The sequence below is a fragment of the Leguminivora glycinivorella genome, chromosome 13 (genome assembly GCF_023078275.1).
Source record: "Leguminivora glycinivorella isolate SPB_JAAS2020 chromosome 13, LegGlyc_1.1, whole genome shotgun sequence".
Classification (NCBI taxonomy): Eukaryota; Metazoa; Arthropoda; class Insecta; order Lepidoptera; family Tortricidae; genus Leguminivora; species Leguminivora glycinivorella.
Window position 1 is genome coordinate 9191982 of NC_062983.1, and position 260603 is coordinate 9452584.

Consider the following 260603-nt stretch of genomic DNA (forward strand, 5'->3'; position numbering starts at 1 on the left):
TACTGTAAAATTTGACAAAACCCAGATACTTGATTTCTGCTTAGGGCAGCCGACATATCTAAAAAGAAAATCAACCAGAATAAGGACAAATCAATAGTTTTAAATATTAAAGAGATTTCTAAGATACACTTCAAAATATCTACATTATATACATACATACAATCACGCCTGTATCCCATAAAGGGGTAGGCAGAGCACACGAAACTACCAAAGCTTCAGTGCCACTCCTGGCAAATAAGGGGCTGAAAGAAAACGAAACTGTGACATTGCAGTGAACAGGTTGCCAGCCTCTCGCCTACGCCACAATTTAACCCATATCCCATAGTCGCCTTCTACGACACCTACGGGAAGAAAGGGGGTGGTAAAATTCTTAACCTGTCACCACACAGGCATCTACATTATATGTGTACCCACAGAACTTAATTTAGATAGAAGAAACAAATTCATATATTTGTATAGGGGCCGAGCGTGTCAAATTTTGTACTGAAGTTGATTCTTGCCTGTAATTTTAAATATGTCTCAGGCTCTTGATTGTTCATAATTTTTGTGTTGTTGCAATTGAATATCACGTAACGAGGCATTTTTTATGTTTTGGTTGACTTCAACTTACAAAAATTGACGCCCGAAAGCTGCAAGCTGCGAGTAAAGACGGACAACTCAGTGGATTTCACTGAGTTCATTTGACACGCTAAGTAGATACGTTTGCTTGATCTATGGTATATATGACATCTGTGTGTGTACCTATAAGTATCAATAATATAAAAATTTTACCTTCCAATAAAATTGTTATTATTTTGCCTGGTATATCCGAGGTCTTTATAGAGAGAGTACGTCGTAGACGTCGCATCGGACCGATAGATGGCGCCATCGTTCGTTGTAAGTCGCTCCGGCGTCACACCGCCGCGATGTTGGTAGTCCCGTTTTCCCCTCCTGCAACATAAGGCTCCTCGCGCCCCGACCCGCCACCAGCCACCCTCATTGTTGAGGAGAAGTGCCGACGGTATATTAACACTTTCGCTACCAAGAACCCGACTGTCGGGTACACCGCTCGTAGAAGCGTAGCCGATTACATGGGTTTCCCCGTATGTAGCGAAAATGTCGTAGCGCCGCGTAGAGCCCGGTTTCGAAAGTGTTAAGCCTACCAGGAAGGCATCACTCAGACCTCGGATATACCAGGCAAAATAATAACAATTTTATTGGAAGGTAAAATTTTTATATTATTTGTGCCGTTTGTATATCCGAGGTCTTTATAGAGACCTGTTTATTATCTCCTGGTGGCGAGTCAGCTGGCGCGCAAGCCTTTGGTAGCCCTATTGGCATAGCATAGAAGAATAAGTGAATCAATTGTTGAACCGATTTGATAGATGTATCAGTCGAAATCGCCTTCGATCCGCGAATATCTCGGTGCCAGAAACGCCTAAAGAGATTTTCGTGATGACGTTTAGCTTTAGCCAGCGAATAGTTAGAGAAATGACATTATTATACATCGCGGATCAAAACCAAAAAAGATGTAGGCGAGGCTGACTTGAACAAGATACAAAAACCTCAGATACACTATTATTATTATTAACAGACACGTTATTTTATCAGGTTATAAATCCAATTTCAGACACAAAGTAAGTAATAATAGTGTGGAAATTAACTGTAAAAGTAGTGTAACTATCTGTACTGTAGCAGGGTAACGTAATTGATCCTGCTTTTGTCAACCCTTCGTAAAGATTATCAAAATCAATATTAGCTTTGATATGACTATTTAAAGACCAACGTCTTACGTCCATATCAAACACAGAAAAAGGTCATCACTCACGCGCCCAAGGGCTATTTGTTACAAGTTACAATACTGGTATTTTCGACCAGATTATTTCGCGTCAAGCGAGCGCGGCTGCAAGCGAGACTCCTGAACTCTGAACTCTTTTTAGTGAGGGCATTTGAGGATACTGATCGCTCGGTAAAACTAGCCTAGAAGATGAAAAGTACGAGCGCTGTCGATTGCTACTACACTGGACGGAGGTATCAGTCGATTTCTTCAAGTCAGTCATTGACTCTTAGGGTAATCCATTACCTAATCCAAAACCCGATGCGACGGATTTCTACTTCGTGCAATGAAGGTCGACAGAATAGACTGAGAGGTGGAGACGTCCGTGTCGCATCGCTGGTGGTTGCTGAACACGTCGTGGTAGCAGGTCAAGGGATGAATTAGAACACCGCCACACATGCGCGCTTTGAGAGCGTAGACGGCGCGCGATAACGGCGGTGCCCGCACGAACGCTGGCGTTGCGCCCAGTGGGCGCTAGCGGGAACTAACGAGCGCGGATTGCGAGCGGAATGCGCGCGGGACGCGAGCGGAATGCGCGCGCATTCAGCGCGCTGATAGCGTAGGTGTTAGCGAAGCGGAATGCGCTTTATGTGTGGCGAAGGCTTAATACGTACCGTTGTACGGCGTAATGCAGGGCTCTCGCAGACGAAGAGGTACGATGACGGGCGAAGCAAAAGAAGGCGAGGTCACCGAAGGTCACTTCCTTGGCTCTCAGGGGGTGCATACTGACCTCGTACGACAGTCTGTTGAAGTCAGCAGTTACTGTCGTAGTTACTCGTAACAGAAGAGATGTAGTCCTGTCATCGTACAGCATAACATAACATACAACCGAACTGTGCATAGCATATAGTGCTATGCGAACCTTAATCCGGCTGCATGTCACTTCAGTCGCCAGCGCCACCGCCTGTTGAAGATTATTTTCCATCGGAAGAGCTTTACTTCGTCCAATGTTACGATTATTGAAGGTCTTATCGGGCTGCAGATGCAAGCAAAACAGGAGCGATTGGCCTACAGCTATCGGCAGCTGTATGAGGTAATGCTGGAAACTGCAGCGGTGCAACCTTCCTCTGTAGACTACGAAAGTTGTGAAATTGATGAAATCAGGTTCTACGATCGAATCAAGCACTATATTAATTCAGTATAGTCGAGCCAGATGATAACTATTGAAATCCTCCTGAGTTCCTGGCCCCTTTCGCTTTGAGCTGGAATCTCAAGTTCACTAAGGCGAAGCGGGTTTATTTTTCCCAATTTGTTTATTAGAGGCTCGGCGAACAAGTTCATCTCTCGAATGGACAGGGGGCGCCACAAGCCTCCGGGAAATCGTCGTGTACTTGGGACCCCCGCGGCCATATTACCGATCGGTTTTGGTGTCCGCCCGGTAAACAGACGCACGCTCAGGATGCAGGACGCTGGCTCGAATTCAGATCTGGACATTCTGAAAGAGATTTTTTTTTTAAATTCCGCAAACCTTTACGATGTCTTTGATCTACACAATGAGCGATGTACAGGAATCACAGGGTCGTTTCACGAGGCGCCTCTCCGATTAGATAGCTCGCAAACATCGTCAGGACACCCTCGCAGCAGTGCGGCTCCTCGTCCGGTTATTGACGTCTTACCTCCTTCAACTATGGGTGTCCAAGCCACGTTAGGACGTAGCATCTTTAGAATTTATCTGTTCTTACTTCGGCGACGGAGGAGTCCTTGGTCAAAATAGAGTGTAAATACTGTCAAAGTACTTCACGGGAACTGGAAAGAGAAGAGTGGATACCATAGTGTACGGGATGTCAGCTGATAGCGGCGCCCGGCGTCACATTGGAGGGTAGTATCAGCCTGGTCAGCAACAAAGTCTGCAACGATACCGTAGCAGACGGAGCCTGGATAGTCTTGGTCGTGGCACCATTGTAGCGGAAGACAGTGTTCGCGGTGAGCGTGACATCTTAGGCGCGACGGGCGTTATCAGCGCGGCGGCTAGCAGCCGCCGACGTCGGCGTGGCGGCCAGCGACACCAACAGACCACATCAGCAATCTTACCAGCTTGTCACTGCAGCGGACGGTGTTACGTTCGGCGATGAGATTAAGACGGCCGTCGTCAGCTCGGAAGGCGTCTTCGATACCCCTGTCGCGTCACGCAGTATCGTGCTCGGTGGCCCTCTCGAGGTCGCCGCCGTCAGCGCGGGAGGCACCGGCACCAGCGTGGCAGTCAGCTACATCGGTGAACAGCATCAACAGAGTTCGCGGCGTCGTCACGGCAAACGTGGCAGGGAAATTAGCGACGCCTTCGCGGCAGCCGCAGTATTGCGCTCGGTGGCGCCATGAAGGTCGCCGCGTCTGCAAGCTTACCTCGTGCGATAGAGGCGACATCAAGGCGCCAGTATCAGCGTGGTGGCCGACGACACCGGTGGAAAACTTCAAGTAGCTTGCGGCGTTGTCACGGCAGACGCAGCAGAAGGATTGCGACGCCTGTGCAGCGGTCAACAGTATTACGCTCCGCATCACCACTGAGGCGCCAGCAATACTGGTGGACAGCTTCGGCAGGATCGCGGCGTTGTCAGGGCAGATGAACGCTCTACATCACCATTGAGGCGCCAGCATAAGCGTGGCGGCCAGCGATACTAGTGGACAGCTTCAGCAGGATCACGGCGTTGTCACGGCAGATGAGCGCGCTGCATCACCATCGAGGCGCCAGCATAAGCGTGGCGGCCAGCGATACTGGTCGACAGCTTCAGCGGGATCGCGGCGTTGTCACGGCAGATGAGCGCGCTGCATCACCATCGAGGCGCCAGCATAAGCGTGGCGGCCAGCGATACTGGTGGACAGCTACAGCAGGATCGCGGCGTTGTCAGGGCAGACGCACGCTCTGCATTACCATCGAGGCGCCAGCATAAGCGTGACGGCCAGCGATACTGGTGGACAGCGGGATCGCGGCGTTGTCACGGCAGAAGAACGGTCTGCATCACCATCGAGGCGCCAGCATAAGCGTGGCGGCCAGCGATATTGGTGGACAGCTTCAGCAGGCTCGCGGCGTTGTCAAGGCAGACGCACGCTCTGCATCACCATCGAGGCGCCAGCATAAGCGTGGCGGCCAGCGATACTGGTGGACAGCTTCAGCAGGCTCGCGGCGTTGTCAGGGCAGACGCACGCTCTGCATCACCATGGAGGCGCCAGCATAAGCGTGGCGGCCAGCGATACTGGTGGACAGCTTCAGCAGGATCGCGGCGTTGTAGGGCAGACGAACGCTCTGCATCACCATCGAGGCGCCAGCGTAAGCGTGGCGGCCAGCGATACTGGTGGACAGCTTCAGCAGGCTCGCGGCGTTGTGGCGGGGGCAGAAGGTGGCCGCGCTGGTATTAGCCTGCGTATTGACGACTGATCACTAACGGCACGGCGCTCGCGTCGGGGCAGCAGCAGACATACTTACAGCGTCGCACGCGACGCCTATGCGGCGGCCACAACGTTGTTCAGCGGCACCGCAGAGGTCGTTAACGAGGAAGCAACTTCTACGCAATTTCGGCGGCGCCGACGCGGCGGACAACACTGCCGCGGTCAGTGGCGCTATCGCAGCGCTACAGTAAGTTTCGGCGCCGACACGTGGCTTGGGGCCTCCGCACCGAATCGGAAACCGAACATGTTCTTTCTAAAATAATATGAAGCTGCTCACCCATTCGTCGGAGAAATTCAAACCTCCTTGGAGCGCGGTATTCCTTCGCCGCGCCCTCCGCCGCCGCCGCCGCCGCCGCCGCAGCCCGCAGGTCGCGCAGCACGCGGTCGCGAAGCACGTGGTCCCCGGAGCACGTGGTCCCCGGCGGAGCAACTTACCTACGTTACCGCTTACATTCTCACGCGAAACTTTTAATACGCGGAAAACACTTCCTACTTTTAGTCTCGGAAATGCGAATAGTATAAAAAACTGATTAACGGTAACGATTTTTGCAGCATGGAACTTTCTTACAAAAAAGTGGGTAGAATCATAAAGCACCGCTCGTTCATTTCTATCGTGAGAACCCCGAAAGACGAATAATGATCGCTAGCGAAGCATAGTATATCTCATTATTCAAGACGAACGAGCGTAAATTAAAAGGGAAGAAAGAATTGACGGATGAAATTAAAAAAATTCATAATTCCGAAATGTTATAAGCCACTTTTTAAATAAAAACACGAATAACTCTGGTTTGACCAGAAGTAACAAGGAAATAGAAACTAAAAGATTAATTTCGAGACACCATGCTGTAAAAATGTTCGAACGGAATACGCGACAACCGGTCACTTCGGCGTTCGACGAAACAATGAGGGTGGCTGGTGGCGGGTCGGGGCGCGAGGAGCCTTATGTTGCAGGAGGGGAAAACGGGACTACCAACATCGCGGCGGTGTGACGCCGGAGCGACTTACAACGAACGATGGCGCCATCTATCGGTCCGATGCGACGTCTACGACGTACTCTCTCTATAAAGACCTCGGATATACAAACGGCACAAATAATATTAATATTAATAGGTAAGTAGGTATCCATATTCATATAATAAATAACTTATTCGAGGTACCTATTTGAAATACAAAAAGTAATAAAATAAATAAATATTGGAGAATCTTATTGCAGTGTGTTTTTCTTATCAGAGTTTTAGGTAAGTAATTAGGTAGGTACTTAATTTTTGTTATTATAATTAATTAAATTCGAAATTTTAGTACCGAGAAAATTTGTCATCACTGCATTTTATGAGCCAATCAAATTTATGCACGCTCTTAGTATAGCACTCTAGAAATATCTACAGGGTGACAATATTAACAATGCGAATCCCAGCCACTTTTTATCTATTCCCATTATTCCCAATTAGAATATTCCAATCTGCGCGCTGATTGTTTTTCAAGTGCGCACGCGCCGGACAATGGGAGCGTGGGACCTAAGGACACCCCAAGGGTTGGTATTCCGTGCATTGCATTTACTTGTACGCGGTCGAACCAGGATAGCGTGGACTAAGATAATTATTACAGTGTGTTACCATTTATATCCAAAAATGCATACCAACATTAAATTAAGGTACAGCGGGGTAAATCTCGACTGGGGGGCAAATGTAACTGGTCCATTTTTTCCATGTTTTACAATATTTGCATTATTAAATAGAGTGTCCACCAGTTAAATATGGTAGGCGTCTTCAGTGGATACATGTAGAACTCAACATTATAGTGTAATAATGGAAAAAACGGATTAGTTACAATTGCTCCCCAGTCGAGATTTGGCCCGGTGTACCTTATTTGTAGTAAGTACGTGACGCTACGCGTAAAGAACGAGTGGAATTCACGAAGCGAATCTGTCAATAAATTGACATGTTTCGTTGATAAATTCGTACACCATCGATAATGCCCTGTGTAAATCGATGAGCAAATTCAAATCGATTGCCAATACCGATTATGTTCTCAAACAAATAGCGTGTGCCTAATTAGAGACACGCTAGCTTTGCCAAAAGTTACGTAATTGTTTACCTACAGTGATTTGTTTGGTCGACTGCTTAGATATCATAATACTTACAATAAAGTCGCTATCGCTAGTATATGTACTTACACAGATAAACAATTGACATAGGTACCTATGTATAAAGTATATGTGTATGTGTAATGTTTTTATTTTTACACAGTCCGGTGGTGTAACCGGTAACGTACCTACTGACTTTAGAATCTCTAATACGATAAGAATACGAAATGATCATTAGATAGGCATTCATATAATATAAGGTGTTGCTGAAATGCTGATGATATGATGGAAATAATTTTTTCCCCTCACTAGCTCGGAAACACGTGTTTTGTCCTTTAATACCAGCGGGTAAAAACGCATTTTATCCACTAGTGGGTAAAGTAATTTGACCTTGAATAAAGTCAAATTAACTGCTTTAAAATTAATAAAAGTAGGTGAATCTAGTAATAAAGATGATTTACCACCTGTGGAACTACTGGAAGCAGTGATAAACGCATTTTTTGCGTTGTAGTTTCCTCGCTATAGTGAGGGGAAAAGTTTTGTGTTACACTCGGGTGCAAATGTATTTTACTTCTCGTGTGTTAAAAAACTCGCAAGTTCCATTCTATTCTCGAACCACTCGCTTCGCTCGTGGTTCAACTATAGAACCCTTTCACTTGCTCGTTTTTCAATTCCACACTCGGCGTTAAAATACAACTTTGCCCCCTTGTATAACAAATAACTATTATATGACTTTCGAAATTACCCCACTGCACCTTACCTTACTTACTTAGTTTAGGTTGTTTGGTGACCGATTTTTAAATCTCGAACGGAAATCTGTGCAAGACGCTGAAAAGCCATTTTTGAAAGAACGAGCGCTAATGGGGTGGCAACGCGCATGTGACACTCTTTGAGTTTCAGGCGGACCGTATGCTTGTTTGCCACCGACGTAGTATAAAAAAAAATAGTATTTTGGAATCTAGTAGCAATGACCACTCTACCACAGTATAATAAAGAGTACTATCGTTGACTCTACCAAAGAGGATCGAGTATTATAGTGAGTTACTGTCAAAGTAAAATGTGTAATCACCGTGCATAGACTGCCATCTCTCGACACAAGCTTAAACCTCAGTTTTGACAATTTGGCCCATATTGTTAGCTTGATGTGTTAAAATGTCAAATATTAATATTAGCGCCATCTAGCCGAGCGTTCCCCAAAGGTGTAACGCCATCTAGGCCACCGTACCTTTTTCTCTATGGCTTTGAGGTACGTTTTTTTCTTAGACCTTATCCGTCTATACGGAGTTACATATGTCTTTGATTCTACTAAGAATTACATGATCTGCCGGATATAGAAGATAATCTCTTCCGTACAAACGTGAATTTTCAGGGTGCGTAACGTAACCCAAAGTGCCCATCGTTTACCTCGCTCACATTAATGTAGAAGATAATTGAAATGAAAACCTATGTATATGAATAATATGTATTGTACTCGTGTGAACACGATATGTGTTAGAAAACTTTTGTAGGTAGGTACTAGGTGCATTACTTTAAGAAACAGTGAGGTCTTAACGAGAACTCAACTTTCGGCGGAACTAAGGACTTGAGTCTTCACTAGAGATGGGCCGAATATTCGGTATATTCGGTATTCAGTATGTTCGTATTTGGCCGAATAATTCGTTTCCATTGCCGAATATTTACCGAATAAACAAAGTAAATAACTAATGAAGATCTTACGTATTCCATTGGATACTAAGCTCCTATTTGGTATCTTTTAAAGGAACTGTTAAAAAGAGAGAAACCTATGCGTCAAAATATAAATACAATTATTTTGTAAAAAAACTAAAAAACCGTAGTTTAAGAGTTGAGTTCAGGGTTGTTTTAACTGTTTTAGTTATCCACTAAATCATAAAAACATAGTTGTAGTACATATGTAACCATTATCAATCATTTAGGTAATAGTTTTAATCTTAACATCCGCTTTAAAAATATGGCGTAACCCGCGTAACCGAATATTGGGCCGAATGTTCGGTTCGGTAAGAGCTGAACCGAATATTCGTATTCGGTAAAGTCCATATTCGGCCCATCTCTAGTCATCACCAATACTTGGACTATAAAAGCAAGTTCTGGCTAAGTTCATAATCAGCTGTTATGAACCCTCAGTAGTAGGATGTGAGCTCTCATGGTCCTTAGACTCCTGAGATGCTGGAGATCGGCCGAAGCGGGTGGTCTAGGCGCGGTACAGACGGTAGCAAAAGTGTTTACCCACTTACTTCTTATTACTTTCTGTCTATATTAACGTAGAATTCAACATTTAACGCGGTATTTAAATGCTTAGTCTTCGTAAATTTTGTCACACTGAAACTGAAAGGCGGCAAGTATCATGTAAGAACACAATATGAACTTATACGAACTGCCTTTTATATTTTAAGCTCACGTTTATCACGTTTGTAAATATTTGATTATGAATAAATAAAAAGGACTTTTTACACAGATTGACCGAATAAAGAAATAGGTATATGTATTTTTAAACTTCACTTCCCCTTTTTTTCAGCGGTTATACCTAATATCCAATCGGTACTGTGTTGCATAAAACTAAAATCTCTCTTTGACGTCTTTGAGTGACTTGTCGACTTGACAGTACCTCTCCGGGCGAGCTTCAAGTTTATGATGGTTTTACGGCGAGAGGCACTTAACGCCCGCTACCGGGTACTCCCCCCCCCCCCCCAATCTTACATTAATTAGATGCACCATGTTGTTGTAGGTAACAAGGAAACATTTGTATGGGATTTTTGTTAGGTGTGTAGGGTTTTGTTATGTCGGGTGCAGTAGTGGGTGTAATAGTAGTGAGACTTGCAATGGTTTATTATGATTGGAAATAACTTCCTTACTTTCACTATCGTCAGCTTACTACTTGATGTTAACCAAGTTTTTTCTACCGGTTCGAATCAAACTTTTGTTTTTGTCAAAACCAGGTACAATTGTTGATGTTCAATTGTTCACATATAAGTATTTATTGTATCTGACGTGATTCTGGTTTCCAAACTAGGTACTCATATTTAGATTCCGGTATGGCATTTTTAAAGCAAAACATTTCTATTTTGCACCATAAAGGAATTTCAAAAAAACTCACGAAAACGTCAAAAAGCGTACCTAATAAATATAATTAGTTAGTTTCAGGAGGGTACAGATATTACTAGGAGAAAAAAAATAAACTATAGAGTCATTTCATTTTCTTTATTCGATAATATTTATACTTCGTTACGTTTTGTCTGCTAACTTTATTCGGTTATGTAGGTACCTACTAAGGTCCTTTGACTCTTTGTTCCTTTGAATTAATTTTTGTGTAAAATTTAGATAGCGCTTGAAGGATCGATCCTCCAATAAAAAAGAACTACCTTATCCTTTATCGTCTATTTAGTAACACTGACAAGGACAGCAACAAGTTAAAAATCGCCACAAAAAATAACAAAATGGGAGGTACCCTTCTAGTTTGCTCCTTCCTAGTTTTTATAGCGAGCTCAGGTGCTAACGACCTGCCCCAACAGGACTCGGTCCTAACTCCTAATAAATGTTTGCCTAGGCAATTAAAGGCACCGTGGGTGGTCCGTGGTCCTAGCGTGGTTTTCACGTGACCACGCGTTTTTTGAATGGAGATGTGATTTTGTGATGACAGTTTTATTTTATTTGGGTTAGAAATGCTGAGGTGTGATTTTTTTGGATCACGTTTTTTGGTAGTGCTACTACCTACTTATATATTTTTTTTGTAATATGTATTTAAATATTAACTATGCAATATATTGTAGGTATGCTGTAATGTTTACTTGTCTAGACTAGAGAGATTCCTATCAATATGGGGTCATATTGCTAGTTCCCGTTATTATATTGCATCAAATGATAGGTCGAGTATATGTTAGTTGCGAAATATATAGTATTGTACAAAGATATATTTTAAGGAAAATAAGTGGCACAGTGGAAACAAGCACAATTACCCTACCTGTAGTACATTTTTTCAAAACTTGTATGCAAAAAAAAAATGAAAACACCAACTTTCACGACGATATAATCATATTACAACATAATAATAGTCATGTTTTTACCAGCACAAAATTACAATTAGATTCGCCCATCACATTAGAAAGTGATTCATCACTAAATCAATTAATTAAATTAAAAATAAATATTAATAAAAAGAGCGCGTGCCGCACCGTGCGCCCACTCCACGGTCACAGCTGACCGATTTCTGAACGAAACGAAACGCAAAAGCTTTCCCGCGTAAAAAAATAACCTACAAATTATAATGCACAATATCGTACACCCCTTGAAATTTCAACTATCGCTTATTGCTAGTTAAGTAAGGGTTATTATTAAAAGTGTTTCGTTTAATTACACGCACATGAAATGTGGTAATCGAGTAACAATTATCCGATGCGTTTAAAAAACAACCTCAAAAGGGTCACACAGTGCAATTGAATCGCGATTTGTTTATACTCGAAGATAATGATCAATTGTTGGGTGGAGTGGGATTAAGTCGTATTGTAATTATGTAGGCGTGGGAAAACTGTCTCAAGTGTTTGCGGACAAGTGCTTGTCTAGTTACATGAAAATAGATGAATCATAGCTTCGACATTTTTCTATGCGGTGCTTGTTTCGTACCCAGCATAGTATCTTTATAAATGAAATTAATGTGGAAGTGTAACGTTAAAATTTATAGATGATATCAAAATAAGAAGTACCTACTTAACGTTCAGTCCGCAAAATGGAGGTACAGTATGAAATGTGACTGCTTCGCCTCGCACGACAATTTTAGTTGTAATTTATGATATCTGAGGTGTGTAGATACGTGCCTAGTCAATGCCTAAATGTAGGTTTTTTTAAGCGCAACGGACTTAACGGAGCCGGCAAGCGGCAACTTCACAAAATGACAAATAAATTGTAATAAATATTTAGTAGGTAGGTACCTATATCCAGTTTTTATTTGCTATGAGGTCAGCGTAATGAACGCGATCTGTGTACACTACTTATTAGGTAAGAATAATGGCAAATATGGCTACCAAAGCATACACTTTTAACTTCGAAAATTATCTCCAACCTCCATTCAAGCCTCTGCCGACCCCGACTAATAGCATTTAATTTTATCTTAACCCTCTTCGGTTGCGAATCTGCCAAAGTCACCGCACACCTGGTGATGTAACCCCAAACCCTAACGCCTCTGGTAACCGTCATTATGGCACGAAAAGTGTACTTTAAAACGTACCCCTTCCAATAAAGGTGAGAAACATAAGGTCCATTTGCTACTAGAATTACTAGATTTAATATTGTTTTCACTATCTGCTATAAGGTGATTAGGCTACTTATCTATATACCTACCTACTTTCTTGCTCACATTTTGACCAGCACTATTTAAATAAGTAAGTACCTAAAGGTACTTATTAAATATAAATATAGATGTGGACCAAAGAGCCAAAAATTATGTTTATAATTACTATTTTATTTCTATCAAGTTAAGGTTGTGGTTATACCTATTTTTTTTTTCACTTTGTCTGCAAATTACCTTCTGCCCTATATATAAATGGAAATATAAAAATGGAAAAATAAGAATGGATGAGAATTACAAATGCATTTCAGTTGACAGCAATGTGATTTAACAAATAAATTGAATACTATGCTGTAGGCAGATGTCCCACTCAACCGTTAGAGACTCGGAGACTTAGGGTATGGGCGCGGGCGCTTTCGTCTTAGTCGCCGAAGCGAAGGCCGTGAAAGCAAAGATAAAAAAATCAAATGGTGAAATGGTGACTATCTGCTACTGATTTTTGTCGATGGAATGCAAAATTCATCACGATATTTAAAATCGCTGACCCAACGGTCAAACCCCATGGCGCATCATTGAGCGCTCATTACACCCCATTGCAAGCTCATCCCTACCTGGCGCTCCCACGCTGTGAAAACATCGTTATAATCATATGCACGCGTATGACTTCCGTTGGCCACCGCTAATTTTAGGGTTCCGTTGAAATGAATAGGGTATTTTCAATACCAAGAGTTGTTTAATTATTCTGTTACTCGAGAATAAAATCTTCAAGCACATACAAAGACGCTTCTACATAACTTACGTAAATACGGACTCTACGTGCTACGCAATGTATTTAGCGCTATGGCAAAAATGTGACAAAGGAATTAAAAAACTAGGAAAACAATTTCATTAAAATAGTCAACGTTATGCAGCCAAGATTAACAATGGCTATCCGATTGCCTGCCTTTTCACCACAAGATGGCTATTCGTCACGCGCGATGTAACTTTTTTTATCCATAAGTTCCATAACTAAGTTATGGAGCCACATTCTCTCGGCATTTCTGTGAACGGAACCCTCGATCAGCATAAGTTACCCTTACATTTTATTACTAGGGCGGGGTAACCTCACATTGAACTGTCCCAGAAACAATACGACTTATCTACCCTTTCGTTCCATCTACATTCTGCTGTTTTGAACACCGTTGAAAACCATATTCTCTAAGTTCCAAAAGGGCATATGTCCCTTTATACGTGCATAATTTTATGCTGTTTCTAATATAAGTGCAATAATAAAATTGTAATTTGTCCTACGGTGATTGATTTGGAAAGCGTGCGATGCAGATAGGTGCATGGTGTGGGTGCATCGGAGTGATAAGGAGTGAGATAAGTAGGTGTTAGCGGAATTGGACACGTTTTTGATTATATCTTTGAGGGTTATGGTTTATGCTATTTATTTGTGTGTTGTCTTTATTAATGGATAAAATCTGTCTAAACTTGGAACCGACTTGGTCAAAAATATTTAGTTAAAACTTCTGTGGACAATACCTATTATAAAAGTAGTGTCATGAACTAAAAATATGTATCCCGTCATGAGAATTTAGTCCAAAAATTAGCACTAGAAATCCTTAACCTTTGTAAAGTCCACAGGAGAGATAGGTATAACCAATAAACCATACTATAAAATCTGTTTGACCCTTAAACAGAAAAAAAGTGAAGGAGTGTTATTGAAAAAACGAGTTGGTCAAAAACTACCTTCTTCTCGCATCCTGTACCAATTTTTTTCCAAAATCTGTAAACACAGACATACATACAATCACGCCTGGAATAAAGGGGTAGGCAGAGCACATGAAACTACTAGTCTTAGTGCCAATGCCACTCTTGGCAATCAAGGAGTTGAAAGAAAACGAACATTGCATCTATAAACGCCAATTTTCATAAATTTGAATTCGAGAGTTCTACTAAGCCCATTTTAAAATTCACGAGAAAAAGTCAGTTCATCAGACTAAGTATAATAATTGACGCGTATGGCGCGTGCCTAAAAACCGTTGACTCCAAACTAAACTATTTCTAAAACTTACCAATCACCCATCAATCGCAAATTACATTAACACATCCCATCCGTATATTATTACACGTCTATAATAGCCATTATTGTACCGGAAGTGACTGCACCCTCGTGACGTCACTAGTTTTATTGTGTCATTAATATATGGTGGTCATTAATAGGAGAGCGGTGCGTTAATTGGGGTTAATATTAATGAGTTTGGTAATGAGGAAATATCGGCCAGCTATGTGGATTGTAGGTACATACGACTTATACTATTTTTTTATAGGTACTAGATACAGTCTGCATCAGTATCGATTAAATAACGGGTCAAAATTATTGGAAAAACCATTGGTCAGCAGTTCTCAAAAAGTTTGTACAAAAATTAAGGAAAATGTTAAATTTGTTTTTTTTTTATATTCCTATTTAGTTACCAAGATTTTTTTGATGAATTGAGATTTTGGTAAGTTTTATTTCGTCATTAAGTTTCTCTAGTATCTATATTTTCTTAATTATAACAATTATCCAGTATATATCTTACGAAAGTCGACTTATATTACTAAATGTTGGAGAAAGATCAAAAATTGTAAGCGACAAAAATATTATTTTCTTATCTTGTTTCTTGAAAACGATACCGAATATGCCACATATGTGCACTAATTTTGCAACAAAAATAAATAAATACATAATAATATTAAGTAGCTATAAGATATTCTTGTATATACAGTTTGACTGAGTCCACATTTTGTATATAATAGCTGTAAGTAGTCATTCTTTTTTTTTCTGAGATTGGATTTATTGAGCCAAATACTTTAATAAAAAAAATATCCGTAAGACTTTTTCTATCATATTAACTGTACCAAACATATTATCAATGCGACTAAAATATGGAGAATTATAGAAACAATCAACCACTTATTTATTAAAACATCAAAAATCAATGGACGTGCGGATGTGAATCAATCACTTATCATTTTTGTTCGTCATGCCGCCGCACAGGTGGCCTGATCAAATTATACAAATTGCAACATACAATATTCATAGGGGTAGGGCGGTGCGTTGAGGTTCAAATTTATTTAATTTGCTATAGTTTTCCGTTGAACGCTCGTAATTTACAATATTTCTACTGTAAAGAGTTTCACCACAACCTCTCTTCCCGTGAGTGTCGTACGTAGAAGTTCACTGGAAGTGGGATATTAGTTCAATTGTTGCGTAACTAGTCGAGAGGCTGGCAACCTCTCACTGCCAACTCACAAGTCAGCTCTCTTTCAGTCCCTTCATTGCTACGAGCGGCATTCAATCTTGACAGACTATATATCGCATAATGAGGTAGCTTAAAGCTCGCGTCTCGCGATCGATTTGCTGAAGCTCAAAAATAAATCAGCGTGATCATAGTTCAGAATAGTAAAAAAAAACACCTGAAGTGCCTTGGGACTGAGGTAGGTACCTGAGACCACGGATGTAACGTAAAGTTTGAAACATCAGGCTAAATATATAATATGAATGAATGAATTAGATTTTATTCGAAACACATTTACAACAACATCAAAGTATTAGGCTTAAATCTAGGAAAATAAATGAAGTTACACTGCTGAGGGTGGTTTAGCATATCAATAGTGTTACGACGCTGATTTTCAGTGGCCCCATTTTTAGTCCTGTTTTAATATTAATTTATAACCAAATTTCTTTAAATTCCCACTATTCCCAGCACTACTCACCGAGCCTCTGATTAATTCATATCGCGTAATGAGGTAGGTTTTAAGCTCGCGATTGATTTGCGCCCAATTTGTCGCGCCGCGGTCGTGCATATTTGATCGCCGCTGTTATTAATAATCGTTGGAATATCACTGCAATCGAGTTCCGATTGATTTTTGTTTTGTTATTGATATTTTCGTTTATTTCGATTGAATTGGTTCTAGGTAATCTAGCTACGACGGGTACTGTGAATTGAATTATCCTTGGAGTAGTAGATCGACTAGAGATTAGAGTAGGTACTAGCTACTCGTACCTACTTCGATGTTCCATTATGTGTCGAAACTAGACACTATTCGGTATTCGGCATATTCGGCGTTTAATGTTCGTATTCGGCCGAATAATTCGGTTGTATTGCCGAATATTTACCGAATAAACAAAGTAAGTAACTAATGAAGATCTTACGTATTCCATTGGATAATAAGCTCCTATTTTAGTAGTTTTTTAAGGAACTGCTAAAAAGAGAGAATCCTATGCGTAGTGTTTTGTAAAAAAGTTAAAAAGAGAAGAGTTCAGAGTTGTTTTACTAATTTTTTAGTTATCCACTAAATCATAAAAATATAATTGTAATAACATATGTAACCATTATCAATCATTTAATAGTTTTAAGGAACACCCCCTTTAAAAATATGGCGTAACCGAATATTTAGCCATCGGTTCGGTAAGTGCTGAACCGAATTTTCGTATTCGGCAAAGTCCATATTCGGCCCATCTCTAGTCGAAACCTAGATCCCATATTCCATCCATATGGATGAGATATTTATCTTCATACGACTACCCTGTCTGAGATTTTTTACCCAAAATGCAAAACAACCGTAACGTAACGTTCATCAGTTTCCAAATATGATTGTTTAATGGTTCTTAGTTCTTACACTTCTTACTTAGGTACCTATTCTTAGACCGATAGTCCACTATCATAGAAATACGACTATAGGTCTGTATACCTCCCTTTTTCTCCAACTTGAAGAAAAAGGACGGCTATGATCATATTTCTATGATAAACATATGATAGTCCACTATCAGCCTTACGGATTTTATGAGGAACTCTCAAAACAACGAATAATGTTATTAAGCGGAGGGCATAAATAACGAAGTCTATCTGTCTCTAGGGACCATTCCAATTTACGTAGCTAAAATGTAATTTCAAAAAAGGTACTTAATAGCGTTTTCAATAATTTCTTTATTTCATTTTGAAAAAACAATCATAACAATAAGTAAGTACTCACTTAAACACCAACAAGACAACTAACATACCGACATAGAACTCCCCCGATAACGCACTAATTACCCAACATATCGCACCGATAAGTTTTCCCACAAACAAAAGCGCTCGGTGACGCGTTTTCCGGCGGAAGTTCCCACCCGTAGATTAAAACAAGATGGCCGCCAAAAGATGGCGCTGGCACGCGCCCGACACGTGCGTACGCGCACCCTATGCTATTTTACGTGTTTTCATTGAAAATATTAAAGAATAATAGAGAGAATGGCGTGTTGTTTCAATCTCAAATTGGTTCCGGAAGGTTGGGGTTAAAATGCAATTGAACTGATCATTATTCTCACATAAAGAATTCAACAGTGACCGGGTCGAATCGAGAATCGTGACAAGGGGAAGGTTTTCCTAATGGGTCAAGTGGGTGGATTGTTTTGTACTAGTATTATTATACTTAAGAAAAGGTTTATTAACCTTTGGAGTAACATGTATAAACAAATACATACCCTTATTTTTGTGAAAAACAAAAAAAAGATCTCGTTACGTTATATAAATAATACCAACCCACCTATTGTGCCTGAGCTGTAAGTTCACATTTTTGACACATTTGTTTTGAAGTATGTTGCGATGTGGCTAAGAGGTATCGTTTGCCAAATCTAGTGATTATTTACGAATTGGTTGAATCGATTAGACCCTATGTACAAATATACGATATCTATCAACATACTGAAATGTCATTTGAATCGAAATGACAGACTGCCACAGCACTAGTTTAAAAATAAAAATGAATGATAAATGACATAATAAGTAAATCCTGCGTGATAAATTAATATCGTAAAATACTCAATAAAGATCCGCAAAAATGTAACATGTCTTAGATTATGTTTAAAGTAAGCGATATGTTGTTTTTAAGTAGGTACTTGATTTTTAAAATATTATTACAGGATTTTATTTAAAATTTCATTAGGTCGTGCCAGTTTACATTTTGTGGACGCTGTCATGTGTCAAAAATGTGAACTTACAGCTCCGGGTCAATACATCTTAACCATATGTAAAATATATCCTACCTGCTTTCAGTAAAGGGGTCCGATAAATAATTGTAATTTATGTTAGGTAGGTATAGGTTATTTATCGTGAATAAAAGATATTGAATAAAAGGAAATAATTTATTTAACCCTTTCCGTCCACAAATCCCGGTCGCAACAAATGCTCGTATACAAATAAAGTAAATAGGAGTATTACACAATTATGTTAACATCACAAAATTGACAAAGGGCCCATTTACACGATGCGATAACTGACATGCGAGTTTCATTACATTGCGATCTTTTTTTCATGTGTCATGAATTGTATGTAACTTCAACAGTCTGCAATATGTAACTAAAATCGCGTGCGAGTTCCCACGCCGTCTAAATTAGCCTTAAATTCCAAATAACTTTCTCGATCGACTATCAATACAATAAACAAAAAAATATCGTAAGTATGAACATCTTTAATTTCGTAGCGTCAAATTACGCTTTTTTACACATGCAGCGATAAAAATAAATATTGCTCAGGTTTTAGATTTTGTAATTCTGTAAGTAATTATGATTCCACTGAAACGAAAAACAATAAACAAAGAAACATTTTATATTTATAAAGCTGTTTATGAAATATTGAGCAAAACTTAACCCTTAAAAAGTTTAACCCTTTAAATTATGAAACCTCAAAAAGTGGAAACAATTAGTTAAATATCCATAATATCCATATTATACATATATATTGTAACGCGCACAACTACATTCGAGCTGAAAAAAAAAAAAAACGAAAGCAAGATAATCACTCGAACCGTCTTAGCGCTTTGGATGTGAAAAATAACAATGCAGGACTTGGCTTTTAAAGGGCTAACTTATTGCAAAACTGCTGAGGGCCTGACGCGAAAATAAAAATCTACTTATCTCTCTCTTACCTACAGATGTAGTGCGAAAAGGGTTTCCTTCGGAAACGTTCGTATTTGTCATGCTATAGTTCAGTCAACGTCAGTACATCTTGTATTGACACTGACTGAAATAGCATGACACGTTCGTACGTTTCCGTAACAATACGAAGGCAAATCTTTTCGCAATACATCTGTACATTACTATATTCGCGATAGGCTGGTTACGTTTACCTTGACTTTTTGACGTTTTCGAAAATTACTTTTCATAGAGAATGTTAACAGCGCCCTCTATACATACATTTTGCGTGACGTTTATGCTAACGTGTACAGTCAACCAATTGGAACCCTAGGTCACTGTAAGACTATGTCATAGTAACTTTAAAAATCAGAATGTAAGAAATCTCTTATTGCTTGTCATTTTGTTTTGACATGGTTGTACAGTGGTCTAGGGTTCCAATTGGCTGACTACATTCTGTTCGTCAAAAGCTCATTATAGGGACTTTGATCGTACAGTCACCGGCAATAACATCGCACAAAAAGAACGCCGCAAAAATATCTGACACAATCATATTTTTAGAACCTTAAGAACGTATCAGACTATATTTATGCAGCCTTTTTATACAGTCGACATCATAAATATTGCACGTTGCATTAAGATGAAAAAATGTACATATATTTATAAACTCGACTGTACGATGTTATTGACGTTGACTGCAATAATGGGCGGAAGGATTACGTATAAGGCACCAATATACTAGTCTAAAATTGTTATTCACATTATTTATTTTTAAACATATTTTTGTTTATGAACAGAGTATTTGCATTGATTATTAAAAGCAACTAATTGAGAATTAGTTTGAAAATATCGGAGTTTTATATTGATTCTATTTCCTTAAAATAATACCTAGAAATACGCCAAAGGTATTTTAAATAAAGAAGAGAAGGGTACAGTCAAAAACACAGCTGTGAATACAAAGTGACAAAAATATGTATACACACTTTTATGTACAGGCAATAAAGTTCTGTGTTGACTGTACAAGACAGTTTTTTTTACTTGTAACCTCTATGCCTCTGTACAGTGACGAACCTGGTAAGGCCCAGGCCTATTTTTCCGATTTTGAATTTGGAATTTTCTTTTTATTAAGAGTTCGAAACTCGAATATGATTTGTAATTTTACAAGTACCCCGGGAATTCCGAGGTTAATAATCTCTTTATCAATAGTTTCTTTTTACAATGAGAATTAAGCTTGAATTTAATTACACTTATTTATAAAAACAAATCTCAATGGCCAGTAATTGTCAATTTATCCTCATACAATATAGGTATGAGATTTAAACATACAATATCATAAGATATTTACACAATTACAATTTCGTCTCTTTAAATCTACGGCAGCGTTACTATGAAGCGTTAATAAATTATGATCGTATTTATATCTAATCTCCGATTTGGTATGTTACTTATTTGTAAGAATAAATTAATATCAGTCTATACTACGTGTGATGTCGGTGGTTAGTAGGATCTAATAAAAGTGTTAGGTACGTTGGGATGATTAAAAAGTGTAAAATTGTCCGCTAGAGAACTGAAGAACTAGAAGACTGATGTTGTAATCATTTTGACGTATTTTTACAGAAGTTACAATTTCGTGAGAAAGTGTGTGTGTCTGTTTATTTGTCCGTCTTTCACGGCAAAACGGAGCGACGAATTGACGTGATATTTTAAGTGGAGATAGTTGAAGGGATGGAGAATGATATAGGCTACTTTTTGTCTCTTTCTAACTAACCTCACACTTCCCTAAAATGGGGGGTAGAGGAACATTTCACAATTTCCGAATTTAACGAGAGCGTAGCCGCGGGTAAAAGCTAGTTTAAATATACTTGGCAAATATCTACATGACTATTCGTCATAGTTACAACTAAGCAACTGGCTTTTGTGTATATTGCAAACATATTATATATTTTATTTATATAATAGCGTTTTTTCTAATCATCCTAACGCACCTTGAATCACTTAACAATGTGAAATTAAGTACGGGAATATAAAGTGAATCTATTCATTTCTAACTACATACCTATTGTTAGTGATGAGTAACTATAAATATAAAATAAATGTGTGAGACAGTGATTTTGATAGCCACACCTGTCCAAGGGTTAAACGTCATAATGTCAAGAGTTTGACGTTTAAAATTACACTACTATATCTATAGGTATGCAATTTGATATACAGGCAGCTTCAAAAGTAGCGGATCAAACAATGCTTCACACGTAACTACCATTATATTATAACTTCTAAACAAAAATATTGTCTGTGTAGTCACTTGCATATACATAAGTGATGATTTTTGTACCTTGTCGCTTTAAATCGTTTGACAATTTCGTATGACATACCTACGTACGGAACTAATTTTTTCCGTGTACCTATTGTCCTTTGAGTCGGCGGCAACCCGAACCCTCCTTAGAACTTGTACACTCCTTTTTGCTGTGCAAAACACAGCAAAAAGGAGTGTACAAGTTTCTAATGGGTTGACACTCCTTGTTGCAGGCGTCCATAGGTTACGGTGACCACTTTCCATCAGGGGGACTGTATGCTTGTTTGCTACCGAAGTAGTATAAAAAAAAATTTTCAGACACGACGTTATAGTGAAAAGGTACAGAAATCATCACTTATTTATGCCGGTGACTGTACATAGAAAAAATAATTACCCCAAACTGTATTATTAACGATGTCAGATAATTTTGGTGCGTCGTTTCATACGCTACTCTTGATTTGGACTATACATATGTCTTTTTTTACAGAGTATACATTTTGCTACATCTAAGTGTTATGTAAGAGTATTCTATGGCAAATTAAAAAGTGATTTCCATCATCATATAAAAATAGAATAGATATTGCAATTATTACACTATGGCATTTTAGTTATTTTTGATTGAAATAGTGTTAACATACACACACTTTTTATATATTAATAATCTTTGTCAGATTATAGAGAGCACGCCTTAAAACTATTATTAAAAAAACAAACATCACAAACATGACCTACATTATTAAAAATTAAATATTATTTTAATACACCCATGCTAAAACATTAATAAAATCGTATAATTTGTTCAAGACATTTTGAGACCAGAGAATTAAAAATAAACATTAAATAAAATTCGCTAATCATTATAATTTTTCGAGCACACGTACAATTATATCATAATTATTACAGCAAATAATTGAGCACAACTGACATTTCGATTCACTCCATATGTTTACATCAAACATAAGATGAAGATAAACATACACGCACAAGGTTCTAAAATGTTTAGTAGCTGCATGCATTTGGAACTATGTAAAAATAAGTCAGAATTTTTGGTAATCAATTAGCAGTTTAGAGAAGACACAATGAAAACATAAACATGCAATCAAAACAACTCGTGGTTGAATAAGATTCTACAAAAATATGAGGCCATTGGCAATAAAAGTATTTTATTTACGCTTCTAATTTTAGTATCAAATTTAATTTCGCTATTATGGTATGGATTTTCCATAACCAATCTGCATTACTAGTTTGTCATTTTCTGAAGTAGTAATCATAAAAATCTAACACATTTTTATAATAAAAATTCACACTTGCAAATTAAAAGTTAGGCCGAAAATCTTTTGCAAAAATTCCACTGGTAAACAAATTAATATACAGAGTGGGGCCTGTAACAAAGGCGAAGAATTGAACTCTAGGCTATTCTCCTTATACTGATCAAAATTTGTTCGGCGACTTTTAAAAATAACTTGTATTTTGATTTTTATCACCCTTGAAAGTTTCTTCTAAGAGGTAATGTATTGCGAATTCTGTTGTCTAAAGTGTGACAGACAACGTCAATGACAACAATAATGGCGTACATTGAAGCTAATATTTATTTTGTATGAAAAATAAAAAATTTTAAGACTTCATAATTTTTAAAAGTCACTGAACAATTGTTGATCAGTATAAGGAGAATAGCCTACAGTTCAATTCTTCGCCTTTGTTACAGGCCCCACTCTGTATATGTAAATGTGACGTTATCTGGGTAAAGGGACCTTATTGTTGATGGCGCTTACGTCCCGCGGCGTCGTATTTGTACACGAACATCGCTCTTAACGCCGTAAGCGCCATCGAGAATAAGGTCCTTTTACCTAGATAATGTCATATATTTTACCTTATATCTGTATTAAATTGTATTTGTAGGTAGTAACTTCGATTACTTAAAGCACCAATAAAGAGGATCAGTTTATTATTCAAACAATTATTGACTGAATAAATACAGTTAAAAGCTTTAATAATAGCGTTATATGTGAATAGTTGAAAATTGTAAAAGTCAATAAGGAATTGCACGCAAAGTGTCAGTAAATAATATTTTATACACACATCAAATATTGTTATAATTCAACAAACAAATTAAAGAACACAGCAGTTCAAACTGTTAGACAAGCACCACAATCTATTTTATTTATTTTCCAATTTAATGAAGTCGAAAGTGTCAATTTTCGGCACAGTGTGCAAAAAGTTGCCGCTTTCCGGCTCCATCGAATAAATAGTACACATATTGGACAGTAAACAGCATTATAATGTTACATTACATTAATGTCTATTATAAATATGGATATGCAAGCAACGATTGTAACATTAAATTCGATTATTGAGTTTTAACATAATTAATATCAATTTTAACATTATTTAATTTATGGATGATTCCCAAGAGATCGGATTTTATTGTGACTGACCATAATTTGGAAAATATTGCGTTATAATTATAACACTTATAACATCAAACCGGAACACTTTTTTACCAGAATATCTAGTTTTTATCCCACATAGAAAAGTGTGCCTCAAATCTTATGTGATCAATTTATTGCATTCTTAAATCACAAAACATTTATCCCATACACAACAGAGCACGTCCAATGTCCATGGTTTGAAGTGGGTCCATAGGTTCAAGTGAACACAGACGTCGCTAGCGAGTATTCGGTCCAGGGAGAATTGAAGTATAAGGAGGAACATCTGTCGAAGTAGAAAAGTCGCAAAAATGACCGGCAAGGCCTTGTAATTGCAGTTACAAATCTCTCCGCTTGGAGCGCATGTGTCGCTCAATGATCAGCGATGTGACATGACATTTGACATTCTTTTCTCTAGGCTGATTTCGTCAAACTGACCAAGTCAAGACGTAGCCCCGTGGTAGTGCGCTGGCTTCGTACGCAGATGTTCTCGGGTTCGATTCTGACAGCGATCTTTTTGCTTTTTGTTTTTTTTTTATAAATTAATTTTCTTTTTGTGTATTTTTATTTGTGTTTATTTATTGTTTTATTCAGACAAATGTTAATTTAAGCCCTCTTACATTGTTTGCCCTATGTTAGCATTCTTAGGTAATGTTGTAAGTCTTGCGAATTAAATTTCGCAAAGTAGTAACAAAACAAAATATTTTTGGACATTAAAAAAATAAAAAATAAACAAGAAAAATATTAGTAGAAAAAAATAAAAAAGATCTCATCAGGATTTGAACCCGGGACCTCTTGCTCCGTAGGCGGGGTCACTACCGAGAAGGCTAAGAGATTGTCAAACCCTTATCACCTTGCTATTGCAGCGCCACCTATCTTCTCTTTTATATGTGCACTTCTGATACTTAAAGCTTTCGCTCCTTATATTTCTAATCTCCATAATTCGGTCTCATTCGGAACTGTTCGGCCATTTTCGGCGATGTTCGGGGACCGTTGAATTTAAAGAACTAGGTTCGTCGTGAAATACAGTACAGTTTAGTGCTAGTATATTTTATCCAATACAGAGCACAGCACGTCTGTGGCTAGAACACAGACGTCGCTAGCGAGTGTTCGCTACAAGTCCGTCACGGGCCCGAACACGACAGTAGTGTTCGAGTTGACGCTCGTCCGTCGAGTGCGGTTCGGGTCCTGTTCGGTTTCGCTCGGGAGGGATTCGGGACCGTTCGGGGATGATTGGAGACCGTTGAATTTGGAACGCAGTTGCGTCACTAGTCGCTCCAATCTGAAAGTTAAAAAAAAGTTTCTTATTTTAGTAGTTCGTATAGGTACATAAAAAAACATATTTACGTAAGGTACAGCGGGGCAAATCTCGACTGGGGGGGGGGGGGGGGATATTACTGGTCCATTTTTTCCATATTTAACAATGTTTGCTTTATTAAATAGAGTGTCCACGGGTTATAGGTATATGGTAGAAGTGTTCAGTGGATACATGTAGAACTCAACATCATCATAGTGTAACCTAATAAGTATAATAACGACTTTTTGCGTGCGTAATTTTACACATGGTCCTTGTAACTACGCTTCATACATTTTTTGTACCACACTATTTATGTCATTTTCAGTTAATTTGAATAAGCATTCCCCCTTCTTAGGCTAATTTTAATGTTGAATACTATTAAACAAACTTACACTATTTAACTCTTTACTTATACTATTTAACTCTTTACTTATTTAGAAAACGTCACACATGAATTGCGATCATATTTTTTTTTTTACATTACTGAAAACTTAGATGCATGATGAATGTTTTAGATTCGGAGGGGATGTTCTGTGAGTTCTCCGTTCGTTCTATGATATGAATGGCAACAAGTCACCAAACCAACAAACAACTTACCAATATTACTGTAGATTATTGATTACCGCTTTTGTTTTCACTAAGGAATAGAAAAAAGAAAAATATTTACTGTTGTCCCGGATTTGTAAGTTCACATTTTTGACACATTTGTTTTGAAGTATGTTGCGATGTAGTTAAGACGTATCGTTTGTCAAATCTAACGATTAATTTCGAATTGGTTGAATCGATTAGGTCCTATGTACAGGCGCTTAAACAAATATACGATAACTGTCAACTTACTGAAATGTCACTTGAATCGAAATGACAGACTCTGCCACAGCACTAGTTTAAAAATAAAAAATGAATGATAAATGACATAGGCCGGCAACAGACAGTCTGAAAAATTCATAATCTGAAAAAAGATTTGTATGCAAACTGACACTGACAGATCTGTCAGTGTCAGTTTGAACTGTCAGTTAACGGAAAACAAAAAAGTATATCTGGAGTTGACCCTGACTGAACTGAACGTGGCGCCATTCGAATGTTTATAGTGTGTAGGTACTCACTTGAAAGCGTGTTCCTCCGCATTCTGCTTGGCTTTCTTCATGCTGGCGAGCTCCTTCCGTAGCCGGAGTTTTTCCGTCTCTGAGTCCTCGCCGCCGTTCGTGATTCCGTTCTCGCTCGAGTCGAGACTGTGTCGAAAAAAAAAAAAATTAAGTAATCAAGCGACTCGAGATGCGTTTACAGATACTTTAGGGATATTATCAGGAGTAGAGGAAATACACAAGAACGTTGCTTCCGAAAGTTACCAAATGCTTTTGTCATATTTGAGAAAACAATGCAAACAATGTTTTTGTTGTATGTTTTTTAAATTTTAGTGTGAGAATATTTGTACCTCGTAGACACTCTGAGTAGTCGCAGCTCGTCCTCCAATTTTGCGACCCGATCCATCATACGTCTTTTGTCTGCCTCCGAAGCTCGAAGTGAACTCTGCAACAACCATTTTACCATCAATATTGTTGTTGTTATGAGACTTATGATGTTACTACTACATTACGAACTACAACTGGAACTTAGCTGAAGAGCGCGAAAATAGGCGTTTACTCGACCGACAACATAGTCTTAAATAATGATGATACAGAGAAGCCTGTCCGAACGCGAGTAGGAGAAACTCTCATAGGTACCATCTTTCTACGCGTGAAGTACCTAACTAATAACAAACTAATAAAAATATTGCTTACTCTGTTAGGTATCTATTTTATTGATAAGTTGAGATGAAACTGGAATTGAGACCTTTTGATTTATTGGTAGCTTCATTACACTGATTCACCTCTACAAAATAGCCAATTTTTCGTAGTCAGCGCACGGGATGATCGAAAGCCGGCTAGTGTCCGATAGTGGCAGTTTACACTTTACAGCGAGTGGGAGTTGCCGATAGCACGCTCACCTTTTATGAGCGGAGGCCATGGGCCGCTAAAATGTTCATACGAGCTTCTTTAACATGCAAAGTAGTAGTGTTGGTGGCTTTTTCTCGTGCCCTAGCTGGTGAATTTATGTCTGTTCAACGTGATTCCTAGTGAAGATGGCATCCGTACTCCGTACATCGTCTGACGCCCATCAAAAGGAAAAATGTATCGGGCTGACAAAGCGCTACAAAAAGTCACGTAAAACACTAAAGAAATGCGCGTTTAGACGAAGATAATTCAATGTGGAAATAGAATAGCACAATTACATTAATCGCTGATCTCTGGCCGTCATTTGCCGAACAAAAAGAACACTGATGGTATTGACATACCATCTTCTGCCTATAGTTAAATTTTAATAGGGTCATGGCGAATATTTTTATACAAATCGCCTAAATTCAGATTGGCCATCAGGATATATGATATATGTAACGCCCACTACTAGCCTTAGCGTAGCGACCGTAGTAGATGCCATTAGTTAGATACGGACGCAGCAGGACGTAACGGCCGATGGTGAGAAAACCTAGGCTCCTAGACATAGGAAGGCAAGACTTAGAAATGGAACATCGGAATAGGCTTTAGGTTCTTGGCTCTTGGCCGGGTGACATTTTAGCGCCGTTGCGCGTCGCGCGGTCAGCACCCCGTGTCAGCGAATACATTACTGCCCATTTGCGTGTAACCCATATACCCGTGTTACGACGAAACTATTCGCGTCAGCATTCAGAGGTTTAGTCAGTAGAGGACACAAATGGCCTATAGGCTACGATTGAATGTTATCTACCGTGTACTATCCGCCGGATGGCTGTCGTAACTCCGAGAGTCCCTTAAAGTCATTTCTGGCGACGCGGACGACCTGTATCTAACGCATCGTCTACTTCCATATCGATAAAGTTTGATTTCGTATGCGTCGCATCGCCGTCGCGCGACCATCGCGCGACCGTCGCCCACGCAAGCCACGGCGTAACGTGGGAGTTGCTGGCAAATGAGCTGGGTTGAGTCCTCTTTCTCTTGAGATTTTAGGACTCAAAGGGCCTTTTTGCTTAAGTTCGGAAATTTTGTAACAAAAAGGTAACGTTTAAGACAAATTAATGGCATTTTAGCGCCGCTGCACGTCGCGCGGTCAGCACCCCGTGTCGCCGAATACATTACCGCCCATTTGCGTGTAACGCCAGCTTACCCGTGTTACGACGGAACTATTCGCGTCAGCATTCCGAGGGTTAGTTGGCTACGTGAGTTACTGGAAGTTTCCATAAAGTGCCATTATAATGACGGTTCGTTTCTGTCATGTTTACCTACCCTTCTATTCTTAAATAACTGATTTTAAGACGGAATAGGTAGTAATTTTTCATTTTTTGGCTTCGACAGCTGCCATTTTATTAATAACATCATCAAAGTATTGTATATAGATACACAGTACTTTTAATTAATGTATAGACAAAATAATCACAAAATGTTACCGCATGAACACATTTGTTACCATAATAATAAATGTGTTCTGGTATGACGCTTTCGCTATTAGGTACAATATTTTCAATGCTGACTGACCAACCTATAAAAGAGTATCTAACTCTATCTCTATATTATCAACGCTTTTGCGTATCCCCATAATTTTCACGGCACTCGTTGAGTAAGATTACACGCGATAGACAAACACACCGACAGCCAGGACCGGCTAATTTTGTTTGCTCAATTCGTTATACTGCTGCTGCGTATCTGCTGATCGTTTGAGGCCATTTAAATAATAAGCGATGTGAGTAGATTGTGTAACAACATAGAACAAGAATAGGCGAGACGACTAAAAAAAACTAATTAGTCCGTCAATTAGATTATCAAAGTATATTAGACACGTATTTTTTCTTTTTTCTCCTAAACGAAAAATGACGACGGTACAGTGCGTTGAAGTTTCGCGTGACGTCACGCCTAGGTACAATTTTCACTTAGAAGTGATGTCACAAGCCAAGGAACTTGATGCCTTTGATTTTTCATTAATTAGAAAAAGCGAAAAATATGTGTTCAGTATTTTTGGACGATCTAACTGACGGACTAAACAGAATGCCACTTTTTTATGTAGTCGTCATCCCTATAGTCATAGCCGGATACAGAAAGAGACAACAGTTTCACAGCGATTCAGGGACGAACCTTGTTCCTTTCCCACTATCTAACATTTCAGTCATTTGGGGTGATAAAATGATTATCTAATGGGACGTCTAGTTTGCATTAGTTGAGGCGAGAAAGCCCAAAAGAAACAGTTTCCTCGAAATGCGACAAGATAAGTCAATCAAAGGGTTTTACCATAGATCTTCCGTTGCTCTTTATGTAACGATTCACTATGATCTTGACCAAATTCGTCGGTCTATCTTTGAACCATGTCATTACATCCTATCTATTGTTTCAACTTTGAAACGATAATCAGGATCTAAGATAGACTGCTGCATTAAGAGATCTGTATCACAGACTATATAATAGGCTACTTGACCTTTTTTTAAAGTCTATTTTATATTGTTACTGTCCAATTAACCGAAAAAAAAATACTACCATGTTTTATTATGACTTGAAAACCACAAAAAAACATTTATAAAGTTTACTTTAACTTAATTAGGCAAAAACATCATTAGCCATGTTAATGCATGATTGTATGCGCATGACGTAAATCGAATTGAGCACAAAATTTTCTGACATTTAAGTTAAGAGGCATAAAGTTCATCATGTCAGTGATTGACTCGGCAAGAAGTTAAGTTAGGTTCGATGACGTCACTACACGTCTGACAGCGTTTTCAGTGGCCAAAGTTAAAATAAATGTTACACACATTTTTAATCGAAAATACGTAGCCACCATACACTTTAGAGACCTCAGGCAACCAGAGGGCTGGCCAGTATTTCGCGCAACGTATAAGTATCGCTATACAGCGTGGAAATGCTGCCAGCCTTCTGGGTACCTTGCCCATTGACGGCGATTTAGGTCAATTTTTTTATTTATAAGTAGGTTAGGTATTTAGTTTTAAGTAGTTTTATCATGTTTTTATTTGTTGATTTATTTATGCAATTAAATGAAACTCCATACACTTTTAATGCCCAAAATCTATAAAAATTGATTTCTTATGTCAAATACTACAGGAAACGATCATTTCTTGTACCAAATTCGATAAGAGTCTAGTAGCCTATAGTACTACATAATATACAGTCTATTATTATTATAAAGCCCTTTATTCATAACCAAAAACTTAATTTTTTTTCATGTTTATGAATTTTATGAAATAAAATTGGTAGCTACATACATAGTAGTGGTGGTATAATATGTATAGTAGTGGTGGTATGCACAAAGATTAGTACTAGCTCAATTACTTTTACGTTGCTTGTGTCATACACTGGTGGATTATGACTATTATGATGGTCTGAATCAAAACCAGTCATCTATTCTCTTCAAATACCTTTTTTCTGTGGACGTAAGATATTGGAAACCTAATACCAATTATTAAGAATTCAGAAGGCTATGGTGTTTTGTAATTTTCTAGATTCAAACTATTCAGTTAGCACAAAACATCTAAGCACTTTAGAAAAGAAACGCCGTCAGTCTTTCGTGAGAAGACAGGCACTTACACACCATTTGCTGGAACCCAGCGCGTGGGCGAGTCAGCTTGCACGAGTCATTAGCGCGCCTGCGCGCAGAACGATAGTAATGAGTTAATTGAAGTGCAAAAATACACGGTCTTGGTGTTAAAAGGGCTTATTTATACACGGTGCCCGTAAGCATTGCGAGAGATTTTAACAGAATAAATATTCCCGACTAAAATGTCATATAAACTTTTCTGGCTTTTGCCTAGTTTCAGAGTTATTAACTTATTACCAATTGCAAAAAAATTGTTCTTATTGTTACTCAGTACAAGGCTTTTTGAACGACGTTGATGCCATTAACAGAACAGTCTCACTAATCTCACTATCCTCATTGATAGATGTCAAAAAGTGTGAAGTAAAATGAGGTTTTTAGAAAAAGAAACGTCATAACCAGGAAGCGTACTTTTCATGCCGATGACATTAATCTGACGTCACGCTCCGTATAGGATGATCCCAAATAGTTTTATTGTAAATTATTAATCATTAGTCGTCAATCATTTTAATCGTGTACAAATTACTTCAAATAGAGTAGTCCATTTACATGTGGCATAAATAATACCTACTTGAAATGTGAAACGTGAATAAAATTATTTGATTTGTTTTTATAAATAAATTTAATTAAATAGTATTGATAACAACACATTACAATAAAGACGTAGAAAAGAGAATTTCTCTCTAACGTAAAGCACACCATCCTTCTTGCATTCATTACCATGCAAAGAAATTCATAACTTAAAATGATTGATGACTAATGATTAATAATTAACAATAAAACAATTTGTGATCACCCTATATGGAGCGTGACGTCAAATTGATGTCATCGGCACGAAAAGTACGCTCCCTGGTCATAACTCATTTTAAGTGCCAGTTTTATGATTAACATTTACTTTTTATGTTAAAATACATTCAAAAATTGTAAAAGATAACAAAAAAATTTTTTTTTTGCCAAAATTTCCTCATCCGTTTTTTTTCTGGCCTCAGAAATGCGTGGTTAAAATCTCTCTCAATGCTCACGAGCACCGTATTTTAAGATGGTGGAGTGTGTTAAGTCTTTTCTGTTGCGAGTGGAGAGAGATAGGGCCAGTAACTCGCTTAGCGTGTGTCGTGCTAAACGGGTTAACGGTGGGAACGCATTGATCACAGGGATTTGGTTTTTAAGGTATTGTTTCGAAAGAAATCAGGTATATAGTTACATGACAAAAATGTTATGCATCGGGCTGCAAACGTTGAAATAGTTATTTGTTATACAAGGGGGCAAAGTTGTATTTTAACGCCGAGTGTGGAATAGGCTACTAGACTCGTATCGAATTTAGCACATCAAGTTATTGTTTTCTGTAGTATTCGACTTAAGAAATCAATATTTCTAGCTTGCAGGGATTAAAAGTGCGTGGTGACTCCGTATTTTTAATTAAAGATGTACATACATACAATCACGCCTGTATTCCATAAAGAGGTAGGCAGAACACATGAAACTACTAAAGCTTCAGCGCCACTCTTGGCAAATAAGGGGTTGAAAGAAAACGAAACTGTGACATTGCAGTGACAGGTTGCCAGCCTAATAATAATTAAAGATGTGTGTATGTTTTTTTTTAATTATGGACTCCGAAAATGGTGTTGGCCAATGGAGTGACGTCACATAATTCAAATCAACTATGGAAATTAGAGGTACTAATCTAATCTCCATAGAAGCAACCTCTATTGTATTAAAATTCATAGTCGCTGTGACAATGTCAAATATTTTTTCTAAATCGACTTACGTCATGTCATAGATATTCTATAGATTAATATGGCTGATGTTGTTTTTGCCTGACCATCTAAAACACAACTAAATTGACAAGATTCTATTTTGGAGATGAGAGTCACAAACTCGCAAAAATTCAAAGTTTGTAACAGCAAAGGGTTAGATTTTTAGCAAACAACGAACAAGCCAGGATACACTGAGAGTCTGAAACTAATAAAATATTAAAATTTCAAACAGTTTCCAGACTGTAAAAGAAAACAACATGTTGGTACAGTCAAAATTCGCTTATCCGGGTACCTACGTAGCCGAATGGTACAAACGCTCACGAAACGCTCACGAAACGAAACGCTCGTAGATTTCTATCTCTATCGCTCGTGCGTATTGGCGCGACAGAGCCAGACTACCTGGATTCGAACCTAGGACCGCGCCTTAACAGGCCGGCTTTAATAAATAATTCAGAATTCAGACTACCAGTAAATGTTACCGACGGCCATTACTACACGGCCATATTAATAAACAAATACCTGTAGCTACTCCGCATTCTAGTAAACGACGAGCGATCATACGAGTCTGAGACTAATAAAAGATTAAAGACATGCGACTAACAGTAAAATAAAACAGCGAGTTGTCACCAGGTACGGCGCCGGCGCCGCGGGGGCAGCCATCCACTTACATCTGCCAATATTTGCTCAGCGCCCCCTCGCGTTCATATTTCAAATGTGGGGAGACTAAAGACTACAAAATACAAAGTTACGGCACGGCGCGCGCCAGCTTTTACACGGACGCGTAACGCGGCCAGAAAAGGAGTTTTATGCAAGATTAATTAAAGATTTTAGATTCACAGGAAAACAAAACCGCGAGATACATCTGCCAATATTTGCTCAGCGCCCCCTCGCGTTCATATTTTCAAATGTGGGGAGACTATTTGGACTCTCATTTCACCCCCTTAGGAGGTGAATTTTGAAAAATCCTTTCTTAGTGCTCCTCTACACCTTATAAGGAACCTAAGTGCCAAATTTGGAATCTCTAGGACCAGTGGTTTCGGCTGTGCGTTGATATGTCAGTCAATCAGTCAGTTTCTTCTTTTATATATTTAGAAGATTTGGCACCTAGACCAAATACTAAGTACAAATACCTTATTTTGACTACTCGAAAAAGTATTTGATTGATTTGTGAACCTTACCATCTGTCGTGCCTGCGAGTGCACATCGGTGTAACAGTGGGTCGATTGTTACACATCGGTGTAACAGTGGGCCCCTGCCCGATGAGTGCGAAAACCCCCGCTTAGTTAAATCGATGCGTTCTGGGCCCGCTGATATTACAACAAACCACAAAATGATACACATCGGTGTAACAGCTGGTCCATTGTTACACATTGGTGTAACAGTGGGCCCATAGGCCCGGTGAGTGCGAATGCCCCCGCTTAGTTAAATCGATGCGTTCTGGGCCCGCTGATTTTATAATCGCGTGCAAGCGTGCAGAAATACCTACGCACATCACATGTAAACATTTGGTATTCGCGACTGGTACCTCTTGTGCGTGGTGCGAATTTTCGATAGAATGCAAATAGAATTAAACGTCAATAAAAGTGTTCTGTTGATCAAAGTTTAGAAATTGATGTCTTGAATATTCACGAAGAATTGATGGAGTGATAAAAGCAAAGCACTTTTGTTCCTGTAGGTACTTTGCGAGTTTAGTTTTATGCGTACAAATAAACATTTCTAAACTTGGGAGTGACATCTTTCGTAATATAAATCGGAGAGTAGGTAGACTCAAAATTATGATGGAGATATTGACATATACTAGTACTTAGCTAACCATGATAAATAAGAACATGTAGGTTCCTATTCAAAAGATAACCTAACCTAACCACAAAATTAAAATTTTGAAAAAACATCCGACAGCGACATAGTAGACCGATTTTCATGAAACATGGCGAAGAACACTCCCGACTAACTCAGTTTTCAAACAAAAAAAAAAACTTAATCGAAATCGGTTCATACGTTCGGGAGCTACGATGCCACAGACAGACACGCACACAGACAGACAAACAGACAGACAGGCAGACGTTTTTGCGTCGGGGGTTAAAAAAAGCAAAACTAAAATGAATCTGCTAAACCGATTATGCATACAAACATACCTACATGATTAAAATTAGATAAATTAGAAATAAAAAGATTGCAATGTTTAGGCACCGTTCTTAAACTACATAGGTACCTAATCATTGGTTAGATACATTATAATAAGTTAATAACTCATAAGAAAAAGACAGTGTGATTCTCTCTGCCTATGTTCCAGTGTCAAACATCTCTTGCCAAATTATACTTCCAAGCTCCTTCAAGCAACCGTCGCGTTCCATCAAATTCAAATTGCGAACGCTATATTTTTAAACCCCACTCGTCGAAGGCCTACGCTAAACAGCCAGCGCGCATAAACACTTTTTTCAACGTTTATTTTTACCTCAATCGGGCACTATTAAGGTCTATTTGTCGACTTGGGTGGTCGAGGGCCCTTCACACTTCGGAACGTCACTTTCATGGTGAATATGGGTGTTGTGGCGCGAAACGCCTACGGGTGATAAAGCTGCGGTTGGTATTTGTGTTTTACTTGTCACGCCGTTTTTTACACGCAGTCTGATTTTAGGTTTAATATTGAGGTCGTAACCTGGACAAAGAGAAAAATATACCTAAACTAATTTGTCCGATATATTCTGTCAATATCTATTTATAATAACTTGACCACTTTCATAAATTTCAATCGTTCACATTACAAAAATTGGCGATTACAAATTGTGCAACTTATATAAAAAAAAAAAATCTTGGCTCTAGTAATGAGAAGACTTCGCTAAAATATTTACAGTCAATTCTAGGTATGTAATATCTTATAAAAAAATATTACATATTTACCTAAATTAGAATTAAGCAGTATTAAATGTAAGTAAACGCCATCTCTCGGATTGTCAGTGAACTTAACGGCGCGGCGCTAGTTGACGACCAAAGCGAGGACAATCGCACGAGCGTGCCGTACTTCCGCAGCGCATATATCGTGTTGATAGTATATGAGAACGCCAAGAGATGGCGCTGTAAACAATAAACAAAACTGAACATACTAACCTTGATTTCTTCAAGAGTTTTCTCACTGAATTTCGTTTCCGGTGACGCCAATCCGTTCTGAAACAAATATCGACATTGTGAAACTTCAGATAAAAAGTAAAATCGGCTTACTAAACAATTATGAGGCAACAGTACTCTAAGATTACAAGTTTTATTACATTTTTCTCGTTTTTGGAATGAATTTAGTAGGAACCCGTGCATGTGTGAAATATTTAGGGCAATGGGGGCCTTTTCATTGGCATATGAATTCTCAATCATCATCATCATCGTATCAGCCGAAAGACGTCCACTGCTGGACATAGGCCTCCCCCAAAGATTGTCACAGAGACCTGTCCTGCGCCACCCGCATCTAGCGGACTCCTGCGACCTTAACCAGGACATCATTCCACCTTGTGGAGGGCCTACAAACGCCAGAATTCTCAATGTCAAGTTTTAATTTTAATTTAGGGATAACCCTATAAATCTTGTTAATATGTTGTTTTTATTCTCCGACTGAACCCAATACGCAAAACTAATTGATGATTACTGATCGCATGCTGGCCGTTCAGGCTCGACTGCGCGTGCGATGCGATAAGTGCGTATTTACATACTCGGCCGTGCACTCTATACACAGACGACCAACGGCTAGACTAGTAGGTACAAGAGACAATTAACGTCACATAAACAAGAAAGAGACAACGCTCTACTCAATCATTATCGCCGGTATAGAGGAATAAGTAAGGGAAGAATTGTAACTCTATACATCAGTAAATGCGAGTTATTTGTATAGGCACAGTTATAGTGACATCTAGCGACAATCACGCGTCAACTAGCGTAAATTTATAAATTATCAGTACTGCTACTTGTCAATAGTCGCGACGAACGAGAGTCTAATGCTCACCAATTTTTATCTAATATTACAATAGTATTAATCAGTATTCTGTTTTCAATTCCTTCTGCTTGTAATATAAGATGTAAACTGTTCTAATATTAAATTTTTGGCAGACGAGACACTGTTGACTTGACACCTAGTATTGATTAGTGGTACTGATAATTCACGCTATTTGACGCGTTATTGCCGCTACATGTCATTATAACTATGCCTATACAAATAACTCGCATTTACTGATGTATAACTATGGAGTTACAACTCTTCTCTATGTCGCCGGGTACTGTAGTTCTCAACCTGGGGGTGATTTCCTCTAGGGGATCAAACTTTTTAGCTGACGCGTTTTGGTGAGAAAACCGACGTATGGAGTGAGTACTATACTATCCCACAGAATATATGAAAATGAAAATGAAATATTTATTTTTCAAGTAGGCATATTACAATGCGCATATGAACGTCAAATAAAGCTACGCCGGCTCTAACCCTACGCCTCAGCCTCGAGAAGATTTCAGTCCCCCCTCAGTTGGGTGGGGGGTATCCACTATGGGACCGGCAAGAAACTCGGCGGGCAACTTCTTTTCAAAACATTACATCTTATAATTAACATGCATTAAATAACAAGATACAATTTAACATGCAAAAGTATTCATCAAAGAATATGAACAGACTAGGTACTCTATGGAAATTAATTTCAATAAATTATATTATTGCTTAATAATACGTCGTTCTTCTTCAGAGAAAACATATCAAATTGTCACAGAAGAAAAAGATAATATGAATCTCAATATCATTAAATATGTAATTTACCTACACAACATAAAATATAAAATATTTGATGTGCTTTCTTATCTGAACTGTGTCCTCTATACATAATACAATTATTTTAATTGCTATTCGTTTTTTGTAGTTTCTGGTTCGGGCCATGCATGTTTGTCTGTCAAATAGTCCTCGACTCTGTAATAAGCCTTTAACATCAATGTTTTTTTTAAGTAGTTCTTAAGAGCTGGGAGGGGTAATCTCAAAGCAGTGTCAGGTAACTTATTATAAAAATGAATGCATTGCCCAACAAATGACTTCTGTACTTTACGGACACGAAACTTCTTTATGGCAAGCTTATTTTTGTTTCTAGTGTTATAATTATGGATATCAGAATTCTTAGTGAAACAGTCTAAATTCTTAACAACATAAATTATACTATCATAAATGTATTGGGAAGCTACAGTTAAGATATTAATTTCTTTGAAGAGTTCTCTTACTGATTCACGTGTTCCTAAGTTGTAAATAGAACGAATGGCTCTCTTTTGTAATACAAAGATAGTCTGTATGTCAGCTGCTTTGCCCCAAACCAGAATACCGTATGACATTACACTGTGAAAATAACTATGATACACTAGGCGAGCTGTCTCAACATTAGTCAGTTGCCTGATTCTCCTAACGGCGTATGCGGCTGAACTTAATTTGCTTGCTAGTTTCTTTATATGAGGACTCCATTGTAGATTTTTGTCCAATGTTAAACCAAGGAACAGTGTTGTATCTACCATCTCTAAGCATTCATCATTCAAAAGTATTTTTGTATCGATTGGTTTAACATTCGGCAGAGAAAATCGAATACATTTGGTTTTCTTAGAATTAAGAAGTAAATTGTTGACAGTAAACCACTGCAGTACATCAGCTAACGTGCTATTAATTACATTGTAATCCGTAGATTTTCGGTCAACATTAAAAAGCAGTGATGTATCATCAGCAAAAAGTACTATTTCACAAAAGTTTTTTACTATATATGGCAAATCATTTATATAAACCAAAAACAGGAATGGACCTAAAATTGAGCCTTGTGGCACTCCTAATTGGACTACAGTCCCGCTAGAGCGAGTTTTGTTAACAACTACTGTTTGTGTTCTATTGCTAAGGTAAGAAGACATAAAGTTTAGGGCATTTATAGACAAACCATAGTGTTCTAATTTCAAAATGAGCGTTCCATGATCCACGTACATATAATAGTACAAGTACAGAAGGCTCACTCCTTTGATATACATTAACGGACAGCACGCGAGCAGTCACAGCCATTGAATGGTCCGCAAACTCGCGGCCCCCAGCATGTACAGTGAGCTGCAAAATTGCATGGAGAAATCATGAATGAATTCATTGATAAATTCGCCATGCACTTTTGCAGCTGATAGTACTTGTAGCGCGGCGACAGAATCGCGGAGTGAGCCGCCCCTGACTATCCTTATTCCTTAACCTCGAGTGGTAAATGATTCGTCTAGTCTAGTGGGTAAATGATCATTGTTTCTATCCCTTGTGAGGTATGTAATGGACTAGTTAGTGGTTTTACCGTACGAGGAATCTTGTTACTGACAGATAGCTTATGCGTATTTGATTTTCTATATTTAAGACTTCATTACTAGTAGACTTGACAGGAGTTGTTACCATATATTTGTACATATTCCAAAATTATTTTGAACTTTTATTGAATAACAAAACAAATGCTGGTGGACAATTTGACGAAGGCTAAATATGCATTCGGAACACTAGATTATTTATTTATGTAAAGATAAACCTTATAAAAAACGCGATAAGCCAACTCTTTTATCGGGTCTCAGGCTCTTCAAAAGTAAAAATAACCTGCAGGGTTAGCACATGATTGCCGCGAGAGTATGTCGCCGCGAGATAGACTACCCGTCCTTATGTCATTGATACAGTTAGAAGAAGACATGTCATCTATCTCGCGGCGACATACTCTCTCGGCAATCATGTGCTAGGCCTACTGGTCAGCAGTAAGCCGTAGGGCTATAAAAATATAATGAACTATAATAAGGTCGCTATAAGCTAAACCGAATAAGTGTGCTATAAACATCCACTGAAGTGCAAGCACACGATAGCGCGACAGTGTCTCGCGGGCAAACTACGCATCCCACTCTAATGAGGAGGCACACTGACATTTTATCCCGCCAGGCGGCGCCTGTGCAAGTGTCTAGGCATGTCACTGTCATTCATATGTGAGAGACAGAAAAAACATATTATTATCATCTTCTCGCTCTCACGAATGGACTAATAGGGTGGCGCCATCTGTCATAACCTTTGAGTGTGCCTCCTCATAAATAGCATAACAGTTGGAAGAGGATTTGCCCTGCTGGTCGTGGTCACAGATAATTGATGCGTCACAAAAATGACAAAAAAGATATTAAGTCTTCGAAAGAAAGTCGACAAATATTTCTGAAACATAGTTTAAAAATCTATAAAAATGTTCAAATATGTAACTCCGTATAGACGGATAAAGCCTAAGAAAAAAAACGTACCTCAAAGCCCTAGAGAAAAAGGTACGGTGGCCTAGATGGCGTTACACCTTTGGGGAACGCTCGGCTAGATGGCGCTAATATTAATATTTGACATTTTAACACATATCAAGCTAACAATATGGGCCAAATTGTCAAAACTGAGGTTCAAAAGTTGTAAGCTTGTGTCGAGAGATGGCAGTCTATGCACTGTGATTATACATTTTACTTTGACAGTAACTCTCTATAATACTCGATCCGCTTTGACAAGAGTCGACAAATACAAGTAATTTGCATAGTCAATTGCCTATAGCTATCATAAATCAGCTAATCTAGATTACGTTATCAGGGAGTATTACAGAAGGACGGTCCGCTAACAGCCAAACATTATACTTATCAGTATTACTGATAACTGATAGATGACAAAATAGTGACTAAACTTTCCTTGGTGCAGCCGCGAAAGATAGCAACATATCGTCACTACTTTGAAAAAATATCGTATCTCACACTGCTCCTCGAAGTTAAAACGCAGTAAGTCTATATGCATTCTACACATACTTATTACATTTTTCTTTCCATTGACAGAAGAAAATACAAGTTTTTTTCAAAGTAGTGACGATATTTAAATAAGCAATAATTTATGAGTATACTTTCTGGCACGAACGTCAAGTTGTTAGTGCTTGATAAAATAAAAACATCGACAATGCTTTTGTCGATAATAGCCTTACATTAGGTTATTAATTACCCCTAATAATAATCTCTAAAATCATGAATAATCATGTAAGAAATTATGTAAACTATTAAAATATCGTTCGTTTTATTATTATTGTCCATTTATTTTCAAACATGTGACATTTGTGTTATATACAATAATGTTTTATACACATGAATTGAAGTCTATATTCCGTAAAGGTAGGCAAAGCACATGAAACTACTCAAGATTCAGTGCCACGGCAATAATTAATAACATAATTATAATAATTAACGACATATTATAGTGTACGTTATCGATCAACTAAATGTCGAAGGAAGTCACTAGTGACACTTCGTTATATTTTATGAGAAAGGAAATGGTATGTCCAATAGCAGAAAAAGCTACATGTTCAATACACATAAACTTACGACACGACAGTACTCCCAAATGGGGTAGGTAGAGGACATAAAATGACTCAAGTTTCAGTAGCGCTTATAGCAATTAATGGGTTGAATTAAAAATGAAACCGTGAAATTGCAGTGTCAGGCAGCTAGCCCATCTTACAATATTTGGGCCATTTTTTTTTCAAAGTCGTCCACTCCACTTATTTTTTGGGATTTGGAAATTTTTCTGTGGTTTCCACTCAGAATCGCGAACTCTATCAATTTTAATAGGAGAAAAAAAGTGTCCCAAGGTTTTTCCCATGCCGTTAGCATTTTTTCATACATTTTGTATGGCGGTAAAGGAATGGAAGGTTCAAAAAATGTATGGAAACCTTGGGACATTTTTTTTCTCCTATCAGGATCGAAAGACTTGGCGATTCTTGACTATTAATCGCTTAAAAAATACCAACAACATTGAAAAAAAGGCCCATTTTACCCATATCCCACCGTCGACTTCTACAAAACCCACGGCAGTATAATTTGGGAAAATAAAATATTCTTGTGTAATAACAAATATTTTAGAACCGGCAATAAGTATGCGACTAACGCGACCGAAAGCGTTTCTGATGGCCATTTGTACCGGCATTAAAAAAAATGTTACTTCTAAGTAATAGCAAACGTATTACCTGGTTTTGCAATGATCTCAGTAAAAACAAGTCTATCTGTTACAAAAAGTGACGATTAGTCTAGAAAATGCCACATAACCCGCTTTCCCCATAGAGACTGGGCAAGTGCTACCTGGTTTGCCGGTTTTCTCTACTAAGAAATGAATAAGCCTTACAATGTTTATTTATTTCTTATCTATCTAAAACCTGTTTAGTTTTTTAGCCTCATTACTTACAAATTAATCATTTGCCCAGACTAGCTAATTCATACTAGTTAGAAAATGTACAAAATGTTCATAAACTTGTAAAGATGTAATACTGGTTCTCAAACTTTTTTTGTGATGGACTGATGGAACCTCCTAATTTCATGAACCCTTATTTTGAGTTTTCTTTTTTTTTAATTATATATACAATTTGCCTTTGATATGAATTAGATAAACTTAAACTATTGGCACATAGAAAAACTTTCATATTGCGCGAACTCGGACCAAAAAAAAAACTAGTTATGGCTTAGGTACAATTGTGGTTTACATTAAATATTTACTATATTTAGGCAAAAGAGTGTTTTTTTCGGAATATCTTAAAGTCAAGAGCTTAAATTTAAATATAATGTTTAGTTTTAAAATTATTAGTACAAAAATATACATATGAGCCTATTTTAAACTTTTAAGTAAATAAATAACATTTTCAACATTATACTTAGTATCCTAAACCAATTTGTAAGCCTATCCGCGAAGGTAAACAAACCATATCAGTCAGCCAAGTCCCGTTTACAAATAATTCGATCGGTTCACCTTCACTGGACAGGTCATTGACCGTTACATATCGTGCCATTCAGTAAGACACTCGTAACATCATGTCATTAAAGGTTACATTTGGCAAGTCTGCCCGTCATCATGGATGGCACGATATGACCGTTTTGGATTGGCGCCAGAATTCGCCAGCTTATCCAGACGGTCGACCACCGGAAAATGCGGGAAGACTAATTAAAAGGTAATGGACATTGCTGTAATGTAAAATGAAAAGTAAAAGCAGATGACCTATATATATGGAAGTGCTGATGAATACAGAAATAAAACTTTGCTCTTGCTAGTTCATTTTAGACAACGTGAAGAATTTAGTGCTCTTTCAGACACAGCGGAAACCGCGCGGATACAAACCGCGCGGTTGTGTCTGAACTAGCACTTAGGATTTAGAAGTTTTTGAATTACAGCGCCTCTTCACGTATAAGGCCATTTATTTGTGTGATGAGCACAGATATTTGTTCCTGAGTCATAGATGTTTTCTATGTATATAAGTATTTGTATATTACATATATGTATCGTTGTCTAAGTACCCACAACACAAGCCTTCTTGAGCTTACCGTGGGGCTCAGTCAATCTGTGTAAGAATGTCCTATAATATTTATTTATTTGTTATTTGCGTGGAAATCGTGGAATTTCCGATCTCCCGGACTAGGTCGGTCAGTCGGTCACAAAGCCGGGCGAGTATTGACCACCTAATAGCTTTTACAGCATATGCATACATACATCTCTCTCCAGCAGCATACTCGTGCGTACAATGCCTCTTCTGTATGGTCCGGGCGGAGTCACGGATGTCGCGGACTAGGTCGGTCACGAAACCGGGCGAGTATTGACCACCTAATAGCTTTTACAGCATATGCATACATACATCTCTCCAGCAGCATACTCGTGCGTACAATGCCTCTTCTGTATGGTCCGGGCGGAGTCACGGATGTCGCGGACTAGGTTGGTCACGAAACCGGGCGAGTATTGACCACCTAATAGCTTTTACAGCATTTCATACATACATCTCTCTCCAGCAGCATAGCGCGTACTCGTGCGTACAGCGCCTCTTCTCGTATCCGCGCGGAGTCACGGATCTCGCGGACTAGGTCGGTCACGTAGCCAGGCGAGTATTGACCTCCTACTAGACCTGGAAAATAATGTAAGAACAGTTATTAAATATTTCAAGACTATATAATGCTGTAGTTTTTGTAGCGTTTACAGTTACGATGTAAGTAACTATGTATTCTTAAGATTTTAAAAGCAATGATCATGTGTTTCAATTCTTTTTGTAACTACATAACTAGGTCATAATTATTGCTTTAACAGGGTTTTTAAAGGGGTTTGGAACAAAACAGTCATATGAACATGAATAATCAATTGATCAACTCTGTAAATTATTGTAGGTATTACTTTTTTGCTTAAGTTAAGGTATAATGCAACAAAATAGCTGCAAAATTAACGACCTCAGTTTGTCTAACTCCACAGAAACAAATTCTATGTTTTTTACAACGAGTCATATAAATAGTCGAATCTCAGCCAAGTATCTGTATATTCTTACTTTTCTTACGCAACTGCAATTTAAAACAGAAGCTATCAGCCTAGGTCACGAACGAAGAGCACGCGATACGAAACAATGTTTGAACTAACGAAGCTGATTTGTTCGTAATTTGCAATATTTTATGTAATGTTCGTCTAAAACTGTAAAAACAAAAGTTATCTTCTTACGTAGGGCAAGATTCTTGCCGCAAGAAGGTCATTTATATTGGGGAGCGACAATTAAATTGAAAAATATCAAGGCCCAAAAAATATTGAAGCAGGATTAAACTATAAGAAAAGTAACGCAAAAGATAAACGTATGACCACTATTTGTTTTAGGCAGTACGGACTGTGCTTATGAAACGTTTCCTGATTCGAAAGCGTTTGCTTCATGCTAATGCTTGAAATACAATACGTACACTACTTACTACTAAGTATTTACAGACAAATTGAATTATCTACTTTTCATTTATCCTCATATTTTCAGTATTCAGAAAGAAAATAATACATATTTTAACTCACTTTTGTCATTAAATCTGGCACGAACCCAAAATCAAATCACCCACGTGTCTAGCCTAGCCGAAAAAAAAAGTTAGCACATACGTTTTCACACAACAGAAGTTAAAAACTTCGTAATTCAAAAAATTGCGATAGGAACCGCATTTCAAACAATATAACTTTCTCACGGATGTGCGATCTAAAGGAGATATAATTTTCACATAATTGAGAGAGATAAAAGACCCCGCATTACCCCAGATAAACAGAAATGAAGTTGAGCGAATGGCATAAATATTTGAGTAGATAGCAATTTATTTGTATCTTGAAATAATTAGTGTCCATTACAGTACAGAAAAGTAATAAAGATTTGAATCGTTTTAACGATGTAAGTTGAAGTAACAGAATGAAATGGACGTACGGGTCGTACGGCCCAATTCGAATTTCAATAAATGTCAAATATTATCTGAATAAGATATGTATCCAACATTTCAGCGTCAACAATGGCATTTTAGTTTAAGGAAACGTCATCAATAACAGGTCATTGGACAATGTTTACTTTAGGTCTACTCTTCTTCCTCCTTCCCTTATCCCACGTTATGTGGGGTCGGTACAACATGTCTTTCTCTTCCATTCTCCCCTATCTTTCGTCATCTCAACACTCACATCTTTCTTTCTCATGTCCTCTTTCACACAATCCATCCATCGTTGTTTGGGTTTACCCCTCCCTCTCCATCCATCAACATTCATCTCCAACATTCTTTTGCCTATATGACACTCATCCCTCCTCATTACATGACCGTACCACGCCAACCTGCCACTCCTCATCTTTTCCGTTATAGGCGCAACTTTCAAACTTCCCCTAATATACTCATTCCTGATCCGATCCATTCTGGTCACTCCACACATCCATCTCAACATTCTCATTTCCGCTACGTGCACTCTCCTTTCATCCTCCACCTTTGTCGCCCAGCATTCAGATCCATACAATACAACAGGCCTCACAATCGTCTTATAGATTTTCCCCTTAAGTTTAAGGGGCATCCGTTCCGTCGATCGCATGTTGTCCCTGAGACCTGTCGCCATTTCATCCATCCCGCATTTATTCTATTTTTCACGTCACGGTCGATGCTTCCGTCATTTTGGAATAATGACCCAAGGTACCGGAAGTCGGAGCAGCCTGGTAGGTATACACCATCTAAGGCAATAGGGGAAAAACTAGATAGATCACCGAAATCGCAGAACATCTGTACAGTTTTGGTTCTGCTGATTTTCAGTCCCACACTTTCCAGTCTTTCTTGCCATTTTCCCAATCTGCTCTGGACCTCAAGTGCATTTTCCCCAACAAGAACAATGTCATCGGCAAACAGCATACACCAGGGTGCTTCCTCCTGTATGTCCGATGTCAGAGCATCCATAACCAGGAGGAACAAATACGGACTTAAAGCCGACCCCTGGTGTAGACCTACCGCCACATTGAACTTGTCGGTGACTCCAGCTTCAGACCTGACGTGAGTACCAGCTCTATCATACATCGCCTGAACAAGCCGCACATACTTCTCTGGCACTCCCTTCTCTCTCAGTCTACTCTACTAAGAAAATAATCTTCAGGGAAGTGATACATACCTAAATAATAAAAAATGCAGTCATTAATTTAAAGATTTTCCAGGATTTCGTTGAACCCTCTTAGATGCGAGAACGAAACGTAAAAGTTGATACAATGATATAAGACTCATTTATGTCAATCATTTATAAAGTTAATCATAGCAACCAAAATTTCAAACGGTTTAAAAAAATAGCTAAGAATAGTTATTTGTTATACAAGGGGGCGAAGTTGTATTTTAACGCCGAGTGTGGAATTGAAAAACGAGCAAGTGAAAGGATTCTATAGTTGAACCACGAGCGAAGCGAGTGGTTCGAGAATAGAATCCCGAACTTGCGAGTTTTTTAACACACGAGAAGTAAAATAAATTTGCACCCGAGTGTAACACAAAACTTTTCCCCTCACTATAGCGAGGAAACTACAACGCAAAAAATGCGTTTATCACTGCTTCCAGTAGTTCCACAGGTGGTAAATCATCTTTATTACTAGATTCACCTACTTTTATCAATTTTAAAGCAGTTAATTTGACTTTATTCAAGGTCAAATTACTTTACCCACTAGTGGATAAAATGCGTTTTTACCCGCTGGTATTAAAGGACAAAACACGTGTTTCCGAGCTAGTGAGGGGAAAAATTCTTTAACGTTTTAAGTTCATAAATGCAAAGGCGCCAAATGCCTATACACGGTGTTTCCGATATCACTCAAAACCTCAGACACCCCAACTGATTTTTATTTTTTTAAACTCATCTAGAGTATTCATCTTTTAATCTGATCGTTACTTTTTTTTTAATTGAATTTTTAATTTTCTGTACAGCTCTACTTGACTTTTAGCTCTACACTCAATAAAATAATTGCTAACTACCATCATAAACCATAACACTATTTATTTGTGTACGTTACTGCAACGACATAAGGTTTACCAATAGACAGCTAAGATGTCACTGTAAAACCCTTTAAAGCTTTGTCACAGTAAACTTCAAATTGGACAGGTAATCGCAGTAAGCAAATAAACTCAGTATTCAAAATGACAAGGTTGTAATTAGGTACGAGTTCAATTTGTTATGACTTATGATAAACATTAAGATTAAACTGACAAACAACGTCAAACTAGTAGCGGAAAAAATAATCGTCCAAGTAACCGGCCAGTATTAATACCCCTAAATACTGAAAAAAGGTAAACAACCTCTAGCAATGCGATATACACAATGTTGTATTACGAGTACAATAGAATGGGCACGTAAAAAATAATTAATAATACTAATTTAAATAAAAATATTACCCCCATCAAGATATAGCTCAATCGATTCTACTCTCGATTCTGAACAAACTGTTTTCAGGTTTTTAGTGTTAAGTGAAACACGGTGTAGATAATCTAATACTAAACTAGTAAAAAAACTAATCACATTATCCCCAGTTACAGTAATAAAAATCTACGTCTCGTCTATCTTAGCCTAACGAAAAATAAAACGAATTGTCTGCCAGTGAAACCCATAAAAACGGTCTAGATAAAGCAATACGCATAAAATTGTTGGGTTTTATGACATCTACAAAAAATATGCTCGATAAACAAAAAAAAAAACAGCTTAAAATAGTCTAGATAGTCAAATTAGCTGAGATAACACTAAAGAGATAAGGCCTGCCTATTGTTTACCTTTGTCTTTATATTGTTCAGTAATGAAGATTGTAATAAATAGTCAAGACCCCTGCGGTAACTGTTACAAAAGTAACATTTGAAAATCAACAAATGACTGGTTCCCTCCGCCTCCTCCTACTCTTTAGAGACACTTATCAATTTAATTTAATATTCAAACTACTTTTCCTTTCTTTTAATATAAACTGGCAACCCGACTCGATACATCTCTTTTTTGCAGTCGAAATAAAGTTCTTACGTCACGCGTCTGTAGCTAAAAAAAATTGCTCGTAATATTTGCACGATGAAGTTTTCGTTACTTAGTACCATTAAGCAATTTATCATAATGAAAATATCCACATGTCTGCAAAACTGGAAGCCACGCAAGTAAAAAACTTGCACGTGAACGATCATACAAATACTCGTACAAAATATAAGTTAAACACGCATATGAACCATGTCGCGTGCAATCGATCATATTCTGCAAAATACATCCGAATTGTAGTATAATCCAATTTTATTTTTTTAGGCATGCGACGTCTACTATTATAAAAAAAAAATATTTGGTGAAATTTGCTTGAAGTCATATAAAATTTTATCCTTATTTTGCCCTCAGAAATGCGCAGTTAAAATCTTTCGGTTTCCTCTGTTACACCGTGTATTATAAATATTATAATGTACAATAAAAAAATATGCTCATCTTCGAACCTCCAAAAATATGGGACATGCTTCACAAAATAAGAACGTGTCAGATATTTTTGCGGCCTTTATTGGCCTGCTTATATTGGATTTGGGTTTCTTTAAGTGGTTTCTACTCAGAAACTCGAGCTCTTTCAATCCTAATAGGAGAAAAAAGTGGCCCAAAGTTTTTTCCCATTCCGTTACCATTTTTTCATACATTTTGTATGGCGGTAAGGGAATGTAAGGTTTGAAAAATGTATGGAAATATATTTTGGGATATTTTTTTTCCTATCAGGATCGAAAGACCTCGCGATTCTAAGTATGAATCGCGTAAAAAATACCCATGCTACAAAAAAGTGGGGTGGACAACTTAAAAAAAAAGGCCCATTATTGCAAGTGACTGTACCTTATATTTTTCCCCTCACCTGCTCGGAAACACGTGTTTTGTCCTTTAATACCAGCGGGTAAAAACGCATTTTATCCACTAGTGGGTAAAGTAATTTGACCTTGAATAAAGTCAAATTAACTGCTTTAAAATTGATAAAAGTAGGTGAATCTAGTAATAAAGATGATTTACCACCTGTGGAACTACTGGAAGCAGTGATAAACGCATTTTTTGCTTTGTAGTTTCCTCGCTTTAGTGAGGGGAAAAGTTTTGTGTTACACTCGGGTGCAAATGTATTTTACTTCTCGTGTGTTAAAAAACTCGCAAGTTCAGGATTCTATTCTCGAACCACTCGCTTCGCTCGTGGTTCAACTATAGAATCCTTTCACTTGCTCGTTTTTCAATTCCACACTCGGCGTTAAAATACAACTTTGCCCCCTTGTATAACAAATAACTATTGAAGACCCGTTATCCATGAAGTCTTACTAACCTTTTACAGAATAGCACGTATTGATTATTGGTTAGACATAACGGGGTTACACAATATGTCAATTTAGGGGTTCCGTAAAATCAAAAGGGGTCGATAAAAAGTTTGAGAAACACTGGTGTTCGAATAAGCAAGAATCTTGACTACAGAATTTTTCACAGTGATTGGACAACTGGCAACTGTCACTGTCGTGACAGTAAATACAAGGATGACTTGACTTTTATTTTAGCGATGACGAATTGACGATGCAAAACGTTGATATTGAGTTACTAATTACTTATCTAACATTACAATTATTAAAAAAGCTCTGCGTAGACGAAGGGACGTAGGATTAGATAAAATACCTAATCCAAGTGGTTTATGATTTACGAGCCCAGAGGGAAATTCAGTCCTACAAGGAATATTAATGGCCAAACCGTACCTAATAAAAGCAGTGTAATTTATAAATTGTATAAAATTATTTCAACAAGGTAAATATTTAAACAGCATTATAAATAATAAATCTGCCGAAAAAGGATAACTATAGAAATCTTGCGACACTTTTTTTCTTGTATCGAAAAATAACCTAACCACAAAATTAAAATTTTGAAAAAATCCCCGACCGCGACATTACTATGGCTAAGGTGTTCTTCCCGACTAACTCAGCTTTCAGACAAAAAAAAACTAAATCTAAATCGATCCATCCGTTCGGGAGCTACGATGCCACAGACAGACACACACACAGACAGACAGACACACAAACAGACAGACATGTCAAACTTATCGTCCCCGTCGTTTTTTTTCGGGGGTTAAAAAACAGATGAAGTGACCGAAAACGAATATTGATTTATATAGACCGGGATATAGACGTTCAATATAAGTGTAATGAAAATAACAATTCAATTCAATTCAATTCAATGAATCCGTAACCGTGAATCATTCAAGACTCTCGAAAATTGTTTATTTGAAGACACATCAATTTTCTGTATTTACAAATACTTTCCGTTTTATCTCGCTAGGCAACCAGTTTGGTCTAGAATTCAGCTCGTTATCAAACCTGGTGTTTACGTTTACCGCCCACATGCAAAATACCTATTCCATAATTAATTAATTTAACATTCAGCTTTCTAGCGTGTGTGGTGACGGGTTAAGAATTTCACCACCCCCTTTCTTCCCGTGGGTGTCGTAGAAGGCGACTATGGGATATGGGTTAAATTGTGGCGTAGGCGAGAGGCTGGCAACCTGTCACTGCAATGTCACAGTTTCGTTTTCTTTCAACCCCTTATTTGCCAGGAGTGGCACTGAAGCTTTGGTAGTTTTGTGTGCTCTGCCTACCCCTTTATGGGATACAGGCGTGATTGTATGTATGTATTTAGCTTTCTAGTTGATTATTCCAAGGATAAACTGTGTAGTTTATCAAAAAGATGGCAATTTTTATATCGAGATTAGGTACAGCGAAAACGACACTACTTACTAAGCACTAGCTTTTGCCCGCGGCTTCGGTAGTGCTAGAAAGAGAGAAAAAATAGCCTATGTCACTCTCCATCCTTTCAACTATATCCACTTAAAAAATCACGTCAATTCGTCGCTTCGTTATGTCGTGAAAGACAAAAAACAGACACACACACTTTCCCATTTATAATATGTATTAGTATGGATTAAGTCCGCCATTTGTACTTTATTTGTTATATTGTACAATAAAGTTTAAATAAATAAATAAATGGATTAAGGATTTAAAATTTTGGACGGAATAATTTATTAGATACCTACTAGCCTCTACTATGATTTATTTACGTTTTTGAAGACCTTACTGGATAGCGAATATCAAGGAAAATGTATGTATTTTTCGGTTCCAATTTAATGTGAGATTAAAGGTTTGTAAATCTATTCAAAAACCGACTTTATGACTGAACTAGAAGATTAAAATTGTAAATCATACTCAAACAGAACCAATTAGCAACGCTTATTTTATTTGGTTTCATTGAAATTGCTACGATTTTACTTGCTTTCAATTTCTACAGTCAAACGTTCTCAAACTTTAAAGCTTTGGAAATCTTTGGTATCAGTGCTTTCTATTTCATAAGAGCTAAAACACCCGCACTAATGTCACATCTTGGACCCTGGCGATCAAATATATGAAAGAGGCGCGTGCCTAGCACACATTCTAAGCTCGTGTAGATGAACGCGTACAATGCTTGTATGAGTGAGATATGACAGGTTGACTGTTCGCGTTTTTGACAGGCGGTAACTGTGAGGTAACCGAGAGGGGTGGGCGGCGCTTTCAGCGGGGAGCGGGAGTGGCCATACTGTACGATAGTACTCTTTATTATACTGTGCTCTGGGTACGTGGTAGCCAAATGCGCAAAAACTCACGATAATATTTTCGGAGCTATCTACACTGAGAGAAAATACAACCAGTTTTCATGTTCGTTCAACAAGTTTTTTGGTTATAAAATAGCGCCTACGTGCTCTTTGGTTCAAACAACAAGCTACTTGTCATTTGAATCGGCAATATATTTGAATCAACAAGTCGATTTTATAAAAACAACCTGACACATATTGTTTTAAACATACGTTTGGCTTATTCAAACGGATAAACCGCAACAAGTCGAACTTGTTAAATTCACAATGCAAATTTTAGTCGGGTAGCGATAGCTTTTGAGGTTTCGATAATATTCACGTTGCTTCTTTTTTGCATATAGTTTTTAGACTATTGATCAAATATAAAAATAATATTTTGGGTCGTCCTAGGTACCTGCTTAGCTCGAAATTTAGGTATTTCTATTTTTAAGCAGTGTTCAGTCAAAGAAATATTCGAGAAGAAATTATTTGTATCTATATAAAAACAACGTGGTTGCCGATGTACATATGCATTTTGGGTCATTTTCATCCATGGGTTTAATGATATTTTAAAAATGTCTAATATTGGCCCTAAAACACCTAACAAAATATTAGAGTTGGTAAGTGAAGTCTTATACCATTCAGGACATTATTATATATATATTTTCTTAAAGTGTGTCACATTTTATCCATTGCTTATATATAAAAAAAAAAATTTTTTAATAAAAACCCTGTCAAAGCCTGAAAAAAAAATTCATGTTAATAAGTTGACGTCTATATTATTATAAAATGATATCAAGTCATCATTTTTAATTTGGGTCACTTTCATCCATGGGTTTTCAATATTTGGCAGAATAAAACGCAACGCAATAGAGTAGTATTTTAATTTTTTGCGCTGTGTGGCGCGCAACCGATAGCCAATCAGGTTAGCGCATGCCGCTGGCGCGACGCCGCGCTGTGACACGAGGCGTAGGTACCTACTTCTCGTGCGCAGTCATACATAATTTAAGATTGCCAGAGGGTCGGGCTTTGGCGGGATTCTCCCGATTTTTTTGTAAGTCTTCCCAATTAAAACTTATACATAGTAGGTAACCTTAAGAACTTTATTACATTAGTAACGAAAACAGACCAATTATAAATGTCGAAAACACGTAAAGGTCTACTATCTAAAATAAACGAAGTAAACTAGCTAAACTATCGTAAATTTTTATTATGGTGCATTAGGGTAATTCCGAATGACAAAAATGTTCTGGTAATTCCGAAGAGGGAATCTTGATATGATGGAAATAATGGTGATTTTTATGTGACTTTCGTAATTAGACGACTTTCGGAATTACCCTAATGCACTATTATTTTACATTTCCCTACGAAATCGTCGAAACTCCAGAACCTTTTGTCCCGATATTGAAGTACCTAATTCGATCCGGCGCTCCTATTCATACACCGTGATTATATTATTGTAACTATTGATTTCAGTTTTTAGTTCCACAATACAGGGTGTAATTTTTATGACGGGAAATATTTATGGATGCAAATGGATACAAAACCCAAAAACAATAAATTGTAACTTGAATATTATTTCCTATATTTTCCTTAATTTTCATTTATAATGAACACGAAGCGCACGGCGGCATAATATATCTGTACACCTTATAAAACAAAGTCCCCCGCCGCGTGTGTCTCTGTGCGCGCGCGTGTGTGCAAACACAGGTGGTGAGACTGCGGTAGCCATTATTGTAATTATTCTCATTATATGGCATTAGTATCCTTTTTACAGATTTTCGACATTACCTCAATTGGTTTCGAATTTAACCCTACCTTAGAAAAATGGTAATCAAAATACGTATGTATTTTTTTTACTTACATTTATCTATCCATACTAATATTATAAATGCGAAAGTATGTCTGTTTGTTTCTCCGTCTTTCACGGAAAAACGGAGCGACGAATTGACGTGATTTTTTAAAGTGGAGATAGTTGAAAGGATGGAGAGTGACATAGGCTACTTTTTGTCTCTTTCTAACGCGAGCGACGCCGCGTGCAAAAGCTAGTGTAATATAAAGCTGCAACACGACTGACATTTTTCAAAAAACAGCCAGAAGGAGGTTCCGCCGGTGGCAGTGTTTGGTGTGGCCGTATAGAGGTTTGTCCTGCAACCCTGTAAAAATCCGACCGTCGGTCTACCTGTTCCAGGTAAAAAAATGTTGGACGGCCTGACCAAACGGCGGGAAATAGCCAAGGGGTGTTCGACCAAATGTCATAGAGGACCCTGGGTTGTTTTTGACGCTGCCATTTTTTTTTCAAAATGACCGTCTTTATTAGACGATTTTTCAAGTTTGTCGTAGAGCACTCTAATTTTGGTCGTAGAATCACCAAGCAGCCTTGATTAGAATGAAATAAAAAAAAATTGAAAAATGCGACAAATGTGAGAAAACTGGCTACTTTTGTTTTGTATGGCAACTTTTAAATCGTAAGAGATAGCCGGGGGTGCTCGACCAAATGTCATACAGATCTCGGAGTAGAAAAAAGTTGTATTAAAAAAAATTCAAAATGGCCGACTTTTTTTAAAATTTCAAAATGGTCCTAGCGCGCTGAGATTTGGCACACGAGTGGACGGCCGACGGATTAGTATTCAAAAAGAATATTATTGAAAAATTTCAAATGGCGGCCTTTGTGGGCAAATTGAAATTTGTATGGAAGATTTTTTTAATAACCATATCTCCGTAACGGTAGGAAAAAGGTCAAAAAGCTTGAACTACACAATTTCAAAATGACCGACTTTGATTTTGGGAAATTTGACTTTGTCCCCTCTCGCCGCCGTTTTTGACTTTTCCAAAAAAAATTCTCATTCCTATTTTTGGCCCCCGTTTTTACCACGTGCCAAATTTTACCGCGCTCGGACCGAAGATAAAAAAAAATAATTCAAAGTCGGCCATTTTGAAATTTTGTAAATGCCATTCGATGAACCTAAGATAACTGTACAACATTAGTTCAAGCACTTTAACCTTTTTCCTACCGTTACGGAGCTATGGCGATTAAAAAAAAAACCTCCATACAAATTTCAATTGGCGTTCAAAGGCAGCCATTTTAAATTTTTAAAAATTTTCTTTTTGTATACTAATCTTGGGGCGGCTATCCACCCGTGTTGTGACGTACAGACTTGCAATTTTGAGTTTTAAGTATGTTATTATAGCTTACTAGACGACGAAAATTTCTGCGTTCCGGTCTTATCCAGAGGTTCTCAAATAGGGGCCTGAAAATGCGGCGAAATGGTTCCAGTAAAGGATGGTACGGCAGTGTTGGCTTCGTGCTCGACTTGGCGGGGGTACTGCCGTGCCCCCAGATTAAATTATAAGATAGTTAAGTTTAATGAAAATGTTTATCTATTTGTATTCTTTTGCAGCAGCGTCTCAGCGAATCACAATGAATTGTCTTGCCTTCGGCCAACCAATCGTATTAGTCTCTCGTATCTAAGTACTATTTAACGAGAGCTGTGATAGGCCTGTTTAAAATTATGGATATATATTAAAATCATAGTTCAAAACGATGGTTTTTGCCATACCTTTAACAGGCTTTAACACTGGCGTGTTTATTTTTGATAGGGGATGATTTTATTATTTCATAGTATAATTCCTCAATAAGGAAATGATGTATCTATTATTTTCGAGATACCTACAGTATCAACCATTTCAAAAGCTTTAACTGTTGTTTTGTGAAAACTTTTTATATAGTACTTTGGAGACTAGTTTCGAAGTCGTGACAGTTTTCAGACGTCCGTGACTGGCATCGCCTCGGCCATTTTGTACAACCGCGTTAAGAGCAAACGTCACCCAGCGTAAAAATCAACAAAACAAATCATGCAGTGATATCATAAAGAGATACCCAAAAACGCTGGCTACGCTAACAGGACTCAGGGTTCAGCATGAGCTAAAGCTTAGGTACTACTTTCCCAAGCGCTTATCATGATGAGTCGTACCAAAACAGCGTGTCTTTATATAATCTCTATATTGTACCAAACCTGAGTTCTACTAGGTACAGCCGAGCCAGTGTCAGCTCAGTGTCAGCTCTATCTTGATACTGCTCACCCACGAACTCACCGTGACGATTTCTTTAATTACGATGATAATTTGTTTGTTATTTTTCGAAATACATTAACTTTAATGACAATTGGCGTTCATTAATTTTTAATGGTTAATGACAATTAACCTTTTGACTGTGTAATTTTTGTTAATTACCGTTCGGCCAATACTCCTAGGCATTTCTTGCAGCCAATCAATAAATAATATCCTAAAACATCTGGACGACCGAGCTTCGCTCGGTTCTATTTTATTATATCACGTCTTTAGAAAAAAACTTATAAATACAAGAACAAAAAAAAAACAAAACAAAAAATTAAAACTTAATTTCTGGCCGGGATTCGAAACCCTGACACCTGCAATCTGTCTGCGAACATTAGACCGACCTCGTACGACTAAGCTAAGCGCAGCCGATGTGCGCGGGGCGAAATTAACGACCATATTTAACGTTTACTAACGCGAAAGAAAAACTCATTAAAACTCCATAATTCGCCGTTTTCCGGGACCTAAGGCTACGCTAGATCGATTTTCCAACCCCGAGAACCCCTACATAACAAATTTCAGCGAAGCTAATCTTCGGGTGGCCGTCCACCCGTGTGACAAATCTCAGCGCGCTAGGACCATTTTGAAATTTTTCAAAAAAAAAGTCAGCCATATTGATTTTTTTAATGAAACTTTTTTCTACTTAAAACCCTGTATGACATTTGGTCGAGCAGCCCCGGCTATCTCTTACCGTTTAAAAGTTGCCATACAAAACAAAAGTGGCCAGTTTTCTCACATTTGTAGTATTTTTCAATTTTTTTTATTTCATTCCAATCAAGGCCTCTTGGAGATTCTACAACAAAAATTTGAGCAGAGAAAATTTGTCGTAGAGACGACAAACTTGAAAAATCTTCAAAAAAAAGTCGGCCATTTTGAAAAAAAAAATGGCGGCGTCAAAAACTGCCCAGGGTCCTCTATGACATTTTGGTCGAGCACCCCCCGGCTATCTCCTGCCGTTTGGCCAGACCGTTCAACATTTTTTTACCCGGAACCGGTAGACCGACGGTCGGATTTTTCCGGGGTCGCAAGATCAACCTCTATACTACCACAGCCACACCAAATACTGCCACCTGCAAAATCTCCTGGCTATTTTTGGAAATATGTCAGTCGGGTTGCAGCTTTATATTATATAGAAAAATAGAATAGAATATAGAATTGATAAATAAATGAATATACAAGAATTGCTCATTTAAAAGTATATGATATTCTTAAAGAAAAAATATAAGTTATATTTAACCAAATTAACATGCAAAGAACTAAGTTATTTTATTTCATCTTTGTTTAAACGACAGGTAGGATAGGATAAGATTGGCTTAATAGTAATTTGAGGAAAGATTTCGTGTAGGGTTCCGTAGTTTTTCGTATTTTTCTCAAAAACTACTGAACCTATCAAGTTCAAAACAATTTTCCTAGAAAGTCTTTATAAAAATGTTTTTTCATATTTTTTAAACATGGTTCAAAAGTTAGAGGGGGGGGACGCACTTTTTTTTCCTTTAGGAGCGATTATTTCCGAAAATATTAATATTATCAAAAAACGAACTCAGTAAACCCTTATTTATTTTTAAATACCTATCCAACAATATATCACACGTTGGGGTTGGAATGAAAAAAAATATCAGCCCCCACTTTACATGTAGGGGGGGGGGGGGGGGGTACCCTAACAAAACATTTTTTTCCATTTTTTATTTTTGCACTTTGTTGGCGTGATTGATATACATATTGGTACCAAATTTCAGCTTTCTAGCGCTTACGGTTACTGAGATTATCCGCGGACGGACGGACGGACGGACGGACGGACGGACGGACAGACAGACATGGCGAAACTATAAGGGTTCCTAGTTGACTACGGAACCCTAAAAACACTACGTGACGTCACGTGAGGCAAGTCCATTGGGCGTTTAGTGTTTTGTATTCGATATCAGTTATATGACTTCACCACGTTAAATATTGCCGGTTATAAAAAGTACATCCTGTATTTTGCTTTATAATCCTGTATTTTCTACATATAAATTCCTCACCATTTTACGATATAATATGATCTCGTACCAACGTCGATCCCCACATGTACTTCAAAATAAAATATGAATAATCGGCGGCGCGTGTGTTAGCTCATTGAATTATATATATTTTATGTATGTGGATTCATATTGAAAGATAAGCGCTCAGCTACCTGCATAGTGAGTGACACGCTTAAATATGTCTAAAGTACTTAGATGATAAATCGCATTATTTTATTTGGCAGTAGTAGTAGTAGATTCCACAATGTATACTAAATTTATTATTTATAAATTAAATTATTTACTGACGCATGTGGAAAATAGGTATATTAAGTTAAAATTGTTACTCTAGTAGTCTTATCAAATACAACCCTTTCAGGCTTAGCATTAAATAGCGTGATGCGCACAGTTGAAATAAATTTTGGCGTTTTGTACACAACGTGCGGTTTGTCGAATGTCGAGAGAGGTCATTGCCCTTCCCCGCTGCCGCGCCACGGCCGCGCGGTCGGTATCATAATACCTACACTACCCGCGTCACTGCGCTCGCTTGACTTGATCGAACGCAAATATTAATACCGTATTATTTTTCGAAGCATTCTATTAAACTTACCCAAATTCACGTATCTTATTTATCTTGTCTTTTTAGTTAATAAGATAAGAACTCTAGTAACTTTAATATTTTTTTGGAATGGTAAAAACCTATTTTTGCTAAATTATCGCAAATTTTATCAAGCACTGGAGTAGGAAAACACAATTTCAGTTTATTGATATATTTAAAGGAGGCAATGCGACGTTTCTTATTTTTTTTAACATGAATATTTTTTTGTGTCTGTTTCGCTAGGTATGACAAATTGTCATATAGCACTCGAGTATATTGACCCAAACTACGTATACACGCTAAAAATATCATTCTAAATGCAATACAGTTACATTTTTTCTCTCGAATATTTTTTTTACCACATTAGGTCAAATTAAAAATTATAACCACAAATTACCAAATTACTAAAAAAGCACCCTAGGAATGTGACCCAAAACTAAATGTTAAATTTATATGTTATCAATGTATTTATAAACGAAAACAAAATCGACTTTAATATTTTTTTAACTTAGGGCCCAAAATATAGCCAGCGCCGCAGGACTATTTCTCTCAGTGTATCTCTATCGGCGCGACAGAGCTAGACTGCATTTGGCTACGCCGGCTGGTCGATTATTAATAATACCTACAGCTTTTAGCAATTCAGGTCATACTTTAAGATTAGTGCTGTCAATTGCTAAAACAAAAAGATGATACTATTCAGTTGTCTTTTTATTGAGTGTCGAGTTTCTAGTAATCTATTTCTTGAATTGATTAGTTGCGGATTTTAAAGAGATAGGCACTGGTCCCACCGCAAGCTAGGAAACTATGAGCTATGGGCTATAAAAACGAACAAGAGATAATCACTCCCGTGTAAATAAAAGAGACACGGCGATGTTTATTAGTTACTCGCCCAGCGGTGAGCTATCAAAATCGCCGTGTCTCTTTTATTTATACGGGAGTGATTATCTTTTGTTCGTTTTTATAGGCGATAGCTCATAGCTTACTAGCTCGCGGTGGGACCAGTGTCATAGAAACGTGGACAGTTGACTAAAATGTCGAGTTCGCTTTTACTTTCATTTCAGACGGTACTTGAGTGTTTCTACGATCAGGAGATTTTAAATCAGTCATTTAGATTAATTGACTCTCTCGTATATGGAAACATTGTTCTTAATGTTAGTCTAACCTAAAAAATAAGGACGTAACCAAAATATAAACAATGATGTTAAAACGTAAACACTGATTTACCTACACTTCATTTTGTGGTATATTACTTATATCAGGTAGCTCAAACGTAATAAATATGACCACAGACAAAACTTCACTAAATATGACTTCAATAATGATAAAGGTATACATATTAACGATTTTACATAAACATAGTCGTCCCTACTAACTAAAAACTATGATATGTCTGTTAATTTCTGTTTTTAATTCCACGAATGGCTGTATCCTGCATGGCTACAACTACAACTAGCTCATTTTCGTCAGTCTGTCATTTCCGTATGTCGTATTATAAGTCTATTATTATCCATCCGTTCAAAGAAATCGATTCTAACAAGCTTGCCTAATTTTAAACCCAACCGAGTATATTAACATCACCACAAGAAAAGGGAAGCCATATAAACTTCATTTCCCTGAGAATTTTTTGACGCGCCGCCACTCCTAAAGGTACAATGAAGTAAAAAAGTTGTTATGAATCGACGTTATGAAGAGGCACGTTGTTACGAACCTACGTATGGAATCAATAGCATCTACACAGTTACACGAAGAAAAATATGTTTTCCAGGTTGCACTTCGGGGAGTGTGTTCAAGAGCTACACGAGCTTATTCCACCGTCCCCATTCTACCATCGGACTCTTAGACGCACGGCCGGTTTCCATCCTTTCTTTGTAGATATTCCGCGAATTCGCACGAAGCGCTTTGCTTCTTCTTTTCTTAAGCGCACTACCAAGGAGATTCCTTGCCGGCGGCTATATTTCCGAGCTCATATAACCCGGCAACCTTCAAATCTTCAAGTGAACAGGCATCTTCTGGGCGAGCTCAGTCCATCGTAGGCCACGTCTTTGCCTTTGGCTAGTCTGTGGTCAAGATTAAGCCCATTCATGGGGTGGGGTAGTGTGATGACCTCCTCGAGCGGGGGATTGGGGGAAGCTTGGGTGGGCTCCGGCCTGCCCAAGGGTCCGTCAGTCTCTCCTGGTCCACCCTGGGCAACATCACTAGCGACTAGCATGCGTGCTTCTTTCTAGTGATGGCTAACATCCACGCGGGCGTCGTCAGTAGGAGTGGGTTAACTGCTGACGACCTATACACACCCACCTGTGCTAGGACCTGCACAGTCGAGCGCCGTAAGCAAGGATGACGGGATCCTGGGGATTGAGCCATTGCCAACCCGCGTGGTAACACGTCTGCTTCGGCCCTAATTTCGGGCGAAACGGTAGCCCGGACTACTAGCCATAGTTCGGGAAATGGTCATGTGAGGTACCGTAAGTGGGCTCACGGCTAGAAGTGGGGGCCACAGAGGTGACTTCGGTTGCCGATGTGGTGGTGAAAGGCCATGCTGAGGGAGTGCGTTTGGGTGAGTCTGATGGAGGGCGTCTGACCTGGACGACCTTTCGTCACACCTTTACAAACTCCCGATGTCGCGCAACTAGCCAACCTCACACTTCTATATCTTCATCGGTAGCCTAGCGACTGAAAGCACCTTTTATATGTGTGAGTAAGCGTTCCCAGAGGTGCGGGCCCTTGTAGGGTGGGAGCCGATGAGGATGAAGATACATTAATTCGAACCATGGAGAACAGGTCAATTAATAAAAACCCCCAAGCTGGTCCAGCGGCGTTCATCGCTAATGGAACGGCCACACAGGCGAAGCCGTCTGTCCCAGCGACAGTAGGCCAAGCCACAAACTTGGCCAGTCCGCAAGCCAGTTCATCTGGCGAGCAGACCGGCCAAAACATCTTCCAAGACTGGCAGATTGTGGACCGTAGGTCCAAGAAGCGACCCAATACTGGGAAGCCTCGCCAAGCCGGTCCCGGAAGTTCTTCCTCTTCGAAGCCACCTCCCCCTGTTCAACGTCAAGGTGAGGTGACTAAGAAGAAGAAGAAGAGCAAACGCCAGCGGATTGCCGAGCGCCTAGCGCGAGAGCAACAGCCGGCCAACACACCCAACCCTGTGCCTGGAGAGGGAGCATCGGCTTCTCAGAAGCCAGCACCCAAACCGAGTCCGAACCAGCAAGGGCCCTCTGGAAGACATCCGCCTAAGGGGAAGGGACCTTCCCAACCCCCCAAGGCTGGTACGTCAACCAGCACCCCAGCAGGTCCGGCATCAGGGAAGAACAAAAAGAAGCCAGGCAAGCATTCACGAGCTGCTGCTAAGAGGGCACGGGACGAGTCCTTCTCCCCGCAAGGAGATCCCAAGAAGCAGCGGCTTGTGAATCCCAACCAGCCAGGCGTATCCTACGCACAGGCGGCGGCTTCAGACCTGACGATCGTCGTAACTGATGCTAAGTCGGGTAGGATCACCGCCGACCAATCAAACGCCATCCTCCGCGCCTTTCACAAGGCAATCGTGGAGGATGCCAAGATAAACACGGATGAAGGTGTGGCACCTAGCTTTAAGGGCAAACCCGCTTACGCCGAAGGACAGCTGAGGGTCTTTGCGCGAGACGAATACTCGGCTGCCTGGGCACAGCGCAACATCAAGTCCCTTACCTTGCCAAATCTCACCCTAACGGCTGTTCGCCAGTCGGAGTTGGCAAGGAGAGTTAGGTGCGGACTCTTCATCCCAAACATCGATAACTCGTCCTGGGAAAACGTCCAAGAGGCAGCTATTGGACTTAAGTACCAGAACGGGTGGGCCAAGGTTACCTCTTGGTCCATTATCGAGATACTGCGACAAGACCAAGGGTGGTTTGTCGCATTCACAATCCCCGAGGAACTCGTCCCTGCCTTCATGGAAAGGGGCAGAGCCCTGAGCTGTGGGATGGGCACGATCTATCTCAAGTTCAGGGGTCCTGGGGGTAAATATGTGGACCAACCGCCCGCCCCGCAGGGTACTACCCTAGGGACCGCGAGCGTAGTGGTCCCGGACCAACAGGCCATGGGCACCACCCCCGTGCAGTTTGCATCTGCCTCCGGGGAGAAGGACGCCCCCCCGTCGACATCCAAGCTGACGACGACCGAACTCTCGGAGGATGAACTCCTCGGCATTGGTGAGGGACCTGCCGGGGCACCACCCGAGGGCGAGGACTTGACGGCATGGATAGAGACGGGGTTGGCCGACATGTTGAAGGAGGGAGGGGAGATGCAGGATGAAGCCCCTACCACCGTCAACATGGACACCGACTAAGGTGCTCCAAGCAAACCTCCAGCACAGCGTGGCCGCTACGGCCCAACTGAGACGCTGTCTGGAAGGTTTGCCAACAGCCGTTGCCCTCCTGCAAGAACCTTGGACGGGCAGCGGACACATACGAGGGCTCTCCAACACCAAAGGTAAGCTCTATTACTCCACGATGCATGCCATCCCTAGGGCATGCATTCTAACTACAAACAATATATGTGCACAACAGCTCACTGAATTTTGTTCCAGAGATCTGTGCGCGATTAAACTACAAGTTCCAATGCCAACAGGCTGTCGCGACCTAGTCCTCGTCTCGGCTTACATGCCCGGGGAGGACGAGCCACCGCCACTCGAACTACAACGACTGGTCAGCCACTGCGAGAAAACAGGCCTCGCAATCATCATCGGGGCCGACTCTAACGCGCATCACCCTTTGTGGGGTATGGAGACCAGTAACAACAGAGGTAAGACACTTGTGGAATATCTCGTGACTACCAATCTAAACATTCAAAATATAGGTGCTGAACCAACATTTGTAAACAGACGATGCAGGACAATCATTGACTTGACTCTCGCCTCAGAGGAGGTGGGCGAACTCATCACGGAATGGCATGTCTCTCCGGAGGCCTCTTGCTCAGACCACAGATGGATTCGTTTCAACCTACAAGTATCAGATGACATTCCAGCAACTCGCAGAAACCCCAAAAAGACGGACAGGTTAGCATTTAGGACAACCCTGAGTGAAAACCTGGACAAGTCCCGTCTATCGGCCGAACCTCGGGAACCGGCCCAAATAGAACACCAGGTAAACGTCTTGACTGACGCCCTTATAGACAGCTACCAAAAAAAGCATGCCCATTAAACCCGCCAGCCAGAACTGCTATAGTCGGACACAACTGGTGGGGCCCCGAACTAGAGAGACTCCGTCGAAAGACCAGGAAGCTCTTCAACAGGGCTATGAACACGACGGCCGAGGTGGACTGGGACAACTACTACGAAACCAAGGCCAGGTACAAACAAAGACTGCGGTACTGGAGATCCCTGTCGTGGAGGAACTTCTGCAGCAGCATCGAAACACTAGACCACGCCAATCGGGTAAGGAAAACCTTAGCATGCAAATCCACGACTCAGCTAGGCTCACTGCGGAAACCCGACGGTACATATACATCCTCTCCTACGGAGACTAAACGCCTACTCCTGGAGACCCATTTTCCGGGATGCGTAAGTCTACCGGACGAAGATCAGCAGGAGGAGGAAGAACATAACACATCAGAGAACAACTGGCAAATGGCTCATAGAATCGTCACCGCTGAAAAACTAAGGTGGGCTATTGACAGCTTTCATCCCTTCAAAGCAGCCGGTCCGGATGGCATCTTCCCAGCCCTCCTACAGTGGGGTTTAGGAATCATCCAGGACAAGCTGAAGAACATTATGGTGGCGTGCCTAGCCTGGGGTTACGTTCCCAAGAAATGGAGGGATGTTAAGGTAATATTCATACCCAAACCAGGTAAGAATGACTACACAGCTTCCAAATCCTTTAGACCCATCAGTCTCACATCATTCCTGTTAAAGGCCCTGGAGAAACTGTGTGACAGAGACCTAAGGGACAGAGCGCTTAAAAACATACCGATGCACATCAATCAGCATGCATACAGCTCAGGTAAATCAACAGAATCGGCGTTACACATGGTAGTAAGCCGTATTGAAAGGGCGATCCATGACAAGGAAATGTGTCTCGGCACATTTATCGATATCGAGGGCGCCTTTGACAAGACCCACTTCAACAGTATAGGGAACGCCCTGGCAAGCCACGGCGTGGAACCTGGACTAATTCAGTGGATCATGAACATGCTAAACAAAAGGACTATAAGGTATGCTGGGGAGCCACAGGCAGTAAAGGCGGTCAGGGGATGCCCTCAAGGGGGAGTCCTGTCACCGCTGCTATGGAACCTAGTGGTCAACAACCTCATAACCAAACTGAACGAGGAACGCTTCTATACAATAGGTTACGCAGACGATCTGACGATCTTAATATCAGGTAAATTTGCCAGTACAGTCTGCGATCTCACTCAGTCAGCGCTTCGAATTGTGGAACGCTGGTGCCGAGAATTCGACCTATCAGTCAACCCCACTAAAACAGAAATGGTAATGTTTACTAACAAAAGGTCTCTTGGCAACTTTACCAAACCAAAACTTTTCCAAGCTGAGCTAAATCTAACAGAAGAGGTAAAGTACTTAGGTCTAACCCTCGACAGCAAACTCAGCTGGAACAACCACATCAACAAACGAATAGACAAGGCGGCAGTCGTCTTCTGGCAATGCAGAAGGATGATCGGTAAGAGATGGGGACTCAACCCGAAAATCACCCTCTGGCTCTACAAGACGATAGTCCGGCCAATGCTCTGCTACGGTGCTCTGGTCTGGTGGCCAAGAACAAACCTAGGCAACGTGCGAGACAAACTACAAAGACTCCAAAGGCTCGCATGTGCGGCTACCACTGGCTGCACGAAGTCTACTCCGACGGCAGCCATGGAGGTCATGTTGGGCCTTCCACCGCTATACCTGCACATACAGCAGGAAGCAAGCTTATCAGCGGTAAGGTTAAATACACTCAACATCTGGTCTAACACAGGAGTTCTTCACACAAAATGCCTGGAAAAAGTATACGACGAATTCCCAATCCTCAGGTCAGGTACGGATCGAATTCAAAAACATGTCATCTTCGATAAAAGGTACAAGATACAATTATACGAGGACGACAACTACGAGGGGCTCAATCCCATGGAGCTTAGAATCTTCACAGATGGGTCAAAAACGGACAATGGGTCGGGCTCTGGGACCTTCTCAGAAGACCTGAACATGTCGATTACCACTCCGCTAGGAGCTCACAACTCGGTCTTCCAAGCTGAGTGCATGGGCATCATTAACGCGGCAGCTGCTATAACTGCAAGGAAGGTAGTAGGATCCTCCATCCGCATACTCTCTGACAGTAGAGCAGTCCTTATGGCTTTAAGGAGCCATTTAATTACATCCAAACTCATACACGAATGCCATAAACGACTAATGGAGGTAAGTCATAAAAACGAGATCATCCTACAATGGATCAAGGGACACAGCGGATCCCGAGGTAATGATGCTGCAGACGAGCTAGCCAGACAGGGGTCGAGTGCGGGGGCCATTGGCCCAGAACCAATTCTCCCGATACCATTCAGCAAGGTACGCTCAATGCTACTATCATATACAGGGAAACTACACACAGCACACTGGCTAAACCAGACTGGATGCAGGCAAGCGAAAATGGCCATGCCCAGCATCAGTGAAAAACTCACAAGAACGCTCCTTCAACTAGGGAAGGTCCGTCTGAGAATGGTAACCAGTGTCATAACAGGTCATGGACTATTTAACAAACATCTTTTCATAACAGGTGCTACGGACAGTCCCCTGTGCCGAGGGTGCATGGAGACAGAGGAAACAGCTGCTCACGTGGTGCTGGAGTGCAGCGGGGTGGCTCCATACAGGGCAAAATATCTCGGATCTCCGAGAGACCTCCCCGAGGTCCTACTCAACATCAAGGGTCTGGTAGGATTTCTCGAGGAGTTGGGATGGCAGGACTAGCCAACCCCTCCCTCTTATCACGCAAAATAGGCGCTAGACGTCGAGTTGCGGAAAATCGCCCGTTCTACAATACAATACAAGCCCATTCATAATAAATAAATAATTTCTGCGTTAGCGTTTCGTGAGCATTTGTGCATCGATACGCACACAGTAGTGCATACAGATATTTATGGTCGCGTAACTATGTAGATGTAACTGAACGCGACTGTATAAAGAGGCTAATAGGCACAGTAACCTGGTCTTCGATGAATTGGCTTCTACTTTTTGCGCTGAGATTTATTCACAGCTTGCCGATCATGCAACGCTATACAGCTATACACGCTTTCCATGCACTTCTTACTTACCTTGTGGTTTCGTTTTTGATTATGAGGTCGTGCTCTTGTGTATATACTCGTAATATAGTTACATTAGATCAGCCATTCTCAAAGTGTGCTCCGCGGACCCCTAGGGCTCCGCAAAGCCTCTCTGGGGGCTCCGTGTGAATTTTGGGTACCTGATATGCAACTTCAACTCTCTTCCATAAAACCAAATATTCACCAATTGTTAAAAAATAAAAAAAACTGCTTCATGTAATACCTCACATTAGAGAATCTAGTGATTAGATTTTACTATCATGATTGCTTATTAAAATAAAGATTGCAATAAAAAAAAAATTAAGGGTTCCGTCAGATGTTTTACTTTCTAAAAGGGTTCCATGGGAAAATAAGTTTGAGAACCGCTGCATTAGATAGACAATACCGAGATTGTAGCGTAAGTATTGTATATTTTACTTCACAAATAGGCAGATAAACCATAAAGTCCTTGCAACTATTTGGCATAAGAACTGTTGAAAACAATAAAATGAACCTATGCTTTAAACTAGCGTTAGCCGTCATTAGACAATGCCAGTTAAAAGGTTAACGGTAACTTCGAACGTTTCCTGCCATAATGTACTTTTTGTTGAAGCCAGTTTATGCGTTAGGAGCTTAATATAGACATACCTACGCATTACGCATTCGAACAATGCTCCGAAGAAGTGAGTAAGATGTCACTGCGAAATGATAACGGCATGTTAGCGTCAAAAGTTACGTTTCTTCAAACAAAAAACCGGTCAAGAGCGTGTCGGGCCACGCTCAGTGTAGGGTTCCGTAGTGTTCCGTATTTTTCTCAAAAACTACTGAACCTATCAAGTTCAAAATAATTTTCCTAGAAATTCTTTATAAAGTTCTACTTTTGTGATTTTTTTCATATTTTTTAAACATATGGTTCAAAAGTTAGAGGGGGGGGGGCACTTTTTTTCCTTTGGGAGCGATTATTTCCGAAAATATTAATATTATTAAAAAATTATCTTAGTAAACCCTTATTCATTTTTAAATACCTATCCAACAATGTATCACACGTTGGGATTGGAATGAAAAAAAAAATACCATACCCTAATAAAACATTTTTTTCCATTTTTTATTTTTGCACTTTGTTGGCGTGATTGATATACATATTGGTACCAAATTTCAGCTTTCTAGTGCTTACGGTTACTGAGATTATCCGCGGACGGACGGACGGACGGACAGGCAGACATGTCGAAACTATAAGGGTTCCTAGTCGACTACGGAACCCTAAAAACGCTATTTTGATACTGACACATCCGATCCCTATTGTAATACTGTAGCCAAAGAGTTTGTACGTGAAGAGAAGGGTCGCAGAAAGTATAGGACCCCGGACCCCTCACGAGTCTTCTCTTTCCGATTTTTTTTATACCACGTCGGTGGCAAACAGGTAGATAGATAGATAGATAGATAGATAAAAACTTTATTCATTTCCACAACATACATGGTTTAAATTACAAAACAATTAAGTACATGCAACTTAAAATTAAGAAAAAACAATCTATTCTAAAAAATCTAAACTAATAATGATACGACCATGTGTCGTGGCAGAGAATTGGCGCTGGCTCAGCATGATGATGCGGCAAGCCTATGGCAAGCCACATCGCTGATATTCTGCCAGAACCTTTTATAAAAGTTTGTGCAACGCTTTATTATAAGTACGTTCATGTAAGTGTCTGTGTACATGTTGTGTTAGTGTGAGCAAGTCTCTATGTGTATGTATCTGTATGACAGTCGCAGCAAATATATAAATTTTTCAATAGTGTTATTTGTATTTTAAAAACATAGTGGCAGAAGTACGCAATGCAACCAAAACGAAGAAATATATATATATATATATATATATACATTTAAAAAGAAAGAGGAGTTTCAGCCTTTTTCTTTTTGCTCCTTTAAAAGGTGTAATCGATACTTATGCTTGAAATTTAGTTTGGTTCTTAAACGACGAATGGGTGGAGGAATATTGTTCCAGCATTTACTTGCACGGTACCGAAAACTCCCCCTAAAAGCAGTAGAACTGTGTCTGGGTACCCGTAGTACGGCCGCTCTTGACGATCGAGGTTGATGGTGGGTATTAGAGTGCCATACAAGTTTTTTAAAGAGATACGAGGGCTGTTTCGTTTGGACGGTATCGAATAGCAAGCATGCAAACATAAGTTCTTGTCGAGCAGCCATTTTTAACATATCCGAGTTATTTCCGAGGTATACGGCTCGCCTGATGGAAAGCGGTCACCATAACCTATGGACGCCTGTAACTCAAGGGGTGTCACATGCGCGTTGCCGACTCATTAGAAACTTGACTTGAAATGAGTCTATAACCACATGACGAACAGTTCAGCGACTGTAGTGCTGACCATGTATTAGGTACTTTTGGTTGTGAGACTTGTGAGGTACCTACCTATGTGTAAGGTACAGCGGGTCAAATCTCGACTGGGGGGCAATTGTAACTAATCCATTTGTTACCTTATAAAAGTTTGAAAATTGAAGATACACACGACGTTACTAAACTACTTAGACAATTCTGCTATCTATTATTAGTGACAAACAAAGGTGTAATTCAGTTAAGTGACGCCAATTGGCATTGAACGAAAATACGGGCTAGTCAGTAACACCGGCACCGTGTCATTGCCGGTACCTCGGCAGTTGGATGATTGACAACTATTATAGAGGCGGGTTTGACTTATACGAGGATTTTGATTTTATATTCATCATTAAAAAAATATATGTCCGTCTCACAACAATTTGAAAATAGCGAATGAAATTCAAAGGTCCCCAATCCGCATTGGGCTAGCGTAGAGACTATAGCCCGAGGCCCCTTAAGCATGAGAGGAGGCCTAAAGCCAATTATTGTTTACTAGCTTTTTCCCGCGGCTTCGCTCGCGTTAGAAAGAGACAAAAAGTAGCCTATGTCACTCTCCAAGCCTTCAATTATCTCCACCTAAAAAATGACGTCAATTCGTCACTCCGTTTTGCCGTGAAAGACGGACAAACAAACAGACACACACACTTTCCCATTTATAATATTAGTATGGATTTAAACCCACAACATATATGAGTGTGCACGGGAAAACGTCCCACTTTGTCGATTGCTATAAAGCCGCTTCGACAGTTTATTCATAGGTTCATAGCATAAAGATGCAAGAAAATCTCGCCTTAATGGTAACCCACAAAGTGGGACGTTTTACTAAACACACTCTCATATGATGATGATCGATGATTCAATGAGTTAGCCACCGGTGGTTAAAAACTTTGTTAAACGTCGTAATGTCTAACAATAACTCCATTTCATCGTTCCTCATATTCGACAGACACGAACATGACAATTTGCGTGTCTAATCCCCATAAGAAGTTGATAACTTGACAATGTATCTAGACATTATATGTATTTTTCTACTCCAGCACTTAAATCTGTCAATTAGATTATTGTCAGCGGTATCCAAATTAAGTTCATTTGAGTAACGATAGAAAAGTCTATTTGTCTATAGGTTCATATGATAACTGCTAAGCAGTATTCATATGAATATAGGAGTTCTGTAAGTTTATTTTTAAAAGTACAACTTCCATTTATCAGGTATGTTTTCATTTGCAATAATAAATAACTCTTAATAAATAATATAATATTTAGGTTCATAATTTAAATCAAGATGAAAAAATAAACTGAAATGCGTTTTACATATTAGATATTGCAAAACAAAGGTAAAAATCATAAGTTTATCAAATAATTTTACATTTGACATTTAAATATTCTTGAACGCAACCACATTTTTCGTAATTGAAAACCGGCTTATTTTCTATTTCTCTTGTCTATGGCATGAAGAGTTCGGTTAATGTACGACCCAGAAATGTACAGACCAAAATCGGCGTCCACTTTTTTGGACGCGAATTACGGGGTCGTACAATACTGCCGCCCTGTAAAAAAAGTGGCTTCGAATTATCGCCCGGACCAAACGTGTACAGCCCGAGAATGCCCAACCCATCAATTCACGGCCCAAGAACTCTCGTACATCATGGACGCCAATTCCTGGGTCGTAAATTTTTGGGTTGAGCATTCTCTGGCTGTGCATTATTGGTTCCCGCATTTGTAAACTTTTTAAAAAATTATTTGAACTATTTTAGTGTTTTATACTTTATTTTAAGTCGACGTTGTGCAAAAACTTAAGTAATTATGAGTGATTCTGGTGAACAATATACTCCCCAAGAAATCAAGGCTATGGCGCTCAAAGTGACTGACAATTTGTTACCTGAAAAGTCGGATACAGCGTAGCAAAAATGTTATGATTGTTTTATGACATGGAAATTGCAAAAAAATGTTTCAACTTTCTCTGAAATCGCATTGTTGGCATATTTTGAAGAATTGTGCAACAATATCTCACCATCAACATTTTGTGGACAGAATACTCAATGCTACGACGATCCACACAAATATTCCCATTCATTATATGAAGTAAGTAACTAACCCATTTTATTATTCTTGAATAGGTATGTATGTGGCTGTCGTAGAAAAAGTATAGTATACAATCGTAACATTATGAAGGCTATAAACGTTAATATGACAAGGTACAGAAATCATTACTTATTTATGCCGGTGACTGTACCACAACCACACCTCGGGACAATCGCGATCAAATACATTAAGTTCGTGTAAGCGAGAGCGTATACCATGCTTGTATCAGGGGCGGCTCACTCTGCGATTCTATCGCCGCGCTACAAGTACATGCGGGCGGCCGCGAGTTCGCGGCCTAATCAGGGGTGGCTCGCATTCCCACGGAACGCACGTTCGCACTTTCTATTGTTACTATACGTCGCGAGTTTTTTTTAAAGGTTCATATGCGATATCCGCGGGTGGAATGTCTAATAATGCTTATTTAAATAAACATCATGAATAAAATAGGACAATCTTACACTTTCTACTATCGATTAAGTAATTTATGTCCCACGGAAACGTTGAATAAGGCTTGTGACGTTGGGACTTAAACTACTGTATATATACCTAGAATTGAATAGGTATTAATTTTTTTTAATCCGTAGTCAACCCTATCGTCCGACGCTGCGCACGTGCGGCTCGTTTCTTTGTAATAATTTTTTAGGCATTTAAAAAGGCGGCATTTCGTGAACATCAAAGCAGTGGGCCTTCTGTACTTGTACTATTATGTATTCTGTGCTTGTATGTGAGATTTGGCAGCTCGACTGGTCGCGTTCTTGACAGGCGGTAACTGTGAGGTAACCGAGAACGGGTGGGCGGCACTTTCAGCTGGAAGCAGGGAGTGGAGTGGCCATGATACTGTAGTACTCTTTATTATACTGTGTTAGCGCACTCGACGTTACTTGCGTAAGTAAATAATAGATCGCTACTCTGTGTACGTAACGCTTACGATAATAATTCTTTCATAGCTATCTATCTCTATCGCTCTTGTATTGGCGCGACAGACCCAGACTACCTTTCGCGGCGTTTCGTTTTCGTTTCGCGTCGTAGAAATGCCATTCGGCTACGGGGCCTGGTGTGACAACCGCCTAACCGCAATAGCAGACTCGTGTGATACAAATCTGACCCCAACGTAGGGAGTGCGAGCAAAGGTCCCCTGGGTTATCGTAGGGGGCAAATGCAATTACGCATACCACTTGTGTGCGGGGACGGGACGGACCCAAGTGGTTATGTGGGCTACCCACTAAACGATCCCCCCCCCCCCCCTGCCGCCATTGTGCGCTTTTCATCTACAGTACCACCAGCACCATCAGTCCGCAGTGCAGAGCACCACCTCCGTAGGCCAGTCATAAAACAAACCTAACCTAACCAATCCTATCAATAGTTTGACAACTCGTTTTAGAATTATGACTAATGATAATCTGGCAAGCAAATTATGTCAGAAAAAAGGGATCCGATATAAATCTTAACTTCTTAACACAATAAAAACTTCTAAAAACGTCATCTCACGTCACCGGTTGATTGGATTGGATGGCACGCGATTTCAAATAAATGCTCGCTAAAGCGCTTAGTAGGTGCAATCGATAATCGATCGAATTCCGGAATGTAACGCGAATCGCGTGCAACTATCGACTCGAGCCCTACCCAACTCTTCACAGAAAGCGTTTCATTGACCGCAGCGATAGCGGAACCATTTTTATGTCCGGATGTTATCCTCTATTCTCACTAGTGTCAATCGCTATTCTCAACCGATTCTCATGAATTTTTAACCCCCGACGCAAAAACGACGGGGTGTTATAAGTTTGACGTGTCTGTCTGTCTGTCTGTCCGTCTGGCTGTCTGTCTGTCTGTCTGTCTGTGTGTGTGTCTGTCTGTGGCATCGTAGCTCTTGAACGGATAAACCGATTTCGATTTAGTTTTTTTTTATTTGAAAGCTGTGTTAGTCGGGAGTGTTCTTAGCCATGTTTCATGAAAATCGATCCACTAGGTCGCGGTCGGGGGTTTTTTCAAAATTTTAATTTTATTTAACCAGATTCTATGATGAACTCAATTTTTGGTCGACATTTTTTTTTTTGTAAAATTGCCATAAAGTGCCAATAACGGATATGGCGCTTAAGACAATCGTGACTTGACTGTTACAATGGGTTTAAGATCTAAGTATTTTTCATCTTTATGTTTTCTAAGCATGTCGCGAAGGTCTACAACTCCCAGAGCCACTATAGTTTATGGTGTTCCATTAGTTCCATACATATACAGTCATGCAATAAGCTTAATCTTTGGTATGCTTATGAGGAGATCTGCTCCGTAAGTCCGTATGCTTTCAACTTTAATCATTTATTTATTACGCTTGCTAGGTGAATAAATATTTTGATAGGCGCATATGAAAGCTAGGGTGGAATCACATCTATTAGCAATTCAGCATCGAGCCGCATTTTGTGTAATGAGAGATCGCTGCATGGTTTCATCTTTCTGATGCGTAGGAAAGCGTAAATGTGTTTATATTTAGTTTTTCCGTAAACGATTGTCATCACATCTTAACTAGTCCATAGAGTAAACTGACTCTGGTTCTTACCATTATTGCCACCGATACTGGAACTCGATCCTTTCTGCCAGATACTATGTTGCGTTCGCAGGCTGTTTAGTTCCGCTGAAACAAACATCAACCATATAATAGAACAAATAAAAATTTAGTCTCGGAAAATTTGAAAAGAGTAGCAATCGAAATAAAGATGTTATATTCTGAACTTATAATTTCTAGGCTTATACCCATTATACCTTACGTATTGATCGGCAATTCATTATACCTATTAGAATGGGGGGGTGTTAGGTGGGGGTAGGTGCGTTAGTTCAGGTGTGCGATGCTGAGCTCACAACGTCTACCTCTACAAGTCTACCATACCACGTCCCCGTCGTCCATGGCACTGCCGCCGCGGGTCATGGACGAACCCGTCTCACTTGTGGGTCGGGTCGTACACCCTGGTAATGCTGGTGGTCAGTCGGGCGTCGCACAATTACATCTACCCCGGACCACCAGTAGCCGAGTATGGAGGCGAGGTCATAACCCGCAAGGACCTAAAAGCCCAAGCGGGGTATGACAAACTATGGAGTTTTCCTTGCGACGTTGCTAGTAATCTGATTTCGATTGGATTGCTAGTTTCGTTGCTCGGACTCCCGGCTCCGCTTATGGAGTAGGTGGCATAAGCGGACTATACACACCTGCCTGCGTATGTCCTGCGCAGTTGAACGCCGTACGTCGGGATGCAGGAGTCCTGGGGGCTGAGACCTACAGGGGGTCGGGGTGTTGTTATCCCCTTAGGACGATACGCCCTTTTCGGTCCGAATTTCGGACTAAACGGTTGCCCTGCAGCTAGCCACTGCAGGGTAGTGGACACGCGTCCCGTACGGTTGAGGTGGTACGGTCCGCTGGCCAGATGTGGGGGGGGCGTTCTCTGGGAGGACGCTGGGGCTCGGCCATGCTGACGGGGCGAGGGCGGGTGGAACCACTGGAGGAAATGGGATCGTTTCCTTCAGCCACTCGTCTGCAGCACCCGATGTCGCGCATGAGACCCAACCCAATGCATCTATACCTTCCGGGTATTCCTGGTGTACACTTTAGCTACATCCCCAACGTTGCGGGCTCCATGGAGGGTGGGAAGCACGGGAGGTGAATTATCAAAAATACAAACAATGGAGAAACAAAGATCCAACCCCAAAAACCAGCAGCAGGTCGCAGCTTCCACGGAAGCGCCTTGCGCTAACAAGGGAACGGTCGCTGCTTCCTCGGAAGCGCCTGAACCCAAGGCCACAACGACCAATGCTCCCGCCACTGATGTGGCTGGTGAGCAACAGTGGCAACAGGTCTCAAAACGTAAGCGCACGCCGTCAGACATGCGCAAAAAACAAAAACGCGCGGCCCTACGCGCAGACAAACAAGCCGCAGATAGGGACGGACGGCAACCAGCCGTCGCAGGACAGCCGACAAAGGCCCCTGCTGCTGATGTCAGCGCGAAGCAACCGCAACGCCCCGGCGAAAGCCAGGGTGGGGCACCGCAGCGCGCCGACAAAGGTGCACGTCCTGCACCGGGCGCGAAGGAGAAATCCAACGCGACCGAGAAAGCGAGGCGCAAACGTGGGGGCAGAGGGAAGAAGGGAAAAGCGGCGCCAGACAAGCAGACTGGCACGGGCCCAGTACCCAAACGTCCTCGCCCCGACGACACACTATCGCCGAAAACAAGCTTTCCGAAGCGAACCAAAACTTCCACTGGTTCGGGTGTGGTAAGGAAGGCCGTCTCCTACGCTGACACTGTAGTCCTAAACGACCTGTATGTCGCAGTGATGACGGAACCCTTTAAGGACCTTACACCGGAACAAGTGGAAGAATTAAAGCTGACTCTGGAGACCAGCATCGTAGATCTGGTGGGCACTCCGAGCTCCAGCCCACACGCTCCGCACTGGCCCTCCTTCCGTGGGAAACCTTTCCACAGTGAAGGAGTGCTGAAACTACAGTGCGAGAGCAAAAGGGACGTAGAGTGGCTCAAGGACACCATAGCCACCTGCGTGTCACCAATTCCCGACACAAAACTGGTCGTGAAGCGCCAAATTGACATTCCCCGACGGGTGAAGTCCGCTGTTCTGCTACCAAGCTGTTCGGAAGACGTCAGGACGATCCAGATCCTCCTACGTAGACAGAACCCTTGGTATCAGGTCAGCAGCTGGTCGCTTTACAATGTCGAGCGCCATGAAGGGACTACGTCTGGAGCCTTCCTGGTTCTCGGCATCCCGGCAGACCAGATTCCGGGAATTATAGCAAGGGAGCGTAGGCTTGCCTATAAACTGGGCAACGCCTACATCCGATTCTTCAACAGCAGTGGCAAGCTGCTTGATGCGCCGCCACCTGTTGAGACTGCGACGGCTACTGTAGTGAGCGGTGCCCTCTCCGCTGCGAAGCAGAGAGAATGCACCGCTCCTAATACAGAAGCTGGCGCGTCGGTGTCGGAGGTTAGCGAACCGAGCTCCGTCGAGAGACAGAGCTCGACAGGCGAACCTGCGGTCCCCCATCCAACCTCCAGCGCAAGCGAGAGGGCGGAAGGGGCGTCAGCCTGCCCGCTGACAACCCCGCGCGAGGACGCTGATGACAGCGACCTTGAGAGGGATGTCGCGCAGCTGATGGACCACGACGCCCCGCTAGAATCGGACGAGGAGATGAGCATCAGAGATGGCTCCTCCACCCCTAACTAACGTCACACAAACCAACCTCCAGCATAAACAAGCCGCAACGGCTACCTTGCGAAGAATGCTGGAGGTCAACAACGAGGCCGTCGCCCTTATCCAGGAGCCGTGGATAAGGAAGGGCAGAATCTGCGGTCTAAACAACATCGGAGGTAAGCTACTTCTGGACACAACTGTAACCAATCCACGCACTTGCATATATATCCCCAAACAAATCAACGCAGTTTTAATGAATGAGTTCTGTTCCAGAGACTTGACTACGGTCAGGCTCCAGAGTAACTGCGCCAGCAGCCCAGAGTTAATCATAGCGTCTGCCTACCTGCCGGGCGACGCGGACATACCGACGGTCGAGCTGGCAAACCTCATCCAATACTGCGAAAACAAGAAGCTTGAGCTGATCGTCTCGGCGGATGCGAACGCGCACCACAGGCTGTGGGGCAGCGAATCTTCCAATAGACGAGGTGAGGACCTAGTAGAGTTTCTATTCTCCACCAACCTTAAGCTCATGAACAGGGGGTCGGAACCCACGTTCGTGACCTCCAGATTCCAAACTATTATCGACATCACACTCGCTACGGAAAGAGCATCGCAAATGATCTCCGATTGGCACGTGTCAAATGACCTGTCATGCTCCGACCATAGATGGGTAAGATACAAACTAAGCGTTGAGACTCCAAAACCTGAACCCTGGCGCAACCCGAGACGTACGGACCGCGTCAAGTTCAACAGGTTATTGTCTAGCAATCCGGAACTCGCAGTGCTCCCAGGAAGCTACGCGGAACCTGCTGACATAGAGGCACACGTAAATAAACTAACAGATATACTAACGGAAACGTTTACTAGCACTTGTCCACTAACAACACCCTCGACTAAGGCCGACAGCCGGAAAGGCTGGTGGGGACCTGAACTCGAGAAACTGCGAGGAAAACTTCGCAAACTGTTCAATAGAGCAAAGAATACTAGGAGGGCGACCGACTGGGAAGCGTACAAAGCGACCCAAGCGCTGTACAAAAATCGCATCCGAGAACGGAAACGCGATTGCTGGAGGGCCTTCTGCACCAACATCGAGACCAACTCTCAGGCTGCCAGGGTAAAAACATTCTCTCCAGCGACCCCGCCAGAAATGTAGGCTCCCTGAGGAAAACTGATAACAGCTACACGACTACCGACAGTGAGACTTGCAAGCTGTTACTCGACACACACTTCCCCGACTGCTCCGTCACGGAGGAGACTTCATGGGAAGGGGCGGACAGGCAAAGGTTAGTACAACCAACTGCAGCCGCCATGGACACTGCCACTAGAGCCGTAACACTGGAAAAGGTACTATGGGCAATAAACAGTTTCTCTCCATACAAGGCGGCTGGGCTAGACGGCATCTTCCCGGGACTCCTCCAGTGGGGTAAGGACATCATCGCGCCGCACCTAATAGTAATCTACAGAGCCTGCCTAATTCACGGTTACATCCCTGTGAAATGGAGAGAAGTAAAAGTGGTATTCATACCCAAACCAGGTAAGAACGATTATACGCAACCAAAGGCATATAGGCCAATAAGCCTGACATCCTTCCTACTAAAAACAATGGAAAGGCTCTGCGATCGCGATCTCAGAGACGGGGCACTGCTGCGTAATCCTCTTCACCACCAACAACACGCCTATTCCTCAGGCAAATCAACGGAATCTGCACTACATAGTGTGATATCACCAATAGAAGATGCTCTATCAACTAAATCATCAGCACTTGTAGCCTTCATCGACGTAGAAGGGGCTTTCGACAAGACGCAATTCAACAGCATAAGCCAAGCACTGCTAAACCATGGCGCTGACAAGACCATATCCTCATGGATTGACAGCATGCTAAGGAACAGAGCAGTGCAGGTAAACGTGAATAGCAACACAAGGGCCATTGTATCCAGAGGCTGCCCGCAGGGAGGGGTAATCTCGCCACTCTTGTGGAACCTCGTGGTTGACAGCCTCATTAGAGCGCTCAACGAGGCCGGCTATTATACCGTGGGCTATGCAGACGATGTAGCTATCCTCATTAGAGGGAAGTTCGAGCCAGTCCTATGCGACCTAATGCAGGGCGCGCTCAAAATCGTCGAACAATGGTGCTCGGAGCAGGGACTATCCGTAAATCCATCCAAAACTGAATTAGTACTGTTCACGAAAAAGCGTAGTATAAGGAACCTTCAGTTACCTAAGCTCCAGGGAGTGACACTAGCACTTACCAGAGAGGTAAAGTATTTAGGTGTCACACTGGATGACAAACTGCTATGGAATAAACATCTTGAAAATAAACTAGATAAAGCCCGCATCACATTCTGGCAGTGCAAGAGACTTCTGGGTAAGACCTGGGGCCTTCACCCAAGAATCACCATGTGGTTATATACTGCAGTGATACGGCCTATTCTTGCATACGGCGCTGTGGTTTGGTGGCCTAGAACCAAACTCACCACAGCGAGGAATAAACTGCAGCGTTTCCAAAGGTTAGCAAGCATTGCTACCACGGGCTGCATGCGAACTACACCCTCAGAGGCCCTGGAGGTCCTTTTAGGACTACCGCCCCTGGACCTATTCATACAGCAAGAGGCGGCCTCCGCGGCGGTGAGGCTTAAATCACTCAACCTCTGGGGTGCATCGAACGGGGCTCACACCATGATCCTTAGGAACGCCATTGACTACCAACCACTAATGATGGCTCCTAATGACAGGGTACCCAAAGTATACGTCTTCAACAGAAAATACAACATACAACTTGTTGAGGAGGAAAACGATTGGTCGAGAATACACGAACTACGCATATACACCGACGGTTCTAAAACCAAGACAGGGTCGGGTGCGGGCGTGTATTCTCCCGAAATAAACACGCATATCTCAACAGCCTTAGGCGAATATAGCTCCATCTACCAATGTGAATGCTTCGCCATTATACAGGCTGCCAACGCAGTGGCTAAGCGACGTATCACAAACCAAGAGATACGCATCGTGTCTGACAGCGCTGCAGTACTGCGAGCCCTAGATAGTAAGACCATTCAGTCCGGGCTCATACTAGAGTGCCACCGAGCATTGGAGGTGATAGGGTCAAACAACCTAGTCACGCTACAATGGATAAAGGGGCACAGCGGCTCTCTAGGGAACGACGCAGCAGACGAGCTGGCCAGAAAAGGTTCGGACCGGAAAGCGACTGGGCCAATCCCGATGCTTCCCTTACCGTTTGGTCAACTCAGGTCATGGATGCGTCAAAAAACCAGAACACAACACGCTGAACAATGGGCAAACACCAGTACCTGTAGACATTCCCGGGAAGTAGTGCCACACCCGGATACGCGCTTAACAAAGCGCCTACTAACTCTGAATAGAGCATCGCTACGAATAATCGTAGGCAACATTACTGGACACTGCCCACTTAACAAACATTTACATGTTATAGGTAAGACCGACAGCCCTCTATGTCGAGGATGCCTGTCGGCCGAAGAAACGGTCGCCCACGTCATCCTGGAATGCGAGGGAGTGAACACACAACGGGCTCAAATCCTCAAAACGACGAGGTCACTCCGAGAAGCCTGTGGAGACACCAGGAGGATCCTGCGCTTCTGGGCGGAGTTAGGCTGGCTAGACCCCTAGCTGGCAAATACAGCACGCACAATGGCCTCTATCTTTGAGGCTAAGTGCGGAAACCGGATAACCATAACATAACCATAACCATAACCATAACCATAAAAATAACAACGGTAATATAAATCCAGTAAAACAAACCGTGAATCATAAAATAAAATAATCCTATTAGCGATTTCTTGTTTACATTCTAGTAGTAGGAGAGGATCTATTCAAACAATGGTGTTATTGTGATTTCAATAGTTCAACATGCATATTATTATTATTTTTTCACCACATCAACTGTTAAAGCTCGGCCACACATGCGCGTTTTGATAACGTAGGCGGAGCGGTAGCGGAGCGCAACGATAGCGGTGCGCCGGACGAACGCTGGCGTTGCGCCCAGCGGACGCCGGCGGGAACTAACGAGCGCGGATTGCCAGCGGAATGCGCGCGGATTACGAGCGGAACGCAGGCGTTCCGCCGGCGCACCGCTATCATTGCGCTCCGCTAACGATACGCTATCAAAACGTCTTATGTGTGGCGGAGGCTTTAAAGATTAATTTTGCTATTCGAAAACGGATTGCTAAATTGCATTTTATCCACAAGAGTGCAAAGTAATTTCATACAAATTTTAACTTGATGCCTTGACCTGGCTGGTAGAATTTTATTTAGCTACAAATAATTATTTTGAATCTTAATTATTGAATGGATTGCTGGATTTGATTTAGTTTGATGTTTTATAGTCAATATTTTGTTCGTGTTGGTGTGGTGAAAAAGTTTGTGTTTCACTCGGTGGCAAAGTTTGTTTAACCTACGTGCCTTGAAACCCTCGCAACACTCAAGATTCCACTTTTTGAACCACTCGCTATGCTCGCAGTTCAATATTGGAATCTTTCGCTTGCTCGGGTATCAATATTGACATTTGACATGCACGTACGGTTAAACAGCAACTTTGCCCCCTTGTGAACTATTACTGTCCTCTTGGTTGGAAAGCATCAAATTTTAGACCACTGCGCTGAACGAAGTTTCATCAATAAAATTGTCAGTAAGAATATGTCAAAATTTCCCATTTCAGGGTTAAACAAGCTTTACAAAAAGCAGTGCCATCAAGTTAACAACATGTCCAGTTAAACCCAAGGTTCTACTTAACTGCCTTTTAAGGAGGTTCCAGTTAAGTAGATTATTGTCCTTGCTCGTGGTAAAGACAGATAAATATAGACTGCCAATCTTAGTAATCACCTGCGGTGTCGTAACGTAACTGTTAATGATGGCGGACAGGACTAAAAAGAATCCATGACATATCCACACTAATATTATAAATGAGAAAGTGTGTGTGTGTCTGTTTGTTTGTCCGTCTTTTACGGCAAAACGGAGCGACAAATTGTCGTGATTTTTTAAGTGGAGGTAGTTGAAGGGGATGGAGATGGACATAGGCTACTTTTTGTCTCTTTCTAACGCGAGCGAAGCTGCGGGCAAAAGCTAGTATTTTTAATAATTTGAGTTTCGACTGCCACTGGACATTTATAATATCCATTAAATTTATTATGGCCTAAAAAGAATATTAACATAAAATATGGTTTAGATCAAGTAACTCACGATAAAGCTGTGGTGGCCGAGTGGATATGATGCCCGACTTTCAATTCGGAGGTCGCAGGTTCAAATCCTAGCTCGTATTGTACCAATGAGTTTTTCAAAACACGTACGTAATGAAATTTGACATTCACGAGTAGCTTTTCGGCGAAGAAAAACATCGTGAGGAAACCTGCAATACCAGCATACATCTGCGGAGTTATTCAAAGTTGTATGTGATGTCCCCAATCCGCAAAGGGCTAGCATACATGCATGTGTCCAGCAGTGGGACGAATACTATAGTCTCAATTATTTACAATTCACGATGTCGCGCATATATTGAATATTACAAAGCATGCAACTTCGTAAATGAAACAATCACATGATATTAATAGATTTTAAGTAAAGCGACAAAAAAAAATCCAATTGATGCCATACGACTAAATAAATAAATAGATAAAATTGTACCGTAAAAGTTGAAATGTCGACATACACTGCTGTGTCTATTATGCCTTTTGGATTTTTATCAAAAGGATAATTTACAGACTATTTATACCTATTGTGTCTTAAATTATGCCTAAAATATCTGGGCGACCGAGCTTCGCTCGGTTCTATTTTAATATATCACGTCTTTAGATAAAAGAAAACCTCATGAAAACTCGAAAATTCGCGTTTTCCGGGATCTAAGGCTACGCTAGATCGATTTTTCACCCCCGAAAACACCCACATAACAAACTTCAGCGAAATCGTTAGAGCGGTTTTTCCGAGATCGTCGGTATATATATATATAAATAAATAAATAAATAAATATACAAGAATTGCTCGTTTAATAGTATAAGATTTACAACAATAGTCAGGAATACAGTGTTTTATACACTACAACTACCAGTTCTTATTAACACCTGGTCTCTGCATGTGGGCTGAACAAAACATTTGACCAATCTCCTTGACTTGCTTACTATGGTGTGGGAAGTATGCATTTGAAAGTGTTTTGTGTGGGTAGCTACTGTGTTGTCTAATTTAAGACAGATGTTCAAAGCAAATTGGGACTTTGAAATTTCATGTTCATTGTATTGAGCTCGCTAATGCTATTTATGAGGTTTTTGAATTATTATCCATCTATGAATTCCATAAACTTATAAATAGAATTTAAAATTTTCCAGACATTGTGCCATAAGAAAGGCTTAGCATTTAAAGTCTCCCCTACACTAGACCCCAGGCTGTAGCGGCCAGCAAAAGATCACGCTTTCTTGCTTACCATAAAGACAGCCAAGGTGACTCAAGATAGAAAGAACGGGAGGATCTTGTGGAGGCCCTATGCACCTATGGGGTGCCCTGTGCCTTAGGATAAGCAAAATAAGGACAAGATTTGATTCTCATCATAATATAAAAAAACTTCTCAAAATTACTGGGGATCATGCGACTTTTATCCAATTGCAGACATATATAGACTTGCCCAAAATCTGGTAGGCTCTACGTAAGACTATACAGTGAATTATTTCTACCATTTTCAGGGGCCATTAAATGATGGACTGCAGTCTGGATTCCAACTGCCAACCTATTTAATGTCTTGGCTTACTATTGAAGTCGAGAAGAAACAGACCATAAGCCTCATTTTATTTTAAAGACCTTACACCTAAAGGAACTAATTATAACATAAAATAAAAAAGCCTTTTAATCTAATTGCATTATTACAATTTTTTACATTAATTTTTATTTAATTATGCTGGTGCATTAGACCATTTTTGGGTGAAGGCCCCCTCCTCATTGAAAGGAACTAATTAGTACCTAATAATTAGTGATCAGTGATCACAACGTATTTAAGGTGATACAGGCAAAATACTCCAATTCACACACTTTGAAAAACTTCTATACAAACACAGATAGTAATCAAACAGATCTGCCACAAATCTAGTTCCTGTTCATCCAACATAAAGCATGGACCACTTATTGTGTGCTGCAGCTGACCAACTGTATTCGCTCATGCTCTGATTGCAGAGACAATACTTTTATTGTTACTGTTACAATGCAGGTGATATTGTTGGGGATTGTTCGACAGATTGGCAGTGAATGGTGTATCATGTTTGGAAATTTTCAAATTACATAATTCATATATTTAATTCCAGCAACATGCCCTATACATTAGATATGACCTATTTTTTTTTAATATTAGCTAGAATTTATTGTACACAAGAATCAGTAGGTAAAATACTAAGCACTTTGGTATTATATGAGTCAAATGAAACCATGAGTGACCATCATTGATGCTTTTCAAAATAGTTTAACATAAAAATTAAGTGGGATTTGGTTTTTTTTGATAGTTTCATAAGATTTTTATTTTAAACTAGCTTTTGCCCCCGGCTTCACACGTTAGAAAGACACAAAAAGTCGCGTTTGTCACTCTCCATCCCTTCAACAATCTCCACTTAAAAAATCATGACAATTCGTCGCTCCGTTTTGCCGTGAAGGATGGACAAACAAACAGACACACAAATTTTCCCATTTATAATATTAGTATGGAAGTATGGATAGACAGTGTATTTGTTTGTCTATTCTACTTGTTATGCTGACTTTCAAATAAAAATAGCTTACTCACCTCTAGTTTCTTGTAAGTCTTTATTCAGTCTTTCATTGGTCATCTTCAAACTAGTAATCTGGTCCAAGAGGTATGTCAGCAGTCTACTGCCAACCTGACTCCCGGACAACCCCGAGCTCTCTTCCGACACCGAGTCCACCTCCCCATTAGCCGGCCGGGCTATATCAGGCAGTCCTTGCACGCAAGGATCGCTGTATCTCCGCGCACACTCGTCCTTCTCATTGGTATTCATATCACTATTGGAATTCGTGTCGCCGACTGATGTAACTATAGGCGGCAAGCTCGCGAAGTCTTGGCTGTCTGAGCAATTCTTTGGTTGGAAGTAATTAGTGTTCAAAGGGGTGCTGTTTGGGGTGCTGCAGTCTTCAGGCTTCTCGCGACGGCGCGGTCGCGGTCGCTGCACCTGCACACTCTTGTTTACACTCTGCACGTAACGATACTCAGGAGGATACAAAGGCATCGCAGGACTACAGTAGGTAGGCGGCGTAGGCAGGGACATCGGCTCTGCGTAACCGAACATGTTAAACCTGCACGGGTCGTAACCCGGCGCGAACTGCGAACCCCAATTCATATTAGGACCCATAAAAGAATCATACGTATCCATACTCGGGGTAGACTCCTGTATATGGCACATAGTTTTGTCCAACCATTTCGATAAATATGAACCTTTGCTTCCTCGAGATTTTTTCCGCTTTCCCAGGGGACTGTTTTTATTCGCAGTACCGTTCACTTGCACTGGCGTTGAAGCCATTTGATCGCACACAAATAAGCACAAAAAGTTTCTAAACAAAGAAGCACTTGTAACTGTATAATTATTATCTCATCGTTGCCCACACATCGAACCTTGTTTAGTATTCACGACCGAGTAAAAAAACAAATAATAAATATTCATGGACCGAGCGGAGGAACGACTATTCCTCAATTCAATTTCGATTGACCAATGACATGACGTTATCGGCTGGCTCGGCTGCTGTCATAATTTGACATTTTTGTCCTCAGAGACATTATTCACTAAATATTTAACTAAAAGCGTGCCCCCAAGTAATTTACAAGTCACATTTTGGTGTCTTCGCGTCAAGTCAACCCTATGCTTACCAAATTCTGGCGTATCAAAACAATGGTTAAAATGATGATGTGTACGTTTTATTTTTATTTTGTTACGTACGACTATAAATTGGAACCTTAAAACCAGTGAGCATTAGGCTCCCCACAGACAGTCTTAAAAATTCATAATCTTAAAAAAAATTTGTATGCAAATTGACAGTTCAAACTGTCAGTCAATCTGTCAGTGTCAGTTTGAAGTGTCAATTTGCATACAAATTTTTTTTAAGATTATGAATTTTTAAGACTGTATGTGGGGAGCCTTAGGCTTCCCACAGACAGTCTTAAAAATTCATAATATTAAAAAAAAAATGACACTGACAGATCTGTCAGTGTCAGTTTGAACTGTCAGATTGCATACAATTTTTTTTTAAGATTATGAATTTTTAAGACTGTCTCTGGGAAGCCTAAAGCTAGGAACACACTACGCGGACGTCCGTCGTGAATCGACCGCGGACGGGAATCTGGACAATGACATTACACATAACCGTGCAAACTATCGGTCGACGGACGCGGACGTGGCCTTGAGTGCACGGACGTCCGATCGAAATCTGGCTCGCTGGATCTTTTGTTCCGTGCACACTGATAGGTCGCGGTCGCGGTCGTTTTACGACGGACGTCCGCGTATATAGTATGTTCCTAGCTTTATTCTTTGCTTTAAGCACAGTGGTGGTAGTTCTAAAAAAACGCCACAGAGAATGTTGCCAGCATTAAAAATTAATAAGTTAAAAATAAATCATAATTATATATGTTGAATGTTTAAGAAAATTAATTGAAATATTTAAAAGGCTAAATTTAATCTATTAACTCAAATTCAAAGATAACTACATACAATCTAATGATTGCAGCGCCATCTAGAAACTAAACAGCCTTTTACATTAAGTCCCGAAAGTTGTCGATCGTTTCGTTAGATGGCGTTGTACGAGGAGTACCAAATACCTACCAATTTCTGTACAATTCATTGCATATTTTATTTCTTCAGTCAAGTATAAGGTATTATGAGGATATTTACTATGATTACTAACCGATTCTTTCTGAATTTGAGTCTGTCAAATTGAATTCTATTAATTACGTAATGGCAAGTTATGGTATGGAAAAACTTTTATTTATGATTTGATTGCATTAATTTTCAATTTATACTTAATCCATCCCATAGATATCCCGCTCACCTAGACTTTCTATAACTACGTTCTTGGGAACAGTAACCTATAGATAAAAGGTACAAACTTTCATGGATACCGCCATTTCTGTTGTACCTTTTGTGATTAAGGCCGATGTTACACTATTATAGAAATATGAATATGAAGGATCCACACTATCTGATTTCATTTTTACAAGCTGTTATTAACTTACCTTGTTAGTATGTTAGTTTGGGTCAAAACGTTGAAGCTAAATTTGACCCACTTCCCGGTTTCCGATTGAGCTGAAATTTTGCATGGATCATGGAGCCGATCTGATGATGGAGCAGAAAGGTGGTCATAGGCACTCTGTTATGAAACGTCGTATCCCCATCGAGTGGGGTATTTAAAAACGTCTCGGGGAGCAGTAGACGACTGTTGAAAGAAAGGGACAGTCGGCGATAAAAGCTTGTGCCAAAAATATAATTTTTGCAAAAAACTTATCTATTCTTTATTTGTTCAATAGTTAATAGTTCAACAGACATTTTTGTGGCTTCTATTTTGAATTACAGTTTGGCAAAAAAAATGGAACAAAATATTAACAGTTAATATTCTCCTACAAGTGACTCAATAGTTGCTACATTCAAAACGGTTTGCATTGACGCTGGCGGCCCCTATTTTTTTCTAATCTTTTTTGCCAGGCTCTGTAGCTACTTTTTTAAAGATTATAATTAAAACAACAATAAAAGTCAATAAATTTAATATCTAAATACTCGTGTATTTTATAAAACAATTTGAATTTTATTTACAATTTAGTTTCAATATAATTCCAAAATTTGATATATAATTCGCCATTTAATCACAAGTCAGGATCAGAAGGTAGAGAACAAAATGCTGTATGGCACAAGGCAGACGTAGTTTGAAATAATTCACAAAGAATTAGCTTCATAATGTTCAGTATAATTCTTAATATAATCCGTATAGGTACTAGAAACTTATTTTAGTTATATGTTAGACATGAAAATTGGCAGTATGTTTTATTCTCTAATTAGGGATTGCGACCAAAGATTTGGGCCTCCCCATTCCTCCTTTATACCTAGTGTGGTTAACATTTATGATTACTCTTATTTATAAGATAATTAATTTCCATAGTCCAAAATCGATATCTTTGACAATCAGGCGAGCATTCATAACACCAACGATAAAATGCTTATCTATGTCCACTTTATAAAACATTATTAAACAATCATATCTTAAAACTATCTTAAATTAACTTAATTAATATAACCAACGAGATAATGTTTACAAATGAAAATTGCATTTATTTGCGATAAATATTTAGCTGTAGGTTTATAATCATATTCTTAGATTGTACTTGTGTTGATGTGTACATTCTGTGGACAGGCGTACTTACAAAATTATGTAATACTAGTAGGTAACAGAAGATAAATAACCACAGCTGTTATTCGAGCCTAGACAGAAGTATTGATTCAAAGTTGTGTAGGAAATAGTTAGCTTCAGATATTTTTAGAAGAAAATGTTATAAGAAGAGACAAGTACAACTTCTTAATCATCGATATACTTCTTTTTAAGACTAAGTATACATATTGGTCTATGGTCGGGACACCCATAATGACACATTTTTTTAAACATTCCATTTATTTCTTAGTATTACACGTTTCTGGGGGGTTACCATGAAGTGCTAAAGCCGTTCAGTTTAGGTTGAGAGAAAGGGACGAAGCTATAGCAGTTCCATAGCTCCGTCCCTCCCTCTCAACCTAAACTGAACGGCTTTAGCACTTCATGGTAGCCCCCCAGTTCTATTGATCTTAGGAAAGGATTGAATACATATTGCACAATTTTAGCTGACACGTATATTTTGGTCAGACTATTTGATGTTAATAATGTTACAATTGTTACATATAAAAGGTTTTGTAACCTTTTTTGTTATAGATCGCAAGGATATACCTAACCCAATATATAAAACTATCATGCCAAAATAATCTTTGTTTAAATAACAATTATTACATGTAGAACCGGTACGACACCGTCGTAATAAATATATAATCCTTAAAATACTAAATGAGTATACGATTTTTGATCAAACAAATTATTATAAGTGCATTTTAACAGATGTGTATAATAAAACTTACATTTTTTACCTTCTTTGTCTACATTTAATAATAATATATTTTCCAGTACATTACAATGACGGTCACGTACAATACGACATCTTAAATTACGAATGTAACGTACCCTATAATTTACTTCAATTCGTTATAAAAATATGAAAATATGAGACCTCGTACTTTAAATAAGTATTTATGACACTAATAAGTAAAATCATACGCCAATTTTCTTCAAATGTTTTTAATCTATTGGAGGATAAAACCGACATATTGATGTCAGAGCTCATTTAATTGAATAATGCTGCAAATAAGATTCTCTTGATTACCTCTCAAGGTTTCATTGCTAGTCAGCCATTAGATGCACCATATATGGCCGATACTATAAAGAATATAAAGATCTCTTAAACATATAAAATTACGCTGTTTTTCATTATGCTAAAATTAATAGTACATTTCGATACAAGTGCGAAAAAGAGGAAGTTAGAAACGAGTGGCGATAAATAATAATTAAAACACGACCGAAGGGAGTGTTTTAAATCGACACGAGTTACGAATTTCCTTTTCGCACGTGTATCGAACGACGTTTTTCAGTACAGATGAGCCTCCAAAGTTTCAACCTGGCATATAATGAACCACTTCTCGCACTAGTGCGTAAAAAAACACCATCTGTACTGAAAAATATATTTGACAGCGTTATTACAGTCCTTACGATTACGAACTTTTCCTGCTAAGTCACATGTTTATTGTTACGTCATTTTGGATTCCGGTATTTTGCAACGATTTTTCGCAAGTTTGCATTAATTCCTGCTCTTTAAATTTGGTACTTTTTTAGAAGATTAGCTTTAAAATAATGTAACTAGATATCAAGCAAACTTTTAATGAGTTACAAAATAATGGGGTTCTGAAAAAAAAAATCTACTGTAAGGAGTTACTGTGCTGAGTACTGAAAGGTTACCTGTTTAGTTAAAATTTGATTATCTATACGCACCTACACATACCTGTACCGATGTATGTACCGATGATGAGCCGACCCGCCACTGCATTTTTAGTTGCAATAAATAGTCATAAGCGTATGGACCTGTTTTAATTTCTTCTAACACCTTCACTCCAAAATGAACCCTAACAACCCGAACATATGGTCCATCGACCGGGATATCAGTTACGGTGACCTATCTCGCGGAGTGAATTTAATGTAATTTGGAGATAAATATGGACAAATAAGTGGAAAAAAGTGGACAATTAAACGGATAAAAATGTGTTAAAGTGATTTAAAGCGGAAAGAACGATAAGGACTGGTAATTTTAGAAGTTACAACAAAATATTTCTACAACCGTTTATTGTTCGAAGTAAAATGAACTGAGTGATTTGGCATGTTTTAAAGGACAGTAAAATAGTGTATTCATACATTCATAGCGGCAAAATAAGTTAACAGTGGACATTCAGTGGTTACATGCAGCGCGAACTTACCTACGGACTTATACGCTTACCTACATGGTAAAAAGTGAGTGCCGCGTTGGAACATTCTAGAACTTGGTGATTTCGGTATTTAATTAGCTATTTTTGGCAGTGAAATTACACAATGGAGCAAACAGAAAAGCGTATATTACTTCAGAAAGATACGTATGAAAAGATAGAAAAGGCGTATAGCAATTACAAAAAGTCGCCTAAGGAGAGGATAACTATTGGATATGTACAAGGGAGAATGGATACTCTGGATACCTATTGGAAGGAATTTAAGGTAGTTCATGAGAAAATACTTTTATCGATTTCAATTGAAGAGAGACAATTACTTCCGTACTTCGCTGAAGATATGTTTGACAAGTTTGAGGAATTATTTTATACATACAAAGGGGAGTTGAAGACGGAGTTATTGAAGTTTAGATCTGAAATCAGAGAGGTAGATACTGCCAATCGAAACACTGTGAGTATCTCAAGTACATGCAATAGTGAAGTCCGTTTGCCTAGAATTTCCATACCTACTTTCAATGGGAACTATACAGAGTGGCAATCATTTCACGATCTTTTTCTAGCGTTAATTCACAACAACTCGTCATTAGAGAATGTACAGAAATTACACTACCTGAAAAGTAGTTTGACGGGTGACGCTGAAGTATTATTACGTCAATTTTTAATCACTGGAGAAAATTATGCCGAGGCATGGGCGATTCTGAAAAAGAGATATAACAACAAGAGATATATCGCGAATACAGTTTTTAAGAAGTTTTTTGGGCAACGCGCGTTATCTCAAGAATCAGCTTCTGCCATTAAACAGCTGTTAGATACTACAGTTGAATGTATAAATGCGCTGAAGAATTTGGGTTTGCCTACTGACCAGTGGGATGCAATCGTCGTGTTTGTTGTCATATCTAAGCTGGATGTCAGCAGTCATAAACAATGGGAAGAGACAATCAGTGAAAATAGCTCCGATGACTTACCTGGGTTTGAGAGATTGAAGCACTTTTTGGAAACACGGTTTCGCACGTTAGAGATGGTAGAACCTGCAAATAGAAGTTACAAACAACCACCGAGTGTTAAACCGAAGTCATTTCACACAACGGCCAGCAACGACGATCTGCAATGTACCTACTGCAAAGAAAACCACTACATCTATCAATGTAAGCAGTTCAGCAAGTTACCTATTGAAGAGAGATACAGCTTCGTCCAAGACAACAACCTGTGCTTCAATTGTCTTGTACCTAATCACACCGTGTTTAAATGCAAACAACGAACGACATGTCAAATCTGCAAGAGAAAACACCACTCCTTATTACATAGAGAAAAGAAGAATATAAGTGAAGATAAACAACAACAGGATACAACTACAACACTAGTAGAAGAGAAGCCGCTTGCACACACAAACGAAGAAAGCTTCGTTACCAAGGTTGCAGCACATGTGGCAAGCGGAGCACATCCTGGTGAGAATATATGGTTGGCTACAGCACTGGTAGACGTCACATCGAGTTCAGGTCAGTCACACGTCTTCCGTGCTCTCATCGATCCAGGTTCAGAGGTGTCACTAGTAACATCAAGAGTCGTCGATTTGTTAGGTTTAAAGAAGAATGAGATCAGCGGCGTCATGTTTGGTGTTGGTGAAGGTAATCGCACATCTCTTAAACACTTAGTAGATTTACAGATTACGTCTAGATATGATACAAATTTCTCATTTAATGTTAACAATGCATATGTATTGAGGTCTATAACGCGTTTGTTACCAGAAAGGGAAATTAGAGGCTACACTTGGCCAGAGCTTAAGGATATACAACTGGCTGACCCCACCTTCAACGTACCAGGTAAGATAGATATTTTACTTAGTGCGAAAATCTATGCGAAGATAATAGATCATGGTTTGATTAGGGGACCAGGTGACGTAATCGCGCAGCACACCCGACTCGGGTGGATCTTGTCCGGTGATATTGAGGTCAATGCAAATAGGTCTCATAATGTTAGGAGTTTTCACATCACACGGCAGGTCCAGGAAGATAACATTCTACTAAGAAAATCCAGGGAATTAGAAACACAACTTTACACAACCAAGAAGGCTTGGTCAAAGGAGGAAGAAAGTGAAGAAATATACAAAAACACAACTATAAGAGATGAAACAGGGAGGTATGAAGTACATCTGCCTCTGAAACAAACAAAAGAAGAAACGATAAATCATTGTGGTGAAAAGCAACAAGCACTTGACCAACAACTAGAAGCAAAGTCCCAAAGTAATCACAAACTGAAAGAAGAATACACGAAGGCCAACACTGAATATTTGACTTTAGGTCATATGAAGAAAGCAGAGAGAGATTCAGAAGATGAAGGAGAAGCTATAAGAAGAAATAAACACTACCCTGTTATTTACGAGGACAAAGAAACTACAAACAAAAACTATTATGGAATGTGGATACATTACCGAGGTGCAGCAGTGGTGGAAGACTCCTTCTACGTGGACGGCTTGAAGACTGGTCACGATGAAGACTTATCTGAAATGAAGGTGATATACACTGAAGTTAGTAAGTTACTAAAAGCTGGTGGATTTAGCAAGCAAAGAAGTTCAAGCAACTCACACGAGCTGTTTAAGTACTTACATGAAGGTAATGTCGGAAAAGAAAAGGTCAACAATCTGAAAATAAAGCTAGATAAGGTAATAAAAAGACTTGAACTTACCTGGGACAGGAACGAAGACATCTTTAAAATTACTGTGTACTTACCGGAACTCAGGAACCCTGTAACAAAAAGGTTAGTTTTGTCAGATGTGGCAAGGATCTTCAATCCCTTAGGATGGCTGGCTCTAGTCGTCATAACGGCTAATGTCATACAGAAGTTATGGCTTGTATGCAATCATGGAATAAACGAATGGGATACTTACCGAAATGAGCTGAACCAACTTCAAATGATCGTTATCCCGCGATGGATAAAAATCACAGCACTCTGCAAAGACATACTACTTCATGAGTTCGCTGATGTGTCATCCGTGGCCTACGCTGCAGTAGCTTATGAACGAGTCGTAGATGAAGATGATGAAGTGCATATTAAAATGATAGCAGCAAAAACGATACCGATGGAGAAGACTTTTGACTGGGCTATTGAGTGGCCGAAAGAGAAAAATATCCAGTTCGCTAGAGTTGACATTCTACTAACAAGTTTAGAGATGAAGAAGATGTTCCACATCAACCTAGGTGACACTCTTATATGGGAAAGGTTGTCATCAATGACAAGGTTGAAGAGAGTACTAGCTCAGGGCAGAAGATTTATAAATTGGCAAGACAAGAAAAGAAGAGAAGCTTATTTGACAGCAGCTGAAATGGAAGAAATAGAAGTTAGATGCATACGATACTACCAATATTTAATTTATGAAGAGGAAATTAACGTATTAAAGAAGACTAGGAAAAGATGGAAGTTGGAATACCTAAACACCTTACAACCACGATACAAGTGGCAAGACACAGTTAACCCCCCAACTGTTGGAGATATCGTTGTAATCCAGGAGGATGACTTGCCGCCCGCAAAATGGCTACTAGGAAAGATAACAGCCTTACATCCAGAACCTGATCAGCTGGTGCGAGGCCCTTGTCAAAGTTGGTACTCTTACCAAAGCACCCCGATAATTAGTGGACTCGCTAAAATGACAGGAGTCTATAGGCTACTGTGTCCGCTTACCATCCTTTCACTTATAAATCGCACGCGTACTAACAGTAGGTACTATGGTCTACCATTCTTGGTAGGTAAGTACAAGAGGGTGGGCGGTCAGTTAGATAAAATATCTAATCTACCAAATGAAGATCAAATTTAGGTATAGGTATAATCTGTAGTCTTATAATTAAAGATTAATTACATAAACTTTTTCTGTAGTGTACCTCAATACATGTGCATACCTACTCACCTATAGATAGACGTAACTTGTAATTTGTGATTTTAATAGTTACTCATTTAAGAAATAAACCACTTAATATTATTTCGCCAACACCAGATGTCGATCAAATATAGATCTTATTGTGTTAGTGTAAGATTTAATTCTCGAGTGTGTGCAGTTTGTAAAAATACTTAAGATGATAACAAGTTTCTATGTTCGTACTTACCTAACCATAAAAACATTTTTTACCTACTAAAAGGTTATTATTTTTGGCTAACACTAGTTTGCATTTAGTATCTAAACAAATCCATACAGTCCATTAATGTTAAATCATATTATATTAAATTAGCAAACAAGTTGTTGTTTTGATAAGAAAAATAATGTTAAGTATGTTATAGTTTTAAGTACGTATAAAATGTGGATATAAACTTACATTTATAACACAATGTAAAATTACAAAACAAAAAGCATTTCATTAATTTGGAAACTAGGTATTTATATTATGTCAGTAGGTATATTATTATTTGCTCAGTTTGCATTATGTAGAAGCAAAACGAACTAATTCGGAACTGTAAGTATTGCAGAATGATATTCTAGAGGTATTTTTAAAAGGTTCAAAGTAGCTTCTTCATTATTGATAACATAATTACATATAATAAAATAATGCAAACGAGCATCTGGGTGATGGGATTTTGTTTACTTTCACATTTATTAAGTATGTAGACATTTGTAGGTACCTAGCTTGACTAGTTATTAGCACGTAATTAGCATCAAGCTAACTTGTTCGTAAAATATAGGTAATAATATTTTCTAAGGCTCGGCCATAGATTATATTGTGCCATCAGGGACAAAAATGTACCTACACATATTATTTGTTAAGATAAGCTGAGATAGATATATAGGTTAAAATTTGTAGTTACTGTATCTAATTAGTAAAAACTTACCTATAGTTTTTTGATGACAATAAGCTAATGTTGTTTTTATTATAACTGTTATATTTTGCTAACTTAAGGCCTTTACGTAACCTTAATCAAAGTTTAGACATTTATGAAGTTCATTTAAGTGGTTAAAGTTTACGATGTTTTTTCTTGGTTTTAAGTTAACTAATGTTTTTTTTTCGCTCATTTTGAGGCTTAGTTTAAAAACTGTTGTTTTTGGTGGGCGGTATGTTTAGTTAAAATTTGATTATCTATACGCACCTACACATACCTGTACCGATGTATGTACCGATGATGAGCCGACCCGCCACTGCATTTTTAGTTGCAATAAATAGTCATAAGCGTATGGACCTGTTTTAATTTCTTCTAACACCTTCACTCCAAAATGAACCCTAACAACCCGAACATTACCTATTCCGTACCGTACCTACTTGTACGCTCTGTGAAAATATAATGCTGTTGGTTTTACAATTATCCGGAATCCGTTTGGTATTTTATTGTTCCGACCCTGCGTACGCTAGAGTGATTTCTACAAAAATGAAACCCCGAATAAAATGTCAAACATTTCGCGTACGGAACGCGAATGGGTTCAGGGATTCTCGTGATTTGATAGCATCATATTTTTGGTGTTATGATTCCGCTATCGACTGAGAAATCACTCTGAAATATCAAGTTCTAGACGAGTTTGACGTCGTCTAATGCTTCAAGAAGATTGGTTTCCGTCAGCATCTCTGTATCGGGCCAGAAGTCGTTCGATGTAAGAGCTATGTTGTTGTCTATGATCATGTCGACTTGTTGCGGGTAATTAGGACTTGGCGCCATTTTATTGGTGAGATACGGGTCGCTGCCGTGTATGACGCCTATGGGCGACAGGAGTCTGCCGGGGCTGTACATTTGCTTGAATTTGCCGACGGGCGACACAGATTGGGAGCGATAGGGGCTCAGCACGCGCTCCCTTTGCGCGGGACTCATGGCTGGGCTGTAATTGGGAGTATTAGGACTCGACGGAAGCGAGTACATCGGGCTCCCTATATTAAGTGTAAGTGGAGACATAGGGTTAGTGACGTTATGTATCAGATTTGGGGTCGGTATCATGTTTGACTTGGGTATCAAGTTGGATGTGGGAATCAAGTTTGAGTGTATCATGTTAGATTTGGGTATAAGATTGGAGTTAGGTATGAGGTTTGAGTTGTGTATGGGTTTCGGGGGTTGCTTCTGCATGAGGTTCATGACCGGTACGGGGATGATGTTGATCGGGATCTCCTGGTTGACCACCAACCTATACTGGCCCGGCTTCACCTGCATCGGCTGCGGTTCGTCCTGGAATACATACGATAATATACATTAGTATTTCATATTTGAGTGAGCTTAAAGTATCCGTGAGATGTTAAAAGTCGTGTGAAATGATATCGTCTCTATGACATAGAGAAAGGCGGTAATTGAAGAACATATTTCCAAAACCCTAATCATTTTAGACAACTCACGGATACGACTCAGACAGAAGTAAATATTGGAGACCGAAGAGCTTTTATAATACAAATGATACCCTTTATCAACATAAAACATTCGACGCCTTCGTGTTATCGAATTCGAAGTTCGTACCGTATGAAGCAATGACTATTTTTATTCAAGTCAAAGTAGCTTCTTTGGTTATATCTATAGTAACGTTTATCGTTCAATTCTGGGGTCAATAACTGATAATTTTATACAGATAGATACCTAAGTGACGAATGCTAAATGTTGACAAAAGATTTTATTATAATTATCAATAGCGAGATCTGAGATGCGATAATGTCGTGCCCAGCCGGCGTGGATAAAGCATCCGTCACACTTTGGCAAGTATGTCAGCGTGAGAGTGACAGTTGTCTTATCCACGTGGATAAGTGATAAAATTGGAAGCATGATACGCCGGCAGGTGCAAATAATTGATAATTTTATACAGATAGTTACCTAAGTGACGAATGCTAAATGTTGACAAAAGATTTTATTATAATTATCAATAGCGAGATCTGAGATGCGATAATGTCGTGCCCAGGTGCAATTTGTTCAGTTCATAAAACGCATATGTAGACATGGTGATCATTTTATAGATTGGCACATCATAAAATGATCCATTATATGATCTAGTCACGTTATTAAAATCTGCATTATTTTGGAGCAATTCATTTGAGTTGTTTCAGCAAGTTATTCAAATCTAGACCATACCTAATCTCTGACTAATCTTAATGTAAATAGGTGCATGTTGCTATGTAATAAATAGGTATCGGGTATTGGCGATATCGGCTTAACCTTGGCATTGAAAATATTCACTGTTCTACCTACTCGTATTTACATATTACAAGTGCGCGATATATATGGAAACATTTACACAGGTATTCTTCGAAATGCCGGCTGCGGATGACTTCGCGGTTTTAGATGGAGACACCGACTTTTATAGGTACTTCCTAAATTTTGTTCCCGGATTTAGACATAGGAATTTACATCTATTACTAGTAAGTACATACATAAAGTGAGATTTCAAAAGGGTCTTCTGTTTACGGGTGAAATCAAAATGGTCACTGACTTATCTTATTTTTTATCGCTCTAAAATACCATGTTTTTTGCTTTTCTATTCTATAATTTTGTTGTCGATCTTTATATAAGGGATGGCAGGGTTACACAAACAACAGGGTTGAGTGGAAGAAGCTAGGGGAAGCCTTTGTCCAGCAGTGGGATACTAAACCAGGCTAGCAAAATAAATAAATAAATAAGACAACACTTTTAGCGTTTAGACGCCCGCTTTTTAGGGTTCCGTAGTCAACTAGGAACCCTTATAGTTTCGCCATGTCTGTCTGTTCGTCCGTCCGTCCGTCCGTCCGTCCGTCCGCGGATAATCTCAGTAACCGTTAGCACTAGAAAGCTGAAATTTGGTACCAATATGTATATCAATCACGCCAACAAAGTGCAAAAATAAAAAATGGGAAAACATGTTTTTTTAGGGTACCCCCCCTACATGTAAAGTGGGGGCTGATATTTTTTTTCATTCTAACCCCAACGTGTGATATATTGTTGGATAGGTATTTAAAAATGAATGAGGGTTTACTAAGATCGTTTTTTGATAATATTAATATTTTCGGAAATAATCGCTCCTAAAGGAAAAAAAAGTGCGTCCCCCCCCTCTAACTTTTGAACCATATGTTTAAAAAATATGAAAAAAAATCACAAATGTAGAACTTTATAAAGACTTTCTAGGAAAATTGTTTTGAACATGATAGGTTCAGTAGTTTTTGAGAAAAATACGGAAAACTACGGAACCCTACACTGAGCGTGGCCCGACACGCTCTTGGCCGGTTTTTTTTAATATATAAATGGGCTTGCTCTTGACCACAGACTAGCCAAAGGCAAAGACGTGGCCTGCGATTATAGTTTCGACGCTGAAAAGAGTGTCTTTAACGTAAACCCACTTATTGGTATTAGAATTTTTTTTAGCTTTTTTTCCAAAAGTTGCGCAGCTAATATTTTCATAAAGAGTATCCCCCTTATTCATAAACGAACTCTAATAAAGTTATCAAGCCGATAAAGTTCGTTTGTCCTTTTCTATCACACCAATACGTCGGAAAGGGACATGCGAACTTTATCGGCTTGATAACTTTAGAGTTCGTTTATGAATAAGGGGTTAGGTATTTAGGTACCTAATATATCATAGCTACAATGTATACTGTGTAAGTATAACGTCGTAGGAGGTATGTGCTGGTATTTGTCCATTGACACAGATTCCATTGATTACATATGTGTTTGTTTCTATTAAAGTGACGCGCTCTAATAGAGTGCACTTAGAGTATATTGGCGCGACTGCTTATTGATTGTTCTACAAATGAATCGTTTTGCTTCCTTGCTTGGCTGTTCGACATTTTAAATGTAATTATTTTTAATCCTCAACGCAAAAACGACGGGTGTTTTAAATTTGACGTATCTGTCTGTTTGTGTGTGTGTCTGTCTCTGGCATCGTAGCTCCCGAACGGATGAACCGATTTAGATTTAATTTTTTTTTATTTGGAAGCTGAATTAGTCGGGAGTGTTCTTAGCCATGTTTCATGTCATGAAAATCGGTCCACTATGTCGCGGTCGGGAGTTTTTCAAAATTTAAATTTTGTGTTTAGGTTATTAGAAACTTTAGTCACTTTTTATCACTTTTCTTTACATAAAACCAACTTTTTCAACCCCGTACAAACCTTGTTAACCTTGAAATAGATAACAAAAAGCATAAATAATCCAATTAAAAAAAGAAATAAAGCTTGAAAAAATGTTATTACCTATCTATGAACATTGTCTAAGCCAGTATTTTGCTAATACAATTAGTGTAGCTTCGCGTCACCGTAATAAAATGATGTTCTAGGCTAGTAATAAAAAACTCTAGAATTTTATTATTGTAGGCCATCGCGATCTTGGCATTTTCATTATAACGAAATTCGCTGGACAGGTGTTAGCATCAGTAAACCCAAGTTTACGACGCTAAAATGGAATTATTAATAACCAACATGGGCCAGAAATAAGCGCTTATCCTATGTGTTTTATGATATAAGCGTAACTGCGGGATATATTTTTAGAGATTTTAAAGAATATCCCAGTAATGTATGTAAGTTGTTCTGCAGAGGTTTCATTAAGATACGGCTTAGCATGGATCCACTGATTTTAGAGAACGAATTTAGATTACGATTTCGTTCTCCTTCAACCCCTTTATTGCTAAAGTGTCATTGAAACTTGAGAAGTTACATTTACTATGCCTACGCCTTCTTGGAATAGAGTTTTTTTAATTAAGTACCTATCCTGATTTTAATAAAATTTCATGTTTGTATCTCAGTCTATGTAAATTCTAATCAATAACCAAAACAAAGTCTTCTAAAATTTATAGGTAGGACACTAAATACTGCTTTTAACGCAGGAAAGCGAAGTTTTTAATTGTTTGTCGTGAAAACCTCCGTTTAACTACTTTTTTATTGGGAACTCTCGGAATTTAGGAAGCCATTTCGAACTTCCTGTTATTTACATCAGATTCGAGGCCAGTACCTAAATAAATTATAACCTAACCTTTCATCGCTCATTACTCATTAGTTCGACTTGGAACATGTGCCTATAAGTCTAACATAATAGCAAGAGCCAAAGACGTAAAGATACTGGAATAGGTGTATGACCTATCAAGGTTACTAAGTGAACAGCCCTCATAAAACCTATAAGTCTTTAATTAATCAGGTCTACGTAATACCTACAGCGCCGCGCCGAGCGTGATAAACCGAGTCAGCACATATTTAAGGCTCCATTTTGGTAGCTCGACTTAACGATCAATATTTTTGTTTGGTACCAAAACAAAAACTAGTGAGTATTGTTGTGTAACTTTCTAGCGTTATTTGAAGGCAATTTTATCTTCGAGAAAGCAGCTGTTGATGATGTAGTGGTTTTAATCCTGGCTGACACCTACCGCTATTTATCTCAACACCAGTTTCTCTTAAATCAAGAAAAAAAGGTGATTCATAAAAAAGTTGCAAGCATAATCCTACTGTAGTGAAATCCGCTATTAGTTGTTTAGTATTAGTTCTTCCGGCCCGGCCTAGCACAAGCTAAATTGTTGACGACAAAACTACGATACGACGGAGCGTTTATTATTTGTAACTTGTCTACTTTGTCCGAGTATTTTAGAGATTACTCATAAAATCCTTGAGACAAAAGCATACCCTCCAGTAGACTTCATTAAATAAGGTATTTTTCCAAACGTTATCATTATCAAAGGCACACAGCCTTAAGGCTTATATACCTAAAGCAGTAATAGACGCCAGTGTAGTTAAGGGGGCTTACGCTGTAGGCTTTGCGATCACTCCCCAGGGATCTTACTCAGATTGCGGCCCTTATCGGCGAATGCCTTACACTAATTAAAAGATTCCGATGAAAGATAATATTAACTGCAGGTCCATCTTTAATTAAAATAAAATGTGTATTTGTGTCAAAAATATTGCACGCAACATCTCGCCAACAACATACCAACTGACTTTGATGCCGGTCAGTTTTTCGGATCCACATTTTCTTTTCTACAGTCGATGAATTATAATAATAAATAATAAATAAATATTATAAGGACATTCTTACACAGATTGACTGAGGCCCACGGTAAGCTCAAGAAGGCTTGTGTTGTGGGTACTCAGACAACGATATATATAATATATAAATACTTATATACATAGAAGAACATCCATGACTCAGGAACATATATCTGTGCTCATCACACAAATGAATGCCCTTACCGGGATTCGAACCCGGGACCGCGGCGTAGCAGGCAGGGTCACTACCGACTGCGCCAGACCGGTCGTCAGAAAATAACATTCCAATAAGTCAGATAACTTTTATGTAAGCGCTATCTCCGAAAACACACTCAATTGTGTTCAACGTCGTATATAAGGGCTATTATGAGAAGGACAGAAGGGCAGCCAGAATTTCAGGCGTCAATGCCCTTTTTACTACAATTGCTATCTACCAAGCCCATAACGCCCGAGGGTCGGATGAAAGGATTGTTTCTTTTAAGGGTTTCCCACAAAATTACAAACCAACAAATCAAAAAAATTATTACGCCATAAACCTTCGCAGATTTTAATCTAGAATTATGTAAGGTGCAAAAAACCGGCCAAGAGCGTGTCGGGCCACGCTCAGTGTAGGGTTCCGTAGTTTTCCGTATTTTTCTCAAAAACTACTGAACCTATCAAGTTCAAAACAATTTTCCTAGAAAGTCTTTATAAAGTTCTACTTTTGTGATTTTTTTCATATTTTTTAAACATATGGTTCAAAAGTTAGAGGGGGGGGGACGCACTTTTTTTCCTTTAGGAGCGATTATTTCCGAAAATATTAATATTATCAAAAAACGATCTTAGTAAACCCTTATTCATTTTTAAATACCTATCCAACAATATATCACACGTTGGGGTTGGAATGAAAAAAAATATCAGCCCCAACTTTACACGTAGGGGGGGGGGGGGGGGGGGGGGGGTACCCTAATAAAACATTTATTCCATTTGGCGTATTTGATATACATATTGGTACCAAATTTCAGCTTTCTAGTGCTAACGGTTACTGAGATTATCCGCGGACGGACGGACAGACAGACATGGCGAAACTATAAGGATTCCTACTGTTCCTAGTTGACTACGGAACCCTAAAAATGAGATAGTAAATGTATTAGCACAACATTTCGTAACTTAGTATGCTTGGTATGACAGCTGGTGTTCTAGTGATGAAAAAACTTTTGTACAGATTACCCTGGAGAATGAACGTGCCAGCGTTGACTATGACTAGGTGAAAACTACTAACGCTCTTGTACTGTGAGTTCTCGGAACTTGATATGAAAAATATTTAGGTATAATATAAACGCAATGTTTCTCTTAGGATTCCAGTATAAAAATATGGGTGCATAAGTTGCACATAAGAATATGTCCCATAGTTCTTATGTGGGCGAATAAAGAGTTACGGGATTCACAAGTTGTTTGTACGTGACTGTGCATTTTAAATTTGATTCGTTGACTAATACACTTTTAGTGCTCCGTACCAATTCTTTTCCTAACTTAGGTCCAATAAACCGATTAAATGCGTTTTTTGTCGAGCAGGGACGAGTGGTAATCGATTTAGACTTTTATTTTATACATTTTAGCTGAGAGTATTCTCCGCCTAAATAAGTTTATAGTTTTCATACTCACAAAAACAGTTATCGGAATTCGTTAATTTTCTTCGACGTCAATGTTTCATAAGTGTCTTATTTCCATAATTGTTATAAATAGGATGTACCTATCATGAAAACAGATCCTTTGGAAGCCTACGCCTGTTGTTTGGTGATTTCCTGATTCATAATTTAAGAGCGCTTTCAAAAAATCTGCTTGCTCGCATTTCGACGCCGGCGGCGTTGGCGTGCGCCTGTGTGCAGACGCACACTATAACCAGAAGCATAACGATTGTAGCCTGCGGTACAGACATAGCGTGCGATCCTCTTCGAACCAACCTTACGTGCGGCTAGAGCGAAAGGGATAACATTCATGGTCGGTACCGCCACGCCGTCAGTAGCGTTGCGGACTAACCATTATTGATACTTGCGTAAAAACACCACCATATATATTACATATTTGCATACATGATTTCGTGCAGAAATACTTGACCTTTTAGTTTAATTATTAAACTTATCACAGTTTTTTTTATTAAAACGTGTGTAGCCTTGGAAGAAATAAATTAAAAAACTTTTATAATATAATAAATTGTGTATATAATATTGTTTTCTGTCACCGCGATAGTTACTCATGAAATAAATTTATGGAATCAGATTATATCGCGTATAATGAATATAATCCGTTTTCTTAGTTTTATTTCATTTTGTATATGATATGTTTTCTAGGTTCTTTTCGGTGAAGGAAAACATCGTGAGGAAACCGGACTTATTCCAATAAGGTCTAGTTTACCCTTTGGGTTGAAAGGTCAGATGACAGTCGCTTTCGTAAAAACTAGTGCCTACGCCAAATCTTGGGATTAGTTGTCAAAGTGGACCGCAGGCTCCCATGAGCCGTGGCAAATGCCGGGATAACGCAAGGAAGATGATGATGTTTTCTAGGTACATATACAGAGTGGGGCCTGTAACAAAGGCGAAGAATTGAACTCTAGGCTATTCTCCTTATACTGATCAACATTTGTTCGGCGACTTTTAAAAATAACTTGTATTTTGATTTTTATCACCCTTGAAAGTTTTTTTCTAAGATGTAATGTATTGCGAATTCTGTTAAGTCTAAAGTGTGACAGACAACGTCAATGACAACAATAATACATTGAAGCTAATATTTATTTTGTATGAAAAATTAAAAATTTAAAGACTTCATAATTTTTAAAAGTCACTGAATAAATGTTGATCAGTATAAGGAGAATAGCCTACAGTTCAATTCTTCGCCTTTGTTACAGGCCCCACTCTGTATATAATGGAACTAAGATCGGTTTTCTTTAATTTTAAGTAGTTTTTTTTATATATTTAAAATGTGTTTTTAGGGTTTCGAAGTCAACTAGGAACCCTTATAGTTTCGCCATGTCTGTCTGTCTGTCCCTCCGTCCGTCCGTCCGTCCGCGGATAATCTCAGTGACCGTTAGAACTAGAGAGCTGAAATTTGGTACCAATATGTATATCAGTCACGCCGACAAAGTGCAAAAATAAAAAGTGGAAAAAATGTTTTATTAGGGTACCCCCCCTACACGTAAAGTAGGGAGTGATTTTTTTTTCATTTCAACCCTAACGTATGATTTATTGTCGGATAGGTATTTAAAAATGAATTACTGAAATCGTTACTGAAATTGTTAATATTAATATTTTCGGGAATAATCGCTCCTAAAGGAAAAAAAGTGTGTCCCCCCCCCCCCCCCCCCTCTAACTTTTTAACCATATATTTAAAAAACACAAAAGTAGAACTTTATAAACTTTCTAGGAAAACTGTTTTGAACTTGATAGGTTCTGTAGTTTTTGAAAAATATGGAAAACTACGGAAGAGCCGAGTGGCTATTTACCAACGCGGCTTTAAAAACCGGCCGAGAGGCCACGACACGCTCTCGGCCGGTTTTTAAATATTATGTTGTTTTAATTGCATGGAGCACAGGAAGGTCCACATCTATGTATTAGTTTTTTGTAAGGAAATACAACTCTACGCTACGCCTACCTGCTTTAGTTGACTGTTGACACACTGAGACAGTGGATGCGCCAGAGTATAAAAGAGTGATTACCATCTCTTGTCAAAGATCTTGTTGAGACGAATCAAACGAACCCAAACACGAAGTGGTTTCAAGACCTGGTCGTGGAATACTCTTGACTACCTTCCAGCTTCATCATCAGATCCTGGGTACCATCTCTTGTCAAAGATCTTGTTGAGACGAATCAAACGAGCCCAAACACAGAAGAGTTTCAAGACCTGGTTGTTGAATACTCTTGACTACCTTCCGGCTTCACCATCAGATCCTGGGTACCATCTCTTGTCAAAGATCTTGTTGAGACGAACCAAACGAGCCCAAACACGGAGTGGTTTCAAGACCTGGTTGATGAATTATCTTGACTACCTTCCAGCTTCATCATCAGATCCTGGGTACCATCTCTTGTCAAAGATCTTGTTGAGACGAACCAAACGAGCCCAAACACGAAATGGTTTCAAGACCTGGTTGATGAGAACTCATGACTACCTTCCGGCTTCATCATCAGATCCTGGGTACCATCACCTCTTGTCAAAGATCTTGTTGAGGCAAATCAAACGAGCCCAAACACGAAATGGTTTCAAGACCTGGTTGATGAGAACTCATGACTACCTTCCGGCTTCATCATCAGATCCTGGGTACCATCACCTCTTGTCAAAGATCTTGTTGAGGCGAATCAAACGAGCCCAAACACGAAATGGTTTCAAGACCTGGTTGATGAGAACTCATGACTACCATCTGACTTCATCATCAGATCCTGAGTACCATCTATTGTCAAAGATTTTGTTGAGACGAGTCAGTAACCTAAAATGATATTCAATAATAAATAATACTTACTAAAAATATTAGTCAAGTTAATTAGTTAGTTACCAAAGTCGTCAACCCAAGGATCAAAGTTTTCGGTCGCAGTATACATGCAACAGTACAGCCAAACACGCACACAAGTGCGGTTTTGGACACGGCGGGTGCCGCACACAATGACAAAATAACTTCGCGATCATCGAGCCGCGTGCGGAGCGGACTAACATACGTCCTGCCTCTACAAGCTCTGCCGCGGTACTGACATCGCAAGCGCGCGTAACCGGTAATAAGGAGGCATTTTTAAAAAATCGTCAAAAATATTAAATTGCAATTAATAGAAAACTTTTGCATAAAATCTGCTTGAGTAAGCGTTGCAGATTATTTTTATATTAAAACTACTTCAAAAACACGTAAGTTTTCGAAGAAATTGACACTTATTCTGAGGTGATTTCTGAAACAAATTGGATTCATCATATCCTCATTTACTCTATTCTAAAGCCTTATAACAAAGAAGTAGTCTCAGAAGATTGTAGTACAGGATATACATAATACAAATTTACCACTTGAAGCATTCAAAACTATCCAAATTTTACAAACTAGACGGACTAAGTCAGCACTTTTCGCGGGTTTTCCTAAACATGCACCAGAAAAAAAATCATAATTAATTAAGTGAGTTAATTTTTAAAAATCCAGTCTCACAACATGTAAGTTAAGAAGATGTCCTAATCGAATCCTGAACTTAATAAGTCTTTTAGATGACGGAAAGTGTAGCATTTTGCCGACTAAAACTATCAATTTTACATTATTACGACGTTTTCGTTGAATGCCCTCTTAACAGTTTCGCGCAAACGTCTATTGTGAAATTTTACTTCATGAATTTCTTTGTCGATAACAGAATATAGCGTGAGAAACTACAGGATAAAGAGCTCTTAGTAATGTTCTTAGAAATCATAATAATATGATTTACATAAGTAATTATTCGAAGATTAACACGCTATAATTCGAAGGCGTCGGTGACTGTGTTAAAAAATATGTATGTAAGTAATAATAAAAACGTAGCTTTGTGAATTTCCAACTTATAATTTGTAGATAGTGCATAAAGTCACCAATAGGCTAGTGTCCTACTAGTCAAATCAGTTTCTTTTTAAGAACTGTCAAAACGATTTGCTAATATGGAATTACTATGAAATACTGAGGAGTGACGTCACAGTCAATTCATTTACTTTATATCTTTCTCTTTGACTTATTAAATAGAAATTATGTTTATACATAACTACTGTCCATAGTTTTCTTCTTATTATGTGGTGTTTTATTTCGTGCGTTGCATAAAATATTTTATTTTAAGTATAGGAAACTAGCCTATTAAAGACACTGTCAGGAGGTTTATTATAAAATGACAATGTTTTCAAAGCATTTGTCACTTGCGTTGCGCGTGAATGTTTACTTACTAGTAATTAGTAATTATGTAACGTTTGTAAAAGCACACTTACGACATTGTGGTATTTTCCATTAAATAATAACTAGCATCGTAAAAGCGTTAATAAACCTTTATTCATCATCATCATCATTTCAGCCATTAATCGCCCACTGCTGAGCATAGGCCTCCCTTCGTGTACGCCATCCCGGTCCTGGGCTAATCTCATCCAGAAATGCCCCGCAGTTTTTCAAATGTCGTCCACCCAACGAGCCAACGGATACCCTTGTTATAAAAAAGAATCTATAGTTTAACTTTTATTTATGACAACTAACTACTTTTCAGTGAATATTTTCAATACCATAAAAGCCAATACGGTGGGAAGGCAGGAATGTCAGGATAGGATAACGGTAATAAAAATCAACATGCACCTTTTACAAGTATTACTCTTGATTTATTTTTCAATAAATATATATGGTGATTCTTTCAGTTGCTCTGCAAATATTTTATTAATCGAGAAAAATATATTATTCTTCTAGAACATCGTCCAGTTAGACCATATAGTTATTTTATAACAACGATGATTTGATCTATTTATATCTACACAAATACGTCTTTTAAAAATTTGATAAGTTAATGACAATGCGAAGCGCTACATTTAGAGTATTTTCTATGCACTGGCTATGTGCTAGCATCATTCAGATCGCCCCACATAGAATACCAATGTACGACCCCCTATATTCTAGTAGTGAAATATAAAACAACTAACAATGCTTTAGATCCATAAAAACTAAAATACAAATTCTCGACAATACTATATGTCCAAAATCTATCCTATTTTTGTAACCTTTGTATATGTATATAACCAAAAATCCATACTTATATTGAAAACTATACTGTGTTCTTAATTGTACTTTGTATCATTTGGCAGTGGAAATAGTCTTTATACAACCAACTAGTGTTCAGAACTGCCTAAAACTACTCATTCTAAAGTAGACTTTAGAAATAAAACGCGAAACGAAATAGTCGAAGAAAATCTGCGCATCGACTCGGTCGAAATACCTCGATGTAAAAAAATACCTACAATAAGGTAACGATAACTTAGTTTAACTTACAATAAAAAATAAATAGCGTTACTTCTGACAGTAAAACTAGAATTAGTATTGACTCGGCTCATACTACAAACATAAGACTGAGTGCGCGGCAGATAGCCGGGTGTCACCCCGGCAACTACTCTAGGAACCAACCAATAGTTAATCACTTAACCACCAAGATATGCGCACGTTAACTTAAGCACTAAACGACTAAAACGAAATTGCTTTCAAACTTACACCATTATATACATATCACCTAAAACTGAGTCTGTTTAACGCCCGCAGGCGAAAGCACATTATTGCAAGTCTGTGGAAGATTACTACACTACCCAGCCGTACACTTCACCGTTTGCCCGGTGCTTAAAACATCTCAATTGCCATCGCAGACTTTAATCTGGCCGAGGGGCACGTTTTACAGCTTCATACGGATAATTAGATATGGAAAGTTCACGCGACCTTCACTTAATCGGGTTATTTAAAAATTCGGCCAGATAAGTCTCGTGACAAAAGACCAGGTATAAACGTTTGGAGGCAACTATCGAGTGAACACTGGACGCGCATTATCACAGTTTATATATTTTTGGGAGCAGGGCCTCAGGCCTTAAGTTTTTGGCGGGGCCGGCACTGCACCATGCAGATGTAGCCGGCGTCCACATCGCAGCCGCTCACCAGGAGGTTCATGAGGACGCTCGAGGACGGCGTGCTCCGCACTTCTAGAGCCGGGGACGGGCTGCGCTTGGCACGTTTGGCCCGTGGCTCCTCATCTTGGTTCAACACGCGTTTGACGCCAGTCTCCCATGACGACACGCTTCTGCTTGGTATTAATCCTGTGGAACAAAAATAAATTCAAAAGACGTTCTTTCAGTCAATGTATTTCAAATTTATATTGAACTGGGACGTAAAGTACCTTGATCTGAGTATATGCTTGTAATGAGATCTTGTGGGGAGGGCCTGTGGGTGGCGCGGCTAAGAGGCGCTGTAGCGCCGGGGCCGGCGAAGCGCTCTGTTGCGTCTGTGTGTTAGTCGGCTGTGGTCTAGCCATGCTGACGTTGTCTGGGAACGCGGCCCACATGACCGCCGGCTCCAATACTGGCAACTCATCGGTGAGGGGGATGAACGGTGAGTGTCCATCGTCTATGTCGTTGTCTGACCTTACGCTATCTAAAGCATCCAGAGAAAGTTCTGTCAATATTGACGACTGTTCACATGACGAGTCACTCTCCTGAAATAAATAGAACATTAGACACAATTCCGCGAAAATTTTAAATCATTATGAAAAATATATTAGTGATGTTATTACCTGAGGTTCAGGTGAGGACATTAATAAAGAATCAGCAGTTAAGGAGTCCACAGGTGAACCATTAGCAAGGTCATCGCCTAAGAGGCTGCAGTAATTGTCGCTAAGAATAAAGTCATCGAACATATCAAACGGACTGTTCTCCAGTGGGATGCAAGTGTCACCGGCCGTGGGCGCCAGATAAGTAAGATCCTCCTCATCAGGCTCGTCTTTAAGCACTGAAAATAAACATAGATGGTCAAAAATCACCAACAAATCATTTTGAAAAATTGTATTTAATGAAATTCAGAAAAAAATTTAAGCTTTAGAAACAGCAACTCACTTGTATGTCCCTTGGATTGTGCCAGTGAGAGATAACCCTTGTTCATGTCTTTCTCCCTTGGTGCAAAGATTTCTTCTGTAGCAGGCACCACTGCTACTATGGCTCCGTTCGCTGGAGGCTCAAATGCGGTAGGCGGTACTGGTACAGGCTTCAAGTCCGCATGTTGGAGTTGGTGCGCGGAGAACACCTCATCTTTGCACTCTATAGCGCTGTGGACAAAACAAAATGCAAATTACCGCCCTAGAGGCAGATCCTACCTAAAATACGTGGTTTCTTATCCAAGTGCAGCACCGATTATTTAAAATATGCGCGTCGCAGTGGCTTGGAGGTGTGAATAGAATATGTTTATGAATAGGAACTAAGTAGTGATGATTTCGCGTTATAATAGCATGGAAACTTTTACAATAGCCAAGGCTACGAGAGAGATGAGCTAAGCTAACAAGTACCTTAACCAGAAAAGTTAGGTACCAGTAATAAGTCTACAGTTAAAGTTAGATATGGAAATAACAACAATTAAATTAGTCATCAATTGGCTTTAATATATGCAATAAAATGCGCTGCGACCTATATATATTAACAGTATTACCCGTAGGACCGTTATCTTCATCACTAGTGGAGGCAGGTGATAATGAAGATAATTAGAATACCTATAATAAACGGTTTGCTCTATATATAAGACGATAAACATGGATTGTATCTCAAGCAAGCAAAAACAATAGAAACTAATTAATTTTCGTGTTTGTAAAATATACCAAATTCAAGTTATACTTACAAAATACAAATTTGATTTTAGATAAATTTAGATCAGTATTTATAAACTCGAAAAGAATTCTAAAAGTCTATTAACTCGCGAAGATTAAAGTTATTAAGACGTGAATTTGCTCAAGTATTCCAAACAATTTAACTTTTAGAATTGTTTAGACGCGTGCGCTCAGTATGAGAGTCGGCGCTAATTTGAGCTGAAACCAGCTCGATAATGTGATGATAACAGATAATACTGCAGTAAGGATTAATTAATTACTTTTGGACCAGTAACGCCGATGACCCGCGAATGGCCTTTCGATATGTGCGTCAGTAGATACTGAACTAGCACTATAAATTGTAATCTGTAATACGCACAGCGTTAATAATCGAGACCATTAATATGATAACTTGTATGTTGTTGACGAGATCAGCTATTTTCATTGACCTTAGATACAGTGTGATCTTCCGTGGAAAGCTACTAATACAATTTTCAGTATCTATTTTTAACAAAAAACAACAGAGCTTCATTTAAAATGACAACTGAAAAACAATATGAATTATCTGATATGAACCGGTTCCAGTATAACAAAAACATCTAATCATTACGAATGTTTACATCAGCTGAATCGCAAACTCAACCAACTTAATTTGTAATGGCATAATACCGTTCCAAACCGTCGACTCATCGTAGGCTAGACGTAAACCCATTCGGGGGAGTGTTTTATTTATTTTGGTTAGTGCATTTACGCGGCACTTTTGGAGAGATTTGAGAAGGATAACAGTATGGCTGTGAATCAGGGTGGAGAGAGACGAGGGTATGGTTGTAAGTTCGGCCTTGGTAATGACCTTGCAGCAGCCACCCTCGGGCAGGCTCTCTCCTCCACTTAGGCCATTCACCAGGAGTGTAGTGAAAGTGTATGCGCGCGCAACGTTACGTGTGTAGGCCCGTATCGATTGCCAGTTTAAGAAATTCCAATCCAACCGTCCCGACAAGCCTACCCGAAATGCATAATAAAAATAGAACGCAGACTGTGGCGCGGAGTTAAACAAAGTAGAGGTAGTAAGCATAATAACGTCTGGGGATATAATACAATAGTTGTAATGTGTCAGCGCAAAAATACGGGTGTGTAAGTACTAGGGTTGCCGTTCTGTTGACCTTGGCCGTGATCCGTTGTGTTCAATTCGGAGGGGCAACACAATTCAACAATTACAATAGGTACATCTGCCAAAACGAGGACGTGACATCAGATGACTTTAACTAGCTGGCGAGATTCGTAAACATAGAAATACGTTATTTTAATTGTCGTAGAAACCGCGACCACTTTTACAGCTCCGTTTATTTTATTACTGGAAAGTTATGTAGATGAATTACCATTGCTGATACTAGACTATGTCAATAAAAAATCTACAAAAAAAAATATAATTACGTATATAAAATGAGTAAAATGAGTCTTTTGGTTTGTTTATGAACATTATCAAGACATATCGAGCAAAAAATAGTTCTAAGTGGAAAACTATTGATAAAATAAGTTTTGATAACATGGGATGTAAAATTATCCCTTTTATGACGGCACTGATATTCGTCATACTAAGCCTACCCAGACTGTTGTCTAATATGATAAAGCGATTTTGGAAAGTATTTGAAGGTCGATTATACAGATTAGATAAAGTCGAGATAATAAAATGTCCTGATAAAAATAACGCAATCTGCAATAATGAAATAATGGATAAAAGATAAATTTCATTAAAGACTGAAATGAAACCGAACAGGAAAATTATTTGAGACAGCTGAACTGAAAACGCACGTCACCAGTTGCGGTATTAGAATTATGCACATTCGTTATAAAAGAGATCGAATAACAAACAGTTCATTGTATAAACAATAAACCTATCGATAATAGATTGATACCTGATAAGGCTTCTTAAAAGTTTCCAGCGGAACGAATTGAAAGTGGTTCTGCGGTTTGATAAAGAGATCAATGGGAGGATTTGTAGGCATTGATGAGTTTGATCACGATTTATAGAACGAAGCGCATCAGTCTGCCAATAGCGAGCCGGTTGCGCGGGAGTCAAGGCCGCGGTGTGGTTATGTAACCGGCTGGGGGGCGCGGGGCGCTAATTTTAGCGGCTTCTTGCAAACAACACGCGTCAGCGCATACGCTAATGTTCTTAAATGCACCGAAGACGCACTGGACGTCTGAAAGACGGAGTCCAAAATAATTGAATCGAAATTTAAACTAACACTGACTCGGGCTAGCACGGCGCGTTGTAATGACGGAGAATTTTTGCGACGAGTGGACAACCGCGATATATTTGTGACGCATGAAATAGTTTAAGCATAATTTCAGTTTAAACATTGGCAACAACACACTGAACAGTTACATAATCCGTGTTTTTAATGACCACTATCTATTAACTCTTATCTCTCCGGTTTATTAAGTTGACAAACTCGCAAGTTTTAGTTTTAATCACGCTTCCTTATGTGTCGCAATTATTCTGCACTTGAAACGAAACACACACTGTATCCACTTCACTGTCACTGCTTACCATGGTGGTGGAACGCTGTACTTGTTGTTAAACAATATTATCAGTAGTGATTTTCACGTGTTTGGGTGTCGGAACAGCTGATCGCGAGAGTTTAGTCGGCGGTAAGTAACGTGTACGGTTGAGGCGAGGTCTGTGGCGCGAATGGCCGGCGACGGCGCACTGCCGCTCTTGTTTGCGGTGTTCGTTATCCATTGACACGGTGCGCGCACCTATTGCGGTGATATAAGGGTGATAATCAAATGTTTGGCGTGCTGCATTGTGGTGGCCGCTCGTGTGATCCTACTATCATTACGTCGCGATTACTAACCGGCGATAAATTTCGAAGACTGCCGTTCATTCGACGGCCACGCGAAGAGATAACCGGTCCGCGCACTGGTGGTGTGATCGTGGTTGGAAGGAAGCGGTATCATATGCTGTAGAGTGATTTTCACACTAGGGGTTTGCTGCTATCTCTTAACTACGATCTGTTCTACTAATTGAGTCATAAGTCCAAGTTGGTCCTAAATAAATTAATATTATTATTATTATTATTATAGGTTTGTTGCTAATAGATAACTCTTAAAACACCACCATATAACCACATAAACCCAGCTAATCTGTACCTAGTAATAAAAGTACAAGTGGGGCATTATAATAATAATTGTTGTAATATTCCGTAATATATAAAAGACAGCGATAATATATAGCAACTGTTATAAGGAAATGCTCTGTTGTTATTCTTAGTCCGACTCCGTACACCAGCAATTGTTTCAGCTGTCATATAGGATACTGGATACCTAAATTTAAATAAGGATCGCGACGAAAGGAGTTATTTTAGTGACAGCATCTCCTCGACGAGTCGTTGAACTCAGCTCAGAAACGGAACAAGTATTCAGCTAAGTTTAGTCTAAATGGTATCGTGATTCTGTAATCTATCTCCCATATCTATCATTCGCGGAGTAAACAGTGGAAGTAAACAACCACATATTGCCATTATTAAGACTCGTATTTGCGTATAATTACTGACTCAAGGGCGTAGGACTGAATGTAAATAATTCATAGCATAACCATGCCTTAATCAACAAAGTAAATAGACATATGAGCATTTCACAAAACAAAAAAAATCCTGCCCATTTGGCAAGTGCCAACAATTTCCGGCTAGCGAATCCAATAAAGAATGAGACGCTAAAATGTAGACAAAAATAACTTTGGGAAAGTTAAAAAACAACATCTGAGTACTAATAAACTATTTTCATTCATTATATGAGCAGTAGAATTTTTCTAGCTAGGAAAATGAAATGAAACATCATCAATCGTGGGAATTATTAATAGATCCACCATAAGTTGAAGATCAATGTCATTCCTAAAATATCTAATCAATATTATTTAACACTTATACTTTGAAATATTGTTTAACTTCGTTTATTACTTTTATTAAAGCATTTATATAAGCATTAAACATGGTGTAATTGTTGAAGCTACCGAGGGTAAAGATACTAAAGATAGTAAAGATGTCTGGACCAAATGTTCATCAAATACCTATAATACTCATTAGTATTGCTTCATGTAATAAGATTATCCATAATGATACATTAGCGCCTTCTGCTGCCATAATTACATAGGCACGTTGCCCTAATAATCCTTCTAAACGAGATTACATAGAGTTTAACCAGTAATTACTAAGATTAGGTCCTTTCAGATTATTTAAGCACTAATGATGAAAGAAATACAGCACTGTAACGAATTTAATTAAACGAAGAATAAAGATCAGGATCACTAGATTAGATTTAAAAAATCGTCTCTAAATTCTAATTGAGTAAAATATTGCATAAGTTAGACACCTTACTTGTTCTTTTTGAAGATGTAACTGAGACTCATCTATTAGCCTGGAGTAGCTAGATTCAGCGCATTAATGTGGTTTTGAAATTCATAAACTTTATGAAATTTACATTTTTCAGCACACTGACATAAAAGCTTTTTACAATTTCTTAGGTACCTATAATACCTTTGAGATACGATACTTCTTCAGTGTTATTGGAGTTATGTAAATATATGCTAGTGCGAACAGGACTAAGTTAGTAATACATTACTTTCGTCATTGGCTTTATAGAAGTTTTTATTATTATCTTACTAGCAAGCTCGGTATCTTCAAGACTATTAAAGATAAAATCAGAAGGCATGACATCATTAAGACTTTCTGTTGTACGTATATTGAAACTATTTCGAAAATCTTATGATTATCTTTGAGACACAACTTGGAAGTCTAGGTATAGGTCTAAATCTATATTTTCATTTTTAATATCAAGTTTAGCAATCTATCGCTGTCAGTAGCCGTAGCGGTGACACTCGATACGCTCGATGGAGCCGCGTTGTTCCACAATTTAGCCGCGTAACTAAAACCCTCACTAATGGACCGCTAGACAATCCACAGCCAACGTGACTGGATTTTATAATGAACTCGACAAAAGTGTATCAGGAAATGAGTGATCTTTAATAGGAATTGAAATCCAATTAATAAGAAATGATGAAATAATCGAAGTTTTGGTGATACACATATGTTAATAGAGCACTTTGATTTGTATATGATAATCGCTGATATATGGAATTATCACTGCAGAATCAAGTAACGAACGTAATAGATAAAAGAGAAAAGAGTAATTATGGCACAATCGCGCTAGATAATGTAACAGAGTACCTTGAATAAATAATCTTGGTAATTGTTGAAATACGCAAAATACACTGATCTATCCTCTTGATGAGAAAGTGAGTAACTGAGCCAAATCATTTGGACCGCACGGGGTCCGTAGGACCCGGATAGAGCATGCGCGAGCTATTGCACAATTTTGCAATCATACCGGACATACCATGATAAAATCTTAGATTTAAAATGAAATTATGACACGATGTCAAAACAACAAGGAAACGTGTAAATTGATATCCATGTGAGAAGTTTAACTAAGTAAGATCAGACACAATGTGCTAATCAAAGTGTCAAGTTACCAGTTTATGCGGGTAACGTCTATAAATTCTATAATTAAAGATACCAGGATACTGGTCGTGGGGAGTTATCCTCGCGCTAGATATAGACGGAGTATGTTACAAATCGAATCATACCTGTTTCTATTACCATAATTTTCTGTCTCAGCGCAAAGATTTATATGCGTCAGTAGATTTTAACTAGCGAACATATGGCTTGTCTGGCAAATGGAAGGATAAACAAACTAGCACCGGATTTTAGGACACATGCAGTGTTTTATAATTCTATGACCTAAAGTCTTGCAGATATCTAATTTGTTAATAAGGTTTTAGCATATTCAACTATGAACCCAGCTATAATATAGAACTTAAAGACGGTTTCATTTAATGGCATTTTTAATTTCATTAGCAACATAATTTAAAACCTAAAAAAGGACACGATTTACTTTGACCCTTCCCAACTAGTATCGTAATTATAGGGAATCATAGTCTAGTAAGAATTTCAAAACTATTGCCTAACATTACTAAGCTTTTGGTCAGACACGTAGTCAGCGTACGTGAGTGTATGATTGTCGGAACTGCTTCTAAGTTTCGGGCATACGTGACGCGTGAAACGTCTTGCCCGATATTGAATCAGTCCTTTACTAATAGTGTTACTATTTCGCGTGTTATTGGGACATATTGCGCTTGATACAAGAATGCCACAAGGGAATAGGATCGGGTGAAGTAGGGTAAAAGTGTCATTTCGATACAAAGGCGTTCTTTGAGATATTAGCAGGTTCGCAGATTGGGATCCTAAGTAAACCTTCCAAGAGACAGATCCAACTGATATTTATCCTTGAGGTGCCTTCGATTAATTGTAACTCGTAATGATTAATTGTATCAATACTCGGATACATTTATATAGAAATAAAAACAGTATAGCAAGTAAAATAAATCGAAACGAACTTTGTGATAATATTATAGTCGCATATCTAACCTGCAATGAATTATATGAAACTGTAAAATAATCTTGAAGTTAGCATGACAGAAAACCCCTAAAAGGAACGAAACTTTACAAAACAACAAACGCACCTGTATTCAGATAGAACACCTAATCAAAATTTCAAAACTTTCAAAAATGAGGTTGTTTACCGACTGACTATTAATACAAATTGAATATATGCCAATTCTTCCTATTGTCGAATCCGGAGTCACGAGTCATAATTGGCGTGCTCGGTGCAAGATGCAGTTCGCGCTGCAAATGGTTATGCTATTATGGCCGGATGCAGACGGCTCCCGGTCGTTGACCCGGTAGCCCCACCCCCAATTTCAACGATTGTGGCTACGTGACTCCACGAGCGTTTTACAACAGGTATTCATTGGTGTCATGCGGGGGATTGCTATACCGCTGCTGTAATGAATGATGTCAGAGTGTGACAATATTTACAAGTCATCTCTATGAGGAAGTGTGTAAAAAACTGCTTAAGTGCAGCATAAATTCAATAGACGTTTAGGTGGCTGTATTTTTGTTTTATCGCTTCAAGGAAAAAAACAAACTACACTACAACATTGCATAAGGAAACAATGTGATGCCTTGTCAACAGAGTTTAGGATATTATTATTTATTTATTTTAAACCGAATTGAAAATATTCAATAGATCAGGCTCTTAAGGTCGGTTTCATGATTTGATGTAGTTAGGAAATAAAATATGTTTTATGTAAGAGATTTTTTGTTTCAAAGAGTAGACAAACTATCTCAGTTATCAAATCTATATTATTAATTAATAAGATGATGGGGAAATGACTGAAATCTTTTCAGTCTACAAAATTATGCCAAATGAACCTGGTGGTGGATAACGTGAACTTGAAAATGGATATTTATTTGTTACATAAAATAAATATATCAGTTGTACATTCGAAGTAACATAAGTGTAAATCGAACTTGTCATCGTCGTCTATCCAGTTTGAGATAAGAACGAGAAACCGGTACCAGCAGTGGCAGTTGGACAATGAGAGCACTTTCCAAACATACTTCAGAAAATCGAATCCGTTACTTATTTGTTCAAAAGAGAACGACCAAAAATAAGTTATAAATGAAAATTAGGATACTACATTTGCCCCAATAAATATTGTTAAGTACACTACTGAACTTGATTCGTTAAAAAATGAAAAATCCACTAGAATTGTGGACGATATAAATCCAAACTGACGATGAAAAGCTGCAGCTTATTTCAACTTATATATTTTAAAAACGCACTTTAAAACGCTGTCACGAAAACCGTATCAATAAAAGTAGCCCCGAAATTTATTTTAGCAGTTTAAAACGTGGCCTGAATTGTTGATCTAGGCTGCCTACTCAAAGGTGTCGTCGTATCAATCGATATAGACGTCGGTGAACCCATATTGTACAGCAGTATTAGCAGATATACTAGTGTAGTGATCGGAAATCGAAGCGAAATCAAGTGGAAATGCTAGTCGTGCCAAGAATTTAATAATGGCTGGTTCTTAACTTTGATTCAGTGGCTCCTGTCGTTAAAAGACGGTCAGAAACTATTTAAAGCTGAAACTTAGAAACGAAGAAGGTCACAAAATAAAATGAAATTGTTCACAGTCTAAATTTAAATTCGCATATTTTAGTTATTTACACAGCTTTGCGAGATATTACGATTTTTTCATTTCCCTAGTCATACAGTTCTGAAATCCGTCAAGACATTGATGACGCTTCCTAATTTTATAATCGACGTAATCTTATACAATTTAAATAAATCGCTAACTTTAACGAGATCATTTAGAACATTCAACTGATCTTTTTCAATATTTTGTTCTTCAGAAACTAATATCGTAAAGCTGCCGACGATATCGCAAGCTTTTTTTACTCTAAGGGCTCATCCACAAAGGGCTGGTACCCTTTATTATGCAAGTTGATAGTTTAACACAGGGACCGGCCCGCTATCCCTTATACGGGGTTTTGTATGGGTATTTCGTTAGGCTTAACTTACCCTACCCTTTTGACGCGATACCCTTTCATTTTGCTTTTAAAGCCCTAACGAAAGCGCTTACCTAAAATAGCCCAATACCCTTTCAAAACCCTTATCATCGGCTCAGCCTAACGCCATAAGGGTAAGCCTTATACTGGGTTTTATTTGCTTTCCCTTATAGCATATCGTGCGAGTTTAAATCCTGTACCTCGCTCATAAAGCACACATTACTCCGAACGAAATAACATACGATCGTTACCTACGGTGGCACTGTGTGTGATATTTGCGCGTTTCTGTTTGATGGAAACGGCTGTAGATAAAATAAGGTTCAATTTTCAATACCAAATACTTATAGTTATGATACTCGTATTATTATAGTTTCGCCATGTCTGTCTGTCCGTCCGTCCGTCCGTCCGCGGATAATCTCAGTAACCGTTAGAACTAGAAAGCTGAAATTTGGTCCTAATATCTTATACTATTAAACGAGCAATTCTTGTATATTTATTTATTTATTTATTTATTTATTTATCTATTTATTTATTTATACCGACGATCTCGGAAACCGCTCTAACGATTTCGCTGAAATTTGTTATGTGGGGGTTTTCGTGGGTGAAAAATCGATCTAACATATCCTTAGGTCCCGGAAAACGCGAATTTTCGAGTTTTCACGCGTTTTTCTTCGCGCGCCATCTCGTGTGGAGTAGTTGTACTGTTGAGACAGAAGTCTTTCGGTCGATGTAAGTATTATTTACTTCAAAGACTAGATGGCGACACAGGTAAAGGCTAACACGAATAGAAAAATACACTCTGAGCTTTTGTGACGAAACGCGCGCCATCTCGTGTGGAGTAGTTGTGTTTTTAAGACTGAGAGTTCTTTCGATTGATCGATGTAGGTACTATTTATTTTCCAACTAGATGGCGACACAGGTCAAGGATACGAAACAGGACCGAGCGAAGCTCGGTCGCCCAGATATTGTATATCAATCACGCCAACAGAGTGCAAAAATAAAAAATGGAAAAAAAAATTTGGGTACCCCCCCCTGTACATGTAAAGTGGGGGCTGATAATATTTTTCATTCCAACCCCAACGTGTGATATATTGTTGGATAGGTATTTAAGAATGAATAAAGGGTTTACTAAGATTGCTTTTTGATAATATTAATATTTTCGGAAATAATCGCTCCTAAAGGAAAAAAAAGTGCGCCCCCCCCCTCTAACTTTTGAACCACAAGTTTAAAAAATATGAAAAAAATCACAAAAGTAGAACTTTGTAAAGGCTTTCTAGGAAAATTGTTTTGAACTTGATAGGTTCAGTAGTTTTTGAGAAACATATGGAAAACTTCGGAACCCTACACTGAGCGTGGCCCGACACGCTCTTGGCCGGTTTTTTTTATCGGACTTGTCTTGATGAGTACCCGATGTCTAGCTGATGCGGAACCCTGGCTGCACCTAGGGGAACTCGGGTTTAGTGTAATACAGGCAAACGCTGATTTCGTCATCGGACTTGTCTTGATGAGTACTCGAGTGAGCATTACCCGAAGTCCAGCTGATGCTGAACCCTGGCTGTACCTAGGGGAACTCGGGTTTAGTGTAACACAGGCAAACGCTGGTTTCGACATCGGACTTGTCTTGATGAGTACTCGAGTGAGCAGTACCCGAAGTCCAGCTGATGCTGAACCCTGGCTGCACCTAGGGGAACTCGGGTTTAGTGTAACACAGGCAAACGCTGTTTTCGTCATCGGACTTGTCTTGATGAGTACTCGAGTGAGCAGTACCCGAAGTCCAGCTGATGCTGAACCTTGGCTGCACCTAGGGGAACTCGGGTTTAGTGAAACACAGGCAAACGCTGTTTTCGTCATCGGACTTGTCTTGATGAGTACTCGAGTGAGCAGTACCCGAAGTCCAGCTGATGTTGAACCCTGGCTGCATCTAGGGGAACTCGGGTTTAGTGTAACACAGGTAAACGCTGTTTTCGTCATCGGACTTGTCTTGATGAGTACTCGAGTGAGCAGTACCCAAAGTCCAGCTGATGCTGAACCCTGGCTGCACCTATGGGAACTCGGGTTTAGTGTAACGCAGGCAAACGCTGTTTTCGTCATCGGACTTGTCTTGATGAGTACTCGAGTGAGCAGTACCCGAAGTCCAGTTGATGCTGAACCCTGGCTGCACCTAGGGGAAATCAGGTTTAGTGTAACACAAGCAAACGCTGTTTTCATCATCGGACTTGTCTTGATGACTACTCAAGTGAGCAATACCCAAAGTCCAGCTGATGCTGAACCCTGGCTGCACCTAGGGGAACTCGGGTTTAGTGTAACACAGGCAAACGCTGTTTTCGTCATCGGACTTGTCTTGATGAGTACTTGAGTGAGCAGTACCCGAAGTGTAGCTGATGCTGAACTCTGTTTGCACCTAGGGGAACTCGGGTTTAGTGTAACACAGGCAAACGCTGTTTTCGTCATTGGACTTGTCTTAATGAGTATTTGGGTGAGCTGTACCCGAGATAGAGCTGATGCTGAAACCTGGCTGTACCTAGGGGAACTCGGGTTTGGTGTAACATAGGCAAACTCTGTTTGCGTCATCGGACTTGTCTTGACGAGGACTTGGGTGCGCAATAGCCAAGACAGCGTTGTAGCTGAGCCCTGGCGGTATCTAGGGCAACTCTGGTTTCGGTGCATTATAATATAGAAATATTTCATGCAATGTCAAGTTAGGCATAAAACATAATATTAACTGAACAAAAATCCTACCAGAAGTGAATATTAACATCAAGTAGTTAGAACAAATTTATTAATTTGCCATACATAAAACACTTTATTTATGTCTAAAAAAATACGTATGTATATCCATTTGAATATCAAAATTAAGTACAATCGATTTCACTAATAGTAACACAGGGAATAAAGAGAATACTGGAGTTCCAAGCGTCCATAGACTGCGGTAACTATTTACTATCAGACGGGCTGTATGCTTGATTGCCACCAGAAAAGTATTTCTGTTTCAAACGATCTTCATAGAATTCACAACAATCAACAGAAATAGTTTGACAGATTCTATGGTACTACTCAACTCAACCAAGTACCAGTCATAAAGACGAGTCTAAGATATTTCACACGAAACATACTATGAACAGAAAACAGCGTTTATTTATATTGCACCGGTACCACCAGGTCTCAGCTACAGCACTGGCTTGGGTACTGCACACCCAAGTCCTCATAAAGGCAGGGCCTATAACGGAAACCGGGTTTGTCTATGTTGCACCAAACCTAAGTTCCCCTAGGTACAGCCAGAGTTCAATATCAGCTTTACCAGTACTCATCAAGACAAGTCCGCTGACAAAAACAGCGTTTACCTATGTTGCACGAAACCCGAGTTCCCCTAGGAATAGCCAGGGTTCAGCATCAGCTCTACCTTGGTTACTGCTGACTCAAGTACTCATCAAGACAAATCCGATGACGAAAACAGCGTTTGCCTATGTTGCACGAAACCCGAGTTCCCCTAGGAATAGCCAGGGTTCAGCATCAGCTCTACCCTGGTTACTGCTCACTCAAGTACTCATCAAAACAAGTCCGATGACGAAAACAGCGCTTGCCTATGTTACACCAAACCCGCGTTCCCCTGGGAAAAGCCAGGGTTCAGCATCAGCTCTACCTTGGTTACTGCTCACTCAAGTACTCATCAAGACCAGTCCGATGACGAAAACAGCGTTTGCCTATGTTGCACGAAACTCGAGTTCCCTTAGGAATAGCCAGAGTTCAGCATCAGCTCTACCTTGGTTACTGCTCACTCAAGTACTCATCAAGACAAGTTCGATGACGAAAACAGCGCTTGCCTATGTTACTCCAAACCCGCGTTCCCCTAGGAATAGCCAGGGTTCAGCATCAGCTCTACCTTGGTTACTGCTCACACAAGTACTCACCAAGACAAGTCCGGTGAAGAAAACAGCGCTTGCCTATGTTACTCCAAACCCGCGTTCCCCTGGGAAAAGCCAGGGTTCAGCATCAGCTCTACCTTGGTTACTGCTCACTCAAGTACTCACCAAGACAAGTCCGGTGAAGAAAACAGCGCTTGCCTATGTTACTCCAAACCCGCGTTCCCCTGGGAAAAGCCAGGGTTCAGCATCAGCTCTACCTTGGTTACTGCTCACTCAAGTACTCATCAATACAAGTCCGATGAAGAAAACAGCGTTTGCCTATGTTGCACGAAACCCGAGTTCCCTTAGGAGTAGCCAGGGTTCAGCATCAGCTCTACCTTGGTTACTGCTCACACAAGTACTCATCAAAACAAGTCCGATGACGAAAACAGCGCTTGCCTATGTTACACCAAACCCGCGTTCCCCTGGGAAAAGTCAGGGTTCAGCATCAGCTCTACCTTGGTTACTGCTCACTCAAGTACTCATCAAGACCAGTCCGATGACGAAAACAGCGTTTGCCTATGTTGCACGAAACCCGAGTTCCCTTAGGAATAGCCAGGGTTCAGCATCAGCTCTACCTTGGTTACTGCTCACTCAAGTACTCATCAAGACAAGTTCGATGACGAAAACAGCGCTTGCCTATGTTACTCCAAACCCGCGTTCCCCTAGGAATAGCCAGGGTTCAGCATCAGCTCTACCTTGGTTACTGCTCACACAAGTACTCACCAAGACAAGTCCAGTGAAGAAAACAGCGCTTGCCTATGTTACTCCAAACCCGCGTTCCCCTGGGAAAAGCCAGGGTTCAGCATCAGCTCTACCTTGGTTACTGCTCACTCAAGTACTCACCAAGACAAGTCCGGTGAAGAAAACAGCGCTTGCCTATGTTACTCCAAACCCGCGTTCCCCTGGGAAAAGCCAGGGTTCAGCATCAGCTCTACCTTGGTTACTGCTCACTCAAGTACTCATCAATACAAGTCCGATGAAGAAAACAGCGTTTGCCTATGTTGCACGAAACCCGAGTTCCCTTAGGAGTAGCCAGGGTTCAGCATCAGCTCTACCTTGGTTACTGCTCACACAAGTACTCATCAGACAAGTCCGATGACGAAAACAGCGCTTGCCTATGTTACTCCAAACCCGCGTTCCCCTAGGAATAGCCAGGGTTCAGCATCAGCTCTACCTTGGTTACTGCTCACTCAAGTACTCATCAAAACAAGTCCGATGACGAAAACAGCGCTTGCCTATGTTAAACCAAACCCGCGTTCCCCTGGGAAAAGCCAGGGTTCAGCATCAGCTCTATCTTAGGAACTGCTCACCCAATTAACTCATCAAGGCGAGTTGGATGACGAAAACGGCTTGTTTTTATGTTGGCAATTAACGTTTTCAATGTGTAATGTTAATGGTTAATTGTATTGATTTTCGCCCAACACTGTATATTTACATGCATACATACATATTTACATAATTATATTCATACATACATACCTACATACATTCATACATACCTACATACATACCTACATACATTCATACGTACGAACGTACATACTGATCTATGGGCGACGATGATCATTTACCATCAGGCGATCCATCACTTCCTTGTCTCCCAGTTCATTAAAAATAATTTCTAGCCGTGTTCTACTTTTATCCAACGAAAACATGTTTCGTTGCAAAATTACCCAGGCGCATAGTGCGGAGTGGCAACAGCGCATTTTCCTTCCTGTTCTTACAATAGCTTAGATTCATAATCCTGTCTCTTTTACGCAAGGCTCGACTACGCTTTAACAAAAGGGAAAGCCTTATAAATAGCGCTTAAAATAAGGGTAACCCTTATTAAAGGCTTGCAAGCCGTATCGGATAGCGCTAAGCCAATGCACAGGGCTAGCTTTATTGTTTTGCTTAGTTTTTTGTAAGGGCTAGTCAAATGAATGGGCTTGCAGTTCGAAAGGGAGAGTCTCTCGATTGGGTCGTCCTTACGTTAGGGATTCCCAATGAAAGGCTTGTAGCGCGGAAGGGGTTGTCCGGTCCCTGGTTTAACAGGCAATCTACAGATAACGGCAGCCGTCTGGCGCAAATCTGCACAGTCGTGCCGAAAACACAGACTGAGAACATTTGTATGAAAATGAAGGCTACTGTGTTGTAAATAAATCACTCTTGGCTCATGTTTACCCACATGAGAAACATCACTTTAATTTTACCTGTTTTAGAACAAGAGCTATGTTTAATTGTTTTGCTGAATCGCGGTTTTCCCGTAGGGAAATTTTCAAACGGTAAATTTCATAAAATGAGCAACCTGATGAATGGTTAATTATATTTGTGTCGACATAATTACCAAATCCACGCAAAATATAATAACGGAATTTTAGTTAATGACAAAATTAACAAATTTTGTCTTATTTAATACGGTAAAGCGTTGAAATAAGTTATTCTCACTGGCTACGAGATTAATTAAAATAGGTAGCTTATTGGATAGACAAAATGTCATATTTACAAAACACGATAAATTAAAACTTTACTTAAATAGTATTCTATACAATCGTGATATAATACAAAGCTTTTCAGTCGAGTACCATGTTTAGGCCACGAAGCTTGCTGAGTGGCCTAATAGTACGGTACGAGAGTGAAAAGCTTAATTATATCACTATTGTATACAATACTTTTTCTATGAGTCATCATTTTCATCATCATCATCAATGGACGAAAAATATCATCATTCAAGTTAAAATTAATGTTAATAGCGTCGTTAACCGTTGTATCAACATCGAATTACCTAGCAACCAATTGTTTATACTCGTAATAACCGTCTCTGATTGGTCGATAACGCGATAGATTAAAAAAATGTGTTTCAGATGCAGAAAAATTTGCCAGGTATCGCAAATTAGTATAGAAATTGTATGAAGTTCTATTTTTGAAATTATTACAGTTAACAAATTTCAACTATAATGAGATATTATAGTTGAGTCGGAACTGCCATAGAGTATCCAACACTGAAAAGTTAGCACTTATAAAGCATAGTTAATTTAGAATTGGTACGCGATGGGAGGAATAAAATTTTTAAATGAAAAGAAAAAAGTAAACAATATTTTTTATTGCAGAATAAAAAAGATCGTTTATTAATTTATAGCGTGTCACATATATTTTAAGATAAGATAAGATAAGATAAGATAAATCGTTTATTTGCAAGAATACTTATTTCTAGAATACACAGGTGTAATTATGTAGGATGGTGTACAGTATTCAGTCGCACAAAACGACATGCAAAATATTTTACATTAAAATATATTATACCTATACTAAATATAGCTATAATTTAAAATTCAATTCCATTTCAACAACATAATTCATAATAAAAGATTCACAACGTAATACATGCTTAATATTTTAATTTTAATTATTCTAATTCTATCAACTATCATATTCTAAATATTCTTTCACGCTGTAAAAACAGTGTTCTAGAAGAAAACTGGTGACTTTCTTCTTATACTCTAGAGCATTTAGTGTCTTAATAGTATCGGGAAGACTATTATAAATAACTATGCACATGTTGTACGCATTCTTCTTATATATATCCAAGTTGCACCGAGGTTGGTATAGAAGGTTTTGGTATTGGGTTCTTTGGCTTGAGAAATACTCCGATCTCATATGGAATAAGTCTGGACGGCTTTTTACAAGCAACAGTGCTTTTTTAATATACATGCAAGGCAGTGGTAATATTTTTAATTTCTGAAATAGTGGCCGGCAGGTATCCATTACCCAGGCTTTCATTATTGCACGGACACATTTCTTTTGCAATATAAATGCTCGTTCGAAATCAACAGAATTTCCCCACAGTAATAGTCCATAATTTAGAACTGAAGATACCACGCCGTGATAGGCTGTGACCGCTGCTTCAAAATTTACTGTATTTCTTAATTTTCTTAGCGCAAAGACAAACCTATCTAGTCTACTACACACAGCATTTACATGTACCTTCCAGTTGAGATGCTGGTCAATGAATAAACCTAAAAACTTAATATTTTCACATTTGGATATTGATATATTATTATAATTGATATTTAATTTAATTGGATCACTATTATATGAGTAGAATTGAATAAAAAATGTCTTTGTCATATTGATATTTAAATTATTTTTACATGTCCAATTGTTAATGTCAACTAATGCATTATTTACGACGGTTTCGTATGTATCAGCGTTATCACCCCTTATTAATAAAGTTGTATCATCGGCAAATAGTATACACTTATGCGAGATAGCTTGAGGCAAATCATTGATGTAGACCAAAAACAATAGAGGACCTAAGTTACTCCCCTGAGGGACGCCCAGTTTTACATCAAGAAAATCTGACCGGTATTTGGTTTTAACATAACTCCTACCTACTTTTTCTAATTTGACTATTTCAGTACACTGTTTCCTTTGTGATAAATAACTTTTTATCCATTCGAGTGCAACGCCTCTGATCCCATAGCATTCAAGCTTTGCAAGGAGCTTACCATGTTCAACACAGTCAAACGCTTTGCTTAAGTCTAAGAATATTGACAATATTGGACATTTGCTATTCAAACTTTCAGATATATATCTATATAATATAAAGCTACAACCCGACTGACATTTTTCAAAAAATGGGCAGAGGGGGTTTTTGAGGGTGGCAGTGTTTGGTGTGGTCGTATAGAGTTTGGTCCTGCGACCCCGGATAGATCAGACCGTCGGTCTACCGGTTCCGGGTAAAAAAATGTTGGACGGCCTGGCCAAACGGCTGGAGCTAGCCGGGGAGTGTTCGACCAAATGTCATAGAGAACCCTGGGCAGTTTTTGACGCCGCCATTTTTTTTTTCAAAATGGCCGACTTTTTTTTTGTCAATTTTTCAAATTTATCGTAGAGAGCTCAAATTTTGGTCGTAGAATCTCCAAGCGGCCTTGATTCGAATGAAATAAAAAAAAATTGAAAAATGCTACAAATGTGGGAAACCTGGCCACTTTTATTTTGTATGGCAATTTTTAAACCGTAAGAGATAACCGGGGGGTGCTCGACCAAATGTCATACAGGTATCCGAGTAGAAAAAAGTTGCATTAAAAAAAATTCAAAATGGCCGACTTTTTTTTTTGAAAAATTTCAAAATGGGCCTAGCGCGCTGAGATTTGGCACACGGGTGAAAGGTCGCCCCAAGATTTATATTCAAAAAGAAAATTTTGAAAAATTCAAAATGGCGGCCTTTGAGGGCCAATTGAAATTTGAATGGAGGTTTTTCTTTTAATTACCATAGCTCCGTAACGGTACAAAGAAGTGAAAAGTGCTCAAACAAATGTTATACAGTCACCCGAGGTCCATCGAATGGCATTAAAAAAAAATCAAAATGGCCGACTTTTTTTTTTGAAAAATTTCAAAATGGTCCGAGCGCGCTGAAATTTTGCACACGGGTAGACAGCCACCCCAAGATTAGTATACAAAAAGAAAATTTTGAAAAATTCAAAATGGCGCCCTTTGAAGGCCAATTGAAATTTGTATGGAGGTCCTTTTTTTAAATCCCCATAGCTCCGTAACGGTAGGGAAAAGGTTAAAAGTGCTTGAACTAATGTTGTACAGTTATCTGAGGTCCATCGAATGGCATTTACAAAATTTCAAAATGGCCGACTTTGAAATTTTTTTTTTTATTTTCGGTCCGAGCGCGATCAAATTTGGCACGTGGTAAGAACGGGGGCCAAAAATAGAAATGAGAAAAAAAAAATTTGGAAAAGTCAAAAACGGTGGCTAGAGGGGACAAAGTCAAATTTCCCTACCAGTTTGTATGGAGTTTTTTTTTTAAATCCCCATAGCTCCGTAACGGTAGGAAAAAGGTTAAAAGTGCTTGAACTAATGTTGTACAGTTCTCTGAGGTCCATCGAATGGCATTTACAAAATTTCAAAATGGCCGACTTTGAAATTTTTTTTTTTTATTTTCGGTCCGAGCGCGTTCAAATTTGGCACGTGGTAAGAACGGGGGCCAAAAATAGAAATGAGAAAAAAAAATTTTTGGAAAAGTCAAAAACGGCGGCGAGACGGGACAAAGTCAAATTTCCCTACCAGCCTGAGCGAGCGTTCTACAGCCCGACGGTCATTGCTCCGGTCCAAGTTCCGAGCTGCGTACAGACAGTGCTCCCAAGCAAGAAAATATAAGTAAAAGTGTCTAAAAAGCGACGCGGCGGGCCGGAGGTCCAACTTCCCTACAAATTTTACAATCCCCACAGTAACTACGCGGAGGGCCGAAGGCCCGGAGCGTGTCTGACAGGCTCCCAAGTACGCGAAGGCCGCAGGCCGAGCTGCGGGCAGAGTGCTCCCAAACACGCGAAGGCCGAAGGCCGAGCTGCGTGCAGACTGTGCTCCCAAGAAAACAATAACAAAAAGTATCTAAATAAGCGAAGCGGCGGGCCAAAGGCCCGACGTGGAGCTTCGAAATCCAGCGAAGGCCGAAGGCCGAGCTCCGCGTAGGGCCGAAGGCCCGGAGCGTCCCTGATCGGCTCGTCGGCGGATCGGGAAGTTGGAGTTTAAACACAACCCAATAGTAAAAGTGTCTTAGAGAAGCGAAACGACGGGCCGGAGGCCGCAGGCCGCAGGCCCGTCGTGAGCTTCTCAAGACACTTTTAATATTGGGTCGTGTTTAAGCTCCAACTTACCTACAACTCTCACAGTAACTACGCGGAGGGCCGAAGGCCCGGAGCGTGCCTGAGAGGCTTCCAAGCACGCGAAGGCCGCAGGCCGAGCTGCGGGCAGAGTGTTCCCAAGCACGCGAAGGTCGCAGGCCGAGCTGCGTACAGACTGTGCTCCCAAGCAGAACGATAATCAAAGTGTCTAAAAAGCGACGCGGCGGGCCGAAGGCCCGACGCGGAGCTTCGAAACGAAACCCAGCGAAGGCCGAAGGCCGAGCTCCGCGTAGGGCCGAAGGCCCGGAGCGTCCCTGATCGGCTCTCTGGCGGACCGGGAAGTTGGAGCTTAAACACGACCCAATAGTAAAAGTGTCTTAGAGAAGCGAAACGACGGGCCGGAGGCCGCAGGCCGCAGGCCCGTCGTGAGCTTCTCAAGACACTTTTACTATTGGGTCGTGTTTAAGCTCCAACTTCCCTACAACCCCCACAGTAACTACGCGGAGGGCCGAAGGCCCGGAGCGTGTCTGACAGGCTCCCAACCACGCGAGGCCGCAGGCCGAGCTGCGGGCAGAGAGTGCTCCCAAGCACGCGAAGACCGCAGGCCGAGCGGCGTACAGACTGTGCTCCCAAGCAAAACAATAAAAAAAGTATCTTAACAAGCGAAGCGGCGGGCCGAACGCCCGACGTGGAGCTTCGAAACCCAGCGAAGGCCGAAGGCCGAGCTCCGCGTAGGGCCGAAGGCCCGGAGCGTCCCTGATCGGCTCGCCGGCGGACCGGGAAGTTGGAGCTTAAACACGACCCAATAGTAAAAGTGTCTTAGAGAAGCGAAACGACGGGCCGGAGGCCGCAGGCCGTAGGCCCGTCGTGAGCTTCTCAAGACACTTTTACTATTGGGTCGTGTTTAAGCTCCAACTTCCCTATAACCCCCACAGTAACTACGCGGAGGGCCGAAGGCCCGGAGCGTGTCTGACAGGCTCCCAAGCACGCGAGGCCGCAGGCCGAGCTGCGGGCAGAGAGTGCTCCCAAGCACGCAAAGGCTAAAGCAAAAAAGCAAACAAGCAAAGCAATAAATCAAAAAAGCATAGCTCAAAAACAAAAAGCAAAAGCAAAACACAAAAACAAAAAGCAAAAGCATAAGCAAAACACGAAGAGCAAAGCACAAAAACAAAAAAAGAACACCGCGGGGCCCTCGGGCCCCGCGCACCTTTAAAAAACTAGTTTGACTAAATTAAAGCAAGCTAACTCAGTTGAGAGTCCTCTTCTAAAGCCATATTGTTCTGCCTGTATTAGACCGTTTTTTTCTAAAAATCCAGTTAGTCTTTTACACATTGCTTTCTCAATTATTTTGGAAATAACTGGAACAATTGTTATTGGTCTATAATTATTTGGGTCTTTACGGTCTCCTTTTTTAAATAGGGGCTTTACCACGGACAGCTTAAGCTGCTCAGGAAAAACCGCTTGTTCGAATGAAAGATTAATAATATGTGCCATAGGGTGACATATCCATGGTGCAATCAGCTTAAGGATATATGTTGTAATGTCATCATACCCAGAACTTCTACTACTTTTAAGTGACAGTATGATTTTAAATACTTCATTGGCATCAGTAGGTATTAAAAATATTGAAGAGGTATAATTATTAATATTATTAGTTACATTTAATGCCTTTCTATTCACATTAGATTTTGTTGTGGTGATGTTAATAAAATAATCATTAATTAAATTACAAATATCTTTTGGATTATTAAATGTCATATTATCAAAATTCAAAGAGTCAATTTCATTATGACTTTTTGCACTCGATAAGTTGGCCGATATTATGTCCCATGTAGCCTTACATTTATTTTTATTACAAGATATATAATTCGTGTTGCTGATTTTTTGTGACTTAATAATACATTTTTTTAATACATTGCTATAATTTTTGAATTGAGTTCTATTATATAATTTGTTTGTTTTTGACAATTTATATCGCAAGTACAAATTTCTCTTAATACTACAAGACTTACGTATTCCTTTTGTTAACCATTTTGATTTCTTATAGTGATTATTCATCTTGACCTTTATGACTGGAAAACATAGATCATGAAATAAGCACACTAATTCATAAAACATTGTAAATGCTTCCTTAAGATCGCTTGAAAATAGTACCTCAGAGAATGAAAGCGCTGAAATACATTGTACGAATTTATCAATGTTACCTTTATTAAAATCTCTTTTGTAAGCAAACCAATTCAGGCTTTTATTTTTCTTCTTAACACTAAAAGTAATCGTCTGGGCCATGTCATGGTCAGATAAGCATAGCTGATGTGTACATGCTTTTACATTATCTACGTTACTGGCTATCTGATCAATGCATGTGTTTATCCTGGTAGGGGTATTTATATGGATTGTAAAATTATGATTTTGCAGAGTACTTTTTAAATCTCTTGCAAATGGACTATCTTTTAAGACATCAATATTCCAGTCCCCGCAGATGACAATTTTCTTTTTCATATATTTAGAGGTTAAATGGAATAATAATCTGTCCAGCTTGTGAGTAAAGATCCCAACGTGAGCTTTCGTTTGTACTGGGATTCTATAAATAACAATGACTAACACATCCAAACCAATAATTTCGATGCCACAGCACTCAAAATAATATTCTGTAGCTAATGTTGTCTCAAACTCTATTTCTTTGACCTGTAAATTTTTATTTACGAGAATGGCTGTGCCACCTCTACAAACGTTTCTACAATAAAACGCTCCATGTTTAAAATTTTCGATTTTGACATTTTGCTCTGCACCTTTTTTTACGAAAGTTTCGGTTAGACATATTATATCGATCTCTTGGCTTCTTGTATAGAAATCATGCAGAGCTACCTGTATCTGGTCAAGCTTTTTTATTAGACCTCCTATGTTTTGGTGCAATATAGTCAGTTCATCGGAAGCACTTGAGTAATTAGTAGTAGTTACGAAAAAATTCTGAGCCCTTTGTGCTACTGCGATACGATTGATCAATTAAAATATTATAGTTATTGTCATTCTGAAGTAGTTCAATTAATGTCTTTAAGTCTCTAAAAATTTCATTTAAACCATGTTTATTAATGCGACCAGAATTTAAATTAAACATCTCATGATCATATGCCAGATTACGATTACTGTCTAATAAATAAACATATTCATAATTAGAATTATCCGCATACAACAAATTGTTAAACAATTCAACTCTATAGTTGTACATATTATTGAAATAACCCATATTGTACGTCGGAGAACACACTATGATATTTGTATGTGTTAATGCGGATGTCATATGCCTTATGTGCAATACTAAATTGTCGAAACATTGTGATTTTTTGAAGTCCTCTTCTCCTATAAAAATTATACAAAAATCATCTTTAGTGTAATTATTCAATTTTCCCTCTAAGTCATCAAAAAGAGTTCGAATTCCGACTCCTGGATAAAGATAGTGACAAATATTGTAAGTATCACCTAAATTAGTATTTCCTATTTTTAACATTTTATTGAACTGATCAGAGCTTATCATACATATTTTACTCGTGTTTATTCTACCTTCTACGTTTTTACACTCGCTACCTGTTGACAGTTTTACATGATGTGCATTTTCATTGTCCGTCTTCTCGGGGTTTGTTTTGGCAACATCTGTGGCGACACCTGTTTGTATAGCATCATCTGTTTGGTCATGTTTCTCTAATTCCTGAACTATTTCTGTAACTGTACGCGATGTTTCACTAGCTCCTAGGTCTTTAAAACTGTCATTATATTTGGTAGCGTTTGCGTCTGGTGTGAAAACAAGTGTCGATTTGTTAGGGCTTTTATTGCGTTTTTTCGTGCTAGATTTGCAGATTTGCTCCAAGCTACTAACTTTAGATTTTAACTTTTCTATTGTAATTTTTAATGATTTATTTTCGGCAAGGAGGTTTTCAATTTCATTATCTGCGCTGGCAAGTTTATCCTGTAAATCACTAACTTTTGTTTGTAGTCCTTCTATTTTGTCCCTAAGTCCTTCACCTATCTCTGGACAGCTTCTATTTATTTTACTACACCCTTCTTCATAAGTCGATGATGATGATGATGACGAATCGTCGTCGTCCGCTTCTTCCGGCAGAGAGTCGAATGAATTTTTTGTAGAAACCTTGACTTCATATTTTTTTGATTTGATGTCTTCCCTACTTCCCAAGGCTGTGGATGGGGACTGTATTGCAGGTGACATACTTGTTTTTTTATTTTCTAAATTTTCTTTTAATTTTGAACAGTGACTGCACTTCCAGTTATCTTTATTTTCCTTAGGCATATTCCTGAATTGTGTTTCATTAACATTTGTACAACTAACATCATAAATGTTTTTACATAACGAACATTTTAAGAATTGTCTCGTCTTAATTGTATTTTTGCAGTGTGTGCAAATCACGGGAATTTTTTTTGGTGGCATTTTTATTTTCCGATTTCGCTTAATATCTGTGTAACTAAGTTTCTTTGGCGATTTCTGAACGCAACCTGTCTGTCGATATTAGGCCGCGCAAAACGGAACGTCAGACGTCATGTGCCAATGTCATCCTGATGATACGTCATGAATCAGCTGTATAAATACCCGGTATTTGTCCTTTAGTTTTGTCCTTTTAAAACAGTTAATTTAAACTCTGTGTATGTGTGAGTGATTCAAGGACTGATTCCAAATCTTATATTGTTGAAAAATTAGTGAAATATGGCTCACCGGTATAATGCTTCACTATTAATCCTGAGTGCAGAGTGTTGGTCATTTGTTTGTCACAGCTTAAGGTACATATATTGCATTTATTCTATATTATTTTAAATATTAGTGCTCATTGACTGATAACATCGACTCTATAGTTTTTAGTTTACCTATTATTTTTCAATCATTCAGTATGTTTATGCACAAAATTACGGACTTTTCTGAAAATAGTATTCATCATCCTCTGAACAAGATTTTCATCCATCTTTTTTGTCTGTTGATTCCGTGTGGACCGCAAGGAGTTGATATTTTGAATTATTTTGCCACTATTATTTAATTGTCCTTTAATGAAATAATGATTTGGGCAATAATTATTGCCTAGTAGTTTTCTGGAAATTCAACAATTTAGCAATCATTGACCCAGACCAAGGGGATTTTTCACGTATTTGTTCACAGTGCATTTTCGCCGGTCAACGTCCATCATCAATAACTTACAAACGCAAAAAGTTAAATCAACCAAATTTCTAATATAGAGTTATCAACGTATTAAAATTAAGATGTGATTATCAGTTTTTTTTAATTTTTAAATATATTTTTTTTATTCGTCGCTAAACGCGTGCCAATACTATGTTAACTATGCTTTAGTTTAGTCTGTGGTGTCCTAATTGACAGATTTAAGTCGACGAGTAGAAAAAGATAATTTTAGTCATCATTGATTTGAATATCAATGTTGCTAAATAACAAGTCGTTGTTTATCAACGAACCAAACACATCATTACTATCAACTGTTTCACGTGTCAACGCACACACACACGTCTTAATAAACAAGCCAAAATATCCTTAATAAGCCACCAAGGTCCCTGGTACATACAATGGCCACAATTGAGAGGTCCCCAGCAGCATTGACGTCACAGCCATTGACCCTCTTCCCGGTCCATTTGTGTGCCAATCACCGTCTCGTAGCACAAGATATGAACAAATAAAAAGATAGCGTCAGTTTTTTATAAGTTAGATGAACTGTGTCAATCATTGTTTTTGATCGGGAAGAAATTTCTGTTTTATTCTCCGCACCAATTGTAAGTTTCTGTTTGGTCCAATGGTTGACTGGTAAAGAATGCCTTAAGGCATTAAGTTCGCCATTTGTACTTTATGTTGTGCAATAAAAGTTAAAAAAAATTATAAAAATCTGTGCACAGTGGGCGTCAAAGCTGTTTCAAAGTAAGTAAGGATGATACCGTTTGTTTATACTCCTCCATTCCACTAATATAGTTCGTTCTACTTCGTAATACCCAACCCTGTACATTGTACAACTCCCTACAGTCTGCTTATTAAGTGGTTTAAAGCTACAACCCCGTGTAACGTAATTATGATTAAAAAAGCAGTTTTATAAAGACTTAAATACAAATTACGTGCTCTGCGGCGGAACGAGCTTGGAGAATATGCAAAACAAACAACAGAAGCACTGAAGCTTCACAAAAGATAATGTTACGTTAAAATTGTAAAACAAAGGAACGAAGTACACGTCAGTTTAGTTACCTGCCTGCATAGTTTTCAGCGAACATTATCTAGGGAGCGGGGACCTGTGAAACAGGGCTTGAAAGTATTCCTGCTACCTTACGTCACTGAAGAAAAGAGATTTGAAATTGCGAGTATTCGTAGTTTTCGGAAGTGCCCATATTAGCGGGCAGTAAAAAAACAAGCAAAGCAAGTTTTCTTACCGTCATCTAATTACAATCACCGGTAGTAATATTGTACAAAACGAAGGCGGCAAAATATCTGACAAACAGTTACGGTTCTAGAAATAAAAAAATAAAAAAAATCATTTATTCATGTACCAAAAATAAGATTGTTTAAGTTATTTTTGCGGCGATGTGGTTGCCGGTGACTGTCCTCGACTATCAATATAATACAATAGGTACTCTTTATTGCACACCCCACAAAGCAATCGACAATACAAGTAATCCACAATAAACACATAAACAATTAAGAAGAGGTAACAACAACCGGTCTTATCAAAAGCTTATGCAAGAGGAAAATAAATTCTTGAATTATAGGGGCCACCACTGTGGTCGTAAAGCAATGAGAATTGCAAACTAGCGTGGGTGTTGCTCCCATTCAAGCTGAAACGAAAACTGCATCCTGGTACGGTTGGGGGAGGGGGTCGACGACCGAGGGGGGAGGTTAAGGTGCATTCGCCTGCAGTTGCATAACCCGACCAACGACCTAGCTCTGTTTTATTCAGGTGCACGTGCTTTTAAAAAGGTTGCATGAGACAAGTAATGAAGAGGTATAAAATTTGCTTTATGCAATTCAATTTGAGTGGTTATAAAAGATGGTATGAAGGATTGTTGACATGCGATTTAGATGCATTGCGGATGGTGGATATGGTTCAGTAAGCAATGCACTATTCAATAGCAGCGTTTAAATTGAAACTTATTATTAGTGCGTCGAAGTGGGTGGAGCATATTGCTCGTGGAATCAATGGCCGCAGGAACTCTGAAGTTTAGATTAGCGGGTCATGCGGAAAATTTCGCGTGGGAAAGCTAAACAATATAGATTTGGTCAAGATTTCAGAAGCCGTTAGAGGAGAACAGATCATTCGTGATTTTAAACAAGATATTTTTGTCATCATCAGAAATCTTTCTGATGGTCAATTAACACACTGCTTAGTAAGTGATGCATAGCGTAATATAAATACGTCGAAAGCAAAACCGAGAATAAACCCACTGAATCAATTATGAAGCGGATTTGAATAGACAGTCCAGACGAAGAACTGTATTAACTTTACCGAACGAGGTTATTATTCTAGACATTGTATTATACTGAAAAGAATAATCCATTCATCATCATCATCATCATCATATCAGCCGAAAGACGTCCACTGCTGGACATAGGCCTCCCCCAAAGATTGCCACAATGACCTGTCCTGCGCCACCCGCATCCAGCGGACTCCTGCGACCTTCACCAGGTCATCAGTCCACCTTGTTGTCACCCAAAGGGCAATGGAGAGGGCTATGCTAGGAGTCTCTTTGCGAGATCGTATCAGAAATGAGACCATCCGCAACACAACCAAAGTAACTGATATAGCCCTCCGAATCGCTAATAATCCATTATTTCAATATATTTATAGAGATGAAAATTGTGGGAACAACACTTTTCATAATACCTTTTGAAATATTAGCTGGAAAACTTGCTAAAAGGTCAAGCATGTGTGGCTTAAAATTTTGATGTCTACCCCAAACTTTATCATACTCTATTTCAACCTCTATTTTAACTTGTGCTGCTATATTTAGTCAGCCTTGATCATGACCAATGAATCCAACACCAAATTCGAGAATAAAAATACTAAACAGATTGACCGCCTTCAACGCACATATGTGTTCACCGCCATTCAAAATTACGCCGTCTGATGAATGAATTCGAGATAATCGCGATAGACCCGGTTCTGAAATATGATGACTAAAGATCTCTCCCTAATACCTAGGGATATTGATCTACTTAGCTTGTCTAATATTAGACGGCGCAGAAGGTGTGGCCCTACTGTTAATTACGTGTTGTTGTTACATTGACCCAGATGGTAATGTGTGAAAATAAACGGCAGTGCACGCGAGACGACGCCAGGTGTTGGTCCTGATCTCATGCAATGTATGAGGTCAGGTTTTACTAGCCAGGGGTGTCGTTGGCTTGTTGAAAATAAAATAATGGTTAATATTATGTTCGCTCGTTTCAAAATACATCTATTTGACTAAAACTTGTTTTATTTTGACAATGACAACGTATATACTAAACGTTTCAATCGTATTTGAAATATGAAAATTAATTACGATAGGAACAATGCCAAATTCAGTTTTAAATCTAAAAAGCCCTAGTTTCCCTACCTAGTTAACTAAATCCCTATCCGTCATTTTGACTTTAATAAAAAGGTAATTCAACAGAGAATTGTAGACGGTTTGTAAGTTTTATAAATAAGAGTTTATTTTGTTTGCATTAACTAAAGGACTCAGAGTTGGAGAAAAGCTCTGTCGAATTACTGTGAATACTTAACTTCTCGAAATCTTATTGAATCAATGAATATATTAAGTGCTATTATTAACTAGTGTTATTATTGTTGATTTTGTATTCAGGAAGTTAATAGCACATGATAATGTTTATCAAGAAGTTAATAAGCTTCACGCTTATCAAAATGTGAGGCGGTGCAAGGCAAAGGGAAACTAATCAAGTTAGATGCTTGTTTGTTAGTTAAAGAAATGATAAGCTATTGTCAAAGAAATCGAATCAAGAAAACAACTCATCCTCGTCGAGGACTATTTTGAGCTAAAAATTGTTTAAGGACAAACTTAACGGTGCGGTTACGCTTACACGGGCAACGCGATTGCCACTGCCTGCAATAGACATACCATTGCCGCGTTTGTTCAATTCGCACCAACTAACTATGGAGCAAACGCAGCAATGGTGTTGCCCGTGTAACGGCACCGTTAAATAATCACTTCCCTTTTATTGACATAACATAGGAAAAACTAAACGTAGATTAAAGTATAAAATAAACGAAATGTGTGTAAGACAATTCGGAAGTTATGGAGAGCTGCTAAAACGGTCAAACGAAAAGACGAAACCTTTTTGAATACAGGAGGCAAAAGAGTATAACCGTTTGCTGTTAATCAATTTCACACGCCCATGGAAATCTGAATCTGCAACACCGCGGGGGGTGCAATTCTTTGCAGGCCTATAAGATACGTACGTTCCTTTCTTGAAGGTCGTTACGATCCGGAAGTGCGGGTGACAGTTTACTCCACAGTTCTATATATATTTTGTTTCTATTAACATTTCTGCAGTTATAAACAGTAGGTACTGAGATACAGACAGTTTATCATATCAGCTTATGAGCGTTTAGTCAATTTATTGGTTGGAATTATTCATCAGATCAGAGAAGATTGAAATAAGACCATTGAGACCCATGAAGAATAAGCCGATAGATATGACTGAATTGACAGCCCTGTTATAAAATTGAGAAATACGCTCCTGTTTATCTACGTATGACCTCAGACTACTTTTGCACATGCATGGAAATGTCACACTAACATATTAGTTCATGACTTGATCAAGAGCAACCCTTCACTAGACATGAGCAATAATATGTATACATTTTAAAACTTGTATCAAAGGGTTAAGATTGAAAATTGATTATATATTGTATTCGCCCTGAAATGCGTGTGTTATAACGCAAGGGCTTGGTTGTCGTGATATAATTTGAAATACTGATAACAGAATTTATACGTGTAACGTGCGTTGTAAGTGTAAGTAATTTACATACGGGGTAATATTAATTTCAAGGGAACGCATAGATCAGTCCTTTATACCTAGGTTAAAGTATTAATAAAGTCAACTTTTAAAGAGCAATGAAAATAGACGTATGCCTAATACTTGCACAATAAGTTTCCCAATTTTTAGAAGAGTTCATCTCGATAGAATAAATAAGAAGAATACTAGCAGTTATATTAAATCCTATAAAATAATTACCACAAACAATACAATCTGAAGCAGTTTGTTAATTTAGACGAGAGCAACCTCACAATCCTCGTAATTGCACGACCTCATTTAAATACCGAAGGAAAGTTACATAAATTACATTGAAAAACTTTTTTAGCATTCTAAAGAAAAGCTCCAAAGGTCCATAAGTCAGTGAATATTGTTACTGGCAAAAGGGCTATAAATTATTTTAATACAGTTTGCTAACTAAGCTAACTTACATTAATCTTTTTGGAAAGCGCGTAGTATCCGCGAAAGACATTTAAAGAACTGCAATAATGTTAATCAACTGAAGTGTTTCGAGAGGACTTGCCTTAATGAATTTACAAGAGATACAAAATTGTGAAACTAAGAATATTGATATGGTCTCAGAAAGAAGCATAGCAACCATTTCCTTCTGATAACCTTTGCCTCTGTTGGTGACATTCTCGTTCAGACTGCGCTTGGTCTCCTTATCTATAGTATACATTGATAAGATAAACTTTGCGATGAACCATACAAACTCATCGGTTACAGCTGATATTAAGTTAGGTCTAACGACTTGCTTTACGCCATTAAAGACTTTATGATTAGTTTCGCAATTATAAATACTTGAAGATAACGTTGACCAAGATAAACAAACTAATGGCGAAGGCAAGATAAACATGAAAACGTGATTGAGAGAATCGTTCGATGTTTGTCGTGAAACAGTAAATACGAGTGAAGTGAACACGGGAAAAGTCAACAAGCTTATTACGCATGTACCTATCAAACTTTGACAAGGATACGCAAGAAGATAAAAGAGGGGATTAATAAATCTTATTCCACGATATATTGCTGAAGTGCAAAAGATAGTTTGCAAAGACAATAAAATTACTTAATGGATGAAATGGATGTTGATGAAAAATACCTTACATAAAACTAAAAAGTAACTGACTACAAAGAAAGTGATAAGAAAAGAAAGGAGGACACAGTTAAAATTGTTGCAAAACAATGATTACAAAATAAATGTTGAAACTATATGTATGGAAAAAGACAGACTACAAACATATTTTTCTCAAGCATGCAATGAAATATTGTCTTTACGTTCCTTAAAATGGGCTGGGAAGTATCGCTTTTTGGGCGCAACAACTCGAGAGGACTGTAAAGGGATTTCATATTATTTTTCAGGCCTAGGCCTGCAAAGTAACTTTTTTTATAAAATATTGTCCTTTAGAGCATTTTTTTTTATTTCATTGTATGTTTGAGAAAAGCACTATACATGCCTCGGCGTGAAAACGGATTCCCGGCCTCGTATCCCTATCCGGCCTCGCTCGCACGCTCGCCCATATATACCCACTTGGCCGGAAATCCTCATTTTCCCGGCCTCTGATGTAATGTACTATTACTGCCCAATAGCTACATATCCAATTCCATTTTGATCGAAATACCTAAGGCGATAATACTTTTGTCTAGATAATGTAGCATCTAGAACTGAGATTCAATCGTGAATACATGATTATTTCATAAATATGAAATGCAGGCAGCCCAGCCGTTGAGGCGAGGCAGCTAGGTACTTGAAATTAATATATGCACTGAAAATACCGACCAATGTAGAGCCGCAGACGCTGTGTTGAAAATATAACACAAACACGCCAAAAAAGGCAAACATCATTGTATAACAAAACTGGACAAGGTTATTTTTTGCTAAATTTCGATAAATTTGGTAGGTAAAAATAACCTGTTAGGCATAAATGAAACTAATAACATCAAAAAACTAAAAAATACTATGTAACACTCGAAGTATGCAAACTTTAATAATATTCACGGCCCCGACCAGCAACAATGTGAAAACTATGTGATTCATATACAGACGATTAAAGTTTAAACATATGCTACATTTGCGACTAACAAGCGAAACGATTTAAAAATGCGGTGTTGCTATGTTAACCTGTCTATAGCACATGACCTTGCTACTAGTATACGCATTTATTACTACATTGGGGTGTATCGTAATTTTACGCGATAGACGTCGATAAACAGGTAGGTAACTTTTATAGGACGACGCGACGACGACACAACAGATTTACTTGACGTCACGGCAAAAACACTTCTTCGCCACACACTTATCACGCGACTCGTTCGTGAACGTGAAATAGTTTTGGATGCCTACAACTACAATTCCAAAGCTTGGGAAGCACGCCAAAAATAAAGATTTCTACGAGTTTTTAAACCTGTAGTTGTGAAGGTCTCGTGATGCGATGTAAGCCTTATACGTGCCAGCAGTAACAACGGCTTAGAATCTAGATATTATAGGTAGTATAATACCAGCTCTTAAATAGGACTCTTGACCTTGAAGTGCGGGCCACAAACGCGACACAATTTACGAGGGGAAACGGCGGCGGATAAGAGAATTCGTGACTACAACACCTTAACTTGGAGAAAACTCAGTGACTTAAGCCGAAAGGCTCGGAAGTCAAAAGCGTTTACTGCCTAATTCTCGACGTGAAATATAGAGGATGTTTAAATTCAAGAATTACTAATTTTTTATAGAATAACGGAGACGAAAGAAAGAAAAATGTCGTAAAAATAAACAATACATACATGGGCATTGAAACAAAGAAAATCCATTAAAAGCGGCAGCATCCACTCTGCGAAAATATTTCTTGTTAGCGATGAGAGCGGATCGGGAGAGAAAGTTATAGCCCAGTGAAATAGGATCGTAAAAATGTAATGAAATGCCGACGTTTTGTCAACACTGTTTCAAATCTACACGCATAAAATGACAGATCTTAAATTATTATATATCTAATGTTTTTCAAGAAAAAATACCGGAGACATCAAGTGTAAATTTAACAAGTCAATGATCTCATTTTAGATTGCAAAAATGCCCAGAGATCAATCTCGGGTGAAAATTAATCCTGCAACCCAAATAGTAATCAAAAGAAAGAGTGGGATATTGGAAAATTCTTAATCACGGATGATTGAGTTTCAATACTTCAGTTCAGAAGCAGCCTTGTACAAACGAAGTATTAAAGTCAGAAACAATGACGAAAGTTAAAATTGAATCGAAGGTTTCATGCAAATACACACGCCAAAAATATGAGTTCGTTAGAATTAATGTTATTTTGCCATTCGCGTACATGTTTGTTTTTCATTGGAATACAGACGGTTTTCGTTGTTTGGAAAATGTTCGTAAGTCCGACAATCATTTTCAACATTGCTCTGTGAGTGTTAGCGACCTTTGACATTTTAATCACCTACAGCAATTCATAAAACTGCTAAAATTAATGTAAACGTATAAAACGTGCAGGAGTTTACATATCTTAGATTTCTGGCAAAATAAACATTACAAGCAAAAGTTACGAGAAAACGTTCAACTTCTCACCAAAAAGTTATCATCGTTCTACGCATTCGGCATAACTTCAGATTCAATCGAACTTTGAATATTTCCTACGGGTCAGTTCTGGAGCCCACAAATAGGAAGTTAGAATTTAATTTTCCCCTCACTAGCTCGGAAACACGTGTTTTGTCCTTTAATACCAGCGGGTAAAAACGCATTTTATCCACTAGTGGGTAAAGTAATTTGACCTTGAATAAAGTCAAATTAACTGCTTTAAAATTGATAAAAGCAGGTGAATCTAGTAATTAAGATGATTTACCACCTGTGGAACTACTGGAAGCAGTGATAAACGCATTTTTTTGCGTTGTAGTTTCCTCGCTATAGCGAGGGGAAAAGTTTTGTGTTACACTCGGGTTCAAATGTATTTTACTTCTCGTGTGTTAAAAAACTCGCAAGTTCAGGATTCTATTCTCGAACCACTCGCTTCGCTCGTGGTTCAACTATAGAATCCTTTCACTTGCTCGTTTTTCAATTCCACACTCGGCGTTAAAATACAACTTTGCCCCCTTGTATAACAAATAACTATTGCAAACTCATTACGATATTCATGTAACTAGAGTAAGGTTAGATTGGGCTTGTATAAATTATAAATTTTAAGAGCCCGTGTTGCTTTACCGGAACAGTTTATCCTTCATATAAGGAAGGCGGCTAACCTAGTCGATGTTGTTCTTAATTAGGTGCTATAATATGCTGTTTTGTCAATGTAGGTAGCTTATATGATCGAACAATGATTTAAAAGGGACTTCTACAATGTCTCGTTCATAAATGTTGTTACTAGTGCCAAGCATTCAGTTGGATACGCCAAAGTGGCGCCCCTGACATACAGTCCAAATCAGTCAATGCTCAGCCGTAGGCAGGGCAAAACAACCTCGGCCTTGCCTACCATTCCTACCGTCATAATAAATAGACTGGGAATATGACGCAAACTACTCCCGTAACTGAGCGGATACAACAAACTGTATATAAATAAATAGCGTCCCAGCAAGATATAAATAAAAACAGTTATGAATGTGAATGAACTTGCAGCAAATTGTGAAGTCCTTGCGAGCAATGTTGAAGTAAATGATTTAAAGTGCGTAGTTTGGGGCCTGTTATAATTGCTTAATAAATCATACCAATTGCAATACAGAGACCGACTTTGATACGTCGGCATAGAGTGCTACCGTGCCGTTAGTGACAGTCAGGAAAATTTGTTACATAAGACGCTTGTGCCCGATGCCCGATCAAAGGACTCCCTATCTGTATCTGTTCGTTATCGGAACTCCTCTCTTTATCGCCTACGACTTAGTATTCTCGGAAATAGAGGAACGGCTGACAAGGATATTAATTTTCAAGATTTTTTTGTTACATTAACATGAAGGAATGACGAATTTTATAGAAGAGAAAGAATTGAATTTGAGTAGGCGGGGACAGGTCGTCAAAATGTAAACGGACCCAGCCTTACTACCGCTTTGAAGTTATAACAATGTTTGCAGTAATTGAAGGGTAGAACTCCGATAACGCTTTTGTTTTATTGAAGAATCTACCCTTTTCTAAATCAGGAAATTGCTACAGTAAATAATATAAAGTTTATTAAAATACTACTAAACTAACGTCCTAAGTTCCTAAAGGTTAGGCCATAATTTGATTGACACTAAGAAAGTGAAATGCTTGATACTCTTGATATCTACAGGATTACTATAAAATATTAAAAGTAATGCAATGCCACAGTTTCGTTTTCTTTCAACCCCTTATTTTGCCAAGAGTGGCACTGAAGATTTAGTAGTTTCATGTGCTCTGCCTACCCCTTTACGGGATACAGGCGTGATTGTATGATTGTATGTATATTAAAAGTAGTTTACAATGTTTACAGCGAACTATAAACATCCCAACTCGTAAACGACACAGGTACATGTATAATATATGTAGAATGACATAAAAATGGAATTTCAATATCTAAGTACGGTGCTATCACTTTATAACCACGTATCGTCGTAAAGTAAATTAATGAAGAACAATAGCGTAATATTAATAATATAAAAATAAAAAAAAATCGGTAACTTACCTCAAACAATCTTTTTATAACATTTTTACATTGGTATCAATATACAAAATTTAAACCTGAAATGAATGCAGAACACAAAGATGTACCAGACCTTATCATCTCTAAAGTTACTATTCTATTAGACTTACCTTATGATGTAGTTGACGCAAACGACGCTGACGGGCTTCTGCTGCTTGTCTGTGATGACGGTGGCCTGGGTCTGAACCCAGGCGTAGCCACCGGTCTTGGCGAGGAAGCGGTACTGGCTGGTCTCGCATTGTCCTTTGGAGAACACTGCAAAGAAAACAAAAATAAGAATTGTGCCAATGGTTCATGGTTGGTAAAATTTATTCCTAAAGGGATAGCTGTAAATTTGGAAATATGGTAGTAAGTTAGTAATACAAATCGACAGGTTTCGGTCACACGCCTGTATCTCAAGTCACCGAGCCGGCCTTTTAGGATTTATGGATGATATAAAAGTGGACGATATTACAGATGCCTTCAGGTAAATTTAGAGTCTTTTTTCGTCCGATTGGAATTTCCCACTTAGCTATAAAGCGAACACAATGTTACATGAACAGTTAAAAATATAAAGACACATTCTGAAAGTGAAAAATCAAATACAGTATCGGATTTTCGGAGTTTATAAGTTTGTATCAGAGAGGATGAGTAAAAGGGTACGAGTTACGACCCTATAAGATTTCAGCGGTCACATGTAACTCGACATTACAGATCATTATTTTCATATAAGTTTGAAAAAGGTTGTATTTTGAACAACGGTATGTAGTACAATGAAGCTTAGTTAGCAACAAATTCAAAGGGGTACAAAACTCATGTACCTATAACAAAGTAGGTAATCAAAATAGATCAGCTACCAATGGAGTCGCAAAGCTCAGTAAAATATTTTTCACCACACCAACTGGTAAAGGCTTACTTTGCTATTCGAAAACAGATAGCAAAATTGCATTTTATCCACAAGAGTGCAAAGTAATTTCATACAAATTTTAACTTGATGTCTTAAGCTGGCTGTTAGAATTTACCAATAAATAATGATTTTGGATCATAAATATTGAATAAATCTATGAATTTGATATACATAGTTTGATGTTTTATAGACAGTATTCTGTTTGTGTTGGTGTGGTGAAAAATTTTGTGTTTCACTCGGCTGCAGTTTGTTTAACCTTCGTGCCTTGAAACCATCGCAACGCTCAAGATTCCACTTTTTGAACCACTCGTTACGCTCGCGGTTCAATATTGGAATCTTTCGCTTGCTCGGGTATCAATATTGGCACGTGCGGTTAAACAACGACTTTGCCCCCTTGTAAAACAAATAACTATAGGTACACGTACCAGTTAGAGGAGGTGTGTAAAGATTGTAAAGTAATCTGCATAATGTAATTACTTGAGAGTAATTTCTCATTGTGCGCGGCTAGCACAGAAAATTGGGTTATAAATACATATACTTTGGTTAAGTTTCTTGCACATTTCCCACAATCTACTGACGCCATATTTCGTAATCCCGGTAAATGTTCGTGTAAGTAGTTGAATGAAGACAAAACGACATAGAGCCGTCTAACGGCGATAGTGTGAGGGTCAGTAGTCCTGTGGGATCAGTTAATATAACCCTGATGCCAGTTGAAATATCTCTTCGGAGGAAATTGCCAAAGGGAATTAACGGAGTGGGGAATTTTTTCATTAGCTAGACGAATTCGAAGAGCCCTTTAAATTGACACGAATAAAAGGCTTTATTGCTTTTCTTTTACGTCTACTAGAATTGGTTCGCTCAATGCACAGTTTCAAAGTTTAATTACAGGTAATTGTGTAATTTTAAATTTAATGAATGGTAATTAAGACCGCTCAATAATATTATACGATGACTAAAGAGTATAACATCAACGCGCATGTGTCACGCAAAGCTTTCATTGAAGAATAAGATGAACTGTGCTTGTTTGCCACCGACGGCACCGACACATGTAAATAATGCTGCCTAGTATTAAAAATATGTAAAACAGCTTGGATATTTACCAACAAATTAGCTTTAGACCAGGAAAAATAGCTTGACCTGGACATAATTCGATAACCGTAATTTTCTTTTTCTGTCGTATAAAGTATCATTAGTGATAGTTAAAATACAAATTATTAATCAAATTAGGGTTCTGATTCAATTTAAAAAAAAATAAAAACGAACTTTGAATATTTTTTGATTTTATAACTAAAGTATTAAATGTAATCCGGAAAAAGTGCTTGTATTATGTTGTGACACCTGCATTTCATATAAAAACATCTAATTTTTATAAATAATTCATACAGAACTATCATTTATAAAGAAGGTTTAGTAAGTTACACATTTTCAGGCGTATTTCACTAGAAAATATTGTTAACCGTAATCCTGCAATTTATTATGAATATAATATTACGTGTGTTGATAAATTATTAAAACTTATACCAATACTTTTGGCGCTTGTTCAAAATCTTAAATATTGATAATTTTAGGAAAGGAAAAATACCTAACTAAATTGAAAGATGGTAAATTTTGCCGTTAATATATTCTTAGTACTATACGAAATCAATTAAACAACAAATATGTAAGATTCATTACTTAATTGATATTTTTCTTACTTGCGCTTTAATATGAACGTTATTACCTGCAGAATAAGGTCGTGCACAGAGTAGGTATAGCTAGTATAGTAGTAGCGGGAACGGGCGGCGAGTCGTCAACACGTGTTTCATATCAAGGGCGCCGCGTTTTCAAAACGCTTCGATAACAAATATTTCACCGTCCAGTATAAGAGAGCTCCCTTATTACAAGTGACAAAAGTCATACAAATCAATTAGTCCGATAGGTCACGTTAAACTGGTCAAGTCGTTAGCTCAATAATAGTACCTATCGAGCTTGACGAGATGCTTGGATCACAACAACGTAATATGTATGAAAGCTTGCGGCGCTTAAGACTGTATTCTTTCGAGTCGTGTGTAACGTATTTTGGCGAGGCAAATTTGAAGCACAGTGCGTGTCTGTCTCACTCACTCTTACGGTAAACCTAATGAACTGTTTCACTTTCAGAGGATTTTTGAAGTAATTTGGGTAATATGACATTGTCGCGGTGAGGTCTTTCCGGTACAAATTTATCGGTGGATCTTTTCGGATTTGTGGATGATGAGCCGATGCGATGTCGCTTCATTTTGAAGTGTCGACTCTCGCGAGGGAGTTCTTAGAGGACCGCGAGGAGCGCGTGTGACTGTTGAGTTTTTGAATGATTTGAAGTTTGTGAATGATTTTATTTTGTGTGTATTTGTGTGGGCATGAGGTGTTTGTGTTGCGAGAGTCAAATCAATAATATGAGTGGTACAAATTTTATTAGGGGGCCTCATGTGTGAGAAACTCAACACTCGAATGCTGCGTAACAATGCGAGCCGAAATCGCCTAATCGGAAGTGTCCGACTTGGTATCGACTAATCTATACACGTTGTAACATGAGAAACCAGAAATCAAAACCTGGTTTCTGGTATCTAGTACCCGGTAACCGGTAACCGGTAACCGGTATCCGGTATCCTGTATCCTGTATCCGGTATCCGGTAACCGGTATCCGGTAACCGGTATCCGGTATCCGGTAACCGGTATCCGGTAACCGGTAACCGGTATCCGGTAACCGGTATCCGGTAACCGGTATCCGGTAACCGGTATCCGGTAACCGGTATCCGGTAACCGGTATCCGGTAACCGGTATCCGGTAACCGGTATCCGGTAACCGGTATCCGGTAACCGGTATCCGGTAACCGGTATCCGGTAACCGGTATCCGGTAACCGGTATCCGGTAACCGGTATCCGGTAACCGGTAACCGGTGACGGGTCTCCGGTATTCGGTGACCGGTAACCGGTAACCAGTAACCAATGACCGTTAACCGGTATCCGGTAAACGGTGACCGGTAACCGGTAGACGGTAACCGGTATCCGGTAAACGGTAGACAGTAACCGGTAACCAGCATCCGATATACGGTATCCGATATCCGGTTTCCCGTGTTCGGTTTCCCGTTTCTGGTTTGGTTTTGGTTTTAGTTTTAGTTCTGTTAGTTTAAACAAAAACAAAACTGAAAACGAAAACGGAAACCGAAACGGGAATGGAAACGAAAACCGAAATCGAAACCGAAACCGACACCGAAACCTACACCAAAACCGACACCGAAACCAAGACCAAAACCGAAACCGAAAAAATATTTAAGTTCCTAGAAGTAAAGAGTGACAGAGATAGCACTATAATCATTTAAGTTCCTGGTAGTAAAGAGTGACAGAGATAGCACTCATGTTAGTCAAACTCGTGGTATGTGCACTTCCCGTACACAGTAAAGAGTGACAGAGATAGCACTATAATCATTTAAGTTCCTGGTAGTAAAGAGTGACAGAGATAGCACTGTAATAATAAAATTTATGTTCCTGGTAGTAAAGAGTGACAGAGATAGCACTATCATAATTAAAGTTCCTGGTAGTAAAGAGTGATAGAGATAGCACTCATGTTAGTCAAACTCGTGGTATGTGCACTTCCCGCACACAGTAAAGAGTGACAGAGATAGCACTATAATAATTTAAGGTCCTGGTAGTAAAGAGTGACAGAGATAGCACTATAACAATTTAAGTTCCTGATAGTAAAGAGTGACAGAGAATAGAGATAGCACTATAATAATTTAAGTTCCTGGTAGTAAAGAGTGACAGAGATAGCATTTTTGTTATTTAAATTTCTGTTAGTAAAGAGTGACAGAGATAGCACTATTGTTATTTAAATTTCTGTTAGTAAAGACGTAAAGAGTGACAGAGATATCACTCACGTTGGTCAAAGACGTGGTTTATGGACTACTATTTGGACCCCCCAATGTCACGCTTTTTTAATCCTTTAACATGGATTGTCACATTTAGTATGACGTAATATATGAATGACGCCTAAAGATTGAGAGAGACAGCAATATTGTTCTTCAAATTCGTGGTAGTGAGAACAGGGTGCGTAGCCGAATGGCACAAACGCTCACGAAACGAAACGCTAGTAGATATCTATCTCTATCGCTCTTGCGTATTGGCGCGACAGAGCCAGACTGCGTTTCGTTTTCGTTTCGCGTCGGAGAAATGGCATTCGGCTACGGGGCCTGAACAGAGACAGCACTATGTATCGCGCGGCCGCCGACTACGCAAGTCGCCGCGTAATTATAATAACCGTTCGGCTCCTTTTTAGATCGTGTACAGTCAACAACACAGCTGGCAAGACAAAGTGCCAAAAATATGTATAGAGTATTTTATTTCCTGTACAAGTGTTGGTACTTGGTACATTAAGGTATGTGTATACATATATTTGGCACTTTATCTTTATTCACAGCTGAGTTGCTGACTGTACCAATAACGATCAACTATGAACTTTTGTGGTTTGTTTTAAATAGTTCTATGCAGATATAGATTAGAATACCTATTCTATCGGTACTTTTTGTATAGGTTATTATAATAACTGGACAAAATAATTATAATCAGTGCCGGCGCACTCCGCGATCACGATTCTTTCGCCGAGCTACAAGGCCTTGATATATAGGATGTATTATTTTATCAGCAACAAAAATATGTGATGATATTGAATTAAGGCAAAACAAGACATATAAACGCTCTCCATTATTTCCTCCCTGGTTTATGAAGCTAGAACAATGATTTTTAACACATACGAAATTCGTACACTGAAATAAAGTGATGATACTATAAATATACTCGACATTCAAAGTCGATAATCTAGTGACGTGAGAAGTTATTGATATAACAGAATTTTGCACAAAATTTTGCAGAATTTTGCCCTTTGATGTTGAAAATGCCGCCACTCTATAAAACAAACAGACCGCACACGAGCAGCCGACATTAAATTCTATTGCACGGCGCGAAGGTCGAAAGCCGCGCCCGCACCTGGGCGTAGGTAGCGAGATCGGGTGCACGTGCGCTTACCTTTGAAATCGCCGACACACAGGTGTCGCCGTTCGCCCTCTCTTTTCATTTATGTTTCTGTTTCAATCGGTTAGCCGTATGCCGGCCGGCAATAAAGGTTGTTTTTTTAACCGACTTCAAAAAAGTAGGAGGTTCTCAATTCGACTGAATGTTTTTTAGGGTTCCGTAGTCAACTAGGAATCCTTATAGTTTCCCCCTGTCTGTCTGTCTGTCCGTCCGTCCGCGGATAATCTCAGTAACCGTAAGCACTAGAAAGCTGAAATTTGGTACCAATGTATCAATCACGCCAACAAAGTGCAAAAATAAAAAATGGAAAAAAATGTTTTATTAGGGTACCCCCCTACATGTAAAGTGGGGGCTGATTTTTTTTTCATTCCAACCCCAACGTATGATATATTGTTGGATAGGTATTTAAAAATGAATAAGGGTTTACTAAGATCGTTTTTTGATAATATTAATATTTTCGGAAATAATCGCTCCTAAAGAAAAAAAAAGTGCGTCCCCACCCCTCTAACTTTTGAACCATATGTTTAAAAAATATTAAAAAAATCACAAAAGTAGAACTTTATAAAGACTTTCTAGGAAAATTGTTTTGAACTTGATAGGTTCAGTAGTTTTTGAGAAAAATACTGAAAACTACGGAACCCTACACTGAGCGTGGCCCGACACGATTTTGGCCGGTTTTTGATCATATTAATATTTTCGGAAATAATCGCTCCTAAAGGAAAAAAAGTGCGTCCCCCCCCTCTATATTTTGAACCTTATGTTTAAAAAAATATGAAAAAAGATCAAAAAAGTAGAACTTTATAAAGACTTTCTAGGAAAATTGTTTTGAGAAAAATACGATAAACTACGGAACCCTACACTGAGCGTGGACCGACACGCTCTTGGTCGGTTTTTTTGTTACTCGATATCTCCGAGAATCGTGGACCGATTTTCAAATTATTTTTTTAATCGAACGGGTATAACCCCGAGATGGTCCTATTGGCACCAAGTCCCAGGCGGCGCGGCGCGCGCCACGCCGCCGCCACGCCGCCTGGGGCGCGTCTTACGTCCTTCCTATACAAAATGTACTGAGGAGACGATTTTTGAATTACACTCAGGTGGCGTGGCGCGGACGTCCGTCCGCGCCCCGAGACACGCGACGCTCTGGTGTGGCCGGTACCTTACGTCCCTAACCTATTAACCGATCCGCCGCGGTGACGCGGCCGGTGCGCGGCGCGCTCTCCCAGGCCCGCGCCCCGCGCGCTCCCCCGCCCCGCGACAGCCGCTCTACGACAACTTTGCACCCTTTTAAATTACTGACATTTACAGTTTCTTAAGCGCGACCTTCACAGTATTAATTTTGATAAAATCATGATTATAGTACACAAAAACCTGGTCTTAAGCAAAAAAATCTCAGTTACAATTTATACCTACTGAGAAATTCATGTTTATTTAAGCGTTAAAAATATATGTTTAAGATCGGTGTTAAATGTCTATATATACTTAATACAATGCAAATTGATATATATATCATGGTCACCATTTTTACCTACCTAGATATTCACATTAAATGAAAACGGTAAAAAAAGTACACAATCAGATTTATTTTCTGTGTAATATCGCTAATAACTGATCGCATCTGAGTGCACCACAAAGTTAATCTAACAAAGTTTTCGGTTAACTATTTTGCTGTTAGCGAAAAGTGGGATAATGTACTTTATCTCATGATTTTTATAAGATATGAATACGATCGTCTTTTTTTTTATCTATGTACATAATTACTATTTGATGCTTAATAATAATACCCAATAAAATATCAAAAAGGACGAGTTATTGAATTATGTCCAGGGTACCTTACTTTTACTCCACTACTTACAATTTACGATATTTGACAAGTATTCTGCAATGAATAAGGGATTGATTTACGAAATACCTTTGGGGTACTGGTTAAAGACGACTTATCTATATAATACAAGAAGACACATTTCAGTACGTATAATGAAACAAGTTTAGTTTGCAAGTTACTCCAAATAATTTAGTTGTTTGGCCAGAGTTCCCCAAATAGTTGGTAAATGCCTAGTTACAGAGATGTGGCTTAATGCGATGCGATGCGTAGTAACCATAAAAGGGATTCAGGGCTAGTATCGATCGAGGCCAACTTTGAAACCTGTGGTGTAAACGACCTAAATAGACTACTGCAGTTGTTTACCTGTAAGGGATTCGAATTTGATTGAAATTGCCTTGAAAGTTTATTAAATTTCGATTATATTCCTATAATGTATCGTCAATATAATCATATAATTATTATCCATTTCGGTATTTACTACGTTTTAATGGCTCTTCTCTTCTAACTAAATTTTAAAGACTTCGTCGGTACTGTAAATGTCGCCTGTGCTGTTCTAAGAAACCCGAGCTTTATATTCATCCACACAACAATATTAAATTTAGATAATTAACAACAAAGACAACACGCAAACAACAAGATCTTTAAGTATGTAGTAATTAAATGCCTACCGGCTGAGACTGATAGCGCCATGAAGACAATTACGCTGTGACACGCGCAGAAAAGCCGAATTTGAATAAGACACGAGTGCGTTCAGCCGGTAATTAATATAGCTTATACTGCCGTGAAAATATTAACCGCCCTTGACAGTGTATTAGGTTTACTATGAGTCAGGCATCTTGGCTCATGTGCCGACAATGCGAAATAACCGTCATTACTTGAGAACAATGAAATGGAGGAAAAATATTTTGGAGGATACGCAAATTTGCTCTGATTCCATCAATCTTTAGGTTATAGCAACTTTAGAAGAAAAGCTTGTATCTCATCTCTCATCTCATCAAGGAGACACTAAACAAAATTGAGCAGGCATAGGTACTATAAGCTGCAAAAGTGCATGGAGAAATTATGAATGAATTCATTGATAAATTTGCCATGCACTGTTGCAGCTGATAGCCTCCTGCTAATATTGATACCGCATTAAAAAGAGAATATCCAATTTAACTATATCCTATTAAGTACTATTGATATTATATCTAATTTACTTACTCTCAACATAGGTATGTCCGAAAAAGAGATATCGAGAGTAGTATAGTATCAGCAGAATTAAACAGTTTTTTTTTAAATCTGAATACCGGTCTATAAGCAGGAAACATATTAAGAATTTCGCGAAAAACAAGCCGGAGACAAATATTTCTTCAATGCACTTACACTTTATTCGTAGCCGAAAGAAAACAACTCCGAAACTTTCAATTAAATCTAAAGCATTTGGATACTGGCCAATCATGTGGCTAGCAACAAACACTGGGGAAAGAATCCAGCATAAATATTAGTGAGTCATGTGAAACTGTCAACTTCGTTTGCAGAATATTAGGCCAACAATTACGTTTAACAACTCTGTTTTCATAACGAGCAATTAACTTTCATGTCTTCACTCGTCTGAAGTGGTAGGAACTCGACAAAAGCATTCGTTGTTGTAATAAAAATGCCATTCGCTCCCGATCGAAGGAAAGCGCTCCCACTTAGCCTAATTTGATTGGCGCAATATTGACCCCGCAGATGGTATCAACATTGTGGTCACGCGAGTCTACAGGCTAACGGGTAAATAAAAGTGTTTGCAAAACTCGGTTTTCTTGCCAGCATCTAATTTGAAACGCAGGTGGGGTTTACTTTAGACGCTGTCCAATTTTGTTTCTCTGTTGAAATTTTAATAAGTGTCGACGTTTTTACAAGTTTCTATTAGTTATAGTGTAATTTTTATCATGAAATAAAGAAATCTAAATCTATTAAAACATGCATGTAATATTATTTTGAGGCTTCGAGCCAACGCCCGCTTATTCTACTTAGCAGTATTATCCTCGGCAAATCGTACATTCACAGCGACTAAACTAAATACCCAGTACATGCATACGTAACAGGTAACAGGGAGCCGCAGAGTTCCAGTTCGGTGGCATTGCCCTCTCCGCTCTGTGATGTCTAAAACCGAGACTGAATGCAGCTTTGCTAACTTTAGTTGGAGCTCGAGTCTGAATTACTTTGCCTGGTTCTTTCAAGCTTTATTAATTTAGAAGCATTTCCAGCGCGTTGTAAAGTTTAAGTTTCACCGTCGTTTTCCGTGCGATTTTCTTTAGCATCTTTGAAACAATCTGTGAATCTGGATTCTAGAAAATAGTATATATATACGTAGGTAATAAGAAAACGAAAAATTATAAAAAGTAAAAATGTAAACAATGTGTATTTCAGCTAATTAGAAATTTTTCAATTTTTTTTTTCAATAGTGAAGTATCAATTCATTTAATGAGTTCAATAAAAACAAGACAGACAAGATTTCAAAGAAATTTACACTATTAAACAGTTCCAATTCCAATTTTTATACGGTGAAATAAGCAAAATAAATGCTAAAATTCTATTGCAAAATTGATGAAGCCAGTAAAGCGGACTAAGTTACACAGTAAATTATATTTGAATATTTTGAATAACGTATTCAAAGAAGAAGCCCTACCTAAACAGCTGTTGGATAATGGTCGGCTAACGGAAATCTAAACTAACTAGAATATTTGTGTAGAGACACAATTCTGAAGTCAAGAAAATGAGGGCTAAAATGTCAAAAGCGATGACAAGGATACGTCGTACGCAAGGAGACTTCACAAGAAAATGCCAATAGGTTCCAATGTAACGCCGAACAAAAAATGTGGAACGCTGAATTACCATAAGACAGCAATTTGCACGTGATTTACCATGTAACCAGATTCTGATTACCATCATTTCATGTCTACAGTCAGAAAGTGGCAGTTAATACTGTAACGGCCATGAAATAACTAGGTTCACCAAAAGGAGACGTAAAGTGTAAGGTTTACGAGCGTAAGCACTTTTCCGGTTATGACTTCTTAGTTACTAAGAGATTTCGTTTCAGCTTACAAAGCTCGAAAAATTCTTGAATAACTAGATATTTCCACACTGAAATTTTTACAGAATTCTAAAACGTAAATTTAGGACAGTTTGCGAGTGTCTGGAAAAGCACCCCAATTCTTAATAAATTTCAGGTATCTGGTGAAAAACTTATTAATATCATCTACCTTGAAAGAAATTCTCTTCACAGTTCAGTAGGTAACTTAAAACATTTGGTTCTTGGTCGTACGCAAGTTTTCGCTCTTTTTAATTTTATTTTATGATCATCTAAAAGCTGCATACGAAAATACCTACGATTGATTTATGCCTGTTTAAAAAACGAAATCTTCATCATTAAAACTTTTATCGGCTATTGCATAAACTTTAATTAAGACAGTCTTCCTGTTCGCCAATTAGGATAATCAAAATCACTTGTTGACCCCAATAAATTGTTTTAACCTCTTACTGGCATTTTTATCGATACGCACTTCGCGCATAGGTACGATTGAACCGAAGATGTTAGCTGCGTGAACGTGTTGCACGCATGTATACCTACGAGTGTTTATCAACTCAAAACAAAGATATATGTACAAAATTAATGAAATAAATGATAATGTATGATATGGGTCAAACTGAAATCATAAAACTGTTATGTAAACGTGGCATCGAAATGTTTGGGAAGTGATAGAACGCTTTGTTTTTCAGCGACGCGATGATAAAGTTGTTATTCTTGACAATCTTGACTAACAGGAAATATATAGGCATAAATATACCCAATCATAGTAAGATTTTAGAGTTTTTTTTCGTTTCACTAATTTAAATAATATTCCAAATTAACCAAATTTATGTCATCAATTGTGATGACGGTATTATCATTTTCATTACAATACCAATTACTTGTAAATGCGTTGATTATGATTACTCAAATTGTGGCAGAACCAATCATTTCACTCAATTTCCGATAAGTAATAATGGAATTATAGAATAACGTAACGAACCGTAACTTTTCTCATTCGTCGTGCAAGTTAATAAAATCCTTCGACATCAAACTGTGACTGTGTTGTTAAAAAAATTAAGAAATTACTTTAAAGGTTACAAATGGTTGTTTACAGAATACATGTTTCCTACAGTCACAACAACAGTAAGGGTTTTCTTACAAGCTGAAAGCCACAAAAAGGCGGTTCAATGTACGAATCACCGAATAAACAAATAAAATTTATGGGTATGGCGCTCTAGAAACAGCTTATCGGGGCAAGCGACTTGGAGCCGGCGTACTACATGGAGTACAAACGTCGTAGAAAAAACGTCGTTGAATGTTAAAAAATAATCCAGATCATGTGAACATAAAAGTCCGGCGGGGAAAGGCGGTCGTAAAATCGTGTAGTTATAGCTACTGCGGAGGACGCTAAAATAGCGAATGGACAGATTGTTATTGAGTGATATATGGGAAATCTGTAAGAAAAATGCGGGTGCCTACACGAAGGTGATAAAAGGAGCGTTAATATTTTTGTAGGTCGATATGAACTATCGTCTATGAAGTAAATATTAATATATAATGGAATAACCAGTGCATTTCAGTGACAGAATCCAGATTCCAGATCTATCATTATTTAGTACCTAGCTGGAGTAGAAACTGCATTTCGATTTGGCATTTTCGTATAGTGTGGATTTGAGAGGAGTCTTTTCGTTCCGCAACTGACAGAGTTTCTGATTTAAATAGGGAGTAGGGACAAACACGCCAATTCCTTTGAAGCTCATTAGATCTAGGTAAATGATACTTTAAATTTGGTATTTTATGTGGTCAATTTTCAAAACACTACATAACATTCAGCAAAAATGTTAGATTTCGCGCGGGTTATAACTTACCCGAAAATTTTATATATACCTAGGGTAAACTCGCCTCATTCGGTGGCACGCCTAATTCGGTGATACAAGCTTTGAAGCACTATTCCGAAAGACGATTTTTGGTCGTTTCAGTTTACCTTACACCACGTATACGCGCATAAGACTAGCTGATGTGTAGGTGTAATACACGTTATATACAATGTCTCAAGCGCCTCGTAAGAGATAAACGAATAAGGGTCACGTGCGCTTTATATAAATGACGTGGGAAGCTTCGGCGAAACGTCGGAAATTCATTACAGAAGGCACTGAAGTCGAAATAACAATGATATACATTTGTTACGAGTCGAGCACATGTAACATAGCAGCAGAAAACAGTTAAGTACATATAAATTATGTGTTTACTGAAGCTCAGCTCAAGATTTGAAATACGAAAATAGATATTCATTATCACTCAATTACTTAGATACGCCCAAATAATAAACAACGAAATTTACATAAACAGCATCTAACAATGTTATGCAAAAAGGATTAATAAATCCGAGTTAAATCTAATTTCACTGCAATAAACGCAAGTTTCAGCAATCCAAGTGGGAAATTTAAGGATTTCGGAAAGTTAGTGTGTAGTTTTAGTTTGGAGTCAGAACTTCAGACTCCAACTAATTAACACCTATCATGAACACTGAAGAGAATACAAGCACAACTCAAACAGAACATTCTAACTCCTTAGTTACAAAGACTGTAAATAAATTAAAAAGTGACAGCAAGAGAGCCGTTGGATTAATTAAGGCTTGTTTGTTTCGCTTGTTGATTAAAATTGTTAGTTGAATCTTTGATTAATTATTACGTAACTATTGTTAACAAGACAAGAGATGTTCCACCGAAATTCCTAAAACAGAAAACAATTTCCGCATAATTATGGTGTAGGTATTTTCGTATTCCGTTTGTGATAAAGGACAAATGCATTGTGTTTAAATACGTTAAAATTCAGTGGTTTTACTGTAGGTACTTCACGTCTGCGTAATATTCTTTTTTAAGGATAATGAAAAAAATTTTATACAAGTATGAGTAAGTCGCTGTAATGTCAACTGAGTAATTGAAAAGTGTCCGGGAGTATAGGCATATGTATCAAAATATCAGACGCCTGAGGAATTCGCGTTGTAATAAATCTCAAGGTGTTTCTTCAAATAGCTTTTGTTCACAATGTTTGCTATAATATTTATGAATACAGGCCATTAACTGCTTTCGGGCTAGGCAATCAGTGCATAAGGAATAAGGTTGAATAAAGAGCTTTCGTTTATAGTCCCAAGTGTAAATCGGGTACTGTTAAAATCTCGTATGAAGCGAACTGGAAGGGGCTAAAGCAACTTTGTGCTGAATGAAAAAAGGTTCATGTTTCATAACGGTACAAATGATAAAGGATATTCGGAATGCCAGCAGTGTACAAAATGAATTTTACAGAGTGTGCCGAATAACCGTGGAGTTTATCACGAGCCGAGACCAAATTTGCGAAAGACAAATTGAAATGCGAGGCGCATCACCGTAATGAAAGGCTCGAAAATTGTTCGATCATTTCGGTGTAACTGTTGCGGCGGTTGAAACAATTCTAAGATTAGAATATAATAATGTTAAGGCTGTCTGCAAATGAAGCAGAGTAGTTTAAGCAAAATTATACAATTAGAGTTGAGACTTAACATGGCTGTAGAATTAGGATTTCAAGAGGAATGAAGAAAAACGTATTTAATTTTGTTGCCTATCACGGATTAGTAAGGCACGAACTTGACGAAATAAAATCAGAGCTAATAATGTCTCATAATGGCTTAATACTAAGTTTTAAGTAGGTTTAGAAGGGAGATGTTAATGGAAGGCAAATGGTGTCCATAACATAAGCCGGATGTAAAAAATACTGTAACGACCAATCGATTGAGGACTTTTCTACCAGGCTCAAAATGTACCTAGGTATGTATAGGACAGCATAATGGACCAGTTTTAACGTAATTACCTGTGGTTTGTTTACCTAATTTTAGGGTATAATATGGGTCAGTTCCTTTTGTGATTATTACGGTATTGTAGTGGATATACGTGTGTGCTTAAGGTCGGTAGAATCCGAAGGATTCGCTTTATTTGCATAATCCTGGTCGGCCAAGAATGTGGATAATGCGATATTCGTAAGGTTGGACACGTACACTATTAGACCTTAAATGGATAATAAAAAACACATTTAGAGAAACGTTTAAAATACCACTGGACAAATTAATATCGATATAAAAGAGTTAGTACGAGAACATTTTGTTTATAGCAAACCAAATTCAGAATCTTGTGAGTGACAGAATCAAGCACTTACTTTGAATTTAGCATAATTGACAACATTTCAAAATTTTCAATGTCCCTAAATCGAAAACCATTTCGAGATATACGCCTGTAGATCACAAAAATATATTTTTTAATTTTTTTTATTACGTATTTTTAGTAAAAATTCTTAAAAATAGTTTATAGGGGAAGTGACGTCAGGTAGCTACCTCAGAGCTGCCACTATAGGTAACCAAAAACATTTTCCGGTTGGGATGTCACTTGAGTTTGGCAGTGACACTTGGCGCTTACAATGCAAATTTATTTTTTATTTTGATAATTTAACTTGCACAATATTACGTATTGTAAAATACTACAACTATAGATGTCGGATAGAAATGACATATTGTAGAGTTCTTAAAATACAACCTTTCAAGTTATGGCACATATTTGAAAAAATGACAGTGACCGGGGGTCCAGTGAATCACTGCGTTGAAATCGAGCAACTTGTCAAATTAATGTACAAAAATACTAACACATATTAAAGAAAGTTGGATAATTCAATGGCAATAAAGAGACACGAAAGCTAAATGTAAACAAAAGTTGAAAACCCAAAGGAGATGAAGAAACAATATTAACAACTTCAGTTCAGATATAACAATAAAACTTGGTGTCTTTGACGACTGTAATCTCTATTTCGCATTAATATATTAAATAACAGAAGAGTACACGAAACAAGATACATACTTAATTTGACATACACAACAATGTACAGTCAACCAATTGGAACCCTAGGCCACTGTAGAACTATGTCATAGTGACCTTATAAATCAGATTGTAAGAAATCTTTTACTGTTTGTCATTTTGACATGGTTGTAGAGTGGCCTAGGGTTCCAATTGGTTGACTGTACACTTGAACCTTTAAATAGTTTTGCTAAAAGCTCATCCTCTGAAATATTATCTGTTTTCCGAGTGATTTTTCATAGCATTTGTTTTTGATTAAAATTCAATATAAACACTGTAATAATGCTTTAGCTTCCTTTTAATTAAATTTACTTTAGTCATGAACCTCACGAATTTCATAAAGTAGGTCATTCCAAAAATTTTGCTAGACTTACACCGAGATTGTACTATTAAACCCACAATGTAGTAATTAATAAATAAGAAGAACAAATATAAAAATCATCATCATCCACCATCCCGGCATTTGCTACGGCTCATGGGAGCCTGGGGTCCGCTTTCACAAATAATCACAAAATTTGGCGCAGGCACTAGTTTTACGACAGCGACTGCCATCTGACCTTCCAACCCGGAGGGTAACTAGGCCTTATTGGGATTAGTCCGGTTTCCTCACGATGTTTTCCTTCACCGAAAAGCGACTGGCAAATATCAAATAACATTTCGCACATATTAAGTTCCGAAAAACTCATTGGTACGAGCCGGGGTTCGAACCCGCGACCTCCGGATCGAAAGTAGCACGCTCTTACCGCTATGCCAACAGCGCTTCATCTTCAAGAACAAATATAAAAATATATATAGTTTATTCATAGACAGCTGAACGGCTTTATCAATTTGGCTACGAGAAAGTGACATTTAATCACGCGTATTATGAATGAGCTAATCACAATCGGGTACTTGGTAATTGGCACAATCGGGTACTATTTACGTATTTATGAATGAGATAAAGCTAAGCTAATAAAAAAATTATAAATGCGCCTTTTGCGGCAATCTGTTCTTATGAATTGTGCAATGTGTACTCAGTGTCCTCAAATATTATGGACGCTTAATAGGTGAGTTCTAAGATACATAATTTGGAGCGCACCACGAGCACAAAGTATACTTGTAAAGTATATCTTGTTTTAAACTTCACCGGCCTGTAAATCCCTAGTATAGGTTCAACATGTAAACTCCTTCTTGAAAGCTTTTATTTATATCCTGTTCTTAGTTATGCTTGGTACTGTGTTTATATTCTTATTGTATCTTTGTAAGAACACTAGCTTTTACCCGCGGCTTCGCCCGCGTAATAAAAATATTCTTACTGAAACGTTTACAAAAAATAAGATTTTCATTTGGATCCGTAGGTTTCTTTGTAGGTACATCTGTCCGCGATTATTTCGATTCAGGTAAAGCGGGGCAATTCTCGACTGGGGGGCCATTGTAACTGATCTATTTGCTGTACGGTCCGGTTTTGGCTGACCTTACACATATTACTATCGTTTTTAAAGAAATTCTTGCAATGATTGTAGAATTGTTACACAGCGACCACAGCGTAGGTATTAGGTACGAATATGTATGAATTTTACCTATATAAATATTTATACTGGGGAAACTTCATACAACCCACATAGCCAGTATCTCGACGCTGTGGTCGGTAGGGTAAAAAGTACTTCCTTGCATTATCGCTTACAATTTTTTCCATTTTGCTTATACTTATTGCAAACGTAAACATATAAAAGGCAAGCAAACAACGATTTTCTTACAGCACATTGAATGTAATAGTTATTACGGATGCAGGATACTTGCCGATGCCTACTTACTAATCCCTTCCCACTGAGCTACCTGCATTTTACACTGCCTAGATATCGATTGCCGACCGATTATTCCGACCCCAATCCCTATTCTTATCCCCGTCCCTATCTCTATCTTTGTCCCCGTCCCCGTCCCCGTCCCTGTCCCCGTCCCTCCCCTATGCCTATCCCCGTCCCCTATTTTTATCCCTATTTCTACCCCTATCCCTATCCCTATCCCTATCCCTATCCCTATCATTATCCCTATCCCTATTCCTAACCCTGTCGCTGTCCCTGTCCCTGTCCCTGTCCTTGTCCCTGTCCCTGGCCCTGTCCCTGTCCTTGCCCCTGTAAAATTATCATGCTAGGAGGTGAACTTTGAAAAATCCTTTCTTAGTGCTCCTCTAAGGAACTTCCGTGTCAATTTGAAATCTCTTGAACCAGAAGTAAAGATAAAAACTAAAGCTATACTTATGGCTATTTTGGATATTTTAACCCCATTGCACAACAACAGGGGAGAAAATTTCTTTTCCACCTCATTAGATTTTAAAATCGTTGTATTTATCGTGATCAGCGACCCGATAAACCATAAAAACGATACCCATATTGTGTTTTTGACTTTACCCCCTTTGCACCCCTTTAGGGGTCAAATTTTCAAAAAACCTGAAACATGTATTTAGTCATATGTCTTTAGGAATCTTCCTGTGAAGTTTCGAATAAAATAGTCAAACTAATCTTGTTTCCCCATACAAACTTTGAACCCCCATTTCACCCTTTTAAAAGGAGAATTTTGAAAAATCCTTTCTTAGTGCTCCTCTACGCCATATAAGGAACTTATGTGCCAAATTTGATATCTCTAGGACCAGCGGTTTCGGCTGTGTATTGATATATCAATCAGTCAGTCAATATCTTCTTTTATATATTTAAACCCCATTGCACCACAACAGGGGAGAAGGTATTTCACTTCCGCCTCGTTAGATTTTAAAAACGTTGTATTTATCGTGATCAGCGACCCGATAAACCATAAAAACGATACCCATATTGATTTTTTGACTTTATCACCCCCTTTTCACCCTTTTAGGGGTTAAATTTTCAAAAAACCTGAAACACGTATTCAGTCATATGTCTTAAGGAATCTTCCTGTGAAGTTTCGAATAAAATAGTCAAACTAATCTTGTTTCCCCATACAAACTTTGAACCCCCATTTGACCCCCTTAGGAGGTGAATTTTGGAAAATCCTTTCTTAGTGCTCCTCTACACTATATAAGGAACCTACGTGCCAAATTTGAAATCTCTAGGATGAGCGGTTTCGGCTGTGCGTTGATATGTCAGTCAGTCAGTCAGTCAGTCAGTCAGTCAGTCAGTCAGTCAGTCAGCTTCTTCTTTTATATATTTAGATAGATAGAAGATTGGCGGCTTAATCTTTCTTGAGAACGATAAGTTTAGTCTTATTTGTGACATACTCGTAGTAAAGTGCGATATTTCGGTCTACGTTGACCTTACGATACGCGTGAGCACGAAGGTCTGACATGACGGCAGACGCTCGCGAATCTGCTCAATGTTTGACGTTAGTTGTATACGTAGCTAATTCGTCATTGATTTGCGTATTGTTTCCGGTACTATGAGACAAGTACCTACTACAGTTTACAAAATAATTGTGGATTTCCATTATGTCAGGATCGTTTCTTATGTTTCATGTGAGGGGCATTTTGCTGTTGGTCGTGCAATTGTTTTATAAATATTACAGTACCTAAATAATAAAAACAATCAATTTATGAAAATTTATGATTGATATCGTTTATCATCGCGTCACATTATTTAAAAAACATAATATAAAAAAATTGCAAGGTATATTACATTTTATAACGGATACAGAAGGAAATTTAATCATACCCTGTCCGAATACCCAGATTCTAATTTTAGACAATAATTAAAGGATGTACTCATCACGCCATATGAAAACGAAATAAAACAATTAAACGTGTTTACGCGAAAAACCGTAAATTATTTGAAAGACTTTAATTGCTTAAGCGCCAATGCCAATGACCTGAAATTTAAATTTTACGATAGTTTTAACTCGGGCATATAGTAACAGCAAGTAAAGTAATACAAATAGTATCTATTGCTATTTCTTAGTCGTTGTCGCTTAACCGATTATTAATCAAAAGCATCACGTCACGCCATCTAAACAAATATATTATTTTTACGGAGTTATTTATCTTTGCTAATAAAAATTTATATAACGGTCCAATTGCCAGTGCCACGATATGATTGTTGAGATAAATTCATCTTCTTTAGGTCCAACTTTTTGAAATATTAGCTCTTCAATTTATTTTTATGGAACAAATTGGCAAGTATTGGAAAGTATAATCAAACGAAAATGATTGATAGTGCTTACATTCTATCTAGTAATAACCCTAGGGCGCTATTATGATTATTTGGATATTCTGGGCATTCTGGTGAAGTTGCTAGTTGCTAGTAAATTCCACATGTTTCTTAAAAAATCACAGACATGATCAACACAAGAGAATTCAGGTATAACAACGACCAACTCATCTCCGCTGTCATTGCCGAAGTAAAAACCTTGACGGTTTTTTTCTTCATTGAAAAAGTAGGTACTGAAGTGCAGAACTGTTAAATTCTCATTAAGGAACGAGGAAATTATTTTTCCTTACACAGAAAGTTTCTTTAACTCATCGCCCACAAAATGTAACATTTTAATAAAGTTAGTAAGTACGTAACAAGCCCGAACTCTTTTCGCGCGTTTAACTTTTCATCAATTCTTAATTTATGCTTCTTAGTTTCTATATGTACACTGAGAGAAATTTGCATTGTGAATTTAACAAGTTCGACTTGTTGCGGTTTATCCGGTTGAATCAGCCAAACGTATGTTTAAAACAATATGTGTCAGGTTGTTTTTATAAAATCGACTTGTTGATTCAAATATATTGCCGATTCAAATGACAAGTAGCTTGTTGTTTGAACCAAAGAGCACGTAGGCGCTATTTTAACCAAAAAACTTGTTGAACGAACATGAAAACTGGTTGTATTTTCTCTCAGTGTACATTTGCTCATATAAATAAGTAATTTTAAAGGAAGATTCTTAATGTACATACCTTCTAGAAGCATAAAGTCGGATATGCCTATATTATGTAAAGGCAGATATCGTGTGGTGGCAGGCTAAACATTTCACCTCTTTTGCTCCTGTAGATGTCGTAGAAGTCGACTGTGAGACTTGTGTGACATAGGTTCAATAGCAGTGGAAGGGATGGTCTAGCAACCTATAACCTATCACTGCATTATCTTATGACAATTTCGTTTTCTCTCAACACTTTAATTGCTAAACTGGGTATGAAACTTCAGCAGATTCATGTGCTCTGCCTACCAGTTTTGGGGAAATGTGTGAGTTTATGTATGTATGAAAATAAGATGTTATTATATTTAAATAGTTTAGATAATATTAAAACTGTTATCAATGTTATCATTCAGCACGCACGTGTTACGAATTTTATCACGACGCCATCTTCTAAATTACTGAAATTGGTAAGCCATAAAAGCGTCCCTGTAAATTGAGATTAATTGACTTTGACAAGCCTATTTTTCAGGATCAATAAAATTAATATGATGGGCAATTTGGACCTCACTTCGAAAAATTGTTTCGCACTCTATTTAAAAGGAATGTGAAAACATAAAAATGTGTAAATTATACAGAACTACATTCTGTGCCTTGGAAAATTGACAAGGCGCTTTTTTATACATTGGGAAACTTTTTTTCACCGTAAATTGATATTTATTACCTTATTTATGTTAATCTTACCGAATCTCATCACTTAGACTACGCGGGGTATAATTGTGTTCGCAAATAGATTGTACGGTAAATATAACATTGCATTTTCGGAAATTTAAACTAGTATCAATTCAATATTCCAAAGTATTATTATGCCACAAAACTGCAAGAAAACTGCCGCAAAAACGTCACGCCGCAATCACGCCGTAGCACCGTCGAGTTGAAAGAGTAAACAAAATCTATACGTGTACCAAACTCGGCCTCGGTCAAGGCCGTGACATCCTTGATCGTGAATTCGTGACCAGGTCGGAATAATTCCGTCGCGATCATTATGAAATTATGTGTCGAAATTGAGAGCGACGAAACTACTTTTTTTCTATGAGTAACCGTTTTAAAATCTACGCTACATATATTCCATATGTATGTTTAAACTCGAGCACCATAAGAACGCATAAGATTAGTGACGCTCAACTAATGTAAAGTTTATTGGGAAAGGTTAGTTTCCAATATACTTGTACTACAAAACCTTATAACATTTAGGAGGCATAGTGCTTATCGTCTTTTCTAACAACAAAATGTTAAAATGACCGATAGATGCAGACGATGACTATTCGTCATATCATATTAGATTAGACATACATTTATAAAAAAAACATTCCTGTCATTACAGATGATGTGAGAACCCTGACAACTATGTTTAAATAAATAACCAAATTCCGGTATAAAAATAGACACGTTAACGTCATTTATGTTATTTATGTATAAATAGGAAAAGAGCACGTGAGTTTTTCGCGTTGGCACTTGATCTAAGAAAGTATGTTGTGATAGTTCAGATTAAATAAATTCTTTATTTAAGCTAATGTTTAAAATAGGCCCTTGAGGCATTGTACCAGAAATGTCGCCATTTCCTCGCTGTATCGCAATGCTGATACGTTGTGCGAGGAAGTCGCCAGCTCTTCGGTCACCAGTTACCTCAACCAGACGCTTCGCGATTTCTGTGAACAACTTGTTCGCGCTGGGACCCCATGGACCTAGAGTTTCTACGCCAAAAGGTACAAAAAGGTATTCTTTGCCAAGACGTTTCCCAACTAACATTTTGAGGTCGTATAGGTATATACGACCAAATTTTGTGGTCGTATGAAGGTCGAGTAAACGTTTAATACGACCCAAAATAGGCGCATCTTATACGACTTAAAGTCGTATAAAGGTTGAGTAAAGGTAGTATAAACCTCAATTTAGTTGCATAGTTGTCGTATAAGCGTCGCAAATTCGACTTAAGGTAGAGTAGTGGTGTAATATACGACCTTTATACAACTTAATGTCGAGTAATTGTCGCTTAAAGGTCGTTAAAATAACTTATTTCTTATGAATTCAACATACAAAGTTCTGCGTCGCGTCGGCGTCGGTGTCGTTTATTATAGCAAGTGGCGAAAGACATCTTTGAAAAAAAAGGCAAGTCGCCATTTTGTTTTCAATTATCAAATATTAGGTTATGAGATAGGAGACGAGATTGCATCTAATACCGGTAAACTATTGCGCAGCCAAATTTACTGATTATACTAGCCTATGTTTATAACTAATTTTTGATGCGCCAGTAAAATTCTTAAGCATTTAATAATTATTAGTGACAAATTATGAATCAGTTGCCTTATACGACACTTATACGACTTAAGGTCGTATAATTTAAATATATGAATGCTCTGTTGTCTGAAACTTAGTGGCCATAACGATACTTTTAGGCTTCACTATAAAAATAATAAAACGTTTGAAATACATAAACCATAAAATAACGTGTTTGGGGCGTTATTTGGGAAAAGTGTCTTCATTATCATTCTAGTTTTACGACATATTGGCATAAGCTGTATAAAGGTTAACTTGGCGACTTCTATTCGACTATTGGTTGTATAAAGGTAGTATAAAGGTATTATATGCTACTTAAACACGTATAATGGTTGCCCAGTGACCTTTATACGACGTTCTATAAAGCACACTATTACGACATTTAAGCGACTTATGGTAGTTTAAAAGTCGCATAATGGTAACCTATACCTCAAATTGTCGTATAAAGGTCGTCGTAATACCCACTATACGACGTCGTGTAAAAAGGTAGAATAAACGTTTATACGACCTTGCTATACGACCATAAGTCGCACCGATGTTTAAGTTGTATAATTCACCATTACTCGACCTAAGGTCGTAATGACAACTGCTATACAACTTTTATACTACTTAAGGTCGTATAGCTGCTTGCTTATACGACAAAATTGTTACCTGGGTTGTATTTATAATAAACATGAAACTGATGTAACATTAATTAAATAGGTAACTATTAATCTCGGAGGCGCAAAATACTGGGTGATTTTGAGATTGGGATCCCGAAAGTAAAGTAATAAAGGTTCGTACTTTGTTGGCATACTGAACAATGTTAGACTACAGTTTGGGGTTATTCAAAAAAGGAGTGTACAAGTTTCTAATAGGTCAGCAACGCGCATGTGGCACCCCTTGAGTGGCAGGCGTCCATAGGTTACGGTGACCGCTTTCCATCAGGCGGACCGTATACCTGTATGCCACCGAAGAGGTATTAAAAAAAAAGTGACATAAAAATTGTAAGGTTAGATCAGTTGGATGGAAGCCACTCCATTACAAATTTCCTAATTTTGTCGTTAATCCCATGGAGAAATATGTTTAAATTAGACGAATATTGTTAAATTCACCCGTACCAACCTATACAATTCTATTGTTTCAATAGTTTCAATCACTAAACTATTTGGAACTTCGAATACTTAGGTATTCTTGCTCAGATCTAAATACTACCGCGCAGAAAATCAAAGGAGTGAAGTGCTCAAACCGCTTTGAGTTCCTATAGCGGGCCACAGCCCACAGCCTAATCCCTCTCTGAGGCAGTAGGATGAACTAGGCATAATATTCGTAGTAAGGAATTTTCATCTGTCGTACAGAAATATGCCGTCATACGAATATAGCGAATTCTATAAAAGTAGAGAAAGAACCGAAAAATTATACGACAAAATGTCAGACATATCACGTGGAACCCTTCAGTCGGCACTTGTTACCTAATAACCACTATAGAATTAAAGAACGTGGAAAATAAGGTGTAGACCGATATCTAAGGCCGATAGTCCACTATCATATGTTTATCATAAAAATATGATCATAGCCAACATGCCGTCCTTTTTTTTCACGCTGGAGAAAAAGAGAGATGATCATATTTCTATGACAAACATATGATAGTGTACTATCGGCCTAAGAAAGGAGGACCTACGTTCCCGGAAAATTCTGAGAAGAACTATTGGGTTGGTAAGAAAGTAATGAGCGAATCATAACCAATATTGTAATTTTTATTTAATTTATTATTTTAATCATTTATCAAAAATATAACGGCCTTCGTTATCTACTACTTGTCTCCATCGTTCTGGTAAAGAATGAATAGCATCGGCGAAGAAGTTCTTAGGTTTAGATTTAAAAAACTCAGCTATGTACTGTCGTAGATGGGCTTGATCATCGAACTTTTTTTCATTCAAGGCATTGCTTAGCGATCTGAACAATGCGTAATCCGTAGGTGCCAAGTCTGGAGAGTACGGTGGATGAGGTATCACTTTCCAACCCAGCTCCAATAGCTTTAGCCGAGTCACTTTTGCAATGTGTGGGCGAGCATTGTCGTGTAAGAAAAAAACTTTAGCATGCTGTGGACGATTCTGACAGATTTTTTGGTTTAAATTTTCAAGCTGATTACAGTATACTGATGCGGTAACAGTCATTCCACTTGGTAGGAGTTCCCAGTGAATAATACCATGATTATCCCACCAAACGGACAGCATAACTTTTTTCGGGTGAGGCTCTGTTTTTGGTGCCTCTATTCCTTTTTCGTTTGGAGCTAGCTACTGACGTTTGCGTGTGTGATTTATATATAAGACCCATTTTTCATCTCCAGTGATAAGATGGTCCAACCAGTTGAATGTGCGGCGAAAAGACAGAAGTTGTATGCAGATATCGGCACGGCGGTTTAGTTGATCTCTATCAAGTTCGTGCGGTATCCAAACACTGTATTTGTAGTTTTTTCCCAACTCGTGCAAATGTGTTTCTATGGTGACATGAAAGCAGCCTAACTCGGTAGCAAGAGTACGACTCGTTAGCCTCGGATCTCCTTCAATTAAGGTTTTAATTTGGCTACATCAATCTTCACCGGTCGACCAGACTTAGGTTGATCTGATAATGAAAATTCGCCACTACGAAACCGCTAGAACCATCGTTTTGCCGTGGCCTCAGACACAACTTCAGGAGCAACACGCTGACATATATTACGCACTGCTTCGGTGGCTGAATGGCCAGACTGAAATTCATATAGTAAGCAATGCCTTACATGCACTTTTAATTCGTCCATTTTCTTCCTTATATTAGCTTGGCGACAGCTAGTGAATGACTGACGAGAAACTGTGCGACTCGCCCTTTATATACTTTCGACCATAGAAGATTCTAGAACTCTCTCAAAAATTTTATGTGGAATTCAATCGATCGCTCATTACTTTCTTACTAACCCAATATTTTGCTATAAAGTTTTCGGTACTACTCCGTGTAGGCTACTGCGTAATTTATTACAAGTAAAGCAAGAATGGAGTAAAAATAAATAGGCCATGGAGACTACTTTATGTAAAGGGCTCGACTGTAGGTATACCTTGTGCCCCGCGTTTTAGCCGCAATCCTCTTATCTCCATCTGCGATAATAAAGGAAAGGATGTATCGTAGTTATGTACTTTAGTTGTGAGTAGTCATCGCACTTTGGTCGTTCTAAGCCGATTTCTACGTTTGGATACTTTGTACGTATTTGGCAGCGTCAAAGCTTAAAGATCATTTCAATAGACCATACATGTATGTTCATTTTCAACAACGATAGTAAACGGCAATAAATAATGCACATCGGTCGGTCTTTGGAAAGAGACCCTTAACGTCACATAAGCAAGAAAGAGAAAACGCTATACGAAGAGGAAAAACCGATGAGCATTATTTATGGCCGTTTACTGTATCTATTTTAAACTCCGGTAAAACGCCGCGCTCTTGATTTTAGCAAAATCGGTCATTATGTGCGCAACATGGCAGGCAACAAAAAGATGTTCAATCGAAGTAATACTTTTCCCGTGTGTTTTCGCATGATCTGCTCTGAATCAGTGGTGATCACAATAAAAAGACAGATCCAAATTTTTATTCTATGATTATACGGCTGATACGAATTGAAGTCAACTTTTGAGTCAAAACTATTGGCGATTTCTTCGCTACTAACATTAGGCTCTATCTGATTGGTTCATTTCCAACATCGTCTGGATAACTGGGTCCACATAGAACTTCAATATCATTATGAAATGAAATGAAATGAAATGAAATATTTATTTTTTCAAGTAGGCATATTACAATGCGCATATGAACGTCAAATAAAGCTACGCCGGCTCTAACCCTACGCCTCAGCCTCGAGAAGATTTCAGTCCCCCCTCAGTTGGGAGGGGGGTATCCACTATGGGACCGGCAAGAAACTCGGCGGGCAACTTCTTTTCAAAACATTACATCTTATAATTAACATGCATTAAATAACAACATACAATTTAACATGCAAAAGTATTCATCAAAGAATATGAACAGACTAGGTACTCTATGGAAATCAATTTCAATAAATTATATTATTGCTTAATAATACGTCGTTCTTCTTCAGAGAAAACATATCAAATTAGAGTTAGTAATTGTCGGCGATCAAGACACCAAACACTAACTAAGCTAGTAATCCTAGGTCCCAGACGGCGCCACGAGGGCGTAAAGTGATTTGCTCTCGAATACTTCGTTGTACATTTTGTTGCGTCAGTCTTGGCTTTTATGTACCTACCTACCTACTTGTGCATTGTGCATGTGCAATAACACGAATAAGATATTGCAGTCACTTGCGGTCCCTGAAATAGCTCCCCGATAAACTTTTCAAAACTTTTACAACTTAAAACTTAAAATACATCACTTTTTAGAACTTTACTTATTTCGGCTATTTATCTAGGCCACAAATAACGCATACCTATACGTAAAAAGATATCGCTTATATTAGCGTATATTATTACAGACTTGATCGAAAAAATCGTTTAATCAAATAAGGGTCGACATATCATATCTTAAAAGCTTCTAATACCGGTCTGAGTAAATAAAAGCTACTGATGCCAAAATATTTCGACGAGTTTAATATTATCTATCCCATCAAAAATACAATGATAAATATAGACAATAGATTCAGTTACAAAAACATAGGCAGACACAATGAAAACGAAACTTACTGTAAAATACAGCGGACCAAATCCCAACTGGGGGGCAAATGTAACTGATCCATTTTTCCATGTTTTACAATGTTTGCAAATAGAGTGTCCACCGGTTATGTATGGTAGGCGTGTTCAATGGATACATGTATAACTCAACATCGTGTAATAACGGAAAAGAATAGATTAGTTACAATTGCCCACCAGTCGAGATTTGCCCCGCTGTACCTTATGTATTGAAAGCTCGGCCACACATGCGCGTTTTGATAGCGTAGGCGGAGCGGTAGCGGAGCGCAACGATAGCGGTGCGCCGAATGAACGATGGCGTTGTGCCCAGCGGACGCCGGCGCGAACTAACGAGCGCGGATTGCGAGCGGAATGCGCGCGGATTGCGAGCGGAACCACAGAATATATAATAGTACAAGTACAGAAGGCTCACTCCTTTGAAGTTCACAAAACGCCGCCATTCTACTTTATTACCTACATTAACAAACGGACCGCACGCGTGCAGACGACATTGAATTCTATTGCGCCGCGCGAAGGTCGTCGCCACTGAATGGGCCGCGAACTCGCGGCCGCCGGCATGTACTTGTAGCGCGGTGAAAGGATCGCGGAGTGAGCCGCCCCTGGCGGAACCGCCGGCGCACCGCTATCATTGCGCTCCGCTGACGCTACGCTATCAAAACGCTTTATGTGTGGCGGAGGCTTTATAGTTTGTATCTTTAGGAATTTAAATAAATGTAAACAAAATCTACCCTCAAAATCTTCCTTATGGCATTTGGGGGTAAATGACAATATTACGCGACCAAGCAAACAAAAAGGTTAAAGACAGGTCGCTCAGTGACAAATCGAAAATGTACCAATTATTAGTTTATGTTTTTGTAAGTACCTAAAAGTACCGAGTATAAGTTACAAAAACAGGCAGACAGAATGAAAACGAAACTCGCGTGTATCTAATTTGTACTGCACGGTTACGTTTCTAATTAAAATCCCTTTGTTTCTCATGTTTCTCATTCTGCGGACAAATTTGTCTAGTCAACGTTAAATGTGCGTTGGTCCTGACATCCAATTTAATTTTGTCAAGTAAGCCCGACCGTTTCAGAGTAATATAGTATACTGGGTGAACTAGTTATGGAGAAATTTACAAACACCACATAGACGGGAACGAAAAACAGCCCGATAAAATAGCAAATAATCTGCCAAGTATAATAAATACTAAACGGAATTACAATTAGACTTATATTGACCGGGATATAGACCGTGATTACCTTTTTGATTTTTGTTTGTGTTTTTGTGTTTTGTTTTTGATATCGGGAGCTCGACAAAAATCAAAAAGGTAATCACGGTCTATATCCCGGTCAATATAAGTCTAATGAAAATAACCGTGAATCATTCAAAACTCTTATTGGAATTACAATTCGTTTAATGCGGAAATAAATAGTACAGGATATATAGCCGAATGGCACAAACGCTCAAGAAACGAAACGCTCGTAGATATATATCTATCTCTAACTTGCGTATTGGCGCGACAGAGCCAGACTACCTTTCGCGGCGTTTCGTTTTCGTTTCGCGTCGCAGAAATGCCATTCGGCTACGGCACCTGTACTGAATGAATGGATATTATTATGGAAAACTGTAATCCACGACCAAAGGAAATGCCGCACTATCATTTTGAAGCACCGTTGCCGGATCCATTTCACCTATCATTTACCGTTTCTGATTTCCGTTTGCCCATTTGAATAGCTCACCCCGTATGATACCTTGGACCGCCTTATTAAAATGAATGAGGATCTTAATAGTCATGTTATGTAGACGTATGAGATGCAAGAATTTGCATTTATTATCATTTACGATGGGAATATTCATTTGCGTCTTGGCAAGTTTGGAATAACGTGTCATATCTTGTCATCAATTTAATTGAAGAACTTATTAAATTATAAGATCACTATTTTGCTAGTGCATCTCAAGACCTTATAATGTCAATATATTTAGTGGCGAATATAATATTAAAGCAGTATCAGAAGCTATCTACACTCAGATCACCTCTGTTTCATAACAGGGTGATAGCTAATGTTCTGACAGCTGAAGTTAGGTTAGGGCACAGAACACCCCACTAGAAGCCTAATGCAAGCGATATTGTTCGAGACGCAAATCACCATTCCTTGCGGGGTGAGGCGGGAGCGCACGGTGCTGCCATTGGTCGTTTCAAATAATGGCGCGCCTTTACGCTTTGCCGTAGGGATGGGAATGGGACATGTCTATTATAGACAATGGTACCGGTACCAGTACTGTGGTGAATTTGTTTTGCAACAAATTATAATATTATAGCAGTTTTTCTAACTTATTTATATTTCTTTAGTTATAAAGTATTATTTCTACAAGTAATGGTAAGAAATGCGCAAGTTAGGCGTTTTTGCAAGCTTTTATTTAACTTGCAATGTTAGTATATTCGGGTGAAATCATGCGACTTTTAAAGCAGATATTTTTAACCGATTGAGCTGAAATTTTGCACACATAAATTGTGTAAATCACGTGACGATGCAATATTATGGTATCATGGAGCTGATCTGCTGATGGACCAGAAACATGGCCATAGATTAAATTTCATATCTGATTTATGATGTTGACCTCAATTCCAATAAGGCCTAGTTACAGTAGTTACCCTTCGGGTTGGAAGGTCAGATGGCAGTCGCTTTCGTAAAACTAGTGCCTACGCCAAATCTTGGGATTAGTTGCCAAAGCGGACCCCAGGCTCCCATGAGCCGTGGCGAATGCCGATGCCGGGATAACGCAAGGAGGATGATGATTGTGATAGCACCTCAATAAAAATCATTCTACTAACCTAATAACTAAACTGTGCATTTTTAGGTACTTACGTTTACTATGTAAGTTAAATTACCAACTAAATATTCTAAACAAATCAATCAACTAAATAACACTACAGACTCTAGATAATTATTCACAATTACAAATCTGCTTTTTTTTATATTTCATAAAATGGTAGCACATGGTACGAACGGTAGTACGAAGTTCCCGCAACAGACATAAACTAACATGGCCCCATCCCTAGTCGTACGTGAAAGGGATAGCATATCGCATTGTTAACTAGGCAAAAAGGGATGGACGCGCCTCGGCGCCGCTCAGTACAACCATATTGACCAGTATAAATGAACTCCGCGGATAATAAACAATATTCAACAAAATAATTAATTTGACTCAACTGTGGAATGTTATTCCATCTTTTTTATATGTAGAAGTGTTAGAAGACTTGCCACACCACTTTATGCTGCAAGAGACCATTGTTTGCAACCAAATTTAATTATTTAAGATTTTTTCCCGAGCAGACACGAACACTGTTAACGGGTCGTATACTTGGGCGCTACTGATCGGTGTCGCACGCGTTCAAACTTTTATACACCTGATTTGTCGTATGCTTGGTGACCGCGAGTCGCCCTGTAAGGGCCGTCTTGTTGTATTAGTCTGTGTAATAGGGAAAACATCGATAGGGTCTTCTGTTCTGTTTCTGAGTTTTTTTGTTTTTTGCTCAGGAGCCGATCCTAATCCAGGGATTTCCAACTGCGGCTTGATCAACAAAACTGAGTACTAAACGAAATGAAATGTGCGAGATGGGAACCGGAGAGCCAAGGCGGTGGAATATTTGTAATCGTAAAGTAGAAGGAAGATAATAATTATGTATAGGTATTGGTAAGCAGAAATTGAAGTGCCTATGCCTAAAAGAAAGTCCATACTAATATATTGGGAAAGTGTATGTGTCTGTTTGTTTGTTCGTCTTTCACGGCAAAACGGAGCGACGAATTGACGTGATTTTTTAGGTGGAGATAGTTGAAGGGATGGAGAGTGCCATAGGCTACTTTTAGTCTCTTTCTGACGCGAGCGAAGGCGCGGGAAAAAGCTAGTGATACATATTCCCAATTGAATAACGCCAGATCAATCTCGGGAGGAAAAGCTACATTCCCTTCAGCATAGCTGGGCACCGTTAATCAAATAGTTAACTTCGATAATCGTTAATCCGTTACTTAAAAAGTTAACTTCGTTAATCGTTAAAGCGATACATTTCGGTAGATTTAACGGAAGTTAAAGTTAATCGATAATCCGTTAACACTTCATAAAATTGGGACTCCACTGTAGGTATTACGTATTTCTATTTACTAAGTATCCACCAAAAACCATTAAAACCTGTCACGCCAATCGGTAAAAAACCGAAATGTAATAATTACGATCTCTTCGGGCTTTTACCGCCGCTGGTTGGTTAAATCCTAGGTTTTACTTCGGATTGGTAATTATTGGGTCATTCATGCGGTCGCGATCGTGGTGCGTCGGTTCTTCAGATTGAGATTTGAGATGACAACTCGATGCTGTGGGCCACGATAACTTGGTAGAGTAATCTAAGGCCCGCGCCGGACTCTAACTTGATGCGTCGGTTGCGCGATTTGTCTGTCATGCCTGATGATTGCACTCTATTCCCAGGTTAGTGATCGATCACGCCTAATAAGATTTAGAAGATCTCGAATAAGTGATCCAAAGTCGCCAATTGGTCTTTAGACTGTTTATAACCGACGGATCTGCTTTTACCGATAAAACCTAGGTTTTGCCGTACTACGGGTTTTTACAGTAGCAGTAAGAACGTGGTTTTCGCGGCGCACGATTAACGATTAACGGACTCTATGAAATTTAACGGAAGTTAACGAATCCGTTAACATTTTTTAAAGTTAACTTAAAAGTTAATCCGTTAATCGAAATATTAACTTCGTTAATTAACGATTAACGGATTAACGAGTTAATGCCCAGCTATGCCCTTCAGCTCGTTCGCAATATCAAAGCCAACTGGGTACGTATCCAAATGGACCAACGCTTACGATAATATCGTTTTCGTAGCTAGCTATCTCTATCTCTCTTCCGTATTGGTGTGACAAAGCCAGACTGCGTTTCGATTGGCGTCTAGCGTCAACCATTGTCATTTCGACTAGGTCGGCTGGTAGGAAATAGCGAGCGATTTACATTTCATGTTCGCTGAAATGACACGGAGGAGAATTCTTGCACATTCTAATTTTTTACACCGTACCATGTCAGATTGCTTTATGGTGAAATAACAATTCGGGTGTTTGGCACTGACATGTATGGGGAGTAATTTTGTGAGTGGTGAAGGATCTGAGCTAATAGCGATGTGTAACAAGAGACATTTTATTGGTTTTGTTTCAGGAGGACGTAAAAGTTTGTGATGACACTTAGTGTGATGTTGACAACAGTTGGCCCGATGAAAGGAACCAAACTAATAATATCTAGGACTAAGGCACTGGTCCCACCGCGAGCTAGTAAGCTATGAGCTATCGGCTATAAAAATGAACAAAAGATAAGCACTCCCGTGCAAATAAAAGAGACACGGTGATATTAATAGCTCACCGCTGGGCGAGTAACTATAAACATCGCCGTGTCTCTTTTATTTACGCGGGAGTGATTATCTTTTGTTCGTTTTTATAGCCGATAGCTCATAGTTTACTAGCTCGCGGTGGGACCAGTGCCTAAGCATGGAGATGTTAAACTACTGCCTTACATTAACACTGTCGAGTGAATTCAGTCGACCCATTTATACTGCTGCACCCATACAATTCTACTGATAACGTAGGTAGGTGCGTTTTCTTGATTAAAATACAGGTAACTCTCAACAGACTAAGGTAAGCAGTATAAAAACAGGCAGCAAGGTAAAGAATCAATACTTACTAACATCATTTGAGGACAGAATACTGTATAAAAAGTGAACATAAATTGTGAACGTGGAATGTATCTCGTGATGTTCCCTTTGACGCAGTTGACTTAGCGGACCTTTTTTAAAGGCTAGAATTTAATACAAGGCTAAACGGTGCGTACCTAAAACTGCGTGGGCTAACGAATTTTTAGGCTGTTTTATATTTAGTACCGAGCTGCGTAGTTTATGTCCTCTTTTTGGTGTTTTATTATTATTAGCCAGAACGTTTTTATTACAAAAAAATACTTTTACATTTATTTTAACACGCATTACTCGAGTAAACTCTCCGACAACTAAGAAGAATAAAAACATATGTTACAAAAATAAATGATCTAAGAACTGCTTAAGTCAAGTAGACATAAGGTTATTTCTTCACAGTGGGTAATACAAATAAAATTGATTTCCCACTTTTACCTACTCCCATGTAGCATCGACCAGCGCCACACAATACAATATTAATCCAATCCTTACAACATATTCAATACAGCAATATTAGAAACCTCTAGCTTGAGCATTATTAAAACGCCGTACAATTCAATAAACTTGATATGGAGGATTCTAGTGAATGTAAAAAAAATCTCCGACAAAGGCGTCATACTCGTGTCACCATGCAGACCTTATCAATATGCAAACCACGTCAACTCCGTCTCCCATTTGATTTCCTTACCACGGGTTGCATAAGATATACCCTTTTCGAACTTTTTGCGACCTGAGCAGCTTGTGGAAAGTGTTTATTGGCCATAGCAGGGCAAATATTTGAGGAAGATTACCTCGATTAAAAAATACCAACAAGAATAATCTAAATTTTATTTTAGGTTATCTGTAAGATGAGACATGAATAATTAGACAGGCAAAAACCGTAAAGGCAAGAAAGTTTCACCGAATTGACGAGAGCAAAGCAGTGTCGCCTGTAATTGAAAACTTACTTTCTTGTAAACATTTGAGGACAACAAGTATTTATCTCGAAATAACAACAGATAAGACTTTAGTAAAAAAGAACCCTACATACATAGGCCACTGTTTACCAAAGCTGGACAACAACGAGCTAAAATATGACCTTGAAAGTTTTCTGATTTAACTCGCTTATACTTTGATATTGTTTACATTGTAGCTAGCTGAACAAATATTTGAACAGGTCGAGCATCTTGAAACAACAACAGGCAAGACCAACAGAATCATGAATATCATGAGTCTAAAATTAGCGTACCTGTTCACCTGAGCCAGATGAACAATGTCTACGAAAATAAGTATAATGAAAAGGAAGACATAACGGCGAAAACGCCTACGCGATGCTGGATACCTGCCATACACAAAGCCAATGACATTTATGTAAATACTCGGGAAACAATACAATATTAAGATACATTTCAATATACATTATTTGTACACACAGTATATGAATGGAATTTGTGGAAGATACATAATACTGATCAGAAGTCTACTTATTGCAATCTTTAAGTTTGTAGAACAAACTAAACTGACTAAAGATTTGCTTAATCAGTTGTGCTGTTACTACAATACGCAATATGCTGTGACTTCGCTGCATTACTAGTTTTACTCTCTAAAAATATAAGTAGGAGTAATTTGTAAGATGAAGAGTCGCTTGGAAATTTCTCCTAACTTATTCACTTTCCGTAAAACTTCAAAGCGCCAACTTGTCTTAAACTTTACAAGTAATCAGACTCGGCTTACACGACAGCCCAGCGAATAAGATTTTTGCCCAGGGAAAACACTTTTCTGCTAAGATCTCCAAGTGCCTTATATGGATTTACTGGGTAGCATTTTTATGTATTTCGTTCGTCGTGTCGGGCCATAAAATATGTTTATGAGCCATTTCTGTTAGCGAAAAATGCCAATCCCCGGAAATAACTGTCGAAAATGAAGAATTGCTTCTGTAGTGCTTGGAAAGGTGACCCCAATTAGTATCAAGTATCTATAAAATCAGTTGCGAGTTGGGGTCGAAGAATGATCCTCCTCTATAAATACGTGAGAGAAGAGCTAAATCTCTTAAAAAGACTTAAAAGAGCACTAATAGCATTTCTACAGAGCCACGAACCCTGATCTTCCTGATTTGATGAAAAGTGGACGGTTACTAAAAATCCACATTCGCAATAGATCCACGAATACGATAATATAAATTGGAGGTGACGCATAACAGTTAGATGGCATCAGAACGGTTGAATCGTCAGCTATAATCTTTACGATCATCGGAAGGGTTATGGTCGAGCAACACGGGACCCGGTCGTAACAATAACATATATTCGTAAGTTAAATATACTCTTGGTTACATTTTCAGTCGCGGCGAAGGAAAGGTATTCCTTTTTAACGACTTCGTGCGACTTCCTACTGACTTTCGGAGAAGTTTTTAATACGATTCCCTGAACGCGGTGGAACGCAGACTTGGTGATGATTTGAGGGATTTGTTTTTATATATGTAACAAGTTTCTCTGATTTTCAGGTGGCTAAAACACACTTGTGCCCGTGTGGTGACGGGTTAAGAGTTTCACCACCCCCTTTATTCCCGTAAAAGTCGACCTTGGGATATGAGTTAAATTGTGGCGTAGGCTACTGGCAACCTGTCACTGCAATGTCACAATTTCGTTTTCATTCAACTCCTTATTTTCCAGGCGTGGCACTGAAACTTGAGTAGTTTCATGTGCTCTGTCCTGTCTACCCCTTTATGGGATACAGGCGTGATTGTATGTAGGTATGTATGTATGTAAAACAAACCAATTGAACATCTTAGGAGTATACAAATTCTAGAGGATTGCATTCGTTTGAAGATTCTTCGCAAGGTCCATTAATTCGACCGTTATACGTTTATTTTGATGAGCCAAGAAAAGGGTACTTTATCTAATAGCTTACTCGCCTTAACTTTGTTTGTAACTTACCGCTTGTTAAGTATTTAGCGAGTCCGGTTACGTTTTCACCGAAATGGTATATTTTTGTCTTGGGAACGAATGAAGCAGGAAAAGCTTCTAGGTAGCATTTATAAAAAAAGAAAAGAGACTTAAGAAAAAGGGTTACGGTTCATAATATACTTAAAAAAATATAGAAAACATGTGCTTCATCGACAATATAATGTTTCTCTCGAACGTCAGAAAAATCTTATTGAACTTGTGCGAATAGTGTTTGATTGAATGGAATCTAAGGAAGTTAGTTCATTTGACATTATTTGTTTCGTTGGTGTACGAAGATGGCGAACACACATGTATTAGTTTAGGATAACATTTTCTTGTCTATCAGCAGGGGTAATGTCGTTTTCATCTAATAAAAGTCTGGCAGGTGCTCTATTTTATCAAAAAGATACGTGTCTTCTAAGGTGATTTTCGAAGTTGCCTAAATATACATACATACATATAATCACGCCTGTAACCCATAAAGGGGTAGACAGATCACATGAACTACTCAAGTTTCAGTGCCACTCTTGGCAAAAGGGGTTGAAAGAAACCGAAATTGTGACATTGCAGTGACAGGTTGCCAGCCTCTCGCCTAAGCCACAATTTAACCCATATGTCACGGTCGACTTCTACGACACCTACGGGAAGAAAGGGGGTGGTGAAATTCTTAACCCGTCACCACACGGGGCCTAAAGATAATAGACTAAATTAACATAATAAATAAACATGAACACAAAATGTCAATGTGATTTCAATTTATACTGATGTCTAAAACGACCATTATATTATCAAAGAACAATTTACATTGTCACCATAAATTTCAATTGAGATGTCCGCGTTATTGTTAGCAATAGCAAGTAGGTACAATGATAAAATTATAAGTATATAAACATAAAATATAAGACAATCTTAGTCAGTAAAATAGAGGCAAATGTAGGTACTATTAACACTATTTGCATGTGTTGTATAAAAACATAAAAATAACTTAAACCAGAGTAGGTAACTACATCTCAGACATTAAGTTCCTGCGATTTCGCAAGCAACGGGCCAAGCTAGTTTATGATAAAGTTACTTTACAAGAGACATAATGAGGCGTATCTCGGCTCAGAGGTTATAAATGTTTTAAATAAGTAAAGCAATTTTACCAGTTTTATTATACGCGATCCTCGTGCCATGAAAAGGGCACTCAGGGGCTGTGCGTAATAAAAGCTTTCGAGTTAAAAAGGACATCAAATTGTGCCCAAACCATATGTCCACAATATTCTGTTAGAATATTTTTATTCAGGGACTTATTATTTCAGGGACATGTTTTTGCGCACAGTTGTCTTTTATTTTCTTTTATGTTCACTAGTATAGTACATTACGATACAAGTGCGTAAAAAAGGAAGTTCGAAACGAGTGGCGATAAATTAAAACACGACCAAAGGGAGTGTTTTAAATCGACACGAGTTACGAATTTCCTTTTTGCACGTGTATCGTACGACGTTTTTCAGTACAGATGGCACTCCGAAGTTTCGACCTGACATATAATGAACCACTTCTCGCTCTCGAAACACTCTAAAAAACACCATCTGTACTGAAAAAACTGTTGTGTACTTACTTAGTTTGGCTATCCGAGGTAGGTACGTATACGTAGGTAAGCTTTCAAGGGAGCGTAGTCTTCCTTAAATGTTGTGGAAATAAAAACCAAGATACTTTAATATTAAAGCTTAAAAATGATCTCTTAAGCATACCCCGCGTGGTGACGGGTTAAAAAATTCACCACCCCCTTTCTTCCCGTGGGTGTCGTAGAAGTCGACTGTGGGAGATGGGTTAAATTGTGGCGTAGGCAAGAGGAGGAGGAGAGGAGAGGATAGGATTTCTTTCAACCCCTTTTTGCCAAGAGTGGCACTGAAACTTTACTTTAGTAGTTCATGTGCTCTGCCTACCTCTTTATGGGATACAGGCGTGATTACATTTATGTATGTATGTATGTAAGTCTTATTCGTGCCACTGCCACTGCAAGAATATCAGCGCCTCTTTGGGTCAGAAAAAACAATCATTCAAATAAAAGGGATCCCTTACATCAACCTAACTTCCCATCATATTCGTCAACAGTAGCCTTTTAAAAGCCGCCATGACAGTTTTCTTGAGCGAATGTCCATTAAAATATGGCCCAAGTGCGTTCGCATAACTGATACAAATACAGGGGGCGCGTGTCGCGCGTGGCTCGAATATCAAAATAAATGTATTGGTAATGGCGAAGAATGGAGGAGAGATGCGACATTTTGGTAAAGTTTTAAGGGCCCGCTAAGATTTTAAAAATGTATGTGGGTCGGATTTATCTCACATACTCTGTATTTTCATCTTTACTTACGTATTTGACAGAATTTCAGCGATGGCGGATAACTAGAACTTTTAGAAAGGCTGGTCTGAAATTGGACAACCAGTCTAGATAAAAGAGTTTACCTACACAGGCTCTGTCTTAACGCCTAACGTAAGGAAGATTTTAGATGCAGTTTTTCGAAGCAGTTGGACATTTTTGGCATAGGTAAATGGAATAGGTAATAGCCAAATTTGCAAATAGTTTCAGCAAAATGTTTGTATTGGCATTTCTTTACGTTTCCTCCTGCAATGCACAAACACAATTCAAGACGTTATGTTTGCTTAAGTATTATATATGTTACTCGTAGAAGACAAGTATTTGGAGGCAAATAACAGGCTTATTGATCGAGCCCCTTAAGACTTGCCGTATTGGCCGTGAACGGGTGGTACCTACAATAAGCCGGCCAAGAGCGTGTCGGGCCACGCTTAGTGTAGGGTTCCGTAGTTTTCCGTATTTTTCTCAAAAACTACTGAACCTATCAAGTTCAAAACATTTTTCCTAGAAGGTCTTCATAAAGTTCAACTTTTTTGATTTTTTTATATTTTTTAAACATATGGTTCAAAAGTTAGAGGGGGGGGACACACTTTTTGTTCCTTTAGGAGCGATTATTTCCGAAAATATTAATATTATCAAAAAACGATTTTAGTAAACCCTTATTAATTTTTAAATGGCGAAACTATAAGGGTTCCTAGTTGACTACGGAACCCTAAAAATGGCTAGACGGAAGGATATAAAGAAGTTATTAGTTTTGTGGTTATTCGAGTTGATAAGGCATCTTTGTATCGGCTTGATTGAAAATATTGTAGCATACGTGAAAGCTGGTACGACTTTTATATGAAAATACATAGGGTATAAAGTTTCATCCAATATTTTCGCTCGACAAATCATTATCGTCGAGTATTCAATATCGTTTTCTGTTTGAAACATAAAACGAAGCTAGTTTAGATATCTGAATAAAAAAGGAATACGAATTATTTTTAAAATATATTTTTATCCACCCAAATCTAAAATATGTTCATTCGGATCACTCGCGGAAATGCTATTTAAATGTCTTATTTATAGACATTCTTTTTGTATAATTTTTAAAGATACATAAGAAAACGAACTTAAGACATATATGTATAGTCTCTGCCGTTGTTATTGGCCATTGGCCACCACATAAATATTACAAGATATGTCCTATTAAATCAGAAATAAGTCTTATTGGTATGAGTGGCTTATATCTATGTATACACCGTGTTTCACTTAACACTAAAAACCTGAAAACTGTTTGTTCAGAATCGAGAGTAGAATCGATTGAGGTATATCTTGATGGGGGTAATATTTTTTGTTTTAATTTGTATTATTAGTTATTGTTTACGTGCCCATTCTACAAATTCGTAATACAACATTGTGCATATCATATTGTTAGAGGTTGTATACCTTTTTCAGTATTTAAGGGTATTAATACTGGCTGGTTACTTGGACGATTTTTTTTTCTGCTACGAAATAGACGTTGTGCGTCAGTTTAAATTTAAAGTTTATCATAAGTCATAACAAACTGAACTCGTACCTAATTACAACCTTGACATTTTGAATTTTAGGTTTAAATTTGCTTACTGAGTCACCTGTCCAATTTGAAGTTTACTGTGAGACAGGTTAAAGTGCTTTACATTGCTATAGCTGTCTATTGGTAAACCTTGTGTCGTTGCAGTAACGTACACAATTAAACAGTTTGAAGGCTTATGATGGTAGCTAGCAATTATTTTATTGAGTGTAGAGTTAAAAGCCGAGTAGAGCTGCACAGAAAATTAAAAATTCAATTTAAACAAATAATAATTATCAGATTAAAAAATGAACATTCTAGATACGTTTAAAAAAATAAAAATCAGTTGGGGTGTCTGAGGTTTTGAGTGATACCGGAAACACGGTGTATTTATAAAATCATTTAGATATCCTTATATAGGAAAAAACGACGTTTCTACCGATAGAATCGATGCTGCTTGTACGTTTACCTACAAACTATCGGTGGGTACTTCCTGAATCGACGCTTCCGTGACATTTATCATTGCTATCAGACAGTCCCTTTCAGGCCTATTTGGTCTTAATATTCGCCTATTGAACTACTTCAGAAATGTCGATAAAAATAAATAAAAGATGCATGTCACAATCATAGATAGTATAATGGTAGATAATGTACTATACGAGTGCGAAAGCAGGACGTTCACGAACGAGTGGCAGTATCTACATTAAAACCAGATCGAAGGAATTTTTTTTAAATCGACACGCATTCGAATTGCGATTACCTATTTGTACATCTAATTATATAAAAGAAGAAACTAACTGACTGACTGATTGACATATCAACGCATAGCCGAAACCGTTGGTCCTAGAGATTCCAAAATTGTTAATTTTATGAATAAATGAATATGAATATGAATAATATTACTTTTAGTACGCGGGCGAAGAAGCGGGAAAAAGCTAGTAATTACATATATCTTTTTGACAAAGACGTGTAGATTCGAGCTAATCAAAGTAGATTTTTTTTTCTTTTTTCTTTGTTAAATGTCAGTGGTTACAATGTAAGAAATAAAATGAGAACAATAATGGCGTTCTCAATGGAAGGTGTGGCCGTCGGCCAAGTGTGCAAAAATAACTTCGGGTAAAAAAACAATTACGCGTATCGTCCTCATATTACGTAACTGAAAATCGTTTCTAACTAACCAGGGAACATATTAAATTATTTTGTTAAATCATTTTTGTTTGTTATTTTTAATTAGTTACACGACGGGTTAAGTAATCACCTTTCAATCGAAAACAGTCATTTTTTCCCCACATAGGCACTGATCCCACCGCGAGCTAGTAAGCTATGAGCTATCGGCTATGAAAATGAACAAAAGATATGCACTCCCGAGCAATAAAAGACGGCGATATTGATAATTCACCGCAGGGCGAGTAACTATAAACATCGCCGTGTCTCTTTTATTACACGGGAGTATTACAAGGGAGACTTTTGTTCGTTTTTATAGCTCATATTTTACTAGCTCGCGGTAGGATCAGTGCTTTAGAGTGATCCCGGCCGTTGTCAGTGTCCGCTCTCGTACTTCCTTTAATCTACTTTTCGCAGTCTCACAGTCCTGAGCATCCTCTCATGTAAGCCCGCTTACGCTATGTCCGCGTTGATATCAAGAGTTAATAAATTGTTTGTTTCTATATCTATACAAACAAACCAAATCAAGGTTGAACAGGCATCTTCTGGGCGAGGTCACTCCATCGTAGGCCACGTCTTTTCCTGAGTAAGCCCATTTATAATAATAAAAAAAACGAAAAAGAACGATATTTCTTTCAATGCGACTTATGCGACGTATAAACAAAGATATATTCTTGTTTTCAACAAGTGACAATTCATTTTGTATTAGGACGAATCTAGTAGGTAATTCTAATTTTAATGTTATTCAATATAAATCGATGAGAAACCAATATGTTTTGGTCTTATTTCCGTCTATATTATATTGTTTATTGAAAAAAGCCGCTGTCTCTATCTAAGATTGGAGCAAGCTATGAACCAAAGACATATGTAACTCCGTATAGACAGATAAAGTCTAAGAAAAAAACGTATTTCAAAACCATGATGAAAAAGGTACGGTGGCCAAGATGGCGTTACACCTTTGGGGAATGCTCGGCTAGATGGCGCTAGTAAAAATATTTGACATGAGTTAAAGAGGATACGGTAGCGAAAATGCTAAAATGGAAAGGAGCCCCCCTTTCAACTTGGGAATTTTAGTTAAATATACAAGTGTTATTAAATAGATTTATCGAAAAAAAATTGTCCATTACGAACAACTCAGTCAAAAGATATTTCAAAAAAATCTTTAAATCGAGGTTCCGCTCTCGACTCTTTCCTCCTTCAAAACTTAATCAATCGGAACGAAATTTGAGAATCTGAATAACAATAAAATAATCTATGTCGGACCGTTTAGCTTTTTTGGTTAATTGTTACCAATCTTGAGTATCATACCTTTTTTTGCGCCACAATGAAAAAAGCCGTTTTTGGAAATTTTTGATTGGCTCTAGAGTCTTTAAAAAGCAGAATATCAAAAAAATCAAAACGGTCCGACACAGATAAAAATAATAACAATCTGTGTTGAAAAAATCATTGCTCTATCTTCAAAAACCAGGGAGGAAATAGTCGAGAGCGTTTGTATGGAGAATTGACCCCTACCGTATCGTCTTAACTCATATCAAGCTAAGAATATGGGCCAAATTGTAAAAACTCAGGTTCAAAAGTTTTAAGCCTGTGTTGAGAGATGGCAGTCTATGCACTGTGAAAGTAAAAGGTGTACTTTGACAGTATCTCTCTATAATACTCGATCTCTTTGCTATGAACGAAGTAACGCACGTGTAAACACAATCTATAAACAACGTGCTTCTTTTATCATAATCTACAGGGTGTAAACCTAATACGGGCGAACCTCTTAACGGTGGTGAGTATAGGACATAAAAAATGGAATTAAATAACTTTTACTTAAAATTGAAATATTTTTTTTATCCATACAAATTAATTCGGCCCGCACGTAATGCAAATACACTCGCGTTAAACGCTCGTTGACAGTTGTCATTGATTGTCATCGCAACCACTTTTACAGTACATTGCTGCTGGGAAATTCTTCAAAAATTAATTATGGGCTGAAAATTAAGAGTAACTCAAAAACACCTCTTAATTAATGATAACAATATTGAATTATATGCCTGGTTTCATTTATCGCCCTTATTACGTTTACGCACTGTATATTAAAAGATTATAATGCTCCGTCAGCTCCGTGTACGTTTAGATTTCTCATTATACTTACTGATAATAAAAGAAAATCGTTTTTGGTAACATTGGCCTATGAGGCAAGGGATGATCGATTTTACATGTACAAGTCAGCAATTCCCGAAAACTTGTAATACATTTGGATCACGTCTCCGATTTGGATAAAAATTGGTAGGCTGATAGTCCATGATGCTGAGCAAGATCCACTAGGTTTTCCAAAATGTCCTAGGTTGATTGTATGAAACTTTCCTATTTAGTTACCGAAAATGTATAAAAATCTGGTAACAAAAAAGGAAGGTTTCATACAAACTACCTAGGACATTTTGGGAAACCTAGTGGAGCTTGCTCAGCATCATGGACTCTATCAGCCTACCAATTTTATATCAAAATCGGAGACGTGATCCAAATGTCGGTACAAACTTTTCGGGAATTGCTCAAGTACCTTCTCATTCCTTTTTGAATCCCTGGATACTAGTGGATACTCACATTATAGAAGATTTTCTTAGATTTTCACTTTTTTACTATTATGAATGAGGAGAGGAGTGTCTTTTCAAAAGGACTTATTTCTATAATTCAACAAGGTTTATTTCTCTAGGAAGACATTGATAAAAATAACGTCTGTTGCCTTATAGAAATAAGTCCTTTTTAAAAGACACTCCTCAAATGGGCTTACTCTTGGCCACAGACTAGTCAAAGGCAAAGACGTGGCCTACAATGGAGTGAGCTCGCCCAGGACTCCCAGGAGCCTTGGCTTGCCTTTATTAGGTATTTTGTTTATTGTAAAAATTACGAGCGAAAAACCGTTTAACACAAGTTTCTAAATAATCCAAATACTCCTCGCTGTTTTAATAAATAAACATTCGACAAGTAGACCCCTAATAGTTTATCGATACATAAAATTGTATCAAAACATTTTCAATAATCTTAATAAACTACGTTTGTATGAAAAGGCAAATCCTCTTTCTTACTTAATATTGGCCGAGACTGTGACCGAAGTACGTGGTAGAAAGGCCTTTGCCCAGCTGTGGGACGCAATAAGCTAGCAAATTGATAATAAGAGCTACGCGGTCAGCTGTCATAAAAAGGCTTGCCGAGAACAAATTATTCTGTTCGTCTTCAGGATAAACAAAGGAAAAATATTTGCCACTTCCAAATAATTTTATAAATAATCCCTTTCTTAGTTTCCGCCTGCGTTTAAATTGTATTGTATTCTACTCGCTGATTGTTTGATAAATAAATAATAAGTCCACGTTTAAACCGCTGCTATGGGTACTAATTGTACCTACACCTAATAATAAAATTGTACTCGTAGTATAATAATAGTGTTTTCATGGAAACATTATGTGTGCAGCTATCAACTGAGTACAATTTTAAAATCATAGAGTACGTAATAACTATTTATGGCAAGTTCTCATATTTAAACAATGCGTCTGTGTATACTGTACGGTGTACACAAACACGAAAGATTAGCGTAATCATTCTCATGTTTTCATACAAGTGCTGCCATCTATCGAACAGCGCCACAGTCAGCCAAGTTATAGAAGAACGAGAGTTGTCACAGAGAGAACATTCGCTCAGCGTTTTATAATAGTTTCGGGGCTGAAATATAGAGGGCGCTGTAAACATTGACCTAATTAGATGAAATTTCCGCTGATGAAATCGTTTGAAAAAAGAACCGGAATCGATAACAAGCGTCGAGTGAGAATATTCTACTTTTAGTAATCGTTTCCTGCAGTTAACTACTGAAAATGCTTATAATTTCGCTTAACCATGTTCTTGGATGTTTCAATAACCAGTTAGAAGTAGGGCTCAAAAATGATCAATTATTTTATTTTATATATGTATAGAATCGGATTTTTTTTGCAAGACGTAATTCAATATTTAAAAAGTATGTATGTCATCGAAAGACCTAGAAACGCATGTAGCTAAGTTCGTTCAACATTCCAAAAGTAGGTCAGAATGATACTTTGCTGGAACATTCGAATCGAACGAAAATCGATTAGTAAACAACTTAGTGCAAGGTCAAATGACCTAATTTTTGTAAACACTTCAAACCGTTCGGTTGTTGTTTAACATATAGGTAAGGGGTGTGATGCAATAGATAACCTGTTTATTAAAAAAAACTTACGTGATTTGAATTGATGGACCAGGGACGCACAATCAGCCGAGTGGTGGTAGTCGTAAAGGGAATGACCCACTAACTCGTCCTTGCCGAAACCCAGGGTCTTCGTCAGACTGTAAAATAAAATAAAAAATATTTAAAAAACATTGTTATATAAAAATTGCAAGCATTGTAATAAAAAAAACTTATCCTATCAAGTACCTTCCTACGTCAAATAAACACAATTTTATTCAAGTTGAATTCAAAGACAAAAAAAATGAATTACTTATTAAAAAAATAATGATTGATGATGAAGGGCTGTCATTTCTGATTAACAACGAAATTAGGCTAAAAAGGGTTAAAGTACAACACGGCAGTAATGCAACCGAAATGCCAAGGTTAGCAAAAGTAAAGTAAATATCGAAAATAGTAATAATATTTTGTTAAGAATTACAAAGAAAGTCCTACATCCTTCGTGAAGGTCACTCGCAAATGAGGCCAGACTTCCTATGTTTAGGTTATGACTGTTATGATAGATTTGCCGGTAGGTGACCTTGCGTGACCTAGCTAATGCCACTCCCTTTATATCAGGTATTTAAGTTGTTCCAACAAAATTTTGACCAAAAAATCCAAAAAAGTCAAATAATAAGTCAGGTATCTCAGCTGGTTATTGTCCTAAACTTACAAAGTTGTTCGAATATCCCGCCATTTCTGCCAAATCCAGAAACTAAAACACTATCCTTCACGGATTTATTTACACATACACTTATTTGACAACACAGAAACTATACACTCCACAACACCATTTAAACATACAACAATACCGTCACCCGTAAGTTTATCTCGGACTATGTACAAAACCGCGAAATCACTCGTGTTTAACCTACAAAATACATTTGAAGGTGATATTTTTGTTGATATTACCCGACCGCGTTTGGTAGTGCGATCTCAAAGGGCGCGCATGTCAGTTCAGTGGCCTCTTTCACTTCGTCAGATAAAGCGGCTTTCGGATATTTTTTACAGCGCCACCTTTTGCGGCGATAAGGAAATGGTGGGTATTGTAGCTGTCTAAGGAACTGAATGCCGACGTACTTTCAACACATAAACAAAGATGGCGGAGCATAAGAGTTTTAGAAACTATTAAGCTGCATTTTAAATATTTTCCTTCGTTGAATGTTCGTTGAATTGATGTGCTTCATAAGATATAGGTTATATATGTTGGAAATAAAGAACAAGCCAACTCACCATGCCGTTAAAGGCAGTTGTTGAACACAACTTACTTTAAAGAGCTATCTATCACCAATGCAGAGCGATGGCATGAGAAATAAAGCATTGTTGCTCCTCGCTCCTGTTTGCTGGATTTTTCTTCAGATCAAACTTAGTAACAAATCTACTTACGTGTCATCAATGTACATAAACTTCATATCCAGACTATGCTTAGTCAAGAAAGTCTTGCTGTCCAGCGGTATCTCTATATTAGAAGGGTGCGGTATGGGACGACCGACGGCGACCAAAGAAGGACACTTGGCAGATTTCTCGTCTTTCTTGTCTTCAGAGTTGGGTTTTTCGGTCTCTTGGGGCATCAGCATGTGACCAGTGACATGGATAACCTGGAAGGAGATGGAACTGTTAGTGGTATGAACTTTACGTGACGATCTTTAAGATTTTTGTGAAAGTAATAAGAATAGGCTAGTAAGAATTACAGGCACCATACCTTTGGTTGATGCTCGATTAGTTGGCAACACTGATTAATATCCCCTTTTGTGTTAGTGAGTAGGAATATAGAGAATTAGTCCGTTTTCACATTATCCGATCCGATATCGGATGTTGGAAGGATTTCAATGGAAAAAAATCCAAGATGGCGCCTGTAATGTATGGGATATCGGTCCTACATCCGATATCGGATCGGATAATGTGAAAACGCACTTACTGCCAAAGAAGAGTGTGTAGTCACAGTACATAGACTTCCGTCTCTCGACACAGGATTAAAACTTCTGAACCTAAGGAGTTTGGCCTTAGCCATAACTATTCTAAACTTGATATGTGTTCAAATTGTCAAATTTATTAGCGCCATCTGCCGAGAACCAACTATAGGTGTGGCGACATCTAGGGGACCGTGTAGTTCTCTCGATGATTCCGATACGTTTTTTTCTTACACTTTATCTGTCTATACGGAGTTATAATATATGTCTTTGTATGCCAGTGAGTGCCTATAATTCTTCATTATTTTTGATAAAATGTTGGCCTTATAAAAATAAAACAAGCGCAGCGACTATGACATACAGTCAGGAGTTCTACATTTTTTAGTTTTTTGTAAAGTGACGAATGCAAATTAGTTGCGCATTAATAAAGAACTATTATCAACAAATCTTTTGTGTAAGTTTAAACACATTTAGAACAGCTGTTCACGATTATTGCATCCAATTTATTAATTACCCGTAACCTACTTTGCACAATGTTTCAAAACAAGTTTTGATATCCATTATTTTGGTATAATTAGCAAAAACAATCACGCAACTTTCACGGATTGTTCTCGAACACAACACGGAAATATTTAAATTACTAACGAGTTATCAATTTAGGACACATAACAAAGGGCATGATGTTAAAGTAACGACTTATTGTGCCTTCGCCGTGATTAATTAGAAACAATGTATGCTTCTAAGGGCTTCATTCTATTTGATCGTGGTATAAAGAATTAGATAACTATAGAAACACATATTATATATACTTTCGGTGACTTTTAAGCCACAGGCACTTTTTTGTAAGTTTAATGGCATGTTTCACAATCTGCAGCTATATGGCAGATAAAAAGTAACGCTTTCTCTTTCTTTCACCTGCAATAAGAGAGGGTGTTATTTTTATCTATATATAAGTAAACTGATCTTAAAAGAATCCATTGCTGGGCAGCGTAGATACCTAACTTAACTACCTACATATCAGACGCAAATCGAGCCGACCGTCTTGCTGACCGTTTGACCGAAGAACTTCACAAATGTCACCATGGTCTGTACACTCTCTATTATAATAACCCTCTAAACAAGTCACAAGTCATGGTCACGGGGGTCACCAAACTGTCTATTAGAACTATCTTAACTATATTTTCATTCTTAGGTTATTTAAGAAATCGAACCTTGAAAGAAGCGGACTTGAGATGCACATTCCGCCTCTTGCTGGTCAGAGTACACTTCAGACGGAGCAGCAGATCGCGCCGACCGTCTTGCTGACCGTTTGACCGCAGAGCTTCGCGGATCTCGTCATGGTCACGGGGGTCACCAAACTCTCTATTATAACTATCTTAACTATATTTTCATTCTTAGGTTATTTAAGAAGACGAACCTTGAAAGAAGCGGACTTGAGATGCACATTCCGCCCCTTGCTGGTCAGAGTCCACTTCAGACGCAGCCGCAGATCGCGCCGACCGTCTTGCTGACCGTTTGACCGCAGAGCTTCGCGGATCTCGACATGGTCATGGGGGTCACCAAGCTCTCTATTACAACTATCTTAACTATATTTTCATTCTTAGGTTATTTTAGAAGACGAACCTTGAAAGAAGCGGACTTGAGATGCACATTCCGCCCCTTGCTGGTCAGCGTACACTTCAGACGGAGCAGCAAATCGCGCCGACCGTCTTGCTGACCGTTTGACCGCAGAGCTTCGCGGATCTCGATATGGTCACGGGGGTCACCAAGCTCTCTATTATAACTATCTTAACTATATTTTCATTCTTAGGTTATATAAGAAGACGAACCTTGAAAGAAGCGGACTTGAGATGCACATTCCGCCCCTTGCTGGTCAGAGTACACTTCAGACGGAGCAGAAGATCGCGCCGACCGTCTTGCTGACCGTTTGACCGCAGAGCTTCGCGAATCTCATCATGGTCGCAGGGGTGACTGAACTCGAACACGCTTTGGCCCATGATTTCCATCTGTAATAAAAAATAGTTACCTACATCATAAATATTTCTAAGGCAGTATTACTTTTTAATTTTTTTTTTAAATCCATTGCAATAATAACAAAGGTATCAAATAAATGTTACAGGAGAATGGGGAGGCACACTTAAAGGATATGACAGATGGCGCCACCTTATTAGTCCATTGCACAGATAAAGAATTTCATACGTGAGAGCGAGAAGATGATATTATTTTTCTCTCTCACACATATGAATGACAGTGACATGCCTAGGCACTAGCACAGGCGCCGCCTGGCAGGATAAAATGTCAATGTGTCTCCTCATTACACTTTGTAGTCTACTAAGTATACAGATATCATAATTCATAACCACAGAGTAGTAATAGAACAGAGGGAGTTTCACTGAAGACCGGCTGTGACCCAACAATGGCGGACGTTTTTTTTTTTAATTTTATTTTATGGCTTGGTGGCGACCTTTCAAGCCAGGAATGGCAGACGGTTTGCGATGTGCAAACACGATTTAAAATCAAAATAATTATAATTCAGGTCAAAAGAAAATCAATTCTTCACTTAAATTATAAAAAAATAATTATTTTACTTGAAACTTAGAAATATCTTGTTTTTAATAAATAATAATGACTCAGTGCGCCGTGTGCAAACACCATTTAAAAAAAATACTGGTCACACTCTTGTTTGCAGTTTGTTGGTTTACGATTATGAACAATTATTAATATTGTGATTTTACGCATAATAACGTGATAAAGTATTAAATTACGCATGAAAAGTTGCTCCGTATTTTTTTTTTCAATTGTTGTCATTTTTACACAATTTGACAACGCATGTAGGCATATTTTCTTATTTTTCTGGAGATGTTTTCGCCACGGGCGCCTAGATCCGACTGACGGGAGATTAGTGGATGAGGTCATAGACAAAGCTATCAATGTGGATGATGGAATCACAAGTTTTTCTTCGGAGTTATCCGTCCTTAGAATTGTAGGTTCATGTTCATAACAATTTTCTTTTACTTCCTTAGTGCGTTTTCACATATCGGATGTAGGAAGGATGTCAAAGGCAGATGTCAAAGATGGCGCCTTTAATATAGGTACATTGGTACAAGTAGGAAATCGGCCCTACATCGGATATTGGATTGGATAATGTGAAATCGCTCTTGTCTTTCTTCGTATCTTCGCACCAAAATAATTAAAAAAAAAGTATTTTATGAGCAAAAAGTCCCACTTTGTCGCTTGCCACAATTCGTCGTAATAGTAATCGACATAGTGAGACCTTTCAATAGATTTCGACACAAATATTGGTATACCAAAACACATATTGTTATTCCTAGCGTTTCTTTGTGAATTTTCTCGAATGTTCCAATGGAATGCCTTCGATGCCGCTTTCTCTATGTGTATTTTTGCACAACTAAACTATGTATCTATACTTAGGCGCTTCTCTCCTACTTACCTACTTAAAGAATTTCATACTAATTGACTTCCAATAATAAAAGTCGCTTGATACGTCCCACTATTGATCATGCGTAGCAGGGTTCGAGCTGTATAATAATAATATTCTTTATTGCAACCATGGTATTTATACAGTTTTTATAAATAATATTACAGTCTCTCATGGACCCTGATGAGGGTGTAGCAAGTTACAGTCAATTTTACATTTCTTATAATTATAATGTGTTACTAAGTACTATATGTTAAAAAATAAAATCATTTTTTTTTGCTTCTAATTACATTTCAAATGTCGTCGTTCATAAACTCTGATACTGCGTAGTAACATTTCTCCAGTAAGAATGACTTCAATGAGTTTACAAAAGGTTTATGTTTTTTTATTGTTTTTATCGAGTTAGGTATTTTATTGTAAATTTTTATTGCGCTGTAATAAGGACCCTTCTGATAGATGTCGAGAACAGATTCCGGAAGAACTAGATTGTGTCTGCGTCGTTCGCTTTTATTAAATTTAAATAGATTTGGGTTGTTTCGGACAAACATTACAATCTCTAAACTGGGAAGTGTTAAAACTTTTAACTTAAAGAAGTGAGGTCTACAGCTATCAGGTTGAGGTATATTAGCTAGTAATAGTATACGGATGCACTTTTTTGCAGTATGAAGAGGTCACTTGCGTTTGTGCTATTGCCCCATAGCAGGACACCATATCGGAGCCATGCTTGCCCATATGCGTGATAAGCAGATAGTGCGCATTCTACATCCTGGGTTTTGGATTTTAGGATTCTCAGACCATAGATAAATGACGACAATTTGGATTTAATTTTGTCTATGTGGTTTTTCCAAGTTATATGTGAATCTATTGTGATTCCTAGTAATTTTAAATCAGATTCTTCAACAATATTTAGGTCTTGTTTAAGTAGAGTTAGATCTATTGGTTGTTTTTGATAGGGTCTAAACTGAATGAGCTTTGTTTTATTTTTATTTACTTAAGATTGTGATCTAGTAGCCATTGTGAGACTAGATTAAAGGTTTCCCTTATTGTAGAATTGTTGTCATTATTCTTTGGACAGTCGAATAGGATATATATGTCATCTGCAAACATATCATTAGGTATAATAAAAAAAAAGATTTATTGCGAAATATTGCGAACAATCCAAACCGGGAATTTCTATTTCAACGAAAAATATTTACGGACTTTAACATTGCCAACATAAAAACTAAACAGTCAGCAATGTCAGTGAGTGTGTGCTTTGTAGGAAAATTGTTTGAATTTTATTATCCTGTTTATTAGGTTTTATATTAAATAAAATATCTAAACCTAAATTAACTCCTCACTGTTCTGCGAATACGTAACTAAAATGAAGTACACATAATAGTATACATATTGTTTTTTTTTTTGTTGTCTTCGTTCTTTCGTTGATTAATATTAATGGAGAATGCGTGTTTATTATAAATGTCTCGTTTCAAGAGTTTATTTTTAAAGGAACATGTGTATTCGTCCAAAATGTATAACTACCTAAATTTACTATTTTATTTTTGTTCGCTATAAATAATACGTTCCTTTTTAACCCACATATGAATTTTTCATTCACGATTTCCAACATGAAACTTATGTCTCGAAATATTCTACATTTTAAGGCTACTTTCACATTGCTTCTATTTACCTAATAACTCTTATTTATGTAATACAAAGAAAGAAAATAGGTCTTATACCCCTAGACATTATCTTCGTTACATTCTTATTAAGGAAGGTCAAGACGGGTGTAGGTAGACCTAATTATGTCCTAGTAAAAAGTCCTACGTCAAACATCGCAACAATCACATTTCCTATGCTTCTCCATCACTATACACAGGAAGGTTCGCGGTAGGCCACAAGCCTTTAAAACCCCTCCTAGCGATAACCTAGATGAACCGCTTTCCTTTACAAACGTACGTAATCTATATATATAAACGGCAAAGTCCTGAGTGACTGACTGACTGACTGACTTAAATCAACGCACAGCCCAAACCGCTGGTCCTAGAGATTTCAAATTTGGCACGTAGATTCCCTATATAGTGTAGAGGAGCACTAAGAAAGGATTTTCCAAAATTCACCTCCTAAGGGGGTCAAATGGGGGTTCAAAGTTTGTATGGGGAAACAAAATTAGTTTGACTATTTTATTCGAAACTTCACAGGAAGATTCCTTAAGTAGGGTATGCAAACCGGTTAACCGGTTAACCGAAAAACCGGTTAACCGAGACTTTTTGGCCTCGGTTAAAAACCGGTTTTCAAAGTCTCTAACCGGTTAATAACCGAAACTATATTTATTTCCCAAAATGACCAAATTAGGCATAAAAAAGGGTCAAAAGTACGTAATTCTTCAATGTTTTGTAACAATAAAGATTTATTTATTACTTTTCATTGACAACATTACGCACCTGCACTGAATTTCTTAAAGAAGTCATAGTATAATCATGATTTTATAATCTAATTAAACGTGAAGATTAAACAATAGTCCCGAGTCCACTCAAATATACATTTTATACAGTAGAGTCCAGTTAGTATTACGACTCCGCATATACCTAACGTCCAACCGCTTACAATAACCGAATAACGGAAGCACAGGTATTTGTTTGGTTTTCATATGTGGTATTATGAATGTACATCCGTTTATTACGACTCCGGTTTTAACGACCAACCGCTTTTTACGACGTAATTTTACGCAAAATCCGTTCGTCAAATCCGGTTACAACGACGAGCGACAACGTTTTACTAGTAAATTGAGAAAACAAAGCTATTTCTGCCCCAAGCACGGTCCCCTGTCTTGCCTACAATGTGACTTTTTGGAGCATTGGTTTTAATAATTTTAACAATTGGTTCGCCTCGGGTCTAATCTTATGAGCTAAATAGAACCAGGGGCGGCTCACTCCGCGATTCTATCGCCGCGCTACATGTACGTGCAGGCGGCCGCGAGTTCGCGGCCTAATCAGGGGTGGCGCGCGTTCTCACGAAACGCACGTTCGCACTTTCTAATGATATTTTACGTCGCGAGTTTTTTTATGGTTCATATGCGTTGTCCGCATGTAGAATGGCTAATAATGCTTAGTTAAATAGATACATGAATAAAATAAATACCGTTATAGGACATTTTTAAACAGATCTACTATTGATTAAGTCCCCCAAAAAGATTCAATAAGAAGGCTTGTCATGTTAGAACTTAAACAAAAATATCTGTGGGTCTAGTGAAAAAGGGTATAACTCAAATTGACTCGGTGAAAAAGATCACAAGTCCCACCACGGACACCACACTAGACCCACAGATATATAAATACTATATATATACCTATAGAAAGTACCCAAAAATTGAATATAATAGTATAACATTTTATTTGAGTATTAATTAGTTTTAATCCATAGCCTCCATGGACAACCCTATCGCCGGACGCCGCGCACGTGCGGCTCGTTTCTTTGTTAGAATTTTGTAGGCATTTAAAAAGGTGGCATGTCGTGAACATCAAAGCAGTGGGCCTTCTGTACTTGTACTATTATATATTCTGTGATAGAACCCACTTTTTATTTATTTTTCGATTGCGTATAAACTAGTTTTACTTAATAAAAAAAATCGATTGTCATATTAATTACGTAAATCGAGGTTCAAGGAATGGGACTATTTATTATTACGACATACGACAGTAATTTGCCGGTGATGAGCAAGCACGCATACTAAAAAATGACATATCTTTAAACCGAAATGAAATTCGCTTTGTACGACGTCCAGTTAGTACGACGTAATATCAGCGGTCCCTTGGGCGTCGTTATACCCGGACTCTACTGCATATTTCAAATTATATTTTTAACACTTTCGCTACCAAGAACCCGACTGTCGGGCACACCGCTCGTAGAAGCGTAGCCGATTACATGGGGAAACCCGTATGTAGCGAAAATGTAGCGCCGCGTAGAGCCCGGTTTCGAAAGTGTTAAAATAAAGGGAAAATGTAAATCTTGGTTTTCTTACGTTAATTCCTTGTACTACTAGTGTCTCTGGGAGCTGTAGACCTCCGCGACATGCTTAGAAAACACACAACTGACAAATATTTAGTTCATAACGTGATTATCACAGTAAAGTCACGACAGTTTTAAGCTCCATATACGCTATGGGGACTCAAGTCCTTTATGGCAACTTCTGCATTTTACAAAATTTCCAAAAACTGGATAAAAATTATCTTCATCGTGCAAGTAATACCTGCTACGATATCATAAACAACAGAATTCTTGAAGGTAATGGTAATATTATTGCGTAGTACGGTAATTTACTAAAAATCCGCAAAACCGGTTAAAAACCGGTTAACCGGTTTTGAAGATATAGGTTCGGTTATTAACCGGTTTTTAAAGTTAACCGGTTTTTGCAAACCCTATCCTTAAGACATATGACTGACTACGTGTTTCAGGTTTTTTGAAAATTTAACCCCTAAAAGGGTGAAAAGGGGGCGATAAAGTAAAAAAATCAATATGGGTATCGTTTTTATGGTTAATCGGGTCGCTGATCACGATAAATACAACGTTTTTAAAATCTAACGAGGCGGAAGTGAAATACCTTCTCCCCTGTTGTGGTGCAATGGGGTTTAAATATATAAAAGAAGATATTGACTGACTGATTGACATATCAACACACAGCCGAAACCGCTGGTCCTAGAGATTTCAAATTTGGCACATAGGTTCCTTATATGGCGCAGAGGAGCACTAAGAAAGGATTTTTCAAAATTCTCCTCTTAAAAGGGTGAAATGGGGGTTCAAAGTTGGTATGGGGAAACAATATTAGTTTGTCTATTTTATTCGAAACTTCACAGGAAGATTCCTTAAGACATATGACTGACTACGTGTTTCAGGTTTTTTGAAAATTTGACCCCTAAAAGGGTGAAAAGGGGGCGATAAAGTAAAAAAATCAATATGGGTATCGTTTTTATGGTTAATCGGGTTGATCACGATAAATACAACGTTTTTAAAATCTAACGAGGCGGAAGTGAAATACCTTCTCCCCTGTTGTGGTGCAATGGGGTTAAAATATCCAAAATAGCCATAAGAATAGCTTTAGTTTTTATCTTTACTTCTGGTTCAAGAGATTTCAAATTGACACGGAAGTTCCTTAGAGGAGCACTAAGAAAGGATTTTTCAAAGTTCACCTCCTAGCATGATAATTTGACAGGGGCAAGGACAGGGACAGGGCCAGGGATAGGGACAGGGACAGGAACGGGATAGGGTTAGGGTTAGGGATAGGGATCGGGATCGGGATAGGGATAGGGATCGGGATCGGGATAGGGATAGGGATAGGGATAGGGATAGGGATAGGGAAAGGGAAAGGGATAGGGATAGGGATAGGGATAGGGATAGGGATAGGGATAGGGATAGGGATAGGGATAGGGATAGGGATAGAGATAGGGATAAGATAGGGATTGGGGTCGGAATAATCGGTCGGCAATCGATATCTAGGCAGTGTAAAATGCAGGTGGCTCAGTGGGAAGGGATTAGTATGTAGGCATCGGCGAGTATCCTGCATCCGTAATAACTATTACAATGTGCTGTAAGAAGATCGTTGTTTTGCTATTATATGTTTACGTTTGTAATAAGTATAATGGAAAAAAATGTAAGGGATAATGCAAGGAAGTACTTTTTACCCTACCGACCATAGCGTCGAGATACTGGCTATGTGGGTTGTATGAAGTTTCCCCAGTATAAATATTTATATAGGTAAAATACATACATATTCGTACCTACTACCTACGTTGTGGTCGCTGTGTAACAATTCTATAATCATTGCGAAAATTTCTTTACAAACAATAGTAATATGTGTAAGGTACAGTCAGCCAAAACCGGACCGTACAGCAAATAGATCAGTTACAATGGCCCCCCAGTCGAGAATTGCCCCGCTTTACCTTAATCGAAATAATCGCGGACAGATGTACCTACAAAGAAACCTACGGATCCAAATGAAAATCTTATTTTTTGTAAACGTTTCAATAAGAATACTTTTATTACGCGGGCGAAGCCGCGGGTAAAAGCTAGTATGTCATAAGAGACCGACAAAGGGGGGCTGAATTATAATATTCAGCCCGATATTTTATTTCGTTATCTGCCTCTCTGTCATTGAATACTCCAGTGATAAAGATACTAGACGAACGCGTGTATTATTATGTACGTAGACACTAAAGCCCCATTCCGTCCTACTGATGAAAAGTCCTACCTCGTACAACGACAGTCGACATTTCATTAGTCTTCTCTATCACTGCATATTCCAGCGATAGAGACAAAAGACGAACGCTTGTACTATAAAGTACGTAGGCCCTAAGCCCTCCATTACTATGAATTATTCCATTCATTAGCCGGCCCATGCGCAGTGACGTCACGAGGCCGACCCACTTTGCGCCGGCGCTGCGTGCGTGTCCCCGTGGTTTGATCGAAGTATTTTTGTGCTGTTTGGATATTTATTTATTTTGATTTGACGGTCACATGTATTGTTATTTATGTTTTATGGTGATTCTTTTACTGACGCCGTTGGTTAAGGTTAAGGCGCTGGATGGACTGAACTGCGACCGATAGTGTTCAACATTTAGAAATGTGCCGTCAAAGATGAAAATTAGACCTTTAATAAAGGAGCAAATATAATTATAATTTTATCTATTTAATTGTTTTTTATTTCTTGTCTATAAAAAGAAGAAATAGGTATTTGACGACAATTTCACTCATTTGATTAAAAAAAATTCCCTCAATACAAAAAAAAGTATGCCTGTCTAACGCTAAATATTCGTATAACGGCTGCTTATTACATGCATCAAATGCCAATAACCTTGAGAGATAATATCATTACCATATAATATTAGGATTAAGAGCGATTTTTGAAGACATTGTTGGTACTTATATTGATAGCGTTAACGTTAACAGTAAACGTGCGCTATTGAGAGTGGATAGAACCATTTGTCACTAAGCGACTTTGATTGAATTGTATGCGATTCGACAATGGACCTATTGGTGTTGGTTAAGATAATAGTGTGGTTATATGTTGGTTATGTAATCTGACAACTGTTATGTGATCTAGGAGGTAACTATGTGGAAAAATTCATCAGCTCAGCTATTAGGTTTGCAGATTTAACCTTCACTGATAAAAATGGAAAAATTAAATGAGAGGAATCAAAGCGTTCATTGTAATCGATGTCTCTTCTCCGCTCCGCTGTCTCATAACCAATTCTGTTTTCTCATGCAATGCCATGAGCCATGGAGCGCGCCATGCTCGGAATTAAACTTCAAAACCAAGTGATAAATGTTGAGATTCGACGCTGCACCAAATTGTGAGACGTGTGACGTCATTACCAAGCTTAAGTGGCCAATTCCACGAAGGAAGCGGGAATTATCGCCAAACAAAATGTTGACGGAAAGAAGCGTCTGGCATCCGTTGGCTCGTTGGGTCGATGACATGACGTGTAAAATCGAGCGCACTTTTGTATGAGCCTTGCTCAGGACCGGGATAAGTGGCGCACACAAAGAGAGTCTGAGTCTGAGGTCTAAACACTCTAAACTAATGAAGTTGTTGATCTAGTTTTTTTCTCATCTCCGCTTGTCGCTTGTCGAAAGGGAGCAAAACATAACTGACCACGGATTTATTGTAATAAAATTTACTGCCAGCAGTTACTTAAGATACTACTTAACGTTATCTAAGATCTTACCTGTGAGACTCCAAGATGATCAGCAATATTTTCACTACAGTAAACGATGTCTCCTTGCTGAGAAAGTACCAGGACGAACCCGTCCAAAGCCTTCATGTAGGACAGCTCTGATGACAGCTCTTCCACACCTTTGGAGTTTTCTATCTTCGGCTGGTCCTTTGTGGCGTTAGGGACTGAAAGGAAATTTATCAGAAGGTTAATTTAGTGAGGCATTGGTGGATCTTTTGTTTTTGTGATAAGGATAATCAGAAATCAATTAACAGCGTGAGGTAACCGTGTTACAGAAGTTAGGCTAGAAAATAAAGGGCACTCATGCACTGTAATCGTCCGAATACCCACATTGTACCTACCCTTACTTTAAGCCTAGACCAATTTCCTGTAAGATTAACCCATAATATCTATCTTTTTTATGTCTTTGCAATGTCCATTTAAAACAAGTAGTGTATCCCAACCTTTGCATTCACTAACACGCGGAAAAAATGCGTTTCTTATAGAAGAGCGGGGTAAAACACAAGGTATCATTTTAATTGGTATAATACCGCGAGTCTAGTTGTCATGTCTATAAGCAATTGAATAATTGCAATTCATGGAACACCATTACGTATCATAACGGTGTATAATGTTAATAATAGACATTACAAGAAATAAGTTCAATTAAATGACAATGTAACGCAGCGTCGGATATTACTCTTGAGTTACTCAGTATTCAATTGCAAGTTTTTTGATACATGTTAGGAGTTAGGATATAAAGCTAGGGCGAACGGTAGGATACGCGTTACAGGGATATCTCTCCTGACTTCAGCTCTATCATATGTCACCCAAGCACCAAGCCCCATGTAGCCAAAACGTCATAATGACCTATGCCACCAGTTCACATGTGACATTATAGTTTGATCCTGTGAGTACAGACACCGAGTACTTAAATCCAAAACGTAGTAAACGCCTATGAAGCTATACGTTCACATGTGGCGTTTCGGTTGGTAATGTGAGTCCAGACACTGACGTTATTGTGGTTTGTCGCGCGATGAGGCGCGTGCTAGCGTTACAAATTAGACGGAAATTTGCGGTCCCGTGCAAATCCTGTACCTACACTAACATTCAAAAAGGCTCCGTTCGAGGGCAAAGGAATTGCAACATGAATTCTTTCTGTGAGATTATTTACCTTCGCCTGCACTTGGTTAATTAATAGTTCTGAATCGCGCTTTTGAAGGCCAGTTACATTGCGGGCCTATGAAGTTAAATACAATGTTGCTTATTCAGCACACCAATTCGCAACATTATGAGGTTCCACACACGATAGGTTAATTAGTCCAATTATTAAGACTACTAGCTTTTTCCCGCGGCTTTGCCCGCCGTGTAAAAAAGAGAGTTACTTTGCAAGAAAATCTCTTATTTGTGTTTTAGAACACATGAACAGAAACTCGTTACAATATATATAACGTTGTATTTAGACAAATATTCACAATTTATTTACTCGTTGGTGATAATTTGATAAAAAACTCGGAATATAAATTAGTTTTTAATGATTTATTCAACGTGTCACGAATGTGACAAAACAAAATGGCGTTGAATTTCCTTATGCGCAATAATGGAAACCTTATTTTCAAACGTATGCATTTATGGAATAAATTACATATCTTAGGCATATATTGTATTTATCATTGGTATCAATGATACCAATATTTTGCTCGTTAATTATGAGACAACAATTTTGATTCGTTAGATCATCATGTATATCATGGAGAATAGAGGTATCTATCTATATCTCTATTCTTCATGATGTATATTTTAAATATGGCAGATGATTCGTTCGAGTGAAAAATTAACCTGTAGTTGTATGGAGAATGCGCCCCCAAACGGTTACTTACTAGAAAAATTATATACCCATTAGCTCCAAGAAGTTCCCCACTCCTACCTCCTACTTGCAACGCCAAATCTATTCAAACTTATTAATGAATAGGACTTACGCAGTGTAACCACATCGCGGGCCCTGAGGTAGGATATAGCGAGACGCATCACGGAAGCTTTGTCCAGCTGTTCCACTTCCTCTTTCTTGGCGGGCAACTGTTCCATCAGCTCCGAGAAGATCTGCATCTCCTTCGTGCGGCGACATCTGGCCGCGACGCGGGATTTCTCCTTGCGTTTCTCATTGTTCCTGGAAAAAAGATGGCGTTTGGTTAATTTCTTGTGTCGAGAAACTTTTCACACTTTGGAGAATTTACAGTGGCCTGTTTCATCACAATGACAATTGCCGCCCGACAGTGACATTTCGCCGTTGTCTGTTCAACCCAGAAATAGGCATAGAATTGTCAGTGACACTGACAGTGTCAAATATTTAATCACTGTGGTGAAATATAAAGGGATTTCTGTTTTTAAAATATTACCAAGAGGGATAGTTTTAAGTATCTACATGATAATATAAGTATTACGAAGTCAATAATTTGTGTCTTTTTTTCACGCAACTTTGCTCAGAAGTGTTATATGAAAACTAGAGAACCTATAAATTATGGAAGGTAATATACGTAAAGCAAATAGAATAAACACGATAATAAAACATTATCACAGTTTAATATTGAGATGATTGTGAGTCATGATAATCATACTATAACACTTTTGAACATTAAATGGAAACCAGATTCACGCACAAGAATTATTTACCAGTTTTGATGTTAAAGTCATCATTATCATTCTAAATGTCTAAGTCATAACTAAAACCTGTAATTGCCACAATTTTAGAATAACTCTGTCATAATTAATGTTGTGCCTTGAGCTAACAAGCAGCCATGAATAATCTGTTTAAATGTATGTTAAGAAGCAAAGAAGTTAAGTATTAAATCGTCACAAAAAGTTGACTAAATTAGGCGAGATACATATCTACAGATTGTCACAAGACTTCAAAATCGAGGTCAACAACCATTAACTTCTTTGTTATGAATGTTAAATTTTCTCTAAAAATACACATAATGTCCTTAGCCGAGTTCGTTTCTCTTTAAGCTTACTCTTACCAAACCAAATTGAATTGACCAGACATTTAAGAAATCATACTTAATTTACTTGGCAGTCTTGGCACTAACCCAGAAAGAGGAATGTTTCCTTTCAGCAGTCATGCCTGTATGGTTAGCAAAGTATCTACAGTAGGTATGATATGAGTTACTACTCACTACTAATGACAGGTTGATATAAAGGTATCTATTTACTCGAAGACAGACATCGTAGGTGAAACGTCTAAACGTTTTATGTCACCTTTGTATATACACCAGGTCTCCGAAGCATAGAGCAGCACAGGTAAAATAATTGCTCTATAGACGGCAAGCTTCGTGTGGAGGGTGCGACGTCGACGGATACGTTTAGGAGGACATCATCATCATCATCATATATTTACGCTATAGCACTATTGCCTGCATCATAATTTGATCTAATCTAGCTCAGACGTCGACCCCTTGAGCATCTCTCGAGCGTCGACAACTAGTCAACTCTATTCTATGGTTGCTGCCTATATCACGACGCAAAGTTGACGCAACTGCGCATCCTTCATTCCTTCAACGCCATTTTCTATAGCGTCTTGTGACTAGCCGACGCGCGACGCTCAAAGGAACAAATGCGGGTTGGCTCATAATCAATGTGTTACAGAGATTTACCTAATTCGAACTTGGATTAGTAACTAAATAAGTGACTATTGTAACCTAAACTTTTACTAAACTTAAACTAAACGTAACAAGTGGAATTTCAGTGTTCACAACCAACCTTTTCGATATAGCCTGAAGTTTAGTTTCTTTCTCCACAAACGCAGGGGTTCCAGGAATACACATTTTCACAACAATTTTAACATTTGTCCAATATCTTCGTAATTAAATTGACACGGGACACTTCTACTCCGAATCAGTAATAAGAATGATGGAATTAGTAATTACAAACTATATACCATTAATATGTCATTAAGTGCACACAGCTATTTATCGCTAGTTCCAAACAGTACTAAGGATCGGATCATTTAGAAAATAAATTCCTTTAGTCAACTATCAGGTTTGGACAACGAATCTGGCGCCCATTTTTGTATTGACACAATAAATGTTGACAGATTTCAAACGTCCCTGATAATAAATCAAGTGGAGTTTATTTCAAGTATACTAAGTAGTATTTGTCTACAGATAGAAAAGCTAAGTAGTAAAACCGCGTAAAGTCCTAAGCGTAAGACAAATATACTTGATACCAAAGTAAAGACGAGAAGTCAAGAAGGCTGTAAAAGTTTTGTGGTCTACCGCAACAATGATAACAAAAATACTGATGAAACACAATTCAAATGGGCCATCGCATTAAATGTATTGACGCACGACGATCCTGACGTGACCGTCATATCAAATTAATTTGATGTCAAGACAAGGAAGGACGGTGTGATCGAAGTATTTACGTATGACGATGACAGATTACTTTAATTTAAAGCAAAGCAAAGGAAAAAACGTTCAACTAAACGACCAAAATTTTACGAGATTTTTTTGTATAATCAGGGATCTCGATGGAATTTACTATATTCAAGGGGTTTTCGGGGGCGAAAAATCGACCTTGCTAGGTCCTTATCTCTGGGTATACGTGTTGAGTTTTTACATGTTTTCCAATATCAATCTCCCGGATATTATTTGGCATTACATACGCCGTTTGTACTTAAATCTGTTAAAGTAAATGATGTGGCCGTTCTGTGATAAAATAGAGGATATACCTATGCCGACAACTCGTATCAACTAATTAGCAGTAATACAGGTTGATTTGATATCAGGTCGCGCCTCGTAAGGTCTTGTATTTCGCTGACCGGAGCTTAAACAAGTTTACGCAATAAGTTAATTGAATTTTAAATTAGTCATTAGAAAAAGCAAGTCATTAGAATTGAAGTAGTGCTAGGAATTGTCGGTGGTAGAAATCCATAAGTGAATAAACAAACGAATGTTTTGAAACTTGAGTAAATAGAAATTTGACGAAGCGCGATGAGCAATGACAAAGAATACCAATTAATGAAGTTTTAATTTTTAATATCATTAACACTGTTTTGAATTGACGTCTTTTCCGGCCGAGGCGAACGATACGAAGGGTGTTCATCATTAGTGTGTGTGTACGTTTCTTGATCTTATGGTTGGTAACATCACAATGAATAAATAGATTTGGTCTAGCCATAATGTATTGTGTCGGTATGATTAACAAAATAAATAACTATCTAACTTTGTACATACACGCGAAAAACGAAAGTCACTGGTAACGGTTGCCTAAAGGCTTACAAGAGGAAGAATAAATTATAAAACTAAAAATATTAATTAAAAACACATCAAATCCAAATTATTCTAAAACGATAAAACACATTTTTTAAGGAACTCGTAAACTGTCTTCGAAAATATGTTACTTCCTACATTTTGTTTGCCAAACAAAAGTAGGTGGTTAAATATGACTAACATTAAATTACGATATAGTTAAGATTAGGTGATACAATTAATTCCCAAAGAAAGGCTCTGATTGGTTGTTACGATAGATTGACGTCAACACAATGTTTAAAGACTTTATAACAATATTTTTATGTTTAAAAGACCTTGTAAGCGACAAAGTAAACAAATGTTAATGCAAAAGTAGAAATCGCGTAAAATAAATATAATTTTACAAAAAAGTCACAAAAATTCCCAGTCCTTCAGTTCGCAAATATCTGTCAGCTAGTTCTTAGTAATTAGAGCACTACAATAATAGAACTTTTGCAGACCAACATGTCAAAAGTAGAACGCATACTAATAAACACAGGTCGTGTCTAAAAAGAAAACGAGTTTCGGGTAGCGATAAGGACGGGCGAAGCGCGAACGAAACGCATTGAGGAAAAATCGATCGCCGTGAGTAATCCGAATGGGGAGGGGATCGATAACTGCAATTAGTTCCGATGCTTCCAGCTTCCAGTGTTGCCATGCATAATTGTTTACCTGCGGGCCGATTTTTGAGTCTCACGCGTTCGAATTCAGAAAATTGTCACTGAAAATAATAGGCAAGTCACCGTTTTCAAGCGGTATTTTAGTGACAAAATCCCGTATGCGAAATTAAAAAATCGCCCTTCTGCATTTATATTAATTAAAGGGTACAGGGAAAATATATCGACATTTTTTTGTGACATGAGACTTTAATAATATAAAAATGTATAGCTGTCAATGAACTTTTACTGTCGTTGTATATTTTTTATCACTTAAAAAACACCTCACCTATACGAGAAAATAGTATGGTTAATGAAATACATCGTTCCTTTCAAACTGCTGTAACTATAAAGTGTATAGACACATAAGGCAGGTTTCTTAGGTATTATACATTTCCTCCCTCATTCATAAACGTTCACTAAAGTTATCAAGCCGATAAAGTTCGCTTGTCCCTTTCTATCACACCAATACGTCGGAAAGGGACAAACGAACTTTACCGGCTTGATATATTTATTGATCGTTTATGAATAAGGAGCATAGTGTTTTTTTAAGCAGTCGGTCAACTAAGAGTAAAATCAATGTTTTCATAACTGCGCACAAATAAGAAAAGAAGTTGTTTTTTTTTGTGTTAATCATACGATAATATTTTCACACTTTGCGCAATTTTTTTTATTTTAACTACGCATACGGCAACATAATTTCCAGTTTTAAGAAACTGACAAAACCAGTTCAACTACTTATAAAACAATAAAATTTCTGAATTTGGATACTTAGCAAAATAACCGGATACAACATCTCCGATATATATTTTTTGTAAAGTGCAAAAAATGAGGAAAACCAAAATTGATAGATACGTGTTTGTCATACAGTAAATATTATAGGTTACTTGTATATTATGATAATCTAGTATCAAGATAATACTTATAGCACAGTTTATTATTAGGTACATTATTGTTATGATTATGTAGAACTTAAGCATTATCTACAAAGAATTGTTGATACCGAACTAGGGTTTCTGATTTCTCGACCTATTAGAAGTCTCGAGTTTCGAGAAATCTCGAGCCCAAAGTCTCGAGTCTTCTCGAGTCTCGAGTCTTTTTTTATAAATGGTAAAATTTTGATAAAAGAATAAACAACAATATGATTAGTAGTTTTTATTGCACTAAAAATCTTCTTTGAAATAAACATAAATCAAATTTTAACAAGAAAACTACAATTATAGTCTTGAAAATAATACCTAATCCTTTAACTTCCCCGCCTGTGCACGGGTTAAGTAAATTAAAATGTCATGTATTAAATCATAATGTCATTGAAATTAAATGTTTAAAATAACTTCTTCTTCTTCTTCCTCGTTTCCTCATTGCCGAGGATCGCGACCACAAGTAGCGTGTCTCCATTGAACGCGGTCATAAGCCATGTGGACTGCACAGTATACGCTGTCGCCACACGATTTCTTCACACAGTCAGACCATCTCTTACGAGCCCCACCCCAAGAATGTTTACCATTAATTCGCCATATTATGCATTGGTGCTCTCATAATGTGTCCGAAAAATCTGAGGGTCGCTCTTGGCATATTTTGGAGAGCCGTGTGGTGATATTCAGTTCTTGCAAAATAGAGATGTTTGTTAGTTCTTCTAGCTTTTCAAGTTATACTCGTAGCAGTCTTCGCCAGCACCACATCTCAATAGCGTCAATCTTAGCCACATCAAAACTTTTCAGGGTCCAAGTTTCGGCACCATACATAAATATCGAGATTATCGAGAAGACAAGAGATCGAAATAATCGCACTTTGTTTTGACGTCGGATTCCTCTGTTCTTCCAAATCTTGTCGAAGTTAGCCATAGCACTCTTCGCAGGTTATCAATGACCCAAGATACATAAACGCGCTGACTTTTTCGTAATGACGAATTGCTTTTAAATAACACGAGGCTATCAAAACTAGCCAAAGTCGCTGCCAGCTTACGTTGGAATGAGAGGTTAGATCGCTTTATCTCGTTATAATTTATGGCCGCCGTTCGACACCGTCCCCACCGCCTCGCGATGAGACCGGGCAGAAGGTAAAAAGTTGCATTTCACTTCAGGTCGTACTTTACATTCCGGACTCGAGACGTCTCGAGTACCTGTCATTTATTTCTCGTCTCGAATGAAGCCGAAATTCTCGAGAAGTCTCGAGTTCGAGACTCTCGAGCAGAAACCCTATACCGAACCGACATAACTAAACTTGCCGCCCGCCTGTTGTCTGCCTCTATTTATAATCATTTGTTTTTCCACTGTATCCACTGTATCTTTTGCTGAGGTGTGCCAATAAAGAGTATTCTATCTATCTATCTTGTGCATAGTATTAAGACTATAAAGCCAAAATAACCAAATACTTATTAATATATATTTTTTAATGTCTCGCTTTACGGTGAAGGAAAACATCGTGAGGAAACCGGACTAATTCCAGTAAGGCCTAGTTACCCTTCGGGTTGGAAGGTCAGATGGCAGTCGCTTTCGCAAAAACTAGTGCCTACGCCAAATCTTGGGATTAGTTGTCAAAGCGGACCCCAGGCTTCCATGAGCATGATGATGATCTCAATAATTTTGTTAAACCAGGTTATAACAATATGATTTTCTAAATATGTAATACATAGAATGAGATGATTCTGTTGACGCTTCGAACCAAATAATTCAAATTTATCTTCTGGATTGATGACTGGTTTATGAATCCTCTTCTTCATGTTAATTTATGATACAGTCAAGTCGACGAACGCAATCAATGCCGGCTGGCCCGGTTGCAAAGGGAAATGCAACTACGCTTATCTTTATTGCTATTTCACATGCTTATCGAACGCTGGCGAGTCGTATGGCTAGACGGTCCTCACTAACGCCGTGTCTTGCGTGGGCGACCGTCGCGCGACCGTCGCCGTCGCGTCTCATACTTCCATATCGATAAGGTTTGATTTCGTATGCGTCGCATCGCCGTCGCGCGACCATCGCGTGACCGTCGCCCACGCAAGCCACGGCGTAACAGCACACCTCGGACACTGGCGATCAAATGCGCGTTCTTAGCACAGTCTAAGCTCGTATAGGTGAACGCGTACTATGCTTGTATGAGTGAAATATGACCGGTCGGCTGTTCGCGTTTTTGACAGGCGGTAACTGTGAGGTAACCGAGAGGGGGTGGGCGGCACTTTCAGCGGGGAGCGGGAGTGGCCATACTGTACGATAGTACTCTTTAATAGTGTGCTAACAGTCATCGGCATGCGTGTTCGTGACGTAACGCAAGCTATGTGCCACATTGCATATTGTTATATACGATACAGTCACGTCAAACATATAGCCAGTGCTCTGTATGCCTGGCCTGGGCCAGGCTACTGGTAGCCGAATGGCATTTCTGTGAAGCGTAACTAAAACGAAACGCCGCGAAAGATAGTCTGACTCTGTCGCGCCAATACGCAAGAGCGATAGAGATAGATATCTACGAGTCTCGTTTCGTGAGCGTTTCGTGAGCGTTTGTGCCATTCGGCTACGCACACTGGTGTAGCCCCATCTGATAACGCGGGATGTCCAGCTAGAGTAACAGCCGGATTCCTCTGAAAATGCAAGAATTGTTGGTCCTGTCAAAATTGTGCGGGAGATTGGAATCCAGGATCTTTTAAAAGCTCAAATAACACCGAACATAGCTAACCTGGAGCTAAGCAGAGGGCTGTGTTCTATAGATAGAACGTTCTGTAGGTCTACAGTTAGATATTGGAGGTATACTGATATTTGGAGAAGGTAATGACTGTCCTGGAAACGTGAGGATATTTAAAGAGCTGTCAGGACTTTTGTTGGGTAGACAACTCACATATGTCTCTGGTTGTGAAGGTATAGCTCGTTAAGCGACTGGAATACATTACTAGTTAGTTATGAGACAGTTTTAGGGCACGCAAATTGAGCATGACAACATAGCACAACCCAAGACATACCCAAATATTTAGCGCAATCGTAGTGATACAGATAAAAACAGGAATTAACATGGAAATCGCACGTTCAGTCGTCAAAACCACTTACTGAATAAGTACACTATTCCTATTAAAAGGGTTTGATTTATTTTATTAGATTCAATGATACTAAATGCAATGTGATTGTAACAATTTAGCTTTCTGAGGGTATATAGTAGATATTTATTAATTTCTAGTGTTCACCTTACTTAATATTCCTGTAATCTAACAATAAATAGTTTTGTATTGATAAATAAATTGTTACGAAATCGGAGGAGATTATACTAATAAACATATTTACTATTTAGTACCTACATAGATATAATCAGCATCTGCATCGGCTACCTATCCGTAGGTATTAGGCATAAAAGGAGACACATATATATTATACAAAAAGTAGCATCAGCAATTTATTTCCCATTTATGTATGTTTCCTTCATCAGCGTGTCATGGCCAGTCACGGTCATCAAGTTCTGATACCTACTTCTAATCAATTGCATTATCGTTCTTTATGGTATAGGTCTCACTCAATTCTTGGGCATATAAACTTGAAAAAAAAATACAAATTAAAAAATGAAGACTATTTTTAGCTGTTTGTACGAATCGCTGGCTTGGCTTGTTATTAGGGAATTTTCAGAATTTGGACCCCAATTAGCGAAAGTCGTTAACAAAAATTAACTCGCTGTCAGTTTTGTGACGATATTTAAGCATGAAATTTCAATAAAAATATTGTTCTTGTGTTAATTACATCAACTTTAAGCGATAATCTACATTCAGAATCTAAAAAAAGTAACTTTTTAGGCAGATTTTATGCTTAACTGCCGTCACAAAACTGAGAGCGAGTTAATTTTTGCTAACGACTTTTGTTAATTGGGGACCCAAATTCTGAAAATGCCCATTATTTGAATATTTTGCATTTTATACGGAAGCTCTGGAGGAGCGGTAGAAAGAAAAATTATGCGCGCAGAACTTGTGTGATGCAAACTGCTAAAAAGTATTTCAGTATCTAATGTAATCTGGTTTCCCTGAAAATCCGGTATGGGTCCCTGTTAAGAACAACCAATGAGCTCGAGAGATTTAAGATTTGACTAATAAGACTGATTTCTCGGGCGGATATAAAATTTGAGGTAAAGGTCAGCTCACATACTCACATTGTCACATTTCAGAGTTTAAGGATAAACAAAACACTGGATATTAGGCCAATGTCGGAATAATAACAGCGTCATTTTGCTATCAAACCAGCAACTACCCGTAGCGTGTAAGTGGCAAGCAATTGGCGATGATTGCAAAAATAATAGCGTGCCCCGGCATCCGAGCCAATTGAGATCACGTGACGTCGGCAAATTTATATGTTCCGTTCGTCTGGGGTGTTATTTCCCTCACTTATGTATGAAGATAATCGCTCAAGGAAACCAGTATAAAGTCAGACAAGAATTTTTAGAAATGAAAAAGTGGCAACATGGTGTTGTCCCGTGAGAGATGAGTATATAAGAGGAAGCCTGAGAGAAACCATTTTTAACTGCCAACTTCTTGGGCTATAAAAGCGGTATTTGATTAAATATAGGCTCTTGATCTGTTGGGCTAAGTTACACTGGTACATGTGAGATTTAGAATGAATAAGCAATGAGAATACAAAAACTGAAGCATCGATGAGAACAAAATCGTTCGTCAATTTTCTGTGACGTGAATCGAGGTTCTCCATTGAATATTTAAAAGTCACGAAATTGACAAAACGTCGCTTAAATGATTGTTGACCTCTGAAGATACATTACAATTCGGTAAAGCAGTATAAGAATGAACGCAGGACGATGTAATAAAGACATCGCTAAGGAAAATGGAGATACAACACAGAGACTGACAGAGACTATACCCAATGTAATAAAAACATATCATATCAACAAGAAATCGAGAAATTCAAGAATGAATCAAACGAACGTCATAAATACAATATCCAAATGTATTATCTGGCTGCATGGCCGGTGGCTGGCAAGATAAGATAATTTATTTACATAAACACAGACATAATAGATAATATAAGTAATCAACTTCGTTGCACTTGCAAGCACAATACTGGCTGTCAGTGTCACACAAAACACCGTCTTCTAGACAAACATATACATACTTACATAATGAATACAGGAGCCTATTTGACCTATTTCATTGCCTTGAGTTACCTTGTTTACTTAGGTCGTTGCATGTCTTATGACATTTTTTGTAGAAAATCTAGAGCAATTGCAGACTGTCCTTCACAGCCTGAAGATCTTGAATATCATGCCGTTTTTAATTATTCCTAAATGTGTCGTTTGCTATGCGCAAAATATTAAACCTCAAACTTATAATTATGAGATCTACAACGCAATAACATACTTCTTCGACCACTGGCAAAATACTCTTGCTTGTCTCAAATCACACCTTTAAGTTGCCAACATAATCACACCTTTAAGTTGAAAATAATTCAGTAAGTAAAACATCTAAGATTTTCCTTGTCCATCAATATGACCAATTAATACTCCAATCAAAAACGTGACTACGTTGTAGTAAACGTAGCTCGTGTTAACATCAACTGCCATTACATGCGACAGATAAATCTTACACGTTCAACGACACATATGCTAGGCTGACTTATTGTAGTTATATTGTGTTACAAAATCACTCATTTAAAGCGCCCACTCGTGCACGTGCACCCTTCTTTTTAAGCAGTAACTTCTAAGAAGCAGTGCAATAAAATTGGTCTCTGTCTTCTTTTGCCATCTCATAAGCTAATATTAGTGTGTTGACGTAGATTACCGCATCGCTAAAATGTTTCGGAAAATTGCGGGTCACAACTTTATGACTAGCTCAGGGCCGGGACAAGTAGCGTACTAAAAGAGAGGCCTATGCTCAGCAGTGGGCGAAAGGGCTGAATGATGCAGATGGTGATGACGTTGATGAAAATTTTCCTTTGAACATGTTCTCCAATTTTAGCCAATTCAGGCCATTCTCAAGAAATCTGTATTCGGTGGTGATGGTGTTTAATTATCAATATTATCACCTCCTTTTCACACATTTCATAAGAAGTCAAAGAATGGTCAACTTGCATAAGAATACCTACCTAAATATACAATTTTCCAATACAACAATTTAACATTACCTTTCCTATGACAAAATTTAGGTATCAGCTAGCAGTATTGAGTACCTAATATTTGATTATTTAAAATATTATGTCAATTTGTTAGCAAATAAAGCTAACCTTAGAGATTATTACTTTTCAACTTTCGTCTAGTGACTGTAGACGGGATAACAACAATATTTTAATCACGTACATCTTACTAAGTTGTATTTATTGCACTATGACCTCTTGTACCTACTTCTTTTTTTACAATGCTAAATTGCTAATTATCATTATGACGACTCCTAACTTCTGCGTAACAAGTTTCTCTTTACACATCTCGCTCGCTCCAATATGCCAGTACGAGTCAAAGTTCAAAGTGTTTGACTCGTCGACTACCCGAAGCTAAAAATGTGTTGTTCTACAGCTTTGGCGTTTTAGCATAAGCATGCCCTAACAAGTTATTTGTATAATAACGATACGAGTAAATTACGTCCTTAAGTTTAGTCAAGCTGAAATGGGACTAGGCCGGCCATGTCTGTCGCATGCACCCACAGAGGTGGGCAAAAATTGCCACGGTCTGGGTGCCGCAAGACGGGCGAGGATCTGGCAGACCCAGGCGGCGATGGCGGGATGACGTAGACGCATATCTTAGCGTTTGGCCGGATATTGCTCAAGACCGTGACGGATGGAGATCCATGGGGGCGGCCTTTGCCCAGTAGTGGGACACCATGTTGGCTATTAATATAAGTTTAGTGACAATGTTTTACTTTTTACTTGAAAACGTTACAAATTGTCAAAATGGCCGCATTTAGAACACACAGATAAAGACAGTAGCTAAACTGGCGTAACGGATATTAACAACGCGTTAGCGTCTCAATTAATATCTCATTATGATAAATAGGACGCATTCTTCTCCAGCGGTACGTGATGCTTGGCTTGACTGCGTGATACTTAATGTTCTTTAAGTTATTTAGGTTTACTTGTTTCAGGATATACAATTAAAAATACAAAAAATTAGGTAATAAAGCCTATCACGTCAGGCCGTCCTTTTCGCACTATTTGTAAGTGCGATAGGGAGGCACCGACGCGATAAGGTTTATCACTCTAGTGTGCTATCTACCGCAGGTGGATCATACGGAGTTAACATCAGAATAAAGTGTCTGGGTTCATAGCTCGTTTTTCATAATGAGAAGTAGCTCAGTGACGTGATTACCGAGAAGTTGCGCTATTATGGGATAACTGGCGCGCCTCTATCACTGTTCGACAGTATGCTGCGCGATAGAAGTCAGATAGTCGTAGGTGATGGAGGCAGAGTGAAGTCGGACCCTCTTGGAGCTTCGATGGGCGTAGCGCAGGGCTCGTCGGTCTCCAACTTGCTGTTTTCTCTCCTCTTGAATGATCTGCCTGAGTCCATAGACACGGCCGAGGTGCTGATGTATACTGACGACGTCGCCGCAATTGTCACAGCACCGACAGTCGAAAGCATCGAGCACAAACTGAACCTAGCAACTGCACAGCTGGCTGAGTGGTTTGATGTGAACGGGCTAGGGTAGGGTAGGTAATGAAGTACTTGAACAGGCCACTAGTACAAACTTTCTAGGGTTCGAGATCGACACATGCCTGGCTTGGAATCAACACGTGGATAAGCTGTGTGGCAAATTGGGGAGCGCGTGCTTTGCACTGGGACGGGTTGCGAAGACGGTGTCTGCAGAGGCAACGCGCACCTGCTACTTCGCCTCCGTACACTCACTGCTTCAGTATGGGGCCGAGCTCTGGGGTCGCTGTGCGGACTGGGAGCGGGCGTTCCGCCTCCAAAAGCGCGCAGTGAGGATAATTGCTCGGGTGCCCCACGATACCCACGCGAAACCGCTTTTTATATAAAAAAAAAGTCATCCTGCACGTGGCTATACTGGCTATATACATGAGAGCTAATCTGGCGTCATTTAAAATATTCGGAATGTTAAACTCTTACGGAACGCGAAACGCTGATAAGATTATGGGTGTAAGCCGGAAGTTGACCAAGTCATCTAAACTCACTCATGTCATGGGTCCCACCGTCTACAATAAGTTTCCAAAAAACGTTATTGATGCTCCAAGCTTGAGCAGCTTTAAATTCCGCCTAAAGCAGTGGCTTATCCAGCAGTCATTTTATAGCTATAATGAATTCATAGCATAGCAGGGTTCGTTATTTAAATTAGCATAATGTTATTTATAGCTGTTGGTGTTCCGAAAAAAAATAAATAAAAAAAATAAATAAAAATAAATATAAGGCATGATACGTCCAGCGTGAAAATAAATTTGTAACTTCTAATTATCATACATTTATATTGTATTGTAGTTAATTACTAATTATGTATTATTGACGTGTAAATTGGTTTTACAAATAAAATATTATGATATTATGACTGACAGAATGAACGAGCACAGCAATCAGCAATATAATAAGTAAGTACTAAGTCTTGTCTAACTTGAGAGAGCTATAAGCTAAATGCAGTGTCCCGACAGACGCCTATACTTTGGAGGAGTTATAATTATGAAGATAACCAATCAGATCATCTTACCCAAGAGATATCCATCACAGATCCTTCTGCGCAAAAATTATGACTTCGTTATCTCTCTTGTACAGTCAACCAATTTGAATCCTAGGCCATTGTACAACCTTTTCACAGTCAACGTCAAAAGTGACTTCTATGGCCAATAATGCACGGTGTCATTAAGACAGGGTTCTAGAGTGGCATGTCATTCAAGTTGGTTGACCGTACATTCAAGCTGTAGAGAGGCAACAAATTCAAGCTGAATCAAAGATTGAATAATACATAATGGTCAGGTTTATGTTATTGTGGTAAAATAAAAAACTGGTCAAGGTCCTAACTGCGCGGAAGTTATAATCTTATAAAAATACAATTAGAGTAGCGTTAAGGCTTAGACCGAAGGGTACCACAACAAATCAAAGTATTTCATCCATATGTGAGAAACACCAAACTTTTGCTGTTGGAATGCGAATCAGCGTTAAGAGATTGACAAAAATCTATACATTCTGTGTGGAAGTACATTCGGGCATACAAGACGTCCAATTCGACTAAGTGCTAATGAAATAAGATAACATTGTGTAGGATGTGATGGTGAAAAATCCGGGTCAAAAGATTAATAGAAAAAAAAAGATAATAAAATAGGCAATTCAATACTTGATATGGACTTGCACTTTAAAAAAATGAGTTTTTTTAATAAATACCCCAAGTTCCAAACATATCGGATACACTTGATAGCATATCGCGCACGTATGTTGTCGTTAATGAGCGGGTCATTTTAGAATTAAGGTTATCGCCGGATATCGTGTGTACATAATACAAGTCGAACTTTGTATTCGGACTTAAGGTATGGTAGAGAAACCGGTACTAGGTACGTTGACATGTTACGAGCGATACAATTGGGTAAATATTTTGTGGAATGTTTCTAAGGCCGAAGAAAGAGTTTAGAATAGTTTGGTTGAGTTTCTCTAGCCTACTATCGAAGCCTTTTTGTTTTTTATTGAGGTCCCAATATTTTCAAGATGATAAGCTCTTACTTACATCGAGGTAAAACCGCCTTCAAAAATAAGCGCGTTACAAAACACGGAGAAACTAAAAAGCAAAAAATAATAAACCTTTGAATTCAGATTTCTTATCGTATTGCAATAATCTAAACATCCAAATTATAAACAAATCAATTATTTTTGCAGTCGGTACCAGACCTGTTCGTCGCCTTGCTATTGCCTGTTTGCCCCACCCAACCATACGCAGGCTGGCACCGACTCCAAAAATAATTGATTTATTTATAATTTGGATGTTTAGATTATTGCAATACGATAAGAAATCTGAATTCAAAGGTTTATTATTTTTTGCTTTTTAGTTTCTCCGTGTTTTGTAACGCGCTTATTTTTGAAGGCGGTTTTATTTTTTGTTAAAAAAGTTTATTTATTTGTTGATTTTTAGTGGTTCCTATTGATATTATATGTATCAGTCCGAATACATGTACACTAGTGAAAGAATTATCCTTTAACTCCTAACCATTGAGGAGTTGACCTTCCATCATCAGCTCAGCCACATAAAATTATTACCATCAGGCGTAAATACTGGTTTACCTTTGAAAAATACACTGAAAACATTACATGTGCCTATAACATTTGAAGAGTTCCCTCGATTTCTCCAGGATCCCATCATCAGACCCTGACTTGGTGCCAATGGGACCATCTCGGGGTTATACCCGTTCGATCAAAAAAAAAATTTTGAAAATCGGTCCACAATTCTCGGAGATATCGAGGAACATACATACAAAAAAAAAAAAAAAAAAAAAAACATTCAGTCGAATTGAGAACCTCCTCCTTTTTTGAAGTCGGTTAAAAATACAGGTTTAATGGCAGAAGATAATGTTTGACTAAAGCTCATAGTCTTAAGCAGTCGATTAGGTAAAACTTTTTTGATTGTTGTTATTGTGACCCTTGTTACCTTATTAATATTGTATGGACAACTATAGATTTCTTATAACGAATGACATGGTGTATTTGAAGCGACCAAAGAAAATTAAGCATAATAATTGCCGGTAAAATTAAATGATAATTGATCCAAATAAGAAAATACAAATGATAGATAAAGGAGGGTCAAGAGAGGATAAGTTATAGCGCGTGTGAGTTAAATAGGACTGATACTTAACAGACGGTAAACAAAACTTGGAACACAAACTTAGGCCAATAATATAAAGGGTGCTAAGCCACTATTTATGCTGAAACAATTGACTATTATATTGTTTCAAAAATGTCCCTTTGATAGTGTAGTACAAGGATCTTTAATGGATCACTTTAAATAGAATTTGGATACGTTCCAAATATCGCAAATTCTCAGATTGTCCCAAGAGGAATGAACTCTCCTGAACTTATCTCAACCAAGGACGAAGTTATACACAAAAATGCTTTTGAAAAAGGAGTGAGAATACTTGGTTACAATTACAAGCATATCAAGAAATAAAAGCCAGGCTTATACATGATTCTGCGCGTGGTTTTGGTCAGCTGACAAAAACACGAGACACGCTGGCAATGCTGGCAATCATCCGGCCTATTTGTAATCGCATAAACACGATGAAAATGAAACCATTTTCATGACTACTTAACGCTTGGTTGGGAAAGCAGATGTTGCCATCATTCGCCATTGAAGCGATTTTCAAATAAACCAGTTTAAATGTTATCTCATTAGGGTAGTAATGTTACGGAACTCGGGGATCTGATTAAACTTGTTAAAAATGAACAACATACCACTGATGACATAGATACAAACTACACAAATAATAACAGAACATAACAAAATCTTTCTTTAGATATTCAGAGCGTGAAAGCAGATGAAACCAGACACATTTTCATTGATATATGTAGTTATATTGGAATTTGGAATACAAGAACTAGAACATCGAACAGGTAAGTATGCTTATTAGAAGTAGGTAAGCTAGGCAAAGCCTATATACTTTCTGAACACCTACAATCTAACGAAACTTTGTAAGGGCAATGTCCTTGTTAATACTGATTAAATGCAAATCTGGGATATAATAAATAAATAAATATTGGGGACACCTTACACAGATCAACTTATCCCCAAACTAAGCAACGCTTGTACTATGGGTGCTAAGCGACGATATACATACTTAAATAGATAAATACATACTTATATACATAGAAAACATCCATGACTCAGGAACAAATTTCTGTGCTCATCACACAAATAAATGCCCTTACCGGGATTCGAACCCAGGAGCCAGGACCGCGGCTTAGCAGGCAGGGTCAGTACCGACTGAGCCAGACCGGTCGTCAGATGTACTTTCATTTTGCCCTTCATATGGTAATTTCATATGAAGGGCAAAATGAAAGTACGAAGTACATCAAATTTAATGTTATCGAAATTAACATATCGGCGTTATCATAACATTGAATAACACGTCGAAGACGCGTGGTGCATTATTCAAAATAAACTATATTTTGAACATGGCGAATAAATAAAAATATCAGTAGTATGATCAAGATAATAACAATAAATCGCATCTTAAATGTAACAATAGTGGTCATGAAACTCATGAAATCGCTGAAAGCCAGCGAGAATACACTATCAAAGATAATGTAATGCAAACAAAAAGACTCACATAAAATCTTCCAGATCGACAACGTTGGTGTACTGACAAGGCTGACCATTGACGTTATAGCACATGCTCCCATAATCCCACTCTTGCGTTTGATTACACGGCAAGTTAGGCATAATAGGCGTCTGGAATTGAGGAACCGGACGAGGGTACACCATTTGGGGAGGAAAATACTGCGGTTTGGGGGCGTAGTAGTCCCCAGGATAACACTCCACTGGAGGAATTTCACGGTAAACACTCGGTGCACTGATAGCCACATTGTTCACTGGCTGTCTAGACCACTGGCCTGTCATCGGACACTGCAGATTCCAAGCAACGTCCTCCATTCGGCCCACGACTGGACACTGGACGGGGACGTTGTTCCCGTAACCGTTTATCACCATTTTGAAACAAAATGTCAGGAAACCATCAAGAAGTCCATCTACGGACGTAATCCGCGAGCTACTGATAGTGGCAGATGCGCTTATCTTAAACTTAACTATCATGGTAGCGAAAAGTCGATATAAAACTTAATAGATAACGAGACATTATCAATTTCGACCCTGGCAAGACTTGCCGGTGCTGATATGAGGCAACATTTATCAAGATATGTTATTTTAAAAGGGATTTTGTTCGAGACATTTAATTAAACGCCGGTGTAGGTGCAAATACGGAGATATCAATATCACTTCAGTATTATTCGGGTTTGATGGATTCTGGAAACTGAGCCGCTTCGCTTTTCTGGATTTTAACGCGGCAAAACACTTATATACAAAATCCTAGTAAATGAACTTGAAATAATGAGAATTTGAATGTAATAATAATACTATTTTATCGAGGCTCTACCATAGGATTTCCTTATTGAATAATGTATTTCTTGCGATGTGCTTTTTGTATTGTTTAATATTGTGTTAATATGAACAGTACAAAATGTTAAAACGCTGCAGCCAAAGCAAAGAAAAATGAAAGTGGTAAAACCATATTTGCAATAAAGATAAAATATCCGAATGCATAAAATACAACATATTATTTGGCTCAGTATTTGTATTGAGATAACAAAAAATAAAACCGCCTTCAAAAATAAGCGCGTTACAAAACACGGAGAAACTAAAAAGCCAAAAATAATAAACCTTTCAATTCAGATTTCTTATCGTATTGCAATAAGCTAAACATCCAAATTATAAACAAATCAATTATTTTTGTAGTCGGTACCAGACCTGTTCGTCGCCTTGCTATTGCCTGTTTGCCCCACCCAACCATACACAGGCTGGTACCGACTTCAAAAATAATTGATTTGTTTATAATTTGGATGTTTAGCTTATTGCAATACGATAAGAAATCTGAATTGAAAGGTTTATTATTTTTGGCTTTTTAGTTTCTCCGTGTTTTGTAACGCGCTTATTTTTGAAGGCGGTTTTATTTTTTGTTAAAAAGTTTATTTATTTGTTGATTTTTAGTGGTTCCTAGTGATATTATATGTATCAGTCCGAATACATGTACAGTAGTGAAAGAATTATCCTTTAACTCCTAACCATTGAGGAGTTGACCTTCCATCATCAGCTCAGCCACATAAAATTATTACCATCAGACGTAAATACTGGTGTACCTTTGAAAAATAGACTAAAAACATTACATGTGCTTATAACATTTGAAGAGTTCCCTCGATTTCTCCAGGATCCCATCATCAGACCCTGACTTGGTGCCAATGGGACCATCTCGGGGTTATACCGGTTCGATAAAAAAAAAATTTTGAAAATCGGTCCACGATTCTCGGAGATATCGAGTAACATACATACAAAAAAAATAAAAAAAAAAAAAAACATTCAGTCGAATTGAGAACCTCCTCCTTTTTTGAAGTCGGTTAAAAATAACAGCAACGCAATGTTTATTCCATTCCTGCTACCAAAAGATAAACTTTATTGACCGATTGACCCTGACACCTTTCAGTTGTCAAAACAACAGCGACTCAGTAATGACGAACTCGGGACGTAAAAGCTGAAAGTATAATTGAGCAGCTAAAAATTCGATTATACTCAATTTTAATACATTTAAGGCTTTGCAAAATGTAACTATTTCTTTTTTAACCCCCGACGCAAAAACGAAGTGGTGTTATAAGTTTGACGTGTCTGTCTGTCTGTCTGTCTGTGTGTGTGTCTGTCTGTCTATGGCATCGTTGCTCCCGAACGGATGAACCGATTTAGATTTAGTTTTTTTTTGTCTGAAAGCTGAGTTAGTCGGGAGTGTTCTTAGCCATGTTTCATGAAAATCGGTCTACTATGTCGCAGTCGGGGGTTTTTCCAAAATTTTAATTTTGTGGTTATTTCATTGAAAAACCACACACAGACAACACTTGTTGAATTAAAAAAAATTTGACGAATAAAAATGTTAAGTCTTAATAAATTAATTTTTAAAGCCAAGTACCTACTGCTAGCCTCCAAATATGCATCTATACTTTATTTTATTTGGCATGTTTTAGGAGAGAGCAAGTAATAGTACAAACTATCAGTAACAGTTTTGAATGATGCGTGATCAATAAAATTGATCATGATGAAATTGATGAATCAAGATGCATTTTGCACTGCGTCGAAAATAAATATCCCAAATATCCGTTTTCGAAATTTTACAAAATTCATAGCGTTGATTGACTTGAGTGGATTAACACTTTCGATGCTGCTAAAATTGAACTCAAGCAGCGGTTAAATCTATAATACCTATACGGAGAATATGGTCTTTGCGAATATCCTGTTTCCTAAGCAACGAAGCTAAATGATGGTAAAAATAAACAATTTAAGAAATAAATTATCAGCCAGCCGTCGGTCAGTCTGTAATTTTATCAACCATGTGATATCTGCAATTGTCCGGATAATGGCAAACATATCCGTCCAATAAGATTATATTATCTGTGTACCAATGTCATTGTTATTCCTAATCTGAAAACCTGTGATAGCAATCTATTTTTGTCCCCCTTCATCTGTTTTTCAACTTGCGGAAAAACACAACTGGTACTGAAGCTTGATAATGCTATTTTTCGAAGGAATAACGTAATGGAACGTTTGATAACTACAAACGAGATAATCCTCCTCAATAATCAATTATCATTAATCCTTCAGTTTACCTCCCATGGTCTTCTATACCCCACCATGCAGTGCATAGTTAGTTTGGTCCAACATTCTATAGTCGGTATAGGTACATAACTCATATGAAATGAGACTCCCATTTTCCAGTCGTCGGCACAGAATTAGACGAGATCAAAACTGGCTTGCGAATTGTTTTAATACTCGTAACTCATGTAAAAATAAAAACGTTTATTATTAAAACGTAATATTAAAAACGTTTATATCAATAGTACAATGATGAACATATCCCTTTAAAGTAGCTCTTCCAGTTAACCTTTAATCAGTTGAGGGAGAACTAGATTAGAGTCGACACACAACCATACATCCATACTAATATTAGAAATGGGAAAGTGTGTGTGTCTGTTTGTCCGCCTTTCACGGCAAAACGGAGCGATGAATTGTTGTGATTTTTTAAGAGGAGATAGTTTAAGGGATGGAGAGTGACACATGCTACTTTTTATCTCTTTCTAACGCGAGCGAAGTCGCGGGCGAAAGCTAGTTAAATATAAAATGACGCACCCAAAAAAATACTACCCCATTACCTACTAATTTAGTCTAAATATTCTATGCTACGATTGTCACAACCGTTAGAGCGAGAGAGATTCCAGGTTGGATTCCAGACATTAAACTCGACTTGCTCTACATGTTTATTTTCACATCTTATCGGGGTTTATGCGTCGTTGGACTAAAAGTAAATATGGCGATGTATAAAAATGTCTACTTGCATAAGTTCGTGCGTATATAATTTCGACGAAGTATAAAAATGTCCACCAGTATATTAGACCAAATATAAATATGTTGCGGCACTAGACTAAAAGTAAATATGACGATGTATAAAAATGTCCACTTACATAAGTTCGGGCGTATATAATTTTGACGAAGTATAAAAATGTGCATCTGTATATTAGACCAAATATAAATATGTTGCGACACTAAAAGTAAATATGGCGATGTATTTTTAACCGTCGCCTCATATCTCAAGAAGGATTTTTATGTTTGTTCCTCGATATCTCCGTCGTTCCTGGACAGATTTTGAAATTTTTTTTTTATTGAATGTATATACATACAGATTGGTCCCATTTTTCTCAGAACCCAGTTCTGATGATGGGATCCTGGAGAAATCGAGGGAACTCCTCAAATCTGAAAGGCATACATATGGTGATTTTTGTGTTAATAAAGGAACAGCATGCATTTAGGTACGGAACAGTGACATTTGGTGCAGTGGAACTGCTGATGATGGCCAGAACGGAACTCTTCAAATCTGAACGGCACGCTTATAGTGACTTGGGTATTTTTATACGAACAGCATGCACTTTCGTACAGAACAGTGACATTTGGTGCAGTGGAATTTCTGATGATGGTCAGAACCGAACTCCTCAAATCTGAACGGCACGCTTATAGTGACTTTGGTATTTTTATAAGAACAGCATGCACTTTCGTCCAGAACAGTGACATTTGGTGCAGTGGAACTGCTGATGATGGCCAGAACCAAACTCCTCAAATCTGAACGGCACGCTTATAGTGACTTTGCCATTTTTATAAGAACAGCATGCACTTTCGTCCAGAACAGTGACATTTGGTGCAGTGGAATTTCTGATGATGGTCAGAACCGAACTCCTCAAATCTGAACGGCACGCTTATAGTGACTTTGGTATTTTTATAAGAACATCATGCACTTTCGTTCAGAACAGTGACATTTGGTGCAGTGGAACTGCTGATGATGGCCAGAACCAAACTCCTCAAATCTGAACGGCACGCTTATAGTGACTTTGCCATTTTTATAAGAACAGCATGCACTTTCATCCAGAACAGTGACATTTGGTGCAGTGGAATTTCTGATGATGGTCAGAACCGAACTCCTCAAATCTGAACGGCATACTTATAGTGACTTTGGTATTTTTATAAGAACAGCATGCACTTTCGTCCAGAACAGTGACATTTGGTGCAGTGGAACTGCTGATGATGGCCAGAACCAAACTCCTCAAACCTGAACGGCACACTCATAGTGACTTTGGTATTTTTGTAAGAAAAGCATGCATTTAAGTTCAGAACAGTGACATTTATTTAGTTATGTTTGTTAAGCATATGTTTTGAAGTCAAAGTTTGTCAAGCTTCGATTTCTTATAATATAATCGGATTCATGAGGAATTGAGGAAACTCCTCAAACCTTAACGTTATACGTATATTCATTTGTGTTTCCATCTAATAATTAAAGCATTAAAAGCAGTTTTAAAAAATACTTACACATTTCTACATAATCCAACATTCGCAAGTAGCTTTCACCAGAACCCGAAAGGCGACGGTTTTTTTTTTCTTAAAAATTATAAAATTACTTTTTGTTATATTTATTATGAGAAACGAAAATGTATGCATGTAAAATTTATTAAGGAATAAATGGCTAAAATTATAACAATAATCGCTTTATCAAGAAGGTCGTCCGCAGGCAGTGAGCCAAGATTAGATAGTTTGTAGAACCTGTCAACTTGGTGAAATAGGGGCCTGGACCTATGTAAAGAAAGTAGTCATTTTTATATTCCGACTTGATAAGACTTAGACATTTGTATACTTTGAAAGTAGTCATTTTTATATTCCGACTTGATAAGACTTAAACATTTTGAAGTATTGGCTTTCTAATACTCGGACCAATTTTTATTTTATATGCAGACATTTTTATACATCGCCATATTTACTTTTAGTCCAACGACGCATAAACCCTTATCGGAAGCGAATGCACGTTGTTCGCAGCAGTACACGGCGTGAAAAACATGCGTTCTGCAGGGCTAGCACATGACTGTCTCGCCGCTATATAGTCCACAAACACATAAGGTCCTTACGACATAAATACAATTGACCAAATACAGCTTGGCAAAAATGTGTAGGAAAGGAATTTTTTTAATATTTTATTACAGCAACACTTACTTTTTAACCGCCTTCCAAATCTCAAGGGAAGGGGTTCTCAATTCGTCTGTTTGTTTTTTTTTTATGTTTGTTCCTCGATATCCCCGTCGTTACTGGACCGATTTTGAAATTTTTTTTTTGTTTGAATGTATATGCATACAGATTGGTCCCATTTTTCTCAGAACCCAGTTCTGATGATGGGATCCTGGAGAAAACGAGGGAACTCCTCAAATCTGAAAGGCATACATATGGTGATTTTTGTGTTTTTAAAGGAACAGCATGCATTTACGTACGGAACAGTGACATTTGGTGCAGTGGAACTCCTGATGATGGTCAGAATGGAACTCCTCAAATCTGAACGGCATACTTATAGTGACTTTGGTATTTTTATAACAACAGCATGCACTTACGTCCAGAACAGTGACATGTGGTGCAGTGGAACTGCTGATGATGGTCAGAACGGAACTCCTCAAATCTGAACGGCACACTTATAGTGACTTTGGTATTTTTATAAGAACAGCATGCACTTACGTCCAGAACAGTGACATTTGGTGCAGTGGAACTGCTGATGAAGAGTGAGCCGCCCCTGGTTAGAGTTCCGTTCTGATAATCATTCTCATCTGTAAGTACTTCAGAATCATCCAAATTTCAAAATTGGTTCAGGAATGACGGAGATATCGAATAACAAACATTAAAAAATATACAGACGAATTGATAACATAATCCAACATTTGAAAGTATTTATCACCAGAACCCCAAAGGAAGGCGGTTTTTTTTTTCTTAAAAATTATTTGTTTTTTCATACTGAACTGAAGTGATTTTGATATTGTTTTCTTTTGTTGCAGTACGTTACTTGCAGTACATTTTTGTATTGCTAGTATGTAATGTGTTTATATGACTGTTTGATTTCTGTATAATTAAAAGAAAATGCTGCCACATGCGACGCGGTTTACATAGACCGTGGCGCCAATATCATTTTCTACTAATATTTTGTTGCCATTATGTATTCATTCAAAACAGACGTATAGAAGAGATACTGTCACGCATAATATTATATGCCGAGCTGATCATCACATTGTTTAGTGATCATTATGTATACTTTCTTACATAGATTGTGACATTTATGACATGGTAAGCTGAGTTGACTGTTGATACATACATAAACTCACGCCTGTTTTACCACAAGTGGTTGGCAGAGGTCATAAAACTGAAGTTTTAGTGTCATTCTTTGCAATTAAAGGGGTTGATTGAAAACGACATTGTAATATTTCAGTGACAGTTTGCTATATCCATAGATTGCACTCATATCCCGCAGTCGATTTCTACGACACCCACATGATGATTTTAGTAGGAAAATCATTTAAACAAACCTTGGTGGACACTGAATCCCTGCATTGTTATTTCTATTGTGTCTCGAGGTCTACATACCCTTGTTTTATTTAACAGAGTTTAGGTAGAGGTAGGTAAGTGTTGCTTATCATAAAAATGCATTCAGATTTTTTGTTAAAAACAGGTTTGATAATGGATGCTATCTTTCCCGTTATCGACAAGATACGTCAATCCAAACTTGTTTGATTGAATTTATTTTAAGTAATTACGTAACTCTCATAGCAGTCAAACCAGCTGTCGGGTTCAATGTTCAATAGGTAAATGTTCTACTTACTTATTTTTCACTTCCTACAATTCCCTGTTTATTATAATGTCGTCAGCTTCTTATGGTACTCTTACACATGGGAACACAATTCCAAGCAATTTACATACCATTGCCGCGTTTGCTCTTAGTTAGTTGGTGCGTATGGAACAAACGCGGCAATGGTATGTAGATTGCTTGGAATTGTGTTGCCCGTGTTAGAGCGCTATTAAGGCCTAGTTAAGAGACTTCATTATACATAAGTATACGCGTATGGTCAGCCAAAAAAGTGGTTTACCACTTTTTTTTTATTATAAACTGGCCAGTGATTGACCTTAGTCGCACCTGATGGAAAGTGACGACAAGGCCGACGTTGTGTCCTTATGTGTTTAACATAGTCGAAAAGTGGTAAACCACTTTCTTGGCTGACCGTACCTTTTGAACAGTCTTATCGTCTGTTATAGAATTTATCAATCTTACATATTTGACCAATACGTAGAGAGGTAAGCGAAGGACCGAAATAAATGAATCACAATAGGCCCTCATAACTTAAAGTGAGTAAACCAATAGCATTTTTATATTTTAAACCAGAAGATTCAAATTGAAGTAAATGGTTCGCGACCGAAAAATTGTTCAGATAACATAACAATGTCACGTGATGAGAATAATGGAGATATCGTCACTACTTTTAAAAAAACTCGTATCTTCGTCTGTCAATGAATAGAAAACTGTAGTAAGTATGTATGGAATGCATATAGACTTACTGCGTTTTAACTTTGAGGAGCAGCGTGAGATACGAATTTTTTTCAAAGTAGTGACGATATGCTAATTGGGAGACTTTAATACTGCATTGTTTTTTTTTTAATTAGTTACACAATTTGCACAGGTCCAACATCCAAAGTTATTTCCTTGATTTAGCTTCAATGTAGGTAAAATCAAAGGTGTGAATGAGAGGTTGTGTGGTGTTTTAAAGTGACAAAGCCAGACGCTCTTGTTACTTGACAAATGTGTTGCTTAACTTCAAACTTGGGTAAATCCATTCAGATAAAGGGTTCCCGCTGAAAGTGCCTCCCACCCCCTCTCGGTTACCTCACAGTTACCGCCTGTCAAAAACGCGAACAGTCGACCTGTCATATGTCACTAATACAAGCATATTACGCGTTCCCCTACACGAGTTTTGACTGTGTGCTAGGAACGCGCCTCTTTCATATATTTGATCGCCAGTGTCCAAGGTGTGGTATAACTGAGACTGGCATGTCAAAGTATACACAAAGTGTTATTTATGTATTTAGGTATACGTATTGCACTCACTTTTAGAGTAGGGATGCATATTATGTGTAAAGATATTTTGATAGTACAGTCACCGGCATAAATAAGTGATGATTTCTGTACCTTGTCATATTAACGTCTTGTTTGAAATGTCATAGGAAATTGTCAAACGATTAAAAGCGACAAGGTACAGAAATCATCACTTATTTATGCCGGTGACTGTACTTTGTATATATATCTCAGTTATTCTGTTAGCTGGAAGAGATCCCTTAAAGGGATAAGCTCGCCTTTGTACATAACCGTTATAATAATTCACTGTACATGTAATTTCTTCTGTACAATAAAGTGTTTACTACTACTACTACTAAAAAGTAAAAATGTATTGATCAATCTTGAGTTAAGGAAGAATTAGAATAATGCAATCAAAATAAGTATGTCTAAGATAAAATTATAACAAAGAATATAATTTGTTGTTCTATTATGACTAAAGTATGCCAAATTCAAATAAGTTGTCCTTAACCTCGATCTCGATACTGATTGACAGGAGGAAGCGTTAGTAGTTAATAGATTTGTAAGATGTTCAGTCTGCCTAGACACCGCACTATGAATTGTGCACGTTTGACCACGATCACACCTGACCTGACGGTAAGTGATGATGCGGTCTACGGTGGAGCACGCTTACCTATAAGATGAGCATTTCTTTTTTTTTGCCACTTTTATGAAGTGTGATATTTTTGAAAAAAAATATGCTATTTCTACTCAGAATTACTAGCTTTTTAAATCCTAGTCGTTAAAAAAATTGTCCCATACGATTTTTTCTTATTTTGTTACCATTTTCCGTACATGTTGTATGGGGTAACAAAAGAGGAAAGTAACAAAAATGTATGGAAATTCTGGGACACTTTTTGTCTCCTAGTGAGATTGAAAGTACTCGTGATTTTGAGTACAATTGACCTAAAATTCACTAAAACAATCAAAATTTTTTTTTGGCAAAAAAAAAGAAATGCTCAGATACCTATTTACTTTTGCTTTAAAGAGACCTGGATTGTACTCATGCGGAAACACAGACTCAAGCCTGCCTGGCATTCCACTCCTTGGCGGGACAAATTTGGATATGACAAATTTTACTGATAGATAGATAGATACAGTACTATGACTTACTGATAAAGGACTTACTGACTTACTGACTCTTTGTATGTTTTTATACAACACATGAAAAAGGAAGTATAGAATACCAGTTTACAGTGAATATTGATATATTGCACTCAAAATACTGGACACTAAACACATCAACATCATTGTGTTGATGTAAGAGTAAAAAGAATGCAACCAATGAAATATATTATTATTCATTTCGCCTGTAAACTAAGGTCAATAGTGTGGCTGTGACATACAGTAAAGTGTGACTGGCCTTCACATTGGGGCCAATTCTTTTGGACTTGATTATTTGTTGTTGTTGTTGTTGGTTGTTCTAGGGCACCCCATAGGTGCATAGGGCCTCCACAAGATCCTTCCACTTGTTTTATTGCTTGATGTTAAAGCTGCAATGCAATTTTATATCTATGTCATAGTTATAGCCTATTTTGTAAAGACCTAGAATAAATTTTGGAAGCTTTAACATTATTTATGTTTTATTTCGAGTTCATATTTGCTACTTGCTAGACAATGCAGTCTCCGTGGCTAAAATTACTAATACATGCAGGTGCTCTTCTGTTAAATCTTGTGTGCCGTGTTAATTTTTTCATAGGTTTTCTCATATGCGGATCCCCATTCCGGCACATTAAAGGTTCAATCCTGTTACCCTCTGCTGGAGTGTAGGGTTTGAATCATATTCCTCCATTGACTTTGATCTTGGGCAGCTAGTATAAGTACACTCTTTTAAAATCCAAGAGGTTCTTGAACATTTTTAAAATAGTATAATGGTGGGTAAGCATTCTTCTTATCTTACAGTTGTTATCTCTAAACTAAACTAAAGATAGTAATACCTGATTAAAAAATAAGGTAATAAACAATATGAAATTGCTATTACTGCTAATATGATTCACACCTAAAGCATACTCAATTTAATCAAGAAATTTTGTCCAGGTAGTTCAAGGTATAAAGTACGCAAAAAAGCCTACTGTTATTGATAGTAGTAACCTTCTAGTAAAGTGCACAATATTTTTATAACATGGTATTTAATTTTATACATACAAGGAAAGAACTTAAACTTTTTAAGGTTACTTTATCAATTTTCCCAAAAGACAAGAAGTAAAAACAGCTTTTTAAAGAGCTCTTTCACGGAGAAAGTTTTTATTACTAGGTATCATGGAAATCACTCAACATTGATAGTTATGTTGAAGGAATAATGAGGTTAGGGTACCTCCACAAAGCTGGCCCAAACAGGAAATACTCATGCTAAGAACTGGTTATATCCTTACCTCCGTTTCTGATTACTCGGCTTTGAAGACATCTCGAATATTATCTGAGTGACACTATTATGAAACTTCGCGATATGACCACAATCTTGAACACTGCCAAGGATAGTAAGTATCACATCGCTTTGCACGATTATATTGTCCAATTTGTTTACTTTATCACCACAGTTTTATATTAATTATCACGAATTATGTCATTTTACAATGCACTTCACGAAATAATATACACTTTGTTGTTGTGAACTTGCACAGTAGACACGCACCACGATCGCTTCAGATGAATTTGACAAAGCAGGGTGTCAATTAGCAGTCCAAACGGATAAACAATTCTGATTGGTCAATATAAGAAAGGGTTATGACGTTAGACCGGTGTGGGCCAATACGAATTAAGAATACAAAGACGGTAATGAGAAAGAACTGAGTTTTGAAATGACTTTGTTTTCTTTTAATAGATGTCGCTGTAACTTTGATCAAAGTCATTTGACAAGTGACAAAATATTTTGAAATATTTTCATTACTTTTAAATTTAAACATATACTTACGAACGTTACTGCAAGTAAGGTTTTACATTATTTTGCAATAGTTTTACTTGGTTTTACTGACACTGAGTGATTTCGTAGGCAAAATATTTTATTTACCTACAATTCTGCCGTGTCACGCCTATCTCATGTAACTCGAAAAACATAGTTTTGAGTAAAATCAGTTTAAAGTTTTTTTTGGTAATTCAATCTGCATTCAATACTGGTGTGGAAATATAAAGAAAAAACTACACAGTTACATTGTAGTAAGTGTAATGCTGATGTAGATGCACAAAAAAAACATATTTTTTGGATATATTTAAAATTATAGGCTATATAGTAGTTAGGCACGACAGGCTCCCCATACAAAGTCTGTTTTGCGACGTCTTGTAACTCAAGTTACAGTAGTTGGGCACGACACGTTAACTAAAATATTTTTCTCAGTTGGCTTAGATACAAGTTTATTGTTGTAGTAATGTTGTAATTTAATCAATTAATAATTATACATCGTGTTTTTTTTCGTTTCCCGTTAAATTCAACACATAGTTAGGCCCATTAACAGAAAACACGCAGTATATAAAAAATAAATTCTTTTTTGTTTTCATACATAATAAATTAATTAATTCGTGTTAATTGTCTAACGGCACATGTCAAAACAAATAACATTAGAAAGTGGTAAATGTTGAACCACCCGTGTTCAGTAATTTAATTATTTTTTGTGAATAAGAGTTAACACAGCAGTTTCTTAAAAAAATGTATTTGACCTAATAAACAAACCTTCCCTTAAAGTTGTCGGAATTCAATAAAAGCACGTTGTATATAGTATTTGCATGTTTGATCAGATAACTATATAGGTATGTAATCTAGATCACATCTAGATCTAGCCTTAATATGATGTTAAATTTATATTTATTACGTTCTTATAAATTACGGCATAAACTTAACAAAGGATTGTACTACTGACCTAAATTGTAGATAAACAATGCACCTTTTTTGTTAGCAGGTTGACCCAAATCTTTTGTTATCTATCCGTACTATTTTTTAGCGAAATATGGGTCAGTGACCTCCTTATTACTACTGGCCTAGTAACCCACATTCAACAATACAATGGGATGGATAGATAATAAAGAAAGGAGCAATGACTCGTAAGCTGTTGCGTTATCTGTTAAACAAAAGCCTTTGTTTCTATTATTCACGTGGCTAAGTCCCTTTTAAACGGCACGCGCTGAAGTCTCAGTGTAGTTAAAAAAACAACTACCGTATAGCAATAAGGTTCAAATTTATGGAACAGTTCGCAGGTATGCAGGTAACTTTTTTCGAAGATGATGACAAAACGTGTTATCTCCGAAATGACTTTTTATGGATTTGAACCTTATTACTATCATGATAGTTGCTTTTAACCCCCGACGCAAAAACGAATGTATGTCTGTCTGTCTGTCTGTCTGTCTGTCTGTCTGTCTGTTTGTCTGTGTGTGTGTCTGTCTGTGGCATCGTAGCGCTCGAACGGATGAACCGATTTTGATTTAGTTTTTTTTTTGTCTGAAAGCTGAGTTAGTCGGGAGTGTTCTTAGCCATGTTTCATGAAAATCGGTCCACTAGGTCGCGGTCGGGGGTTTTTTCAAAATTTTAATTTTGTGGTTAGGTTATTAACTACACTGATACTAAAACCGCGTGCCGTTTACGGTAGCTAGCTTCTTATCATATCGATAATATATTTGTTAATATTTAATTTTTTCAATCACTTTATTTTGCCACAAAAACTTCTATGTCTGCCTATAATATAAGGCAAAGTCTTCTATGACTGCCTATAATATAAGTCGTGCCTAAGTACTGTAACTGAGTTCCAAATTGCTCGATGCGTAAAAGGCGTGTCGTGGCTATCTACTGTAACTGTTAGTTACGGGAGATAGCCACAGCTCACTAGGGCAAAAACGGAGTTACACGAGTTTAGTGACAAGCTCGTATGAGGAATTGGTAAGAGATTTATGATTTTTTTTTCACTTGGTAGGTAAAGACTTTCATAAAAACACGAATTAAACTTGTTACGCGTATATCATGTAACTCAAGTTACATGACATAGGTATGACACGGCAGAATTACTTCTTACCATGTGCCATCTAGTGTCAAGATATATTATAACATTATTAAGCTTACACCTCCATTCCTCTTACAAGTTTTGGCCATGTCCGCTAGATGGTGTGATTTCGTAAAATTAATATTTAATTATAAATGCTAAAATTTTATTCTACTTGTTTCTTCTTCTTTTACTATGTATAATTTGCTTAGTTCATGTAACTACCTTATTTATAAATCTTAATGCGATAATAATCAATACCATGATATTACATTGTCCCGTCATTATACTCATTAGGTATACCTAATTATATACATATTAGTCAACTTTGCCACTAAGGATCTAATCTATGTCCAAAAATTATTTTTAGGTAGTAGAAGTAGATAATAGATTTCAACACGCTTCCTCGTAACATGGATCTCATTGGTCATTGAACTGCGCTTAGGCTTTTAAGTCAAGAAATTATACACACGTGCCTTAATTTTTTAACCGCCTTCCAAATCTCAAAGGAAGGGGTTATCAAGTCGTCTGTATGTTTTTTTTATTTTTTTTTTTTATGTTTGTTCCTCGATATCTCCGTCGTTACTAGACCGATTTTGAAAATTTTTTTTTTGATTGAATGTATATGCATACAGATTGGTCCCATTTTTCTCAGAACCCAGTTCTGATGATGGGATCCTGGAGAAATCGAGGGAACTCCTCAAATCTGAAAGGCATACATATGGTGATTTTTGTGTTTTTAAAGGAACAGCATGCATTTACGTACGGAACAGTGACATTTGGTGCAGTGGAACTCCTGATGATGGTCAGAATGGAACTCCTCAAATCTGAACGGCACACTTATAGTGACTTTGGTATTTTTATAAGAACAGCATGCACTTACGTCCAGAACAGTGATATTTGGTGCAGTGGAATTGCTGATGATGGTCAGAACGGAACTCCTCAAATCTGAACGGCACACTTATAGTGACTTTGGTATTTTTATAAGAACAGCATGCACTTACGTCCAGAACAGTGACATTTGGTGCAGTGGAACTGCTGATGAAGAGTGAGCCGCCCCTGGTTAGAGTTCCGTTCTGATAATCATTCTCATCTGTAAGTACTTCAGAATCATCCAGATTTCAAAATTGGTTCAGAAATGACGGAGGTATCGAATAACAAACATTAAAAAATATACAGACGAATTGATAACATAATCCAACATTTGAAAGTATTTATCACCAGAACCCCAAAGGAAGGCGGTTTTTTTTTCTTAAAAATTATTTATCATACATACATACTATTATTTAGCACTCACTTCGCTCGCGCCCACTATATCGCCTCGTGCCTCGTGTAACAGACCAACATCAACAAAGCACACTTGTTTCACAATTTACCTACTATTATGTCTATTATATAAGGTCCTAATTTATTAGATGCAGATATTTTTACAGCTGATAGTACTCGGTCTCTGGAGTATATTAAACCGTGAAACATTATAGCTTTTACGATGTTTTTTTGGAGAAAACGGAAAAACAAATTTGCTACGTAAAAACACCCTGTTTATGTGATTATTAAATGAAAACTCATTGAACAGATTCTAGTACCTCTTTTACGTACCACTTAACTGTAACTGGCCACTTCAATGACATGTGCAGTTTTCCCGCCGAACCTTTACGACATTTACAACAAACAATTGTTGACATGACAGACAGTGTTATTGTGAGTCATTGTGACATTGTGATAATGCACATGATGATTTTTTTTAGACGAAATTATAATTATTTTTTTTGTTAGGAAAATGAAATCAAAAAAGTTACATGAAAAGATTTCTTAATTTATATTTAAAGTTAATTATTTTAATGTAAAGTATCATGTGTTAAAATATCTGCAACTAATAAATTAGGACCTTATATAGTCAAATACCTATTATTTGACATATCTATAAGTTTAATACCTATATTACACATGTGCTTAACTGGACGGGTATTGTATAAATATAACCTAGGTAATGGTACGTAATGGTAGGTATGTATTTCGGTCGTGGAAAAAAAGAGGGCAACTGCCGTAGCCGAATGGCATTTCTGCGACGCGAAACGAAAACGAAACGCCGCGAAAGGTAGTCTGGCTCTGTTGCGCCAATACGCAAGAGTGATAGAGATAGATATCTACTTAACAAGCGTTTCGTTTCGTGAGCGTTTGTGCCATTCGGCTACGGGGCCTGGACTGCCCACTTGCCCAGCGGTGGGTGGGACACATAACAGGTTAGTAAAAAAAATAACTGTAATTCCTCTTTTAAATTGCATAATATTTATCTGCAGTCAAGGCACACTGAAGGAAATTGGATCTTATTCTGAGCAAGGTCCAAAAGAATAGGATGGATGATGTCGCGACCCCAACTTGCTACGCTGTTCCAAATGTTGTTTGGAGTGTACTAAAAAGAAGAACAGGTACCTATATAAAAAACTAGAAAACAATATTTATTGGTTTTACAAAAGGGTAAAGTTGTTGTTTAACTGCACATGCCAATTGAACCGCGACCGTAGCGAGTGGTTCGATAATTGGAATCTTGAGAGTTGTGATGATTTCAAGGCACGAAGGTTAAACAAACTTTGCAACCGAGTGAAACACAAAAATTTTCACCACACCAACACGAATAAAATATGAACTCTAAAACATCAATTAAACTAAATCAAATTCAAATACATTATTTTATTCAATATTTGTGAGTGTGCACGGGAAAACGTCCCAATTTGTCGATTGCTATAAAGCCGCTTTGACAGTTTATTTATTTATTTGTTTAAACTTTATTGCACAAAAGAACAACTTAATTTACAAAGGCGAACTTAATGCCATGAGGCATTCTCTACCAGTCAACCTTTGGGCAAAGCAGAGAAGATTGTAGGCGGTGCATTAAGATACCAATTTTGAAATATCAATTAAAACCATATAGACATATAATATATTAACGTACATACAATTACATACTATTTTTACATAAATAACGATAGGTTATATAATATATACTCATATATATATAAATATAAGTAAGATAAAGATACCTACAAGTGAATCTCGCCTTAATGGTAACCGACAAAGTGGTACGTTTTACTAAACACACTCACATATTTTAATAATTCAAAATCATCATTAAATGGGCCATCAAAATCATAGGTAAATTTTCCAGCCAGCTTAATACATCAAGTTAAAATTTGTATGAAAAAAAAAATACTTTGCACTGTTGTGGATAAAATGCGATGTTGCTGTTATTATTCCTCCAAAAATTTACGATACAAGTGCGTAAAAAAGGAAGTTAGAAACGAGTGCCGATAAATTAAACGACCGAAGGGAGTGTTTTAAATCGACACGAGTTACGAATTTCCTTTTCGCACGTGTATCGTACGACGTTTTTCAGTACAGATGAGCCTCCGAAATTTCGACCTGGCAATATAATGAACCACTTCTCGCACTAGTGCGTATAAAAAACACCATCTGTACTGAAAAAGCATTTATCAGTTGGTATGGTGAAAATCAAATTATCTTATTAAATATTCGGCGTTCGGGTGATCTGGAGGTTAATAAGTCGCATAAGCTGAAGATACGGATTTGATTCCCGGATCGGCCACCGGTGGAGAGTTTTACGTTCAATGTTAGGATTTTTTTCCACTTACAGTTCTAGAAAGAACTTCAGTTATTTTGTTTGCCGGCATGTACTGCATTCTATGGAGTCCTCCGCTTAGACTGTCCAAGGTCACATCGGCAGTTATCTCTTGTGTGTGCAAGTTCTTCAATATCTGAAAAATTATATACTTATATTTGGTACTAGGCAACGATATTTAATCGTTTCATTGGAGAGGGGTGTCCGTTCGTAAGTTCGTAACCTTAAAAAGCTAATTTTGATGGCGCGCGAACACGTAGTTAGGTAGGAGCGTTTTTAGTTACATTGCGGACCGTTGAGATTGAGTATGCAAAACATCAAACAAATACCGCAATGTAATGAAATACGAGTTCTTGCATATATTATACAACTCTTTGTTTATCGCACAGTGTCGTGATATAGTCGTATCGTCATCCCGTGACATAATCTATGGGCAACGTGCGTGCAGGAGCGCTGATTGTCAAGAACAAAAGTAACCGGAGAATAGAGGTAATACCTCTAATCTCCATAAAAGTAACCTTATGGGCATGTCAAACATTAACATAGAAAACCCGACAAAGTGAGGGCAGCACCAGTCATGCGTCTAGCAAATATACGTCGATGCTTTATTTATTAACTTACTTACTCTAAAGGTAAACCAGCTCAGAGTGTGAACGAAAGTTCCGGTGAACCTATGATTGCCATCGTCAAAAAAAAAAAAACCGGCCTAGTGCGAGTCGGACTCGCCCACCGAGGGTTCCGTACAAACTTTCTTTCAAACTACCTAGTAAAAATAATCTCATATTTTCATATAACTCTAATGACTTGACTAGAAGACAAAAGTATAGGCACTAATGAGTATTATAGTGTATAGCGCCATCTCCCGGTCAATTTGCTAACTAATTTGCGCGACCTGGTTTTTCAGGGATAATTCTTTATAATGTTAACCGATTTAAACAGTTTTTACTTTATTGGACAGAAGATGGTTTACGTAACATCTAGTATTAATTTTAAGTACGATATACATCCGCAAGGGTGGGTAAATTGAAAGTAAAAATCTGAAAAGTTTTTGTGAATAAAAAAAAAGTATTCAAAATACAAACACGATTATATTTTTCCTGTAATATATAGCATAAAACCAATGTTTACTAAAATTTTCATAATTTTTCGTTGGTAAACTTCGGAGATAAGGGGGGGAACGGTATTTTTTTTACATTTTCCTTCAAAATTCTTTTTTTTTCCACAACAAAAAAATTATAAAAAATAGTTTATTTACGTTCAATTTGAGCTCTTTCCAACGATACCCCACTTGACCTAGTAACTTGAAATTTACAGTTTGCCCCCCTTTCATTTTGGCCATTTTCTACAATTAAAATTAATATATTTAAAAAAATTATACTTTCTATTTGTAGAGGTTTACAATGTTCACAACTATTCCAAATTTCAAGTTGATAGCATTAGTAGTTCTCGAGATATTTAGGAATGTGACAGACGGACAGACAGACGGACAGAGTCGCACCATAAGGGTTCCTGTTGTACCTTTTTGGTACGGAACCCTAAAAATACAGTATACTCCTAAACTATTTCCACATACCTTCATATCCCTTAAATTCAACCGTCCATGGACCGTAGCGAAGTTAGTAACGCTACCATTTACAGTGATGGAAGATGTTTGTTGCTGGAAGTTCGTAATGTCCATTTTCTGAATGGACACTAGGAAACCATTTGTGTACGTGACGTTACCCGTGACGTGCCATTTGTACATTTGTTGGCTGTAATAGGAAATACAATTTTTAGATTAGGTACCTACCCATTTATAAGTACATTGGCAAGACCAAGACTTCGCTGGTTCGGCCACCTACTCAGAATGGGAGAGGATTGAACTACCAAAATGGCGAATTTGGGAAGACCGTAGACTGTAAGAACTTGGGGGGTATAATATTTTTATTTAAATTAGTATTATTAGTTATTTTTTACGTGCCCATTCTATTGTACTCGTAATACAACATTGTGTATATCGCATTGCTAGAGGTTGTTTACCTTTTTCAGTATTTAGGGGTATTAATACTGGCTGGTTACTTGGACGATTATTTTTTCCGCTACTAGTTTGACGTTGTTTGTCAGTTTAATCTTAATGTTTATCATAAGTCATAACAAATCGAATTCGTACCTAATTACAACCTTGTCATTTTGAATATTGGGTTTGAATTTGCTTACTGCGATTACCTGTCCAATTTGAAGTTTACTGTGATAAAGCTTTAAAGTGTTTTACAGTGACATGTTAGCTGTCTATTGGTAAACCTTATGTCGTTGCAGTAACGTACACAAATAAATAGTCTTATGGTTTATGATGGTAGTTAGCAATTATTTTATTGAGTGTAGAGCTAAAAGTCAAGTAGAGCTGTACAGAAAATTAAAAATTCAATTAAAAAAAAAGTAACGATCAGATTAAAAGATGAATACTCTAGATTAGTTTAAAAAAATAAAAATCAGTTGGGGTGTCTGAGGTTTTGAGTGATACCGGAAACACGTTGTATATATGTGTCGTTACTTTTCTGTTACGACAATATGTGACTGATAGCCAGCTATTCACCACATTCATATTATCATTTTAACAAAGATATTGACCTGCTAAAGAGAAAAATGATACCACGGTTGTGATAGAAGATCAAGTAGGTAGAGTAGCTTTAACTGTCTCGTTTAGTATATAATTATGGTATGCTTTATGAGCGTATACAAGACAACTAGAACAGGGTATGTAGCCGAATGGCACAAACGCTCACGAAATGCTCACGAAACGAAACGCTCGTAGATCTATCGCTCTTGCGTATTGGCGCGACAGAGCCAGACTACCTTTCGCGGCGTTTCGTATTCGTTTCGCGTCGCAGAAAAGCCATTCGGCTACGGGGCCAGTCTTACTTAAATTCTGCTTAATACCCTCTGTAGCAGAGTGTGTTGTGTATCCGCCTTAAGATATTTGTGTAACGTGCCCTTAACAATCTCTAGCTGTCATCCAACATCCATGACACCTTGCCCCACCTCTAGGATATGCAGATTCACACGGGTAACATATTGCTCCTTACGAAATGTATAATTATATAGACCGTCAACCAAATCTTGTCACTAGAAAAAGGCGGCAAATTTGAAAATTCGCGGGCTAGCAACACTAGTTTTGAAAAAAACGGTGAAAGTTCGCGTGTCATTTGTATCTTATCTGTGGAAATCTCCGACCTACCAAAAAGAGAAATAACTAGCATATATCCGTCCCTTTTTAATACATTATCTAATTCGTAAGGAAGGAGCGAGCCCCTTGAAAAAAAAATATCTGTTGCTGTTCGACGTGCATTGCTGGTTTTTGTTCGTTTCATAGGGATACCATACTTTAGTTTGATGTACATTGCTACTGCCAAAATTTGGTTGACAGGCTATAATTAAACCAAGTTAGTTTTTTTTTTCAATTCGACTGAATGTTTTTTTTTAACCGACTTCAAAAAAGGAGGAGGTTCTCAATTCGACTGAATGTTTTTTTTTTTTTGTATGTATGTTCCTCGATATCTTCGAGAATTGTGGACCTATTTTCAAATTTTTTTTTTGATCGAACGGGTATAACCCCGAGATGGTCCCATTGGCACCAAGTCAAGGTCTGATGATGGGATCCTGGAGAAATCGAGGGAACTCTTCAAATGTTATAGGCACATGTAATGTTTTTAGTGTATTTTTCAGAGGTAAACCAGTATTTACGCCTGATGGTAATAATTTTATGTGGCTGAGCTGATGATGGAAGGTCAACTCCTCAATGGTTAGGAGTTAAAGGATAATTCTTTCACTAGTGTACATGTATTCGGACTGATACGTATAATATCAATAGGAACCACTAAAAATCATTAAATAAATAAACTTTTTAACAAAAAATAAAACCGCCTTCAAAAATAAGCGCGTTACAAAACACGGAGAAACTAAAAAGCAAAAAATAATAAACCTTTGAATTCAGATTTCTTATCGTATTGCAATAATCTAAACATCCAAATTATAAACAAATCAATTATTTTTGGAGTCGGTGCCAGCCTGCGTATGGTTGGGTGGGGCAAACAGGCAATAGCAAGGCGACGAACAGGTCTGGTACCGACTGCAAAAATAATTGATTTGTTTATAATTTGGATGTTTAGATTATTGCAATACGATAAGAAATCTGAATTCAAAGGTTTATTATTTTTTGCTTTTTAGTTTCTCCGTGTTTTGTAACGCGCTTATTTTTGAAGGCGGTTTTATTTTTTTCTATGACGTTTACCTACTGCGAAAGCTTACACAGTAGCTTAGATTAGGACACAAATTATTGGACTGTACCTTATTGTTTGATGGAAATCTTGAAGTCGAAGAGAGCTGAAACCCTGCTGCTCCAAGCGCAGGACAGTTTCTTGAACCACCTTATTGAAATAATCCTGGGCTTCCTGCAAAAAAACTCGGCTTACTGTAAACCAAGCAAAAAAAATATATATTTAAAAAAAGAGTTTTAAAAACTATAGCGTCATTATAATAATGCGAAAAATATTTGTTTGTAATCATCGAAGTAAAAAGTGAAAATGCACTATGATATCCTAGACCAATGGCGGGCAAATAATCTAAGGCCCCTGGGCCATATCCAGGCCGAGAAGGGATTTAATCTGGCCACCACCCCCACCACCACCAGTCCGGTACTTCCAAATAGTGTATTATAAATGGCCAGCATTGTTGCAAAAATTCATTTTTGGCGTATACAGTATATCTGGATTCTCGGCCTTCTCTAAAACTTCTTAAAATTTTAGCCCCGAAATAAAATAGTTGCCTCTGCTAGATTGCCTCCGATTCCATGGGTTGCTCAACACCACAGCTCAAAAACCTATTTGTAAAATCTTTTATGTATTTTTCGTTTGACTTTAAACAGATATTTGGCGAAATTTTGTAAGAGTCAAGTGAGACATAAGACGTAGAATGTAACATTGAAGTCAGTGAAGTACTTTTTTATTCAGAAAATAATGTCAAAAATAGGAAGAGCCTAGTTTTCTTATTCTACGTTACTGATGTTGGTTTAAACATAGTCTACATGAAAGTATACACAATGAATTCAATAAACTAAAAAAAAAGTTAATATATATATAATTGCCGTTCCATTAGATACAAATAGTGAATGCATCATTATTATCTACTTACCCCATTGTCCATAAACCAAATTAGTTGCAAAAATAAAACAAATAAGTGCACAAAACTTCATTCTTACAGACTAATATTCACTCTTCAAATAATTCAATTAGATTATCAATTAATATCAATACTTGTTGATATGTCGGATATCAATGTGACTCTTATAATATAATTGTTATAAGTAGGTACAAAGAAAGGACCAAGATTGTTCACGTCATGGATGCATGTTTTGTTATCTTGATCGTTTATATTACTTTGTTAGGATATTAAGTAGGTATCTACCTACTATGATAATTCATAATTAGCAATAAGTTTGATTAGGTACTTTGACAAGGAAAGATTTAAAATTCTATCAATCAAATGACGTTCCTATGTGTCGCCAAAAAAATCTTAAGAACTATTCGAGAATTAAAGAAATTTTCTCAAACATGGTATGAAATATTGATGTTATGTGCCTTGTAATTGGCAGCGAAGTATGACGTTGCAGGTGCGGCTAGGACGATTGATAGATAATGGAATTTCATACAAACCTTGCAGGCCAAGGCCGGCAAAGTCTTCTTTTTTAATTTCCAAACACAGATAATTGTGACATAACATCCAGGTATTTAGCCAATTAAAAAAAAAACTATAAGGGGCTGTATAGACGTGCCGACCGCAACTGGTACGGGCCCTAGACAATATTTGATTTTGGGTGCGTTTTCATACAAAAAAAATTTTTCGTTTTTTTTTAATTTTTTTTTTATTTTTTGTTTTTTTATAAGCGTATACGGGGTATCAAAGGGGAACGAAAATTCTTCGGGTTAGCACATTGTTACTGGTGAATTCTCAATATAACTTGAGACTCCAGTGCCGTTACAAGATGTAATAGTCTGTCGGTAGATGGCGCTAGACGTCACCCCAAGACGTGTGTACATAAGGAAAGGCATGGAAAGATTTGCGATGTCCGGCGTGGCTTCCGTAGCTCAATTGGTTAAGAGCCTTGCACGGATTGCAAATGATGCGGGTTCAAGTCCCGCCGGAAGCGTAAATTTTTTTTTTTATTTTTTCCTTTAATATAAAAATGTTTAGAATCGTTAGCAGACGTTTCTGCTTGTTAAAAATAAATTTAGTTAACGGAATTCAATAAAAACAGGGTGTATTGTATATGTGCTCGGAAGAGTAACGGTAAAGTCTGGCTTATCTAATAATAAACTGATGTGTAGCTCATAATCTTAATAAATAAGGCTGCAGTTATAATCTCCCGATATTTATTAAGCTAGGTTCTAGGTTGCTAGTTGGTCTCGAGCGTCTTGACCTAGCGCCAAACTAAGCAAACCTTGTACTATGGGTGCTAGCTAGGCGACGATCGTATGTATATATATTTATATATAGGAATGGTCGCAGTGATATATAGTCGCTACAAAGCTTTAGGTACATACAAAACATCTACGACTCTGGAAGAAATATCTGTGATCATCATACGGCTAAATACTACCGGGTTTCGAACCGAGGACGATTGGCTTAGGAGGCAGGGTCACTACCCACTATTATTACTAGTATATTTATAGGAATACTCTTTTTTCTGAAATTCGAAGAAAATACTGTAATTATAATAGTTTATTCCGCCAGGCTCGAGCGTTTTTCACTGTGTTAAGTTTTCTTACCCTTTTTTGCTATCCCAACCATAAGGTAACTAAAATTGTAACAATATTACACTTCATAGCCTTATTTGACATAATAATCGAAATAGCTAAGAACAGAAGGTTTCTTACATGTTCGCCAAGCAATAAATTGGCAACATTACTGCCAAGTCACGTACCAGCGAGCGTTGCCAGGCCAACTGGCTATTTGCATCACTATAGTTTAGTACTGAATTGGTGATTAATTCTAATATTTAAGTATGTGGTAGTTACAACTAGGGAACAAATCAAATTATTTTATAGAATATTTTTCGATTTGTTCTTTTTTCAAGTAGTCACACTACTAATATAAATTATAAATTTAAATAGATATTATCATACACGAAAGAAAAAACGACAAGGCCCACTGGTGGCCGAGCCGGGAATCGAACCCGGGTCTTCAGCTTACGCGGCTAACGTCTTCACCACTAGACCACCCGCCCGCCCGGGTGGCCCGGGCGGGCGGGTGGTCTAGGGGTTCGATTCCCGGCTCGGCCACCAGTGGGCCTTGTCGTTTTTTCTTTCGTGTATGATATCTATTTAAATTTATGTGGTAGTTGTTAAAGTAGGCCAGTTATAAGCCAAAATTCGATGTCGACTCGACAAATATATTATTTTATGTCTTTATGTCAAAATAGTACCTACCTATTATACTGCGACCCTTTCATATTCTCAAGGCATGAAATGAAATTACCCTTTTCTTCCTACCTTTAGTAGATTTGTTTAGGTTCGTGTGCTTGTGTGCCTCTAAGCAGAAAGTAGGTACATATTTAAACCAACAAACTGGTCAGCGTTTACGGGGTTCCAAAAGGTCGCCAGAACGAGTCTTTAAAAAGGTCTCTTTTAAACTTTCTTTTAATTAAAATTTAAAGGAAAATCAGTGTAAATAAAAAGGCAAAATACTTCAAAATAATTTATACATAAAACAAGACAAACATACAATTTTACAACTTTAAACAACTTACAAACTCCTTTTGCTTCATTGCGTTTTATGAGACCTCCACCCGAAGTCATTCAAAGCCGGGCTTCGGAATATTTTATTATTTATATTTTATATTTCTTTAATATTATATTTTATATCCCAAGTGGAACAGTATAAACTTTTACTGTCGTTTCAATAGCCAGTGGTTTACTCAAGCTATGGGCAATTGGAAATCTATTATTGGTTCCTAAATGCTGTTGGGGAACTGATCTTGTCCGAAGACTGACTGATAGGTGATGATGATGAAGTAGATTTCTTATTAACTCGAAAACTATAAATAATCCATACTAATATTATAAATGGGAAAGTGTGTGTGTCTGTTTGTTTGTCCGTCTTTCACGGCAAAACGGAGTGACGACTTGACGTGATTTTTAAGTAGAGATAGTTCTTCAACTATGGAGAGTGACATAGGCTACTTTTTGTCTTTTTCTAACACAAGCGAAGCCGCGAGAAAAAGCTAATAGTCATGGAATTGATGGAATAAGTGAATGATTAACCTTTTGAATGCCAACAACAAAGTGTTGTTACAAGTCGTGCCCACCGCGACAGGCACACCATAAAAGGTCGAAGGTAATATTTTAATTAAATAATTTGATTTGTTCCCTACATCGATAGAAGACTGCTCCATCCCTGTGGGTATATCGTAATCCTGCAATAGGATTCATATAGGAGGAGCAAGCACAAATTGCTCGCCCTTAGAGTTGGTCAAAGACGCCTAGCCTTCAGAGATAACATAGACTAGAGACATTTCGACGGACCTCGACGGTCGGGGTGATGTAGCGGTTTAGCACGTCAGCCGCGATAGCTGGAGACCCGGGTTCGATTCCCGGCATCGCCACCAGTGGGCTTGATTTCTTTATCTCTAGTGTATAGTATCTATTTCCGTTTATAAAAGGTCTTGTTGCGCAGTGCGCACGCTGTCAAAGTAATTTTGACATTTTCAAGAAGCTCGCTCGCACGTGATATTTGTGCACGTCAAAATAAATAAATATTCAAAAGGTTAAGCGTTGCAGTTGTAGCAGATCTGAGGAAATTTGACCTTGTAGGTAGCCGCGTTGAGTAGGATAGGTTGGAAAACATCTGAAGCCCAGGCCGCCATGCCAGTAGCGGCGCTTGTCACGTCATACTGTAAAATTATAAATAAATAAATATTATAGGACATCATCGTCACGTGGGTGTCGTAGAAGTCGACTGTGGGGTTAAAGTGTGGCGTAGGCGAGAGGCTGGTAACCTGTCATTGCAATATGACAGTTTAGTTTTCTTTCAACCCTCCTCATGTCCTCTGCTTTCCCCTTTGTGAGATACAGGCGTGATTGTATGTATGTATGTGTATAGGACATCATAAACGCAAAGACTGTCACTAAAGTGTAAGAGCAGGGCATATACTCCACCGAGAAGAAAATAAGCTTGATGATAGGATTTACTTACACAAAGTGACTAACAGCATAGAGGATTGTAAGGGAAGAGTTGTAATTCCATACATCAGTAAATACGGGTTATTTGTATAGGCATAGTTAAGTGACATCTAGCGACAATCACGCGTCAATCACGCGTCAAATAGCGTAAATTCAGTACTGCTACTTGTCAATAGATGTCGCGACACCATAGTATCACCATAGTTCCAATATTGAACCGCGAGCATACCTGCAAAGAGAGCCTTTCAGTTGGTGTGGTGAAAAATATATTGATGCTAATCACACATAAATGCCGTTACTGAGATTCGAACCCGGGACCATCCTCTTCACATATATTATCACCGCTATGCCAGATCAGTCTTCATCTTTAAAATTAGGATTTAGAACGAAAAATTGCATACCGAGTGTGTCAACACTTGTGTAAGAGCCGTAGCAGGAGCGAAAATCATCTTATTTGTGCTTCTTGCCAGAGTGGTCATAGTCACCGTCGCGGTCAATTCTTCAGTGAACATGTTGTACACCACCTAGAATAGGTATTAATGAATCGTTCTGCACGCTTTGGCACAATCTTTTATCGCCGACTGTATCTTTCTTGCAACAGTCATCTACTGTTCTCCGAGTCGTTTCTAAAAACCCCTTCCCCTTACTCGATGGGGATACGACGTTTCATAACAGAGTTCCTGCGACCACCTTTCTGCTCCATCATGAGATCAGCTACATGATACCATAATATTGCATTGTTACGTGATGTACATATGTGTGCAAAATTTCAGCTCAATCTCAAACCGGGAAGTGGGTCTTTAGCTTCTACGTTTTGACCCAAACTAACATAATAAGACCAAGAGACGATTCAGCTTAAATGATCCAAAACTGGACCGGACCGTCATCACACTTCACTAGGTATTATGTTAAAAGCATCACCGATGTAATTTTTTTTAGACTAGAATTTTCATCAGTTATCTTTTATTCTGCAATGTCACAGTTTCGTTTTCTTTCAACCCCTTATTTGCCAAGAGTGGCACTGAAGCTTTAGTAGTTTCATGTGTTCTGCCTACCCCTTTATGGGATACAGGCGTGATTGTATGTATTGTATGTATGTATGTATCTTTTATTATGTTTGGCAACTATTACTCGGCTATAGGACAGAATATTTGGATATTACTTAAGGAAAGCATATTACCGCAAAGGGATACTGGACGATGTTGTGTCTAAAGATCCCCGTGAAATGGTGGATGCTGCCATCATCCAGGGTTACTTCGACGTCGTACCCCAACCTCACGTCTACCATCCTTAGCGTAGCCTGCAAAAATAACGTAGTTTTAAATACCGACTAAAAAGCTTCTATTCCTTGATATTGGCACAATACTGTCCCTTTTTATTTTTTCTTAGCCTATTTTATGTCCCACTGCTGGACAAAGACCTCTCCTTTCTTCCACCACTCATCGCGATTTGCTACCTACTCCGGCCTGTCGGAACAATTTACCGCCACCAATCAGAAACTGTAAATCCATTACCTCTTTCAAGCAAAATCTTAAACAGCATCTACTTGAATCTCAACTAAATGATTAACACTAAGCGGCCACATTTGCATTTATTTACATTTACATTTATAAATAATATGATCTGTCACTAGGTGTTAACCTACACACAAGTATACATATTTTCTCTAACACGCCCTCATACGTTCTTTTTAGTTATAAGACCTAGTTATTAATTTTCTGGGTGCCCTGAAAACCAGTGCCGCGTCTATTAGACACGGTATTCGCTGAGTGGCATCCTATTTGGTGTACTAGTTATTAAGTATTATGTACTTGTTTTTATTATGTATCTGTATGTCAAATAAATATTTTCTATTCTATTTCTATTCGTTGGAAAATGCGTCAAGGTCGTCCCGCCATAGCTTCTGTGGTCTGCCTCTGCCCCGGATAATCGGCGTGTCCAGTCAGTAGCCAATTTGGCCCACCGATCTGGATGCATTCAGCAGACATTATTTTGTTAGTCAGACTATAAACTTGACGGAAACTGAATATAGAATCTCAGATGACAGGGGGCATACTGTTTTACCTATTTGTGGCCATGAGTAAATAAAAAAAAAGAAAATCCCTTATGAAAGACAAGGAGCTGGACTTCCAGTTAACTTGGGCTGGGATTTACCTGGACAAACACGCTGGTGGTATTGTCTGAGTTGTCAAACCGCCACACTTGCTGTAGGGTGCTCTGAATCAAGTCCACCTTCTGAATCGACGTGACGAAGCCATTTTTGAACGCGACACGGCCTTTGACTGTCCAATCGAATATATTTTCACTGTTGGGAGAAGAAATACAAAATGACAATGTATAACTTACTGCCCGATTCGAACGTCGAAAGAGATCTAATACGATATAAGGATCGGATATGTCAGATTCATCAAAAGTGTCGTTTTTATTTGGAGAATCTGAATTAAAATTACATTAAAATATCTGAGCGACCGAGTTTCGCTCGGTTCTAATTTATTATATCACGTCTTTATATAAAAAAAAACTCTTATAAATACAAAAAAAAAACTAAATCAAAAACTTAATTTCTGACCAGGATTCGAAGCCCTGACACCTGCGATCTGTCTGCGAACATTAGACCGACCTCGTACGACTGAGCTACGCGGAGCCGACCATATTTTACGTTTACTAACGCGAAAAAAAAAGCATGAAAACTCGAAAATTCGCGTTTTCCGGGATTTAAGGCTACGCTAGATCGATTTTTCACCCCCGAAAACGCCCAAATAACAAATTTCAGCGAAATCGTTAGAGCTGTTTCCGAGATCGTCGATATATATGAATCTAATTTAGCCGATTTATCTTGTCTTTTTATTAATTTCATTATTTTATTTAGTGTATTACATATGTATATCTTTGCAGAACAATGAACCTGGCAAGAAAATTGGCTTGTTTTTTTATAGTTCCGTTTCAGATTTTACTGATTTCTTCGCTTTGTCTACCGATAATGAAATCACGAAATTATTGATACGTTAAAATGGACTGAGATAAAATCGGTGATAGATTATCTTCGTCTGTGATCTGATCTGGCATATGATGTGCTAAAAATATTTAGCAATATGGAAGTTTTTTAATAAAAATAAATTTTACTTGTAGAGAACTCTTTCTAAGTTGAGAACAACGAATAGAGAACTGTTTAGGAAATTTTTGGTTTGGATTTAAATGTGTTGTATACTTATCGATACTAAACTCGTATAAGCGTATTCTGGCATTATGTTATCGAGACAAAAATTGTATTTTACAATCAAAAACGTCGGTCGTCCTGCACAAACTGAGCATGGTCACAAATTAATTCAGCATTAATACACTTACGAACTATGTACTATTGTAAAATCTCTCACCATTAAACTCCAAGCAAGATATTTAATAGTTGTTTGATTCAACCTCCAAAATCACAGGGCGACCCTGCCAGTGCGGCGTTGCATTAAGCAACTAAGTTGTAAAATACTTACTCAATTTCAACCTCATAGTCCGGTATCTTCAAGTTGCACCAGCCATAAGCCTCCACATCCTTCATAGTTGTTTCCATGACCTCCAGAATATATGGCATGTGGTTGACTAGACGAACATTGTTTACTGAAAATAAGCGCGTTACAAAACACGGAGAAACTAAAAAGCCAAAAATAATAAACCTTTCAATTCAGATTTCTTACCGTATTGCAATAAGCTAAACATCCAAATTATAAACAAATCAATTATTTTTGTAGTCGGTACCAGACCTGTTCGTCGCCTTGCTATTATTGCCTGTTTGCCCCACCCAACTAGGGTTTGCAATCCGGATATTCGAATATCCGAATTATTCGAATATCCGCCAATATTTTTATCCGAAAATATTCGAATAATCCAAGTGAAATTATCCGGATAAACGGATAATTTCTATAAACATTATTTTTTATTTATAAGTAATATATTTAATAGATAGACGTCACTGAAACCAATTTCGATCAATTCTTAATACGGACAATGTTATTGCTAACAAGTTAACGCCTATTTATCTTCAAAATCAAACTAATATTTACAAAACAAAGAAAGCATTCGTGGACAAGAAGTAAGCAGAATGCCTCACCCCACGCACTCAGTTCTTATCAAATATTCGATTAATTGGATGATTTAAAAAAACAGAAAAACGTTCAAGTATTATTTTTTAATATGAAACGTTACCCCAACCTACTTTCATTACTGCTAATAGCTAACGTGAAGTTATCTGTAAAACCGTACTTAATAAGGGAGATTTATACCTATATTTCCTGGTCCTTTGTTTTTTTGAAATTGAAATTTAGCGCCTCACTCCGAATTTAGCTGTTATCAGTTCCATGGCAATTCCCTCCTCCACTTCACTTAGAAATATAAGGCATTTTCCTTTTAAGTCCTTAGTTACATTCATACACAAAAATCGGTCTAATTACTACTTATACCACAGTATAAGGATAAATCAGTAGTTAATCTCCGGCAGCGGCGACGCGGTCGTTACTACTGCGCAAGGTCACGCAGGGTTGTACCTGTGCTACTGTCCTACTCGTAGTAACTGTTTTTTTTTTTTTTTTTTTAATTTATTTAAAGAAAAAAACACAGTTACATAGTACCGTAAATTAAATTTTCGCCAAACTGTGAGACAGTTTGTTGGCGTAGCGCTCAATTAAACTTTAAACTACATTAGATTAGGTACTTTACACTAAGATTAAGATAACAACATTGAAATAAGTATATAGCAATTGTCAGTCTACGATAACAGAAACTTTTTTATGAAGGTAGATAAATTATTGAGTGTACAACATGGGGCTTAAAACCCGTTATAGTTGGTAGGTTTATACTACAGCAATAGGCTCAACTGACCATTCGTGAATGCTATCGCATTTCAATAAGGTTCACGAATGATCAGCAGGCTTTACAAGGTTTTTTTTCAGTAACAGCCGCTTAAATTTGGTTTTCAAGCTGCCTATACCGAGTTTTGGTGATTCGAGTAAAAGTGGGTAATCATTATAAATTTTAGGAATCAAATATCTTTTTGTTCTTCGTCCATAGTAATTCTTTGCCGTTGGTTGAAACAGTTTGATTATTTTACTAGACCTAGTGACACGTTTACTTATCCTGTGTATGGCGCTATGCTAGTACCAACGCTCTTTCTACCTTTTTATCTAATAAAGATTCAAGTACGTGTTTCTTTCTTAAATACTGACGAAATCGTATTTACATAAAATGTTTGAATAGATGTTTGCACAATATTTAAGTAGGTACCAAACTTTCGAGCTAGATAGATCGCAGCATCTACCTAAATGTCGTTACAGATAAATCCTTATTGATTTTAATGTGTCATTCTAGCTTTAAATCTCACTTTTACGCCATTTACGTAAGCAATAATGTACCTAACACTGCAAAAATATAACAACCACTTACTTTTCTGGGTGTCTAGGAATTCTAAAGAACATTCTGACATTTCCGCATTTTGAGAACTGTTCTCCATACACCCATAAGCACTACAGTAACGAAAATATGTCTTCGGTGCTGACGTCATTTTCTCCCGAACTCAACACGTCAACACAGCGCGCGAACGCGGCCCCGACTGTCCAGCCCAATACTTACCAGTTTCGCATGTATTCGGTGCATATGGAGAGTAGTTTTCGACACACCGCGCGGAGTGAAGTTTGTTAGAAGAGTTATTACTGCTTTATACTGTGCTTATACTTTGAAATCTTAGTCGATCTACTGATCAGCTTGGAAACTAAAACCCATCAAATTGCTGCCGAGCAATTTGAGGCGTTTTGGATTTGAATATTTAAATAAGTTCGCCTTTGTACCTCCTCCTTCTTCATTTTTTTAAATTTTATGTCTTGTATATTTTATGTTGGTGGTACAATACTTATTTATCGCCTCTCCCCTTCCATTGGTACTTTGGTACCAGCCACTGTGCAACTAAGGTCTAAAATGATCCACATCTGGATAGGAAGTGTCTTCGACTAATTGGTCTTCTCTTTTTTTGGTGATTCTGTTTTGAACTATACAACAAACTGCCAAAAACTGAGACCAACTTCAACACTTTCCGTCGCAAAGTAAAACAGCTACTACTTGACAAGACACTTTATAGCATAAAATAATACCTAAATAATACCTATTAATGCGCCTAGCCATGTTCGTGACTTCCAATTAATTATTAGTAAATTATATATATATATTAAATGTCTATATTAGTAAGTTATAATTCTTAGTAAATGTGAACCTAACTAAAAAAAAAGGTTATATACCTACTTGTAAGATTGTTAGCTTTTAATGCGTACCTAGTGTACCTGCCTTGACGATCTCTTTATGTGTGCATGTTTTTGTTAGTTTTTAATTAAAAATATGTATGGATTTTGAGAAATAAATAAATCTGAATCTGAATCTGAACGAGTACCTATGCTCAGTTGCTCATTCCTGTTCTAAGACCCTAACCAGGACGCTTTTGTTTAGAGCCTACGAAAAGAGTTTTCAACTTTTTATATTAACTTTTTATATTCGGTCCAAGATGGCATCTGGTACGGGCGTAGGCATTTATGCAAATGACTAGTGACTACAGTGGTAGTATCAGCATGGGCAATTATGCCACTGTCTTTTAAGCCGAGACATACGCAATAATTACCTGTATACATAAGAATATAGTTAGACAAACCCAAGGAAAGAATATCTATATACTCAGCGACAGTCAGGCGGCACTCAAAGCCTTCACATCGCCCAGAGGTGACTCTTGACTGGTATTAAACGGCATCCAAGCTCTTAACAAGCTTGGAAGGCAAAACAAGATGCAACTGGTATGGATACCGGGGCACGAAGGCTTCATTGGCAATGAAAAATCCCGGCATTTGCACATTTGGTAACTAAGTTCAAGTATAGCTTTTGTTAAAAAATAACTTTTCTCAAACATGCAATGAAATATTGTCTTTATGTTCCTTAAAATGGGCTGAAGTATCGCTTTTTGGGCGCAACAACTCGAGAGGACTGTAAAGGGATTTCATATTATTTTTTAGGCCTAGGCCTGCAAAGTAACCCTTTTTTTTATAAAATGTTGTCCTTTAGAGCATTTTTTTATTTTATTTCATTGTATGTTTGAGAAAAGCACTATACATGCCTCGGCGTGAAAACGGATTCCCGGCCTCGTATCCCTATCCGTATATACCCACTTGGCCGGAAATCCTCATTTTCCCCGGCCTCTGATGTAATGTACTATTACTCAAGTTAACGTTACAATTTAAAAATCTTACAAAGGAGGCCCCCTTTACCGAACCGTGTCAAAAAAGCAAAACCGAAACTGATAACAAAGGGGAAAAACTTATTTTTCCCCTCCGAAAATGATTACGAGAAATATTCATTTATTCCAGGCCTAGTTACTGAATTGCAGAAAAAAGCGAACGGGTCACAAAATTACTTGCAAATCTGAATTTATTCTCCCGCAACACTTCGTTTCTTAAAAAAAAATACTTTTTTTGTCTCTTCTCTTGATACCTTTCGGGGGTCCGTTTTAAAGCGCGAGGAAAAAGTGTTTGGAAAACAACAAAATATTCGGATTTGACCAGCCTGCATTGTAAACTAAATTGAAAGTGTTTTCGTTGACAATTTGGCCTCGAACAAACTGTTTCTACTGGACAAAAAGGCTTATTATGTTCGTTATAGAAGTCATTTGTCCTAGATTGATTATTTTGGTTATGAGAATAGACCGTATCCACGACAAAGCTATAACTAACAGCAAATCAATCAATGCGATCAATCAATTTAATAAATCAATAATAGACAATAATTTTCACGAAGTTGAAATATTAATTCAAATGTACACTGTCCTCTGCCTACCTAGAAAGATGTTCAGATGCCCTGACGATATTATGGACTTAGGCGGGACATTTTGCCAGGCAGAGTGATGGCAGGTGGACCAAAAACTTGGACAGAATGGTCGCCGGCTCGGATGGGTGAACGACATTTGAAAACTGTGGGGTATCTCTGCGTGAGGCTAGCCCAGAATCGGAAAAAGTGGCGTACACTAAGGTCTATGCTCAGCAGGCGATGAACGGCTGATATTATGATTTTTTTATTTTTTTTTTTTAATTTTTTTTATGAGGAACAGGTAAACCATTTGACCGCAATCTCACCTGATGGAAAGTGCCGATGCAGTCTAGGATGAAGCATGTTTACCCAAAAAATGTCTATTCACTATGATGATGATTATAATGGTGATTATAGTATTGCAAGTCAGAAGTGGTATGAGGTATAATTGATTTTCCTAGACTAAGATTCGAACCAGATTAAATTAATCGCATTTCACTCTTGACTCTACGTCACGCCATTTTTATCAAAAGTGAAACTCATTAGATATCGAAATCCTAGCAGCTTAATTACGAAAAAAATGGGTCCAAGTTTAAATTATTTTTATTCATTTCGTGTTTCGATAACTTTGTGAAAATTGTGAAGTTGTGTGTTAATGTGATACAAGTTTTTAATTGGAGGATGATCTTCGGAATCTATGACGGAACGTTTCCTAATGGATTTTGGCCGTAATCTTGGAGGTTTCCTATTGCATACTTTTGGTTATTAATTAATTTGTTTACACTAAGTATTTCTACAGTGCGATTCGAGATTCAAATATTACTTTACGATATGATTCGGATATGTCAGTGTAAAAAAGTGACGTTTTTGTTTGAAAAAGCCTTATTTTTGAATGCCTTAGAATTAATGTCTGGCGTAGGTATCCAAATATTTTTACTTAAAGGAGAATAGGAATGTAGGTAACCATTTTGGGTATGTTTAAAATTATATAAAATGAATGTTTGAGTAGCGGCACTTAGGGTCCCTACATCTGGCGTCTCGCGAGTGTAGCGTCGGGTCAACTGCGCGGAAAAGTGTCGACGCGGCGTCTTTTTCCATATAGCTGGCCCGACGCTACGCTCGCGAGACGCTAGATGTGGGGGACCCTTAGCTATATATTATGCTTCAGACATAATTATGACATATTATGTTGCAAGTGCCGCGGCCGCTGCAGGACACCATCGCGAGCGCAGACTTTCTGGCCGAAAGACGTCGTGTTTCGGCGGTTCCGGGGCAACCTGCCGAACCCTACGCCATGTCAGACGACGCAACGGAGCCACGCTGTTACGTCGTGGCCTAAATACAATATTGTTTCTTATTCGTCTGTTTTCTGATGTGTTTATTTTTTTTTACTTTTGTATTTTTATGCTTTTATGTATGTTTAGTTACACAGTGCTTTAGTTTTTACTGTCATGCTATGTAACGTATTTGAAAAAAAAATGGTTTAGGCTTATAAGGTGTTTGAAAAATCTTTCACCTTGTTACAACGAAATATGGCAAAGAAAACTCCCTGTGTCATAGACTGTGAGATAAAATGACCAAAAGGGTCGCCACCATTTCTATTCTTATTCCATATCGTAATGATAGTTAATATTCTTTTCTTTTCATACGCAAATAGCGAGAAAGCCATTGTGTTCGTCTCAGAAAGTGATAAATAAAGAAATCATTAGACTAATTTGTGACTCACAATAATATACTTTACATTTCATAGGGTCTTAGTAACTGCTATTATATTTTGATATCGCATTATAAGGACAGAATTATTATCAAACATTTTCGGATTGAATATCATTAAAATTTAATTATATAAACGCAGGTAAAGCATAGGTAAGCATAGGTCCTGGGTTCGAATCCCGGTAAGGGCATTTATTTGTGTGATGAGCACAGATATTTGTTCCTGAGTCATGGATGTTTTCTATGTATATAAGTATGTATTTATCTATTTAAGTATGTATATCGTCGCTTTGCATCCATAGTACAAGCTTTGCTTAGTTTGGGGCTAAGTTTATCTGTGTAAGGTGTCCCCTAATATTTATTTATTTACATACATCAGACCAACAACACCCCCTTGATAATAGTCATATATTTCTGGCCAGGCCCCGCAGCTTTCTGAACGGCATTTATATGACTCTGAATGCCACAGAAATGCCGCAGAAATTGGTATTCTGGCTCTGTCGAGCCAATACGCAAGAGCGATAGAGATAGATAGCTACGAAAGAGATAGAGAGAGCGTTTTTGCATTCGGCTACGCACACAAGCTTTATATTACAACACAAGCCTTCTTGAGCTTACCGTGGGCCTCAGTCAATCTGTGTGAGAATGCCCTGTAATATTTATTTATTTATTTATTATTTATTTAAATGGGTTTTGAAAATCTGTGTAAGAATGTCCAATATTATTTATTTTTTAACCCCCGACGCAAAAACGACGGGGTGTTAGTAAGTTTGACGTGTCTGTCTGCCCGTCTATCTGCCTGTCTGTCTGTCTGTCTGTCTGTTCGTCTGTCTGTCTGTCTGTCTGAAATCCCACTCCTGTTTTCTTGGTTGCCCTGAAAACCAGCGCCGTGACTAATACAAATTAGCCATTGGCATATGCTGAGTGGCATCCTTTGGTGACTTTTAGTTTAAGATGTATATAGATTATTAGGCTATTGTTGTTTTACTTGTATATTTTCAACAAATAAACGTTTTCATTCTATATTCTATTCTGTGTGTCTGTCTGTCCGTCTGTCTGTCTGTCTGTCTGTCTGTCTGTCTGTTTGTCTGTCCGTCTGTCCGCTCTGTCCGTCTATCTGTCTGTCTGTCTGTCTGTCTGTTTGTCTGTCTGTCTGTCTGTGTGTGTGTTCGTCTGTGGCATCGTAGCTCCCGAACGGATGAACCGATTTCGATTTAGTTTTTTTTTTGTCTGAAAGCTGAGTTAGTCGGGAGTGTTCTTAGCCATGTTTCATGAAAAATCGGTCCACTGGTGTCGCGGTCGGGGGGTTTTTTCAAAAATTTTAATTTTGTGGTTATTTCACATGCGTTTGATCTTTCACTGCCAAAACATTATATATTTCCACTTGTATTGTAATTAACCGAGATTATACCAAATCCCTCTTTATGCATTTGCTTTCCCCATACTTCCTTTTGCCAAGTCAACCCCATATAATATCATCACATAACTCATACATATGCAGCCGTTTTAACGATTCTCACTATACAGGTTGATTCATCAGACGTGAGTATTAAAACACGACCGGACTCAGTCGGTAGTGACTCTGCCTGCTGAGCCGCGGTCCTGGGTTCGAATCCCGGTAAGGGCATTTATTTGTGTGATAAGCACAGATTATTCCTGTCTTAGATATTTTCTATGTATGTATTTATCTATATATCGTCGCTTAGCACCCATAGTACAAGCTTTGCTTAGTTCGGGGCTAAGTTGATGTGTGTAAGGTGTCCCCAATATTTATTTATTTATTTATTTAATAACTGGGTATAATGGGGGCCCAAATAACACCTTTCG

At 38.2% G+C, this 260603-nt stretch overlaps 5 protein-coding genes and 1 long non-coding RNA gene across 6 annotated transcripts; 1 reads left to right on the plus strand and 5 right to left on the minus strand.

Moving 5' to 3' along the window:
* Positions 1-25235: 25235 nt before the first annotated feature.
* Positions 25236-26999, minus strand: LOC125232713. The gene is made up of 3 exons (XM_048138473.1): positions 26944-26999; positions 26615-26740; positions 25236-25496 (listed from the first exon to the last, which is right to left on the minus strand). The coding sequence occupies exons 1-3, from the start codon at positions 26997-26999 to the stop codon at positions 25328-25330; spliced, it is 351 nt and encodes a 116-aa protein (XP_047994430.1). The 3' UTR covers positions 25236-25327.
* Positions 27000-35402: 8403 nt separating this feature from the next.
* LOC125232830 lies at positions 35403-85053 on the minus strand. The gene is made up of 5 exons (XM_048138622.1): positions 84201-85053; positions 73785-73859; positions 43673-43797; positions 35978-36034; positions 35403-35528 (listed from the first exon to the last, which is right to left on the minus strand). Exons 1-5 carry the CDS (start codon positions 84949-84951, stop codon positions 35487-35489), a joined length of 1050 nt encoding a protein of 349 aa, XP_047994579.1. The 5' UTR covers positions 84952-85053; the 3' UTR covers positions 35403-35486.
* Positions 75049-76832, plus strand: LOC125232828. The gene is made up of 2 exons (XM_048138620.1): positions 75049-76593; positions 76691-76832. Exon 1 carries the CDS (start codon positions 75101-75103, stop codon positions 76448-76450), a length of 1350 nt encoding a protein of 449 aa, XP_047994577.1. The 5' UTR covers positions 75049-75100; the 3' UTR covers positions 76451-76593; positions 76691-76832.
* Positions 85054-87162: 2109 nt separating the features above from the next.
* Positions 87163-222915, minus strand: LOC125232825 (hypoxia-inducible factor 1-alpha-like). The gene is given in 14 exon segments (XM_048138616.1): positions 87163-89503; positions 95236-96144; positions 108523-108680; positions 108761-108799; positions 108802-109075; positions 109154-109368; positions 109473-109681; positions 144961-145105; positions 190319-190425; positions 191690-191901; positions 194043-194219; positions 203353-203525; positions 205320-205507; positions 222499-222915. Coding segments are annotated over 13 exon segments (2922 nt in total). The 5' UTR covers positions 222879-222915; the 3' UTR covers positions 87163-89503; positions 95236-95499.
* A 15747-nt stretch (positions 222916-238662) lies between these two features.
* Positions 238663-240721, minus strand: LOC125232834. The gene is made up of 3 exons (XR_007177792.1): positions 240659-240721; positions 240047-240169; positions 238663-238809 (listed from the first exon to the last, which is right to left on the minus strand). It is a non-coding gene; the product is annotated as an uncharacterized LOC125232834 (long non-coding RNA).
* A 7027-nt stretch (positions 240722-247748) lies between these two features.
* On the minus strand, positions 247749-252858 carry LOC125232833. Its single transcript, XM_048138628.1, has 5 exons — positions 252731-252858; positions 251400-251550; positions 250426-250545; positions 249647-249769; positions 247749-248956 (listed from the first exon to the last, which is right to left on the minus strand). Exons 1-5 carry the CDS (start codon positions 252826-252828, stop codon positions 248831-248833), a joined length of 618 nt encoding a protein of 205 aa, XP_047994585.1. The 5' UTR covers positions 252829-252858; the 3' UTR covers positions 247749-248830.
* Between the last annotated feature and the right edge of the window lie 7745 nt (positions 252859-260603).

Excerpts from the sequence above, each read along its gene's own strand:
- LOC125232833 (XM_048138628.1), bottom strand. The coding sequence starts at position 252,828 with ATGCCATATATTCTGGAGGTCATGGAAACAACTATGAAGGATGTGGAG. Across the intron at positions 249,770-250,425 it reads TCGTCCAGTATCCCTTTGCG|GTGGTGTACAACATGTTCAC; the intron begins GTAATATGCTTT and ends TACCTATTCTAG. Across the intron at positions 248,957-249,646 it reads CACAAGTGTTGACACACTCG|TATGACGTGACAAGCGCCGC; the intron begins GTATGCAATTTT and ends ATAATTTTACAG.
- LOC125232828 (XM_048138620.1), top strand. The coding sequence starts at position 75,101 with ATGCGCAAAAAACAAAAACGCGCGGCCCTACGCGCAGACAAACAAGCC.
- LOC125232830 (XM_048138622.1), bottom strand. The coding sequence starts at position 84,951 with ATGGCTTCAACGCCAGTGCAAGTGAACGGTACTGCGAATAAAAACAGT. Across the intron at positions 73,860-84,200 it reads AGACTTACAAGAAACTAGAG|CGGAACTAAACAGCCTGCGA; the intron begins GTGAGTAAGCTA and ends TGTTTGTTTCAG. Across the intron at positions 43,798-73,784 it reads CAGTATCGGTGGCAATAATG|GTCTAGTAGGAGGTCAATAC; the intron begins GTAAGAACCAGA and ends ATTATTTTCCAG.
- LOC125232713 (XM_048138473.1), bottom strand. The coding sequence starts at position 26,999 with ATGGATCGGGTCGCAAAATTGGAGGACGAGCTGCGACTACTCAGAGTG. Across the intron at positions 26,741-26,943 it reads CTACTCAGAGTGTCTACGAG|TCTCGACTCGAGCGAGAACG; the intron begins GTACAAATATTC and ends TTTTCGACACAG. Across the intron at positions 25,497-26,614 it reads GCGGAGGAACACGCTTTCAA|ATTGGAGCGACTAGTGACGC; the intron begins GTGAGTACCTAC and ends TTTAACTTTCAG.